This window comes from Eumetopias jubatus, unplaced genomic scaffold, assembly GCF_037043125.1.
Source record: "Eumetopias jubatus isolate StellerSeaLion01/CBP00866 unplaced genomic scaffold, mEumJub1_p1.0 scaffold_11, whole genome shotgun sequence".
In the NCBI taxonomy this organism is placed as follows: domain Eukaryota; kingdom Metazoa; phylum Chordata; class Mammalia; order Carnivora; family Otariidae; genus Eumetopias; species Eumetopias jubatus.
The window spans coordinates 28735856-29020574 of NW_028274817.1; the positions used below are offsets into that span (position 1 = coordinate 28735856).

The window sequence follows — 284719 nt, forward strand, 5'->3', positions numbered from 1 at the left end:
TATCTGCCAACTGGCCTGGGAGCTCCCTCAGGTCGCAGTAGGGGTTCTTGTTGCCCACCTTTTCTCGAGTTCCCCGGCATTTAGCATGGTGGCTGGTGTGAGGTGGGGACTTGGTGCATATTTGTGGAATGAATGAGTACGATTGCAAAGGAAGTGAAGTCTATTTTTAGAATCTTCCAGCTCCCTACAGGGGTGCCATCTGTACCTTTTCTGGCACCCCTTCCCCAACCCCATGCACTCTGTAACCTTATGCTGGCCATGTAGAAATCCACCAGGATCTACCATCCTTGCTGGAGCCCCGGCTTCAAGCTTTTCCCTCGCTATCCTACCGTGCCTTACCCGTCCTGTGTGCCATCCCTCCATGGGCTAGATTTCAGATGAATCGGTGGTTCTCACACTTTAGCATCAAGTTCAAACACCGGTTGCTGGGGCCCAGGCCTCTAGGGTCTGATTCGGTAGGTCTTGGCCGGGGGCTGGGAGCTTGCATTTCTACTAACATCCCTGGTGATGCTGCTAGACAAAGACCACATTTTGAGAACCAGTGGGATAAATTAGTGTAAAACCAGGAGCAGCAGGTAATTGAGGCACAAAGGAACCCTTACTTCATCTTGACTCCGCCCCTTAACTGAGGTTCTGATTCTGGCAGGCACTATCTGGATTTCCTCTATCCCACATCATTTTCCCTCTGCTTTGCTTGGTCTGCCTCCTCCAACTTTCTGATCTTTTCAGATTGTTCTATAGCTTCCTTCACTTTAGCCCAACATTACCATCCCTCCCTTCCTCCTTTCATAAAGCCACCATTTCAGGACAAAGGCTCTCCTGAGCTGTTAGCTCCATTTCATCGCCCTCTTTCCCCTCCCCGCTCCCCCATTCAGTCTTAGCAACCCCCCTACCCCAGGAGTGAGTGACCTTTCTAAAGCTTGGCTCCCATTAGGGTCCACTCCCACCTAGCAGGGGTAGCCATTTCCCCTCCCCGGGAGGCTGGTTCTACAAACAACATTAGCATGCTAATGACAGTCACCTGCTGGCCCTGGGAAATCGCGGCGTGCTCCGGCTTCCTCAAGGACAGTGGAAACACTGAAAACAGCACGTTTAAATGCTTCCGTTCATTCATTCACTCAACAAACATTGATTGAGCACCTGCCAGACACTGCGCTGGGCCCGAAGGATCCCCCCAGGACACATGGAACATGGGTCTGTGTTCGTGGGCAGCGCCTGAGGGTCCACAATGCCTCTTCATGAAGCGGATCTTTTGCTCCACTCGTCAAGGGGGACAGACATTCAAGGAAGAAACTGACCCCTCATGAGTCCTGTTGCCTCAGCCTTCCTGCCCGCCCTGTGCCTGGGCAGGTGATCCGGGACCAAGGATTGGGAAACACCAACCCAGTGAGTTTCCAGATCTCTTTGTTGAAATAAACATTATAGGGGCACCTGGGTGGCTCAGTCGTTAAGGGTCTGCCTTCGGCTCAGGTCATGATCCCAGGGTCCTTGGATCGAGCCCCGCATCAGGCTCCCTGCTCAGCTGGAAGCCTGCTTCTCCCTCTCCCATTCCCTTTCCCACTCCCCCTGCTTGTGTTCCCTCTCCAGCTGTCTCTCTCTGTCAAATACATAAAATCTTAAAAAAAAAATGAAAGAAACATTATAATCCACACCTCTCAGCTATTGGCCCACTGTATTGAGTGAGGCCAAGGTATGTAAAGCCCAGCACACAGTGAGCTAAAACCTCTCTGCACATACACACACCCATGCGGACATACACACACCGACACACACACACACACATAATGACACAAATACCAACACACACACATTTGACACACACACCAACACACAATACTGGCATGCACACCTTTATACACATTCCAACACACACTGAAAATACACTCTGACACACACGCATCAACACAGACACAGACACACACTGAAACAGACACACTGGACAGACACACATCAACAAACACAAACACAGGAGTAAACACATGCCAACACACACACACACACATTGACACATGCTGAAACACACGGACACGTAGCTGACACACCCACTGACACATACAAATGCACACCTATTCACACGTCAGTACCAATCCACAGCCCACGGAAACCGGGATGCCCAGAACCCAGCAAGGGCTTGCAGCAGGCAGCAGGTCTTAGAGGGGCCAAGGGGTTGCAGGAGACTTGAATTACATACTTGGTTCCAGTCTGGAGGTCCAGATTTTTGGAGGAGGGGGCCTCCCAGGTTCTGAGGGTCCCTAGGGACAGGTGGGTGGAGTGGGTCACCTGGGCGGGGCACCAAGGATTTTGAGCTAAGGTACCTCCTGGGGGGGCTGAAATGTACGGAGCTTTGGTCGGCAGGGAGCGCTAAGGTGGGGGGCGGAGGGGCGGTTGGTAGGGGGGTGGGGGCGGGCAGTACGCCAGAGAGCAGGCAGGATTCCCGGGAAGCCCAGCTGCACCAGGCCCTCCTCCAGGCTCCACTCCCCCATGCTCTGGATATCAGCTCTCGCCTCTGGCTTCCAGATGCACCCCTCTCCTCCCGCCACCACCCAAGTCCCATGTCCAGATCATTTAGTAACCTCGGGCCCTTCTCCGTCCACCACACCCCAGCCTTTGCCAGGGAAGACCTGTCTCCCTCCCAGACACCCAGCCGGGAAGCGGCCAGTCACCTCTGACTCCCCGCCCCCATCCGGTCTGGGGCCAGCCTTACAGCGGTTCCTCATATACAGCGCTGGTCCCGCGTGTCGCTGCCACCCAATCCAGGGCCCGGCACCTCCCCCAGGCCCTGCTCCAGCACCCTGGTGGGCCTCGGAGACAACAGCCGCCCCTCTTCCCTGCCGTCACCATCTGCCCCCGAGGGCCCGCGCTGTCTCCTGAACTCCCCTGTACTGGTCCCTGATTGTGCCAGGCTCTTCTCTTTTGGCCTCTCCTGGGTCTCTAGCGCAGCGATGGGCACACGGTCGGCGCCCTCAATACTTGGCTTGTCACGACTGTCCCGACTGCTACCCCCTCCTTGTGTCTCTTTCTTCTGGACCCGCCCCGCCTTCCCCCATCCCAATCCCCTGCCCTCTTGCTCAGGAAACGCTTAATTGGGCGCTTCCTGGACGCCAGACCCCGAACTAAGCACCGGGGATGCATTTTGCGGAGTCCCTGTTCTCAAGGTGCACACCGCACGTAGAGAGCTCCCTGAGACAGTGTGAGAAGCACTGTCCCGGCAGGTAGAACGCAGTGCCAGGAAAGCACGACATGTGGCCACCCTCCTCTGCCTTCCCTCCTCCTCCCCAGGCCTGGGCTTCGGCATCGGGTCCCTTCTGTCTCCCTGGTTCCTGTTTTTCTCCTTTCCTCTCTCCTGCCTCCCCCTCTGCCGCTCCCGCCTTTGGGCCGCTGCGGGGCCACCTCCCCTGCCCTAGCCGGGCCACCACGCTGTCCCGGCTTTTGCCCGTGGACCTGCCTCCCCCCGTGGTCCCGGGTTCCACTCGAGGGTCTGGGCGCCTCTCCGAGACCAGGGCACCAGCCCTCCCGAGGAGTGGAGCGCAGTGTCCGCCCGCTAGGGCCTCGGGCACGCCAAGTCAGCCGGGGTTCGCTAGTCCCAGGGAGCTCGCAAGGGGCCCCTCCCCGGGAGGGGTGGGGGGCGTCAGGGCTGGAGAGGCGGAGACGTGCGGAGGGCGAGGGAGAGGACCCGCGGCGGTGGCTGGCCGGGAGGAAAAGGAAAGCAGGCTGGCACAGCCTCTGCCTTCGGAGGCTCTCACTGCGCACCGCCGGCCGCCTTCTCCCCGGCTGAGCGAAGGTGAAGGGGAAATCCGGGCGGGACGGAGCCACCGGAGACCGCTCCCCGTCACTCCCACATCCCACTCGACAGAGCTGGGGGTCTTCATCCCCAAGCTCCTCCTCTGAGACTCCCCGGCGACCCAGGCACTAGAAGGGGGTCGTGGTCTGAGCCCCCGCTCACACGCTGAGCTTCTAGGGCTCGGTGGGGAGAGGAGGCGTGGGCTCCGTCTGTATTAAGTACCCAGCGGTGGTGAGCTCTGCTCCACGAAATTACAGCCCACAGCATCCGAGGTTTGGAAACCCCAGGGCGGAAGGGGACCTCGAGTCCACGGGCCTCGGACTCCGCACGTCACAGCTCAGTTGCGGGGTCACAGTGCGGCTCCCCCCCAACTGTCCCCTCTCTAAGCTCCCCTGTGGAGCGGCAGGTGCCGCAGCTCCACCCCCCCCACCTCCGGCCCCAGCAGCACTCCCGGGCCATTGGGGGGTGGGAGGAGGTGTAGTGGAGTCTCGAGTCTCCAGCTGCGGGCCCTCCCATCGGAGCACCCTGAGATCTCGGTGGAGAGGAAGAGGGGATTCAGGGGGCTGGGAGGAGGGGGAGGAGGACTGCGGAGCTCAGTCGCCGAGCTGTGCGCGGGAGGGGGAGGGGCAGGGGCTCCCTTCCAGCCTCCGGGGTCTGGGGACTCTGGGATGTAAGGCGAGAGCAGGGGGGTGTGACAATTCAGCAAAGGTCGGGACGTACCACGGAGCCCAGTGGCGGGGGGGGCAGAGGACTTGGTCACCGAGGGGAGCCCCCGCCCCCCTTCGCCAAGGCCTACAGCTGAGGTTGCAGGGCGAACTGGAACTGGGCTCGCCGCAGGGGGAAGCGGCGCGTGAAATCCGCCCCCTCCCCGTACCCCACTTCCGAGGGGGTGGGCGATAGAGGGGAGGTTGGGGTTGGAGCAGCGGCGCGGGGGCCCCTCCCTCGCACCTCCCCCCACCGGACTTGGTCGCGCCCGAAGTGTAACACTTTCTCTTTGTCGGAGGAGCTCCGCTGTTTCTTGTGCTGTAGCTCGGGTTGCGGCGGCACCCGTGGCAGCCCTGGCGGACGCAGGAGCGATGGCAGCGACCGATATAGCTCGCCAGGTGGTGAGTGCGGAGCTGGGGTGCCGGCGCCGGGGGCCTGGGAAGGGCGGAGGAGACCCGGCCACCGCCGCCGCCGCCGCGGCGAGGGCAGCGGGCAGCATCCAGGAGCCAAGGCGCGGCGGGACGACTTCTGCTCCCGGGGTCAGCGGCTCACTCCCCCAGCCTGTCCCCGAGAACGCCGGTGGCGGGCGAGTGGCGGGGGGGGCGGGGGGGCCTGCTGGAGGAGGCTGCGGGCGGGCAGCTGAACTTGCATTGCCCAAGAGCTGCAGTGAAGCGCCGCCGCCTCCCTCGCTGCAGCTGCCGCCGCGCCGCTGGGGCGTTGCCGAATGAATGGCCGAACGAGCCGCCGAGCCCTCGGGGTCCCAGGCCCCCTGGTCTCGCTTCCTCCGGCCGTCGGGCCGCGCCCCTGCGCCCAGCGTCCCTCTTCCCCACCCCCCGCGGGACCCGGGCCTCCTGCGGAAGAGGGGCGCGGGGATGGGGTGAGCCCCGGGCAGGAGGCGGTGAGTGGTGTGGGGGGCGGGGAGGTGACTGGCTGGGGTAGGGTTTCTCCATATGCATTACATATGTGACTGCGTCTGTGTGTGTGTGTGTGTGTGTGTGTGTGTGTGTGTGTATCACCGTGTGCGTCTGAGTGCACGCGCGCGCACTCGTGCCTCCCGGGCGGGCGGCGGCGCCGGGGCTGTGACCCTAGAGGAGTCCGCCTGGTTCTCTGTGGGCGCTCACCTCCGTGGCTTGTGTCCGTGTGTCCGTGTGTCCGTGTGTCCCGGCCCCTCTCTGCTTGTGCTGGGTGTCTCCGGGTCCCGCGTGTGCGTGTGCGTGTGCGCGGCTCGCTGGCCTGTAGGCGGCTGGCATGTTTCTGGGTCTGCGGGCCCCTGGGGGTCTGCCCCGGGTGCGTGTTCGGTGTAACTGGGCTTGTATGCCAAAACCTGTGGAGCTGGCTTCCTTCTACGGGGACTCGGGAAAATCAGTGTGAGGCTTGCAAAAGCCGTGCCGTCTCTCTTTTTGTTGGCAGCTGACTCTGGGGAGGGGTGGGGGGGCGGGGAAGAAAAAAAAAACAAAACACCTTCTTTTAAAGAACTGAAGTTTTCCAGCCTGGGATATTCAGAGAAATCACACCGAAGTGACCTGAGGCTCCATATTTGTTTGGGGTTTTTTTTAGACCAGAAGTTTGGTTGTAAAGGGAGGGGATGATTCCATTTGGGGGTAACAATCTAGCCTTTCTCTTCATCCGTGGGTACCTGGGGTCTTCAGAAGCCCACAATTACCCACACTCTGTGGTGAGGGAGAGTGAGGTAGAGGTAGGTGAACCCCATAACACCGAATAGTACTGGATGAAAACCTCTGAACCACGCGCGGGCGCGCGCGCGCGCGCACACACACACACACACACACACACACGTTTTTAAACCTTGTGGCTTACTAATTTAGGGAAATAGTCCATGCAATTCCGGTGCAAAAAAAAAAAGCCTCTAGGTACTTGGTGTAATTGAAATTGATTTGTTTTTGTTTTCAAAATCTGAATCTAGACTCTGGTAGTATTTTCTCTACAGGATATATATGAATTTATTCCACCCTCTTGTCCCTGTCTAGAAGGGTAGGATGATTGCTTTTGAACCTCCCCAACCCCTGCAGACCCCAGCACCAGCTCTTTAGGCAGTCATGATGTGGAAGGGCTAGGAGTAGATAGACAAAGCTCTGTGATAGTGGAATTTGAGAGAATTCTCTTCTCTCTAAGATTGGCACTGTCATATTTATTGCTGTGGCATTTTGAAGGTTCCCAGAGTGTTTTTCTGCTCCCTGTTACCTGCATTTTAGAAATGGCATGGCTTAAGTAGAGGGATTCGTCTCCTGGATTATACTTTCTCCATCTTTAGTGACCAAAAAGGATGCTAATGATTTTTTCTTGTCAGCTAATTAATTTGCATCGACCTGTCCTTGCTCTGTCACCAGTCCCCCTTGCCTGGATTAGGATTGCTGTTGTAATGGGGAACATTCCAGAAGGTTGTGTTTCACCTCAGGCGGACTGAGGCAACCCAGAGGTCCCCTTTGTTTGGCAGATGAGGGGTGGGGGTGATTTAGGGCCATTTGGTTTGCTTTGCATGGCTCCAGTTTGCTCTGGCTGGCCTTGCCCATACTGTATGATGAAGAACATAATTGTATGCCAGATTCTGAAGCTCAAAGAGCAGCCCAAGCACTTGAGACCTTGTTATCAGGATAAATGGGTTTCTGGGAAAACTGACGTCACTCTCCCTGCCCCCCCTCCCCCAGTCTGTAAAGCTCTTGTTTATGTGTCATTTGTCTCTCTGCTCTCCTTTGTGTCTGCAAGAAGTTGTAATTCACCAGGGGAAGATGGAATTAACTCAGGAGACCTTGGATGTCTGGTTGCTGCTTGTTTCTTCCAAAGAACATGTATCCAGGGTTTGGGAAGAGAAGCCTGGAGAATCAGCCTAAGTGTGCCTAGCGTAGGAGTTCTTTTGGAGGAGCTCTGAGACATGGTGCCATTCAAGCAGTGCTCTGGTGTGTGCGTGGGGTGGGTATTCTTTCCAGAATCAGTTGAAGGTCACCGTGGCTAGTAAGGTAACATCATTAGTGACTTAAAACAGGCCATGGAGTTGTTGTATAGGACCCTTATTTGGACATGCATGTCGCTTAGAAGTTCAGCTCTTGCGTACTCAATACAATCCCATCCCATCTGAATGAACACTGTGAAGATTCTGTATGGCAAAACTATTTCTCCATCGTCCACTCACTGACTTTTGACTGATAAGTATCCAGCAGCATGGCTAAACCTGGTCAACTCGACCAAAAAAAAAAAAAAAAGTTAGTAGACATAGTTCCTGGCTTTTCAGCTTATGGTCTAGTTGGGGAGACAGATTGTGGACACTGTGAAATAATTAGAGAACTATAGAAGATTCTTGGGATGTCCCCACTCCCAGCCCCCGCCTGTGAGTTGTCTTGGGCTGCTATTAATATATACTCTTTGAGGTTACATGACTTGTCCAAGGTCACCTAGCAAGGCACAGCCCAGACCTCAGGGGCTGCTTCTTCTGGCTTTTTCATTGAGCTGTTTCTTTCAGTGTTGCATTTTGGGGTCCAGACTTAAGTGCTGGCCCATAGAAGGAATGGCTCGTTGATTTGGGCTTGAACCAGCACCCCAACGTGGACAGTGATGCTCTCCTCCGGTGGCAGCCAGGTAACGGCCTTTCTCCTTGATGAAAGATTTTGCGGGGGTGGGGGGGCACCTGGGTGGCTCAGTCAGTTAAGCAACTGCTTTCGGCTCAGGTCATGATCCCAGAGTCCCAGAATCGAGTCCCGCATTGGGCTCCCTGCTGAGCAGGGAGTCTGCTTCTCCCTCTGATCCTCCCTGCTCTCATGCTCTCTCACTTTCTCTCTCTCTCTCAAATAAATAAATAAAATCTTACAAAAATTTATATTAAAGAAAAAAAAAAGAAAGATCTTGCGGGGACCAACTCTGTTCTACCTGGGGTTGGTCTGGGGCAGGTATCTCAGGGCAACTGCCTACAGGCTGGGAGAAGCCTGCCTCTGCATTCTGGTCTTGCTACCAAATGGCACCTACCCTCGATTCCCCTGGAAGCTCCCTGCCTCAGCCATCGGTACCACCTCACACTAAAAGTTATATTCTAGCCCAAACAGGGAGAGCACAACCCCAGTGTGTACCCATACCTCCACTGAGGATACAACACAGAAGAAAATTTACATGGCTGGGGCGCCTGGGTGGCTCAGTCTGTTGAGCGGCTGACTCTTGCTTTCAGCTCAGGTCGTGATCTCAGGGTCTCAGGGTCTTGGCATCAAGCCCCGCAATGGGGTGGGCCCCCCCTCCCGTGCTCAGCGGGGCGTCTGCTTGAGATTCTCTCTCTGCCTCTGCCCTTTCCCCACCCCTGCTCGCATGCATGTGCACTCTTTCAAATAAATAAATAAACCTTTAAACATAAAAAGAAAATTCACATGGCCCCAAATATTAAAAAATTATTGAATCTAAACCCGGGGTCCACTGGTGATCATGGTACCATTTTCTAACTTTTCTGTGTGTTTGAGACTTTTCCAAAGAAAAAGTTGGGGGGTGGGGAACGACAATGTCCCCTCACCCCCACCACCAAATGCTTACGGGCCCCTTCCCTCGAGGAGTTTACAATCTAGTAGTGGAGGCAGACTTAAATAACTATATAATTATCATTGTGATCAGTGCTGCGCAGCAGAGCTGCTTCCTGCTGTAAGAATTCATTACAAGCGAACCCAATCCAGCCTCCAGTGGGGGCGGTGGGTGACAGGAAAGACCTCCTGAGGGCTTCTGCTAAGAAAGGGGGTGGGTGTGAAGATGGGGGAGCTCTCACTCTGCCCCTGGGCTGGGAACATTTCATTTGTTAATTCACACACTTCTATTCTCATTCATTCCTTCAACGCGTGTTGTTTGGGCACCAATTCTGCCAGGCCCTGTGCCAGGTGCTGGGGATATGGTGGTGCCAAGGCACACAGGACCGTGCCCTCTGAGAGCTTCCAGATGACAGGCAGGAATCAGCCCCGTTTCCTTTCATTTCCTAAATCCTGGAAATGTTGAGAGTTAGCAGTGTTCTTATTACAAAACTGCATTACAGCTGAGCGATTTGTCTGTATAGGATAATGAGATTTTGATCTGCAGTCATGTGCATAGCATTTACCTTGCGGAGTCTCTGCTGTAAATTTTCTGTTAATTGCTGGCTTTGTTACCGAGCACGGCCCCTCCCTTTGTGTGCTGTAAGGGAACGAACCCGTTGCATGAGTCTGAACAAAACTAATTAGGAAGATAAGCCCCTGGAAAAAGGTATTCCAAAACTAAATAGGACTGATTTCTAGACTTGCCTGGGTTTCTGGATTATCAGAGCCATGGTTTCGTATTAGCCCGAACAATTGAGAAGGGCTTTTAAGTTGCGTGTACTCTTAAGACCACATTCAAGAAAGAGAAAGAGAAAAGAAAGGAAAGAGAATACCATGGATAAATGTAACATGTTTCTTTCAACGGCCTCAAAATGCTTTCATCTATATTTCCTGGACAAGTATTTGTGTCTCCTTCTTTTATGGGTACAGGGAGACCAAGGGACGTAGTCCAAAGTGTTAGTGCTGCTCAGTGGATGAAACAACGAGACACACACCAGATGACACAGATTCGTTCAAAACAACCAAACCTGCCCTTTTCGTGACGTTTCTGAGAAATAAAACTCCTGCCAGACCCTAACTTCCCCCTCTCTTCACTGCATTCCCCCAAACCCAGCGCACCGGTGGGGAGCCAGAGAAGAGTATACTTGGGTGCCTTGAAGACTCCGTGATGGTAAAAAGATTCTCAGCTTCAATCCCAGAGAGCGCCGTCATGGGTTATGTGTGGGTTTTCTTTCTTTTTCTTTCTTCCCATTTTGCTTTAAATAAAAATCTTGGAGCCACCAGCCATGTAATGATGGATTATTTTAAGTAACAACTTGGGGGGGGGGAGCAGAATAAATTAGAAACACAGACCCTTCCTCCTCGGTTTGGCAGGAGGAGGCTTCTGCTGCTGGGATTTGAAACTGTGGGTTTCTCTGCTGCCTGCCAGAGGAAGGAGGCCACATGCTCAGGAGGGTGAGAAATAATGTTACCCTCTTGCTCGGTGCCTCCGCATTAGAGGCAGCCATCTGCTGAATTATGCCGCGTGCTCTCCGTTGGCCCTGGACTTGGGTCATTCGTTCCACTCACTTAAAGGTGACTGGGGAAAAGATTTGCAGGCCTTCTCCGGCAGGGGGAGGGGGGGACGGGACTCAGGGCTCAGGTTTCTCCTGGCAGGGCCCCCCCCCCACCCCGTGACCCCCTCATGAAGGCCCTGGGGTAATGGGAGCAGATCTCTGCTTTCTGACCCTGATGAGGTGTGAGGCTGTGCTGAGTTTCCTTTCCCAGCAGAGGCCTGGGCTCTGAACACCGGCGCGGAGGCAGGAACTGGGTTTTTTCAGATCCACTTTAAATGGGACCAGATGGAGGCAGAGGCAAATTCAGGCTCCCTAGAGGACAGTTGGGCATTCATCCAGAGGCCTGTGAGTAAACCTTTTTTCTTTTCCTTTCTTTTCTTTTCTTTTCCTTCTTTTCTTTTCTTTCTTTCTTTCTTTCTTTTTTTTTTTTAAAGCAGATTGGAGATAACAGTGGCCAGAACACCTCGAAAACTCTGTTTAAAGAGCCTGGCTGGAAGGGAATCTCTCTGGGTTTATGTGGGAAAGGTGACCCACTCCCAGCGGGAGTGGCCCCTGGCCTAAGGTGGAACTGGTTTTCACCTAGAATCTGGCTAGTTGGGTTAGGGTGCCCTGGGGCTCAGGCTTAGTTAGGCCCAAGTCAGAAGAGAGGCAAGTGACAGAGAGTACGCAGGACAAGGGTCCCAGCCCCTCCATGGCATCCGCTGCCTCAGTTGCCTTCCGTGGGCCAGAGCCACCTTGTGAGCACACAGGGGTCCAGGTCGTGATCCACGACCGTTGTCCCTCTTGACTGTCCTTAAGCCACCAGCCCAATGCCCTCAAACTTTAGCAGCTTGAAGGAATATACCTGCCAACGTGGAGTCAAGCTTTTCCATTGGAAAGTGGCAGTCGGCGATGGGGCCCCGGAGCCCCACACCGCTCTTTGCCCCGAAATTCCTCTGTGACTCCGGACAAGGCACTTCCTCTTTCTGAGTCTCTGTTTCCCCTTCTGTAAACCGAGCGGGTTGGAGTAGGTGAGCCTTAAGGGCGTGACCCCTTTAACGCTGTACGGTCCTTCGGTTTCCTTGTTCTCCGGCTTAATTTCTCGTAGGCTCTTGCCGCTTCTGCTTCCAACTGAGGTGGCATACTTGAACTCCACCCCTTCCCTGCTTTGACTCTCCAGCCGGGTGGGGAGAGAGTTGTGGAAAAGGCAAGTCTGTGCTTTGAGCTCAGCGGGGTCTCTGTCAGCGGAACAGAAAGAGCCGTTCAGAGAGTCTGTCCCTGTAGGTCTATATAGCTATTGTCTTCCCGTAAAAGTACATGACAGCGGAATTTCTGTCTGTTTGAATCCCGTTTTAAATGCACTAGGCGAGCTGGCCATTTAATGGAATCCTGCTGCGGATCCTTTTATAGAATGAAAAGCCACTCGGGAATTGATCTGGTGTATTAAAGTCCAGAGTTTCATCTATTGGATTTGCCAAAAATGGACCTTCTCCCTGTATGGTAAGGAAGTTTTCCTTTGTGCTTCTGCAGGGTCGCCGAAGCTGCTCCCCACTGAAAGGTGTCCGCAAGGCTTATTTTCTCCTTGGAAAGGCCCCCAAATGTCTCTCTCCCAATTCAGGGCATTGCTACTCTTGTCAGTTTCCTCTTAGCCTAGGAGGGAAATCCTGACATTTGGTGTGTGAGGCACACAGGAGGGTTTTTTTAAACCTCTGGGAACTTATCAGTGTTTTTGTGGCTCTTAAGGCCGATAATACAGCGGCATCCACTCCCCTAACTGGACGCAGCGGATATAGGGCTCTCATCCACCTGATTACTTCAGCAAGCAGTTTTGCTGCATGTTTCAGGATATGTGATTTGATTCTGGTTCCCACGAATCCTTATAATAATAAGTTATGCTGTATAATAATAAGTTATGTATGTATAATGTTATAATAAGGATAATAATAGGGCTTTGTTGTATTATTGGTAACATAAATGTTTACATACAATAAAACTGCCCCAAAGCAGACTACTTAACCGGATTTTCTGATGATCTGTGTGTAAAGCACCTTTCTGGTAGTTGTGGTTGAAGATTTTGCCAGAATATCTGAGGCTACTTTCCTGCCTGGGAAAATATCATTGTAGAATCTTTTTAAAAAAACAAAACATTTCTATTGTGATTATAAAAGTAAAAGCTGCCCCCCCCAAAAGGTAAAAGATGCCTACTGTTGAAATTTGGAAGACACAGAAAAGCAACAACACCTGCATTCCCTCCACCCAAAAGTAACTCTTGTCACCATTTTGGTGTGACGTTGACCTTTGAACAGCACCGAGGTTGGGGGCGCCGACCCCCGCACAGTGAAGAATCCACATATAACTTTCATCTCCCCCAAAACTTAACTACTAACAGCCTGCTGCTCACTGGATGCCTTACCGATAGCAGAAATAGTAGGACTAACACGTGTTTTGTATGTTATCTGCATGGCATACTGTAGTCCTACTATCAAGTAAGCTAGAGAAAATAAAATGTTATCGAGAAAACCATAAGGGGGACGCCTGGGTGGCTCAGTCAGTTAAGCGTCCAGTTCTTGATTTCGGCTCAGGTCATGATATCAAGTCCCACATCGGCTCCGAGCTCAGTGTGGAGTCCACTTGAGATTCCCTCCCTCTCCCTCTGCCTCCCCTCCCCCCACCCCCGCTCTCTCTTGCTCTAATAAAAGAGGGGGGGAAATAAAGAAAACCATAAGGAAGGGAAAACACATTTACACTCCTGTCTTGTATTTATGGAAAAAAATCCACATATAAGTGGACCCAGGCAGTTCAAATCGTGCTGTTCAAGGGTCAACTGTATATTCTTCCAAGCTTTAAAAAATACATATACACTTCCCCCCATGATTGGAATGATCCTGTATATACAGGGTTTTGTTTTGTTTCATTATTTGCCTATTTGGTGATCATTTTCCCATGTCACTAGATATTCTTAGAAAATATTTTTATCAGCTGCTTAATATTCCATTGTGCATCCTTGAACTATTGATTTTGATCATCCTGAAGGTTTGCAGGGTCTATCAAAGCTCAGTATTTAGGGGCGCCTGGGTGGCTCAGTCGGTTAAGCGTCCAGCTCTTGATTTCAGCTCAGGTCATGATCTCAGGGTGGTGAGATCGAGCCCCACATCAGGTTCTGCACTGGGCGTGGAGCCTGCATAAGATTCTCTCTCTCTCTCTCTCCCTCCCTCTGCCTCTGCCCCCACCCCCCAAAGATCGGCATTCAGGGCTGAGATGGAGATAGAGAAAGGAAAGGTGGGAGAGATCAGGCCCACCAGTAAGTGACATGTGAGGCTGCTGGAGCGAATCCGATTTCAGTGTATCTACAACGTGCAGAGGCCAGAGGAGAAAGTTTAGGGACACGCCAGTCGTCAGCGATGCGTTCCAACCTTTTTGTTTTGGTCTCATACTTCTGTACTTATTTATTTATTTAAGTCATCTCTACCTCCAATGTGGGGCTTGAACCCATGACCCCGAGATCAAGAGTCCCATGCTCTACCCAGCGAGCCAGCCAGGGGCCTTGTTTTGGTTTCCTTCTTTAACATGTCAGCTACTAACTTAGCCACCCCAGCTCGAAACGGAGGCAGGAAACTCCATTGACACAGATGCGCCCTCAGTTCCCCGAGGCCTCGAGTGCTGCTCCCTTCTTCTAGCACTAAGGTTGGAAGAGGGGCCGGGGTCTGGGTAGAGGGGGACAGGGGTTGCCCATTGGGGTGCTTACGGGACTCTTTATTTTCAGAACAACAATGGTGGGAGCAAGATGCACGGCTGGAACCGCCGTAACTCGTTCTTTGTAACATGAACCTTTGAATATTCAATTAAAAAATGAAATTGGTGTGTCCCCAGGGGAGGAGGCGGAAGAGAAAGAGAGCCGTGTTTCTGCCCGTGATGTGAAATGTGGTATAACGTATTTCAAACCGCAGGTGACTGCAGATGGGGAGAAAACAGGAAATGTAATTGGGGAGGGGGGGAGGGGGGCTCTTTCAATTCTCAGGAGCTCTCTTTCGTTTTGCCTTCCTTTTAGCTCTTCTCAGACTCTGCATCCTAATTACCCCTGCTGCAAAGCTGAGTGAGAACTCTTTTTTCTTGTATTAAAAATGTTTTTAAATGACACGGGTAATGTGTGAATACATTCATGCTGTCAAAAGATCACACAATATGGAAGCATACTGACTAACCCCCCTGAGTACGCCCCTATTTCCACTCCGCTCCCCTGAGGTAGCCACCGACGTTCCTGGTTTGGTGGGATTTTTCTGGCTCCTCTCCACGCACTCACATACATTTATGTGAAAACACACATATATATCGGGCTTTTTTGTATACATGGACCCCCCCCCACGTGCTTGTTCTTCTACGACTTCTTTTTTCTACATTATAATATGTCTTGGAGATATTTGCATTGGAACTTACCTGCTGCATTCTTCTTCTTCTTCTTTAAGGATTTATTTATTTAATTTTTTTTTTAAAAGATTTTATTTACTTACTTGACAGAGAGAGAGAGCACAAGTAGGGGGAGCAGCAGAAGGAGAGCAAGAGGGAGAGGGAGAAGCAGGCTCCTCCCTGAGCAGGGAGCCCAAGGTGGGGCTCGATCCCAGGACCTTGGGATCATGACCTGAGCCGAAGGTAGACGCTTAACCGACTGAGCCACCCAGGCACCACTATTTATTTATTTTAGATGGAGAGAGAGAGGGAGAGAGAGAGAGCACATGAGTGGGGGGAGAAGCAGAGGGAGAGGGAGAGAGAGAATTTTAAGCAGGCTCCCCGCTGAGTGTGGAGCCCAACGTGCGGCTTGATCCCACGACCCTGTGATCACAACCTGAGTGGAAACCAAGAGTTGGGTGCTCAACGGACTGAGCCACCCATGTGCCCCAAGACCTACCACATTCTTCTTAATGGCTGCATAATATTCCAGAATGTGCATGTATCATAATTTAGTTCAATATTTTTCTTTATCATTTATGGGTTTTTCCTCTGGTTTTTCAGTATTATCATCAATGCTGTAATGAATTTCCTTGTACGTGGATCGTTGTACAGACATTGAGTTTCTATAGGATAGATTCCTAGGGGAGGTTGCAGGGTGACAGGAGATGGGCCCTTTAAAAAAAAAGATTTTAGGGGCGCCTGGGTGGCTCAGTTGTTTAGGCGACTGCCTTCGGCTCAGGTCATGATCCCGGAGTCCTGGGATCGAGCCCCGCATCAGGCTCCCGGCTCGGCGGGAAGCCTGCTTCTCCCTCTGACCCTCGGCCTCTCATGCTTTTTCTCACCTTCTCTCTCAAATAGCACACAAATGTGGGGGTGGGGGGCGGGGAGCAGAGGCAGAGGGAGACGCAGACTCCCCGCTGAGCAGGGAGCCGGACGTGGGACTCCATCCCAGGATCCTGGGATCCTGACCTGAGCCGAAGGCAGACGCCACCCAGGCGCGCCGGAGATGGGCCCTTTAACATTTTGGTGACCGTGACCTTTCTGGCATCTCAGTTCTAGCCTTAAACATGGCACCCACCACGTGCTACTCAAGATGATAACTTGAGGTATTAGTGTTGGGTCAAGTTGTCAGTTCCATCTTCTCTTGTGCACATTGTAATCCAGGGAACGTTCAAATTAACTGCAATCAGAGTAATTAAGACTTCCATTAATCAGACCACCTTAAGGAGAAAGAGGAAAGAGATAAGATAGCAGAGCTTTAATGAGGGAGGGGGCAGAAACTTCCAGGGGCTGTCCTGGGGTCAGTATACATTCAGTCCAATGTCCTTTTTCCCTCTACATATTTAGCTCTGAACAATGAGGACTAATACTCATAATGATGACCTTGACATCTTATAAGATTTATCAAAACAAGAGTCAATGGTGCTCGCTAGACAGGATTTCCTAAAGCAGGAAATATATATACAAATATATTTTTGAAGCTTTCTCGACTATAAGCACTAAGACAAAAAGTTTGCTTCTTAAATCTGAGCACAAAAAACACAGTAACCAGCTCCCATGTCCCCTTGTCCTCAAACCCTTCCAGTTAATTTCTGTGTATTGGATGGACACTGGGTAAACAGATACAGAAGAAATAAAGATTTTACAGTCATCAGTGACCCTCACCAAATTCCAGATTAATGGTTATTTCTCTGTAATTCTTCCTGACTTCAACCTCGGCCTCTGGTGCTAGAAAAGGATTGGGTCATCTCTTATTTTTCTGATCATTTCCCTTTCGTGGAAGAATCCTTTCCATCTTCCCATTCTTTTTTTTTTTTAAGATTTTATTTTATTTGACAGAGAGATAGAGAGCACAAGTAAGCAGAGAGGCAGGCAGAGAGGGAGAAGCAGGCTCTCTGCTGAGCAGGGAGCCCGATGCGGGATTCGATCCCGGGACTCCAGGATCATGACCTGAGCCGAAGGCAGTCGCTTAACCAACTGAGCCACCCAGGCGCCCCTCCATCTTCCCATTCTTTACTTGTGGGCATGTCCTATATTCAATCTCCAGCTCTTTTCTGTACTATCTCTTGGAGAACACATCCAGTTTCATACCTCCCACTCCTAAATTCATACCCCAGTCCTGAATTCTCCTTGAGCCTACAATCCCATATGGGTAATTGTTGGATTTCTTCTGCATATCCCACCAGAAAATCAAAACTGTCTTATTTTCCTTAACCTACAGAATGCTTTGGGGTGCCTGGGTGGCTCAGTCAGTTAAGTGTCCAACTCTTGATTTCAGCTCAGGCCGTGATCTCAGGGTCCTGGGATAGAGCCCTGCATTGGGCTCTGTGCTCAGCTTGGAATCTACTTGGCTTTCTCCCTCTGCTCCTCCCCCGGCTCATGCTCTCGCTCTTTCGCTCTCTTAAATAAATAAATAAATAAATAAATAAATAAATAAATAAATAAATAAATAAATAAAATCTTTTAAAAACATGCCTTTACAAATCCAGAAGACAGAGACAAACACCAATTTAAAAAAATGGGCAAGGACATGAATAAGCAACTCACATATATGTGTACATATACACAACACAGGTGTAAAGCTGAACTAGAAGAAGAATGTTCACTTTCACTAATATAATGCAAATTAAACGTTGTGATGCCATTTTTCAATGATTCTTTTCACAGTGGTTAAAAAGCTTCAGAAACTTAGTGTTGGTCTAAGTATACGCAAACAGACCCTCTCACATATTTGTGGCGGAAATAGACGTTTGTACTATTCTCTATTGAATGATTTCTCAGTATGTACCAAAGTCTTTCAAATGTGTGTGACCTTGGACCCGGCGGGCTTCAATCCTAGGAATTTAACTTAAGCCAATAATCAAAGATCTATGCAAACCTGTAAGAGCGAGAATTATTGTTTATATTATTTAAAACTTGGAAACATGCTGAATGTCTAGCAGTAGAAGACTGGTTCAGTGGAATGCTATGTGGCCAATACAAATAACGCTTTAGAAGTATGCTTAATTTCTCAAGGAAACATCCACACTCTATTAAGCGTCAGGCTATGAAAGGGAATTTGCAGAATTATCCCTATTTTGTAAGAAACAAAAGGTATGCAGACTGGAGGGAAACACATATAAATGTTATGAATGGTTGTTGTTTTCTCATTTATCATTTTTCCCTGTGTTCTAAAAGTTTTACAGCGAACGTTGCTTCCTTTTTAGAAAATAAAAACCCCGGGGCGCCTGGGTGGCTCAGTTGGTTAAGCGACTGCCTTCGGCTCAGGTCATGATCCTGGGGTCCCGGGATCGAGTCCCAGTCGGGCTCCCCGCTCAGCAGGGAGTCTGCTTCTCCCTCTGACCCTACCCCCTCTTGGGCTCGCTCTCTCTCTCACTCTCTCTCTCTCTCTCTCTCAAATAAGTAAATGAAATCTTTAAAAAAAAAAGAAAATAAAAACCACTATAAATGTAATGTTTTCATAATAGCTTATTTAAAACCAGAATCCTCCCCCACTAAGCGAGCACCCTTTCCTGGCTTCTCTCTTTTCTGGGCATGGGGCCACCAATCCAAGCTCCCAGGCTCAGAACCTTTGCAGCCTTGGAGCCTTGATTGTCCCTTCACTCCCCCTAACCCAATCACCGACTGAGTGATCACCCTTCTTTAGGACATCTCGCAAGGTTGTTCCTCCCTCCTGAGTCCCAAGTCAGAGCAGCTCAGTTCAACCAGCATTTATTGGCACCGTGCCTGGATGTCACTCTGCCTGGATGTCACTCCATGTTAGTGGAGTCATCTGTCCTCTGCCTCTGCTCCCTCTCTCCTCCAATCAGTCAGGCGTCCCGCAGCTGGAATGATCTTTTGAAAAAGCTGCTTGTATTGTGGCTCTCCCCACCCGAAACACTCAAAGGGCCCCCAAACTCCTTTGCCTAGGGAATAAAGCCCATGCTCTTTCTTCAGCTATTTAGGGCTCTATACAGCACTGGGCTAGGTGGGAGGTAACAGTCGGGGCAGGGGGACACAGGAAGTCCTTGGTGAGTTATTGACAATGAAAGAAGTCTTTAAGAATAAGGTGTGGAGGGGCACCTGGGGGGGCTCAGGTCAGTTAAGCATTGACTCTTGATTTCAGCTCAGGTCATGATCTCAGAGGTGTGAGATCAAGCCCTGCAATGAGATCTCTGTAGGGCTCCGCACTGCTTGTGGAGCTTGCTTAAGATTCTCTCTCTCCCGCGGTGCCTGGGTGGCTCAGTTGGTTAAGCGTCTGCCCTCGGCTCAGGTCATGATCCCAGGGTCCCGGGATCGAGCCCCGCATCGGGTTCCCTGCTCGGCGGGAAGCCGGCTTCTCCCTCTCCCGCTCCCCCTGCTTGTGTTCCCTCTCTCGCTGTGTCTCTCTCTGTCAAATAAATAAATAAAATCTTAAAAAAAAAAAGATTCTCTCTCTCCCTCGCCCTCTGCCCCTCTTCCCCACCTTTCCCTCTCCCTAAAAAAAAAAAAAAAAAAGATTCTCTCCCTCTGCCCCTCTCCCTGACCTCTCTCTCTCTCTTTTTCAAAAGATTTATCCTTTCATTTATTTTAGAGAGAGAGAGAGTGCTGGTTGGGAGGGGTGCAGAGGGAGAGGGGGAGAGAAACCCAAGCAGACCCCGCACCTAGAGTGGAGCTTGATGCGGGGCTCGATCCCACAACTCAGAGATCAGACCTGAGCTGAAACCAAGAGTCCAACGTTCAACCCACTGAGCCACTCAGGTGCCCCTCTCTTCCTCTCTTAATTAAAAAAAAAAAAAAGCAGGAGGGGGGGCGCCTGGGTGGCTCAGTCGGTTAAGTGTCTGTCTTTGGCTCAGGTCCCAGGGTGCTGGGATGGAGCCCCGTGCCCCGTGATGGGCTCCCTGCTCGGCAGGGAGTCTGCTTCTCCCTCTCCCTCTGCTGCTCCACCCTGCTTGAGCTCTCTCTCTCTCTCTCTCTTTCTGTCAAATAAATAAATAAAATCTTAAAAAAAAAAAAAGAAAAGAAAAGAAGAAGGAGTGGAGTTCTCCCCATGTCTCCACTGTGTTCAGTTTGAAAATCCCCTTTCCTCGCCTTTTGGCACTTGGACCAGAGGCCAGAGTTTCACAGTGCTGAATTTGGAGACAGGAAGAGGCAGACAGGGGTGATAAAATATGGCTCAGGAAACCTCAACTCTGAGTCTGTCCCAATTTCCGATGCCTGCTACGTAGGAGGATCCATCGAGAAAGCATATTGGCTCTTAAGTCTCTCTCTCCCCTGCAGTGTTGAGGACCAAGAACAACCAGCGGGAAACTTATATCTTCGTTTGTTTGCTTGAAGAAAAAGAGGGAGGAAGGGGTGAGGGGAAGCAGAAAGGGGTGTATGTAGAACCAGCCCCGAGTGCCGTGGGTCACGCATGAACCCCAGCTGTTTTCAGGTGCCCCTCTGGGGCCCGGAAGACGCCAACTCAGACTGAGCGATGGCATATGGTTGTGTGTCAGGAATACTCCGCTGGGAGTACATGGGGTGAGACGTGTGAGGGTAATGAACTTGCCAGATGGCAGTCCCGGCCCTAGCCCTGTCTCTCGCTCTTGGAACACCCCATGGCACCACTGGGTGCAGGGGCTATCTGGACACCCGTTCTGGCAACAGCAGCTGCTGAGGGGCTCAGGGACCTAGCCTGAAAGCAGGTCCAGGCAAGCAGAAAGTGTTCCTGCTAGCACAGCCCAGGATGCTGGGGCGGGCCTCCTGACACTGCCCAAGCCTTTCTTGGATTGCTCTGGGCACCCTTCTGGTTCCAGGAAATCTCGGTGTAGCCCCCGCCCAGCAGAAACTCCCGGCTTCTTACATAGCCCATACCTCCCGTTTAGCTGCGCCCCACCGTCCTCCTCTCTTCCCCTGGGGCCATTGGCGGTTAGCACTTTTCTTGAGTACAGGCAGGCCTCTCCCCCACCCCCCAACCCCGGCTCCTTGGAAGCCTGCCCCAGTTCGAGGCTCTCCCTGTTTTATAAAACCATTAACAGTAAAAAGCGCTGGGACTAGCAGGTGAAGCACGGGCCCTCTGCTTTCCAGGGCTGTGAATGGCCTGGCTGACCCCCGTGGAGAGCAGGGAACCCGGTGCGGGGGGAGTACGGAGGCAGCTCTCGCGAGCCGGGGGGAGCCCCAAGTGTCCCATGGTGTCCCGTGTTATTTGGGGAGTCCGAGGAGAGGGGTAACCTTGCAGAGCGATAGGAGGAGGAGCTTCTGTTGATGGGATGCTCCCCACGTGCCAAGGCACCGTGCTCAGCGCTGTGTGATCCTCACCCCAGTCCTATGAGCTAGTCGCTGCTTGTCCCTGAGTTCACAGATGGGGCGACTCTGAGGACTTAAGTAACTTGTCCGAGGTCAAAAGGGGCAGGGGGTGGGGCTCTCACTGAGACCTGCCTCATTTCAAAGCCTATGCTCTTGACCCCTACACTGTGCCGCCTTTGTAGTTGCCCCAAAATGGCCTGGAGAGAGGAGGAGTTGCTTTTTGATGTCCTTTTGTGATATTTACCGGACGCTTAGACACAGCCCAGGCCTTGTGCTAAGCTCGTTTGAGTCCCCCCCCCCCCCGCCCCAACCACCTGTCAGATAGACACTATTATCTCATCGGACAGACGTGCAAGGAAACAGAATCACGGAGAGGTGACCCGGCTTATAAGCGGTTGCGTGGAGAGCTACCCCAAGTCCGTGAACCTCATCCCCCTGACCCCGCCCTCCCCCACCGGCCCGGAAGCCACCTGGGCACTTGGCTCTGTGTGGACCTAGGGCGACCTTCACCTCGGAGCCTGCAAGAGGCCTGCACCTAAGAACCCATGACTTCCAAGCTGGCGGACCGCTCCGCTTTGGAGCAGGGAGGGAGGAGCTAAGGGAAGACACGACACACTGGGCCTGGGCGGGGGCTACTTCCTCGCTCGCAAGTCATTTGGATGAGAAGTGAGAACCCAGATTGCTTTTAAGCACATTTTCGTTTTCTCCCCTCCCTCCCTTCCCTTCCGCATTAGGGTGAAGGTTGCCGCACCGTCCCCCTGGCTGGACATGTGGGGTTTGACAGCTTGCCCGACCAGCTGGTGAATAAGTCAGTCAGCCAGGGCTTCTGCTTCAACATCCTGTGCGTGGGTGAGTATTTCCATAGCAGGAAATTCTATTACAGAATATGGATCCTTAATGGCTGGATGTGGCTTGGCAGGTAATTAGGTTAAATACTGTGTCATTCTGGTCTATTTGCAAAACTGGCTTCCCCCTCTTCCTCTTTCATCCCTCTGTTTGCCTTTGCGAGCAGCCGGCTGTGATGCTATTTTTCCCTGGTCAGACCAGACAGAATACGGGGCCGGACTTTGGGGAGCCGCGTGACGCCCGGTGGAAACTTTTGTAAGGGAGCCGGCTGGCTCAGCTACCGCGGTCAAGTTCACTTGGACTGCAGAAAACGGGAGCCAGGGCAGAATTGGGAGGGAGGTTGGTGGCTGTGGTAGGATGCCTGCCCACGGGCTGTGGGCAGTGGGCTGGGGCTGTGTCCTCTGCAGCCCTGCGATGCTCGGTACAGTCTGAGCTCAAGGGTATGAATTCTCTTATTGCCTTTAAGCCTATCTCCACCCAGGGACGCCTGGGTGGCTCAGTTGATTTAAGCGTCTGCCTTCGGCTCAGGTCGTGAGCCCGGGGTCCTGGGATCGAGCCCCACATCGGGCTCCTTGCTCAGCGGGAAGGCTGCTTCTCTCTCTGCCTGCCGCTCCCCCCTGCTTCTGCACTCTCTCTCTCTGACAAATAAATAAACAAAATCTTAAAAAAAAAAAAAAAAAGCATATCTCCACCTGGACCTTTAGTCTCGAATGTGGGAACCACGTCTTAGTCACCTCTAGTGTGCTAATCACAGCGCCAAGAGAGTTCAGTGATGCTTGTGAAATGAATGAATGCATTAACCCCACAGGCACCACTTGTTCTATTTCTCAGACACTTTCCCATAGTAGCAATTTGAGTCCTTCCTAGGAGTCCGTGAAATGAGCAGAGTGAGTAGCATTTGTATCTTCACAGAGCAGGTGGAGACCCAGACGTTTCGGGAGGATAAGAGACTTGACCAGGGCGACACAGAGTAAGTGGTGGAGCGGACAAGGCCCCAGGTCTCGCTGACCCCTTGGCCCTCCCACCGCTTCTCCAACTACTGCTACCGACATCTCCTGAGAACACAAAGGCACTTTGGAATTGGTCAGGCACCAGCCAAACAAATGTGAGGAACAACAGTTCCTTGACATTCTTTAAGAATCCCTCCTTAGACCTTCCAAAGTCTCGAATTTGCAAACACGATCATAGCATATGATTTTCACTCTTATTGTGCAGCAAAGTATACTTGCCCATTTTCAGTGCCCTACTTCCAAACCTTAATGATTGTATAAATACTATAATAGAGTCTGTTTTCCCGCTGGTTGGAACGCTCAGACACTTTTGCTGATTGCCCTTTTTTATTTTTCTAGAGAGCGTATGGGGGAACTCATTCATGTTGAGGCTCCGACCCACTGCTGAATTGGATATTTTACTCTTTAATGTCGCCTGAAGCTCTGTTTTCTAACTAGGGTCGTTCATTTTCTTGGACTCTTTCTTTTTCTTTTCCTCCATCCTTAGCGCTCTCTTTTTTTTCTTTTAAAGATTTTATTTATTTATTTGACAGAGAGAGAGAGAGCGAGAGCACACATGAGCAGGGGCAGAGGGAGAGGGAGAAGCAGGCTCCTCGCTGAGCAGGGAGCCCGACGCGGGGCTCGATCCCAGGACCCTGGGATCATGACTTGAGCCGAAGGCAGACGCTTAACCAACTGAGCCACCCAGGCGCCCCCTTAGCGCTCTTTCTCGATCGTTTCCTATAGGAGAATAACTGCGCACTCGGGGACGAGTAGAGAACAAGGAGGCCACCTCTCAATATGGATGACAGTCAGTTAGGCTCACTCACTGGCCGAATGACTCACTCCCACACATCAGCTTGGGAAGCCAGGAGACGACAATATGTGCTTCACAGAATTACATATCATGGGCCTTGGCATCCAGAGCTAGGCCAACAATTCTTCAAATGCCAGAAGTCTACTCGTGGTTATGATGAGATGCTATTAGGAGAAGGATACAAAATAAATAGAAGCCGTGGTGATCAACATTGAGATGCTACCACATCCAATATTAGCACTGCCAAATCGCTCCAATCTTTGGCCATTGGCCAACTTATTTCGCATATTTGATTACTGAAAAATTTCCGCACCAACATATTAGATTCCCTTGGCATTCCTCCCAGAGCTCGGTATGACCTGCACTGAAGTTGAGGGGTTGAGAAGTGACATGAGAGGCCCACCCTCATCAACCTTTCAACTAAGTGCAGTTGGGCGGATGAGTGAGGCTTTAGGAGGGAGGCCGCAGAAATCGGAATGGCTCTCCGAGGGCCGGAAGTGTAGTGCAACTAGACCTGGGGACTCTGGGCTCCCGTAGGGCCCTGAAGAGGAGGCAGCTACACTCAAGGCAAAGTGAGTGGGAGAAATAGTAAACCCCTGTCCTCAAGTTCCTACCCAGGCACGGTGAGGCTAGGGCCGCTCGGAGTGCACCTGCCGGGGTGGGACTGCTCAGCTGCCCCAGACCCTTCAAGAGGGGAGGGGTAGGAAGGAGATCCTCACCCCCAAAGAGTCATCCCCTCTCTTTCTTTCCGCACTTGCCAAGTCCCAGGAAATCACCCCAGTAGCCCCCCTCTTGGCGCTGCGCGTGCGTGCAGTGGATGCCTCCACCTGGACTGGGTTCATTTCATTCCCCATCCCTGATCCAAACAGGCCAGCAGTCCGTGCATCCTGCTCTCTCTCTGTTCGCACAACCCTGTCATTGCTCAGAGAACCCACAATTTGGGCCGAGGTCACGAGCAGTTGAGATGGGCTCTCAGGCTGCAATCTCAGCCCAGCCATGGGGCTGGGTACTGTCACCAGCTTGGCCAAGGGTCCGTAGCTTGCCCGCGGAAGGTGATCTTTTTTCTCGCAGGATTTTCAGTGATCGTTCCTTCATGCTTACGGCCGGTGCATAACTAGCAGGTTTACTCCCTTAATGACTGCTCTCAAACGAGTCTGGTTAGGCATAGACTATGTTCCCCCAAAGGATTTTCTTTTCTTTTCTCATAGGGCATGTTACGTGTAAACTGCTGGTAGTGCTAGCTTCGATTATTAACAGAGACCTAAGACATTTGGATCACAGCATTTTTTATCTGGGTGCTGGGCTGCTGACCGTAGGCCCCCCAGCAGAGTGAGTACCCTTCACCGTGATGTAGGTGTGTGCCCGTGTGCACAGGCGCATGGCTGGATTGAGAGAGAGGAGTTTTATGAATCCAGATCCTAATTCATATGTAAGGGTACCAATAAGTGGCACCCACAGTTATTATTTTGGAGGGCTAAGCACACGGGTGTGGGCATATTATGACTCCTCTCGAACAGATTTTCTATGGTTGACAATAATTACTGAGTGGGGTGAGGTTGCCCTCTCCCTCCCCAGCCCCCCACCCCACCCCAGACAAAAAACATATACTAATTGCTTAGCTCTGGAAATTGCAAAGACCCCACGATCTAGATCTAGTGCAGGAGGCCTCAGCCCCTGGAACCGGCGGGACAAACGTTCTGAGGCCCGTTGCTCTGCACTGCTGGGAAAGAGCCCAGGAGACATGCTGCCCTCCGAATGTGCCAGCAACAGTAATGCCTGTGAGGAGTGCAGAGAGTCATCATGATAATATTTACTTTGAAGCTGCTTAGGATTCCAGGCTCAACTGGGCCGCGTTGAACTTGGAATAAAACACACACGAGAAGCAGATCTGCAAGAGGCTGGGGGAGCCGGCTCCAGGACGCCCCTGTGGGCCAGGCCTTGGCAAGGTCAGGAAGGAGAGGGCAAGGTTACAGAGCCAGCCATGACCTTGTCCCTGTTGGTAGTCTCCCTGGAGTTCCAGGAGAGTTTCCTTTTGAACACCTCCTTGTTGAACCCAGGAGATGTCTCTCTTGGTGGTCACCCCCCCCCCATTTGGAGCCGGCAGAGACCTTCGCTTTGGGGACCACGAGCTCCCTGCGGACAGGGATGGTGGCTGTCCTGTTCACTGTTGTATCTTTCGTCCCTAAAATTGCGCATGGCTCTGGCTAGAGGCCCCGTGAACATTTGTCGAATGACCAAATGGGCCGACGTAGCACACCTGCGCCACCCACTTGGGCGTATTGGTTATACGTCTGGGCTCCAGTGTCGGACTGGATTCGGGGCCCTCCCTGCTACTGAGTCCTTTGTGACCCTAGACCAGCTCCCTCCTCCACATTTTACAGATGAGGAAGGTAAGGTGCAGAGAGACTGGGGAGTGCGGTAAATTGTAAATTCGCATAGCTGGGAAGTGGCTTGGCTGACCCTTCCGCAACTGAAAGACAAGTATCTACCTCCTACGCTTATTGTGGGGAACAAATAAGAAAAGATAGTATCACAGCTGTGCCTGGCACATAGTAACTGCTCCAGAAGCCATCGCTATTATTATTAATCCAACCTGTTCATTTTCTGGGGAAAGAGACTGGGGCCCAGAGAGGGCAACGCCTCTGGCTGGGCATCACGGGGCCAGGCCTCTGCGTTTCCTCTGCGTTTCCCCGCCTGCAAGGACTTAAGGCCACAAGGTGCCAGGGGGTGCGGTATTAGCAGCAGATGAGGAAAAAAGGCTGAGTAGAGAGGTCAACAGTGGATTATCCCAGGGAGTGTAGTTTGAAAAAGCGTGTTTCACATTACATGTTTTAAATGGAAATTCTTTTTAAAGACCCTGGATGTTTCCAGCATCCTATCTCCATTAAGCAAAGCGAGATGGAATCTTCTGGGCCGGGTGGTGGAGACCTTAAAAGGGTTAAGAAATCCTGCTGTCTGTCCGAGGAGGGAGGGAGGAGGAGAAAGAAATTGACCCCTGGGGACTCCCCAGGTTTCCTGCATCTGCCAAGTCCCCACCTTCCTGCAGGGGTGTGGAGTCTGCTGACCTGACCCTCCTCGATGCTGGGCCCCCGGGCAGCGTGGGAGGGGACGGCATGCTAGGCTCAGGCTGGGTCCGTGCCAACCATGGAGAGGGACCCCTGCACCCCGCAGGCTCCACACGGATGGCACAGCGGACCGGGAGCCCTCCCATAGCCATGGGACCGGCTCGCTTGATTCTCTGTCCTCTCCTCAGGTTGCATTTATCACAATTCCCTGGACACCCGCGGGTTCTTTTCTTCCTCTCATCATCGGGCGTCTAATTTCCACAGCCCTTTTGTGTTGGCAGGCTTTCGCGTGGTCATTTGCCCCGCTGCCCTGCCCTGCCCTGCCCTGCCTGGCCGGCCTCCATCCCCCCGGCTGAGCAAACCCTGTAGCCTGCGCCCGAGGCCTCCGTGCCCGCCTGGGCTAGGCCCTCTAGGGAGTACGGGAAGATGCCCCATGCCCTGCTCTCTGATGATACTTAGGCTCAGGGGCCAGGGAGCCAGCTCTGGGTGCTGGGGAGACAGGGCCCAGCCCTCTAGGAGCTGTGGGGCATTCAGCCGAGAGCTCACAGAGCAGAAGGGGGTGGGGGGATGTACGTGGAAAGTTCCTCAGGCACACACAAACATGAGCTCAAATGGAGCTGAAACCTCTGCGCCCAGAGGGAAGGTGAGTTAGGGGTGAAGGAGCCACCCCTGTGTTCCCACCTCAGAGGTGCTGGTCCCCTGCGCAATTGAGCTGCACCCCCACCTTGGGCAGGGAGGGTGGGGTGATACATTCCGTTGCTTGGCCAAGTCTGTGACCTCCCATTGCAAAGACCCCACCTCACCAAATTTTTCTTAAGACCCAAATACTCCCTGTTCCTTTAGGGAGGGGGAACAAAGGGGGCCTCTTCTGGGAGAATCTTTGCTGCTAATAGGTATAGCAGACCTTGGCTGGAAACATGATCTGTGTGAGGGACCATTTCCCTGCACCCTGGCAATCCACCATGTTAGTCAGACCTGGCTACGACGCTGGGCTGGGGGGCTGGGGAGCCAGGCTGAGTTGAATGTTCTTCTTGTTCTCTCTCTCACCAATCTCTACACACACAGACAGCTCTCATCGGAGACAGAGATTTGAAAAAGCACTTCCAGAATTCATCGCTCGTTATTCAGGATAAAAGGCATGCAAGATGCAAAGCTAGACACACCCAGAAGGTGGAAGGGGGAGCGGGGCCATTTGCATTTACACGTTATGTGGCTCTCACCCTAGCCCTGGACAGCAGAATAGCAGGGTGGTCTAGGTATTCAAAAGGCAATCGGGGTGATTAGCTACTGAATCCTTTATTCCTGGCATTCCTGAATTGCTGGGGAGGGGGGGTGGAAGCCCCAATATGGTTTGGATCCCTGGAGATGACAAGCCTCTGTAGTGCCCAGCCCAGCTTGGGGCCTCCTGGCACATTCCTGCCCAACTCCCAGGCCACCAGCTCTCCTCCAATGTCTTTCCCTGAAGACCCCTTGGTTCCTGGCAGTGGCTTGACCTCCCTCGGGTCTCCCAGGAATGACCTCCAAAAAACCTTCACCGCTCTCCACAGGCTTTCCCCCCTCCTCTCCTTGGTGTGAAAGTCAAGACTTGAAATTCCAATGGTTTAATTTATTAGTATCCTGCAGCCTGTTAGTTAAACAAACAAATGACTGGTTTGTTTGAAATTTAAGAAGAAGAATTTGTGGCCTGCTAACTTCCCTCCCCGTTAGCTAAAAATGGCCTTCCCACTGGGATACACATCCGGGCATGTGCAGAGCGCAGTCTGGGCCTGGCAGGGAGGTGAGGTGGGATGAAAAGGGGAAAAAAAAAATTTATTTGACAAGGGACCACTGTCCCTTTCTTTTAAAATCGAAAACAGCCCTTTGATTTTTATTACAAAAGCTATGCGTGGGGCGCCTGGGTGGCTCAGTCGTTAGGCGTCTGCCTGCGGCTCAGGTCCTGATCCCAGGGTCCTGGGATCGAGCCCCGCATCGGGCTCCCTGCTCTCGGCGGGGAGCCTGCTTCTCCCTCCTCCACTCCCCCTGCTTGTGTTCCTGCTCTCGCTGTGTCTCTCTCTGTCAGAAAATAAATAAAATCTTGAAAAAAAAAAAAAAAAAGCTATGCATGTTCCGTATGGAAAACTTGGAAAATACACAGAAGCATGAAGAAAGAAACGAAAACCACACATCACCCCCACCACGTGGTGATAGCTTTCTTGGTGAGAGTATATTGTATGTCCTTCTGGACTTTCTCCAGGCATAACTGCTGTCTCTCCATCACCGCCTGCAACAGTTTCTTTTTCTGACGAAAAAAGCCATGCGTCCTCAACCTTCAAACGACCCAAAAATAGGAAGACTAAAAGGAAAATTACCCCAGTTCCGCTATCCTGAGATGCTGCTGCTGATATGCTGAAGCAGTTCCTGTCAGTCTCTTTCACTTAACTGAGAGCCAACAGTCTATCTAGTTTTATACACTCTTCATTTAGTGTCTTATTGCGTACGTGCTCCCACGTCGATGAATATACGTCCAAAACATGATGTGGGGTCTGCACGGCCGTTGTGTGAACGTTCCGTAATTTGTCCTTTTGCTTTTCAGGAGAGACCGGTTTGGGCAAGTCTACCCTCATGGACACCCTGTTCAACACCAAGTTTGAGGGGGAGCCGGCCACCCACACACAGCCGGGTGTCCAGCTCCGGTCCAATACCTATGACCTCCAAGAGAGCAACGTGGGGCTGAAGCTCACCATTGTTAGCACGGTGGGCTTTGGGGACCAGATCAACAAGGAGGACAGGTAAGGAAGGGGATGGGGCGTGGAGGCTGGTGGGAGGCCACGCGGAGGAGCTCACCACGGGGTCCTGCCTGGACCTCCTCCCAAAATGGCGTGTGCAGGGCACAGACCCCGCACAAGTGGCGCCTCCACCCAGGGTCCCTGTTTCCACCAACCCGTCTGCTCCACGCGCTCTGCCAAAGGAAAGGTGTCTTTCCAATATACATGGGTGAGGTCTCCAGTCCATGTGGCAGGCATGTCTTGAGCTCCTTCCTACCTTGTGCCAGGCGCTGCCGTGCCCTGACAATCTAGAAAGGAATGACTTTGTCTCTGCCCTTGAGGCACTCACAGGGGAGACCGGTTTTGAACAAATAAGTTCCATCGAGTGTGATATGCTTTGGGAAGGACAGGGTACGAAGTGGTAAAGGACAAGTGACAATGAGCACGTGAGAGAGAGAACAGTCCGTTTCATGTGGGGAGATTCGGGAGGCCTTCACAGAGGAAGTGCCTCCTGAGCTGGCCCTTGACGGATGAACTCTTTTGCCAGACAGACAAGGGGAAAGAGGGAAGGGCAGTCCAGGCTGGGGGAACGCTTGTACAACGGCAAAGGAGTGTGGAAGACTATGGCATATTCTAGGGATCTATCGCTGGCTCTGTTTAGCTGGCTTAGAGGCAGATGGACTGTGGAACTAATGAAGCTTAAGCTTCAGGGCCCTCACTTGCACAGGCCCTGCCAAGGTCCTGTAACTAATTTTTAGTCGTAATGTTGTTTTGTCTTTCTGGAGGGCCCTTCTAATTGCATAAGCTTAAGCTCCCACAGTACCTGTGTCTGCCCCTGGGCTGGTGCTTGGCGTGAGCGAGGGGAAAGTAGGGAGAGATGAGCCTGAAGAGGGAAGCAGGAGACAGATCATGGGGGAATTTCTAGAATGTGCAGACATGGAGCCATTGAGAGGTTTTATGAAGTAGGTTTTATGAGATAGTCTCAGGGCGCCTGGGTGGCTCAGTCGGTGAAGCATCTGCCTTCGGCTCAGGTCATGATCTCAGGGTCCTGGGATCGAGCCCCATGTCAGGCTTCCTGCTCAGCCATCTGCCCCTCCCCCTGCTTGTGCTCTCTTTCTCTCAAATAAATAAATAAAATCTTAAAAAAAAAAGGAAGATAGTCTGATTGGCCTTGAAATAGATTGTTTGGAAGGGTAGGGAGAGCAGGAAGACCAATGAGGAGACTCTTGGACCGATTAGATCAAGGCCAGCTGTAACACAGGTGCTGAGATAGGAAAAAAGAGGCAGGTTGGGTAAGTATCGAGTAGGTAGAATCAACAGGACTTGGCAGAGGCTTGGTGTGCGGTTGTGAAGGCAAAAGAAGAATCTAGAATGAGGTCCAGATTTCTGGCTTTGGAGAGTGGACAAATGGTGGCGGCATTCATAATATAAGAGAACCACGTTTTCAAAGAATCAGCTGTGTTTTAGACCTGTTGAGGTTGCGCTGTCCGTGGGCTACTGAGACCCCTGATGACCTTCTGTGGTAGGCAGCTGAATATACAGGGGTTAGAGGTCGGCAGAGGGTCAGCACTGGAAATACCGATTTGGATCATCAAGCTATAGGTGCTATGTTCCGACCGCAGACACACGTAAGGTCACCCAGGGTTCAGAGTGGAGCGTGGTGAACGCTTGGCTACAGACAAAAACCTTAGGATGTTAAGTCAGCAGATGGAGCAAATGACACATTCTGGAAAGAGCTGAGCAGGAACATGCAGAGAGGTAGGAGAGACTGCAGGGTGCCGGGGTGGGGGTGGGGGCAGAGTTGAGAATGGAGTGTGAGTCAGGGGTGGGGCAACTCAGACACGGGGGGGGGGGGATGTGTTGAGGGCTGGGGTCAGGGAGGGGGTCAGGCGCCATCTGCACTTAACTAGACGTCACATGGTTATCACAACGCCCATCTCAGAAAAGGCCGTTCATCACTTTGAGGAGTGTCTGCTCATCCTTTTAGGATTCTCCTGCTTCTTAGCTGAACTGGTTCCCCAATTCTCCTATTTCTCCCTTGATGTTCCAACAGCCACACCCATTTCCTGATAATGAATACATATATTCAGCTTCTTAATAATTGAACCGAATTTTGTTTTTCATTTGACATCCTGGACGGACGCCTCTGCTTTTATGTAGCTTTGCTTATTATGCTAATTTTGTTTGCTAGAGAATAAATTGGACCCTGGGGAAAGGGGATGGATATTTGGGGTCATCTCAGCCACAGACGGCTCAGGATCTTTTCAATTAAATTTCTCACAATTCTCAGCAACATGCATTTAACATATCTGACATTGGAAACTGCTTTGGTAATGCCGGTTTGGGAGGACTGAGCTGATACGGCCCCGTAGAGGCTAATCTACTTCCATTACATTAGTAATATCCGTATTGTTTTTCCTGATTATAAACATGATGCATACTAATGCAAAATCAAATAATACAAACTCAAATAAGTAGAAATGAAAAGCCTCTCAGAAACTGGGCTGGAGAGCAGGGGTGCAGCAAGCTCCAGGGATTCGTAATAAAAAGCAGTGTTTTCTCCATACTGATGGGCTCATTCACGCATGGATATGTCAGGGCAGCCGCATTGGAGCAGAGCACGAGAATGTGATCCTTTACCCACGGTGCGTGGTCTTCCAAGAAGAACAGCGATTAAGGCCATACCCTGGGGAAAGCCACTATTTAAAAGATGCAGGAGCACGGGGCGCCTGGGTGGCTCAGTGGGTTAAACGTCTGCCTTCGGCTCGGGTCGTGATCCCGGGGTCCTGGGATCGAGCCCCGCATCGGGCTCCCTGCTCCGTGGGAAGCCTGCTTCTCCCTCTGCCTCTGCCCCTCCCCCTGCTTGTGACCTCTGTCTGTCAAATACATGGATACAATCTTAAAAAAAAAAAAAAAAGATGCAGGAGCAAAAGGAACTCAGGAGGGAGACTGAGCACAGGCTAGAAAGAGCTGTGCTTAGGAACTCAGGCTTTGGTTTCAGAACGACCTGGGTTCAAATCCCATCTTGTCACTGATTAGCCCGGCGATGTTGGACAAGTGTTTTGTGCCGCTGTCAGCCTATTGGTAACTAATGTTCTGGCTGGTCTGGCCCCTGTGGTTCTTAAGATTGCAAGACAGCAATAACCATCAGGGAACTTGGAGACCAGAAAGGTTTATTATTCACAGGTCCTGGGAAACACATGGCACAGCTGGGACCACACAGTGAGGTCTCGGGCTAGAGAAAGAGAACGCGGGTGTGGGTCTGGCGTTCGGCTTTTATTGAGATGGAGGGTTTAGGTCTAGGATTTGATGGGCTTGCTCTAGATGGGTGAATTTATTGTTTGGATTTTATTTATTCACTTGAGAGAGTGAGAGAGCGAGCGAGCACAAGCCGGGGGAGGGGTGAGGGTAGAGGCAGAGGGAGAAGCAGACTCCCCGCCGAGTAGGGAGCTGGACGTGGGGCTCGATCTCAAGACCCTGGGATCATGATCTGAGCCAAAGGCAGATGCCCAACCTACTGAGCCACCCAGGCGCCCCTAGATGGGTGAATTTAAAACATAAGAGCGAGAATTTAAAGCAGTGGAAGAGAAAAAACAAGTGGCCCAAATGGTCACTTACGGAAATCAAGATTTCTCAAACAAAGGAGCCCCGTGGCGGGGGGGGGGGGGGGGTGGGAGCGGAGGGAGGGCTGACTCTTCACCTTCAGGTGGTTGGCAGTGTGTTTATTCCAGATAGTCAGTTGTCTTTGAAGTGGATGCCCCAGCAATAAAACTTAGATCAGGCACTTGCATGGCAAAAAAGAAAAACCAGCTCTCAGAGCTTACACTATAAGACACTTAAATTCTCTATGGCTCAGTTTTCTCACCTGTAAAGTGGGGATGACGATGATACTAATATCTACTGTAGAGGGTTGTGGTGAGGCATACTTGATGTGCCTGGCATATGAAATGCTTCAACAGTGCCTGGCACAGGGGCGCCTGGGTGGCTCAGTCGGTTAAGCGTCTGCCTTCGGCTCAGGTCATGATCTCAGGGTCCCGGGACCGAGCCTCACCTTGGTCTCCTTGCTCAGCGGGGAGCCTGCTTCTCCCTCTGCCTCTGATCCTCCTCCCACTCATGCCGTCTCGCTCTCTCAAATACATAAATAAATAAATTCTTAAGAAAAAACAGTGCCTGGCACAGAGTAACTAACAAACAGAAGATATTGTTATGATCATGACTTTTATTGGTAGAAGAATCGAGGGAGAGTTGTACCATGTAGCATAATGGGAGGGAATAATAAATGAAACTGAAAAATATCCATTGGGTTTGGCACCATGAAGGTCATTAATACACTAAGGAATAATAATTCCAGGGAAGTTGTGGGTGGAAGCTAAATTGCCATGAGTGAATGGAAGATAAGTAAGTAAAGGCATCCGAATAACAAAAAGAGCGATAGGACAGAAAAGTGAGACCAAGATCAAATTCATGTTTACACAGGAATTTGGCATAATGTAAGTCAGCGGGGAAAGAATGGACTATTCAAGAAAATGGGCTGGGAAAATAGGCCATCCATCAGGAAAAAATAAAATAAGACCGTCCCACACAAACACTAGCCACAAAAATAGATTCCAGATGGATTAAAAACAAATTCTAAAAATATGAGGAGAAAATATAGGAGAATGTCTTTTTTTAAAGATTTTATTTATTTGAGAGAGTGAGAATGAGAGAGAGAGAGAGAGCACATGAGACGGGGGAGGGTCAGAGGGAGAAGCAGACTCCCCGCCGAGCAGGGAGCCCGATGCGGGGCTCGATCCCGGGACCCCAGGATCATGATGTGAGCCGAAGGCAGTCGCTTAACCAACTGAGCCACCCAGGCGCCCTAGGAGAATGTTTTTATAGCTCTAGGAGTAGAGAAGGTTTTTCTAATTGTGATACAAAATCCCAAAGCCATATAAGAAAAGACCAACAGATTTAAACTTATTAAAATTAAAAAAAAAAACCTATGCATACTGAAAGATGCTATAAACAAAAGTAAAGACAAACTACAGATAGGGAGAAGAAATTTGCAACCTATATCACAAAGGCTTTTTCTAAAATATAAAAAGAGCTTCTACAGTTCAGTGAGAAATAAACAGGTGATTGACAGAAAGGGAAATAGAAATTGCCAACTAACATACAAACTGATACTCAACCCATGTCACCAGTGATTAGGGAAGTGCAAAATGAAACAATGAAATATTTTTTATCCATCAGATTTGCAAAAATACAATGGCCTCTAACACCAGCTAATTTCATTCATGTTGCTGGGAATGTAGATGGATACAGATGTTTTAGAGGGTAGATTTGGTGGAACCTATTAAAATCTTAAATGTGAATTCCTTATGATCCAGCAGTTCCACTTTTAGGAATACATACAGAAAAGATGTTCACTGCAGCATTGGATATGGAATAAAAAAAATTTTTAAACAGCTGAAATTTCCACCAATAAAGCAACTAAATGAGCTACGGTACAACTCGACCATGGAATACATTTGGCAGTTTAAAAGAATGCAGTAGATCTGTGTACACTCACGTGGGTGTGTTATTAAGTGAAAAGAGAGGTTGCAGAATGATACATAGATCATGACGCCATTTGTATAAATCCACCCTTCCCAATGAAGCACCAAACACCCCCCGCATATAAATGCATAGAAAAAGATCTGCGAGGTGAACCAACAAACTGAAAATAGTAGTTACCGCTGAGGAGGGGAGCATAAGTATACGTATTGGTCACGCAATTAAGAGTAAGTTTTAAAAAAGAATGGAGTCTTTAAAAAGGAAGCAGATAAAGTGGGTGTAGACCGCTCATTTAAAAAGCTTTCCTGAACTGGGAATGAGAGATAAGGCAGTGTGTAGTGGGAGGCAAAGAGGTCAGGAGCGACTTTTTTTTTTTTTAAGTTTATTTATTTTTTGTAGTAATCTCGGCACCCAATGTGGGGCTTGAACTCACGACCCCGAGATCAAGAGTCGCATGCTCTTCCGACTGTGCCAGCCAGCCCCCCCCCCAGGGGTGATGTTTTTGAGGCTGAGAGAGCGGATGAGGGCTTGAACAGGAACAGAAGCTTCGAGGACAGAGAGGGGGAGGCAGGTGTAAGAGAAAGAATCCACAACACCTAGTAACCAAATTGATATGGGGGATCTAGTTCAGTTGATAACATTATACTAAAAGTCAACTGTGTGCCAGACACAGTGTGAGGTGCCAGGGATACTAAGAAATAAGGAAGTTGTAGTTTCGTGGAAAGGACTAATACGTAGTATACAAATTCTACATAGTGTAGTGAGTACGACAACAAAGGCACATGGAGGGAGCTGTGGGGAAAAGCGTAGCAATCAGCAGAGCCCAGTGGGAGTATAAGGTGGAAAGGAGGTGGTCGGGAATGGCTGAGCTAAGTCTTGGAATCTTGTAGGATGCACACAAGTTAACCAACCGGCATACTGTGGGTATTCAGTACCTATTTGTCAAGTGAATGAAATATGCATTGAAGGGAAAAAGAAAATTAAAAAAAAAAAATACCTCTAGGGGCGCCTGGGTGGCTCAGTTGGTTAAGCGACTGCCTTCGGCTCAGGTCATGATCCTGGAGTCCTGGAATCAAGCCCCACATCGGGCTCCTGGCTCAGTGAGGAGCCTGCTTCTCCCTCTCCCTCTGCCTCTCTCCCTGCTCATGCGCGCTCTCTCTGTATCTCTTTGTCTCAAATGAATAAATAAAATCTTAAAAAAAATACATTTAAAAAAATATCTCTAAGGTTTTATCTTTCAAGACCAAACGTATCCATTGAATGTGTTAACGAGGATGCCGATGAGGGTAGAAAACAGTCTACGATGTGTTGAGGAGTGAATGAGAAGGAATGAATGAATGAGTAGATTATTCTTTCCAAAAAAAAATCTCCATTTACCTATTAAATATTTCTTGAACTTCTATTATATGCCAGGCCCTGTAGTAGGTGCAGAAGACATACTCTATTCCTAAGGGAAGAAAAGACATATAGGGCAGTAGTTGGGGAGAACGTGTGGTTGAGGGGGATTGAGTTGAGGAAAGAGCTTTCTTTTGAGATGAGGGAAGACTTCAGCATATTTATAGTTTGAGGAGGAGTCAGTAGGGGGTGAGGAGCTGATAGATGAAGCAAGATTCTCGAAGAGCCTGAAAGGGATGAGAGCGAGTGCATGGAGGGTGATGGGCCTTGCACACGATGAGACTAGAGGGCAGGGGGGAAGGGCTGATTCAGTTCTAGAGGGCAGGGACTGAGGCAGGAAGTTGAGCTGGTGTGAGGCTGGTGGCCCCAGTTTTTTGATAATGTTGGAGGTAAGACCATCTCTCGAGAGTGAAGTTTTGGAGCTTGAGGAAAGTAGTGCCAGTTTGGAATGGTCCACGAAGGCAATGGGAAGGCAGCCAGTCAAGGTCAAGTAAAGGGATTGTCCTGTTGCTCTATCTGAGGTTAGAGGCCATGGCTTTGAGTGCCAAGACTTTTGTGATGGCCTCTGGCTAACTTCAACAGCAGCGGTGTGGCAGCCGAGGGCAGACCCTGAAATGTATTCTGCGCAGCACTTTGCTGGGCCAGAGGGTGGAAGGCAGGGGTGTAGTGGAGATGAAGGTGTTGATAAAAGAGTGGTTTGGGTAATCAGTTATGGGATTCAGCCGGGGCCGAGAAGGAGATGAGGCCAGGAAGGGGCTGATGGCCTATGAGACAGTAGAGAGGTCAAGGTACCTGAGGATTCCGTGGGGTGAAAGATCAGGTTTGGGAGGATCCGAGGTGTAAGAGGGTTGGAAAGATGAGAGGTTGTGGCCAGAGCACGGGGAGTTAGAGAGAGGATGTCTTGGGGGAAGCTGATCGGGCCAATGGTAAAGTGTGTCGGTGGCTGAAGTAGAGGGAGCCCGAAGGTTGTGGAGTTTAGACAGTCGGGGAATAAAGAGGCTGCAGGTTGATGGGTTGTCTACGAGCACACTGCTGACTGCTGTCACCCAGAACGGGGAGAGAGACTGCATGAGTCAGGCGCCACGAGAAGACGATGTCTAGAAGTGGCACTGGGCGGGGCCTACGCGAATGCCCACCCCGCTGACCCCAAGGCACACAGGTTGTGGGAGAATGAGCAGCCTACTCCAGAGCGGGCTGCCAGGTAATGCGGTCCTCAGGGTTGTGGTATCCTTCGGGGTTGGGGGGGAGCAGGAAGGGATTAGGTTTCCATTAGGGCGAAGAGGTAGGCAAGTTCTGTGGACAGGAAGATGATAGAGGCCAGCCTGCTTAAACTTTCATGTTGCATACAAGCCACTGAGGCTCGTGAGAAGACGCAGACTCCGATCCTGTAGGTCTGGGCTGGGGACTGGGGTTTCTGCATTTCCAACAAGCCCGCATGTTTGGCTTTGTTCCTGTAGACCTGACGTTGTGCCCCCTTGGTTTTGCCGGCCGAGATGGTTGTGCTCAAGCACAGTGTCTGTGACCGGGACTTGTGAGTTTCCAGCGGGGGGTGGGTGGGTGGGGGGCTCTGAAGGCTGTGGCTACACAGAGGCCAGCACGTGGGAGAGGGAGGAGACTGGGATGACCCGCGGGCATCTAGCAGGCGTGATTGGGAGGTGGTGACCACTGCAGCCGTGGGAACGAGCGAGACCACCCAGGGATAATGCATGTGCAATGTTAGTAGAATGACGGCAAAAGATGGTCCGGGATGGGACCTTTGAGACAGGCCAAGATTTAAGGCGATTGAGAAAGAAGAGTTCTCAAGGCAGTGAAGCCAGAGGGCAGTGTTTCAAGAAGGGACTGGTCGTCAGTGTCCAGAGAGATGGCAATTGAAAAGTGCTCGCTGAGAGGTAAAATCATTAGTTTTCTGTAATATGACTGTTTAAGAAACCCAAGGTAATCAGTCATCTGGAAAACACTTCTAATGAATACCAGTTCAGTTAGGTAGCCAGTTTCTTTCTTTTTTTTTTTTAAGATTTATTTATTTATTTGAGAGAGAGAGAGAGAGAGAGAGACCTCGCACAGAGAGAGAGAGAGAGAGAGAGAGAGGGAGAAGCAGACTCCCCGCCGAGCAGGGAGCCCGATGCGGGACTCCATCCCAGGACCCTGGGATCATGACCTGAGCTGAAGGCAGACGCATAACCGACTGAGCCACCCAGGTGTCCCCAGGTAGCCAGTTTCAAGAGAGACATGAAGAAAACCATGGACTTCTCATCAACCGACAATAACTACCTAGAAAACGCTATGGAACAGAAGACCTCAGTCACAGTAAAAACCCCTTACTCTATCCTGCCCACAGACCCGACGTGATCCCCACAGCAGGGACACCCTGCTACCTCGCTTGCTTCATCTCTTACTGTTCTTGGTCCACCCCCTTTTTTAAGCAGACTCCACGCCCAGCATGGAGCCCAATGTGGGGCTTGAACTCACGACCCTGAGATCAAGACCTGAGCTGAGATCAAGAGTCAGATGCTTAACCGACTGAGCCACCCAGGCGCCCCTGTTCTTATTTTTAATAAGGTGAAATTCACACAACATAAAATGAACTATTTTAAAGTGAATAATTCAGTGGCATTTAATACATTCACAATGTGGTGCAACCATCACCTCTGCCTCGTTCCAAACATTCTCATTTCCCCCAAAGGAAACAGTGAACACTAACTCCCCACCCCCTTCTCCCCTCTTTTCCCGGTAACCACTATTCTATTTTCTTTCTCCATGACTCTGACTATTCTAGGCACCTCCTGTAAGTGGAATCATACAGTATTTATCCTTTTGTGCCTGGTTTCTTTCACTTCAACGGTGTTTTCAAGATTCGTCCCCGGGGCAGCATGCACCAGAATTGTCTTCCTTTTAGAGCCTGAGTAATATTCCATTGTCTGGATCACCCACATTTTGTTTGGCCAGTCATCAGTTGATGGCCATTGGGTTGTTTTCACCTTTTGGCAGTTGTGAATAATTCTCCCTTCCTGCACTAACTCCCAGCTCCCTTGCCTTCTTCCTACTGCAAATCTCCTCAAGCTCGCTTCTGCCTCTGGACCATTACCTTTGTTATTCCACTCTGGAATGCTCTTCTCCTAGATTCTCCCATGGCTGTCTTATGCAGCTTAAAGGTCACATTGTCGGGAAGCCTTCACAGTCACTTTTTATTCCCATTATCGAGGGGAGTAAGAAGTAGTGTCCAGACCAGGAATGGTTTTTTAAATAATTTTCTAAAAAAATATTTTTATTTATTTGAGTGAGAGCATGAGCAGGGGGAGGGGCAGAGGGAGAGGGAGAAGCAGGCTTCCCGCGGAGCAGGGAGCCCGATGTGGGGCTCGATCCCAGGACCCTGAGATCATGACCTGAGCCGAAGGCAGATGCTTCACTGACTGAGCCACCCAGGCGCCCCAGACCAGGCACTATTTTGTGCCTTTGGCCTCCTTAGCAATCCAGTGAGGCCTATGGACTCATACTTCAAATAACGGTTTTAAATGCCTAAAATATGCCCATTATACTAAAAATACAGTTCCCAAAATATTTTCAAATTGTGATTTAGTAATCTATGTCCTTCTTTATTAGTTCCTGAAGTAATATCTATATGCAGCTCTATCTAACATAATTTAGGAGGTGTGTAAGGTATGAATGCTATTTTGAGATATTTGCAACAACTGTAATAGGAAGCAAAAATATCAGTGATTTCTACTGACTGTGAAATCACAGGTACTGCTAAAATTACTGTAGATTGTTACCTACATTTGTACCTGAAGAAACCGCTGAGCTTCAGTGAGAGCTCAGTGAAAACGAAGTGGTGTTTTCCAAGTTCGTGGATCCTATGAATCCTTGGAAGTCTGTGGACCCCAGGTTAAGAGCACCTGCCCCAGGGGCGCCTGGGTGGCTCAGTCAGTTAAGCGTCTGCCTTCGGCTCAGGTCATGATCCCAGGAATCGTACGTTTGGCTCCCTGCTCGGCGGGGAGCCTGCTTCTCCCTCTGCCTGCCGCTTCTCCTGCTTGTGCTCTCTCTCTCTCTCTCTCTCTCTGACAAATAAATAAATAAATCTTAAAAAAAAAAGAGCACGTGCCCTAAAATGTGAAAGACAAACAGTAGTGACGAAGAGGGGTGGATTATGTTGGGACTGGGTTTTTTTTTAAAAGACTATTTATTTTAGAGAGAGAGGGGAGGGAAGCTCGCGCGGGGGCGCGCATGCGCATGAACAGGGGGAGCAGAGGGAGAGAATCTCAAGCCGACTGCCTGCTGAGTGCGGAGCCTGTCTCAATCTCACGACCCCGAGGTCACTCACGACCCCGAGGTCACGACCTGAGCCCAAACCAAGGGTCAGACGCTCAACCGACTGAGCCACCCAGGTGCGCCTTAGAGCTGGGTTTTTGTAGCAGATGGAAGAGATTGTAGGAGGCCAGGGAATAATGAGCGAGAAGAAAGCTGCCTTCTCCACCCCTCCGTGGAACTTGGGTGTGAGAGATGTAGAAATTTCCAGCTGAGAAGGTATCTGAGGGAAGCCCCATCTTTGAAGGGGAATCAGGTATGACCTGGGTGAAAGAAACATTTGTGCAGAGACTGCCTGTGTGACTAAGGGATTCGGTTTATCATGGACTGGGGGCCAGAGAGCACAACAGAGCGGGGTGGAATCCTTACTAGATTCCAGATAACCACGCTGGACACTGAGGATACACAGATGAGTAAGACAAAGATGAATCACCCATTATGATTAGTCTAGAACAAATGCTGCCGGTTGATTGGCTGGTTTGGCTGGTCTGATCCAGGGACCCCCCTAAGGGCCTGAGGCAGCTGCAGAAAGATAGGCCCAGGGTATCACCAGAGATGAGGGGGAGGGAGGATGAGAAAAAAACTCAAAAAGCACTCTTTTCTCCTTTGGTTCCTTTTGCAGAACAAAAAAATGAAGTAACAAAAAAAGTTATGTAATGGAGAAAGAAAAAAAAAAAAGAAGCAGTGCCATGATCCGATAATTCAAATGAGCCAATCAATCATCCAAAAATTAATTAGAGGAGTCAAAGGGATGCATCCCCCACCCTTGCTCCTAATTCTTCAGGAACCTTCTAAGGATCTCTGCAACCAAAAAAAAGGATTCTATTTTTAGAATTTTCTCTCGGGCTCCAGAGATAACTTGCACCTGGATCTCTCATCTGTATGTAGCGCTCAGAATCTAGGATTTGTCGATTCTTTTTTTTTTTTTTTTTAAGCTATTTTGCCTTCTCTCCCGGGGGGATCTTTTGGAAAGGCTCAGGTTGGGGGCTGCTGCAGGTGAGAAGCCCTGGCCCTGTCCCCGCCCCCTTCGATCATGTTTCTATCTGGCGGTGCTATAGCTGCAAAGCTCACTGCTTGGGTTACAAACCTCTTCTGGCTTGAAGGGAGGAGGCCTTGCATGGCACACAGATGGGGGTGAGAGCAGAGGCAGAGCTGAAGCCACGCTGACCTAGTTAGAGCAGAAGGAGGCTGCAGGGGTGGCAGGAAAGGCCCAGGAGAGAAGAGAGAAGCTTCCCGGGACAGGGAGGAGCAGAGGGTTTAAGATGCCCTGGCAAGACTTGGGGTCGTGAAGGGGACTTTGTGTGGAGACTCAGTGAGCTGGGTGCGTGTGTGTGCGCGCGTGTGTGTACATGTGTGTGTGGGGGCAGTCTTTACCAAATGTTGTCCACATGCTTAGATTTTAAAGTCACACTCTTGGAGGAAATGAGAACCAGAAAAATATGGACCTTAGGAGAGCCATGTGGGCAGTGCCGTAGACCCAGCAAGACTGAGCAGAACTCAGAGCTTCGTGACGAGATTCCCCCGCAGTGGGTCAAGGACAGGTCCCCGGCCACCACCACCGGGTACCCAGCTCCCACACTAGGCACGGGGGGCCGGGGGTGGAGACGCAGGGAGGACAGACGTGGAGCCCGCCTGGAGCACAATCAGCCCACCCACAGCCACTGCCAGTGGTCTCCACACTGCATCGGGGCCCCATGCGGGAGAGAGAAGCGCCCTTCGTGGCCCCTGCCCCTCAGAGGGACGCAGTCTGTTTGAGGGAACGGTAATCCTTGTGAAGGGAGAGTAAGTGATCCGATAGCATAATTATTTTTGTTTATGCTCCTGGGTCACAGAAGGGATTTCTGGCAGAAGTGGGGAAGGCTGTGTGGAAGACGAGGTGGACAGTCCATGGCCCTGAGGTGTGTGTGGGCGGGGGGCAGGAGTGGGCTGAGAAGAGAGACGGGGGCACTCCCGAGCAAAGGTACGGCCAGAGGCAGAAGTTCGGCTCCTGTGCCGACCGAGTTGGTGGCCGGCCCGTCGAAGGGAGATGGAGGGAATGCAGCTGGACGGGGAGAGTCATCTGACCCAGGGCATTTTAAACTTCGAGAAGGGACTGTACCGAAAGCCCGGGTTTGGAAGCGGTCGGGCCATGTCCCTGCTCCCCGCCCCCCACCCCTCCGCAGCTACAAGCCCATCGTGGAGTTCATTGACGCCCAGTTCGAGGCTTACCTGCAGGAAGAGCTGAAGATCCGCAGGGTACTGCACACCTACCACGACTCCCGAATCCATGCCTGCTTGTACTTCATCGCCCCCACGGGCCATTCCCTGAAGTCTCTGGACCTCGTGACGATGAAGAAGCTGGACAGTAAGGTACAGAGGCAGGGGATGAGGGCGGGCGGGAGGCAGGGCACGCCGGAGTCACCCTTACTGGTCTCTCAGGCCAGGCAGGTGCCAGATTCCAGGAGACGCTCTGTGGCCTTCATTCCCCGTCCCTCCAGAGAGATGGTGTTATTGATCCAGCGCCTGCGTTGTATGCTTTGTGATCTGTTTTCCCAGCGCTGGGCGTGGGTCTACCCTGAGCCGTCTTTCTGCCCTGACCCCTCCGGGGGTTAAGGGCGGCTGTAAGCAAGATGGCCGTCTGGGCCTAGGGGCTCAGCCGTTGGCAACGGAAAGGTGTTTCTTCTTTGCCCCAGGATTAACTGGCCTGTTCGAGAATCGAACATGCAAACCTCACTTGGAAAGTTATTATTTTTATTATCAATAATAATTTTAGTAACAGCAGCTAACATTTGTTAAATCCTCATTATATGCCACTATTATGCAAGCACCCTCTGGAGTACCTCCTTGAATTCTCACAACCCGATAAGGCAAACAGCGTCATTATCCCCCACTTATGGAAGTGGACACTGAGGCTCTAAGAGGGTAAGGGACTCGCCTGTTGTCATGTAGCTAGCTCCTGGCAGAGTCTAGATTCGAACTCAGATCCCTGGCGCCACGTTCTGTGGCCTCCATTCCTGAGAAAGATGGCTGTGGAAATCAGTCGTGTTCTGCTCTAAAAGGAACTGAAAAATGTAAGTCCCACACCAGATAGAAATCAGACAAGGATTCTTCCTGTGAAAGGAGTATTTTCTGTACAAAAAAATTGATGCAGGATTCCTTAAAAAGCCTAACACGTTTTCCCCTAACATTTCCTATGTGCCTAGCACTGGGATGAGTACCTTATAGGCATTATTTCATTTCGTCCTTCCAAGAATCCAGTGTGGTGGATGCTATTATTCCCACTCCCTCATGAGAAAACTGAGGTACAGTCAAATAGCTTCCTCCAGGTCAGACAACTTGTAAGGGGTCTGGGATTTGGACCTGGCTCTCTCCGACTCCAGGGTATTTTGTTTTATGAAATTCTAATTTATATGCATTATTTAGTAGCCTATCTGTGATAAAAAAAAAAACCCGACATTCAGCTCAAATCAAAATAGGAGCAATCTTTTCATTTTTTTGCAGCAATGAGCTCACCACCCGTGAGTACCCGGCTGCTCTGGAAATGTCGCTCTGCCCTGCATGTCCTGTATGGGGCAGCAGAGAGCCATGCGCCGGTGGCCCGCGGGGTGGGTTGGGTTAAGTTAAGCAGCCTTTGGCATATGCTTGTCGTGTGTCCGTGGGAACACAGGGAAAAGTGACAAGGAGAATTGGCTTTGTCTACTCTTCCATCTTGGCAAAGGCTTTGACCCTGCCCCCTCCCGCGAAGACTTCAAGGAAGGTACCTGCAGGGTCCAATGTTTCTTTGACCTGGCGCGTGAAACCGGAGGCCACCTTTACAGGTACTCCTCAGGCAAAGTGTAGAGCAGGCAGACTTCGGCCTCCAAGTGCAGAGCTCCTTCCGGGGCCCAAGCACTATGGATGATGCCCCACAGGAGTCTGCTGGCAGCAACGCCTCTGCCCGCCATGTGAACCTGAGCTTAGGTGTGCTCTGCCTCACGAAGGCACGTGCGTGTCACAATTCTTTACCTGCCCGCCGCAAAAGCCCTGTCTCTCCTTGAAGTCATTTCAAGGAGTAGGGTTCACGGGGATTGAACTTCGGGGTAGCGTTAGGCCTTTGTCCTGCTGTCGGAAATTGGGCATATATACCTGCTTGCTTTGTGCAGAAATTAATCGCGAAACTCAGGTAGTGTAACTCCTTTTTGCATGAAGTCTCGGATCACGCTGGTAACTGCAAGGGTCTTCTTTATCCAGCCGGGTTGGTTCATAAGTGTGCTGCCAGAAAGGGGGCCAGGTGAGCACCTTCACTGAGCTCTGCCCTGCCTCCCTTCCCTGCCATGGCCCATGGGGGTGGGTCCCTAACACACCGGGGCGAGCCTGCACCGGATAGGTTGGGACAATTTACTGTTAACAAGGAGTGGCCGCCTCCCCTCCTTGTCAACCACAGATTCCTAACTGTCCTTTTTCTGCCTGGAATCACCCAAGCAGTGATCTCAATGTTAAGATATCACACAGCTCATCCGTTTGGAGCTGAGCTGGTTAAGACTCTGGATTTAGGAAGAAGGCTAAACTTAGATCTGGATCCCAGTTCTGCTACTTACCTGCTCTGTGGCCCTGGACAAGTTACTTAGCCTCTCTGTGCACTAATTTCTCATTGGTAAACTGAGAGAGGTGTTGTCAGGATTAATTGTGTTAATCCATGTAAAGCACTTAGTCCAGTACCCAGAGCTCAGTAAGCGGCACCCATTGTCATTTATTATATTGTGATTTAGCTACAGAGGTGGCCAGTCCCGGGCCGTCGGGTTGAGCTGGTGGAAGTCCTCTGCCATGCTGCTAGCAGTTGCAGATTACCAACAATGATCCCGCTTTTCTCCTCCCTTCCCCAGGTGAACATCATCCCCATCATTGCCAAATCAGATGCCATTTCGAAGAGTGAACTAACAAAGTTCAAAATCAAAATCACCAGTGAACTTGTCAGCAATGGGGTCCAGATCTACCAATTCCCTACAGATGATGAGTCAGTGGCAGAGATCAATGGAACTATGAACGTGAGTTGGGGCACAGGGTTTCAACTTTCTGACCATTTGCTGTTCCTTTTTATTATTTTTCTTTTTTTTAAGATTTTATTTATTTTTTGCGAGCGAGCGAGAGAGCATGAGCAGGAAGGAACGGCAGGCAGAGGGAGAGGGAGAAGCAGGCTCCCCACTGAGCAGGGAGCCCGATGCGGGGCTCGATCCCAGGACCCTGGGATCATGACCTGAGCTGAAGGCAGACGCTTAACGACTGAGCCGCCCAGACGCCCCTGTTTTTATTATTATTACTTTACAAACTAGTCGTCGAACATCACCATCCGTTTTAGTGCGGTCAACTCTCCATCATCAGGATTTTGGGTGTTTGTGAGAAAGAATCCAGAACCCAAACAGCTCCTTTCCCTTAGTGTTGGCTGCCTCAAAGCCTCAGAGACACAGAGATTAATAGCCAGAGACTGAGGGAGGGGAAGGCCAACCTCAGGAAGAGGCTGGAGCCGGGGATTCAGACCTCTCCTTCCACCCTCCTCTTTGATGCTGCTTCGGTCTAATCCAGTCCCCCTGGGCCTGCCAGAAAGGCAAACAGTCTTCCTCTCTGACCAAAACAATGCCATGACAACCACAGCAGAAAAAGTTGGCTGGCTTCTGAGACTCCAGGATAATATGTGCTCAGATCATTGAGCCCTCTACCCCCAGGGGGACAAATGACATATAGCCTCTGATTTTTCTGGTGACTAGAGAAATGTTATTTTTCAGTTTCAGGGTGATACTTTGCTTTATTCAGTGTGAATAAAAAAAAAAAACCACCCCAACTTGCCATCTCTCCTCTCCTCTCTCACTCCCCGCCGCAACTAGAGGAATGAGTGATGAGCAAGGCGGGGAGTCAAACATCTCATGCTTCTTTACAACATGTTGATGCTGTTGCTGCGAAATCTTCAATGTTGTGATTTCAAGGAGACAGCTAATAGCTTTTGGAAAGCTTCTGCTTTGAGAACAGATTTTTTTCTCTCTCTCTGTTGAGAGGCATCAGTTTTTCCTAATGACATAATGCCCGGGTATAGCCAAACTCAGGAAAGGCTGGTAATGAAAGCCATTTTTAGAAAACTTTCCAGCTGCCGCCGCCCCTGAATTATCATTATGGTATCAGCTCCTACCTCCTAGAATCTGGCCAACAAATTAGCATGGCGGGGCTGCAAGTCATTGTCTCCGTCCGCCTTGCCACCCATCGGTACACCCGAGATGTGTTCGTTATTAGAAGTCCCTCATCATCTTTGACCAGTCTGGCCTAAGAGTAAGGCTACATGGCTTGGGGTGGCTGGCGTCCTAGACTCTCTGACCCATCATGAGTGTGAAAAAAGGGGGAACAGAAAGATGAGCCCTTATCCTCTCAAGCAGTCAGGGCATTTTGATGGAAACCAGACTCTGCCATGATGAGAAAACCTGAAAGGGTGCCTAGCCTGCAGAAAAATGGGAACCTTGGGGCGCCTGGGTGGCTCAGTTGGTTAGGCGTCTGCCTTCAGCTCGGGTCATGATCCCGGAGTCCCGGGATTGAGTCCCACATCGGGGCTCCCCGCTCAGTGGGGAGTCTGCTTCTCCCTCTGACTCTACCCCCTTTCGTGCTTTCTCTCCTGTCTCTCACTCATTCTCTCTCAAATAAATAAAGTCCTTTAAAAAAAGAAAAAAGGGAACCTAGAGAGAAGTGTCATGTGGTGTCCCTGGCACGATGTCTGGAAGCGCTTAGTCACCTCAGAGCACTGGGCCCCATAGATACCTTCAAACTTGGGTTCCCTACATGACCAGGTAGCTTTGGGGCTTGTGGTTTGCTTTGCTAAGAATAAAAAGGAGAAAGAGTTCTCAGCCATCTCGAGGTGTCATCCAAAAACGATAGCTCATTACACTGTGAATCGGGAGTGACAGTCATTTTGGGCTCTGCTCTCAGCTCAGCTGTGCCCTCCTGCTTGAACCTAAGGTACGCTCAGCCTCTGGGCTGGAAACTTCTCGTGCTGTAAAGCAGAGGTTCTCAGTCACGCTGTTTTGGCTGGGAGGAGGTTCTGGGTCATTTCTTCCAACCGTCCAAAGTGTGCTGGCGAGAAGGGAGTGAGCGGTCTTGTCGCATGCTTCTTCAACCCATGCTCTGATGATAACTCTCAAGGTTGTAGACTCTAATTCTAAAGATTGCTATGTTGGGAGGAAGCCACTCCCAATCGGGTTATTATCAGGCAAGGAATAAACGGTGCTGACCGTCTCTATTTCACCAGGCTGAGGAGAACGGTCATCCAGCCTCCCAACTATAATGGATGTTCTGGAACTGGAATAGACTAATTCGTGCCAACTGGATCATCCAACACTTTAAAATATACTGAGGGAGTTTTTAAAAGATTTTATTTATTTAAAAAAAAAGATTTTAGAGCACAAGCGGGCAGAGTAGAAGGGCAGAGGGAGAGAGAGAAGCAGACTCCCTGCTGAGCAAGGAGCCCGACTCGGGGCTCGATCCCAGGACCCTGAGATCATGACCTGAGCCGAAGGCAGTCGCTTAACCAACTGAGCCACCCAGGCGCCCCTATACTGAGGCGAATTTAAGGTAGACACAAGACAGGAAAGGTAGTGAATCTGAGAACAGACTCCCAAAAGGAGGCTTGAGAGTGTCTTTTGGAGTTTTCGGAGACTGGACATCTGACGTCGGGGGGCACATCTGCCCGTGTTTCAGGGACAGCGCTGTCCTGCCGCCATCAGAGTCTCCTCCCTGGGCCCACACCTGCAAAGTGTCACCCCCAGGAGTGTGGTTGCTTGGAGGGTGTACCATCTCCCTGCTCTGCTCGACTCTCTCCTGGTCATCAAAGCCACCCGTCTCTCGAGAGCAGCGGAACGAGGGCTGAAGCCCGGCCCCATGATATCCTGCCCAAAATGACTGTCACTCCCGCTTCACAGTGTAATGAGCTGCCGTTTTTGCATGACACCTCGAGACGGCTTTTTGCCATTTAGCCACGAGGCTGAGCGCCGGTGGCTGCAGGTGGCTGGAAGGGCCCGGCAGCTAAAGCACGGTGGCCTTACTGTTCCCTGGCAAGATTTGGGCCCAGGAGTTAGGGACCTGGGCTAGTCGTTTCCCCCAGATGGTGAATGGGGTGAATGAGAACCGCCCCGTAGGGCTATCGTGAGAAGCCAACCAGAGCTGCTCGGCAGCACCCAGAAAAATTCCGCTCGCCGATGCTTACCTGAACACACTTTGATGCCAGGTGCCAAGCGTGTGCCAGGAGGTCTCGGGAGCCCGGGGTTGGGGGGGGGGCTGTGCCTTACTGCAGGCAGGGACAGAATGACAGCGCGGTGAGGAAGAGGGGAAGCGAGTGACCCTGTCATCCTAACTAGCTTGTGGGGATAAATCTAACAGGCCCAAGGAAAGACAAAACGGTTTTGTTTTGTTTTTTTAATGCCTTTATTCTCTTCTTGGGTTTTTTTCCTCCTTTCCTCTTGAGCCCAGAGAAGTCCCCGGTCACGTCACACACCCTCCTCCATCACTTTCAGCTGAGAGCCGGGGATGCCCCCGAAGGTTCTCTTTCTCACCTCGTCCCTCAGTCTAGCCCTCTGCCATCGCTGCCCTCTGGCTCTTTTGTGTCACGTGGCTGAAGTCTTGGGTCTCGGCAGGAGGGGCAGCATTTTCCCAGAAAGCGCTTGGGGCTGGATTTGAGGTTCCCCACGTGTCTTGGGGTCCTGAGTGGGAATGAACCGTGCCCGAGGGATGTCCCTCCGACAAAGCCGGCTGGCAGGGGTCAGGGAGGCTCTGGCCCTCATGCCCCGTGTGTCGCACGCCCAAAGACCCTCACGTTCAGTCCCCTCCTAGGACCGATGCAACATTTCCGGTGGCCAGCCCGGCCCACCCTCCATATACCCATAACCTCCTCTTTCCTGTGTCCTCGCTTCAGGCACAGTGAGCCGAGTGGGAAGGGGTGGAGGGGGTTGCTGAGGTGATGCTCTGAGAGCGGCTAACAGAGGGTGATGCGAGAGCCACCTCAGGGGGATGACCAAGCGCCTCGGGGGACTTGCGGGTGTCCTGGAGCTGAGCTCCCGATTAAGTCCTGTGGTTTTCCACTCTGAAGAACATTCTGGGGGGGCAGGTGCTAAAGAGAATGGAGAAGAAGGATTGGCTGTGACATCAGCGCGCAGATCAGGCAAACAAAAGACATTCGCTGTAGGTTTGCCAGAATCGAACGGCTTCTTATCATCTGGCCTTGTGCAAGCGGATCACCCCCGGGGTTTAGAGCGCTCACCCCATCGGCTGCTCGGACCCGCTGCGTGGGCGTGGCAGCCCGGTGGCGGGCTTTGAAGCCAGAGAGACCTGGGTTCCATCCCTAGCTCTGGCCCTCACTGCTGTGTGCCCGCTGGCAACTGGACCTCAGTTTCCTTGTCTATAAAATGGGGATAAGAATACCTAACTCACTGTGCTGTTGGAAAGAGTCAGCGAGCCACGTAGGCTGCCGCTGCAGCTCATGTCTGTTCGATAGCTACCCCAACTGTTGGTGCAGTTGCTGCCGCCTCCTCTGTGAAGCCTGCTCTGACTTTGTGGAGTGAGCTGCTCCCTCCTCTGTCCCTCTGGCTCTTGGACCTCTGTTTATAATCGATACTATTATTATTTTTTAAAAAGGTTTTACTTATTTATTTGACAGAGAGACACAGCGAGAGAGGGAACACAAGCAGGGGGAGTGGGAGAGGGAGAAGCAGGCCTCCTGCGGAGCAGGGAGCCCGATGCGGGGCTCGATCCCAGGACCCCGGGATCATGACCCGAGCTGAAGGCCGACGCTTAACAACTGAGCCACCCAGGCGCCCCTATAATCAATATTATTGTCGGCGTGTCTTTCTCTCCTGCTAGACCGTGTGCTCTCTAGGAGCAGGCTCCAAGCCTCTTCGATGTTGTACTGTTAATGCCTAGCACACGGTAGGGGCTCAGTAAATACGTGTAGCACAGATGAGTCAGCAAATGAGTCCAAGTATCTGTGACGGAGGCCTGTTTCTCCTGGCGGGCTAAGAAAGCTTGCTCCAGTGGACTTGCCCTTGTCTGGGGAAAGACCTTTTGGGTAGAGCCCCCCTCCCCCAGGATCCCCTGGTTTGTAAACAGTAGTTATTCACGGGTTCCACTTGGCCAGGGGTCACAGGGTGCTGGAAGCCTTTCCCAAGCTCCCCGCTACCAGCTGCAGGCAGTTGCCTTTTCTCTGATTCCCAAAACCTTCATCAGCCAGGCCTAGCTCCCCATGACCCTGCAAGCACCCATTCCGGGTATGTAATTCTGGTGCTCTTAATAAGACTGTAAGCTCCTAGAGGGTGAGGGAGTGTGTGCCTTCTGCCTCTTTTGTCTCCCTTACGGCACTTAAAACAACCCAGCACAGCTATGGGCATGTGGGAAAATACCTGTGGACTTGACTTCTAGGCTCAAGAGTTGCACGTGGGCTCTTGCTTCAAGGGAAGGATGAAAACAAGGAGCGCAGAGCTCAGTCAGCAGTGTGGTTATAGTACGTACCAGCTCCCGGGGCTCTCGCACTCGGGGGAGGGGGCAGCGATCCTTTAGCCTCTCTGTCCACACGTAGCCCCCCTCATCCCACTCACCCACCTTCCAAAGGCTTCTGCCCTCAGCACCTGTGCATTCTGGGAACAGTGCGCTAATCTGGGTACCTGCTCGTGATTCGGCTTATTTTCCATCTTCGTCTGTTCCCTGTGTGTTCGGCCACATCATTGAGAATTTCTGAACAGCAGAAGCTTGGACTGGGCCTCTTAGCCCCACACAGCTCAGAGCTTCAGAAATGCTTCTTGATGATGGCGACAGGGAGGGCCACTACCGCAGTGTGATGGGCCCGAAGCCCTGGAGCCGGCGCCTTTCTCCCAGAGCTCTGCTCTGAGCCTCGGTTTGCCTTGTTCCAGGCGCACCTGCCGTTCGCTGTCATCGGCAGCACAGAGGAGCTGAAGATAGGCAACAAGATGATGAAGGCGCGGCAGTATCCTTGGGGCACGGTGCAGGGTGAGTGAGTCTCCAGGAGACGGGGGCCCCTTTCCCTGTCTCCAGCCGCTGTGTGACTAGTCCCTAACTTGTCCCCGGTCTGTATTCATTTGCCTTGGGCTTCCAGCAGCTTTGGCCCCACCCCTGGATTCTCTGCTGTGAGCAAGCTCTCTTTGCCTCTAATGGCGAAAGCATTCCTAAAACAAAAACGAATGTTTTTGGAGCCAGGTAAGAAGGAATGCTCAAGAAAGTCTGGGTATTGGCCCCAGGTGCCCCAGGGCACCAGGAGATGTACAAGAATATAGCAGATGAGTAGCAGACAACCCAGATAACCATCAAAAATAGATCGGATGAATTGCAAAATGTTCATCTAATGGGATACTAGACAGTGGCGAAAATGAATGGATTATAGTTACTTGTACAGGAATGAACCTCAGAAACATAACATTGGGCTCAATAAATCAAAGAAAACATGTCGTATGATTCCGTTGATGTGAATTCCCAAAGTAGACAACACTGAACAAGATCTATCTTTTTAGGAATTCATACGTAAGTGGCGAAACCATAAAGTAAAAGGAAGAATGATAAAGCCCAAAGTCAGGATAGTGGTTAAGTCTTGTTTCAAGACCAGGTAGAGACACAAGGTGCTGGTACTATTTCACGGGGTTGTAGATACATTGGTATTCATTTTTTTCTTCTTTATTTCTGTGTATATATATATGTATATATATATATAATTATTACACAATTTCAAAACAGATGTATATACACTCAGGAAACTTCCTTTTGTGGTCTGTCCGACCCGTGGTAAGTTACCCGTGGAACTAGTCAGTTCTGTGGATAAAGCAAGGCCTGGGCAGAAGAGGCGTCTGGTCCTCCAAGTCTTCAGCTCTAAGCTGGGTCTTAGAGGGGCACCGTGTGCGAGAGGGCGGCTGATTCACCGTATGCTCATCCCTGCCACTCAGCAAACAATGGGAAGTGGGTAGGAGGTTGTCCACCTCACATACAAGGCTGGCATGCTTTCGGGCATGCTGGAGCCTCTCCAGTGATCGCTGGATTTTTCCATAGGTAGGACAAGACTGGTTATCGGGGCTGGGCTAGGCTTTGGTCTTCTCTGCCGTCTGGGGCTGAGATGCTCTGCTAGGGACGTTTTGTGAATGGTTCCTGGACCCATAGTCTTAACTGGGAATGAGTTTGTGGTTCCAGTGACTTCCTCCAATTTAGATCGTGCACACCTAACCAACAAAGGGGTTTTTGAAGTTTTTTTTTGTATAAGTTGGAGTTCACTGTTCTGTTCGAGTGACCTTGGAGGCAGTCCTTCTGACCAGCCACCAGGGATCACTGTCTGGACTTGGAGGAAGAGCTGGTCCCGAGAAGTTGCCTGACTGATGTGATTTTTGATATTAGCTTATGTTCTATGGCAGCAAGGGGCTTTATTCCCAAGGCAATGGGTCTTTTTTCTTTTAATTTTTAAAAGTTTCACTTATTTAAGTAATCTCTACACCCACTGTACAGGGACTCAAACTCATGACCCCAAGATCAAGGGTTGCATACTCTTCCAACGAGCCAGCCTGGTGCCCCAAAGCAATGGGTCTTAAGCAGAGGGGTTATGTGAGCCCATCTGAGCTTTGGAAAGGTTACTCTGATGGCCACAAGGCAGTCTGCTGCAACTGTGACCCACCCTGTCATCCCAGACCCCCTCCCTGCCCCCACTCCCCTCTCCCGGGCCCTGGAAGACAGAACCTAGGGTGACTAGGCCAGTTCATCATCTCGGACACCACACCGTCCCCACATGGTCAGGCCAGACACCCTCACCACAACCCAGGGGAGCCATGCCTGGAGGCACACAGCCTTGTATTCCAACCGGAAGTGCACTTTGCTATGATTTGGTCTCTATTTCTGTCCTTCTGGGCTACGGCCCCAAACGCAGACCTTTGCCGTACCCTTTTGACGGGGGGGTGGGGGGGTGGGGGGCCTTGTGCATTCAGGCCAGAAAGTGGGGTCCACTTTGTCCTGGTCATCATTGCTGCTGTCAGGCCGTTATCCACCCTCTAAAAAACACCTCCGTTGAAACTACGACCTACCATCCAGGCGAGCCACACCTTGGTCCGCAGCCCTCTTGGTCCCTGCCGTCTATAGATGTCCTCGTTCTTCCCTTTTATTCTTTGGAGTCTTGGCACCTGCTCAGAGCCTTTGCCTCTTCTTTAACTCGCCTGCATTTCAATCCCAACCGCAACTTGCTAGCCACGTAACCTTGCCTAACCTTATTGAGACCTTGCGTGGGCTCTTCCCTGATCTGCCTGATAAATTCTGATTCTTCCCTCAAGAGTCATCTTAAGGGTTGCCTCTCCGGTGAAGCCTTCACTCTGCTGGGGCACCTTCGGCCCCCCTCTTCTGGGCTTGTACCGCATGGACCTCCATTTTGGTCATTTTTGCATTGTATTATATTTGCCTAGTTGCATCTCTTCTTCCACTCCGCTGTAAGATCCTTAGGGCGAAAGATGTCCATCGACAGATGAGTGGATAAAGAAGAGGTGGTATATATACACAATGGAACTTTATGCAGCCATCAAAAGGAAGGAGATCTTGCCATTTGCAACAACGTGGATGGAACTGGAGGGTGTTATGCTGAGCGAAATAAGTCAATCAGAGAAAGACATGTGTCACGTGACCTCACTGATAGGAGGAATTCTTAATCTCAGGAAACAAACCGAGGGTTGCTGGAGTGGTGGGTGGTGGGAGGGAGGGGGTTGGCTGGGTGATAGACATGGGGGAGGGTATGTGCTATGGTGAGCGCTGTGAATTGTGCAAGACTGTTGAATCACAGATCTGTACCTCTGAAACAAATAATGCAATATATGTTAAGAAAAAAAAAAGAAGATGATAGCGGGAGGGGAAGAATGAAGGGGAGTAAGTCGGAGGGGGAGACGAACCATGAGAGACGATGGACTCTGAGAAGCAAACTGAGGGTTCTAGAGGGGAGGGGGGTGGGGAGATGGGTTAGCCTGGTGATGGGTATTGGGGAGGGCACGTTCTGCGTGGAGCACTGGGTGTTATGCACAAACAATGAATCATGCAACACTACCTCAGAAACTAATGATGTAATGTATGGTGATTAACATAACAATAAAAAATTTAAAAAAAGATCCTTAGGGCAAGAGTCCATGGCTTCGTTTCTGAATTCCCGGTGCCTCATGCCATACTGGGAGCAGAGATACCACAACTGTCTATAGGACAGATGGCTGAATGTGCATTTGCCATGAGCCTAAGTGTCGTGCAGAGCAAATAAACATTCCCGGGGAGGGTCTGACTGGTGCATTTGGGTTGAGGTGCGCCCGAGTGTCTTCTTAGATTTTTTTTATGGTCTTGCAGTTTTCCGTTACTGTCAGCCTTGTAAGTTTCCGCGTGCGTTTTCCATGGAAAAGTGAATCAGGAGGCAAATTCGCAGGCTCCAGATACACAGGTGGAAAGGCCACGTGGCCGTGAGGCATCTGGCCTCTCGATTCGTCCTTTTCCGCCGCTTCTGGCCTTCCTTTCAGTGCGCTTTCAATCCCCCCTCCCCTGCCGTGCAGTCGAGAACGAGGCCCACTGCGACTTCGTGAAGCTGCGGGAGATGCTGATCCGGGTGAACATGGAGGACCTCCGGGAGCAGACCCACAGCCGGCACTACGAGCTCTACCGGCGCTGCAAGCTGGAGGAGATGGGCTTCAAGGACACCGACCCCGACAGCAAACCCTTCAGGTACCCCTCTGGCCAGGCCGGCCCGGCCCATGACTGTGGAAGGCTTGCGTGGGCCAGCTCCCACGGGGAGGCGAGACCCAGGGGCCGGGACCTAGAGCCGCAGAGCTGTCACCTGCCCCTTGCACTTGCCGCCCCCTCCGCGGTGGCAGGGCGGGCTCGGTGAGCGCTGGGCCGGGGAGGACCAGCGAGGGCCCCGGGCTCCCTGCCGCACACCCACAGCCACACACACACCTGCGCGTGCCGGCTGCCGTCCGCTGTGCCGGAGGGGACCCCTGAGCCGAGGCTTCGTCCCACAACCTGGCAGCCGTGCCTGTCCGCTGGCCCGCTTTCTTCTTCAGACCCCGGCTGCCCCTCCTTCCCCTCGTCAAGCCCAGATGACGGGACCGGGTAGCAGTCATTGCGCACGTGCCGGTGACCTTCACGCTCTTCAGGCGCTGCCTTGAGTGTCTGCGTTCAGGGGCAAGTTTTGTTTCGACCGCGGCATGTTAATAATCCTTGACATACTTCCCAAATCAGAATCGGAGATGCTTTCAGACAAGAGGAATGTTGTCGAAAGCAGTTTACTATGCCGACAGGAGCCAGAGGCCAAGTATCGTCGTCGCTCTGTCTGCATGACGCAGGACATAAGCCCCACTCTTGAAATCACCATGTGTGTCCTTTCTTATAGCTCAGTCTCCTCTCAGGAAGTGTTGGGCCTCATTGAGGAAGTGAGGGGGACGCTTGTGGGCCAAGAAGGCTTTCAGAGGGCCCCTGAGATCCCATAGTGTCTGTTCCCAGGACAAAGCTGGCCTCTGCGGGCAGAGTGTGGCCAGTTCTGCAGGGAGGCCTGGTTCCAGAAGGGGGGACTCGCTCCCCTTCAGGGACAGGGGCTGCCAGAGCTCCTGGGGATGGAGGAAGTTGTGCTCACCTCTCTGGTGGGCCCTCCCTCAGTTTTCTCTCTCCTTCCCCTCCCACAGCTTTATTTGTTTTTTTTTTTTTTTAAGACTTATTTATTTATTTGTCAGAGAGAGAGAGGGAGAGAGCCAGCACGAGCAGGGGGAGGGGAAGGGGCAGAGGCAGAGGGAGAAGCAGGCTCCCCACCGGGCAGGGAGTCCGATGCGGGGCTCCATCCCAGGACCCTGGGATCACCACCTGAGCCGAAGGCAGACGCTTAACCGACTGAGCCCGCCGGCGTCCCTCTCCCACAGCTTTAATCTGCATCTGTGGAGGAGGAGGTGTGGGTCTGCCTGCTCCTCTCTAGTCCACTCCCCTCCTCCCACTCCATCCTGAACACCTGTTACCCGAGTCTTCGCCCTCTGCCCGGGCTCCTTTCCACATTGCATGCAGACATGCTCATCCTGAAGAAACACCCCCTTAACTCCTCCCCCTCGCCACCCCCTGCCCTTTCAAGAAGTTTGGCTCTGGTGGGAAAGAGGAAGAGTGGTTTGTATTTACTGGCTTTTGCCCCCACTGCGCCTCCGAAATGCCTCCCTCCGAGGCCAACAATCACATGCTCATGGCCAGTTATGATGGGGCGTCTGGTTCCCATCTTTTCTTATTTCAATGCGTCCTTCGATATTCCTCCCCACTGCCTCTTTCCTGAAATTCTCTCTGCCTTTGGCTTTTCTCGCACTGGCCTGGCTGGGTCGGGTCCTTCTCTCTCTCGCCGCTCCTTCTGGCCCATACGGGCAGGCTCCTTGTCCTCAGCTTACTCCTTTAAATGTTGGTGTGCCCCAGGGGTCCTTCCTAGGGCCTCTGCTTGTGTCGCTCTGTGTTCTCCTGGTGGCAGGTTCTTTCTACGATCAGTCCTACTTACGCCTAGAAAGGGATGAGTCCCCCGCCAAAATCGTACTTCGGAGCTCCAAACCCATTGCTCCAACTGGTGACCAGATATTCTCACTCAGATGTCCGTCCCATGGAGGACGTGCCTCCAAATGCAGCTGTCTAAGCTTCAGTTCATCTTTTTCCCTCATAAACACACCCCTTTCCCAGTGTTCCCTGCTGCACTTCATGGGTCCACCGTCCACCGGGTTGCCCGAGCCCAAGCACCCCAATTACTTTAAGTCTTTCCAAGTCCTAGGCGTTCTGCTTCCCTCACTGTTCCTTAAGTTCCCCCCAAATCCTCCATCCCTACCAGCCCTTAACATTCAGATCCCATCGTTTCTTTTTTATTCTATTTCCTCCATCCCTCAGCCACCCCCGCTCCCAGCAACCACTCGCGGTTTATTCTCTGTATTTAAGAGTCTGGTTTGTTTGTTTGTTTGTCTCTCCTTTCTCTTGCTTCGTTTGTCTTGCTTCTTAAATTGCACATATGAAATCACGTGGCATTTGTCTTTCTCTGGCTGGCTTCTTTCGCTTGGCCTCACACCCGCCCCCAGCTCCACCCATATCGTGGCAAATGGTGAGATCTCTTTCTTTTTTCCGGCTTTCTTGTGGGACTGAGCGATCCCATCATTTCTTACTTGGATTGTTGGGAAGTCTGTCCTTCGCGCAACAGCCTTGGGTGGTCTTTCTCATTTCAAATTGCATGAAGTCAGTCCTCCTGCTTGAAACCCTGCAGTGGATAAATGACCAAGTGGGTAATACGACATCCAGAACCCACTCTCTTTTGCCAGACTCGGGAACCTCGCCTCCCTCTACTCCACAGCTTCCACCGCGTTCTCTGGCCAGGTTGGACTATGCGTAGCTCCCCAAGTACATCATCCTCTCTCCACATGTGCCCTTCCACCTGCCGCCCTCTTCGGAGCAATATTCCTCCTCTTCGTCACTAGGCTGACCCCTGTTGCTTTAAAACTGAGGCTGGGGGTGTGGAGACTTGGCCTGGGCATCTCCCAGTAGACCATGAGTTCCTTGATGGCGGGCCTAGTGGCTGTTGGCTCTAGATGTTGAATGACTAGCAGAGTGTCGCTTAGTCCTGTGTCCAGCACACAATGGAGTCTCACCGGGTGTTTTTTGAAATAATTCACTAATGTGGTCAGTTTCAGAGCCAGGACCTGGGAGCCCGGTGCAGAGGAAGGACCCAGATTAAGAGACAAGAGACCCAGCTTCTGGTCCCTGGCTCGCCTCTATCTAGCCATGTGGTCTTGAGCAAATCACCTCACCTGTCTGGCCCTCTCTCTTCATCTATATAACCAGGGCGGAGAAACAGATGCTCTGAGTCACTTCCAGTTCCAAGTATCTTGTCAGTTCCCCAGGGCTGCCCCAGCCCCCGCAAGCAGCCCGTGACCCTGCTGTCACATGCCAGGCCGGCTGCCTGCAGCTTTGTGGTTCTGTTTTGGCACCTCTCCCAGAATTGGGGAAAGGGGGGATCGGGGGACCCGGGGAGGATCACTGGGGCCAGTTTTCATTGACTAGGAGTCATTCCAAAGGCAAGGGAATTAACCTGACCATATTCGCAGCTTACAGGAGACCTATGAGGCCAAAAGGAATGAGTTCCTGGGGGAGCTCCAGAAAAAAGAAGAGGAGATGAGACAGATGTTTGTCCAGAGAGTCAAAGAGAAAGAAGCTGAACTTAAAGAGGCAGAGAAAGAGGTAAATGTGACCCTGACTGCCCAGCAGGCAGGAAGAGGGGGCTGCACTGGGACACAGCCAGCGGGAGCCTCGAGGCTTCCAGGCAGGAATGGGGCCCGGCATCAGCAGCCCTGCCTTGGCTGGCACCGAGGACGATAGGAGATCTGTGTCTTCTTGATCCCTCATCTCCCAAGGCCAGGATGTGTTCTCATTCCCTGTTACTTAATTCTCTAGAGCCGCGCCCTCCCGTACTGTAGCCACTAGCCACATGTGTCTATTTACACTTAAGCGGATTAAAATTAAATAAAATTTAAAACTCAGTTCCTCGGTCGCATTAGCCAGCCGCATTTCAAATGCTCAGTCCTCCTGCGATTAGTGGCTACCATATTGGACAGCACAGCTATAGAGCATTTCCGTCACCACAGAAAGTTCTATTGGGCGGTGCTGCTCAAGAGTCAAGACCTAAGTCCATGGCATGGACATTGATTTTTTTTTTTCAGTTTCACTTTTCAAAAGAAAGATGTCACCCAGTACTTTTGGAGGAGACGTTGAGGGGATCTCAAAGATAAATGAGTGAAAGGCCAATGAACAAGAGCCGGGTTAGAGCAATGGATGGTCACAGCTTGCTCCACGCTACCCCAGGGGACTAGTAAAAGCTGGGCTACACGGCAAGCCTGTGGTCCACCAGCCCTTATTAAGTGGCAGTCCCAAATACCTGTAAGAGCCGGAGACCTGCCCTCCTCCGTGATACGCTTTGAGTGCTATGGAATCCTCCATTCTGTCCAGAACCCTCAAAAGAAAGAGAGGTTATGCTTGGTCTGCTCTTAGTATTCAGGGTACTTTATCATGTTCTGGTGTGTCAGCACAGTGGCGTGCCAGAACGTTCTTACCATTCTCCTTTGGCTGTCTGGCTCTATTCAGGGCTAGCTGAGTCTCCCCTTGGTCAAAGCTGAGGTCTCTGCACTCAGTCCGTTTTATAAAATCCTTTCATCTCTTTCCATGTCTGAGGACAAGTATTTTCTTTGACCAGCTTTGGCACTGCTGAAGTTTTCTCTGCAACCCATGGTGATCCTCCTTGACCAGAGGGGGTAAGGAAAGATAGGGGCCCCCCTCTCATATTGGGTGATCTCACTGTATAATCCTCCGAAGCATGGATTAACCTTGGGCAAATTCCTTCACTTCTCTGCCCTTCTGTTTCCTCATAAAATACCAACAATAACAGAAATGGTTCTTGATACTAATGATTAATTCACCTTCATTAATAACAGTTCCCTGACCACGTTCAAGAGCAGAAACGTGGAGGTGAAGTGGCAGGAAAGGGCTCCGCTCCGAACATGGTGCCATCCCAGCATTCCTTGGCGGACGTGTCTCCTCAGGTGCCCGGGTCCTGCCGGCCCTCACCTGCCCTGGGCTTGGCTCCTCGGGGAGGAGCTCCCCGGGGGGGCCCCTCCTCAGACCCCCTGTGCTTCCCTGCCAGCTGCACGAGAAGTTTGACCGTCTGAAGAAACTGCACCAGGACGAGAAGAAGAAGCTGGAGGATAAGAAGAAATCCCTGGACGATGAAGTGAATGCTTTCAAACAGAGAAAGACGGCGGCTGAGCTGCTCCAGTCCCAGGGCTCCCAAGCTGGAGGCTCACAGACTCTGAAAAGGGACAAAGAAAAGAAAAAGTAAGTGGTGGGCGGCTCTGGGGTTGTGGCTCTTTTTTCCTCCTGCTCGTCCCCTCAGCACAGGGCCCGGAGACTAGGGGGACTGGGGGCCAGAGGTGAGCTCTGGGGGCCGACAGGTGCGTTTTGTGTTTGGGTCCCTACAACTGGTCTCTGTGTCCCCTGAGTTTGGGGAACTGAGAGTAGGGGGGGGGGTGCTGTTGCGGTCCCGGGAGCCCGGCCCCTCCGCTCGGCTGCTTGGGAAAGCCTTGCAAGCTTCGGGTAGGAGGAGAGGGAGAGACAGAAGAGAGGCGAACGGAATGTGGGAGGGGAGAAAGAAAGGAGGAAACCATGAGATCTGCGGAGGTGTAAGAAAGAGGTGAAGGAGAAGGAAAGGTAGAGGGGAGGGGGGAGAGTGCGCCCTCGCAGAAGCCTCTGGGCACCCTCTTGCTCGCCCAAGAAGTTGGCGCCGATCTGGCTTACGGGCCCGCTTGTTCATCCTTGTGTCTGAGATGTTCACCTCCCCATGCCTGTAGCCCCCCAACCCCATTCTCACTTAGCTGCAGCCAGCAGTTTAACTGCTTTTACTGAAGGCCGCGGCCCAGTCCGGGTCTCCCACTCTGTGCCACCCCTGCCTCTTGGCTGCTTCATTGTTCCTGGCCCGGGATGCCGAGAACTTGGCGGGGAGCCCCCAGATGCTAGTAGACTCCACGCGCCCCGTCCTCAAGCAGAGTCTGTCCATCTGCCCTGGTATTTGGTAAGGCAGGACAGCGCGGGCTTCCTGCTTACGTGCGGACCCATAGCCCTGAGCCGACTCCAGGCTTTGCTGGCCCGAGCTCCCCGTTCCTCATCCCGGAGTCAGAGGAGAGGAGAGGCTGTCCAGTGGGACCTATCCAGGGGTCCCCTGTGCTCCTATTGCTTGTGCAGTGTGACACCGGGAACCCTCACAGGGAATGCTGGGCCATGTCCTTACCAAAGGGGCCCGAGGATCCGAAAGGTGTCCACGGTCTTTGCCTTCTGTTCTTAGCGACTTGCTCCTGACTCAACTATGGGCTGTCTGCCAGAAGGAGGGAGCCTCTTTCTTTCCTCCGTGCCTGGCTGGTCACTTAGGGATAAGACCGTGACTTCGGGGGCACCTGGGTGGCTCGGTCGTTAAGCGTCTGCCTTCGGCTCGGGTCATGATCCCGGGATCCTGGGATCAAGCCCCGCATCGGGCTCCCCGCTCGGCGGGAAGCCTGCTTCTCCCTCTCCCACTCCTCCTGCTTGTGTTCCCTCTCTCTCGCTGTCTCTCTCTGTCAAATAAATAAATAAAATCCTAAAAAAAAAAAAAAAAAAAGGAAGAAGACCGTGACTTCGGTACAACAGTAAAATTAGTTACTATCTGAAAGCACTCGATTTCGCCATCCAATTATTCAGAAGTGTAATTTGAACATTTTCACCCATGAGCCCAGAGATTTTTGTTACTGAGTCACCACACTCTGTGTCAGATTCACTGACTAATGAACTTGTTTTGGTGTTACCTGATGGATAAAGTTTAACCAGCCAGGAAAAAAAGCCTCTTTGGACACACCGTATATTAACTGACCTGGCGTTGTGTGTGAGTCACACCAGCAGGAACGGGTTCTTGTTTTTAAGATCAGAAAGAACTAAATTTGTTTTCTAGCTCTAACCTGCTGCCTTCCTGGCCTGGGGTATTTGTTAACTCAATCCCTGGGGCAGCCTCGCAGCCTGCTTGCAGGAATTAGGAGATTCCTTTGTTGTTGTTTTTTTAACATTATTTTTAAAGATTTTATGTATTTATTTGACAGAGAGAGACACAGCGAGAGAGGGAACACAAGCAGGGGGAGCGGGAGAGGGAGAAGCAGGCTTCCCGCCGAGCAGGGAGCCTGATGCGGGACTCGATCCCAGGACCCCGGGATCATGACCCGAGCCGAAGGCAGATGCTTAACGACTGAGCCACCCAGGCGCCCCAGGAGATTCCTTTGTTTGGACCCCACTGACACTAAACTATAAATACCCCCTGTTCGGATGTTTAGTGGAAGTTCCTCCCAGACCAGGCTCTCTCTCCTAGTGGTCTCACATGGACTGATCCCCCCCCCGCCCCCAGCCCCGCTCCAGGCAGAAGACCCTACGTAGGGAGACATGTCTCTGCAGAGGTTAAGAAAGAGTACCGGTGTTTCAGGGGTCCCTAGCAGCCCGCCCTCCCCCTCCCCCGCCCCCACTCTTCCTCATTTCCTTTGATCGCTTACCCTTCATCGTTTGTGTCAACTCATAATATTGGATTTCTCCTCAAGCTCACTCCATCTTCATCAGCTCTTACTATTTTACAGTTAACTCTGCTGTTTGCTGCATGCTGCATGAGACCCAGGTCCTGGTAAGCTTTATTAACTCGAAATAGAACTGGCGGTGGCTTCTAGAACACATCTCCCCAAATCCTGCTCCCCACCCAACACACATACCTAGTCACGAAAGAAGCTGCTTCACTGTCCTAGCTCTTGCAAATGACAGTGTTAAGAAGCAGTTTGTTGCAGTCTCAAGTGTACATGTGGAATGTTTGCCTGTGTGGTGACAAGTGGAGTGTTTTCAGACTTGCCATTGGAACAGTTGAGTAGCATAGGTGGATCCTGTGATCAGTCGCTGAGGTGTCACTTTGGCCGTTCTTTTTTTCTCAAAAGTGCCCTGATTATTGCTTTCAAAATTAACTAACGGGTAATGATGAGGGAAATCACTGGGCTCGCTAGTGTGTCCTGTAATGTCACAGTTGGCGTTGACCCCCAGGTTCGGGAACGTTCCAAGTCAACGGAAACTTGCTTCTCTGTTTCCCTCTGGTGGCTGTTTTTTATCTGAGGGGTTCAAGTTCTCAAATTTCCTTTGGCTGTGTGCCCCCCCCCCCGAAAAAAAAAACTACAATAAAAGTGGAAGAAAATGAAGAGATTTCAAATATTATAGAGATTTCCTTACATTTCATTCCATAAAGGTCAGCTTCATGAACACCTTTGATAAGAAAGTAAGCAGGTGACCTTTGGTAGCATGGATTCCTGAGGGCTGTTATGTCTATGGAGTGAATAATGCAGTCCTTGGCATCATGTAGTTTATAGGTTGTTTATAGCAATGATTAAGCCCCTTCTACCTATTCTTCTAGACTCAGTGAGTAGGGAGGGGACATAAGTATGTTTCACATAATTAAGCTTATTGCTGTTTTTTAAACTTTACCATAGAAACTTCCAAACAGGAACAAGAGAGAAGAAGAGTATAATGCAGCCCCATGTGCCCAAAACCCAGCCCCCAGACAACTCTCAACATATGGCCAATGCCATCTCATCTGTTATCCCAAACCTGCTGGATTATTGTAAAGCAAAAGCCGTATCATTTCATCTGTAAATACTGTGGCAGGTATCCCTAAGAGATAAATGACTCTTAAAAAACCCGTAACCACAACACCACCATTACCACACCTACAAAATGAACAATTCGTTAACATCACATCTCTCGTCAATGTTCCGAATACCCGGGGTGTCTCATAAATGCCTTTTACATTTGCTTTGTTTGGATCAGGGAATATACAATATAGAGAAGGCTTCTCCCCATTCACCACTGTAGTTTATGATTTAAATGGAGAGCCTGCTGATAGTCGCCAAACTGATTGCTGCAGCTGTTGTTCTGGGGACTTCGGGCAGCCGGCAAAACAGCCTACTTTCCAGCAAATCTCCAAGAGGAAGTCCACAGAGGCTTCTGAAACGTAAGGCCCCTGAAATTGGGCCAAAGGAAACAACCCTAAAAGAACAATGCAACAATTGATTGTTTCACTTAAAGGCAAGTCTTGGAGCCCCTGTTAGTTGACAGGAATTAAACTGCAGATCTCTACTTGGGAAGACCTTGAACTCCTAGAGCGTCTGTCCACCACCATGGCTCTCGTGCCTTTAGCAGAGCGTCCGACGCCTTTAGGGGCTCCGTTCATTTGTTCCCCCGTTTTCAATGAGGACCGCAGGAAAGATGAATCCTGGTGGGTTCGATTTCAGTTGACTCCGGTTAGTGCACACGGCCTGACACAATCTGGTTCAGGTTTCCCTGAGTAAATCATTGTTAGTAGCCATTACGAAAATGATTTCTGGCAAAACTATAATTAAAGCCATGCTGTACAAGTGAGAAGCAATTGGCAACCAGTGGGAACAGCCCACCCCAACCCCGAGTAGATTGGCTTTTCCTGGCAGGCTTCTCCCCAGCAGACCACAAGAGCGGTTCCAAACCAAATAAGGGAGGGAGGCCTTGGCTCCAGGGGATCTGAAAGCCACAAAGGCAGCCTGTCCCCTTCCCAAAGCCCTCATTCCAAGGGCAGATCACAAAGGCCACCCCTCACGAACTGGAGTGCGGGCAGAGGGAGGCTCGCTCTTCCTCACTGGTTTTGAAATTGCTGGAGGCGCTAGGGGCCACTCTCTGCAATTGTTTAAGAGAAATTCCTCTGGGACCCCTAGCAGTTGCCAGTACTGTATCTCAATGGTTACTGGCCCCTTGGCCTGTGGCGGGGGGTGTGTGTGTGTGCACAGTATGCGGACAGGGATACACGTATCAAAATGTGTCCGCCTTCCCACGCAGCCCAGAACATAGGCCGTCGCCATGTTGTTTAGGTCTCTCTTCCCCTGGGAAGTAGACAAAGACTAGAATAAGGGGTGAGCGTTCGTGTGGCATTTTAATACTTTCCAATATTTTTAACGCGTTTCTCCAGACGACATATTATTTTCACCTTACAACAATCCTGTGAGGTAGAGAAGAAAGGAATAATCTTCAGTTTGCCAGATGAGCGGATGGAGGAGTGGGGGATTTCAGAGACTTACCAAGGCTCACACAGTGAGTTAGTGGCAGAGCTGGAAAAGGAATGCAGAACTCCCAATTCCTGACATAAATGGCTATGAGAGAGAGAGAGAGAGTAGAGGTGCGTGTGTGGAGAGCTGTGTGGATGTATTCGCTCTGAGGACGGGACTGTACAAACACACTCCCATATGCATGTGCTTGTAACAGCCCTCCCAGACGTCTAATAACAGCCTTGATTTAGTGAGATAAATGTATACCCATAATAGATAGCCGTAGTTCAGGTTTTCAGGTAACCGTGGTCTGGATCCTACTGCAGACCCCTCAACCATCTCCAGATACTTCTGAAACAATCTTGCCCCAGGGTACCAGTTAGCTGACTGGGGCTGCTCAAGTCGACCTGAGGAGAAACCTCCACCTCCTCTGCTTTCCCTATGGGACAAGGCAGTCCATGGCGGAGAGCCTGGCGCTCTACCCAGCGGCCTGAGGCCCCCTGGAGATTTGCTGACCGGACTCCCGTACGGTGTCTGGGTGGCAGGGGGGCGTTAGGGCCTAGTCATTAGAAAGAGAGAAAGTATTCTTGTGGCTGTTGATAATTATTTTGCTTAGCTAATGCCACGCTCCTGCCACTCAGAGGGGTGTGGGGGTGCGTGAGAGAGAAAGCATGTTCCCAGGAGCCAATGCAGTAAGACCTTATTCTAACATAGCTATATTCTAATTTATCCACGAGTCATCATGACAATTTTCTTCTAACCTTTTTGTCGTTGTTGTTGTTATACATTAATCCATCCATTCATTAACCCAACTTCTCTTTTCATTTTCAGTTTGGGCTTCCTGTAGACACCCTTTTCCTGCGCAACAGAGCTGGGCCTCCCCTTCTCTAATTCCCCCTTAACACGCCTGAGGGGACACACAACCCATGCCCTCCCCTCTCTTCCTGCCAAAGTTTATAGAAGCCTGGGAGTCTGAGGATGGTGTCTGGCCTCTGGTCAAGAAGCCAGCAGTCACGTGGCTCGGAAATGGCGATGCCTCCTGCATCCCAGTCATTCCCCCGACCCACCCCCGCCCGCCACTCTCGTCTGCTATTCTCCACCACCAGCTTCCCTGTCCAATTCTGACTGCTGCTTGTTTCCCTGAAGTATTCGCCTCCACCATGCCTGGGTAAATGCCAGTTAGTCCCGGTTAGTCCCCATGCACTGGGCTTCCCTGGCCCCCCCCCAACCCCCAACAGCAGCCATGGCCCCTTCTGGGAGGGCTCCAAAAGGAGATCCTCTGGTGCCTTTTTCTTCTGGCCTCTCAGCCCAGCCCTTTCCTGTTTTGAGTGGCTCCAAGTAAGTGCACTCAGGTTGTGTTAAAAATCCAGAACGAGTTTATTGACATCAAGCCCTTTCCAGAAAACATGACTGCTGAAGAAAATAGCATAAATTTCTGCTCTCTATAATTCTGGGTACCCCACAAATGCAGAAGGGAGAATAAACCTGAATGTTATTACCAGCCTAGTGTCTTCAATGATAGACTTCTGGAATTCTTCTGAGGTGTCTCAGTATCTCTGTAATCTCCCTTAGGGCTCCACACCATCCCACTCAGGCAGGCTCAGTCGCAGGTTCATGCTGGAAACTGCCAAACTGCGTGGCCAAAGAAGCAATGTTTTCAGCTTTGCTCTGATGAGTCTTCCAGTCCGTTTATTTGGTGCAGGGCATGAGTTTTAATCTGTACTTTGCATGTGTCCCCCCATAAGAAGAGGTGAGACCATCAGCTGGGGAGGAGAGAAGAGGTGTTGTGTCTCGGAAGGCCCCTGACTTTATCTCCAGTCTAACAGTGTGATATTTAAAACATATTCCAGCCCCAGTTTTTATAACGGGCCCATCTGATACTGGCTTTGGGAACCCCTTTGAAGTACAGAGCCCTCCACTGTCAGGGTCACCAGGTACAGCGGCCTTTGGTGTTCGGCCAGGGAGAGAGAGAGAGAGAGAGAGAGAGAGAGAGAGAGAGAGCTGAAGGTCACGTGGCAATGATCTGTGGCTAACGCGCCGTTTCTCTGCCCTTCCTTTGCAGTAATCCATGGCTGTGTACTGAATAGTATTCCCCGCTACAGCTGGACTGGACTCCATTTAGCCTTTTAAGCCAAGGTTCCTATTTTAACTGACAGCTTTCCTTTGTTGGGGGGGCACCAGGCAGCAGCCCCCACCCCCGCCCCTGCCATGTACTTCCACTTTGAGTCCCACCTCTTCTTCTGAGTTCTGCCTCCAGAGTCCCCTGGCACTGATCATGAGATTCTTCTTCTTTACTTTTTTTTTTTTTGAGGTTTTTTTTTTTTTGATCAGTTATATTTTTCCCCCAAACACACAGTTAAACCAGGCTATGCCAAATTTTCAGGGCTTTTTGAGGTGTTGAGAATGGGGAGGAGCTTTCCTCTCTTCCCTACAAGATCATAAATAATAGGAAGCGAAAAGTAGAAGAAACAAGAAGCGAACCTACACACACACTTTCTATGTTCTTGTCGGCAGAGCAAGAGCACAGTTTTGATGTGTGCTGTTGGCTGAGTCACTGGTTATTGACCAGAGGCAAGTATGAAGTATACACTAGTTTCTTGAGAAAAATCCAAGTCTCATAGGGCAGCGTTTTAGGAGACCCCATGCTTGGAGGTTCAAAGCAAAACAAACAAAAACTGGATACTCCGCCAGGAGCTCAGAGAGATCCTAAATTAGGGCTGTCGAGTCTCCTTGGGAAAGGCATCTCATTTGCAGCTTTGATGTCTCGGTGTCCAGTTTTACGACTCTTTCCCAAGAATCTCAGACTGAAACAACCAGCTGGTCACCATTTCCCCCGGGGTTATCATTTGCCTCACAAATGGGGGGGGCTCTCATTTGCATTTGTTTATACATTAACTACTTGAGGCCTGAGGAGCTCTGAAAACTTCAAAAAGTAGTAGACCGCCAGCCAGCCCTGGGGAGAACTTCCAGGACTAGGCGGGAATGTCGGGGCCAGGGAGGAATTTTGGTCCGTCTACCAGATACGACCCAAAGGAAGTGGAGACCCGGAGAAGTCGAGGGACTGGCACTGCTGTCCCAGGGCTGTTTTGCAGCAGAAGCCAGGCGAAATTCAATGTCTCCTGACCCCGGCTCCCTGTCACAAATGGATTCAACCTGCTCCTCTATGTTGCTGGAGACCAAGGTCTTTTGATGTCCAGAGAAAACGAACAGTTAGCATTATTACAGGGCCTTTGAGGGTTCCCCCTGCCCCCACAGAAAACTACCTGAGGGTGGAGTGGGTAGGGGCAGGCAAAGCAGAGGACTCCAGGCCAGCTCCCGAGCTGAGTGTTTCTGCTGACAGTGCCTGTTGGCCGGTCAGCTTTCCTGGAAGTCTGGACTGGGGCCCAGGCACACGAGTGTTGAACAGGTGCCTTACAAGATCCTTGTCATCAAGGAAGTTTGGTAAACAAACAAAAAAAAAATCTAACCTGCGAGGGAACAGAAGGCCTTTGGAAAGTTAGCAAAAAGGATTAAAATAGTTATTTTACTGGATAGCTTTTCTCACTGCAGACAGATTTTTTTTCCCTTCAGTGAAGAGGCTTTGTAATTAATACAATTGTTACTATTGTTTTTTTTAAATAACCCTAAGTACTCTGTTACCTTCTGGTGAAACAAATCCAGTCATTAGAAATGGTCTGCGCTTTTATTTTCCCAGACTGGGATGGAATGGCTTTCTTGAAAAATCCCCACATGTGATCACACACACACACACACACACACACACACACACACACACACCCCATTTCTTTTAAGCCAAGAAGTTTGCTTTTCCTCGCTGCGGTGCAGATCACTTTTGGTTTGGGTTTGGGTTTTGATCATTTGGCATTCACATGTGGCTGGTTTTTTCTGTTTTTGTTTTTGTTTTTTTATTAAAACAAGAAGCTTCAAACCGGTGTGTGGTGTTCTTAAAATCTTCTCAGCAGATTTCCCGGTGGTTGCGGTCTATCGGTGACCCCTTCCTAACCTGTCTTCTCCAAGTGTAATTTGTGCTGCCTCCCGCTGCCCACTCCCCTTGCCTTGTCTTACTTTGAATGTCCTTTTTCTTTGGCTAATTCCATGTTTTCTTTCTCTTTCTCTCTCCCTCTCCAGCTTTTTTTAATCTTGTCTTCAGCAGCTGCACTAAGTCTAAAGGAGAAGACTGCCATTATATTGTCTCAAACCAGAAACCAACCAATCCCCTTCTCCCCTCAAACTGTGCACATAACACACACCACACGCTCCACACGTGTTCACATGTCCCTTTGTCCAGGCAAGAAGCTCTCTCCTGGCTTACATGGTATTTTAAATGGAAATGTCTTGTCCTAATCTAACCAAGGCAGGAAAAGAACCTGGAGAATGGACCAAATGTAACCTCAGAGAGACAACTGCAGGACGACTCACCCAAGTGTAAGTGGGGCAGGAGACCTCAGCTGTGGGTGTGGAAGTGCTGTTTGCAAGTTTCCCGGCTTTCCTTTTTAAACACCAATTCTCCGGTCCATTGGGTTGACTGTCGACGGCCACTATTAAACATTTCTGAATATGGAAGAGTAAGTCAAGGGACAGTCCTCTCTGCAGCATTCACAGGCCTTCTGCAGAACCCTCCTCCCCGCCCCACCCCCAGCAAGGGGGGAAAATGGATCCACTCACACTCAGGTGGAGAAATGAGAGACAGGAGGGGGTTTAAGCTTAGGAAGAGCAAAATTACTCCATTCAACCCTCCAGGGCCAGTTGGGGTTTTGAGAGAGGTTTCTGCTCAACCTGGGATCTGCAAGGAGAGCTTTCATGTTGATAAATCTGCCTTGAATTCATTGGCTTAACTCGCATCAAAATACCATGTGAGCGTGCTCATTCCTGTATATCCCTACAATTGCCATTCCGCTGTCTGGCGTCTCCAGAGAGAGCCTCTTTGCATGTTTTCCAGAATCTCTGTGTGTTTGTCCTTTCTTCTCCTTTGTTCTTTCTGCTCAAAAGTGTGACCAGTCACCACCCCTCTGGGGCTTTCATTCGCCAGGAGAAACATCCCAAAACCAGCACTGTTTAGCTCGATACCTTTCTAATGTCCATGTCAATTTTCAATAAAATTCAAAGAAATGCTCAATGGCTGTGTGATCTGATCTTAAATCGTTAGGTGATGCGTTCCACCATGGTTTGCCCTAGGAGGGGGGTAGCTGCCTTCCAAGTGGGTGACTGCTAGCAGCTCGGGGGAGGCAAGCCCATATACAATCTTCATAGGTGGGCTGCTGTGCCCCCTTCTCCCCATTTGGGCCTCCAATTCCTAAGGGTCGGGGTGGGGGTGGGCAGGAAGTCCTCTACTTTTCCTTCATTAGCATGGATTTAACTGATGCATCGAGCTGATTACCATCTAGGATAAAAGGTGGAGGAAGCGGAGTGCCAGATTCTCCAGAACAAGATTCTGGTGAGTTTTAATTCCTGAAGGAAGAGAACTCTGCACTGCAAGCCTTCTGGAAATTCATGAATATGACCATGCTTTATGACTCCAAAAGCATTCTATAGATAGCAAGTAGGACTTTATGTCCTGGGTCTACCGGGGAGGGAAGCCTCCTCCTGTTGCCCCCAGCATTAAAGTGGGCAAGAGGGGAGAGGGTCACCTTTCTACAATTCCGGTTGCGGTCGAGGTAGGGTTTTCTTTCCCCGGTTTCATTTCCCGGTGGGCCAGAGGCTGGAGACCCGGAGACCGGAGAAGCGAACCTATCCTCTCCGTACCGGAGGAAACGACACCGTCCTGCGTTTGTGCAGCTCACACACTAGAGGGCAGCAGAGAGAGAGAGAAAAACTCTCGCTTGTGACGTCACTGAGCAGCGGCGGTGGAAAAATACAGGCGCTGGAACCCGACGCACTTGCTATCCGTGTGTGCTCTGGGGCAAGTTGGGTTAAAAACGTGTCTGTAGGGACGCCTGGGTGGCTCAGTCGGTTAAGCCTCTGCCTTCGGCTTAGGTCATGATCCCAGCGTCCTGGGATCGAGTCCCGCATCGGGCTCCCTGCTCCGCGGGAAGCCTGCTTCTCCCTCTGCCTCTGCCTCTCTCTCTCTCTGTGTCTCTCATGAATAAATAAATAAAATCTTAAAAAAAAAAAAAAAACTTGTCTGTAAAAGGAGAATAGAAGTAATTGCCTTGCAGGGTTATTGTGAAAGCTACGTGAGCTAATGTAAATTAACCACCTGGTTGTTCAATAAACCACATCCCTTATTAAGGATGGAGTTTTCCCTTTACTCGAAGTAAAGGGCTTCTTAGGCTTCTCTAATCCAGGGTTTCTTAACCTCAGCACTCCTGGCATTTGAGGCCAGAGAATTCTTTGTCGTAGGGGCTGTCCTAGGGGCTGTCCTAGCCTACAAAAAGGCTTTGTAGTGTGTTTAGCACCCTCCCTTCCCCCAAGTTGTGCTAACCAAAAACGTCTCCAGACATTGCCAAATGCCTCCTGGAGGGCAAAATCGTCCCATACTGACAACCATTGTTGTAGGCCAGGGGTCAGCAAACGTTTTCTCCAAAGGACCAGATGGTAAGTTATTTTAGGCTTCGCAGGCAATGGGGCCTCTGCAACTGTTCACTCTAGCACAGAAGCAGCCATAGATCCTATATGAAAGGATGAGCATGGCTGTGTGCCAATAAAACTTTATTTATAGATACTGAAATTTGAAATTCACACGTGAATTTCATTTTCCGATGTCCTAAATTATTATTCTTTTGAATTTTTTTCAACCATCAGGAAATGTAAAAAAAAAAGTGTTCTTAGCATGAGGGCCTTACAAATGCAGGTGGGGGGGTGGTGCCTGGGTGGCTCAGTTGTTAAGCGTCTGCCTTCAGCTCAGGTCATGATCTCTGTTTCTCTCTGTCAAATAAATAAATAAAATCTTAATCTCAGGAAACAAACTGAGGGTTGCTGGAGTGGTGGGGGGATGGGAGGGATAGGGTGGCTGGGTGATGGACACTGGGGAGGGTATGTGCTATGGTGAGCGCTGTGAATTGTGTAAGACTGATGAATCACAGACCTGTACCTCTGAAACAAATAATACGTTATATGTTAAAAAAAAAAAAAAAGAGAGTAGGAAGGGAAAAATGAAGGGGTGAAACCAGAGGGGGAGACAAACCATGAGAGACTATGGACTCTGAGAAACAAACTGAGGGTTCTAGAGGGGAGGGGGGTGGGGGGATGGGTTAGCCTGGTGATGGGTATTAAAGAGGGCACGTACTGCATGGAGCACTAGGTGTTATACGCAAACAATGAATCATGGAACACTACATCAAAAAATTAATTAATTAATTAAAAAAAAGAAAAATAAATAAATAAAATCTTAAAAAAAAAACAAATGCAGACAGGGAGAGCAGATTTGGCCTGTGAGCCATAGTTTGCTGACCCCACTTCTAACGCATTTTAGTGCTGGTTGGTGTATCACTGAACCTAAAGGTGTTAGAAGAAACTGTCCAGTTAAAAGAAATTAGAAATAGGGGCGCCTGAGTGGCTCAGTCGGTTAAGCGTCTGCCTTCGGCTCAGGTCATGATCCCAGGGCCCTGGGATGGAGTCCCTGCATCGGGCTCCCTGCTCAATGGGGAGCCTGCTTCTCCCTCTCCTACTCTCCCTGCTTGTGTTCTCTCTCTCTCTCAAATAAATAAAATCTTTAAAAAAAAGAAATCAGAAATGAAGACAAATGGCTGAAGACTTCATGCAAGTTAGTGGGGGGAAATTTGCATACAGTTCTGCTAGAGCATGGGCGCGGGGGCAGGGGCCTGTTGCGGCAATGAGGGCCTGCTCCTGGGGCATTGTTGAGCAGGTGACAATGCCAACTGCTTCTAGGGAGAGAACCAGGCCTCTAAAACCCTCAAAAGAGCCTAGCAGCCAGGACCCCAGCTGGAAGCACTGAGGTTAAGCAGTATCCTCTCCTATCTGAAATGCCCCGACTTGGGGAGATTCATCCCTTTGCTAAAAGCACAGCTTTCTTGCAAAGCCCTTCTTTTAAAATGCGGGTCCCCCTGGAAAGAGTTGTGCATCAGACAGTAGTACCTCACAGTGGTTTTGCCACCAGGTGCTACCTTAACCTGGGTGTCTATCCAGACCCTGCACTACCTCTTAGCTCGTTTGGCTTGGGCTTTAGAAGGTACCTGCCCTTGGCTCAATACCTATAAAAAAATTATACATCTATCTGTTATGTATAGACTTGGGGCCAAACTCCTTATCTTGGTTTGGGGCTTAAATTACTTGTCCTCAATCCAATAATAAGGTTATATTGAACTCCTCCCGTGGGTTTGGCCCTGTGCCTTATGCTATGGGGGATATTGTTGCACGAGATCTAGGTAGACACTGCTCTTGAGGAACTTATAGACTGGCTGCATCTTATCTACTCAACCCAATGTTCCAATCCTTCCTACTACCCAGTCTTCATCCCAGCTCACCCAGTCTGCACAAGCCTCTCCTGGAGTTACACAAACTATTTGTTGACTTTGTCTGAAATATCCTCTACTGACTTAAATCCTGCTATTGAGGCTCAGCCCCCACCTTCTCCTTGAAGTCTTGCTTGATCCCATCCACGTATCCTGATCTCTTCTCCATTTTCAAACTTCTTAGCTGAACTTTTGTAATCTTTTCTGCCTCTTATTTGAGAGACTTCCCTCCTCAAGAGATGTCAAGCTTCCAAAGGGTAAGAACATCATTTATAGCCCTTCAGAGAGCCCTGTAAAGAGCTGGCCACACAACAAAAAGTAATTAAGAGGTATCGAGATTGAGATTCTTCCTCAATGTAGGGAGCTATTGCGCTTTTCAAAACATTTAATTTTGGAATTAATTTACGAGAATACTATAAAGTATATCCACATACTCTTGACTCAGATTCACCAGTTGAAAACATTTTGCCCCACTTACTTTATCATTGTGTGCTCTCTCTATACATATATAGAGCTATAGATAAACTATACATATTTTTTTCTGAACCATTTGAAGGTAATTTACATGTATCATGGCTCTTTACCCCTAAATAGTCCAGTGGGCATTTCCTAATAATAAGGGTATTCTCTTAGATAACCACAGTTATCAACTTCAGTAAATTTAACATTTTTACAACACCTTTATTGAAAAACATGCTTTATGACATTTTTTTTCTTGCCATATAGGATTTGGTCTAGAATCACCCATTGTGTCGTCTTTATTCTCCTTTTATATAGAATCTTTCTTTGTCTTTTTTGACATATATATTTTTCAGGGGGGGGGAAGGGCAGGTGGAGAGAGAGAGAGAGAATCTTAAGCAGGCTCCCCGCCCAACGTGGAGCCCAACATGGGGCTTGATCTTACAACCCTGAGATCATGACCTGAGGGGAAATCCAGAGTTGGACGCTTAAGCGACTGAGCCACCCAGGCACCCCATGACATTGATAATTTTTAAAATCCTATTTAAAAAATAGATTGTTCTCGGGGCGCCTGGGTGGCTCAGTCGTTAAGTGTCTGCCTTCGGCTCAGGTCCTGGTCCCGGGGTCCTGGGATCGAGCCCCGCATCGGGCTCCCTGCTCGGCGGGAAGCCTGCTTCTCCCTCTGCCACTCCCCCTGCTTGTGTTCCCTCTCTCGCTGTGTCTCTCTCTGTCAAATAAAGAAATAAAAATAAAAATCTTTTAAAAAACTAGATTGTTCTCATTTGGGGTCAAGGTGTCGCCCAATTTCTCAACTATATAATTACTGCGTTTTTTTCCTTCTTTGCTACTAATAATCTGGGGAGGGGGAGAAACTAGAAATCCATGCAGATATCCCACTCCTCATAAAAAGTTTTCCCCTAGATTTAGCATCTATTGATAATTCTTGCCTGAGCCAATCTATAAAATGATGAATTCCCAACTCCAGCACTCCCTTCACGTTTACCAGTCAGCACACAGTATCCTATTGTAAGCCAAGGCCCTCCCTCCTCCCACACTACTTCTTTAGCTACTTAGTAGCACTGTGGACTTAGGGCTTATGTCATTGCTGTCCTTTTTTTTTTTTTTTAAGATTTTCTTATGTGTTTATTTGACAGAGACAGACACAGCGAGAGAGGGAACACAAGCAGGGGGAGTGGGAGAGGGAGAAGCAGGCTTCCCGCCGAGCGGGGAGCCAGATGCGGGTTTCCATCCCAGGACCCTGGGATCATGACCTGAGCCGAAGGCAGACGCTTAATGACTGAGCCACCCAGGCGCCCCTGTCATTGCTGTCCTTAATGATTTTGATGCTCAAATTACCAAGATTTGGCCAGTGGGAGCTCCTACCTATTGCTTCTAATCCACTAGGAAACATTCCTCAAGAGGATATTGTAAGCAGACTACTCTGGTCAAGAACTTTCAGTGAGGGCGCCTGGGTGGCTCAGTTGGTTGGGCAACTGCCTTCGGCTCAGGTCATGATCCTGGAGTCCCGGGATCGAGTCCCGCATCGGGCTCCCTGCTCAGCAGGGAGTCTGCTTCTCCCTCTGACCGTCTTCCCTCTCGTGCTCTCTATCTCTCATTCTCTCTCTCTCAAATAAATAAATAAAATCTTAAAAAAAAAAAAGAACTTTCAGTGAGCTAATTTTGGGGGTAGCTTATGGGGGTTGGGGCCAGGCTTTGGGTCTCCCTCCCTTAAACACTCACTGACTCCTCCATAGGAAAGGACAGGGAGGGAAGCTCAGAGCTGTCCCTGTGTGCAGTGTAAAGATGGTGGTAAGAGCCTGTGTGAGAGCAGAGGAAGATGATGGAGGAGAGGAGGATGGATGATGACAGGAAGGTTCTGGATCATTTTAGGATTGTGATGGCTGCCTGTATCATCACTCCTTCCTACACTTCTCTTCAACCATTACGCAGACAATTTATTTCTGCTTAGAGGTCTCAGCTCCTGCTCACTGAGAAAATAGCTGTGGCTTGTGAGAAGGGGATGGGCTGCAGATAGGTTGGCTGAAGGATTTTTTGATCAGAAGGATTACCAGGGAAAGAAGATCATGGAGAACCATGCAAATTTTGTTGTTTTCTAGAGGATGGAGCTGGGTTTTTTTCCACAGTGGGAATTACAAATGGAATCCACTTATGGCTGTCCCAGGGCAAATGGCCTCTAATTTCAGGGTTTTTTTTTTTAAGATTTTATTTTATTTATTTGACACACAGAGGGAATACAAGAGAGGGAACACAAGCAGGGGCAGTGGGAGAGGGAGAAGCAGGCTTCCCGCGGAGCAGGGAGCCCGATGCAGGGGGGCCCGATCCCAGGACCCTGGGATCATGACCTGAGCCAAAGGCAGATGCCCAATGACTGAGCCACCCAGGTGCCCCCTAATATCAGTTTCACTGCCTTTCATTTTGTAGTCCAAGTTCAAAACTCAGATTGCAATTATTTGTTGCTATATGATGGAGAAGTTTTAATCCACGCCGAGAGGAAGTAGTTTTTGTTTTTTCAAATCTTTTTCTAGGCATGATGTGTATTGAATACAATGCTGATTTTGATCAAAGTTGGCAGTTTAGGCTGAAATTAATCCAGCTGTGAAATAACAAATCAGCTGAAAATGTAGACTCCATGAAAATGAATTTCACAAGGTTGGGACATTGGGAAGAGCCTTCATTCATTCATTCATTCATTCATTCATTCATTCATTCAATGATTCATTTAATTCAACAAATATCTCTGGAGTGTCTACCGGAGCCAGGTCTAGGTGCTAAAAGCAAGATGAATGAGAGTTCCTTATTCTCATGGAACTGACATTCTTGGGGCAGTGGGAATAAACTTTAAAAAATAAATTTCAGAAGTTGGTACAGAAGTTGGCTGTGAAGAACAAGGAAAAAACAAAACAAAACAAAACCCAGGGCAATGCAATGGCAAATGACTGGGGGAACACTGGATAAGGAGTCAGGTGACAGAGATTCTGATCTCAGCTTTGCCAGAACAGTCTCTACAGCCTTCAGCAAGTCAATTCACCTCTCTGGCCTTATTTTTCTCACTCATACAAGGATGACTTGAATGTATGATCTCTAAGCTTCCTTCCTAGTATCGAGTTCTCTGATTTGATAGTTTGAAGACCATTACTTCAATAAACATGAATGCTTACCCTTGAGTCAAAGACAAAGCACACTCCATGTAATGGGACAGACATGGAAATAAATCATTATGCAACAGTGTGAAAACCACTGTTATCTTCTGCTCTTCTTAGTCCAATATACCCCTATACAGAAGATGTGTCATATAATGAGAAACATGTCATTTAAAAAACATGTCATTTAGGGGCACCTGGGTGGCTCAGTCGTTAAGCGGCTGCCTTCGGCTCAGGTCATGATCCCAGGGTCGGGCTCGGCAGGTTGCCTGCTCAGCTGCGGGAAGCCTCCTTGGCAGCGGGAAGCCTGCTTCTCCCTCTCTCACTCGCCCTGCTTGTGATCCCTCTCTCGCTGTCTTTCTGTCAAATAAATAAATAAAATCTTTAAAAAAATAAATTAAAAAATATGTCATTTAAAGAGGTAAAGAGGGCAATGGGTCAAAGTCTCCTCATCCAAAGGTCCCGCTGCCAGCGGGGCGCTGAGTTTTATGGAGGACTGTTTTCCCCCACCAAGATCGTAATCAGTTCTAGGACAACAGAGAAAACCCTGTTTCTTTTTCCTTTGTATTTCTACTATATTGAGCTTACAGTAGGTGCTGTGTAAATTCCCGCTGAGAGACATTTGTTGATTACTTGAACATCGCACGTTGTTGCCGGCAGACCGGTACCGAGGAAACTGCCTGGAGCAGATCCGCAGGTGGAGTGATAACGTTTGACGACGGAGTGATTAACCACTTGCTGCTGTGCAGCTTTTAACCCTCTTCTTTGAGCTCTTTTTGTATTTTGTAATATTTTGCACGTTTTAAATTCATACATGACATACAGAATTATTTGCAATTGCGATCAGAACTGTGTAAACATGGTGTCTGTATCTGTCAGCAATTGGAATGGCATATGGATGATACAAGTGGCTGAGCTGAGAAGTGGCGCTGTGGATGATTTTCTTTGCAAAGTATTACATTTTTCCTATGTTTTCACAATAAAATACAAGGCTAATGACGCACGATGTAGAGGTTTTCAAGCTAGCCTCTGAAGAAAAGGCGCCTCGGAGAGCTGACATTTTTTAAAAAAAAGTGTAAAATCCAAACCGAAGTCCCCCGCCCCGCCCCCCCCAAAGGGCACGGTCCCAGTGTCGCACCGCTCAAAAACCCAGGCAAAAGCGTCAGGCAAGCCGTTGTGCCAACAATCATCTGAGGGCGCCTTCCAGGGATTTCAGGGAATCATGTTCCCGAACCTCAGAGAATCTTCCAAAATTCCCTTCCGAAAGTCCCCGCCCTCCGCTTGTCACCGTAGTGCGTCAAAGGCCCGTAGTCGTCACAGGAGGGAAAAATGTACCTCGCGCGAGATTCGGCGACGGGATTTCGAAGTTAGGGAACAGCCGCGGCGCACGCGCACTGGCCTCACAACCTCGGGGCGGCACGCGGGTAGGTAGGCTAGAGCCCAGAGGAGGGGGAACAGAGCGTGCTGGTGTCTCCCCCCCGTCACCGCGCAGTGCGTGGATCTGCGGGTCGCTGGAGGTGCGGAGCACCGGGCCGGACCCGGCCTCCCCGGCGCGCGTGTGACTGCGGCGGGCGCCCTCCTGCGCCTCCACGAGTTGGAGGAGTGCCGCCGGCGTGCGCCCCGGCGTCGGGACGTGAGCTCGTGCTCGCCTTTTCCTTTTTAACGGTCGCCCCCCACGCACACACTCCAGTCCCCTGAGAGTTGGTCTTCGCGCCTCGGCGCGCCCCTCCTCACCCGGCCCCTCCCACCGACCCCCGTTCCCGCTCGCTCCTGCTGGGTAGCCGCCTTCATCCCTGGGGTCCCTGCTTGGGGGCGGAGAAGATGGCTGGCGGACGTCTGCTGCTGGGGGGCGACTTCCTGTCGCCGCCGCCGCTGCCCCCCCTCCCGCCGCCGCCGCTGCCGCCCCTCCCGCCGCCCCCGCCCGAGCCAGTGCTGGAGCAGTGGCGCTATAGCCACGAAAGTGACTGGCAGTGGGCTCTGCGGCGCAGCTTCATCTGTCGGCACCTGCACAGCTATCCCGGGGCTGCTCTGGACCAGCTCCTCGCGCTCTCCGCCGCCTGGACCAACCACGTTTTCCTGGGCTGCAGGTGAGGAAGGTGTGAGGGTCGGGTTAGGGACCCGGTAGGGGGCTCGGGGATGGGGGTCGGGATAGAGACGGGGGCAGGATACGGACGAGGGCGTAGAGGCTGGAGATTTGGAGGTGCTGGAGGACACCAGGGGGTTCAGTATTGGTCTGGGGGGATCGGCCGAGCGAGGTGGTAGAGGATGACATAACAGCCAGAAGAAGGGTGTGGGGATCACGGGAGCGGCTCCTCCAGGACCAGGGATGGAGATTAAGCAGCACCTGGAAGGGGATTGTTGAGGGGTGGTCATCGTGGCGGTGGTTTTGGAGGGCGTGGGAAATGACGAATAGCAGAATCTCGGACCTGCGTAGGACCTTGCAAGGATGCGGTATCCGCAGAGATGCTTGACAGTCGGGGCATCGAGGGTCTGCGGGCGGAGGGTGGAGGGGGGGGAGCAAGGGAACTCTCCTAGTCTCCTCCTGACCACTCCCTCTTTCCATCCCCGTTAAATAAAACAGCACCAACCCCCCGACGGGGTTTTACTGTCTTCTCCTGGGGAGGCGGTTTGTATGAGGTCTCTCAGCTGCAGGGTCCGCCTTGCTTGTAGATTTGCGCATAATATGTCTGGACGCAAACAAAGAGATGGATATATGTTACTCTAAAAATGGATTGCTCTCCTTTCACCTTAAATGTGATCAGGAGGATTAATATTTGGCCTCTGGGTGAGGTTTTAGGGGTGTGTGTGTGTACCCCCCCTTTCCTAGAACCTGGTGCGCGTTCTCAGCAGGCCTCTTTGAGAGCTCTTTGCATTCAATGGAGACTGCAGTATGGTTCCAACGCATTTTTTTTTTTAAACAGACTACTTGGACCTCTGTCCTTCTGCACCCCAAATCGGTCCTAGACTAATCATTCCTTTGATAGACTGAGAAGCTTCTTTTTTTGGACACTCCTGCCTCACGGTGAATTTTTTACTAGGAAGGATGAGAAGTTCTGGAAAATGATCAGATCAAATTCAGCCAGTTCAGTTTTAGGAATGACCATAACAGATACAGAAAAATAGGATTATCCACTTCTACCTTTAATTGTTGAACATAGCATCTAGTGTATACTTTGTTTTGCTCTGATCACCAAAATTTATTTTTTCCTATTTTCTCTAGGTTAGTATAATTTCTGCCTCCAGAGACAATGATTATTTCACTGGAGGAACTGGTTACAACTGGGGAAGCCTCAGTTATTAATTCAGTTAAATCTAATTGACCTTCACTTAACAATATTGTTTTTGCAGTTGAAAAAGTACCTTTATCCCATAATCATACATCTCCTTGATATCACAGAAGGCCATGGGAAATCTGAATCCTGAAAAAAATTTTTTTTTACATGGGGGAGAGTAGCTATCCTTTGTGTTAATAATACATCTTACCTTCCCACAAGAATGTAAGCTCCTTTGGGAAAGAGGTTTTTGCTTTCTTATTCACACTTTTATCCTCAGTGCCTAGAAGAGTGTCTTCTGCATGATCGCCATTCAATAAATATGTGTGGGGTAAACAGATGAATATAGCTTTATAATGTACAACATATTTTAATTATTTATGTATCTCTCTTAATACAACAACCTTGGGAATTAGGTGGTATCTCATTTTTACAGCTAAGTCAATGGAGACCAAGAAGTTAAGTGACTTTGCCAAGGTTCCACAGTCGGGACTACGACTCAGGTCTTCTAATGCTCTTTCCACTGAGACACAGCTGCTATATTTGGGAAGGATGGCCCAGGAGTGAAAGCAAGTAACTGACACAAGCCACATCATTTTTATATCTCAGGATTTCATTCCAAGAACAAGAGCCCTTTATATAACTAGGGCATTAACCAACACAGAGTAGGCCAGTGGTAGTTGGTGTTAAAAGCTAAAGCATCCAGGACATTTGTGTGTGTGTGCACTCACCCAAGCACATCTGTGTGTAGAGTGTGTGTGTGTGTGTAACAAGATGAATGAATATATATACACACACACACACACACACACACACATTTCATATCATATTTTAGGTAAGTCAGTTCCGTCACTACAAGAAGTGCCATAACATTATCAAATAGCTTAACTGAAGAATAATGTTTACATTATATCTGATAACATAGATACGAGAGAAAGGGAAGGGGTAACAAAGAATCTTGGAAGCTAGGGACCAAGTGCAGTGTTCCACGTTAGTCAGGCTTTATGTTAGCTGTCAGCTTCAGAGGGGTAAAATCTACATTCCAGTACTACTTTTTTTTTTTTAAGATTTTATTTATTTGACAGAGAGAGACACAGTGAGAGAGGGAACCCAAGCAGGGGGAGTGGGAGACGGAGAAGCAGGCTTCCTGAAGAGCAGGGAGCCTGATGCGGGGCTCGATCCCAGGACCCTGGGATCATGACCCGAGCCGAAGGCAGACGCTTAACGACTGAGCCACGCAGGCGCCCCTACATTCCAGTACTTCTTAAGGTTGATGTTGGCAGAGCTCATTTTCTGGTCTGTTCTGTGACAGAAGATTGTTCTCTCAAGGGAACTGCAGAATACATGGTGTAACAGCCTCTTCTGAATTTAAATTGTTAATTTGTTGTTCATCCCTTGACTTTGGGAACAGGTTGTAAATAGTAGCACTTTTTTTTACCCCCCCCCCCAATGAAGGGCTTTCTGTGTTCTCTTTTAGTTAGGGCTGAAATAACTCCTAGGTCAAGGGTATCTTTGAAAACTCCTTGATCATAAGACCAAGCCAGGAGGAGCTCACATGTTCAGGGAGGCAAACCATGTTTCATTCCTTTTGGTGATAGTGGCGATTTTCATGGAACAAGCTTGACTATCTTGATTCTGCAACAGTGGGTCTCAAGCTTAAGCAAGCATCACAACCAACTGTCAGGCTTGTTAAAAAATAGATTGCTGGGCTCCACCCCAGGCTTTCTGATTCAGTAGGTCTGCGGCAGGACCCCTGAATTTGCATTTCTAACAAGTTCCCGGGTGGTACTGATGATCAGGTGATGCTGGTCCAGTGATTACACCATGAGAACCACTGCTTTATAGGATAAAATAAAACTGTTTTTCCAATATGCTTTTTGATCATTTTTCCCTCATAGTCCAGGTAACCAGGAATCTCAAATAGCTGAACTTATTTCTCTTCACTGTTTTGTCTGTTTCATAAAAGTAAACAACCTGTCAAAGAATTTTTTTCTGCGAGCAATTTCTAAGATACGTCTTGTGGCTAATGGAAAGTTAGTGCAGGTGGGTGGGGAGATGGGGTAACTAGGTGATGGGCATTAAGGAGGGCACTTGATGGAATGAGCACTGGGTGTGATAGGCAACTGATGAATCACTGAACTCAGCTTCTGAAACAACAAAAAAAGAAAAGTTAGTGAAGTCTTCTAATCAACTGAATCTATAGCACTCACATAATTGTTCATATGAATGCCTGGGGAACTGTAAAATTTTTACTTAAAAACTGTAGATAATGTATCTGTATTTAATAAAGCAGAATGGTTAACTAGAGCATTCAGGTTTTCAATTATTCTTCATCAATAGGATTAGAACCAGAATCCTGGCCTATTGATTTTTGATGAGATATTTGTAGGAAAAATATATCTTAAAATGAAACCAGGCTTGCTGCCTTGATATTGTCTCTTCCTTGTTGCTATGAGACTGATTTTTGGAAGGTAGATGCCAGTTGAGCTCATGTTGTGAAACTAACTTTGCACATAGGTAGCCTGCATCAGTCACCAGCTAAAGAAATGGGAGTGGGAACTTTCCAAAGATTTATCAATCTGGTTGTGGGTTATTCACTTATGATGTTAAGAGTCTTATTAATAGTTTTGAATAAATAATTTTATACTTGGAAATCCTGATCTTTGTTTAGTTTTCAAACCTCAGCTGTTTTTGGACCTAGTAGAGCAGTTTAATAAATCTTTTAAAAATTTGGAAGCATTACTAAATATTTGTTAAATTTCAGGTGCGTTGTAGATCATAAGTATGCGCTTATCTTTTTTCAAGAATGTAAGATTCATGAAATCACATGTCTTTGTCCATTATAAATCATCTTTATGTATGCCAGGCATGGTGGGACAGTTGAATAGCATCCTGATTTCCAAAAGCTTGGTACATAGTAAGCTATCTTTGAAAACTCTGAAGACCTCCTGAGGTTTTTTGCTTTTGTTTTTTTAAGCATTTATGATCAAATGGGTAAATTAACAGACTTAAATATATAATATGTGTGCATCTTATAATTACTGTATAAGATTTGCCGTAATGATACTTTGCATCATGGTCTCTCCATAAGGTAAAATACTGTATAGCCATTAAAACTCATGTGGTAATGACATAGGAAAAAACTTAGGATCTCATAAATTAAGAACAACCCCCCACCCTACTAGAGTGCAAATCAACATAGATGATCTATAGGAGATTTGGGGGGAGGGCGGCGCCAGTGGTATGGAAAGCACAGAGAAAGGAATAAAAAGTAAACTTCAAATGTTAATGAAGTTATCAGTGGTTGGGTTTGTAGGTGCTTTCTTGGTGGGTTCTCTAAAATTTCTGGAGTGAAGGTGATACTTTATTTTTTTAAAGATTTATTTGTTTATTTGAGGGGGGGAAGAGGGAGAGAGAGAGAATCTCAAGCAGACTCAGTGCTGAGCACAAGAGCCTGAGGCAGGGCTCAATCTCACAACCCTAAGATTGGGACCTGAGCTGAAATCAAGAGTCAGATGCTTTTTTTTTTTTTTTTATTTGACAGAGAGAGACACAGCGAGAGAGGGAACACAAGCAGGGGGAGTGGGAGAGGGAGAAGCAGGCTCCCCGCAGAGCGGGGAGCCTGATGCAGGGCTCGATCCCAGGACCCTGGGATCATGACCTGAGCCGAAGGTAGACGCTTAACGACTGAGCCACCCAGGCGCCCCAAGAGTCAGATGCTTAGCTGCTTAACTGACTGCACCACCCAAGTGCCCTTCATAGTAGATTTTTTAAAGTAACACCTTTAGGGGCACCTGGGTGGCACAGTTGGTTAAGCGAACGACTCTTGATTTTGGTCTGGTCCTCATCTCAGGTCCTAATCCTAGGGTCGTGAGATTGAGCCCCACCTCAACCTCTGTGCTTAGAATGGAGTCAACCTGGGATTTTCTCTCCCTCTCCCCCTGCCCCTCCCGCTGGTGCGCTCTCTCTCTCTAAAATAAATGAACAAATCTTTTAAAAATAAATAAATCTACTATGAAAAAATACATAATGGAAACCAGTAATGAAAGTTTTACTGGCTTGGCTTATTTAAAATTTGTGGAACCACTTCTTTGCTCTTGGATAGCTACTCTCTCAACAATTTTAGAAATGAGAATGAAATCCTAGTGGTCTTATTAAAGACTCTAGATTAATATTTGCATTGTTCTCTGAATAGTCAAGAGTCAGGTACTATACAGTCTTTTCCATTATTGTTTGAGCTGGTTGGGTTTCCTCAATATTATGACTTCCTGATAAAGGACTGAGAAGCTGACTGTGTTCACAACCTACGCAAAGGTTTATTTTTATAGCCCATGGGTGATGTTGAATTTTGTGGCAGATGTAATGAATAGGGAACAGTGGGTATAATCATTACTAATGCTGGAAGAAACCTGAGAGAAAAGTGAATGGAATGAGCCCCAAATGCGTCGCTTCTGCATGCTGTATGTATGGCCTACATGCCATTTACAGTTGTATGCCATATGTGGAATCAGGCTGGAATCGAAGCCTGGAGACGTTTGACTGGAACTCAAGGTGAGTGGCTTGAGTGTAGTGCCAATTCAGGTAGCAAAAGTGGCAGTTCAAGATTATTTATAGACTTTCACTTTCATGATCTTTTGTTTCCATCCTGTACCTTGGAAATTGGACTCCCAACTCTGAATAGAAGTGATGTATAGAAAGTACAGTGTTTTAGGCTGTACTTTTTTTTTTTTTCAGGCTATACTTTCTGATGTTTAGATAAGAATAAATGAAAATGAAGTTACTCTTGGCATTTAAATACTGATGTTAGCAGCAGCAGTCAGAGCTGTTATCAGTGGGAAGTGCAGGTTGCAACTGAGCTGGCTTGTGCTCATCTGTCCGTGAAGGCCACCAAGTCCCGACTTCCTGGCTTTGCAAGGAAAGACATCTGATGGGTGTGGAACCAGTTGTGCCCAAAATGGAAAACGTTACCCTCCTTCAGGTTCAGAACCTATTCACGTCAAGGTGTGATAGTTACTCATATTCAGAACTTTCTTCCCAAAGGCCACCAGGAGTCTCTTTTTTTGGTCATAGGCCAGGAAAGGCTCTCAAGGTAGGAAGGGTGAGTAGGTCCCCGTGATAACGAAAACTTCACTTGAGCCTGTCTATTTGTTTCTCTGCAGTTATATGATATTCAGTCAAGCAGCCAACCTACTTTATGAGGAACCCCTTTAAAAATTGTATGCTTCGAAGCTTTTTATTATGGAAAAAACCGAACACACAAAAGTAAAAGAGTTTAATGGACTTCCATGTACCCATTACTCGACTTCAGCAATATCAACAGTTTCTCATGCTGCCCTTCTCATTTCTTCTGTTGTGCCCCCAGTTTTTTTGTGGGAGATAGTCTGGAGTATATTAAAGAAAATCTTGACGTCATTTCACCTGCGAATACTTCAGTATGTATCTATACCAGACAAGAATTTTTATTTTTATTTTTTTTAGTGGGGAGAGGGGCAGAGGGAGAGAAAGAGAATATTAAGCAGACTCCACTGAGCGTTGAGCCCATCACGGGGCTCTATCTCACAACCCTGAGACCATGACCTGAGCCAGAATCAGGAGTCAGATGCTTAACTGACTGAGCCACCCAGGTGCCCCACAGATAAGAATTTTTACAAAGAGAGTCATAATAGGGGTGCCTGGGTGGCTCAGTCAGTTAAGCATCTGACTCTTGATCTCAGCTCAAAGCTCAGGTCTTGATCTCAGGGTTGTGGGTTCAAGCCCCATGTTGGGCTCCATGCTGGGTGTGGAGCCTACTTAAAAAATAGAGTCAATACCATTATCCACACTCAACAAAATTAACAGTAATTTCTTAAAATCCATGTTCAGTTCTCTCTACTTGTTTCAAAGTGTATTTTTTTAATGTTATTTTTAAGTAATCTCTTACACCCAACATGTGGCTCAAACAACCCCGAGATCAAGAGTCGTATGCTCTACGGACTGAACCAGCCAGGCGCCCCTCATTTGTATTTTGGTTTGTTTGATTCATGATCCAAACCAGGTCCATGCACTGTATTTGGTTGATCTGTCTCCTTTAATCTATAACCCCATTCCCCTATCCTTTTATTTTCATGCTGTTTATTTGATGAAGAAATTGGATTGTCACATAGTGTTTCCTTCATTCTGGATTTGGCTGGCTATGTTCTTATGGTGATGTTTAACATATTTCTGGGAGTGAGGGGCTTGCTTAGGTTCAGGTTCAATTATTTGAAGGACAATACTTTATAGATAGTGCTTTGTATTTCCTCTCATATAAGGGGACACATGTCTGCTTGTCTCATTTTTTAGTGATAGTAAGATTATAAAGTTCCCATAAACTTTTTTAATCAAATTTTTTATTGAGATAGAGATTCACATGCAGTTGTAGGAAGTAATACAAAGAGATGCCCTGCATTCTTTACCCAGTTCCTCCAGTGATAACATTTTGCAAAATTATTGTGTAATATCAAAACTAGGACAGTGACATTGTTAACAATCCACTGATTTTATTTAGTCTCCCAGTTTTACTAGTACTCGTGTGTGTGTGTGTGTGTGTGTATTTTTAGTTGAATACAGTTTATTACATGTGTAGGTTTGTGTATCCACTACCACAGTCAAGATATTGAACAGTTCCAATACTATAAGGATCCCTCATATCACCCTTTTATAACCACATCCAGGGACGCCTGGGTAGCTCAGTCGGTTAAGCGTCTGCCTTTGGCTCAGGTCATGATCCCAGGGTCCTGGGATCCAGCCCCACATCGGGCTCCCTGCTCCTCGGGAAGCCTGCTTCTCCCTCTGCCTGCTGCTCCCCCTGCTTTGTGCACTCTCTCTCTCTCTGACAAACAAATAAATAAAATCTTAAAAAAAAAAAAAAAACATCCGTTTCCTTTCCACTCATACACGATACTGGGTGTATCAATAGTTATTTCCTTTGTATTGCTGAGTAGTGTTCTGAGGTGTGTACATACCACAGTTTAACCATCCACCTGTTGAAGGCCTTCTGAGCTGATTGCAGTTTTTGGCTGTTACAAATAAAACTGCTGTGAACATTCATGTACAGGTTTTTGTGTGAATGTAAGTTTTGATTTCTTTGAGATAAATGGCCAAAAAAAAAAAGGGCCATTGCTAGGTCGAGTGGTAATTGCATGTTTAATTTTTAAGACACTTCCAAGTTGTTTTCCAGAGTGGCCATACCATTTTACATTCCCTCCAGCAGTCTATGAATGATCTAGTTTCTCTGTGTCCTTGCCAGCATTTGATGTTGTCATTCTTTTTTACTTTAGCCATTCTGAGGGTGCAGAGTGATACCTTGTTGTGGTTTTAAAGTACCTTTCTCTGGTAGTTAATGATGTTGACCATCTTTTCATGTGCTTATTTGCAGTATGTCTATCCTGTTTGGTTAAATGTTCTGTTCATGTCTTTTTGTTCACTTTTTAATATATATATTTTTTTACTGTTGCATTTTGAGAGATGTTTATACTGAATACTATGTTTTGTTTTGTTTTGTTGTCAGGTGTTTGGTTTGTAAATCTCTCTCCCAGTCTGTAGCTTGTCTTTTTGTCCTCTTCATAGGGGCTTTTGAGAGCAAAAGTTTTTAATTTTGATGAAGTCCCTTTTATCAGTTTTTCCTTTTATGGATCTTGCTTTTGGTATCAAGTATGAGAACTGTTGGCCTAGCCCTAGATCTGAAGATTTTCTCCTGTGTTTCTAAAGAAATTTATAGTTTTACATTTTGGTCCATGATACATTTTGAATAAATTTTTGGATGAGAAGTGAGGTTGAGGTTTTGTTTGTTGCTGATGGATGCCCACTTACTCCAGCACCATTTGTTGAAAAGGGTGTCCTTCTCTATTGAGTTGCTTTTGCAGCTTGAACATGTTTGTGGAGGTCTCTTTCTGGGTTCTTCCTCATCAACTTTTCACCTCATAGGCCTAGCAGTCATCGATGATAATTTATTATTTTATGATGGGTGGCAAAATGGCAGTAGTCTATCATTCCTTCATTTATTAGCTGGAATGCTTCTGTAAAAGAGATTTTTCTCATCAACTCTTAGTTACTCTGATGTACAATTTGTACAGGAAAATGCCAGATAAATGCTTGCTTTCTTTAATATTACCTGTTTTCGGAATAATGACTTGTTTCCTCACCATCTTCCAAAGGTGACCAATAATGAGTTTGTAAGTATCATTACAGACTAATGGATCGTTGGCATATTTGTTATGTCTGAATCCACTGCAGGTTATTATTCTTATTGATAATCCAGTTGACTCACTTTGCCAGTAGGAGTGTGGTCAGATTGGCTTCTGAGTCCATTTGACACAACCCCTGAGGCCTTTTACAGCTTCCTTGTTTCCAGGCACAGGAATATCTCCCAGGTTCATCTTGTACATTTCTTCCCCCAGACTTGTAATCAGCCATTTCTCTAAGGACCCTGATTCCTTTTTGTGGGAGATGGTAAAGACCATAGTCTGGATGTTAACAACCCAGACACTCTTAACACTCTTAGGACTTCTGTAAATATACAAATGTAATTATTTACATATAATACACATATATGACAGAGAAAGATCATGAGTTTATATGGATGCTTTTAATTCATATTAAAAGATCTTCACTTAAATGATTTTATGTTCATATGTCTTCTAATGACAGTAACATAATTACTCATTTGATAGGTAAGTATTATAGGGCACATTGTTCAGTTTTATAGCCAGGATACTCTGCTGATGAAGTCCTGTGGGGACAATTACAAGATTAGCTCATTTAGAAACTTTTTAAAAAACTGCATTCTTATCTGTTTTAACTGTAGATTATATTAATTTAAATAGGTACAGCCCACGCCTGATGGAAAAAATTCTCCAAATGGCTGAAGGTATTGATATTGGGGAGATGCCTTCATATGATCTGATGCTGTCCAAACCTTCCAAGGGTCAAAAACGTCACCTCTCAACATGTGATGGTGAGTATACTTGTTTTTGGAAGGTGGGATTTGAAGAAACAACATGGCTTTTTTAAAAATGGTATGAGTGTGGTATATGGTCTTAAATAACATTGGTTAACATTGGACCTTACACAAATGTAAAAGAGTTTTAACTTTTAGTTATGTACAGTTTTGTGGTTTTTTTTTTTTGAGGATGGTAAATGGAACTGAAAAATAAGAATACTGATGTCACACGATAATGCTGTCCTTGAAGTCCATGCCATGGAACCTCCCTCTAAATAGAACAACCTTATACTCTGATCATTTGAACATCTAAGTAACTAAATCCTCTTGGATGGGTCCAAGATGGACCAGCTTTCTCTGAACAGTGCTACAGGGAGGAGGCTCTAGCGTCTGGCCTAGCCTCAACAGAGAGTTCTTCTAGAGCTTTCAATTCGCTATCCCCCATAAATCATTAGTTTCCAGCTGCTATTTGTTCTAGAAATAAAATATAGCAAACCACCCTTTTGTGCGGGATAGGTCGGAACTAAGATTTTGAAGTTGAAAACCTTTGGGGTCTTTTGATAATTATTTTTATTTGATTTTTAGTCACAACCACATAAAGAACTATGACAGCGTTACCTCTGCTGCCAAAGCAAGAGGCTGTGTAAACGCCCCTGGCCGTCACCTCTTTTGCGTTAGAACCATCTATTCCATTTGCGGTGTTTTAAGAAGGGCGCTCTCCAGCACAGGTGGCATGAGATTATACTGGAACAACCTATTCCTCAGCAGACTTCACCTGTGCTTTGCCTCATTAGATACAGAAGCACCTACCAGTCACGTGTGGTGGTGACCTGCATACCTGATTCAGGGCATATTTTCCGTCAAGTTTCTTCCCTTACCCATGGGACAGGGACCATCCCTTGTTATATCGGAATCCTACGTTGATAGTCCCTTCACCTAAATGACCTGAAGTTCTTGTGATGGGAAGTAGTATCTTGTACCAACAGTGCAACTTGCAAATAAAATGGTTGGTACTATTTTCCTGTTTGCTTCTTTTGAAATATTCCCTTTTTAATGAATTGTAAATTTCACTCATTCTGTAGGTCAAAATCCTCCTAAAAAGCAAGCCGGTTCCAAATTCCATGCGAGACCTCGTTTTGAGCCTGTACATTTTGTAGCTAGTAGTTCAAAAGATGAAAGACAGGAAGATCCTTATGGCCCTCAAACAAAAGAGGTAAACGAACAAACACATTTTGCCGGCATGCCAAGAGACATCTACCAAGATTATACTCAAGACTCTTTCAGTGTGCAAGACGGGAATTCTCAGTATTGTGATTCATCAGGATTTATTTTCACAAAAGACCAGCCTGTAACAGCCAATATGTATTTCGACAGTGGGAACCCCGCTCCAAGCAGCACATCACAGCAGGCAAACTCTCAGTCAGCTCCTGAGCCTTCACCATCACAGACATTTCCTGAGTCTGTGGTAGCTGAGAAGCAGTATTTTATTGAAAAATTAACAGCGACTATCTGGAAGAACCTTTCTAATCCAGAGATGACTTCTGGCTCTGATAAAATTAATTATACATACATGTTAACTCGGTGTATTCAGGCATGTAAGACAAATCCTGAGTACATCTATGCTCCTTTAAAAGAGATCCCTCCTGCCGACATCCCCAAAAATAAAAAACTTCTAACAGACGGTTATGCGTGTGAAGTTAGATGCCAGAATATCTACTTAACCACTGGTTATGCTGGCAGCAAGAATGGGTCCAGGGATCGAGCTACTGAGCTAGCTGTAAAACTCTTGCAGAAACGTATCGAAGTTAGAGTTGTCCGGCGGAAATTCAAGCACACGATCGGAGAGGACCTTGTGGTGTGTCAGATCGGCATGCCCGCGTACGAGTTTCCTCCGGCTCTGAAGCCGCCGGAAGAGCTGGTGGTGCTGGCTAAAGATGCTTCTGGGCAGCCGATTTTTAATGCTTCCGCCAAACACTGGACCAATTTTGTCCTTACAGAAAATGCAAACGATGCGATTGGCATCCTCAACAATTCTGCCTCATACAACAAAATGTCAGTTGAATACAAATACGAGATGATGCCGAATCGCACGTGGCGTTGCCGCGTGTTTCTGCAAGATCACTGCTTGGCTGAAGGTTATGGAACCAAAAAAACAAGCAAACACGCAGCTGCCGATGAGGCTTTGAAAATCCTTCAAAAAACACAGCCCACTTACCCCTCGGTCAAAAGTTCACAGTGCCAGACAGGCTCTTCACCCAGGGGATCTGGAAAGAAGAAAGATATAAAGGATCTCGTAGTTTATGAGAATTCTTCAAATCCGGTGTGCACCCTGAACGACACAGCTCAGTTCAACCGCATGACTGTCGAATACGTCTACGAAAGAATGACAGGCCTCCGATGGAAATGCAAGGTGATCCTAGAGAGCGAAGTGATCGCGGAAGCAGTTGGGGTGAAGAAAACGGTCAAATACGAAGCTGCTGGGGAAGCTGTGAAAACCCTCAAAAAGACCCAGCCGACCGTCATTAACAATTTGAAGAAAGGAGCTGTCGAAGATGTGATTTCCAGAAATGAAATTCAGGGCCGCTCGGCAGAGGAGGCTTATAAACAACAAATCAAAGAAGATAACATAGGAAACCAGCTGCTGAGAAAGATGGGCTGGACGGGTGGCGGTTTAGGTAAATCCGGCGAGGGCATCCGGGAGCCGATCTCTGTCAAAGAGCAGCATAAGCGAGAGGGGCTTGGCCTTGATGTGGAGAGGGTGAACAAAATCGCCAAGAGAGACATCGAACAGATCATCAGAAACTACGCCCGCTCGGAGAGCCACACGGATTTGACTTTCTCCACGGAGCTGACTAATGACGAGCGGAAGCAAATACACCAGATCGCCCAGAAGTACGGTCTTAAGAGTAAGTCGCACGGGGTAGGCCACGACAGGTACCTGGTGGTAGGCAGGAAGCGGCGGAAGGAAGACCTCCTGGACCAGCTCAAACAGGAAGGCCAAGTGGGGCATTACGAGCTCGTGATGCCGCAAGCAAATTGAGCTCGTAACTAATTTACTTTGTAAATGCCCCATGAGGCAGATTCACGAATGAAAGAAATGCCACATGTCCTGGCTGCAGAGTATATCCATTCTTAAGATGTCTCACCTTGTTCATTTCATATAGTGCTTTATTAGATAGTGGAACCTGAAGAATTGTGTCCACTCGTATTAGCTTAAATCCAGCAGGTGATATTGTGCAGTTACTGTTTGTGTCTTTGGTATTGCTGTGTCCCTCCGATTTTAGTAGTTTGTACAAAGCAAGAACACGTATCCAAATGGAATTTCACCCCGAGAAAGAAATTCCCATTTTAAAGGGCATAGCACAGCAATCTGCAACAATATGTAAAGTTGATATTGATTACGATAAAACTACAGTCTTAATTTCAGACTTCCTGAAAATGTCAGATCATTTTGTATTACTATTTTCATCTCTGTGTGAAGCCAGTTAAAGAATGTTTAACAGTAAATTGTGCCGTACGTGTAAATGTCCCTACCGACTAAATGATGTAAAACTTTCTTAAAGTAATTTTAGTGTTCGTTTATTTATAACTTCTACCATGTGGTTTCCAGAATATTGGAAGTGAATTACTGTTATCTTGTGATATGAGTTTTAATAAATTCTAGTCTTCATGCTGAGAGAGCACTATTTGAGAGAGCAGTTGAAAAGTTTCAAAAACTTTGCTTCAATCTGAAGAAAGGAAGCTGGAGCTGTCTGTTCTTGGTGCCTTGCAGAGAGCCTCACAGCAACTCTCCGTTACAGCTTTTCCCGTGGTTTGGGCGCACAGCACATCCAAGGCGGCCACAGCGGGGGCAGAGCTGGGTAAGAGACCGGAGACACCTTGGTGCTTTGATGAAAAGGTCAGTTGGCTGGTCCCTCTCTCAAAAAGCTTATTAAGCCCCAAAAGCCAACTTTGTAACATATTTAAAACTGCTATTTTCGCTTATTTCTGGAATGTAAAAAAAAAAATGTATAAAAAAGAATTAGTGTATGCTTCCTGAATAAAAAGGAGCTGATGTTGATCAGAATGGCAGTGTGCTTATTTCTGGGCAGCAGCCTAGTAGCGACACTCTGGGTCTTTGGAGAGGGGAAGTGGTGTTTGCACAAAATATTTCAACACCAGAGCACATGTGGATGAATGTAATGACTTAGCAGATGCGAACGGCTAATCGGTCACCCATCACGTTTTTGCTGTGGGCCAACATGCTGGCTGCGACCAAATCTCCGGCTGTGTACTTCTACATGATTTTGGTTTTGTATCTCCGATAAATCAAGTATCGATATTTAGAGATGAATGTTAATATCAATAGTTAAACATGCCAATGAAATGATAGAACAATTAGGGTGTTTACAGTGTCTGAAGGCATTTAGCCCCATACTTGACGTGTAATTGGCCCACAATAAACAGTAATTGCCTTTCCCCTCTCTTTTCTATTTTGCGTCAAGAAGCTGCCCATTGTAGTTAAACCAGTAGTTTAAAAACATAAAGGGATTGGCTTTTGTACCTGGATCTCTAAGTTTTAGTCACCCACAGTGATTAACTGTGATATTTGCTTTTCACTAACTCTCTTTCTTACAGTGCGTGGCCTTTCCTAATGTTGGTAGGAAAAGAAATGAGGTGTGCATTTTATTTTGGCACTTAATGTTTTAACAGTGGCAAAGGGAACATAAGCTGGGATGTTTATAGATTTTATAGGATTTTTTTTTTTTAAAACCTACAGGGTTCATGCCAACCTTGAGAAGCTGTGGTTCAATTAGCAAGTTAGAAAAGCCAGCCTTCAGTTCTCTTGAGTAAGAGTGGCTTTGCGGATCAAGGGGGAGGGGGTGAAAACTCATTTCTCTCTTCACATTTCTTTTCTTTTCCCAAAATGATTGGGCGGGAGGAGGGAGGTGGGGAGTAGGGACATGTTACACATAAATCTGGTTTTCTTAGATAAGTTTAACAGAATATTAACGTCACAGTTAAGGCTCCCAAATAATTGGGCCAGCTATATATTTGGTTCTGGATTTGAGGGTCCAGATTTCCTAACTTCTTAGATCGGCTTTGGTATTGATGCAGAATTAGGGTGAAGTCACTTAGCTCTGCTTGACGATAAAATATGTTGAGAATGAGCTGCTGACAACCTTGCTGTTCTATTTTGTCCCCATTCTGTTGGCTCCTGTGTGTTTTCCTTTTCTTCTAAAGAGCAGCCATTTGTAACTCAGTAACTTTGCTATAAAACCTGCACAGATAAATGAGCTGCTTCAAGTCTTATTTGAATTACTTAAATAAGTTATACTGAGTAACTTTCAGTTACATATATAGCCTCAAGTCTCACAGATCTACTTTTTAGATTTTTTTCCCTCTCCTCTGATTGCAAAATGAATGGGAGTTTCATGCATTCTGTTGGGATACTTTTTTTTTAGTAGGATGCAGTGCATTCACTTTACTGTCAGTAACCCCTGAAGCTGGAGATGGGTCCTATAGAAAGGACTCTTGATTATAACCTGGTTATAATCCTCATGGTTCCCTCATGCCCCTTTCCCCATATCAGCAGGTGCAGAGTTGAAGACTCAAGTTCAAATCAGACTGCCGTTTGTAAGGGGACCTCACAAATCTGTTTTAGCCTTATTCTATTTACATGCAGGCAGCCTGTGGCATTTGTAAAAAACATTGTAAAGAAAAAAAGGCAAATTAGCATTAAAGGTTTGAATGGTTTTTGTAGTGCCTTTGACCGTGGATATGATGCTTTTAGAGATCAGCTTGTTGACTCTGTTGTACCGTTTTAAAAGGATTATCCCATGAAAAAGATGGAATGATGTTTCTCAGGAGGTGTATAAAAAGGAAAAAATCTGCATGTTACCGATCTCACCTTTTTAAAGTGTGACTAAGAGTGTCACTATTTAAGGTACCCAGCCACAGGAGGATGAAAAAGTTAACGTAAAACTAATCAACCAAATGAAGACCAATTTAATGTGGTTCTACTCTGAAGCAGAAATGGACTTGAGGGAAAATGTTAAGCACATTTAAGGATGATGCTCCTAGGTGGAACCAACCAATGAATGCATTGAATGAACTCTGCCACACTGACATTCCTTTAAGTGCCATGTCTTAAAGATGAGTGTAGCACATACACCATAAAGACTTAACTTTTAAAGATTTATATGAGAGAGAGCACGCACAGAGGGAGAGGGAGAAGCAGACACCCCGCTGAGCAGAGAGCCCGATGTGGGGCTTGATCCCAGGACCCCGAGATCATGACCTGAGCTCCCCCAGGCACCCCATATAAAGACTTAGCTTAATTTCATTTAGCCCCTACCCCAGACGAGAGGCGAGCGTTTCTACAAAGTCACTGTTCTTGGCTCTTTAAAATGAGACCGGTTGCTCCCCAAAAGAAAGCAGTTTTCAAGATTGAGGCTACCTGGACTCCCAAACTTCACTTGGGAATTAAAGTACCATTTAATAATGGTTTGGTACTATTTGTTTTGAAGCTAGAGCTTCTTGGTCTCTGGAGGCACTGGTAAATACCCAGCTTTGTTTATCACCCCCCTCCCCAACACAATTTCATTCGCTTGATTGACCATACTGTGTGCTGAAGGAACTTTGTTTTATTTAACAGTTTTACATTCTTGTTAAAACGTTAAAAAAAGAACAAAGCATTAACACTTGTGACAAGAAAGAAGGTCCTCTCCAACAGTATCTACTCCTCTTTTTCCTCTCCCAGTGTGTGTATTTTTCTTTTACCATGTTTATTTCAAGGGGGAAAGTGAGTAGATATGAGATTCCAATAAGTTAATACTAAAAGTTCATAGTGAGCTAAAATATAATTATACCTTGACTACAAAATTTTAAGGTTATTTTTATTTACAAGTTTTGAAAAATGTACATTTTTTACATGGGTTACTTGTGCAAAGTTAGATTTAGAAGAGTGACAAATACACAAAAGGTGACGATGGAACATTAGACAAAACATGTACAAGCCTTGTCCCACACTGCTACTTAAAGGTACTATCTAAAGTATAAATAGCCAACGAAAGATCACAAATGTGACTTCGAAGTTCTTATAATACTGAAAGGGAAGACGAAACTAAAGCATGCAGCATTAACTCAGGATTTGAGTGGAAAATAGTTTGCCACAGATATGCTCCCTTCCTTGGGTTAACTAAAACTCTAACAAAATGATGGGGGATTATAAATTTGTCTAGGGTGGCACTGCTCCCTTAAAAAGATTAAAGGATCTCCCACCTTCCCTAGCTTAAAAACGAATGATTGTTTCCATTCCTCTGCTCCCACACCTCTTTAAAAAGCAAAAACCCAGAAGACTTCAGTATTCCGAAACTTAGCATGGGTGAGCCCAGTGAATATCTTGCAAGGAGAGGATGTGTCAGTTACAGTTATTGCTGCGTTCCTTTGGCCGAGTCCTTTAACTTTTTCCTTCGTACCAGTAAAAGCCATCTTGTAATTAATTTTGGTTGGATCTTAGTATAATAGCATTTTTAGCCTCCACTGCTCTTTCAGAATGGATGCTTATGTGGATTTGTTCCCCTGTTTTCCATAGGCCATATTCCAGACATTCACTTCTAAATCCAACACAAGTGAAGGACCAGGCAGGATGAAACACTTCAGCAATCCTTTTGTTAAAAATCACATCCTGGTCATCAAGCTATGCATAAGCACCACTTGTGTAACAATTCACTTTAAAAGCTTAGTGTAAAGTACGGTAACACAATACTGCCCTACAACCGGAGCTGAGACACAACAGAGAGGGGGTGAAGCGTTAGTAATGTTCGCACGTAACCCAGGTACAGTACATTTGATCTCAGAGAGGGTGTTTGCTGAGGTTCAAGGAGAGGGTAGAAGGGCTAGGGAAAGCTCGGCAAGGGAAGATGGAAACAGCACGACAGCTATTTTGCTTTTAATAAAGTAATGTAATGACATTGAGGAACAGGAAGGTGACAAACACATCAATATATATTTTCCTTATGACCAGCCTCTTCTTCTGCTGCACCCGGGTCAACAGTCACGCCAGCTCTGTTCTACTATCGCAGAAACACGTTTTTCATACTCCCGCTTGTTCTCCTGGTACAGCTGAGCAGCCTGGCTGTTTGCTGGACTATTGGGATTGGGTTCATCCAATAGGGACTACAGAGACAATTTGTAAAAGGTCAGTTCCTCAATGCAAAAAAAAAAAAAAAAAAAGCATCTATCTATCTATCTATATATGTATTTATTTATTTATTTATTTATTTTTATTCCAAACACTCAACTGAATTGCCCTCAGTAACAGCTGAAGTTGATCTCTTAGCATACTAACCTAGAGTAATATTAATCTGCTAGCAGCTAGGCAAATACATGTTTTCTGGGGGCTTGGGTCTTAATGACCTGCCCTTTACCTTAAGTTAGGACTTCCAGAAACAATCCAAATGCTAACAGAAACATATCAAAGGCCATAGTTGGTCACATTAAGGAAAATTCACCTGTATGGATGTTAAAATGGAAGACACATCATAGGTTGGACTCCAGCGGTTCTGAAGTATGTCCAGACATATACTACCATCTGCATAGACTAAGCACAGAAGTAGGTATGTTAAACGTAATAAAACTATTAGGATTTTTAACATCACAGTCAAGACAAACATAGTCAAGAATACTTTGCTTGTGAGGTTTAAAAAGATTCCTAAACTGCTTCTCAGTTACCTTCCTAAAAAGAAGAGTTCTAATCATTGCTAGTGAAACAGTCAAAGAATGTCAAATATAATTGATATAAAACTAGAAGATACTTAGTGTACTTCTGAAAAGACTGCCCTATTAACCAGGAAATCATATGCATTTTCCAACTGGGTCCCTAGTTATCCAGACATGTGGGAAGTTTATTCCACTAAATTTGCAAACTCTATCTCCTATCCAAAATAACAAAAGATAGCTTGGAGTTCACAAGGTCTCATTTCAGCATGAGGATAAAAATATCTGATATCCCGGAAAATACTTTATTAACCTAAATAAAAAAGCAAGCTGTTCTAGGCTTACTACTAGCCAAAAAAGCAGAATGTAAGTTAGAATCACTGTGCTGCTTTTCCAATACACCGTAGCCCTCAGCCACAGAATCTCATATTCGGCAGGTCTGGAGTGGTGCCAAGGCATCTCTATTTTTAAAGTGTTCCATGGTAATTCTGCATCTAAAGTTGAAAACTATTGTTCTAAGTAAATAGTTCTAAGTGTTGTGAAAATAGTCACAAGACTACCCCAATCCGACATTAAAAGGAAACGTCAAGAGCGTCCTTATTTTTGTATAGTAAGTAAACGATAAAGATCATCCAAACCAGGAGGCTTGCAGACTCTAAGCCAAAGCAGAGTACCTTCACTGCTTCAGTTCTAGGACTAGAGATCAAGACAGCAACAGACCATCATGAACAAGTTGTTTTCGGTATTACGGACAAATACATAGGAAACGTGGAACACCTCCCATTATTAACATGTAGTTTAAAATATTGCATTAAAGTGATACTTGCCATTTGGATGAAACATCTTAGAGACAAATCTAACCGTAGGTGGTTTATTTGGATATTCTTCAGTGAATTCTATTGTAAGCTTAAATGTTCCTGTAGTTAGAAAAGAAAGGTTTAAGAAACAGATTTATCACTTTGTTCAGTAGTACTTTCTTTTTAATGCTACATGACACTTTTTCTAGTACCAAATGAAATAATGCAAAGATAGAGGGTAGAGAGGAAAGAAAGGCCGGCTAAGAGACAAGATAAGCCATGATCTCTAGGAACTGCTCTAAAAATAGATATTGTAAGAACCACCACCCGACGCGGATTTTTTTGTTTTGCCATCATTCTCCCCCAAACTTAAATACAGTCGTCTTAAACTCAAAAGTACTGCCTGCAGGATAACTTTAGCCACTGTCCATTTTGAAGATATCCTTAAAATGACAAGAAACTAGAGCCAAAGTTTGGCGCTCTTGCCTCAGAAGACCGAGAGACCTCAAAGGCCTATTTTAACCAGCCGCCATCTTATAAACTCTCCAGTGATTTTGACATGGGCTAAAGAGAACGAGAGTACAAAGGCTCCAAAATCAGTGCTAGAAATACAAATCTGTAACCAAACTGTCTCTAAAAATGGAAGGGAATAAGTATAAAAGTGTTCACCAGCTCCTTTTCATGTAGTAGCGACTCTATAATGAAAACATAATTGAATGTAAGCCAGAAAAAACTTTCATAGTCTCTCTCAAAAATCCTTAAGTACGACTCACAAGGTACTACACTATAAAATCAACTCAATTATTCACACTAATGGAGGGAATTAATGGCAGAAATAATTTAAAAATCACATTAGATTGCATTCATGTCTCCAGCAAATTTCTTTCTAATGATGTTTGTTTCAATTCTAATGAAATGAATTTATTTTCCTTGAATATGTGTCAACTCAGGTAGCAGGAGGCCCTGACATATACTAGGTTATAGACTTATTTATAAGGAATGAACACACTGGATCTCATTCAAGAATTGTAGGATGTTCTGATTTGGGGAGATTGTTTCCTTCAAAATATTTTTAAAATTACGTTTAATAAATCCAAGAAAACAATTAGGCAACTGTTTATTCCTGACTGAAATCTCTTCAAGTAAGCTTAAGCAATCACTGTCTGGCATAAGGTGGTGGATGTTCCACTATTACTCTGGCCCATTTAAAAAATTTATTCTAATACTATAGACCACACTTCAGGTCGAGTATAACTTGTTACTGGTTTCTTCAGAGTTGGCAATTTCCTCCATCAATAGGTTTATCACCACCTAAGAAAAAAAAGACTACATTCTACTGCTAGATCCATTACATAACAATACCAAAGTCTGTTTCCTACCAGCAAACTCACAGGGAACAATTTGCTAACAGTTGCCCTTAGTATGATGAAGTATGTTCCAAAGTTTTGGAATAATTTAAAGTGCAACACAGACAGACATATTCCCCAAACTACTGTACTCCCTAAACTGTGTGAAAGCCAGATCTGAAGATACTGTATATTATAACTAAGGGCGAAAAGTGAAATATTTTGGAATGGACAAACACGCTATAGTCTATCAGAACATACTTCACCTTATTACCACCTTGTCATGAATCTTCCTATTTTTGAGGAAGAAATATTGGTTCTTCCTTTTCAGTGCCATTGATATTGTAATACACAGGAAAAAGTGGGAATGAGTGTTAGAGAGCTCAAAACTTTGAGCTTCCTTATGCATCTCAAGTATAAAGACATTTGGCTCAATGTTGAAATCTGATTAAATTATAGGTAAGAGATTTGTCATCACGGAGTTGCTCTAAAAGTGGGCAGATTTAATAGCACACAGGTACTAGGGCCCAGGTACTTTAAATTAAGACCATCATTAAATATGATATCCAAAAGTGGTAAAGCAACACATAAGACAGGCGTTAAGTGGAAACAGAGCCCAGTAGGGAAGGGCACGGCCTTGCAGTCAGACCTGGGCTCAGTTCCTTGCTTTGCTACTTACTAGGAGCCACTCGACTTGCCTAAACCTCAAGTCCCTCATCTGTAAAATGGGGTTAGTAATAGTACCCACCACATTACATTGTTGTGAGGTTTAAATGAGGGAAATGTGCACAGTGACACAAAGTAAGTGCTCCATAAATATGGTAGCTATAATTTTAAAGTTTCACACTCCTAGACCCAGATGAAGGAGGCAAAAACCAAATCTCCCAACTTGACTATCAGTAAGAAATACACAATGAATGAATTTTAATATTAACTACGACTTTCTTTCTGACCGACACCAAACGCTCACAGCTGAATTCAAGTTGAGTATGTAGGTTGGTGGCTCTCGAAACCCTTCACTTGAACTTTCTGCCTAATACTTGCCCAGAAGTTCAACACTAGATACCAAATAAGTTAATCAAGTCTTTTTAAACAGCTCATTTACTATCTTGGGAAGTGAAACAACCTGCTTATGTCTACTTGAATATAAATTAGGACTTACCCCAAATCTTATTTCAAATACGTTTTTAAAAGGGGATAGAGTTCATACTTTTAGCCACATTATACTACTGGAACCTTTTTAATACAACCCTCAATGCAATTTCTGAGATCCAAAACAAACGTTAAGGAAATTTAAAATCCTAGAATATTATGCAATTGAGACTAGAGCTTATCCTCTGGATATTCAGAAGGTTAGGCTTTAAAATAATGGAAGACTTAAGCCTCACTATTGTACACAATCTGTACTGCTTTTGTTCATCTTCCTGAGGAGGCCAAAACATTGTAAGGAAAGTATCAATCCATCTATACAGGGGACTAGGAAAACTTTGTGTTCGATGGCAGGGGCATGGCAATAAGGAGTGATATGGTTAGACTAGAGAGTGTATGTTCTGCTAAAGACATTCACAAAAAACACCTCCGTGTTTTCTGCCATTTGGCCACCAGCTTGTGACCCCGGAGGAGAACACAAAGTACATGCGCCTAAAAAAATTTTTTTTGATGACCGGAGATTCTGATTTTTAAGATAATACCCAAATACTCCTCATCATAGGATGTATTTACCTTAAGAACACCCTCAGTGGATTCTGAGTGATTAATTTTTAAAAGACTCACAACCAAATTCTTACAAAAAGCAAATACTAGTATCTTACTGTGTGTATTAACAATTTTTAGATGATGTGATGGAGAATATTTTATTCCATAGTCTTTGTATTCAGCATCCATGCCAAGATATTTTGATGAGGAAGCATTGCCCCCCAGTGTTTTATTTGGTAGTGTAAGTTCTTGAGAACATTTTCCTCTTACTTTAAGTGTGTGAAGTTAAGTCAAAATACCTTCAAGAGCTCCTTTTCTTAAGTCTTCATTTAACTGGGGTCTGGCTGTTCCAGAAATGTCCACCACAAATGATTTACAAGGAAACAGCAGAAGTAGTTTTGGGGTTGTTGATTTATATAATACATTGGAAACAGCAAAATCAATTGTGCCACTTGTCCCTAATGAGGCTTTTCTAGTAAATTCCCTAATTGTAAATAAAGGGTATTAAAAAATGGTCAAAATAATTTTTGTAGCCACAGCTCACGTTCTAGACACCTGAGGAAGCAACCGTGGATAGCAGACTGCTCAAGAGAATGGATCAGAAAAGGGTATTGTTATTTAGCTGGAGTAGTTCCTTTCAGTAATGCCAGTATGGAGATATACATCATCAAAAATAGAACCGGTGATGTCAACGGGGAAGATCCAGGTAGATAATGGATTCCTTAAGTACCTTCTCAATTCATACCACTTAAAACGAGTGAAGCACCCTTGAAATATTTAAGTAGCCAATCCTCCAGCAAAGTGATGTACTATTAATAAAGCTGTGCCCAGCATAAAGCCGTCTGAGTAGTCAGGAGGAAAAAAAGAAGCCAATGAAAATAAAGCCTGCCAGAGCTAAAGCAAACACAGTTAATCTGCACACAATGCTTAGGTATAAAGAACTAGCACCAATCTAGCAGAGGAAAATTAAGTCAAGCTAGCTCTTGCTATGGATCAGTTTAAATGATTTACTGCACCAAAGTAGTATGCCTTTAGAATCACTCTCTTGCTGTCATTTCTTTTTATTGCAGCACTGAAGAGCAGTGACATTTACCCAGGGGGTGGAGGCAGGGAGGAAGCTAAAAGTATTCAGGTGACTGTCCAGTCTCCTAGGGAAATCTGAGTATTTGAGACAAATCAGAGAGTTGGTTGATACTGCCCTTCCTCATCACATCTTGCAGACTGGTAGAATCAGAGAGCAATCGGACTCGGCAATATAAGTATATACTTAGTAGTTTGCAGAAATGTTTTTGTTCCCACCTTCAAACTGAGCTCTGCGTATGAGTGTGTGCATGTGTGTGTGTATCAAACGCTAAATGAGTAAAGGAAGATGGTCACTGAAAAAAGTAACAAAGATCCTTTGCTTTTTTAAATACCTCAAATATTAAAGATGTCGATCAGTAGTTCAAATACTTTTAATTGTGTTTTAAATGTATTAAGCTTTCCAAAAACGACTACACACACGTGCACACAATTGAATGTACATAAAACTATATCGATGTCAATTTCCTGGTTGTGATATTGTAGTAGTCATTCAAGATGTTACCAAAGGGGTGGGGGAATGGGTGAGAGGTATACAAGGTCTCTCTATATTATTATTATTAATTACAACCGCACATGAATCTGTAATTATCTCAAAATAGAAAGTTTAAAGAAAAACTTAAAAAGCAAGTAAAGTGTTTTTAAAAGTCAAGCCTAAATCCATTAAAAATCCTGTACCTATAGATACATATAGTACCTTCAAGTAGGCTGGACACTTCTCAAGAGAGTACATGAAGGCTCCCCTCAATTCTGAAGCTGCTTGGAGAATACTGACCATAAAGTCTTGATAAAAGCCCACTGAAAACTCATTTAAAAATAAGAAACAATATTATATAAAAACTGGCCATTAAAGGTGCCATTAAAGACCATCTCAGAGCCGTGAGGCTGACAGGTATTCAACGCCAGATTGTAGAAACCAAATAGTTCTGTGCAAGGAACTCTCACACCCATCCAACACCCAACAAACACATATTAAGCACCTGCTGAACACAGTTCCTGCCCTTGTGGTAGAATTCTGAACTAGGTGGTCTCTGGGGTCTCTGAGTCTATCAGCAAGTGGTTGGGTTGATACTAAGTCATTATCTTTGACAGGGTGCTCAACTGAGCAGGATCACAGCCCAGACCTCAAAAATCTTTCACATCAGTGCTATGAGGCTCCTTCTAAAAAGTGACTACCTTACCCAGACTTTTTTTTTTTTCTTAAAGAAGCAAGCAAGAAAAAAGGTGCAGTTCTAGTCAAGCGGACAATGGCCAGAACAACCTGCCACGTATGGGAGTTCACTCAAGCCTTTAGCAGGCAGGGGCTAGGGAGAAGCGGGTTCTTAAGTAGGAGGCACTTCCAGGAGGACTGGGAACCCTTTCCCCCAGATGATCAGGCTCCTGAAAGGTGGGTAAAGAAACTCTCTTACCATCCTCAAACGGGGTCCCTTCAGGCCTGCAACGCAAGAGAAAAACAGTCAGTTCCCGCTTCAGGGGCCCCCTTCTCCCTTAAGAGGTTCACCTTAAGACACTGCTATTCCCAGCTCTGCCAACCCTACGGCCGGGAAACCACCGCTTCCCGGGTCAGCAAGCCACTACAAATAGACGTTTGGGGCTCCGAAACCCGGCGGCCTGCGCCGCGCCTAACCGCCACCACTCCCCGCTCCGCCCCCCTCAGAACCCCAAACGGTTCCCCGGGCAGCGGGAACTGAGCTAATCGAGGCACAGGCTCCGGGGAGGCGCCTAGGCCCAGCCGGACCCAAACATTCCCCCTCTCCCTCTCCCTCTCCGTCCTCGCCGGGGGCCGGTCCCCGACGGCAGGCTCGGCCGGCCCGAGTCCCCCACCTCTCGCCACCTCCCGGAACGCACACTCACCCGAAAATGACCGCGTTCCAAACCATTATGTTGTTCTCGGACGGAGCCCCGCTGACTCCAGCTGGAGGATCCTCCTGCAACCTTCAGGGAAACAGGGGCTCCGCAATCCGGCACTCGCGTCCGCTCCGGGCCGGCCAGCGCCCCCCCCCCCGCGCCCCGCGCCCCGCACCGCACCCGGCCCGCCTCGGGACCCGCCCTGTGCCCCGCCTGGCAGCCCCCCGGCCTCGGCGGTCCCCCGTCGCCTTACCTCTTGAAGTCCCTCATGAGGCGCCGCCGAGCCGGGGTGGACATATCTCTAGCGGGGTCAGGGGTGGGGCATACACCGAGGTCTCGGGTCCCGGCGGAGGCTGAGGAGGCCGAGGAGGCCGAGGAGGCTGAAGGAGCCGAAGCGGCCGCCGAGGAAGCGCCCAGAGGAACGGCACTGCCCCTCCGAAGTCGAGGGTCGGTCTGGCGCCGGCTAAGCACCACCCCGGAGTAGACGGGGGCTGAACCAACCTGGAAGGAGAGGGGGGGGTGGAACGCCGAACGCCGGACAGGCCGTACCAAGACAGGGCGGGGGGGGTGGCCGGGAAAGTTGCTTAGGTCATTAAACCCCAGCGGGAGGCGGGGAGCGCCCGGCTGGTGCGGGAGTGAGAGGCATGCTGCCTGCCGAGCGGAAGCCTGTAATTCACTAGGAATTAGTGGTGGAATGGGGTCCGTCTCCACCTGCCCAGGCTCGGACGAACCCTGGGAAGCTTTTTTCTGTTTTCTGTTTTCTTTTTCTTTTCTTTTTCTTTTTCTTTTTTTTTTTTTTTTTGAGATCAGATCACTTATAACTGTGCGCACTGTGGTCGGGGGCGGCGGGGGGCCGGGGGAGGGGGAGAGGAGAAGGATGGAAGTCCCTAAGTAGAAGGGAGGAGACAGTGGGGGGAGGGAAATCTGGTTCTCGGAAAGCGGGAACTCTAGGGACCCGGGAGGCTGGGGAGGAGGGTGTGTGACTGGTTCAAATCACTGAAAATCGAAAGAATAAATCGGCTTCGGCTATGACAGGGAGCTGTGGGTCCCTCGTCTATGAGATGAACGTGCGGGATTCCGGTCCCAATGTTTAGGCCAATGATCACCCCCAAGCAGGATAAAATGGTGGTGTGTGTCCTGGGGGAGGGAATGAGAGCTTAAGGCAGGCACAATAAGGTTTTAGCTCTGGGCACTCACAATTTGGCTCTGGAACCACATTTCCCCTTGGCAGTTCAACAAGCCAAGCGGCTACTATATATTCGGAAGAGTCCAAGGTATGAGAATATCCGACTGCGGAGAACTGCAAGGGCAGAGAGTCTGAAGTGAAAGTAACGGGAAGACGCACGTGAAAAAGCTGCAGGTTGCAGAGAAGAGTCACAGTTAGTATGTGGACCTGCAAAAGCAATAACAGTTTTAAAGAATAATTTGTAAAGGTCAACCCCAAATAACTTAGAAGGTAGGCAAAACACTCATTTCAAGAATTTTTGGAAAATATGAGAAAGGTAAGTTTGGGTTAAGTCATGGAGAGTTTTGAACGTCAAGTTAACGGGTTCCTTGGAAGGTGGCTGTGCATAATTAGAGTCGGGCTAGTCAGAGATGCGGGTCCCAGGAGAGCAGCTAGGAGACACTTGAAGTAGTCTAGGTGAGAAATACTGAACCAGGCAGTGACAACAAAATCGGAGGGGACGGGATGAATGGAGAGGACTCAGCAACACATTGAACTTGGAGGCAAGAGAGAGGAAGGAGTCAACAATGGCTGGAGTTCTAAGCCCCAAGATAACTGGGGCTTTGAAGGTGCCACGGACAGAACTCAGGAACAGAGTGGGGAGGGGGGCAGTTTGGGGACTTACTGAGTGCAGTGACTTACTGAGTGCATGGGACTGGTGAGAAATCCGAGCAAAGATGTCCGTAAGATATCAGATGTGCAGAAATTTGTTTCTAAGGTGGGAGGCGGGAGACACTTGACGATGGTTGTGATTCCAGCTGCTGCTTAAATACAGGTACTTTCATGGGAAAGGATTTTTATTTCCCATTGACACCAACATATCAGGAGCTAAGGCAAGTCTCCCTAATAGCATCACACTGTGACTGTGGTGGGCAGGGGGTACAAAAATAAGTTTAAAAATCTCCTTTTCCTCTCATCTGGTAACTGGCAGTCTTCTAATATACACATGTAAGCTACAAAAGCAAGTGCATTTGTTTTCAACTGCTACCTAACAGATCACCACAAGCTGTTGGCCAAGTTCAATGCCTTGCAATTATAAGGACTGAGGCCCCCATTTGCTCACTGGCTGCCAGCCAGGGGCCATTCGCAGCTCTTAGAGATCACCCACATTCCTTGCCATGTGGCCTGCTCCATTTTCAAGCCAGCACCTGAGAACTTCTCTCCCATGAAATCCCCCTCACACTTGGAATCTTTCTTCAGGAAGAGCCCAGTTCACTTTAAGGGCTTATCTAATAAGCTCCCCCCCCCAAGTATCATCTGATCTGGGACCTTAACACATCTGCAAAATTCCCTCACAGCAGAACCTAGATTAGCGTTTGAATAACTGGGAGAAGGTGTGTGTACATCCATGGCCAGGGATCTTTGAACTCTGCCTGCCAGAGCAGCACCAAGAAACATAGCAGAAGCGTGTGAATCTACAAATGCGGAGGGACCGCACAGCAGGGGAAACCCTCAGTCTGGTGGGGGTTAGAACGAGCTTCCTGGAATGGGTCTGTTTCAGTTTTGTTTCAACAGAAGCGACAGCAGGGAGAGACTTCCCCGGGAGAGAAGTCAAGCAGTTTCTATGAGCGCAACAGCATGAAGGAGCACGTGGAGCTCAAGAATGTTCTGGGGATACTGGACAGACTAGCGGGGCTAATGGGGGATGATGAGACCCCTGCTTGGAAAAGTGAGCGGGTCAGAAGTTGGTTAGATGCCCTCAGACGCAAGGATGAGGGCTTTAGGCTTGATAGGCGGCTTTTAGAGGTTTTCCAGGTCTAGCTTGCATAGGGGCTGAGAAGCTGCCTATACTGTACTGGAGAGCAGGGAAGGGGCTGGGAGGGGAGGCTCCCGCCGCTGGATAGAAAAGTCTGAAACTCACTGAAAGCCAGAGATGTAGCTGGGTTTGTTGTGGGCTTGTTTATTTTCTGAAATTCCTTTGCCCTAGCTCATGAGTAGCTCTCTGACTGTCTAATCAAGAAACCTCGGGGACACGAACCACAGCAGTTTGGGAAGCCCCGTGGCATCAGGGGATGGGGGAGGGCAGGCCCTGACTGCACGGTGGAATCCCACTGCAGAAATACTGTGCCCCCACATTCCTCACCAGAAACAGCGTTGTCATAGCAAAGCAGCAACACGGAAGATCGTTCTCTAGCACAGATGATTATCAGGCTAGAACATGCTAACTATAGCATAGTTTGCCAAGCATTCCTTCCATCCCCTTTTCACCTTGACATCTTTTTTTTTTTTTTAGATTTTATTTATTTATTTATTTGACAGAGAGAGAGAGAGAGAGAGAGAGAGAGAGCACAAGTAGGCAGAGCAGGCAGGCAGAGGGAGAGGGAGAAGCAGACTTCCCGCTAAGCAGAGAGCCCGATGGGGGGGGGCTCGATCCTAGGACCCCGGGATCATGACCTGAGCCGAAGGCAGACGCTTAACCGCCTGAGCCACCCAGGCACCCCTCACCCTGACATCTTGAAGAAATACCCTCTTCACAGCCAGGCACCACTCCCCTCCCCAAAAGCAGGGGTCCAGAATAGAAGTCCTTTTCATTGGAAAGAAAAGTGTGTTAGCGATGCAGCTGCCGGGAAGATAAAAAGTTCCAAACCATCCCCAGGCAAGGACTTGAGAATTTTCCTAAAAGGGACGACTGTGAGGTATGGGAATATATAACTAGGGAAATTGTGGGATTTTGTTCATGAGGCTTTCAAAATGCAGACTGGATTGTGATTCTCCTGAACTATTTTGGGTCGGGGAGAGAGAGACTGAATAAACTGTCATTTCCTGCCTTATGAGGCTGTGAGTTTGTATTTCTGTTAGCCAGAGAAGGTAAGGAATTTTATTTTCCTATGGTTCCCACTTCTATCACTAACATTTAGTACAAATGGCAACCAGGAAACAACAGAATATAAAACCACAGGGTCTTTCTTGACTCCAATAGCCTCAGAAGACAAGTCAAGAAAATTGCTTATAGGAAACAACAGTTGTCACAATGTGTATTCTTGGCAGTGACAGTAGTAGTATGCTGTCCATCTCTAGACCCTAAGGACATAAGGAGAGGGAGAGAGCGGAGAGAGAAATAGTGAAGTGTAGAGAAACGGGAACATTAGGGCCATGAACATAGACTTTCACTACCTGCTAAGTTGCAGAGTCAAAAACAAAGGCGTGGCGTAGTAGGCTGAATCATGCACCTCTACCCCAGGACCTTCTCATCCTCATCTCTGGAATTTGTGGATACGTTACCTTATATGGCAAAAGGGACTTTGCAGATGTAGTTAAATTAAGAATCTTGAGATCGGGAGATTATCCAGGATAAACCAGTGGGCCTGATGTAATCACATGAGTCCTTATAAGAGGGAAGAAAGTCTGAATTCAGAGAGAAGGTCATGTGACCATGGAATTGGAGCAATACAGCCGCCAGCCAAGGAGCCAAGGGATGCCGGTAGCTTCTAGACGCTGCATGAGGCAAAAATGGGTTTTCCCCTGGAGCTTCTAGGAGCAACCAGCCCTGCTGACATCTTGACTTTCAGCTAGTGAGATTGATTTTGGACTTCGGATCTCCAGAACCATAAGATAATACGTTTTCGTTTTCTTAAGCCGCTAAGTCTGTGGTCGTGCGTTACAGCTGCAACAGAAAACGAATACATATGGTTTCAACGTGGGGTGTAGGAATTCAATCAAACTGGCCACATCCACCAGCAAGCTACAACCAAATCCAGCCCACCATCTTTTCCCCTTAGGGCCTGTAAACCCAGAGTAATTTTCTGTATTTTTAAATGGTTGCAGAAATCAAAAGAATATTTAATATTTCAGGACCCGTGAGGATAATACGAAATTCAGATTTTCCACGTCCATAAATAAAGTTTCATTGGGATACAGCCATGCTATTTCTTTTCTTTTTTTTTTTAAGATTTTATTTATTTATTTGACAGAGAGAGACACAGCGAGAGAGGGACCACAAGCAGGGGGAGTGGGAGAGGGAGAAGCTGGCTCCCCGCCGAGCAGGGAGCCCAATGCAGGGCTCGATCCCAGGACCCCGGGATCATGACCTGAGCCGAAGGCAGACGCTTCACCAACTGAGCCACCCAGGTGCCCCCAGCCATGCTATTTCGATCATGTATTGTCCGTGGCCGTTTTTGTGCTCCAGGAGCAGAGTTGAGGAGCTGTGACAGAGACTGTATGTGGTGCGGTCATCACTACACGCTGTTGGTGGGTGTACCATACAGCGCAGTGACGCGGTTATAACTCGACCGCATTTTGAATGCCACGTGTATCCCCAGATTATGGCATTTCGTTTTTTTTTTTAATTACATGTGCATACCTATCATGTAAAAAAAAAAAGAAAACAAAGGGAGTTTCGAATGTCATGCTTTTAAGGCACAGTGAACGTAGATTACTTGGTTATCACATTAGATGTCAAAGCACTGTGTTTATTACACAATGACCCTGTAGTGTTGCTAAAAGAAATACAGTATGCAACAACATCACCGAAATAATCACTCATTGCAATGTTCCTGACTCCCAGGAAAGCAGTGATTAGGAAAACTAGAAAGTTTAAAATGGAATATCTTATCATAGCAAAATTCGTCACAAAAATAAAAAAAAAATGAAAATGAGGCTGCAGCCACAGTAATTTTCTGAGTGGCTCATTTGTTAGCCAAGCAAGGAAAGCCATTTACTGATGATGAGTTAATTAAATCGTGTTTGATTGCTGAAGCCAAAGAAATGTGTCCAGGGAAAATAAACTTTTCAAAGACTATTAGCCTTTCAGGGAGAATAGTGGCTCAAAGAGTTGAGGATGTTGGAAGTGACACCAACAGTCATTAAAAAAACAGGGCAGGGGCACCTGGGTGGCGCAGTTGGTTGAGCTGACTGACTCTCGGTTTCAGCTCAGGCCCTGATCTCAGGATGGTGAGATCGAGGCCCGCGTCTGGCTCTGTGCTCAGCGCAGAGTCTGCTTAAGTTTCTCTCTGCCCCTCCCGCCTTTCTCAAATAAATAAATAAATCTTTTAAAAAAAACAGGGAAAATGACTTCAAGTGATTTTCCTCGGCTCTCAGTGAGGTGACAGATGTTACCAATACTGCTCAGTTGTTGTACTTTACTCAAAGAGCCAATGCTGAGTTGGCCTATGTGGCATAACTCAGATGAGAATATTTTCTTTCTTTTTTTTTTTTTAAGATTTTATTTATTTTGGGGCGTCTGGGTGGCTCAGTCTGTTAAGCGTCTGTCTTCGGCTCAGGTCACGATCTCAGGGTCCTGGGATCGAGTTCCACGTCTGGCTCCCTGCTCAGCAGGAAGTCTGCTTCTTCCTCTCCCTCTGCACCTCCTCCTGCTCATGCTCTCTCTCTCTCTCTTTCTCTCCCCCTCTCAAATACATAAATAAAATCTTCTAACCCTAACCCTTATTTATTCATTTGAGAGGGGAGAGAGAGAGAGAGAGAGATTGAGAGAGAGCACACGAGTAGGGGGAGAAGCTGACTCCCCACTGACCAGGGAGCCTGAGGTAGGACTTGATCCTAGGATTCTGGGATCATGACCTGAGCTGAAGGCAGATGCTCAATGGACCGAGCCACCCAGGTGCCCCAGATGAGAATATTTTCAAAGAAGTCAAGAAAATACTAATTCAGTACAACCTGAAGTAGACTCTGCTAAGATGTGTTACAAATATGTATGGAGCAGACCAAAGCTTAGTTGGACAATTGTACAAAGCTTGTGAGAATGTGAATTGTTTAAATCCTCTGGTTATTCATTGTGTTATTAAACTGCAGGTATTTTGCAGGAACATATTTGAGTCTATCTTGTGTATTTCAACTATTAGTGTCAACACTTCATTTACTCATGGACTAAACCACTGTCAGTTACATAAATTTTAGTCAGAAATAGAAGCTGAAGATTTTGACTTGCCTAACCAACAGCAGTTCAATAGCTTAGCAGTGGCGAAGGTTTTCTGAGTTAAAAAAAATTTTTTTTGAGCTTAGGGCTGAGATTGAAAGTTTTCTGAATGAGAAGAACCACCTGCAACCACTATTATTGAATGCTGGATGGTTTTTTATTTTTATTTTTTTTAGGTTTTAATCTTTATTATTTAACATTATTGCTTTAGGGAATTTTTTCCCCCTCAACCAGGAACTGAATGCTAATTACATAAAAATATACACATATAAAAAGTAGTTCTCCATTTTCCCAGGAAAAACAAACAATAACTTCCAGAATATTCAAGTGTTTTGTTTTAATTATAATTAAAGTATTGATCATCTCATTTATTAGCTCTGTAACATACATATTTAAATTAAATGTTATTAGACAACCATTACAATTTATAAATGTAAGGTGCCACTACTGAGTAAATTGATTCTTCCATGAGTGGATGTGTCTCTTCTCCCACCCACTAACAAAGAAGCATTATAGTTAGTTTAATTTTATGAGTAGATGATCCATTGCTGCAAATGCTAATTATCTTCTCCACCGTGTTTTGTTTCAGTGAATGTGTGTAAGTTGGTTAGATCGCACAGGCAACCTCTCTGACGATCAACAGCAAGATGAGCTAGGCTTGGGCTTTCGGTGCAGACTGACTGTGTCTGTCTGAATCAGGTGATCTGACCTATCCTCAGTAGCAAGCACTCTTCGAACTGCTTCCTCAAAGGCTGCTGCGACATTTGTGGCATCTTTTGCATTTGTTTCAAAGTAAGGATAGTCGCCATTGTCCCTGCACCAGGCTTGGGCTTCTTCTGTAGACACTTGACGTTCACTTATGTCAATCTTGTTGCCCAAAATCACGAAAGGAAAATTTTTGGGCTCTTTCACATCTGCGTAATATATGAATTCTTTCTTCCAGTTACTCAAGTTCTGGAAGCTCTGAGAATCATCGACACTAAAAGTGAGCAGGCAACAGTCAGAACCTCTGTAAAATGGCGTCCTCAGGCTTCTGAATCGCTCTCGACCGGCCGTGTCCTAAATCTGCATGGTAACAAAATGTCCATCCACCTCCAAATCTTTATTTAAAAATTCCACACCTATTGTATGGAAGAGCTGGGTATCAAACTTAATTGGTCACATATCTGTTCATTAGAGAGCTCTTCCCAACTCCACCATCTCCAAGGAGAATTACTTTAAAAAGCGGAGATTTTCCTGCCATTATTAATCTCACGATTTTGACTTTAGAACACTTAATTGTTCAGCTCAAGCAGCATCATTATCTCGTGGCCACACAGAGGACGCCCGGGGAGCTCCCGGCTGGCCGGTCCAGGTACACAACGAGGAGAGTAGGTCGGGGACCCACGGGCAGGAAAGCGTAGCGCTGCTGGTGTCCAACTCCAGCTCGAACGCTGGATGGTTTTTTAAATTAACTTTTGCTGTAGACTTAATGTTACTTAATGCATTTAAACTAAAATTACAAGGCAAAACACTGCTTATGTGTGAAACTTACATTTCAGTGAAGTCAATGACAACTAACATTGTTTGAATTGCAAGTAATGTCATTACTTTAATCTCTTCCTGTGCTGTCAAAAATGAAAACAAAAATCAAGATTTGCATTCCCACACCAATTTGCAACGAATATCTTTTCTGGGCTCAAATTACAATTCCAGTGGTGTTTTTTGGAAATTAATGCAAAATGCAAAAGAAATTTCTATATTTAAAAATCAATTTCACTGGGGGCGCCTGGGTGGTTCAGTCAGTTAAGCATCTGCCTTGGCTCAGGTCATGATCCCAGGGTCCCGGCATCAAGCCCCGGAATCAGGCTCCCTGCTAGACGGGGAGCCTGCTTCTCTCTCTCTTCCACTCCCACTCCCCCTGCTTGTGCTCCCCCCACTCTCCCTCTCTGTCAAATAAATGAATAAAATCTTTTAGACAAATCAGTTTCACTGTGCATTTCAGGAGCTTCCACCTAAATTTTAATTGGAAGTGATTATTCTGTATGCAATGACATGCTAAAAGGCAAATACCAAGAGAAGAATCTAATTGAGTTTCAAAAATGCCTTCTAAAAGATAAATATGCTCAATTAAAATCAGGTATTTGGTATCAGTATTTGGCAGTACTTAGCTGTGTTACAATTTTTTTTTCAAAGATGAAATATGTAAAATCTCATTACAGATAAGTATTAACAGATGAATATTTGCAACTGATTTATTTCATTAAGACCTTTATTAACAGGTGCTGGCGGCACAACCGGTTAAGCATCTGACTCTTAGTTTCGGTTCAGGTCATGATCTCAGTGTCATGACATCAAGCCCTGTGTTGGGTTCCACGCTCAGCACAGAGCCTGCTTAAGACTCTCTCTCCCTCTCCCTCTGCCTCTCCCACCTCTCTAAAAATAAATGAATAAATCTTTTAAAAGAGACCTTTATTAACAGGTGCTTTCATTTTGTTGACTCTTGAAAAAAGTTGTAAACTTTTATTACAAATGAAAAATGAGGTTCTTAAAAATCTCAGTTTGACCAGATATGAAGCAATTTAAAAACCTGTAAGGGTGTATTGAGATTGCAAATGATTCTGATGGTAGAGAACACTCACTTTGAACCCTAATTAAGTGAAATATTGTCCCCCTCCATAAAAGAATGCTATTCTTCTCATTAGCAGACCTATATTACAAAGATATAATTACTATTATATTTTGAATTTCATCAATAAAACACTTGTGGAAATTTGTTTTCTCTCTTGTTACATAGGTCTACATAATTTTCTTGATTTTGCTTCTTGGCCCTGAAAGCCTAAAATATTTACTCTTGAGCCCTTTACGGAAAAAGTTTACTCACCCCTGCACCAGACTAAGGCACATGAGGGGGTGAGATTATTTATAGTTGATCATTACACAACTAGTACATAGTGCAGTGCCTAACACACAGAAGATCAATAAATACTGAATAACATGAAATCATAGAGATGACATTTAAGTAAGACCTAAGGAACAAACACTGTGATTCCTTAAGATTTGAATTGATTTTTAAAAATTTGATTATATTTGACACGCGATATTACATTAGTTTCAAGTGTACAACATAGTGATTCAACTGCTGTATACATTATGCTATGCTCACCACAAGTGTAGCTCCCATCCTTTATCATGAAATACTAACACAATGCCATTGACTATATTCCTTATGCTCTACCTTTTATTTCCATGACTTCTTCATTCCGTAACTGGAAGTCTGTATCTCCTACTCCCCTTCGCCCATTTTGCCCATTCTTCCACCCCCTTCCATCTGGCAACTGTTTGTTCTCTGTATTTATAAGTCTGATTCTGCTTTTTCTTTGTTTTGTATTTTCAATTCCACATATAAGTCAAATCATGTGGTATTTGTCTTTCTTTGACTTATTTCACTTAGCATCATACCCTCCAGGTCCATGCATGCTGTTGCAAATGACAAGATCTCCTTTTTTATGCTTGAGTAATATTCCATTGTATATATATATATATATATCTACACCACATTTCTTGTATATTTTATTTAATTCATGTTCATTTGAAGTCTAGCAGATGGCTTTAAATTCCCCTTGGTTTACATCCTGTGTGTCTTGAACACTACACTTCCTCCAGCCAAACTGTCAATTTCTAGACACAAGCTCCTGCAGCCTTCACTAAGTTCTCTGTTAAAAATCCACTATTTTGGCGTCTTCATTTGGATTTTTGAAGTTAGCCAATGTAAACTGTTTCAATGTCCTTATTCTGGATTGTTCCAGGCTCTTGTCTTCCACAAAGAGGGTCCTGGGAGAGTTTCAGTACGTTCAGTTTCTTCCAAAGAAGATACATAAATAACCAATCAGCAGGTGAAAAAGTGCTCAACATTAGCCTCCAGGGAGAGGAAAATCAAAACCACTCCTCCCACTCCGCCTCTAGAAACTTTGTAACCTTTTTGCTGCGTACTAGGATGCTGTCATAGCTCTCAAATGAGATATCACTTCACACCCACCAGGATGGTTATGATCAAAAAGACAGACAAAAATAATTATTGGTGAGGTTTTGAAGAAATCAGACCCCCTCCTCCATATATAGTCTGATGGGGATGTAAAATGGTAAAATTGCTTTGGAAAATACTCTTGGCAGTTCCTCAAAAGGTGAAACATAAAGTCACTATATAGCCCAACAGTTCCACTCCTAAGTATACAACGAAGAGAACTAAAAACATACGTTCTAACAAAAACTTGTACACAGACGTTCACAGTAGCATTAATCATTATATCCAAAAAGTGGGAAAAACCCAAATGTCCATTAACTCATGAATAAACAGAATGTGGGATAGCCATAGACAGGATATTCAGCCATGAAAAAGAATGAAGTTCCTTTTTACGGATTCATTACTAATTTTTACCCGTTCACGCTAAAACATGGATGAACCTTGAAAACATTACGCTAAGAAGCCAGACACCAACAGCCACATGCTGTTTAATTCCTTTCATATGAAATGTCCAGAAGAGGCAAATCCCTAGGGACAGAAAGTAGCTTCGTGGTTGCCAGGTGCTGGGAAGAAGTGGGGAGTGACTGCTAATTATATGGGACGATGAAAATGTTCTGGAATTAGATAGTGGTGATGGTTGCCCAACTTTGTGAATATACTAAAAACCACCGCATAATACACTTTTTAAGGGTGAATTTTATGTCATATAAATTATATCTCAATTAAAAAAGATACCTCTACTTCATTAGGTACTCATCCTGAATACAGCCATTAAAATCAAAATCATAATTTAGAGGCACACCTAAAACCTGTATTATGCCCTTAATGTGTAAATATAATTCTTCGTTATAACTGGTTTTATGTCTCTGCATGTACCTACGTGTACAGAAATATACATGAATAATTTAAATAGTATCAAGAGTGTCCCAAGTAAAGCAGTTCCAGCTAACTCAGTCCAAAGCAAAGGAGGTTCTGAAGGCTCAGGATGCCCCCGCGCATTCGGGCCTAATGGACCGGCCCGGAAGTCCACAGGAACGCTACTGACACGTGACCAGCGTTGCGGCTGGGAAAAGGCTCAACGCCCGTCTGTGACGTCATTTCTGCGCGACCCTTAGTTTTGGCGGAGCGTTTTCGGGTTGCTCCTGCGAACGATGCCTAAAGTAGTGTCTCGGTCGGTAGTCTGCTCCGACACCCGGGATCGGGAGGAGTATGACGACGGCGAGAAGCCCCTCCACGTCTACTACTGTTTGTGTGGCCAGATGGTCCTGGTGCTGGGTGAGTAGTCGGGAACCGGAGGGCATCTGCAAGAGGCGAAACTTCGGGTTCTCGAGGGCGGATTTTCTCTGGCTGTGATCTGGGAGGCGCGTCTCTTCGAAGATTGGTGGGCTTTCCTGCTCCACGCTGATGCCTCCCTGCCCCACTCCAGGGCAGCTTTTCTGTTTAACCTTGAGTGTATCCAGGCTTCGCTCAAAACTAAATTCCTCCTTCAGAAAAAATAAACTGTTTATCTCCCTTTCCTCCCACTCCGCCTCTAGAAACTTTGTAAGCTTTTTGCTGCATACTAGGATGCTGTCATAGCTCTCAAACGAGAATAAAACGTTCCTTTGATCCTACGTTCTCTTCCAGCTGTAACCCCATTTCTTTGCTTCCTTTATAGCAGAACTTCTAAAAAGAATTGCTTATATTGCCTGTCGCTGCATCCTTACGTCACATTGCCTGTTGACCTCACTTCGGGCAGACTTCTTTTCCCACCTCACCATCTCATGTCAAGGTCAATAACTGAACCTGTTAGTAGTCCCAGTGGTCAATTATCAATGCTCATTTTAGTCCTCATCGGTGTCATTTGACAGAGATGATGATTCCATCCTTCTTAAAACACTTTTTTTTTCATTTGCTTCCAAGACTCCACAATGTCCCGATTTTCCTCCACCCTTGATTTTGCCCCTCCTCAGTGTCTAGCTCCTTCTCTGACTCCGATTTTTAGGCACTGCAAGCCCCTAGGGCTCAGTTCTCTCACCTGTTCTCAATTTGTACTCACTCGCTCAGTGACCACAGCCATTCCCAAGCTTTATATACATTTGCATGCTGATGCCTCCCAAATGTTCATCTTTAACCTACACTTCCCTTCAAACTCCAGCTGCTTATTCCCTGTCTCCACTTGGATGTCTGATGGGTCTCTCAAAACAATCCTGTTCAAATCAACTTCATGATCCCCTACTTCCTGCTCTCCACTGTTCCACCCTTGTGCAGTCAGTGGTAGCACTCTTCACCCAGAATCTCAGAATCAATCTTGACTTTTCTTTCCCTTACCTTACACCCATCCAGTCCATCAACACATTCTGCCAGTACTTTAAAATCTTTCCAGAATCTGACTACTTCTTAGCACTTCCATTTCTGCCACTCTAGTCCAAGCCACCATCATCCCTCATCTGGAATTGCCACAGCCTCTTACTCTCCACTCCTTGTCTCCAGTGGTCTGTTTTCTGCACAGCAACCAGAGTCCTGTTCCAAACTGGTGTTTTCATGTAAAACCAAGAGTAAAACCAAAGTCTGTACCTAGACCCTGCATGTTCAGATCCTCAGCTACCTCTTGGACTTCATCTCCTAACACTCTTCCCCTGGCTCACTGCACTCCTTCTACAGAAGCCTTCTTGATTTTTCTTTATCATGTCAAAATGTTTTGCTCCCAGGGCCTTTGGGGTTGCTGTTTTTTCCTGCCTCGAACCCTCTTCCCTTGGTGCTTTCTTATTTCATCCAGGTCTCTGCTGAAATATCCCTTCCTTAGAAAACTCTTCCCTGACTATCTAAAATGGCACCCTTGTTACACTTTGTCCCCTTACCCTGCCTGATTTTTCTTGGTAGCACTTGCCACTATCTGAGATCACTGTCCATCCTCTTAATATCCTGCTAATTTTTTTTAGTAGCACTTATCATTATCCAAGGTCATGTTATATGATTCTTATTTTTAAATTTTCTGCCTCTTCTACTAGAATGTAAACTTCATCAGGGCAGGCAGGGACTCTGCTTTGTCCTTTGCTGAATCCCCAGCACCGTGTTTGAACTGCGCCTGGTGCATAGAGAGCCCTCGAATCTTTGTTGTATAAATGAGTTCTCTTTTAATCACCTAGAGTTGAGTCTGAATTCTTGTTCTCCCTCTTAGTAAATGTGTGGCAAGTCTCTTGCCTTTTGTAAGCCTCAATTCCCTCATTTCTAAACTAGGAATACAAAATGTCTACTCCAGCAGGTCATTGTGAAGATTAATGAACATGCAGACTGCCTGGTACTCTCTAATTCCCCCGCCCCTTCCTCCATTAATCTCAACTCACTGTGATCACTTGACTTCTCTGTGACCCTTTAGGTACTTCATTTGCATTATATCAGTTTCCGTCTGCTTTTTAACTACACCTCGTTTATTTCCTGTATGTTTTCATTGTTTTCAGATTGACACTCCTCGCCACATGTAGCACAGCACTGACCCTCTTTCTCTCGTTTTCTAAGCACTTAACCACTCTTCCCAATGCCCTCCTCATAGGCGTTTCAGGACCCTTGATTGTCTCGTCTGATTCTCATGCATTAGAACACAAACCAAGTGTACTATGATCACAGAAACACTCACAGCAAACTTGCCATGCTGGGAAGGACTTTTGAGATATTGTCATCTACTTATCCTTCAAATAAGGAAAGAAAAAAACAAAAGGAAGTAATTTGCCAAAGATCGCCAAGATGGTAACAGAGCTCCAGATCTTCTGACACCACGTCATTTTCAGTTGGGAAATTCAATAATAGGCTTCCATAAGCCTTGGTAATTATAGTAAAACATTGTAGTGCTAAGGGCCCCACTGAACACTTGTGATTGCCCCGGGGTGTTTTTCAGTGGCGCTAGTGACCGAATCTTACTCCGTTTCTTCAGACTGTCAGTTAGAGAAATTGCCCATGAGGCCCCGGGATCGGTCCCGTGTGATTGATGCTGCCAAACACGCCCACAAGTTTTGTAACACGGAAGACGAGGAGACCATGTATCTTCGGAGGTAAGAGGTGGATGCTAGGATTTATTTCCTTCTTGTGTTTCAGTCTGGTTCTGAGGAATATGAGTACCCCATCTAGTGCTAAACACGTTGTTCTTAATGGGCCCAACACTTTGACATTTGTGTTAGCTGTCTAACTTCTGTTAATGCAGCAATACCTTTGCTGTGCTTTGTTGAAATGCTGCTGAGATGTGATAAGGTGCCATTTGATAGCTGTAATTTGGGTTTTTGGCAAGTAGAATGAGTTCATTCAACCTGTGATGTCTTGGAGTGTGCCACGTGCCTGGCACCAAGCTGGGGACTGGCTCTGTGGAGATGAATAAAGTACTGCCCTTACCATTGCAGAGCCCACAGCTCAGTGGGGGAACGGGCCACCTGTTGTGATAGGATAAAATGCCTAAAGCTGTGAGCCAAAAGCTATGGGAAAACGGATGGGAGCGGGTCATTCTCCTGAAAGGTGGTCAGGAAAGGCACCAAAAGATGATGGCATTTGTGTTTGGCCTCGAACTAGGATTTCACCAAGGAGATGAGGGGGCTGAGGAGCATCCCGGTGGAGGGAATATGGAAGCATTGAAAGGAGCACTTAATGGTGTGCTTGGGAACTTCGAATGGTCCTTGGTGACTGTAGCCCAGGTGACTTTACAGGAAGGGGTTCGTGCATCCTGAGGTGGGGACAGAGTAAAATGCTGAAGTAGGCAAGTTTGGACCTTACCTGCCGGCAAGTGCCATCTCTCTCTTTTAAGCAGGGGAGTGACATGGTTGGATCTGTTTGAGATTTGGGAGTCCTTGGTTGAGATAAGGAATTGAAACCTGGGAAGGGCTAACATTACATGGAATGTGGAGCAAGAAGAGAGAGGACTGAAGATATAATCCTGGGGAACATTGACATTTAAAAAGCAGACAAAATAATTGGAACCTGGCCATGTGGAAAACGGGAAGAGAGAGTATCAGGAAGTGCGTATGTCTGGGGAGGGTGGTTATCAACAGGTGCCTGAGGCCACAGAGAGGTCAGTTGTAGGGAATTAAAAAGTCCAGACGTTCCTTCACATACATTTCATTTCCTGAGCTCCCGCTCTGTGCCAGGTCCTGTGCAGAAGCCTGTGATATGCCAGTGTATTTATTTGCTAGGGCTGCTCTAACAAAGTACCGCTAACTAGGTGGCTCAAAGCAACAGAAATTGTCTCACATTTCTGGAGGCTAGAAGTCTGAAATGAAGCTGTTGGCAGAGCCATGGTCTCTCTGAAAGTTTTAGAGGAGGATCCTTCCTCAGCCCTTCCTAGCTTCTGGTGGTTGCCAGCAATCCTTGGCATTTTTTATTTTATTTTATTTTTAAAGATTTTATTTATTTATTTGACAGAGACACAGCGAGAGAGGGAACACAAGCAAGGGGAGTGGGAGAGGAAGAAGCAGGCTTCCCGTGGAGCAGGGAGCCCGATGCGGGGCTCGATCCCAGGATCCTGGGATCATGACCTGAGCTGAAGGCAGACGCTTAACCAACTGAGCCACCCAGGCGTGTAATCCTTGGCATTTCTTGGCTTGTAGATGCAACACTTCAGTCTTTGTATCAACACATGGCCTTCTCCCTGTGTCTCGGTCTCTGTTTTTCTTCCCTTCTTTTTATAGGGACACCAGTCACATTGGATTAAGGGCACATTCTACTCATCTACATGACCTCATTGTAACTAATTATATCTGCAAGGACCCTCTTTCCAAATAAGGTCACATTCTGAGGTTCCTGGAAGGACATGACTTTTTAAGGGATACCATCCAACCCCGTACAACCAGTCAACAAGCAAAGAACCCTGCCTGTATGGAGCTTGTATTCTAGTGTTGAGCTGGAAAAAGCGACAGGCTGACATCTTGCTATGTTAATTTAAGAAACCAAACTGTTGTCAGCCCACAGTCATGAAAAGAAGTACCGCTAGGTGACATTCAATAGCATATCAGGCCTCGAGCACCATTGTGACAGCTGGGCTTCTAGAACTGTGCAGCTGAAGAGGAAATTGGTTATATATAAGATACAACTCGAGGCCAATAATAGAACCAGATTATAAAATTGTTGAAATCTACAAAGGAATGCCCTTTGGGAAACATGGGGAAAATACTCCATTATGGTAAATAGGAAGGTTGTCAAGTATGATGCCCCATCTAAAGCTAACCCATTGTCTTATGCTTTTTCTCCCTCCATTAACCCTTATTTAGTTTTCTGATTTTGAAAGTGGCCAACTGCCTGGGTGGCTCAGTCTGTTAAGCGTCTGCCTTCAGCTCAGGTCATGATCCTGGGGTCCTGGGATTGAGTCCCAGATCAGGATCCCTGCTCAGCGGGGGAGTCTGCTTCTCCCTTTCCCTCTGCCGCTCCCCCTGCTTGAGCTCACTTGCTCTCTCTCAAATAAATAAATAAAATCTTTAAAAAAAAGAAAATTGCCAACTGAGTGTCTTTAAGATCACTAAGATATTTATGATATGTTTATTATATATGTACATATATCATAGTTGCATATAGTAATTATAATAGTATTACTGTATATTAAAGGGATGTGTATTATTCAGTTAATACAAAAACCGATCTAAGAACACAGCAGGCTGCAGGCCCCATGGCACTAAAAGGCAGACGCCCTCACCTAGAGGCCAGAAAACGGAGTGGCTTTAGTCTGAAGTACAAACCCTGGCATCGAACCAGCCTGTTCCTGGAAGTGAGCCAGCTTTGGGACCTAGCCTTAGGGCCAGGTATTGCCCAGGTTCGTGGCCTCTGGCCAAGTGACTCTGTTGGGCCAGAGAGTTCACAGAGTTTACCCTGCCTTCTCTCAACAAGGCAGGGTAAACTTCCCTCCCCACCCCTCCCCCCAGTTGACGTCGTTCCTGCTCTAATCATGAGCAGTCTGTCCAGTGGCCCACTCTAGCGTGCTCCCCTGGGGGCATTCCGGCCCACTCTCCCTCCTTAGCCAGCTGTGTGTGAGAGCACCAGTTGGGGAACACGTGCAGTCTGCCCACCATATGCCCAGGATCCCAGGGGCGTGTGGGGGGTTCTGTCGGTTGAGTGTCTGGCTCTTGATCTCAGCTCAGGTCTTGGTCTCAGGGCCTTGAGTTTGAGCCCCGTGTTGGGCTCCATGCATGGAGCCTACTTAAAAAAAAAAAAAGAGGGGCGCCTGGGTGGCTCAGTCGTTAAGCGTCTGCCTTCCGCTCAGGTCATGATCCCAGGGTCCTGGGATCGAGCCCCGCATCAGACGCTCTGCTCCGCGGGAAGCCTGCTTCTCCCTCTCCCGCTCCCCCTGCTTGTGTTCCCTCTCTCTCTGCCAAATAAGTAAATAAAATCTTAAAAAAAAAAAAAAGTACATATGCCCTGGAGCCCATCACGGTCCACCCCCAAGCCTTCCGTTCTAAAGTGCCTCTCTTTTGACACTATTGTCCCCCAGGCCCCCTTTCCCATCCAGCAGTCCCACTGTTGCAAATCCAGTGCTTTTCTGTCTCTCTGTTGACCCTGCCTCCCTTGATGCTCTCCTTCCTTGAGTTCTGTGAAGCTGCTCTGGAGATTCTCCTACTTCTTTGGCTTTCTCAGTCTTCTGGACTGCCTGTTAAATGTTGGTATTCCCCTGGGCTCTGACCTGGATCTTACCCCCTCTCTCTTTATACTGTCCTAGGACGTTCTCACAACTTTTCATGGCGTCAGTTACACTTACGTGCTGGTGACTCACAAAATCTAGATCTGCCTACATTTCTCTCCTGTACCCAGAACTGTATATCTAACTGCCTACTCTACCTCTTCACCTGATGTTCTGTCTCAGATCCAACATGACCGAGGCCAAACTCATCATTTCTCTAACAAGGAAATACTGCAGATGGGCTGACCCAGCACCACCAGAACACTCCTTTTTTATATCTGCCTGTATACTGGCATCTGCAAAGTTAGGGTATATAGTCCAGTGCCCCCCCCTCCAAAACCTGTAAGATTCTGAATGTGACTTCACTTTTGCCAAGTAAAAGGGATAAAAGTTTTTGGATGAGGCTTCCAGGGGAAGGCCTTTTTACTCTTCTAGTCTTATTCCTTCCTGCTTTTTGGGAAAACGGACGTGATAATTGGAGCACCGGCAGCCATCCTGGGACCGGGAAGGAAAGGCCACAAGAATTACAGAGCTTTCGCCATCACTGTCCTTGGGTCCTGGTCACTGCCATGAACCACCTTTTTTTTTTTTTTTTTTTTTTTTTTAAGAGGGGGAGAGACAGTGGGGGGCAGGGGTAGAGGGAGAGAGAGAGAGAGTCCCAAGCAGGCTCCATGATGGAGCCTGATGTGGGGCTTGATCTCACGACCCTGAGGTCATGACCTGAGCCAAAATCAAGAGTCAGATGCTTAACCGACTGAGCCGCCCAGGCGCCCCTCTTCTGGATGTCTTTTACAGGAGAACAAACCACTGTGTTGAAGCCACTGCAGACAGGTCTCTAACTATCAGCCAAATACAATTCCTTCCTTCTCCTCCTCCTCCTACAGTGACACCCCCATTCGTGCAGTGGCCCAAGCCGGAATCTGCAAGCCAGTCCTCCCTTTGTCTCATCCATCCCCAACCCCACCATCCCCTGCACACACCAGTCGAGTCATTCACCATGTCCCGTTGACTCCACCTTCCAATCTCTCTTGTGGTTGCCTCCTGTTTAGCCCTGCTGCAATGCCATCTTTCCAGTACCTACCATCGCTTGGGCTGTTGAAGTAGCCTCTTATCTGGTCTTTTTGCCTTTCATTTTGTTTTCCTCCAGTCTGTTGTCTACTGTCTGAGTGATCTCAAATGCACATTACATAAGTCTCCTGCTTCAAATCTTTCAGGGACTCTTTGTCACCTACAGCAGTGCTTTTCAAACATTTCTAGACAATGAATCCTTTTTCAAATGAAGTGCTTGTCCAGGAGTATAAATAAGCAGGAAGCCACTGTGACTGGGGAGAGTCGAGCCCAACCCATTAAGGACCCCCCTCCCCCCATCTAGTTTCATGTAGGGGTCATGGTTGAGTACAATTTTAGAAATCATGGTTAGCAGGGTAAAATCGAAGCCTGAAGGCTCTCTATGATCCTTGTCTCCTGGTACTCCTTGATTTTTTTTTTCTTTTTTTAAGTAAGCTCTGTGCCCATTGTGGGGCTTGAACTTATGACCCTGAGATCAAGAGTTGCATGCTCTACCGACCGAGCCAGCCAGGTGCCCCTTGATTTTTTTTTTTAAATAACATTTATCAGGGTACCTGGGTGTCTAAGTCGTTAAGCGTCTGCCTTCGGCTCAGGTCATGATCCTGGTCGAGCCCCGCATCGGGCTCCCTGCTCCGCGGGAAGCCTGCTTCTCCCTCTCCCACTCCCCCTGCTTGTGTTCCTGCTCTCGCTGTGTCTCTCTTTGTCAAATAAATAAAATCTTAAAAAAAATAACATTTATCATATATAGTTTCTGTGGGTCAGGAATTCACCAGCAGTTTAGCTGGGTGGTTCCTATCTCTTCATGAGGCTTGGTTAAGAGGTCGATAATGGGTATGGTCATTTGAAGTCTTAATTAGGGCCGGGGGTTCCACTTCCCAGGTGGCTCACTCACGTGGTTGGCAGCTGAGTGCTAACCTCAGCTCCTCACCACAAGGATCTTCCATAGGGCTGCTTGAATATCCCTGTGTTGTGGCAGCTGGCCTCCCACAGCATGACTAATCCCAGAGGGAGCAAGGTTTATGACTGAGACTCAGTAGTCACGCACCATCATTTCTGCAGTGTCCTCTTGGTATTACAGGTCAGCCCTTTTCATTTTGGGAGGGTACTATACAGGGTGTCAATACCAGGGTGCAAGGATTATTGGGGGCCATCTTAGAGACTGCCACAACCAGGAAGAATGTTTTGTTTTCGGCCTTCCCTCCCTCACATAATCCTAGAGATTTAGGGTAGGATAGAAAACGAAGGTCAGGGCGCCTGGGTGGCTCAGTTGGTTAATTGACTGCCTTCGGCTCAGGTCATGATCCTGGAGTCCCAGGATCGAGTCCCGCATCAGGCTCCCTGCTCAGCAGGGAGTCTGCTTCTCCCTCTGACCCTCCCCCCTCTCATGTGCTCGCTCTCTCTCTCTCACTGTCTCTCAAATAAATAAATAAAATCTTAAAAAAAAAAAAAGAAAACGAAGGTCAGTTATTGCAGTTATCTAGCTCATATTAATCACTTTCTTATACCAGTTAAGTATCTTGTCTCACTTACATGAACTTTTTGAGAGCAAGAATCCTGCCTTATACTTCCAAAACCCTTAGTACGTCTTGCCTGATTCTTGGCACATAGTTAGAATAGATAAATTGTTGTAAACTTGACAGAATCCCCCTTGACATTGATATTTGAAAATTAACTCATTGAGAAATAATACAGTCCTCTTTACTTGAAATCCTGTGTTTTCAAATCTCAGGCTTATGAGATGGGCTGACTCCAGGATTCTAGAAGTCAGTTGTTTGGTGGATCTCTCCCTTCAGGCTGAGGTTGAATTTAGAGTCCTGGTAGGAACCAGAAGTTACACGGAACCAGAACTATTGCTAGGGCCCTAGTCGCATGATGGTAGTGAATCATTGCACATTTGATGTAAGTGGAGAGGCGGGGTGTTAAAGATGGTGGAGCAACACCACTTTGTGACTTTGAGCAACTCACTTAACCTTTTTGGGCCCCAGTTTCCTTATCCCTCAACTGGGAAAATAATACCTGTGTGTTGTCAAGGAGCAGCTAGGAGTCTCTGCAGTACCAGAAGGACCATAACGAGTTATAATGACTTTGGAAAGCACTTTGGCATTATCGAGTGTAGCTAAAGATGCTCATAATTTATTCCTCTGCAATTTTACTCTTCTTCATATGCACCTTTGTGAAGTGACTCTCAACCCTGGCTGTGTTAGGACCATCTGGGGGAGTTTTTGAAGAGTCCTAATGCCTCAGCTCCACCATCAGAGATTTAGTATTTTGAATTGAGGGGTAAGTCATATATCATAAATCTCACCATTTTACAGTGTACAGTTCAGTGGTTTTAGTATATTCACAAGGTTGTGCAACTGTCATCACCAATTCCAGAGCATTTTCATCACCCCCCTAAAACTAACCTTGTACCTAATAATAGTCACTCCCCATTTCCTTCTCCCCCAGCCCCTGGCAACCATTAATCTACTTTCTATCCCTATGGATTTGCCTATTCTAGATACCTCATTAAAAAGGAACCATAAATACTGTAGCTTTTTGTGTCTACTGTCTTTCATTTAGCATGTTTTCAAGGTTCATCCTTGATGTAGAATGACTCAGTACTTTATTCTTTTTTGTGGCTGAATGACATTCCATTGTATGGACATACCACAGGTTCTTTATCTGTTCATCAGTTGATGGGCATTTGGGCTGTTTCCTTTTTTTTTTTTTCTTTACTATTACGGGTAATGTTGTAAATGTGTGAACGTGTGTACAAGATTTTGTGTGAACGTGTTTTTGGTTCTCATGGGTGTATACTGATGAATTGCTGGGTCATATGGTAATTCTATGTTTAACCTTTTGAAGAACTGTTACAGTATTTTCAAAAGCAGTTGCATTCTCATCAGTAATGTATGAGAGTTCCAGTATCTCACCAATATTTGTTATTGTCTATCTCTTTGATTATAGCCATCCTAGTATGCATGAAATAGTATCTCATTGTGGTTTTGATTTGCATTTCCCTGCTGGCTAATGATGTTGAGCATCTTCTCATGTACCTTTTGGCTATTTGCATATCTTCTTTGGAGAAATGTCTGTTCAAATTCTTTGCCTATTGGTGTATTTGTCTTTTAATTGCTGAGTCATAGGAATTCGTATATTATGGATACTAAGCCCCTAACCAGATATATGATTTGCAAATGTTTTCTCCCATTCTGTGGATTGCCTTTTCGCTCTCTTGATGATATTCTTAGAAGCATAAAAGTTTCAGTTTAATCAAGTCCAGTTTATTTTTTTCTTTGCTTGTGCTGTAGGAGTCTTCTCTAAGAAACCATTGCCTAATTCAAGGTCTTGAAGGTTTATGTCTACATTTTCTTCTAAGAGTTTTATAGTTTTAGTTCTTAGGTTTAAGCCTTTCAACCATTTTGAATTAAATTTTTTTTGAGTTAATTTTTTTAGATGGTGTGAGGTAAGGAGCTAATAAATTCATCCTTGTACATGTGGATATCGAGTTGTCCCAGTACCATTTATTGAAAGTCTGTTCTTTCTCCTTTGAATGGTCTGGTACCCTTGTCAAAAATCAATTAACCATGTATGTATGGGTTTATTGGGACTCTCAGTTTCATTCCACTGATCTATCTGTCTATCTTTATGCCAGTACCACCCTGTCTTGATTATTGTAGCTTTTGTGGTTTTTGAAATCAGCAAATGTTGAGTCCTCCAACTTTGTTCTTTTTCAAGATTGTTTTGGCTTTTCTAGATTCCTTGCAATTCCATGTGAATTTTAGGATCAACTTGTCAATTTCTGCAAAAAGCCAGCTCGGATTTTGATAGGGATTGTGTTGAAGCTGTAGATTCATTTAGGGAGTATTACCATCTTAATAATGTTAAGTCTTCAGTCCACGAACATGGGATGTCATTCCATTTACTTAGGTGTTCTTTAATTTCTTTCAGTAATGTTTTATAGTTTTCATTGCACAAGTCTTGCACTTATCTTGTTATATTTTTCCTAAGTATTTTATTCTTTTCGATGCTATTGTAACTGGAATTGTTTTCTTAACTATTTTTTATTTTTTTAAAGATTTTATTTATTTATTTGACAGACAGAGACAGCAAGAGAGGGAACACAAGCAGGGGGAGTGGGAGAGGGGGAAGCAGGCTTCCTGCGGAGTAGGGAGCCCGATGTGGGGCTCGATCCCAGGACCCTGGGATCATGACCTGAGCCGAAGGCAAACGCTTAATGACTGAGCCACCCAGGTGCCCCTTTATTGTTCATTTTTAGTATATAGGACTACCGTTAATTTTTATATATGGATCATGTAACCTGCAACCTTGCCAAATTTATTAGTTCTAATTGTGTGTATGTTTGTGTGTTCTTTAGGGTTTCTATATGTAAGATCATGTCATCTACAAATAGAGATGGTTTTACTTTTTCCCTTCCAATCTGGATGCCTTTTATTTCTTTTTCTTGCCTACTTGCCCTTCCTAGAACTCCTCATACAATGTTGAATAGAAGTGTTGAGGGTGAGTATCCTTGTCTTGTTCCTGATCCTAGGAAAAAAGCTTTCAGTCTTTCACCATTAAGTATGATATTAGTTTATGTAACTGTTAGGTAACTGTTAGTAACTGTGGGTTTTTCATAGATGCCCTTTATCAGGTGGAGAAAGTTCCCTTCTATTCCTAGAATATTAAAAGGGTTTTGAATTTTGTCAAATGCTTTTCTTTTGTGTCTATTGAGATGTTAAGATGATCATGTGTTTTTTTTCTCTTTTGTTCTATTACTGTGGTGTCTTGCTTTGATTAATTTTTTATATGTTGCATCAATCTTGCATTCCTGGGATAAATTCCACTTGGTCATGTATAATCTTTTTTAAATGCCACTGGATTCAGATTGTTAGTATTTTTTGTTTTTTTGAGGAGTTTTGCCTGTGTATTCTTAAGCAATATTGATCTTTAGTTTGTTGTTGTTGTGCTTTTGTCTGGTTTTGGTATCAGGGTAATACTGGCTTCATACAGTGAGCTGGGAAGTGTTTCCTCCTCTTTTGAAAAGTTTGTGAAGCGTTGGTATTAATTCTTCTTTGAACTTTTAGTATAATTCACCAGTGAAGCCACTCGTCCTGGGCTTTTCTTTGTGCAAAGTTTTTTGATTACTAATTAAATCTCTTTACGTGGAATAGTCTATTCAGATTTTCTGTTTCTTTTCCAGTGAGTTTTGGTAGTTTCTGTTCTATTCTAGGAGTTTGCCCATTTCATCTCGATTATCTAATTTGTTGCCATATGGTCATTCATAGTATAATCTTACAAATCTTTTTCTGTCTGTCAGACCAGTAGTACTCTTGATTTTTAAAGTCCTACTAACATTAGACTATGTAATTCCCTGAATATGCTGTGCTGTTTTGGCTTTGCACATAGTATTCCCACTGCTTGAAATACCACTTTCTATCAGGACTGTTGGCTTTCAATCACCTCCTCATGAAGCCTTCCATGACTGCCTCAGACAGACTTGGTGCTCCCACCTCTGCGTTCCCAGTACACATTTCTCCCATTTAAGAACTTACCTCCATGATTGTAATTTTCCTCACTAAACCGAATTCTTAAAAGAATTCTTTCAACCAATGTTTATTGCATGTCTGTTTTGTTTCCAGTACTTTGCTCGGCTCTGGGGATAGAGTGGTCAGACAGGCATGGTCTCCGTTAATCTCTGATCTCATGGACCTTACAGTCTAGTGGGATGACAGAAAAATAAAGTCATTATGGTTAGGGGAAGTCCTGTGAATGAAACAAAGGGCTCATACAGAGAATCTCAGGAAAACCTCTTTGAAAAGGTGGCTGAAACCCTGAAAATGAGAAGGGGAAAGGCAGTGAGAAGAGCATTCCAGGGAGAGAGAAGCGTGTGTGTGAAAGGTCTGAGGTGGGAAAGCACTTGTTTGTTCAAAGAACAGAAGCCTGGTGTGGCTAGTTCATAGGGAGGGCATCTATGAGAGAGACGGGGGCCCAATTTTGTGCTCAGCTGGTGCCTGGGAGGCCATGGTAAGGAGGCTGGATTTTATTCTAGGTGTCTTAGGAAGCCACTCTTGCCTCTGTTTAAAGAATGATTTGGAGTGAAACAGTAGTGGAAGCAGATTCTAGAATAGCAGTTAAAGTTTGTATGTTAGGTATGAATTTAGAATGGAGAAGGCCTAACTGAATACCACACGCGTGCACGCATGCACACATGCTGTTGATTTGACTGCACAAAAATCTAAAATATCCACATTCCGGGGTCGGGGGCAGTCAAAGACAGATGTCAAACTGGGGAAGAAATATTTGCGAGGCCCGTCAACATTTGCAAGTCTTAATAGACAATAAAAAGACAACTCAATAGGCAAAAGATACGAACTGACAGTTCACCCAAAAAGAGAAAACACAAATGCCTATAAAATATGGGAAAGATACCTGACTTCACTCTTTTTTTAAAGATTTATTTATTTATTTGAGAGCGAGAATGAGAGAGAGAGAGAGAGTACATGAGAGGGGGGAGGGTTAGAGGGAGAAGCAGGCTCCTCACTGAGCAGGGAGCCCGATGCGGGACTCGATCCCGGGACTCCAGGATCATGACCTGAGCCGAAGGCAGTCAGTTAACCAACTGAGCCACCCAGGCACCCCCTGACTTCACTCTTTAAAAAAGGAAATGCAAATTATGAGAGCACAGTTTTCACGTGCTAGATTGGCAGTCGTGCAATTTAATAACGTTCGGTGTTGGTGAGACTGGAGAGAAACAGGAACTCTCACTTTGGTGGTGGGAACGTAAATTGGTTCAACTTCCCTAGAGAGTAATTTGGCAGTATTTATCAGAATTTAAAGTGGATACACGGGGCTCCTAGGTGGCTCAGTCGGTTGAGCCTCTGCCTTTGGCTCAGGTCATGATCCCAGGGTCCTGGGATCGAGCCCCGCATCGGGCTCCCTGCTCGGCGGGAGGCCTGCTTCTCCCTCTTCCGCTCCCCCTGCTTGTGTTCCCTCTCTCACTGTCTCTCTATATCAAATAAATACATAAAATCTTAAAAAAAAAAAAAGTGGATACGCTTCTAGGAATTTATCCAACAGGTAAAAGACATTTTGGTTCATCCACACAAAGGAATACAGTGCAGCCCTTATGTAGAATGGGACACCTCTTTGTGATTTGGTAAGGAAGGGTCATGTATATATTTTCTAACGAGGACACATTTTTAAGCAAACAAAGAGGGGCGCCTGGGTGGCTCAGTCATTAAGCGTCTGCCTTCAGCTCAGGTTATGGTCCCAGGGTCCTGGGATTCTGCTTCTGGACTCTGACCTGGGGCAAATCATGTGGTTGGTTTGTGCTTGGGAGCCTTCATCTGTAAAATGGGAATGGTAATAGGAGCTGCCTCCTCACAGCGTTGCTCTAAGGCACAAATGACTTACTCCGTGTGATCTTGAGCACAGTGTAGACGTGGTTGCTAGTGCTACTATTGTTGTTGTTATTGTTACCCCCTTGACCCTGGCCGCTGCTATGACTGTAGCTTCTGCTCCTCCCCTCCTGTGTCAGGGGGATGCCTGACCCATCCTAGGGGCTCAGGAAATGTGTGTGGGAGGCCAGAATGGTTTAAAATTAATACAGGTTTAACTAGCCGGTTCATCTAGGAAGTGAAAACTTTCGAAAGGCCCTTTTTTAGCATTTGAAGAAACGAGGTAGTGAGGTGGGTAGCTTATGAGATTTGTTCATCTCTTTTTTTTTTTTAATTCCATTTTCTGCACAGGCCTGAAGGCATTGAACGACAGTACAGGAAGAAGTGTGCCAAGTAAGTATTTAACCGCGTGGGTTTCTCCAAGCATAAGAAAGTAGAGGCAATAATGTGTTCGGGAAAGAATTATGCGGATACAATTCTGTTGTATATTTATCCTTATAATCCCAACTGCCTTCGAACTTCAACTACACAAATACCAATATGCTCCTCGGACAGACTAGTCGAAGTCACATCTCTGACCAGTTGGTCACAGAAATGTTTTTTTTTTTTTTTTTTAACATAGTATCATTTTTGAATAGAGATGTAATTTATATATGACAAAATGTGCCCTTTTTTTAAAAGGCACATTTTTTTTAATCCTTGTGCCCACTGTCGGGCTTGAACTCACAACCCCAAGACTGTCACACACTCTGCTGACGGAGCCATCCAAGCGCCCCCCATATTTGCCTGTGTTAAGCATACAATTTGAGAAATCCCGACAGAAGCATGCAGTCCTATAACATCACCACTGCCACGATGCAGGCCATTTCCCGGCCCCCATGTGCCCTTTGCAGTCGGTCCCCTTCTTTACCCCCCCGCCCCCCCCGCACCGGAGCCGCTGATCTGCCTTCTGTAGCTACGGTTTTGCCTTTTCTAGAAATGTTACTGCTTTTTCTAAAAGTGTTATCTAAATTCTACAGCATGTGTTCTGCTACATACAGTATGTATCTTTTATGTTTGCTTTCTTTCACTCAGCACAGTGCTTCTGGGTTTCAGCCAAGGTGTTAGATTTATCACTGGTTTGTTCCTCTTTGTGGCTGAGTAGTATCCATGGCACCAGTTTTGCTCCTCACCCGCAGAAGGGCATTTGAGTTGCTAAGGGTTTTGACTATCCTGAATAAAGCTGTTATGAACGTTCTAGTATAAATCTTGGTGGGGACGTGCGTTTTCTCTTGGAGTGGAATTGCTGGGTCATACGGTAAATGGAACATAGCATAATGTAATCCGGACTTATTTATAAAGCCTATTGTGGGCTCACAGACCCAAGAACTTTATAGAGACTGTTCTTTAAAGCTATGTATACATGTCCAGCTTTAGGCCGTTAATAGTGAGAATACTAAACTACAGTAAGGTTCATCTTGTTGATGGCACGGGGGTTACATCTCGGGTCTCAGAAGGCTCATGCTGGAAGAATCAAGGCACGGAAACGGCTAAGAAGGCATTTTAGTTCCCAGGCACATTAGAATTGTTAACTTCATTTCATGTCTTTTTTTTTAAGATTTGGTTTTTAAGTAATGTCTGCACCCAGCGTGGGGCTCAAAGTCACAACCCCAAGATCAAGAGTCACACACTCCACCAACTGAGCCAGCCAGGCGCCCCCCATTTTATCATGTGTTATGAGTCTACTTCATGTAGCTGAAAAAGTAGAATAAAACTGACCGACCAAAGAAAGTAGGACGATTACTCCACAGAGTAGTTTGCTAACCACTGCAGTGGAGTCTTTATACTTCTCTCAACACTACAAAAACCCAAATAAAACCAGACAAAACCCCCACGCTAGGTACCCAGACTTCTTGGAAGAATGGCAGCAGTTTTTTTTCCCCCTAAAGATGTATCTATTTATGTGTGAGAGAGGGGGGGAACCCAAGCAGACTCCATGCTGAGTGCAGAGCCTGACGCGGGGCCCAGTCCCACAACCCTGAGATCGTGACCTGAGCTAAAACCAAGAGTTGGATGCACCACCCAGGCACCCCAGCAGTTTTCTTAAAAATACATATTTTTAGGAAACTTTTATTATTTTAAAATTCTTATTTATTAAGTAATCTTTCCACCCAACGTAGGGCTTGAACTCACAACCCCGTGACCCGGAGTCGCATGCTCTCCCAACTGAGCCAGCCAGGTGCCCCAGAATGGCAGCAGCTTTAACTGGAAAGCAAACAGCGGCAGGGGCCAGCCTTTCCCAAATTTGTCCAACAATAAGAACCACTTGGGATGCTGAGGAAAGTGACAGGTTCCCAGGCCTCAGCTCCCCAATTTGCTGAATCAGGATCTTTGGAAGGAGGGACCTGGGAATCCAAGCAGCAGTTGTAACAAATTCTTACTTGTTAAAGTGATTCCTCAGTGATTCTTACGAAGTAGTTTTGGGAAACACTGGAAGGAGTGAATCCTTAGTTTATGCCACAAACAAAACTGTTCCCCAGCGTCTGAGCGCGCTTTGGGAGTCAGTGTTTCGGGGATTTGGCTTGTGAGCTTCCCAGAGATTGGCTCTGCTCTTTGCAGGTGTGGCCTGCCACTCTTCTATCAGTCCCAGCCCAAGAATGCCCCCGTGACCTTCATTGTGGACGGAGCAGTGGTCAAGTTCGGCCAGGGCTTTGGCAAAACGAACATCTATACTCAGAAACAAGAGCCTCCTAAGAAGGTAATTATTGAAGGAGACTGACTGGTTTACAGAGCTACGAATCTATGTATCGCCCTCCATCTTTAAATAAGATTATAATGAGAAAGTGTCCTTTATGGATGCATTCTTTATTAAGAGGATGCCATCTTTATGGGTAAGCTGATGTTACATGTAACATCCAGCATGCATTCTTTTTTCTTTCCTACGGCTGTCCCAGGAGTAAAGCTAGAAATTGTATGGTTTTGATTCACATTGATTTCCTTTGAAATGTCTTCTTTTTTCAGTGTGGACAGTTAAAATGAAAGGAAGGAGGCTCATTTTTAAATATACTTTTAAAAGCCTTGACGGCAAATGTTAGAAAAATAGAATCCGAATAGAAAGAAAAAAAAAAACCCACCCCATTGGCACTTTTAGATAGGCCAGCCTGTCCCAAAGAGGTGTGCCCTCCCCCCCCAACCGCCTCCCCCTGCAACGAGTCATGTGCGCGCGCCCACGGGTGGACACACACAGGAGCATGCGCGCAGCTCACAGAGCCTCTTGCGGTGAACGAGACTGATTGCTTCTCCTGTGACTCTAGGTCATGATGACCAAACGGACAAAAGACATGGGCAAGTTCAGCTCCGTCACGGTGTCGACCATTGATGAGGAGGAAGAGGAGATCGAGGCTGTGAGTGTTTCTGCTCTCAAGGGAACTGGATTGGGGGGTGGGCCCGGAAGGAACAGGGATTCTAAAACCAGCCCATTCGAGTAGCGGAATAATTAGAAATGTTGCTCCCAGGGGTACCTGGGTGGCTCAGTCGTTGAGCGTCTGCCTTCGGCTCAGGTCATGATCCCGGGGTCCTGGGATCGAGCCCCGCTTTGGGCTCCCTGCTCAGCGGGAAGCCTGCTTCTCCCTCTCCCACTCCCCCTGCTTGTGTTCCCTCTCTCGCTGTCTCTCTCTCTCTGTCAAATAACTAAATAAAATCTTTAAGAAAAAAAAGAAAGAAAGAAAGAAAGAAAGAAACGTTGCTCTCGGGCTTTAGTCTGCTAGTAAGAAACTACAGGAGCCCGGGCTGGTTCCTGTCTCCCTGGATCCCGAGGACATCCATAAAATGAGAACCGGGGAGTTGGACTAGATCAGTGGTGTTTTCCTACTGTGTTTTGAGATGCTTTCATGGGGCAAATCCCTCATCCCTCTTGAGTGTAAAGCCTATTGGACTCCACAGTTTCGGGTCCCCTCCAGTCCGGCTCGAGTGGTTTATGAGGCTCTCCTCAGCAGTAGGAGCAATTAACCTTTATGGTCCTTCAGTATAATGAGGTTTACAGGGAGATGCTATTGGTTATTTTTCAAATGGTTTCGGCAGAAACCTGAGCTCTCCTGGATTATTGAACAGCTGATGAGTTTAAAGGGAACAGAGTCCATTTCAGGAATAATTGTGAGATCTGAGTAGCATGAATTGCTACCTACGGTCTCTGACTCGTTGGTACTGCCGGGTTACGGGTGCTGCTTTTCTTCCCCCAGAGAGAAGTCGCCGACTCCTATGCACAGAATGCCAAAGTGATTGAAAAGCAGCTGGAGCGCAAAGGCATGAGCAAAAGGCGGCTGCAGGAGCTGGTGAGTGGCCCAGGGCGGCAGGGATTTCTCGATCTGAGAGACCCTCCAACGCTCAGGGAACTCCTGCAGGAAGTCCGGGGGGGGCGGGCACCAGTGTAGTTGGCGGCCAGCTGTCTAACCCTGGCCTGTAACGGTCGGTATACCCTGTCTAGTGACCACGGGCTCCAGGCCCGAAGTTAGAGTACTTGTCAGCTCGCTCTGACCAGAATGGTACTTGAACCTGCTACCTGGGGTCCGAGGTCAGGAGGTGAAGGTCGGGGTTTGTGGATGTGCTCCCAGGATACGAGGGTGTGCAGCAGTGCTACATTGGCAGCATCAGGATGCGGGCCTCGTTGCTTCCTAAAGCCCCGGGGCCACCCCCACTTGCTGTGTCAGTCACGGGCTCCTCGTAGCGCATGCACACTTCATGTTTGATGGCGGCTGCAAGCTGGGTCTTCTTGGTCATAATGCACTTACGCTAGCTCTTTAAAATCGGACATCAGTGCATTGGTGCCTCATCAGAGGCTGTGCCGGTCCCTTCTAATGACCAGAGAGGATTCTTCGATGACAGAGGTGGTGGGTCTTGGGAGCGCCATTGCCTTGCCTTTGTGGTTGAGAGCCGTGCCTATCACATTTGCCGAGGGGAAGGACCAGGGCTTGCTGCTTTTTTTAAGTCTCCTATTTGTCAAGAACAGATTTGTAATTTATAAAATGCCACAGAAATGCATTTGCCTCGAGTGCGCTTATTAAATTATTTTATTTTGTTATTACTCTGGCAAATGACTGTGTGAGTGTCTGAATGCTAACTCTCGATTTTTATGTGTATCTTGCACAACCCAGCAACCAACAGTTCGTGGACTGCACAACCTGAAGTAACACCGTTCTAGAACGGTGTTTCTCTTCCTGTTCCGCCAGACATAGGATAGTGGCATAATACCACAGTATTCATTCCCTCGGCCCTTGGGGGGCCTGGGGCTGGAGGAGCCCTGCGCTCATCACCTTCGACGGTGGCCTTTTACCGTGCAGACACCATCGTTCTCTGTACCATAATATCAGAAAGGGTGGAAGGCGGTTGCCAGAGATTCATAATGACCTGCCAACCACTGTTCTAGTTTCTGTACTAACTGAACACCAAAGGAGAGTGTTTGGGCAGTTAGAAGAAGGAAGGAAAGTCAGAATTTCATGGCAATACTTTCCTTCCTTTCCAGGCGGAACTGGAAGCCAAGAAAGCAAAGATGAAGGGGACCTTGATTGACAACCAGTTCAAGTGATCAGGACCCTTCTCTCAACCCAGACCGGAGGCAGGCGTTTAGAGGAGGAGGAAAAAGAACCATTTCTTGACTCCATGGGCCACGTTTTTGCCCCAGCAGAAGGCTTGCCATTGCTTCCCATCGATTCCTCCTACTTTGGGTGAGGTCTTTGAGTCCATCTGACCTGCTTTCTAGAGATGGGCTTTCTAAATCTTTCTGTATATAGGTCTTCTGTACTATTTTTTGTCCATTTGATGTAAACTTCTTCAGCTGTGTGGAAACTCTATGAACACATCAGTGCTCGAGTGTCTCTCGTTTCTAAAGTAGCTATTCTTATTCCCTCTTCAAAGTTAATAAAATGTTTATAGATTTTTGAAAAAAGTAGTATGATGTGTCATAGAAAAAGTGGCATGGATTATATTTAAAGTTACAGCAACTCTGGTTCTTTTAAGTGACTCTATTCTTAGATGGGCAGGAATTGGCTAGGGTTTGAATCTCTCTACTGTCAGAAAAGAATCCATAAAAAGCCAGAATCTACATAAAGCTTCCTTTAACTTCACGTTCAGAGAAACTTCCCTGGTAACAAACTACAGAAATGATCCCTGAAAGTATAGTCTTGCTTCCTTTACTTCAAATGGTAAAGTTATAGGTGAGTTATTCCTTATCGGATTTTGTACTTAAAGAAGGAACAGCCAGATTAGAGTAAGGGAGGTGGGTAGGGTAGCCCAGATCTAAATGAAAATGGGGTCTCATTAAGCAACCCAAGGTAACTACCATCCTGTTAGGCGGCTACAAAGAGTATGGCTTCCATATGTGGGTATGGGGAGAGACCTGGAGTAAGAGATGATACTGAGACAAAACAAACGTATCTGTTGGCTAGCTTGTATTCCACATTTGCTATTTGTAGAGGAGTGTTGTCTGTTTAAATATTTAGGGGTCCCGGGGTGGCTCAGTCAGTTAAGCATCTGCCTTCGGCTCAGTCATGATCCTGAGGATCAAGCCCCGCGTCGGGCTCCCTGATCAGCGGGGAGTCTGCCTCTCCCTCTCCATCTGCCCCTCCCCAACTCATGCTCTCTCTCATTTTCTCTCATGCTCTCTCTCTCTCTCTCTCTCACTCAGATGAATAAATAAATAAATAAAATCTTTAAAAATAAAAAAAATAAATATTTAACGTCACGCTGTTTCAGTGATAGCAATATGGAGTGTTACATACCTGTTTTTATCTCTTCACCCGTATTACAAGCTGTTGGGGCCAGAAGAGGCTTTTAACCTCCGTGTACTCTCTACAGTGGGTTGCACTTAGCAGTTGCCCAAGACATGTATGTAAGGCGCTGTTGGGAAATAATAGGGCATTTTTCTTTGCTTTTTTCCTGCCTTCCTTATTTGGAAGGCAAAGTAGCTTGGAGTAGGGGGGTAGATGTGAGCTAGCAAGAACTGGGAGAAAGGGGCATGGCCGGGGTCCTGGGAAAGCTCGGGTGGGGCTGTGTTACCATCTTCCCAAGTTACTCTCCTGCATCCAGTGAGGTCTTTGCGACGGAGTCTTCCTCTCCCCACCTCATTTCCTGTCCTCGTTCTGAAAGGTACTTCAGCAGCATGTGGATAGCCAACCATAATCTCCTCACAATTCCCTGACCTCCCCTCCAAACAGTGACCTTTACCTTCATGCCACTTTAGCCACAAACTCCCATGACCACAGCCTGGCTGCCATGTCCACAACCTCTGAGATCCAAGATTCTAGAGCGATCCAAACTTCTGTGATCACAGCCTCCTAACGTTGCTGCTCTCATGCTCTTACTTCCACTAAACCCGTTCTGTTTGTTTTTAGATGCGAAGGGTGGTTATTTTATCAGTACTCATCATCAAAAATAGCAGTAGTTTACCGATGAGGATAATACTCTTTAATGGGTACTTACTCTGTGTCACGTGCCATGGAAAGCACTTTATGGGTATTATCCAAATCTAACCAAGACGACAGTCCTGTGAGATAGGTCTAACTTCTCATTCTCATTTCACAAACGAGTATCTGAGGCTCCGAGAGCGTAAGTTTCCCAAGATCCCATAGCGAGGAAGTGCTAAAGCCAAAAACCTGACTATAGAACTAGGCTGAATTGCTTCTCCTGTGGGATTTTTTTTTTTAATCTATTATTGAGAACAGATAGCAATTGCATTTTGAGAAACCAAGTAAAATGCGATGTAGAGACACTTACATAAAGGACTCCCTGTAGCAGATGTGTCGTCACCTTTCCACATATTTTCTGAAATACGTGTCCTTAGATACTAACCCTAAACCATTTTAACATCTGGTTCAAATCACGCATTTTGCTTCGTCTTTAAGACTGCAACTCATGATGTCATTAGCCCCAAATAAACGTGCTCTTTAATGTTTGCTTCTTTCATATGCCATGGTTTCTCTATTCTCTTTATTTTCTTGTAGGATTTTAGCAGCAAATAGTGTTTTAATGTTAGTACTAAGAGGGGCGCCTGGGTGGCTCAGTCATTAAGTGTCTGCCTTCGGCTCAGGTCATGATCCCACGGTCCTGGGATCGAGCCCCACATCGGGCTCCTTGCTCTGCGGGGAGTCTGCTTCTCCCTCTCCCTCTGCCTCTGTCCCTGCTCATGCTCTCTCTCTCTCTGTCTCTGTGTCTCAAATGAATAAAATCTTTTAAAAAAATATGTTAGTACTAAGAGTCATATTGAAATTTTGGAGACTCTTACTCTATTTTCTTTTGTGTTTGTGCAGATTGTCAACTGTTATAAAATAGTAGAATGTTAAAAAATGTTTCCACTAATAATTAGTGACATTTGGAAGTGTAATTCTACCGCATAAGAGAAATTGAAAAGCTTTTTAAAAACTAGCTTGTCTCTACCATTTTGCGATCCTTATCACTGTGGACCACCTCCTTTTCTTAAGGAAAAAGCTTCCCTTTTTAATTTTCTTGATGTTTTATTCTGCTGCTGCTTTACCTCTCTGACTCCTCTGTTTTTTGTAAGATTTTTAAAAAGATTTTATTTATTTATTTGTCAGAGAGCACAAGCAGGGGGTGGCAGGCAGAGGGAGAAGCAGGCTTCCCGCTGAGCAAGGAGCCCAATGTGGGACTCAATCCCAGGACCCTGGGATCATGACCTAAGCCGAAGGCAGATGCCCAACCCACTGAGCCACCCAGGTGTCCCCAACTACTCCATTTTTTTACTCAGTTATAACAAAGCACAGTCCATTACACTTGAGCTTTTAGTATCTGAATACTCCTCCAGGAAAACAAAAACCATCACTTATGGTGAACTAAACCTGCTTCTATACTTCATAGAACCTCGATCCTCCTGTTTTCTCCCAGTATTGCCATTCTGTCACTACCCATCATCTTTCTGACCTAGCCTGATCCTGTGGTTGGGGATCTGAAGTCCTCTCACCTTCAACCCTTCTGAACTTGAGTTTGTTTGTTCTTTTTTAAGATTTTATTTGTTTATTTGACAGAGCGAGAGAGGGAACACAAGCAGGGGGAGTGGGAGAGGGAGAAGCAGGCTTCCCACGGAGCAGGGAGCCCGATGCGGGGCTCAATCCCAGGACCCTGGGATCATGACCTGAGCCGAAGGCAGATGGTTAATGACTGAGCCACCCAGGCGCCCCGTTTGTTCTTTTTTTTTAAGTAGGCTCTATATGCCCAACGTGGGGCTTGAACTCACGACCCTGAGATCAAGGGTCATATGCTCTACCGACTGAGCCAGCCAGGTGCCTCTGACCTTGGGTTTTTTTTACCTTAAAGTCTTTGAATCCTTTTAGACGTACAGAAAGGTTCCAGAGATAGTCCAGAGAGTTCCTGTATACTCTCCACTCAGGTTCCCTAATATTAACATCTTATATAATGCTTTGGGCTGAACGTGTCCTCTCCAAAATTCCTATGTTGAAGCCCTAACCCCCAGTGCGATGGGATTTGGAGATGGGCCTTTGGGAAGTAATTAGGTTTAGATGAGGTCAGGAGATGGGACCCTCATGATGGGATTAGTACCCTTAGAAGAAAAGACCAGAGAGCTCTCTCTCTTTCTACCTGCCTCTCTCTCTACCACACGAAGACATGGCAAGAAGGTGGCCATCTGCAAGCCAGGAAAAGAGCTCTCACTAGGAACTGAATCAGCTGGCACCTGGACCCTGGACTTCCCAGTCTCCAGAACTGTGAGAAATAAATGTCTGTTGTTTACGCCACTTGGTCTATGGTATTTGGTTATAGCAGCCCAAGCAGACTAATATATGTAAAACCACAGTACAGTGCCCAAACTAAGAAGTCAACATTGGTACAGTAATCTTAAGCCACACACTTTATTTGGATTTCACCAGCTGTTCCACTATGTCCTCTTTCTGTTCGAGGACCCCATTCACGATCACGCACTGCATTTAGCTGCCATGTCTCTTTAGTCTCCTCTGATCCATGGCAGTTTCTCAGTGGTATCTTGTGCTTTTGAATTTGCATCTCCCTAATGACAGCTGATGTCTTTGCAACCCTGCTTTCAAATCTTTGGGTAAATACCCAGAAGTGGGATTTCTGGATCATATGGTAATTCTATGTTTAATTTTTTTAAAAAGATTTTATTATTTACTTATTTGAGAAAGAGAACAAGTGGGAGGGAAGGGCAGAGGCAGAGGGAGAAGCAGGCTCCCCGCGGAGCAGGGGCCCGATGCGGGGCTCGATCCCGGGACCCCGGGATCATGACCTGAGCCGAAGGCGGACGCTTAACTGACTGAGCCACCCAGGTGCCCCACAATTATTGATGTTGAGTAACTTTTCATATGATTCTTGGCCATTTGTATAATATCTTTGGAGAAAGGTCTAGTCATTTTAATTGGATTATTTGATTTGTTGTCTTAAACATATTTTTATTAGCTAATTTTCCATCCGTACGTCTTTTTTTTTTTTTAAGATTTTATTTATTAGAGAGAGTGAGAGAGAGAGAGAGAGAGCACAAGAGGGGGTAGGGTCAGAGGGAGAAGCAGACTCCCTGTCAAGCAGGGAGCCGATGCGGGGCTTGATCCCAGGACTCTGGGATCATGACCTGAGCCGAAGGCAGACGCTTAACCAACTGAGCCACCCAGGTGCCCCGTATGTCTTCTTTGAAGAAACATCTGTTCAGATCTTTTGCCCATTTTTAAATCGGGTTTGTTTTTTTACTGTTGGGTTTTAAGAGCTCTTTGTATAGTCTGGATATAAATCTTTTATCAGACATGTGATTTGCAATATCTCTCAGGGTGGTGGTTGTCTTTTTCTTTTTTTTTTAAAGATTTTATTTACTTATTTGACAGAGAAAGAGAGATAGCAAGAGCGGGAACACAAGCAGGGAGGAGTGGGAGAGGGAGAAGCAGGCTCCCCGCTGAGCAGGGAACCCGATGCGGGGCTCCATCCCAGGACCCTGGGATCATGACCTGAGCCGAAGGCAGACGCTTAATGACTGAGCCACCCAAGGCACCCGTCTCTTTTTTTTCTTAGTAGTATAGTAGCTTTCATGACCCAGGATCATGCAGATTTCCTTCTGTAAGTTTTATATTTTACATTTAGGTCTGTGATCCATTTTGAACTAAATTTTTTAAAATATATTTTTAGGGAAAGCGAGAGCAAGCCAGGAGAGGGAGAGAATCTCAAGCAGACTTCCCCCTGAGCTCGGAGCCTGATGCGGGGCTTGATCTCATGACCCTGAGATCATGACCTGAGCTGAAATAAAAAATTAGATGCTCAACCAACTGAGCCACCCAGGCACTCCCATTTTGAATTAATTTTTGTATAAGGTGTGATGCATGTGTAGAGGTTCTTTTTTTTTTTTAAGATTATATTTATTTATTTGACAGAGACACAAGTGAGAGAGGGAACACAGCAGGGGGAGTGGGAGAGGGAGAAGCAGGCTTCCCGCCGAGCAGGGAGCCCGACGCGGGCTCGATCCCAGGACCCCGTGATCATGCCCCGAGCTGAAGGCAGATGCTTAACGACTGAGCCACCCAGGTGCCCCAATTTTTTTTTTTTTTTTTTTTTTGCATATAGACGTCTAGTTGTTGCAGCACCATCTGCTGAAAAGACTTTCCTTTTTCCATTCAGTTGCCTTTGTACCTTTGTCAAAAGCCAATTAACTATATTTTTGGACTTTCTCTTTTGTCTGTTGTCTATGCTTTGCACTAATTCCACACTGTCTTGACTTGATTCTTATAGCTTTATAGTGAGTCTTGAAATTGGGTAGGATGACTTGTCCAGCTTTGCTCTTTTTAAAAGTTGCTTTGGTTATTCTAGTTCCTTTGCCTTTCCATATACATCTTAGAATCAGCTTGTTGGTATCTCTGAAATTCTTCCTGGAATTTTGATTGAAATTGTGTAAAAACTAAAGATCAAGTTGGGGAGAATGGACATCTTAATAATAGTGCATTTTCTAACCCGTGAATACAGTTATCTCTCCATTTATTTAGATCTTTGATTTCCGTCATCAGTGTTTTATAGTTTTTCTTGTACAGGTCGGGCAAATATTTTGTTTAAATTTATATCTAAGTACTTGGGTTTTTTTCTGGTGCTATTGTAAACCTTACCTCTTTTTTTATTGTTTCAATTTTCATTTATTTTTTAAGTAATCTCTACACCCAACGTGGGGCTCAGACTCAAAACCCCGAGACCCAGAGTCACGTGCTCTATCAACTGAGCCAGCCAGGTGCCCCAAGCCTTACTTCCTTTTAAACAAGGAAAATAATCTCCGAGTGGATCTGCAAACTCCCTGAGACCGATTCCGATACGAACTCTGGCTGAAATTCCATTTATCTCCTGACCCCCTGGTCTGAGCCCCCAGTCTGACTTGTCGTGTGGTGGTGTTCTGGCTCTCCTTCTCTAGCTGACAGGAGCTGTGGTCAGTAGCTGCCGGACCTTTTGGGGAAGGCCGTAAGGAAAATTCATAATATGTATCTGTGGCAGTGTCCAGGGGACACATTATTGTCTCTTGGCTCAGAGGTCTCGAGGTAAGCCGGTATGGAATTACAGCAGGTCTGGGAAGTGGGTGAGAGGCAATGACGGTGATTAGAGTCCGGCGTGCAGAGGCCAGGCCTACAGTTGTTTAAAAAAAATGTACACCAATTTATACAGTAGCGCTCTTCTGCCCAAATATTCTAAGCCACTGCCAACGATTCCTAATTATCAAGCATTCTGATCAGTACTCTGGACTTGCTTTCTGTTACAGCAGCCGTGCTTCCTTGGAAACATAAATAGATAAATCTTACCTCCTTTTTTTTTTTTTTTTAAAGATTTTTTTTATTCACTTGACAGAGAGAGACACAGCGAGAGAGGGAACACAAGCAGGGGGAGTGGCAGAGGGAGAAGCAGGCTTCCCGCCGAGCAGGGAGCCCGATGCGGGGCTCGATCCCAGGACCCTGGGATCATGACCTGAGCTGCAGGCAGACGCTTAACGACTGAGCCACCCAGGCGCCCCTTACCTCCTTTTGATATTATACCATCTGCCCTGCAAACTCCCAGTTTAGCAGCAGCCCCACAATCTGCTTTCTCTGACCTCTTGCCCAAATAGATGAGTGTCCAGATCTTTTAAGTGGGTGGAGTCTGACATCATGAATATCTGGTTGCAGTATCAGATGGGGTCCCGCCACAGCTAGCTGATCCTCCCGTGTGTTTGCATCAGCAGCCCTCCCGTTTTCCCCTGGAACAATTTAGAGCCTTCAGCGCTTTCCCCCAACCTCTCTGCCTGCAAGCCCCCCCCCCGCCTCGCAGCAGACATTTTTCTTCCCAAAGCATCGAGGATATAGGGGCATCCTTAGTTGCATCCATTCCTGACCTTCTCTCCTTCCAGTCCCGGAGGAAGAGGTAGCCTGCTACCTGCTCAAGGCTACTCTGGTACCTTCTTCAGTCAACTACTTTATATATATATTTTTAAGATTTTATTTATTTATTTGACAGAGAGAGAGACACAGCGAGAGAGGGAACACAAGCAGGGGGAGTGGGAGAGGGAGAAGCAGGCTTCCCACGGAGCAGGGAGCCCGATGCGGGGCTCGATCCCAGGACCCTGGGATCATGACCTGAGCCGAAGGCAGACGCTTAACCGACTGAGCCACCCAGGCGCCCCAATCGACTGCTTTACATTGGGTAGCTATTATGGTGCTAGATTTCGCATGAGGAGCTGGGGACAGAGTGGAGAACAAAGGAGCTCACGTTCTGAGGGCAGGGGTGCCAGACAAGTAAACACGAGATGGATCAGTTAAAATAGTGTGATATGACAGAGAATGACGGGTGACCAGGGATGGACTCTGAGGAGGGGCCGTTGATCCTCTCAGACCTGAAGGATGAGAAAGATTTCAGCCAGCTAAGGATGGGAGGGGACAGCAACCCAGATGAGGGCAATAGGAAATACGAGGGCCCTGCGGAGTGGTGAGCTGAGCATGTTGGAGGAACAGAAAGAAGGCCAGTGGGACTAGATTGTACTGAGCGAGAGAACGAGCAAGCAGCAAGAGGTGAGGTCACAGGCGTGAGCAGGAGCCTGGCCATATACAGCCTTGCAGGCCCCAAACAAGGAGTTTGGACCGTAAAGGCACAGTGGGGAAATTATTGGAGACTTTTAGGCAGGAGAGTAACATGATTTATGCTTTAAAATGAATCTAGCTGCCACACAGAAAATAGCTTGTCATTGGGAGGCCGGAATGGAAGCAGGGAGACCAATCAGACGACAGTCAGAGTCCAGACGAGCGATGACAGAGGTTGGGCCAGGGTAGGAAAGGAAGTTGGAGAAAGTGCCTGGAGATGTGTTGGGGGGTTTGTTACCAGGATGAGCTGATGGATTGGACATGGAGAGTGAGGGGAAGAGGGAAATCAAGGACAACTTCTTGATTTGTGGCGAGAATAACTGGGTGAATCGAAGTGCCATTTACTGAGATGGAGAGGGATAGCTTTTGCGGGGGAAAGCCAAACGCTGTTTGGACGGATGTGTTATGTTTGAAATGCCTACTGGCTATCAAAGTGGAGACATCAAGTAGGCAGTTGGCTATGTAGTCTGGAGCTCAACTGGGGAGGTCTAGCTAGAGATAGAAATTTGGGAGGTTTTGGTAGATAGATGTTATTCAAAGCCACGATCCAGGATGAGAGTCCCAAAGACGTAAGTGTAAATGGCAAAGAGCATGGGTGCAAGGACTGAATCCTGGGGCACTCCCAACATTTAATGGAATCTTGATGAGGAGATAAGGAGAAATCAGCAAAGAACACTGAACAGAAATAGTAAGTTTAGGCTTACTATTACTTACGCTAGTAAGGTTGGAGGGAAGCAGAGGGAACCATCCTGAAAGCTAAGAGAAGTGGATCTTTTTTTTTTTTTAATATTGTATTTATTTATTTGACAGAGACACAGCGAGAGAGGGAACACAAGCAGGGGGAGTGGGAGAGGGGAGAAGCAGGCTTCCCGCGGAGCAAGAAGCCCAATGCGGGGCTCCATCCCAGGACCCTGGGATCATGACCTGAGCTGAAGGCAGCCGCTTAACAACTGAGCCACCGGGACGCTCCTGAGTAGTGGATGTTTTCTTTCAGCCAGGGGCCAGTTAGAAAACAGAAACCACACAGAATTTTAAACAGAAAGGACTTAACATGAGGAATTGGTTACTCAGGTGAGAGCTGTTCTTCTCAGGAAGTGCTGAGAAGCGAAGGTGGAGATTGTGAATTAACCCAGAAATTAAGCAACGGCAGGAAACTGCTTCACCTCTAGAGGTTCCAGCTGCTTCACCTCCACAGGAGGTAAAAGTAGAAGGTGGTGGTACTCAAGTCCGGGATCGGGGACCACCCAGCAGAAGCAGAAAGGCTGGCCCAGCAGGACCTTGGTCTGTGGAGGGAGGGCCTATCCCGGGGGAGCCATGGAAGAGATGCAGTCACTGTTACAGATGACCCTCCCCACAGAGGGAAGGAAGGGGCTGGCTTCTCCCCTCCTCCTGCTCTCCAGTCTTCAGCCAGGAATTCCCATTGGCCAAGCCCGACCGGAAGTCAGAGGGGAAGGGCACCTGGGAAATGTAGTTGTCTGTTCTACACAACAGAGCAGAAGAGGGGGTGGCTCTGAGAGCAAATAGACAAATGGCCAGCACATGTAAATAAGATGAGGACTTGGAAATGAGTACTGCATTTAGTGGAGGTCATTGGTGACCTTGGCAAGAGCAATTCAATAGAGTGGTGTGAGCAAAAAAGCCTGACGGGAGTGAGTTCAAGAGAGAACGGGAGGAGAGGAATTGGAGGCAGTGACTACAGATGACTTTTTTTTTTTTTGGAGTTTTGCTATAAAAGGAAAGGAGAAATGTGGTGGGTGGAGTGGGTAGTAAGATTGACAGTAGGTATTTTCAAGATGGAAGAAATAACAGCATACTTGAATGCTGGTGAGGAAAAAGCCAAGAGAGAAGTAGCAATCGATCATGCGGGAGAGAGAATTACTGGAGTAATCTACCTGAGTAGACAGGAAGGGATAGGAGCCAGGGCAAAAGGGATACAATCATACGATTTGTAGAAAATCAGTCCTAATATCTTCATCACTCAACTTTGGAAAACCACCTTAAAAATCCTGTGCTCTAACCTCCCATGTGCCGGAATTCTCCAGGCAGCCCCCCCGGACACATTGGTCCATGTCTCAATGCTTGAGAGTCTCCAGTCTTACCATTTCCCAAAGCAGCCATTTCCATTTTAAGGCAGATAGATATAATTCTTAGAAAAACTTTCCTTTTCAAAACAACCAGATGCAGGGCACGTGGGGGGCTCAGTCGGTGAAGCATCTGCCTTCGGGCTCAGGTCATGATCCAGAGTCCCTGGATCAAGCCCCGCCTCGGGCTCCATGCTCGGGCTCCATGCTCGGCGGGAAGCCTGCTTCTCCGCCTGCCTGCCACTCCCCCTGCTTGTGCTCTCTTTCTGTCTCTGACAAATAAATATTTTTAAAAAACCAATCAGATGCAATTAATGCCTTGCTGTGGATTGGGTTATGCCTTGGATAGTCATTTCAGGGTCAATTGGAAAAATATAAATATATGGGATTAGATGAGATGAAAATTTATTAAAATTGTGAAGATTATTGGCTGAAAAAAACAGTTTGCAGAACAGTATATGGAGTGATCTTACTTGGTTTATTATATAATCTGTTCATGTGTATATACACATACACGGGCAGGGGGAAGATCTGGAAGGGTATGCATTGAGATACTAACAGCGGTGATCTCTGGGTAATGAGAATGTGTCATTGAGTTCTAGCAGAACTTCAATGAACAGACAGTTCTTAAACTGTTTTAGAGACTAGAAAAAGGTCATTTCCCCCAGTTCTTTATATGAAAATAGGATAACTGATACCAAACCTGACAATGATAGCAGGAAAAAGAAATGTGTGGACCAATCTCACCTAAAAATATACATATAAAAAATCCTGAATACGGATGTTTTAAAGTTCTAAATAAGATACTAACAAGTAAAATTTAGATGATATTCTAGAGGCATTTTCATTTATGTTAGGAATGAGACCAGGATGCCTGCCATCATTGCTATTACTATTATTCTGGAAGTTCTACCTTACTGAATAAAATAAGAAAATTGAGAGGAATAACTATTTTAAAGGAAGTGACAAAATGATCATCGTTTTAATTAGGTTTTTTTTAGATATTAGGAACAGATACTCAAGTTAACTGGGATTTACTGTAAGGATACACATGGGAGTAAGGGACTAGGAATAGAAGAAAAATTCTTAATTATGATCAAAGGTATCTACAAAAAATTATACAGGAAGTATCGTACTTAAAAGCTTCCTCCTGAAATTGGAAATGAGACAAGGATTTCCTCTATTACTATTGTATTGGAAAGCCTAGCCAGTGCAATAAAAGAAGAAAAAGAAACAAAAAGATTAAAGATCTAGAAAGGAAGAAATAATGCTGTCATCATTTATAGAAGACACAACTGTGTACAAAGAATATCCAAAAAAATTGAAGGATAAACATTTGAATTGATCAATGAATTTAGATAGGTTGCTGAACATGTGGTCAATATGGAAAACTAATTGTATTTGTCTATATAAGCAACAAGCATTTGGAAACTTAATAAATACTAAGTCATTATAATAACATAAAAATATCTAGGGATAAATCTAGGAAAACATGGGTAAGGCCTTTAAATAGAAAAATATGGAAGAGTATCGAGAAAAATTAAAACCCAAATGAATGGAGTGATATATTCATGGGTTGGAAGACTTGATGGCTTTAAGGTGTCAGTTCTCAGCAGAGTGATTTATAGATTCAATGAGACCCCATTCAAATATCCCAACATTTAAATTCTTGGGACGTCTGGGTGGCTCAGTCGGTTGAGCATCTGCCTTGGGCTCGGGTCATGATCCCAGGGTCCTGGGATTGAGCCCCGCATTGGCTCTCTGCTCAGCGGGGAGCCTGCCTCTCCCTCTGCCTGCTGCTCCCCCTGCTTGTGCACTCTCTCTCTCTGACAAGTAAATAAAATCTTTAAAAAAATAAATTCTATGTTAAAGGTCCAAGAATAGCCAAGGCACTCTTGAAGAACTAGGTGGGAAGATAGTTCTACTAGATATTATTATATAGCGAAAGTAATTAAAGCAATGTGATGTTAGCCCAGTGATAGGCAAATAGACCAATAGAACAGAATAGGGAATCCAGAAACAGACCCACACGATATAACAGCTATATAACAAAGGTGCCATTGCTCTTCGGTGGGAAAAGGATTTTTTTTTTTCAATAAACTTTGCTTGGACAATTATCTAGCCATATGGCAAAAAGAAAACTTGACCACTACCTCATATTATCCATAAATATCAATTTCAGATAAATCATAGATCTAAATGAGCAATTTTGAGCAAGGTTAAATAAAAAAGCTTCTGGAAAATGGGGTGCCTGGCTGGCTTGGTTGGTAGAGAATGCAACTCTTGATGTCAGGGTCATGTGTTCAAGCCCCACATTGGGTGTAGAATTTACTTAAAAAAAAAAACCAAAAACCTTCTAGGGGCGCCTGGGTGGCTCAGTCGTTAAGCGTCTGCCTTCCACTCGGGTCATGATCTTGGGGTCCTGGGATGGAGCCCCGCATTGGGCTCCCTGCTCCGTGGGAAGCCTGCTTCTCCCTCTCCCTCTGCTTGCCACTCCCCTGCTTGTGCGCCTGCGCTCTCTCTGTCAAAATCTTTAAACAAAACAAACAAACAAAACTTCTAAAAAAAAGTCTAGGAAATAATATAGCAAAATATTTTCATTATTTTTGGGAAATGAAAGACCTTTCATTCAAAACACAAAGAGCACTAACCATAAAAGATGTATGCATTTGGCTACATTAAAATTAAGAGCTTCCGTTCATAAAAAACAAAAACAAAAAAACCACCATTAAGAGAGTGTAATAGCAAACCACAGAGCGGGCGAAGATATTTCTAATACAGGAAAGTATAAAGCTCATGTCCAAAATCTCTAGAGAACTACAAATCATCTTCTAGACAACAGAGGGTTTGACTTTGGGACTCGGACACAGACATCCCACAAGGAGGGCAAGGCCACTTACTCTTTTTGCCTCTGAAGGTAGAGCCAGAGAGGGAGGAAAGTGGGAAGAGAATTTGCTGTCTAAAGACCCTCACTGAAAGGGTTTTTTTTCTCTCAGAAGGACCAGAGGGAACAGGTGGGTCCAGCCCATCATGGCCTCCATCGCAGTCTCAAAGAGGACGAGTCAGCAGAGTACTCGCTGGAGGTAGAAGGATAGACTGTGTAAACTCTAAAGGTCAAGTCTTTTTTTTTTTTTTTTTTTTGGTAAAGAGTCTCATGGTCTACCGACTGAGCCAGCCAGGCGCCCCGAAAGGTCAGTTCTTAATCTCAGCTTGCTCCTGCCGGCTCAGCCCCAGTCTCAGACCGAGAGGGAGGATGAGCTTCCAGGAAGCCCCTGCCTGTCCTCCCGGGTGGCTGGGGGTTGGGGGTGGAGGAGGGAATCCAGTCATGCCTTTGGAATGGAGCTCTGGAGAGAGCGTTATTAATAGGTTTCCTGTGGGGCCTCCCACCCTCCCCCAGTGAGTCCCAGCACGATTTGGAGGGCTTCCAAGCTGGGGAACCACTTTGGTTCCCCTGCTCATAGGCACCACGCACAATCTCCAGTACTTGTTCATTCATTCTGACCCCCAGCTCCTACTACGACATCCCCCTGCACTCACTCCCCTCCAGCCACTGCGGTCTCGTCCGGGGTTCTCATACACGCCTGGCACATTCCCCGCCTGAGGCCTTCGCGTTTGCCCTTCCCCCGCCTGGAACGCTCTTCCCTCAGGTATCTGCTTCCGACCGGGGCCTGAGAAGGGAGCCCCTGCAAGAGCTGCAGGCTGCCGCTCTGGAGCCTGGGCCAACCCCCCCGCCCCGGGTCACCGCCCCCCCCCACCCCCCCGCGGCCGCTCTGGAGCACGGCCTCAGCCTCCCCGCCCTGGTAGGGGCATGCATCCCATCGGGCCGGGGTCACCTGTGGCCCGCTAGCCCTGCGCCCCCTCCGGGGCAGAGACCGCGTCTGTGTCTGCGCCGCTCCCGGCTCCCTGGCCCGTCGCTGGCGCGGCCCCTGGTCCCGCTCTCCGCAGAGCACCGTGGTGCCCAGCGGGGACTGCCGGAGTTTGAAGCCCGCTCTGCGTCTCGCTCGCTGTGTAAGTTCAGGCACGTCGCCTGACCCCCCGCCCCCGCCCCCTTGGGCTTCAGGGCTCCCCATCTGTCGAGCGGAGGCGACGGTAGTACCCATCTCACCTGGCGCTGCAAGCACTGAGCGGGTTCGCATTTGTCAAGTGCGTAGCACGGGTGCTGGGCTACCTGTTGCTTCAGTGCATGAGCCGCAGATGGGGTCGCCCCGACCTGTCCTGAGCTCAAAGGGGAATCTGGCCCGGCTCTGCCACAGAGCCAGCTCTTCGAGCTCTGGAACGGCTCAAATCTACTGCCCTTCTGGGAGGGGAAGCCACACCGCAGCACCCACCCTACAGGCCCTCAAGCGAGTTTCCCTCTGCGGGTCCCCTTGTATCCTTTCTCGACTTCATTTCCAGTTCTGACCTGTGGCAGGGCCTGGGGCGCCCTTGGCCTCACCTGTTTTCACGGGCTCTGCCCGGGAGCTCGATTTCCCTCCCTCTCGGCTTCCGCAGTCGGAGCCCAGTGCCCCGGTCTCTCTGTGGAACAGCTGAGAGCTTTCTTCTCTTCTCTGGCCCCGGGCTGGGCCAGCCCCCCAGAAACCTCACGGGGGCGGGGGGAGAAGAGGAGGTCGTGAGTGCAGGGTTACAAAGCCCGAGCATTCTGAACCTCACCTGTGAGGGTAGCCCCCAAGCCGGGGACCTCAGCTCTCCCAGAGGAAGCCAGGGGCACGAGGAGCCAAGCTGGGTCTGGGCCAAGCTGCTTCCTGGGAGTGGACCAGCCTACAACAGAGGTCCTTAAGCGGGGTTCCACAGGGTTCGGGTTGAGCTTCAGAGAGTCCCTGCACTCCTTGAAATTAAATATGTTTTGTGTGCATGCGAGAGATGGGCATTTTTCTGTGAAGGGGAGTCACTGATTTCACCAGAGGGGCCCATGAAGAGAGAATGGTTAGGGGCGCCTGGGTGGCTGTCGGTTAAGCGTCTGCCTTCAGCTCAGCTCATGATCCCAGGGTCCTGAGATCGAGTCCCGAGTCGGGCTCCCTGCTCTTCAGGGAGTCTGCTTCTCCCTCTCCCCGCTGCTCATGCTCTCTCTCTCTCTCTCTCAAATAAATAAATAAAATCTTAAAAAAAAAAGAAGGACACCTGGGTAGCTCAGTTGGTTAAGCATCTGCCTTTGGCTCAGATCATGATCCTGGAGTCCTGGGATCGAGTCCCGCATCGGGCTCCTTGCTCAGCAGGGAGCCTGTTTCTTCCTCTCCGTCTGCCTCTCTCCCCTGCTCGTTCTCTCTCTCAAATAAAAAAATAAAATCTTAAAAAGAAAGAAAGAATGGCTAGGAATCACCGGTCTGTGGGAGGAATCTACTCAAACTGTGGGAGGCATAATAGTCTATGGGAAACGCACAACCTTACCTTCAGCTTGCCTGTGACCTTGGGCAAATCACTTTACGTCTTTGCATCCATGTCTTCATCTATAAAGTGGGGAACACAGCAGTGCCTACTTTATAGGGTTCTCGAGGGAAAAAGACAAGGTAAAACCCCTAGTAGATGGTCTGGAACATGGTAAAGTAGGTACTATCATTAGAGATTCAGAAGATCACCTCTGGGATGTGTGTGTGCATGTGTGTGTGAGTGTGTGTGCACGCGCGCGCGTCTGTTTCCAGGGTTAGGAGGTATGGGATGGGGAACAAGAGTTGGCACTCCCAGAACTCACACCTAGTGGTCTGGCGGGCTGGCAGTGAGAGCTAAAAGATGGTATCTACTAGGAGGGATCTGCCCCTAGAAGCTGTAGGTAGCCCCATCTCTCCCCTAAGGCCAGGCTTGGTAGCAGGACTGACTCCCCTTCTATCTAGAATGATTTTAGGGCACACCAAGATGATCCCTCCTAAATAGCTCCCCTCCCCGTCTGCCACTCTCTCTGTCCTAATGTTCCTGCAATCAGTCACCCATTGCCCTATGGACAAAGCCTTTGTTAAAATGCATGCTCAGCGGCAAACCTGTGTGGAGGCCCCGTCACCAAGGCTGACTTTGTTCTTGAATTGGATATTTCATTTCGTCCTAGGAACCTTATTGCTACGGCCGGTTAGAAAAGTCGTTGCTACTCGCTCAGAGTTGCTCAGGGGTGGCAAGCTGTCCTGAGTGAGGCCCAGTTGGTGGCCTGGCCTGCGCTGTAAGCCGAGGGGGGCTCTCATTCTGCAACTCCCCCCCCATGCGGGGACCCTTTCTTCTCAGAACAGACCGCACTGTTTCTGAACGGTCATCTATGTCATTCCTGTATGGATTCAGAAAGCCCGTGTAATTAGGCAGCATACTTCTCTTTTGTCACTCTAGTACCTGATGAGCCTCCGGTTCTATGTCGGGTCGCCACCGTCGTGGGTTTTCCTTTGTAGCTTTATAATTAGTTTTCCTTTGTCATTTTCTACATATTGTATTTGCCTACTAATTAGATTTAGTCCTGACGCCTGTAATTTTCATTCATCTGCTCAGAGACAAGTGTTTATTCATTGTCCGCTCAGAAATAGTTTTCTGAGTGGTTTTTATAACATGCAATATCCACATAATTTTATTTGCCTGTTAGCTAGATTGTTGGCATTAACATAAGTAACAACTGTCATAACAAAAATAATGGTTATCTACCCAAATCCTGGGATCTGAGTCCCGTTTAGGAAGTAGTGTAGGTAGGCTGGCTCGGCCACAAGAGCATGTGACTCTTGATCTCGGGGGCTGTCCGTTGGAGCCCCATGTTGGGTGTAGATTACAACAAAAAAAAATAAACCTTTTTTAAAAAAGGAAGTAGCTGAGGTAAAAAGTTGGGGAATTTAGGAACACAGTTCTCTAAATAACATACACGTTTCCTGGTACAAACTAATCCAAGGGAGAGAGGACGGATCCATGTGGCCAAAGATGAGGGACCTTGAAATCTGAACACTATTTGCCTAAATGATTCATCCTCAAGTTTTCCCTAAGATCCCAACACCACTTGGCAATCCTGTCGTTTGTCCCTGAGCAGCTCCTCTTCATTGTCACTGGCTGGCCCACAGATTCAACTCAAATGCAACAGCACCCCCTTCCTCTCTGTCGTGGGCACTGGGTGTGCTCCTGGGACCCCCTTGAGGATTGGACTCAGTGGTGCTTGTGGCACGTGGCCGTCAGCCCTCAGACCCCTTTGGGGATTGCCTCAGCTGAAGAAAGCTGCTCTGCCCGAGGGCAGGCCCCCTTCCCGGGGCAGCCTGCACCCCATGAATGACTGAGTATAAAGGGCCAATCCCCTGGTCCCCACTCCTAGCTTCAGAGCTTCCCATAGGGCTGCCTGAGGTTTTGGGGAACCGACGTTGCAGCTCAACATCTCCTTCCTCCCACCCTGCTCCCATCCCTTCTCTTCCATGGCTGGTGGAAGTGCTCCCAAGAGCACTCCCTAATAAACCTGCTGATCTTGATCTCAGAATTAGCTTCTTGGGGCGCCTGGCTGGCTCAGTCATGAAGCATCTGCCTTCGGCTCGGGTCATGATCCCAGGGTCCTGGGATCGAGCCCCGCATCGGGCTCCCTGCTCCGAGAGGGGCCTGCTTCTCCCTCTCCCTCTGCCCCCCCCCTTGTGATCTCTCTCTCTCTCAAGTAAATCAATAAAATCTTAAAATAGAAAGAATTGGCTTTTCAGCAAACCCGACCTGCCACACTCTCTTCTCCTACCCCCACCCCCTCCTCCTGCTCAAGGCTGAGACCCACCTCCCCAGTGTGCTGGGGTCCAGTCCCCCTCACCTCCCCTTGGGCCCTGCTCCATCTCTCACTCATTTCCTTTCTCTTTCCCGAAGCTTCAACCTCCCCACCCCCTCCATCTCCTCCCCTCAGCATGGAAACCTGAACAACTATCTTCAACAAAAACCTCCTTTGACACAGAGCCCCCTTCAAGCTTCTGTTCTTTCTTCCCCTTTGCAGTCTAAGCTTCTGGAACTGGCGCGCTGCCGTCTGGCTTCGGCCCTGTCTCATGTGACTTCTCTGGGGCATCTGGCTCTGATGGCCACTCTCTCCTCTCTTCATTTCCAGGACGCGTGGCTCTCTCCCATTTTCTTTACATTCCTTGAATGGTGTGATGCCCTGAGCTCCACCCTTAGTCCTGTTTTCTCTTTATTCTGGAAGTCATTCATGACCACGGCTTCAACCACCCCCATAGGTCGAAGGTGTCCAAATTCCTATTTCCAGCCCAAGCTATGAGACATTCCCCCCTTGACGGCCCACAAGTACCTCAACACCATGGCGCTCATCTCCACCCCTGCCCCAGCCTGCATCCTCCCTGTGTTCCAATCTTAGTGAATGGGACCACCGCGTACCTGGTGACTCGAGCTGGAAAACTGCCACTGTTCTCAGCATGACCCCTCTCCCCTGTCACCTCCTTCTCCAGAACAATCGTGGTCTATTGATTCTGCTCATTCGAAGGTTCTCGAATCCCTCTTTCCCGCCCTCACTGACTGTCCTAGTTCAAGCTTTGGATCCGTATAACTCAAATGAATGACTGCAACAAGCCTCCTCAGCAGCCTCTCTGCCTTCACCCCCGCCCTTGCCTCTGCCGCCAGAGCAGTGTTCCTTCGACGGCATTGGGATCATGGGGCTCCCCTGTACAGGATGCCTCAGCGGCCCCTTGTGGCCTTTAGAATGAAGTAAAAACTCCTGTAATTGGCACCTCTCTCATCTGGCTACCGCCTGCCTGGCTTCCTCACCCCCCTACCCCCACCCCATCTAGTGCTTTATGTTCTCGCACAACTGGACTACTTGAAGTGCTTCGAACATGCTTCATTCTCCCATGTCTCAATGCCTCCTTTGTGCACGTCCTTCCCTCTGGAAAGCTGCCTCATTACTCCCCGGGCTCCTCTTCCCTCCCCCAGGCCCCATCTATGCTGCAAGCGTCCTTGCAAACTTCCCAGGCTCTCCGAGGCTGTCTCTGGCCCCCGGGTTTTCCCTCCTCTTTGCAGACATCCATTAGACCTAGGGCACCTTCTTCACCGCCTCTCCTTCCAGGTCTTCCTTTCCACCGGACTGAGTTCCTTGAAGCCAACAGTTCCATCCTGCAGTCCCAGGACCGGGCACGGGGTTTGGCCATTGGTCGCCACTTATTAAGGGCTTGGGGGGTGGATGAGTCAATGAGGCGCGAAGGGGTAGCAGGAGGGGGAAAGAGAACGCGAAGCTTGGGAGGAGACCGAAGGCAGGTGCCCCCCTCTCAGGATTTTGCTAGCCCCGAGGTCTGCGGCTGGCTGTGATGGCCTCACCTTTCTGCATTAGGAAGGGAGCGCAAGCGAGCCGGCCACACTGTGGCCACAGCCTGGCAGAGAAGAGCCTTGCCCGTTGCTCAGCGACTACTCCCACCCGAGTCTGGGTGAGCAGGGCCTCCCACCCCAGCCCTGTGCCGGCTCACTGCCAGGAAAGAGGGGAAAGAGAATGTCAGCAAGGCTCACCGCCGCTTCGGCCACCGCTTTTGTCTCTGGCGCAGACAGCTCAGGATTGCAGCGTTGTCCGCGCCCTTGGCCTTGGGGGCTAGCTGGGCCGCGAGCCTGGGGCAGCTCTGGTCCACAGAAGCCTCTTCCTTTCTCTCCCAGTGTGCTAGCCAAATATTTTCTGGGTATGCTGTGACATGAAAAGGGTTGATTCATATCGTCGAATGATCTCTGATCATTCTGGCCAGGCACCGAGAATTTCTCGAGTATCCACTGGGAGCCTTTGGCGTCTTGAATTTACCCATACATTTCCCCCCAGTTGAAGCTTTTCCTCGTGTCTTAAAATATGGTGGGGGTCTTTTTTTTTTTTAATCCCCATTTTACAGGGAAAGAAACCAAGGTCCAGAGACCTACCTGCTACAGCACTGTCAGAGACAAGTCAAACCTGGTAAGCCTGGTAAACCGGCTGCCGAAGGACAGGAAGATGAGGGAGCCCAGCTTCCGAGAGGCAAGTGGCTGCGGGGCTGGGCGCTGGAAGGCTGTTTGGCCACAGCTCATTTACACTCTGCCCACAAGAGGTCAGTAGGTTCCGTGGCTGCGGAGTGCTGTATCCCGAGGCGTCCCTCCTGTGGGAAGGTGGCGCCCCCGTCCCCAGTCGCTGACCCCGGTTCCTGGCTGCACGGTAGGAGCCTGGATGGAAATCCCTCCACCACCAGAGCTTCTAGGAGGTGCCTCCTCCCCTGCTGTACCAGGGGTTGGGACTGGCCAAGTCCCAACTGGGAAGCTCCCAGGCTGCGGAAGCTCCCAGGGGCAGCGCCTTATTACCCGTCCAGTCCTCTGGCTGCGACCAGCCACTTGTGGAGGGCAGTGCCTGTAGACAGCATGGCCGGCATAGGCGCTGCCCCCCTCCAAGGGCTGTAGCCGTCTCCACAGGAAAAACTGGAACCCAAAATATCACAGGGCTGTGTCTGCTAGGCCAGAACTGCCTCCTGGGAGGGAGGGGGAGACTTGAAGAGCCATAGATACAAAGCATCTCCAGGATTCGGAGTCAGACAGACCTGGGTTTGAATCCCGACTCTTCCTCTTATTAACCATGACCTTGGGCAAGTTATTTAACTTCCCTGTGCCTCAGTCTCCTAGTTGGTAGAACAGGGAATAAAAGCACCTGCCCTTCCAGGGCTGTTCTGAGGACTTCTTCACTCATTCATTGGACAAATAGCAGAGAGCCTAACCTAGACTAGCTACTGGGTTCAGGAGGGATGACCAGGCTTGGATTCATGCCTGGCACAGAGCAAGTGTCGACTCATGGTAACTTCTCTTTGAAGGTCGGGCCATGAATTTGGGTTCAAAACAGCAAGCAGGTGGAGGCATTCTGAGCAGAAGAGAAGCAGGAGGAAAACACCATTGGGGAAGGCTCCACTCCTACCTGCAGTGTGGTGGCAGGATTGAAAAATGCCGGCCTTACGCTTTCCACAGCATCAGGACATAGGGGCAGAGCGAGGGGCCTAGGACTTACACTCCCCGGGGAGCTGAGCCCATACTGCAGTTGGGGACAGGAAGTGGCGAGAGCGGGGGCGGAGCCGAGAAGAAGCTTCCGGTCTGCTCTCCGGAAGCCCGAAGCCCGGAAGGCGCTGGGCTTCATCTGGCAGGTCACCTTGCCCGCCTTTGGGCGGTGGCTTCAGGATATGGGGAGAAGGTGTGGGCATGCCTCTGTGGCTGCAGGGACTTGAGCCAGAGCATTTGAAGGACATGAGAACACAAGAGTATGAATATGCCATGCTGTGGGTGAGGCCCGATTCTTCGGACTTGGACAAGGACATCATGGGACGCAAAGACCCAAATGCCCTTGAGTCCTTTAGTAAACAGTCAGCCGTGAATTTATCCAAGCCTTTCGGATGTTGCAGTACTATTTTTTCCAGTAGAAAAAGGGGTACTCTTTCTCTAGAAGGAGCCCGGGGACTACCTTCTCACCAACTGGAACGTTTTCCGCACACTTTTGCTTCCTCCTCCAGAGAAATTCTTTTCTGAAAAACACACCTCTCCCCAGCGTCAAGCGATGCGGTCTTCTGGTACATCGGAATCGCCCCCTAGATGGCAGGCGTATGTACCAGCCGCAGCCCCCAGTGCCAGCAAAGCTGCTGAAGGAGATCTAGAGTAGCCCCTTGAGATCGTTCTCTACATTAGCCAACTGAGGATCAGAGAGGTAAAGTGACTTGTCAAAGGTCTCACAGCCACTGAGTGGTAGGTAGAACTAGAAATTTCCATAGGTTTCTAGTCGGAAGACTGGTCTTATGTTTGTTTTTTCCCCAGGCCAAATGGCTTCCCATCTGGGACATACTTTTCTGGACTTCCCTCATTTTTTTCTACTCTCCCTCCCCGCCCTAATTTCCTTTCATTCTGTCCTTACTGGCACAGTTCGCAGCTAGACCAAAGTGGTTTGTCCGCTGGTGGAGGCCCCAAGCTAGCTTGTGCTAACTTCTGCAGAGCCAGGGGCCAGGAAGCAAAGCAGTGGACCTTCCTGTCAGGCGCCAGCGTGACATGCGAGAGCCGGAGTCCTTTCAGGGCCCGATTGAGGGTGAAGCAAGGAACCTGTGGAGAGGGGAATTTCTAGGCTAAGGGCTACAGGCCTAGGTTTCCAGTCAAGGCCATCTCTGGGTAATACTGTGAGGAAATTAGATCTAAGTGAGTTGGTATAGAAGAACCATTCATTTTTTTTAAAGTAATCTCCACCCAACATGCCAACATGGGGCTTGAACTTACAACCCTGAGATCAAGAGTCACATGCTCTACCGACTGAGCCGGCCAGGCATTCATTTTTTTTTTCAGGAAGGCGTGACCGAGCACCTTCTCCAAGCCAGACGCTGAGCGGGTGCCCCGGATATCACTATGAATGAGCAGGGCAAAGTCCTTCCCTACCTTTGTAGACTTGATAGCCTCGTGAGATCCCAAAAAGGTTTTTATTTGTTGCCTTTAAAAACACACACACACATGATTTTTAGTCATGTGTCCATCCTCTGCCAAGTTTTGGTTAGGGTTGGAGTACCTCTCAGACCTTTGAAACTTGTGTTTCTGGTGCCAAAGTAGTTCTGAACCTTGGGCTTAACCAGTGGAGTGTTGGTAAATGTTTAACAATTAGCTGTCTGGGGGGAAGTGTATGCATGTATATATGCACATAAGTTAATTCTAAATTTTACCGATATAGAGTATGTGTGCCACACAAATTACATATAATAAAATGCACAAAATATCATTAATAAGGTAATTAATTTTGTAAATATATTCAACTAGTTTATTATCAGCACTTTATTAGTATTAATAACATTGTTGGTATTAATTAATAATTTTAATATTAATTGTTAATCAGTAGCTAACTGATTCTCACAGAAGGCTTTTGTGGATTTTTGCCAGACTCTCGTATCTGTAACCAACTTGTGGTTGCCATTGCTAAACAAATGTAGTTCTGACATGAATGTGAGTTGATCGTTTCATTTATGTGTGAAACAACAAAGACATATGTCGGAACTTCATTCATTCCTCAGTGATGTGAGTGACTTCTTTCTTGAATAGGATAATGGTTTTCAGACACTGGAAGATTATTTCTTCATTATCTGGTATTATTTCACAATGTGACAGCTACCTACATGGCTCACAGTTGAGTTTAATCTGCATTATTAACATTTTCCCCCTCATTTTCTTAGGTCTAGAAAATCAACAACAGAAAAAACAAAGCAAAGCCTGATTAAGAGTGGTTACTGATCTCTGAGTCGCAAGCACCCAGCCCGTGGCCCATGGCAAGTCACCAACTTCGCTGTGATGCTGTTGCCCTAGATTATCTGCCACAGACGTGGCAGATAATCACCTAACTGCACAGATCACTGTGAAATAGAGTAAAATGATGAAGTGATGAGTTCGGGGGTATTTCTTACCTAATTTTTAAAAAAGATTTTTAAAAGATTTTATTTATTTGACAGAGAGACAGCAAGAGAAGGAACACAAGCAGGGGGAGTGGGAGAGGGAGAAGCAGGCCTCCCGCTGAGCAGGGAGCCCGTTGCTGGGCTCGATCCCAGGCCCTGGGATCACGACCTGAGCCGAAGGCAGACGCTAAACGACTGAGCCACCCAGGCGCCCCTCTTACCTAATTTTTAATAGAATTTATTTCAGTATAACTTTCACAGCCAGCTCACATTTGTGACAACATAGCATTAGAAGGAGTCCGCTCCAGCACACCCCTGGGCCTGACTATATTTCCAGGACCTGAATGACCTTCATCTCCACTCCCACGCCCCTTTGTCATTGATTCTGGACCTCCCAGCCCACCACCGTGGAATGGGGAGCTCCTAGATTCCAGAGCTAACCCTAGTGGCCACCTTGAATGAGGGCCCTGGGGACAGGGTGACACCAGTGGCTTCTCCATGGCTGGGTGGCCTCTTTCTGCCTGAGGAGCAAAAGCAGAGGTGGAAGAGAGCCAGGGACACTCGCAGTGACTCTGGAAGGCAGGCACATCTGGCAAGCACTCAAGGCTAAGAGGGAAGGAAGGATGAAGGGGTGAGGGCAGGAGAGAGCTCGGGCTCAGCCCTCTGTCCACTTGGCTCTGCTCCTGGGCTATAATTTCTTGTTGAAGGCTTTCCAGAAAGGCTGGTGACTTTGGAGACTGTAGGTTAGTGGAGGGGGGAGGCCAGGGCAAACCCTTCCCTCCTGCCTCTGGGATGTTAGCCAGAGCCCTGGAAGCTACTCACGAGGGCCGTCCGATGTTTGCTCTTGGAGTCTACCTTTGGGGCCCGTTTCCTTTTCAGCAGGAGAGGGGTGGCAGTGACTTTGGGTCTTCGGTTGGGCCTCTTGGTGACTGGCTGAGTCTGTTTTGGAATCTGACTCTGTCTGGTGGGAAGTCTGCCCAGCATTCTGGGCCATCCTCTGCGTGCAGGCCACAGACGAACCCTGTTTCCTTTCAGGACACATGCCCTGGTCTCTGCTCTCCAGGTCACCCCCAGGCAACTTAGCAGGTCCAACTGCTTGGATACGGTTGGGCCATGCTGCGCTCTGGATGCCACCGCATGAATGAGCGTTCTGTGTTTGCACCTAGGCTGGCAGCTCTCCGAGGGCCCTGTCCCCAGCACCACCCCAGCCCGCACTCAGTACAAAGAGCAGTCCTCAGTGACTGAATGCAGCAATGAGAAAGCCTGGCGGACAGTCAAGGTTTCTTCCTGGTGAAACCGAATCACAGTGTGGAGCCCCGTGTGGAAGCGCTCATTTTGGAACCTTGTCTGAGGAGTGTCCGCTATTATTGCTAACACTTGGCGGGGGGGGGGGGGGGGGGGCGCGGGCAGGGCAAACTCCCCACTCCCCACCCCCACGCAGACACGGGTTTTTACCAGTTAGCTGTTCGGTAACCAGGAAGTCCGGATGCCAGTGGTTTTCCTTCCACTCTAAGAGAACAGTCACCTTTACCTCTCAGCCCTCCGTCCGCGCCGCCCACCGCGCGCCTCCCCTCCCGGGGCTGCTGGCCCAAGTGCTGACTGGGAGCGATTGCTCTTGGCATCAAGCCTGAGAACAGGCTGTGCGGCCAAGAGGCCGGGGCAGCCCTCCCTCTACGACACGGGTTGGGAAGTGACCAGGGTGAGGACGCAGACAATAAGGGCTCAGTACCCTCTGAAGCGGGAGGGATCCCTGGGGACAGATGTACCAGCGGTCCGCTCCCTGCCAAGCCCCCCGCGCCCCACCCAACCCACACCCCAGCATCTACATGCATCCTCTGGCAACCGGCTTCAGACAACACCATTCACGGGTTTGAGCGAGAGGGCAGGCCTTGCGAGGAAGTCCACAGAGAGGCCACAGAGTGAGAAGTCTCTGAGTCCACTGTCAATGGCGTCCTTCTAATAAGGCCGGGTGCCTGTCTCCGGGGAGCACAGCGCCCCTTCTCCCAACACGTCCTGGGCTGAATGACCCTTGGAGTGTACCAGGTTGAAGTTCTGGTGTCTGTGTCCGTGTGTGTGTGTTAAAATATTAAAACTGTGTTTCCAGACCAGACTTTGCTCCCGTGTTCAAGAGCCCCAATCCAAGTGTCACTTGGGTGTCCCACGGGCAAGGGCAATTTCACATACCCTGTGCTTCTCATCCTCTCCTTCCCCCTCAAACCCACAGTTGGTGCTGCCCCACAGTCCCTTTCTCAAGAAATCGCGCGGCCACTCACCTACGTGGCCAACCGGGAAACCTGGGCCCTCCCTCACCCCACATCCCCCCATTTCCCTCGGCCACCAAGTCGAGCCTGTTCGCTCCTGCACACTTGTACCTCATTCAGCTGGCCCTGCACACCCTGCCAAGACTTTAGGTCAGGTCACCAACTTCTCGAAGCGCGGTGACAGCCTCTTGATGTGTTTTCTTGCCTCCAGTCCTCCTGTCATCCCTGCTCCAGCCCCCACACCATCCCCAGCCCTGTCCCTAAACCAGCCCCGAATGATGTGCCCAAGGCAGCGGGGAGAAGGCCCACTGGCCCAAACGCATCTTTCTCTCCAACTTGTAGGTGCCCAAAGTGCCCCTTATTTTGGTAAGTTCTGGGGACACATACGGACATATTAGTAGCTCACCCTGGAGCAGAACCCAGCCTCTCTGACTTTTCCTACCGGCATCGAATTTTCCTGGGCAGAAAGGAAGGAATGTGAGATGAAAGGTAAGTTTTGACATCAATGAGGAAGGCAGGGGAAGGCCCAGAGTAGGGTAATGTGCAGGTCCGTGGGGCTAGAGGGAATTCCCAGGTTTCGAGAAAAGTGGCTTCCTGGAAAGGGCTGGGCTGGGTCCCTAAGAGACCATCTAGCAGATGTGCCAGTGTGCCAGGAGGAAGGCATTGCCCTGGGGAAGGAACCGGCCAGCTCCCCAGCTCTGGCAATGACTGGGTGGAAACCTCCCTCCCCGGGTCTCTCAGGGGTGGAGCCATCTAAGACTTCCCAGAGGGAGAGGGCTCTGATCTCCCAGGAGGTGGGCTGGGCTTCCTTCCAGAAGGGAGGCCGAAACCCGGGGGCGGGGCTGTAGAAGCAGCCCCCACTCTCCCCTCTGAGACCTCTAACTCGAAGAGGTGACGGAGCCCCACCTTTCCCCCCTCCCCAAACAGAACACGGGCTCAGATTACCCGATGCCTCTCTCTGCTCAGCCTGCAATGGGCCCGTCTTTCCTCTGCAGTGGTTCTTCCTCTGAGACCAACCCCTTTCCCTGAACTTTTACCTGTCTGGGCCCCGCAGCTCTGTAACACACGGGAGGGGGTGACGAGGCTCCCAAATCTGTAATCTACGCAAAGCTACAAATTACAAAACAAAACATGAGTCAACATTGTGGTGCAAGGTCTTTTTTTTTTTTTCCTTTCCTACAGATACGGGTTGTATAGACCTCATTGTCCTCAGGATTAGAGTCCAGATTCCAATCATAATTTGCAAGTCTCTTCAAGACCCGGCCCTGCTAAATGAGACGTCGGTCAGAGGGTACAAACTTGCATTTATGAGTAAGTTCTAGAGATCTAAGGTACAGCATGGTGATTATAGTTAATCAGACTGTATTATATACTTGAAAGTTGCTAGGAAGTTAGATCTTAAATGTGCTCAGCACAAAAAAGAAATGGTTTGTGACGTGATGGAAGTGTTAGCTAACACTCCGATGGTCATTATTTTGCACTATGTAAATGCAGCGAGCCATCATGTTGTACACCTTAAACTCACGCAGTGTTATCTGTGAAATATAGCTCAGTGAAGCCGCGAAAACAAAGATCTGGCTTCAGTTTTTACCTCTCAGCCCTCTCCCCAACCCCCATTCCTTTGTACCTGACACGTGGTCATCATTTTTTAACTTGTTATTTGGAAAGAATTTCTAATTTAGAAAAAAAAAGAATTTCTAATTTAGAAAGCACTGGAAAAATAAAAATAGCAGAAGGATCACTTGTATAGCCTTTACCCAGATAAGCCTATAGTTAACATTTTATCCCATTGCCTTTATCGTTTGGGTTCTCTCTCCACACTCAGGCGCGCACATGTTATGTATATACATTGTATATACCCACATTATGTGTATACATCCTGTGTGCCATTTGATACACGCACCTGCACACTTTTTTTCTGAGCCGTGGGAGGGTATGTTGTATATATCATGATCCTTTACTCTTACACTCCGGTGAATTTCCTAAACAGAGAGACATTCTCTTCTGCTTCTCCCTCTCCCTCCCCCTCTGCCCCTCCCCTCCGAGCACTCTCTCTCCTTCTCTCTCTCTCTCTCTTTTTAAATTTTATTTATTTTATTTGAGAGAGAGGGAGAGGGGCAGAGGGAGAAAGACAAGCACTCGATCTCATGACCCTACGATCATGACCTGAGCCGAAACCAAGAGTCAGACGCTCAACCGGCTGAGCCAGCCCGGCGCCCCTGGTGTCACAATACTTTAATCTACAGTCCATATCGCAGTTTTGTCAGGTGACACACGGATGCCCTTTAGAACATTTCTTCCCTTCCAGTACAGGAGCTGATCTAGCAGCAGGTGTTGCATGGAGTTGTTCTTTCTATTGAGCCTGTGTTAATCTGGAACACCCCACAGCATCTTTGGGTCTCTTACGACCTTGCTGTTTTTGGACAGATCACTTCCCCCTCCTGCCAATATAAATATTCGCGTTTTTCTTTCCTGCCAACATTTCTCAGCAGGATGCTCCTCATGCTGTGCTTGCCTGGTGTTTCCTCATGCTTAGATTGGGGATCTGCCTCTCTGCTGTGTAGGTACTATGGTGTCCGATTTGGGGGCGCTCATCCTATATCTGTCTCTCGTTGGTGATGCTAATTTTGATCACCAGTTCAAGGTGGCGCCCGAGGTCTCTACCCTATAGCTACTTTTTTTTCTCCCTTGCATATAATAAACAGTCTGTGGGGAGACACTTTAAAACCATCAAATATCCTGCTTTTCATTAAAATCTCCACTGGGGGGCGCCTGGGGGGCTCAGTCGGTTAAGTGTGGGACTCGTGATTTCGGCCCAGGTTCTGATCTCAGGGTCCTGAGATGGAGCCCGTCTGGGGCTCTGTGCTGGGCATAGAACCTGCTTAAGGTTCTCTCTCTCCCTCTCTCTCTGCCCTTCCCCCCCCCAAATAAATGAATAAATAAATAAAAATAAAATCTCCACCGGGTTTAGCATCCACTGATAATTTTTGTCCGATCCAGTCCTTACAATGATTGCTGCAAAATGACAAGTTTCCAGGGCACTTGGGTGGCTCAGTTAGTTGAATGTCCGACTCTTGGTTTTGGCTCAGACCGTGATCTCAGTGTCCTGGGATTGAGTCCCGCGTCGGGCTCTGCGCTCAGCGTTGAGTCCGCTTGAGATTCTCTCTCGCCCTCTGCCCCTGCCCCTCCCCCTGCTCTCGTGTGCACGCACGCGCACTCTCTCAAAATAAATAAAATCTTTTTAAAAAAATGACAAGTCTCCGACTCCCACACTCCCTCCATCCACAGTCATCGATTGGCCCTTGCGTTCTAGCCATTGTGAGCCACTGTCCGTTTGCCACACCTGCCAAGAACTCTTGGCTAACTCTTATTCGTCCCCCAGCCTGGGCTGCCACAAATGGTGCACAACTCCAGGGGACGCCATTCGCATTGTGGCCATGCCAGGTGGCAGCTGCGGGGGGGGGTCCTTGGTTTAGATGAAACTTCCTCCTGGAAGCTTTCCCAGATTCCCCAAGCTCTGTCTGCAGACCCCTATCAACACCCTCGCCACACTATATTGTAATTGTCTTCTTACTTCTTTGCCTCCCTCATTGGGCTATAAGCTCCTTAGGTAGGACTTTTTCTCTCTTGTTCTCTGCTGTGCCCCACCCAGAATATGTATTCAGCAAATGTCAGACCAGTGAATGAGTTTGGTCTCATGTTACAGTTAGTTATATACGTATATATGATATACATGTGTATAGCTGGCTTCTCCGGTAGAGGACAAAGTCCTTAAGGTCAAAAACCACACTTGATTCATCTCTGCACCCTCTTTCCGCCCCCTCCGCACTTGGCACGGGGCCTGGTTCATAGCAGGCACTCAACAAAGGTTTGCTGAAAAAGTCCACATGTGTACCGGTTGATCAGGGTACACTCCCCACCCCACCTTTCTGCAGAACTGCGCTAAACTCTGTTTGGGTGACACCTGGGAACCAGGTGGTGTGCCCTTCAAACGCCTGCTCTTCTGGCACAGTTGGGCCAAGCCCTGCCTGAGCACAGGAAATGTAAGTGTATGTGGTCAGGGTCATTAGGGCTCCCATTACCGAAGGAGGCCAAAACCTGAGTGAGTCTCCGAAGGTGACTGAGGGCTGTCTGGGACCCATCCTTGGGGTTCTGAAGTCTTCTTAGATGACAGTCCCTGGCTTCCCCCATGGAACTTTCCAGGAGCCGCTGGCCCAGCGGACTCGGGAAGTCTTTCTGGGGCTAGGTCACTTGGAAGGCACACTGCTTGGGTCAGGATAAAACAGAAACAGGAGAGGCTTGGAGAGAAGGCCTAGGAGGAGCCGGGCTAATAACCCAGCCCTTTGAAGAGCACAGGGCACCTCCGCTGTCTGGAGCCCAGCCGGCCAATCTGGCAGAATGAACTCCGATGCCCACCAAGACCTGGACCTGGATTCCGGCTGGTGTCTCGCTCTGCAGCCCCGCAGGGCAGAGGCTCGTTGCCATGACAGCACAACCCCCTTGGCGGAGGCTGAGCTGAGTCCAGCTCAGCAGCCAGGGCAACTCCTCCCAGAAGGCACTGGCTCGGGAAGCTCCCGGGAGGGCTCTTCTCAGCCCCCTAGAGATGGAGTGGAGCCCCAGGGGCAGCCTCAGGCCAAAGGTCAGTGTCATCGGACTTTAGCTAGGACAGTCCTGATTTGTACAGAGTTTTTGTCTAGATGGAGGCTATGCTCCAGCCTTCCCGCTGTGTCAGAGATGCGCCATACACCCCACAGCATTCAGCTTTTTCCCAAGAGGAAAAATACTCACCAACGGGCCCCAGATCCATCAGTGGCAGCCTTGAAACTTATAGCCAGGGACTAAGGGTTACGGATCTAACACAGGAACCACTAACATGAACATTTTCATTTTTATTTCTAAAGCACTTACATAGCATTGACCATGTGCCAGGCATTGTTTTAAATGCTTTGCAATCTGTTAACTCATTAATTCTCATAACAACCCTTTAAAGTAGGTCCAGTCATCATCCCCAGTTGATCGTTGAAGAAACAGAGGCACAGAGAGGTTAAATAACTTGCTTGAGGTCACACAGCTGATAAATGGCAGAGTGACTCTGGCCCAGGTAGTGTGACTCCAGGCCCCGTTCTCTTTACTCCTCTGTCCTGCTGCCTCCCTGGGCTTATCATCCTTGTGAGAACAGAGCAGGACACGGAGAAACCTTCCCACTTCCCCTTTTCCTTTTCTCCGTAGGTCCTTTTCTATGGCTCAAGTTCAGGAGTCCAGCCTGTCCCCCTAGTCACATCAGAGACAAAGAGAGGGAGAAAGAGAATGAAGACATTGGATGCTCGGATACTTCTGGAAAAGTCAGCTCTGGCACGGGCTGAGGCGTAACTCCAGGGTTCAGAAAGCCCTGCGGTTAATTTAGCCCAAATTCTGAGCTGAGTGTGCCTAGCGACTCCCCAAAGATGACCATGGCATCAGAATCTTTCTAACCCTAGCCTTGGGCAAACACCACCACCAAAGAGTGGCCAGAGCCGAGCTTTGGCTGGACATGGAACAGAACTGGGAAGAAAACAAGTACATCGGGGTAGATAACAAGTTGTTCACAGTGAGCAAGGCCCCAGTGGCCTCCTTATAAATCTCAGTCCTGAGAAAGTGTGGTTAGAGCTGAAAGCCCCGACATGTCACGCGCTGCTATTCCCGTGGAAATACCAACCAGACAGCGCATGCACCCGGAGACGGGACGAGGGCAACACACTCTGGATACAAAACCTTCAACCAACCACCAAACTTTCTTTAAAGGGAGACGTGTTTGGCACTCTGCTGGGCACAGGGACTACAAATAGGAGTAAAAATGCTACCATCTGTGCTGATATCATCCACGCTCGCACATGCATCGATCGTCTGGGGAGGGCAACAGCAGTGGGAGAGAGTCTAAGGGGTCACCGCAAACCCCTCCTGCCTTGTGAATTCACTCTCAGAAGCACACGTTACCTATGCAGACAATAAATGAGGGGCACCCGGCCGGCTCAGTTGGAAGAGCGTGTGACTCTTGACCTCGGGGTTGCGGGTTCAAGCCCCATGTTGGGTGTAGAGATTACTTAAATAAATAAAACTTAAAAAAAATTTAGGGGCGCCTGGGTGGCTCAGTCGTTAAGCGTCTCCCTTCGGCTCAGGTCATGATCCCGGGGTCCTGGGATCGAGCCCCGCATCGGGCTCCCTGCTCAGCGCGAAGCCTGCTTCTCCCTCTCCCTCTCCCCCTGCTTGTGTTCCCTCTCTAGCTGTCTCTCTCTCTGTCAAATAAAGAAATAAAATCTTAAAAAAAAAAAAAGATTTAAAGTGACAGGGTTGTTGACAACAACGAAGGATCCAGGATATACCGACGGAATTGACCAATCGGTCTTCCTGGCTTGGGACACACTTCGGGCTCTCACCGTGGCGGTTATATCCAAGAAGTCTTCTTACCACGTCCTGGCTACAGAAAGGCGGGTGTTTTCTAGTCATTTTTCCAAGCACATCACATGAGGAGACTGATAACCCGGCAAGAATGCGGAGGCAGGTGAGCCGTGCCCAAGGCAGAAGGGAGTTTGTCCTTCCACGGGCTTTGACCACGTCATCCACCCTTCATGGACAAAGGTGACTCCATGGGTGACAGCCCGTCACCTTGCAGACACGCCCCTGTCCCCAGGCTGGCCCTGGCCCCGGCCCAGAGAAGTGTTTCCCAATCAGCTCTGGTCTGCTGGGCAGGGGCCAGTCCCTCCGGCTGGATCCAGCCAAAACCTGCTAAGGAGCTAGCCCCAGCCTGAGAATGAGGGTCGGCAAAGTAGGTTCTGGTGGTTTGGGCGAGGGCAAATGGACAAGTCAGTTTTCCGGTGTGGCGTGGTTTTTCAGGATGGTGGGCTCTGACTTTGCCCTCTGCGCCCTCCGCCCCCAGACTACCTTCAGGCTTCCTCTCTGCGAAGCGCATCCCATCTGCTGGGAAATAGTAGCCATGTGACAATAAGCATGATCATGACCCTCTCGGGAATGCTCCGGTGGGTCAGGCACGGAGCTCAGCACTATACGTGCATTCTCTCCCAAGCAGTCCTCATGGACGTGCCACGAGGAAGGGCTTCTGGCTGTCTTCATTTTACAGCTGAAGAAACTCAGCCTCGCAGAAAGAGCTAGTAAGTGGTGGGGACCCATTGGAAATCGGTCCATGTGGTTACGAGCCCAAAACTGCTGCACTTAGCTAGGCTTTTAACCACTCTGCTCGACTGCCTCTCATAAAGTTAATTTTAATCTTTGCCTAATCCGACCTTATTTAGGGAAGGAAATGTGCTGCCAAAAAATCACTTATGATATCCTAAAGCTAAATATAAAAGGCTCTTCTATTATCTCTTGTTTGGGGCTCTTCGGGCTGAGGCCTCGCCCCAAGGGCCTGTGGGACCAAGGGTTCTCTGGGTGCATACCATTTGGGCAGACAGGAAATAAGCCTAGCTCTGCTGGCCCTGAGTCAAGGCCCTAAAAAGATCTGCTAACAAGGAAAGTTAAACTTATAAAAATCAGTATGGAAATGAAAGACCAGGCCCTGGGATTCAAAATGTCAAGAACCTCCTTCCAACTTACTTCCCTGGGGTGGGGGTTGGGGAGGGCACTGCCTGGGGACGAGCGTTTTGCAGCTGCTAGCTGAGGGGTTTGTGGGTAGAAGCTGACTTCTAGGTCCCATTGGGTCACCACGGTGGAATTCTAGATATGTGTCTGACTGCTTTATTCTGTATTCTCAGTTTATTCCCCCTGGGTCTGCACCTGCAGAGAAAACACTGGGACTCTTCTCTTCCTCGGCTTGCTGTACTGGTTAGTTCTACGTGTCAGCTAGGTTAAGGGAGGCGCCACTAGCTGGTAAAAGATGATTTTTGGGTGTGTCTGTGAAGGTGTCTCTGGAAGAGATTAGCGATTGAATTGGGAGACTGAGCAAAGATTGCCCTCACCAATGCAGGTGGGCATTAGCCAATCTGTTGAGGGCCCAAATAGAACAAAAAGATGGAGGAAAGGCAAATTTGCTCTTTTTTTATTTTTTATTTTTTATTTATTTTTTTTGCTTGAGCAGGGACATCCATCTTCTACTACCCTCAGACATTGATGCTTCTGGTTCTTGGGCTTTTGAACTTGGACCAGGACTCATGCCATCGGCAACATGGTTCTCAGGCCTTTGAACTGGGTTGGGGTTACACCAATAGCTTTCCTGAGTCTCCAGCTTGCAGATGGCAGTTCTTGGGACTTCTTGGCCTTCATAATCACCTGAGCCAATTCCTATAATAAATATCTCTCTGGGCGGCTCAGTCGGTGAAGTGTCTGCCTTCGGCTCAGGTCATGATCTTGGGGTCCTGGGATCGAGCCCCGCATCGGGCTCCCTGCTCAGCAGGGAGCCTGCTTCTCCTTCTCCCTCTGCCCCTTCCCCTGCTCTCTCTCTCTCTCTCGTGCACACACATACACACACGTACTTTCTCTCTCTAATAAATAAAAATCTTTAAAAAAAATCTATCTGTCTATCTACCTTTCTATCATTGATCTACATCTACCTCCTATTGATTCTGTTTCTCTAGAGAACTCTAATGCACTTGCTCTCTTGGATTTGCCTTCCTCTTCTAAAATGCTGAGGCTGGAAACCAAGACACTTCTCTGCCAATCACCTGAGACACTCTTTTCTTCACATCACTTCCCCAGCTTCTTAATGCTGAGATGGGGAGCCAAGCAGCCTCCGTCGCCTGCAGCCACTCAGCCCCAGTGAGGCAGCCTCACCCTGGCCAATGCAGACCAAGCAGCCAGCCACGCGAAGCTCCCTGCCAACCTTGAAGGCACCCCCCCTTTCCCTCTACCCAGACGCCCTCCCCATTCTGTGCTCACAACTCCTGCCTCTTCACCTTCAACAACTCAGGATAAAACCCACCTCCTACTACCTTGCCACCGTGTCTTCCAGGTTTTTTCTGTATTCAATATGTACCAGATTGCTTTATTGGTACTATAAACAGTAACAAGGATGCCAGCCACCATTTATTGAGTATTGTTTGCCCAGGCACTATCTCATTGACACATTGTCTCATTGAAACCCCACAACCACCCTATGATGTGGGTGCTGTTATTACTCTCCCCATTTTCCAGACGAGAAAACTGAGGTTAAGTAGCATGTCCTAGGACATACAGCTAAGAAGTGGTAGAGCTGGGATCTGACTCCAGGTCTCTCTGATCCCAGAGCCACTCTCTGAATCAGTGTGGGTTTGCCTCCTTGCTTCCATTAGAATCTTCGGCTTTCTTCTGGATTTCCAGCTCCCGACACCCAATCCGGGGCTCTGTGTGGAGTGGGCACGAGCCAGATTGATCTGTTTGCAGGGGTTCTGTTCACCCCATCAGGCCCTTCGCTCCTCCCTGGCCCTGCAAGGGAGACGCAAACAGCAGGGCGGCCAAGAGCTAGATCAGAAGCAGGGAGCCGTGCCAAGTCTGAGCAAGACCCGATGTCCCCTGGCGTCAGTCAGGGCCCTGCGGCTTCCTAGCACGCTCACCTCGTGGCCCCACCATGACTCGCACACCTCTGCTAATGAGGCCGGGGAGGGGACTGCCACCAAGGATCCTGGAGCATCTACGAGGGAAGCCAGCCTTTTAATATCCCCGCGTTTCTACGGTGATTGGACTCCGCCAGATAGCATCTGCCCCCTTGTGGACTGTGCTTTTTTGACATTTTGGGAGAAGAGAAGAAAATACACCTTGAGTCTCTAAAAGTCCTGCGAAAATACCATTGCCCGCAAACCTGGCAGGGTCTGGGAATCGGCCACGGTGGCTTTCCTTGACCAGGCACGGCAGGACCCCTTGTGAGTCTTCTGGGTTCTTCTGCTTGGCGCCTGGGGGCTCCAGCCAGCCCTGGCTCCATGCTCTTGGGCCTCTTTCTGAGCTCATCCCTATCTCTGCTTTTAGTTTGCATGCACGCATGCACCCTGTGGTCTCCTTTCGGAAATAACAAGGCCCCTTGATTGTCCTTTCGCCCTCACCCCTTGCTCTCCGCCTGCCCCGCTGCCGGCGACCGGACACCTGCATCTGCTCCAGCTCAGCGGGTGTGATCCTGAGGGCTCCCAAAAGTCCCTGCAGGTGGCAGCAGGCGCTATGTCACTGAATCTTCAGGACAACCCTGTGAAGGGGGAATTGTGATCAGAAGAGAAAATGAACCTCCGAGGTGCTAGGCAACTTGTTGGAGGTCACCCACGCAATCACCAGCAGAGCCAGCCCCCGAACTGAGGACTCTCTGACTCCACAGTCTATGCCTTCCCGCGAACTGCCACATCCATCCGCTCACTTCAGCGGATATTTACAGAGCTCTTTCCGTGTGCTGGTTCCTGTTCTCGGTGCTGAGGATACAGGGAGGAACAGGCCAGGCATGGCTCTGTCCCCACTTCTTGGAGCTTCCAATCTGGCCGGGGAGAAAATATTCTTGAAAGCCACTGTGTCCTTCTGGTTTCTGTCTGCTTGTCCCGACTCTCTCAACATATGGGAGATTTTGGTTTCAACTCGGCCAAATTCATTCACTCGTTTATTGGTTCCCTCCACAAACACTTTCTGAGGGCGTACTATGTGCCAAGGACCGTGCTAGTCACTGGAACATGACAGTGAGCCCAAGCAGAGGTCCCCGGCCTCTGGCACTTGCTGTGCCCAACCTTTCATACCTTCCTCCCTCTGCACCTTTACGCATGCCATTCCCTCTGTCTAGATGCCCTTCCTTATGCCTCTTTACTGAAATCCACTCCAATCCTCAAGGCCCGTCTTGAGCCTGGCCTCCACCCACTCACAGTGACGGGTGATTACTCCCGGCTCTGAGGTCACTCAGCATTTGCCATCTGGACAACTCGGGTGTCCACACAAGTCACTTGACACATGCCAGTCTCGCATCCTTAACTTTCACATTGGTATATGGATTCTGTCACTTAACTTGCCCACTATTCACATCATCACCCAGAACACACTTTCTTTCTCATCAAGAAGCAGTTAGCAAGTGGCTACTGTGTATTTTAGTGATGGAAAAACTGAAGAACCTTTGTGGAGCCTCTCTGAAAGAACAAAGAGCTTTCATAAATATTTGATCATTTAATTGTTACAAAATGCTACCACTGCCATTTTACTTTTCAACTATTAAATGTCATTTAGGGGTGCCTGGCTGGCTCAGTCCGTAGAGCGTGTGACTCTTGATCTTGGGGTTGTGAGCTGGAGCCCCACGTTGGGTGTAGAGATTACTTAAAAAAAATAAAATCTTAATAAATTAAAAACTAATAGTAAAATGTAATTTGAATTACTTAGTAGCTAAATATATTCTCCTCGTGAAAAGCAAACATTATATACCTGGCTCCAGTATTCTTTGAGCACCCCACCCCACCCCACCCTAGACCCCCTCAGAGATGCGGGCGAGGAAACATGTGCTCAACGTCACACAGCTAGTGTGTGTGTGTGTGTGTGGGGGGGGGGAATTTCCAACTCTAAATCTCTCATTTCAGTTTTTCCACGCTGCCTCCCACGAGGGCCAGCGGCTTGTTTATACCTGTACCCTGGGTGCCCAGCACAAGGCTCTGTATTGAAATGTCCACGTTAGCGCCCTCCCCTGCAGATGGGTACCCTCCGCACCAAGGCCTTGCCTCCTCCCAGTCCCACCCAGTTAGTGAAGGCTCAAGGTGACAATTGAGGCCATGCAGGCATCCTGCCAGGCGCCTCTTCTGCCACCCCCCCCCCCCCGGGCTCTCCTTCGGGAGCCACTACAGCGAGACTTCATAAAGGCAAGCCAAGTGTTTGCTGGGCACTCGCTCCCAGGGTGCCAGGGGCTGCGTCTGATGTGGGGGAGAAACACCTGCTATGCTATCCTTGTGCCGCCTCTTAGGAAACTAACCAGCACACGTCCAAGTTCCAAATTACGCAAGTGCGGACGACAGGTTGGGGGGTTCTCGGTCGGAAGTGCTCTGCCGCAGCGGACAGAGGGGGCTTCTTGGGACAGGTGGGCTAGCACAATATGGGCGGGGAGCAGCCTGTGCGGAGGGCACCGCACCCGGAGCCGGCCGTCGGCAGCGCTTGGCAGCGCGGGGCGCAGGGCCGCAGGGGAGCAGGGCTGCAGGGGTGCAGGGGCGCAGAAGAGCAGGGGCACAGAGGAGCAGGGTCGCAGGGTCGTAGGGCCGCAGGGCGCAGGGGCACAGGGGCGCCGGGGCGCAGAGGAGCAGGGGCGCAGGGCCGCAGGGCGCTGGGGCACAGGGGCGCCGGGGCGCAGAGGAGCAGGGGCGCAGGGCCGCAGGGCGCAGGGGCACAGGCGCGCAGAGGAGCAGGGGTGCAGAGGAGCAGGGGCGCAGGGCCGCAGGGCCGCAGGGCTGCAGGGCCGCAGGAGCTCAGGGCCGCAGGGCGCAGGGGCACAGGGCCGCAGGGGCTCAGGGCCGCAGGGCGCAGGGGCACAGGGCCGCAGGGGCTCAGGGCCGCAGGGCGCAGGGGCACAGGGGAGCCGGGGCGCAGAGGAGCAGGGGCGCAGAGGAGCAGGGGCGCAGGGTCGCAGGGCCGCAGGGGCACAGGGGCTCCGGGGCGCCGGAGCGCGCCCTCTGCAGGCAGCCGCGAGGAGGCGCCCGGGGCGCGGCGGCGGTGAACTGGCCGTTGGCGGCGGCGGCGGCTGCGCGGGGACGTTCTCAGCGCGCGTCTGTCGTCCAGCCTGGCACAGCCAGCGGCTTTCAGTCGCCACGAGGCCCTCGGCAGCTGTGTTGTGCACCCCTACCCCCCGGGCGTGCCCAGCCCTCCTCTCGGCCAGGGACTCGCCCTCAGTTCCGCCCGTGGCCGGCGGGGACCTTTCCCTGTGCCACTGCCCCGCTGACAGCGAAGACGGCCGCACAGCCACCGCGCCGGGAGTGCCCCCGACAAAGATTCCCTGGAAAAAGCCGGCCTCCCAACGGAGGAGGAGGCTGGCCTGTCGCTGCGAGAGCCGGCGGCCTTCTGCGCTAAGCACACATTCTGTGCCAAGCTGTCGCCCATGCCCCTCGCAGATCCTGACTCACTTCTTCCGTCCGCACTGCGGTGCTGTTCTTGACCCCATTTCACAGCCGAGCAAGCTGAGGACCGAGAGCTTAGTTCCTTGCCCACGGTCTCACAGCTGGAAAGAGGCCGAGTCATGCTCTTAATAAAGCACTCTATCAAGTGCCTCTCCTCACGGCTGGCGTTGGGTCAGTCCCCAAACAGGCCGATGGTTCCCAGACTGAAGCAGTCCCCTTCCCCAGCTCTCCACGGTCATTTTCCAGGCACCGCACTATCCTGTGCTGCTCCCTGGCCCTCTCTGAGCGGCGGGGCCTCTGCTTTCAGCGGCAGGGGCTTTATGTGGCTTGTCAGCTGCCTCAGTTTTCTCATCTGAGAAATGGTCATCATAGCATTCGCACCATAAAGCTGCTGAAAGCACTGAATGAGAGAATCCATACACAATTAGAAGAGTGCTGGCCCCACAGTAAAACGCTCAAGAAATGAGGGTGGGTGAGCAGCAATAGACCAAGACCCTGGTACCCCTAAGGGCTTCCCATCCGCCTGAGGGAGGAAGGGAGGGAGGGAGAAGGAGACAGAGATGGAGGGAGAGAGGGACGGAAAGAAAAGACTCACTTGCTTTCAGAGCAGGTCAAAGAGGGTCACGTTCACTCTAGGGCTCTGGCCGCTTTCAGTGACCACGCTGTCGTGGTAGCTGGGAACATCAGGCCCAGACGCAGAAGTATGTCCGGTCTAATCAGCCCCTAATAGGTCACGTGGCTGTGCCGCTGGTACGGCTCTGATGGCAGTGTCCTCAGGTGCCCCAGTAACATGCCTGTTCCTCTCCCCTGGAGCGACCTGAGTCATCTGGTGTGACAATCGGTGTTCAACACTGTCACCATCACCAACAGATACCCATCTTGTATTTACCATACGGAGGGCTCTGTGTCAGGGGCTTATGATCAAACGGCCACCGTGTGCTCCCGGGATGGTAGGGGCACCTCCTGTGGACCCAGACCCGTTTTGACACAGATTTGGGGAGGGAGGTGTCCCCGGCCCCTGGCTCTCCAGTTCTCTAGCATGGACAGCATAACAGTAGTACGGGATTTCCAAACCCCTGCTGTACCCAGGGGCAGGGCAAACAACAGATCCAAGTCAGGGAAGGCCCCGTGCAATTTAGTCCTGCCGAGTTGTCGCCAGGTAGTGAGAGGCTGGATCCAGCCCGAATTCATTCATGCCGATGGATAACCAAAGGAACAAATTCCACATGTCCTTCCTTCCTTTTTTTTTTTTTAAGATTTTATTTCATTTATTCATGAGAGACAGAGAGAGAGAGAGAGAGAGAGAGGCAGAGGGAGAAGCAGACTCCCAAGGAGCAGGGAGCCCGATGCAGGGCTCGATCCCAGGACCCCGGGATCATGACCTGAGCCGAAGGCAGACACTCAACCATCTGAGCCACCCAGGAGCCCCTCATTCCTTCCTTCTTTCCTTCGTTGACTCATTTCTCTCTCCAGTGGACATTCACTATGCGTTAGGGTCTGTGCTCGGTGTTAGGAACGTAAAGAGGAGCAAGACAGAGCCCCTAATGGAACAGACAAGGAAGCACGTGGCTACCATACCATGAAATAAACATTATAATCCAATCACTTGACGATTATTTCTTGAACACCTACTATGTGCCAGGCACTGCTCTAGGCACAGGGGCTACAACCATGAATAAAACAGACGAAATCGCTGTGCTCCTGGAGCTGATATAAATAGACTACTTGAGCAGTTCAAAGAAGACAAGGGCAGAGAACCTGGGCGGGGAGTCTGGGGAAGGCTCGAGGAGGACTTGTGATCTCAGCTGGGTCTTGAAGGACTGTGTCCTGGCCAAGGGCGGGGGTGGGGGGAGTAATAATACAACAAAGTCTGGAAACCTGAAAGTGGATGGGCGGTGTGACTAGGGAACTGCAAGTGGCTTGGTTTGGGACTGCAGAGCATGCCCTGAAATGAGTGGTAGGAATGTCTCTCCAGGTAAGGCACAATCGGGTAAAATAGACCAAGGCCCAGCCGGTCTCCACGTTTTTCTGAGACCCAACCCTGGTGAGAGGCAAAGGGGTGTCAAACACCATCTAGCCATGTGCTTGTGGTATTCGGTTTGGGCTAAGCCAAGCCCCAGGGCCCCATATTCCCAGCCTCCAGGCATGCAGCCTTACAGGGGGCTCAGTGTTCTTTGCTAAGAGCCTTCATTTAGAAGGAAGGTTAACGAAACTTGAATAAAATAAAATTTAACTCAAGAACTTTAGGTTCCAGTGATTTTTTACAACAATAATTCTTAAATTGGCTAAAAAGAGAGAATAGAGGTGCCTGGGTGGCTCAGTCGGTTAAGCGTCTGCCTTCGGCTCAGGTCATGATCTCGGGGGTCCTGGGATCGAGCCCCGCAACAGGCTCCCTGATCGGCGGGGAGTCTGCTTCTCCCTCTCCCTCTGCCCCTCCCCCCGCTTGTGCGCTCTCTCTCTCTCTCTCAAATAAATAAATAAAATCTTTAAAAAACAAAAAAAATAATAAAAATAATAAAAAGAGAAAATAACTTATCCTCTAAAAATGGATTCTGTAAACCGTGCTTTGGTTATTACAATTTCTCTTCACTATTTGTCAAGTGGATTCTGTCTTTTGTTATTGAAACTAGCCGGCTTTCATATTTTAATATGTTTCATGACCCGCAATAAAAAGTTGGACAGGTTCACCTTGCCGTGCTCATTGGAAACTCCCGTCAAGTTGGACAGCTCAGAGTGCATGCATTATCTTGCCTCGGCAAGCCTCAGTTTTGTCAGCTGTGCAATGGAATTAATTAGAATTCCTATCTCTCAGGCCTGTTGAGAGGATCAGGAGAGTTAATCTGCGCCCTGTGAAGCGCTTAGCACGACATCGGGCACAGAAGAGGTCAAAATAGCCATGATCCTACCCTGATTCTGTAGTTTTTGAGAAGCCCCCGGTACTTGGTTGTATCAATGGTTTTATCACAAGAAACAGGCTTCACCTCATCCAATCAGTCTGGCTCTAGAGATTCTGAAAAGGGCCACAGTCCCTAGTAGGAGAACTAAGAAACGGTATTGTAAACTCCAGCAAGAAAAGCTGATTTCCAGGGCGCCTGGGTGGCTCAGTCGTTAAGCGGCTGCCTTCGGCTCAGGTCATGATCCCAGGGTCCTGGGATCGAGCCCCGCATCGGGCTCCCTGCTCCGCGGGAAGCCTGCTTCTCCCTCTCCCACTCCCCCCGCTTGTGCGCACTCTCTTGCCGTCTCTCTCTCTCTGTCAAATAAATAAATAAAATCTTTAAAAAAAAAAAAAAAGAAAAGCTGATTTCCAGTCTTCCTGGTGGACAGACCAAGGCACTAACCCATGATGACCCAAGACACACAGAGAAGCATGGGGCTGAAGTGGAATGACCATGCCGGTTGGCCAAGCTTTCAGCTTTCTATCCTAATTGGCAAACGGCATGCTTTTGCCTAGCAGCCCATGCACCTGCCTTTACCCCCTGACCTTCCCTTCTAAGATAAATCCACCTCAAGGCTCAATTTTTATAATAAATGCACTCCTGAGCTGTGAGCTTCATTGCAAAAGCGAAAAGAGATCTCTTGCTTTCAAAGGTCTTAGTATGTTGCCTCTTTCCAGCAGCTTCTTTCCCTGGGGCGTGAAGGCCTAGGGCTGGGGAATCAGGCTGGGACCCCGTGGATTCCCTCAGAGGCAGCTCTGGTGATCACACTGTACCCAATGGGCCGGCAGTGAGTGCGGTCTGGGTGTGAGGCAGGAGGGATGGTTTTTTGTTTTGTTTTGTTTTGACCTTTGCTCTGTTTCATAATCATTGTTGTAAAACGAGTGCTCTGAGTGAGAGCCCAGAATTATCACTATAAGCATTGTCCCTATTCAGTCCAGTTCAAAAGTGTCCTTTCCTTTCTTTCTTTCGTTCTTTTTAAAGATTTTATTTATTTGACAGAGAGAGCGAGAGAGCCCAAGGGGGGAACAGCAGAGGCAGAGGGAGAAGCAGACTCCCCGCTGAGCAGGGAGCCCGATGCGGGGCTCGATCCCAGGACCCTGGGATCATGACCTGAGCCGAAGGCAGACGTGCAACCATCTGAGCCACCCAGGCGCCCCGTCCTTTTCTCTTTATAATTTTCTCTGCGTGTGTGCGTGTGCATACGTGTGCGTGTGCATGCGTGTGCATGCGTGTGCGTGTGCATGCGTGTGCACGCGCGTGTGTGTGTGAGATTCACTTTCTATAGTACCTGTGGCATTTTCTTCAGACTATTTCAGAAAATCTGGAGGGCAGGGATAGAGCCCATGAATAAAATGAAAATAATGTAAAGCATTGTTCTGAGCGCTTTACACATATTAACCCTTTCAATCTATTCCTGCGAGGTAGGTACCAGTGGTATCCACATATCCTAGATGGGGAAACTGAGGTGCAAAGCAGTTGGGTTGGATAGTTGTCCCATGAGAAAGTTTGGTGTCTGAAAATGAGACCTCTAGCTCAAGAGTCCCACGAGTGAGTCCCGAGTGGGAAAATGGGGAACACGTGGGAGATCGGGTGATAAGGAAGGCCCAGACTTGGGTGAGGCCTCTGCCCCGATGTACAGGGCTGGCCCCCAATTCCTTCCTCCAGCGGGAGTCAGTACAGGTTTTGTGGAGGACATCAGCTTATATAATTTTGGAACCCTCTTTTAAAAAAACACAAGCATATCTTACTTTTGAACATTTTACAAGACCACATGACCAAATGGATACGTTGCTATGGTGCCTTCCAGGGCTAGGAAGGGGCCCGGGCAAGGGGTGGCTCTGAAACCCAAGCGTCATTAGCTGCGCCGTGCACCTGCCTCTGGCCCGGAGACGTCTCTGCTCCTGGCTGAGCAGGGCACTGGAATCTCCTTTTGACGGAAGACTTTTCCTTTTCACTCCCCAACACGAGGCCCTGGGGAATCCATCTGTCAACAGCGAAGTACAGACTTTGCTCTCTGGTTATGCCTTTCCAGCCACAACCATCTCCAATCGGGGAGTGAAAACGTTAGAGTCGGTGAAATGGGTCATGTGATCACATTTGGCACGTTCTCTTAAATCTCAAGAGTGCTACATTTCCTTCCTGCCTTGCAAAAGTTGCCCAAGGAAATGAAAACCCGGGATGAATGTTCACCATCAAAAGCAGACCTCTCTTCCTGTGTCCCCTTCATTGACAGTCATGGAAAAGGCATGGATTCATAGACTCTTTTAATTTAACTCAGTTTTGTCTCTGAAGAGGGTCCAGTAAAAACAACCATTCAATCTGTCACTTGAACATTGTTTATATTTGTTGCCAGGATACCAAAGGCTCTGTTAAGCCTTTGGCTAAGAAGAGCACCATGCATCTGAACTTGTTCACCTGCACATAAAGCAAATAATGGCTGAAATGATGGGAAAGCTCCTCCAAACATTTTAAGTGGAACACAAGGCATTTTTTGTGTCCAGAAATTGCTGCATCCGGTATTTGTTGTTCAAATAAATCTCCACCCGCATACCGAAGTGCACATTATACATAATAAGATCGGGCTTTGAAAAGACAGATGTTAATTATTTGGAGGTAAATCAGGTCACCTTTGACCCAAACTCCGAGCTGTAATTTTGTTGCTCAGCTTCTTGGTCCCGAAATTAATGTAAATCTTTACATTTGTAATTTCACTTGCCAACGCCAACCCACCCACACAGTCTGCAAATGACTGCTCTGAGTCAGAGACTATTCACTTACAACTGTGTTCGATATTTAAAAAATGTTCTCTGGAAGGATTAAATCACCTAATCCTAGTCTTTTCACCGATTCGGCTTTATGTAAAAACGATGGAGCCCTAGGACATCTAAAACTGGAGGGGACTTTACAGGAGAAACCAAAGCTCTGATGTGAGATGTGGCTTGCCCCCCAGGTCGCTCAGCAACCAAAGCTAAAACCCGAAAGGAAAGTACTGGTTTGGGCTTTTAATAAAGGGTCGCATTTAGAAACAAATCCTTGCTCCGAGTCCAGAAGCTACCCCTTCCACCACGCTCCTGTCTCCGACAGCATCTGTGAGTCCTGGTAGACCCCACAGTCTGACACCGGTCTGAAAGAATCATGCCATTTTGAAGCCAAGCAGTCAGAATATGATTCCGATAAAAACAAATCAGCTGCTATTACCATATGCGTCAATTTTGGAGGGGAGAGATTTACCAGAAACTGTTCATAATGGTTACTTTTGAGGAGGGGCGCAGGGGATGGGAGAGGGAGGACAGAGATTTGCTTTTCGTCTTGTGTCTCTCCTTTACTATTTCATTTTGATTACCATGTATAGATATTAATGGTGTTAAAAATCTAAAACAACAACAACAACAACAACAACCCCAACAAATTAGAGATACTAATCTAGGGCAACAGCATCACAGCGAAGTTGGTGTACATGGTAGTACAGATATTAGTGGTGTTAAAAATCTAAAACAACAACAACAACAACAACAACCCCAACAAATTAGAGATACTATACTCGCAAACTTCACAGGAGAAATGAAATTCATCCCAGTAACACTGACACTTGAAAATCTGTTACCCGGTACCGCAGTACTTTTAAAACATTTCTACCAAAGTATCCATAATGGCAGAGGAGGCTGAATAGGTTTCCCCCAGGGGTCTGGGGACAGTGCCAGCAATCAATGGTCCTCGGTACGCAAGAACTCTCTTCGTTCGCAGCTTATGTTTTTAAAATGCATTCAAATTGTGCAAGAGACTCTCTAACGTATCTGCATCTCTTTTACTACAAAAATAATGGCTTAAATGACTTACCATCCACGAAAACTGCCCCTGTGGGGAGACACCCCTGGTTTCTTTCTCCAGCGGTCCGGAGCACCCGCCGCACGCTGCCTCCAGTGACCGAGTGAAGAGGTCCCTGGAATGAGAAGCGCGGCTGTGCGCGAGCTGACCTGTATTCTGGCTCTCTCACCTGGAATCAGGCTTCACGGATTCTGTTATGCATTGAATAGTAACAAAACAACGGCATAAATTAGGGTGTTGCTAAGATTGTGTACCATCAATGTTCGCATGAACATAATGGACATAATGAATTCTATAGCACTATCCGGCACAGCTTGGAGAGATTAAAACCACTTTGTCTTTAAATTAAATTTCAAAAATCACTGAACAACAAGAATAGAAAGAACAACAACAAAAACCCCTCATCCATGTCAGCCACCCAGTTGTAGGATACACCATTTCTTGCTTTCTGATCACTAATGCCTGGTCCCAGGTTTATTTTAATAGCTACCGGATCAGTGAGTCCACATCTATCGTAATAACCATAAAGAGGGTGGGGGTTCCCTTGTATTGCGGTTTGCGGCCCTAAGCGGAGAGTCCCTTACCCTCTTCCAGGATCAAATCTATAGCTGAAAAAGACCTAAGCTGAAGTTTATTTCATATAAATTCTACACAATATAATGTGTCTAGTCTGTTGCAGAAAAAGAAAAGTAGGCTTGCATTCATTCTTTTTTTTTTTTTTAATTGAAGTGTAGTCGGCATACAATGTTATATTCGTTTCAGGGGAACAACAGAGTGATTCGACAACGCTGTACATTACACGATGCTCACCACGGTAAGTGTAGTCTCCGTCTGCATCCATACAATGTTATTACGATCTTATTGGTGGTATTCCCTGTGGATTTCATCACTGTGACTTATTTCAAAACTGGAAGTCAGTATCTCTTAATTCTTTTCGCCTATTTTGCCCATCCCCCCGACCCTACTCCCCTCTGGCGACCACCTGTTCTCTGTATTTGAGACTGTGTGTGTGTGTGTGTGTGTGTGTGTTCGTTGGCCTGTTTTGTTTTTTACATTCTACATGTAAATGAAATCGTATGGTGTTTGGCTTTCTCTGACTTCTCTCATTTAGCATAGTACCCTCCGGGTCCACCCATGTTGTCGCAAATAGCGAGATCTCATTCTTTTTATGACTGAGTAATATTCCATTATAGGTATATACTACATCTTTATCCATTCATCTAGGCACTTAGGTTACTTCCATATCTTGACCATTGTAAATAATGCTGCAATGAACAGGAGTGCATATATGTTTTTGAATCGGTGTTTTCATGTTCTTTGGGTAAACAGCCAGCAGCGGAATTACTGGATCACATAGTATTTCTATTTTTAAGTTTTTGAGAAACTTCCACAGTGGCTGCACCGATTTACGTTCCCACCAACCTACACGAGGCTTCTCTTTTCTCCACATCTTCGCCAACACTTGTTTTCTCGTCTTTTTGATAATAGCCATTCTAACAGGTGTGAGGCGATATCTCATTGTGGTTTTAATTTGCATTTCCCTGATGATGAGTGATGTTGAGTATCTTTGCATGTATCCGACGGCTGAATTCATTCTTAAGTAGTGCTCTGCTCAGGCAAATCTTCGTTGAACAAAATGGAGCCTAATTATGAAAAATTCACATTGGAGTGCTTACTTACTAGATGCCAGATGCCACACTTGTTCTAATGCTTTATGTTACTTAATTCTCACTCACAACACCCCTAGGAAATATGGTTAGCTCTACTATAACCCCATTTTATGAATGAGGAAACTGAGACTCGGGAGACGAAGAGACTTGCCCAAGGTCATACAGCTAAGTACACAAGAGCCAGGATCCAAATTGAAGTACTTCTCTTTTTTAAATTTAATTTAATGTATGTATGTATGTATGTATGCGTGTGTGTATGTATGTGTGTATGTATGTATATGTATGTATGTGTGTATGTGTGTATGTGTGTATGTGTGTATGTATGTGTGTATGTAAGCTCTGCACCCAAGGTGAGGCTTGAACTCACAGCTCTGAGGTCAAGAGTCCCATGTTCTATCAACTGAGCCAGGCTGGTGCCCCCCAAATCCAAGTACTTGATTCTGGAGCCCCGAAAACCTCACTGCCTCCTAACAATGATCATAGATAGCACTTACAAAGTGGTTATTATGTATGTTCTATGGTAGATGCTTTGCATAAATTACTTAATCCCTCCAACAAAATTCTGAGGCATTATTATCCTCATTTTATAGATGAAGAAAACCAAGGCTTAGAGAAATCAAGTAACTTGCCTAACAGCACAACTGAACAGCACAATCCAGGCTTCTCTGGTACCACGAGTTTTCAGTTTTCTAAAAACTTTGAGATATTGGGGCACCTGGGTGGCTCAGTTGGTTGGGCATCCGCTTTCGGCTCAGGTCATGATCTCGGTCCTGGGATCGAGTCCCACATTGGGCTCCCTGCTCAGCGGGGAGTCTGCTTCTCCGTCTCCCTCTGCCTCTCTCCCTGCTCATGTGCTCTAATAAACTCTTAAAAAAACAAAACAAAAAACCCAAAAGAACTTTGAGATATCTTTAACGTATAAAAGTGGTATATATTTCAGGTGTACGACTTGAGGTTTCGATATATGTATACATTGTGAAGTGTTCTGAACTAAGCCATACTTTGATCTTGATGCTTGGCCAGGGGGCATGCACCAAGCACCTCCCCCGGGCATTACTCCCCAACACACAGACCCCGGCCGTGAGCTGCACTTCACTGTGCCGGGGTGTGCACTGTTGCTCAGGAATGGGTTTCGCCTGTGCGCGTGGCTCACCCAACACTTTCTACTTTCAATGTTGCCGTCTGACAGCCGTGGGGCTTTATTCCTCATGGAAATCTTGGGTTACAGGCAAAATCCCCTGATTTCTGAGGTCTAGCCAGGAGCTACAGAAACTAAACCTTTTTTTAAAAAAAAAAATTTTATTTATTTGAGAGAGAGAGCGTGTGAGAGAGCATGAGCACGGGTGCAGGGGGAGGGGCAGAGGGAGAAGCAGACCTCCCCTTGAGCAGGGAGCCCAATGCAGGGCTCGATCCCCAGACTGCAGGATCATGACCCGAGCCGAAGGCAGACGCTTAACGACTAAGCCACCTGGGTGCCCCTAAACCATTTCTCATGTGGATCCCAAGTAAGGGCTTATCCAAAAGAAACATAAATGTCCTCCACTGACCGGGCTTATTATTAGAATGTCTGACAGAATGCGGCAGATGCCACATTTACCTCTCTTTTGTGAAAGGAGTTTTGAGGTGGGGGCAGTTGTCTCGTTCTGTAATCTTGACGGGCGCTGCGACCTCAGCCCTGTGTTAACTGAGCCAGCTTTAATCCTCTGCTTTGAATGGGATTAAAATAAAATGGCTTGGGCCAGGTCAAGGTGGATGAGGGAAGGCAACTGGATGAAAATTTGCCATTACCTTATATTTTTAGGTTTTTCCTGTTTATTTTTTTTTTAAAGATTTTATTTATTCCACAGATAGAGAGCACAAGTAGGCAGAGTGGCAGGCAGAGGCAGAGGGAGAAGCAGGCTCTCCGCTGAGCAGGGAGCCAGACGTGGGACTCGATCCCAGGACCCCCAGATCATGACCTGAGCTGAAGGCAGCCGCTTAACCGACTGAGCCACCCAGGCGCCCCAAGGTTTTTCCTGTTTAGATGAAATTCACACAACGGCCATTTTAAAGTGGACAATTCAGTTTCTATTTCTTGATTAATAACCACAGGACTAGGAAAGGTGGGTATGTGGTCCTTTTCTTCAGAGAAAGCTCATTCAGTTATGACCATCCACAGGCAATGGACCTGTAGTTTTGGATACACTGGGCCTGAATTTTGCTACTGTATTGGGAATATGGATGGGTCACACAACCAAGGTATTCTTTGAGAAGTGAAGGGCTGGAGACTGGTTTGAAAAGAAAGCTTTCCATCTCAGGAAATACTGTAGCATTTACTCAACATGGAGCATCTACTCAAATGTAGCACTCACTAAAGCATGCAAATTAAGTCACAGACAAAAATATATTTCAGGTATTTTTTTTATTTCTTCAAATTTATCAGGAGTGACTGAAATAAAAAATATAATTGAGTCCCGTCATCATGGAAATGGCTTTAAGAGAAAACTGGTCAGATGAGTATTATTGCTTCCCGTTTTCAACCAGTGGAATAGTTGCCCTTGATAAATAGACAGCCAACAGTCTGTCAAGAATGCTCAAGATATGTTATATAATACAACATGCCTGTTCACAGTGGGGGAAAGACTAGGAAGTAACTCATGTGAACTTCTTGATTTCATCGTACAAGACCAGCACAAAAGCACCACCCATGCCTCTGAGAACATTGGACCACGCCCCCTTGAAAAACGCTTTGGCTCCTTCATCACGAGCGATCTTCCTCCAGCAGTCTACTGTACCTGTGTACATGATGTCAGCTGCAAAGAATAAAGACACGGAGTTGGGGACCAAAGGCTGATGAAAGCCCTCCCCAGACTTACTAGACAAAACCGGAGCCTCGCCTCTAAGAGCGGATGGCAGTTCCGGGAAACCCGACATTTACACATTCGCGTGGGTGACACTGAAATATTAATGCCTCGAGTAGAGAACAGGGCTATGGAGGCTACTCATTGGTCTTAACCTCTAATACCGTTTAAGCACCCTCATTCATAGGCATCCAGAGGGCCCGCTCAAAGGCAGGCACCATCAACCCCATCCTGCCATCAGAACAGACTGCAGTTTTAAAGCCAGGCACTGCTAGCCTGTGGCCCCAGCTCGTCCCGGGCCCGACAGTCTTTTTATCTTTAGCTCAAGGGGAAACTTACTTCCTTTGCGCCCTGACTGCATCATCATTCGGCGGCGAACAGTGTCAAATGGGTAGGAAGTCAACCCGGCAACCGCTGTGACGGATTGTGCGATCATCCAGCTGATGAAGATGTGAGTATTCTTGGGATCTGGAAGCATTCCTGAGAACGGCAAAGAGACGCTTTTACTAGAAAGCAGAGTTTTAGCAGCCTTTGGTTCCTACGCCCCCGCCCCCCCCACCCCCGAAACATCTCATCCGCACATGAAGTTTGCACTGGATGACCGTCAGCTTCCTATAGCAATTACGGAAAATCTCTGGCTCTGGAAAATTCGGACGGCATTAACGATCTTTCAGGTGAAAGGTACACAGCTTCAAGGCACAGAGCAAACTTACCCTTTGCGGTGTCATAGATACCGAAGTAGGCAGCTCGGTAGATGATGATGCCCTGCACAGACACATTAAAGCCTTGGTATAGGCCCTTCATGCCATCAGATTTGTAGATCTTCACCAGGCAGTCACCGAGGCCTCGGAATTCCCTTTCAGCTCCAGCTTTGCCCACATCGGCTGCGAGCCGGGTACGGGCAAAATCAAGAGGGTACACAAAACACAAGGATGTGGCCCCAGCGGCACCACCTGACGCCAGATTCCCGGCAAAGTAGCGCCAAAACTGGGTTCTCTTGTCCACACCACCCAGGAAGATCTGCTTGTATTTATCTTTGAAGGCGAAGTTGAGAGCCTGGGTGGGGAAGTATCTGATGACATTGGCCAGGTTACCACGCCAGAAGGACAGGACTCCCTGCTCCTTGGGGATGCGAACCACACAGTCCATAATGCCCTTGTATTGCTTATCTGCTGTGATTTGCTTGCTGGCATGCTGCACCTGACAGACAAGGAGGAGGCCAAGAGGGAGAGAGTTACAACCACGGAGAAGGGAGGAAGGGAGAGAGTATTATCCTCTGAATCTCTGGCGGGGCTTTAAGGTTAGCTACTCCCCACCTCTAGTCTTCTAGTTCATACAGGATGGACCCTCCCCGCCCTCTGAAGCCGTCACCGTGGGAGAAGTGCTCTGCACCCTCAGAAGGCATTAAGCCTCCACCCCTTTGGGTGGGGAGGGGGCACCCTCGGTTGGACGCGTGACCTTTAGACCTGGGAGAAAGGTCATTACCTCAGACCCAGGTTCAGAGGCATCTGGGCCTGTCCCACGCAGGGCGCGGTCACCTTGGTGACCGCGGCCTACGCCTCGGGTCTCCGGAGCTGCTTCCCTCCCGCTCCGCCCCTGCTCGTCTCCTAGCGGTGACCCGCGGGGCCAGCAGCCCTCCGCCCGTCCGGGCGCGCCCCCTAGAGCCGGAGCGGGGGAGCGAGCGCGGCGGGGACGCGGCGGCGGCTGCGCGGGGGCGGACGCAGCAGGCACAGGCGCTTCCCGGCGCCGGCTTCCGGCCCGGCGAGGTGAGGGAGCGTCCGCCCGCTGCGCGGCCCCTCGACCCGCCGCATGGCCTCCGCAAGGCTGTGAGATTATCTCCTTGCCGCGACCTTGAGGCCTTCGGCACGGCCAGGTGTCCCTCCCCCCCCCCTCCAGCGCCGGCTTCCAGGCTTCGCCCTTGACCTCCAGGCCCCGGGGAGACGGCCGCCGCCGGGCTGCCCCTCCGAGCTCGCTGCCCACCCCCCTCCCCGGGGATGCCAAGGCCCTGGCCCGCCTCGCTTCCCTCCGCCCCGACCCCTTCCTAGCTCTAGAACTTCAGGTCACCAAAGCACCTCCCTCGAGCTGGCCTTTTGGTCCGCCTCCGCGGCCACCCCTGCCCGCACGGGGGCCGCTTCCCCCGACAGGGCTGGGGAGTGGTACCCCCTCCAGCCCCCCGGGGCCAGGCTTCCTGCGCGCCCCGTCCCCCACTTCCTGGTCCCGACTCCCCAATCCCCGGGGGTACCTGCAGCAGCAGCTTGACTCGCTCGATGGGCGCTACCGCCGTCTTGGAGATGGCCGCGGCCACTCCACCCGCCAGGAAGTCCTTGGCGAAGGACACAGCGGCATCTGTCATGTTGAAAGGAATGAGACGGGCGACCGCGGGACTACGAGAGGAACCGGCCGGGACTCCGGGACTCTGGGGCGGAGCGAAACAAATGGCCGGTTTATATAGGGCGAGCCGGCGCCTGGGCGGCCGGCGTCGGGGGCGGGCCTGGGCGGGCCTGGGCGGGCACCGAGCCCCCGCGCGCGGGCCCGCGCGGCGGCTGAGTGGCTCGGCGCGCGGGGGGCGGAGCCGCGGAGTCGGGCCCGGGGCCGCCCTCCGCTCCGCGCCGCTGGCGCGCGGCACCTGACCCGGCACCGAGGACCCGGCGGCCCCAGGGAATACCCAGGGCCCCGGCCGCTGGACCCTGGGGGAGGCCTGCGGGTGGGGAGGGCGGCTGAGGTCACGGTGTGCCTGGATAGAAACCTCAGCAGTATTTAAGGGGACGCCCCCCCCCAAATCTCGGAAGCTAGGATAAATAATATTTGAAAAAAAAAATAATGTGGGCAAACGACGGCTGGTCGCCCGTTTCCGTAAATAAAGTTGAATTGGAGCGCCACGGTTGGGATTAGGGTGAGGCAGATAAGGCAGGGTCCTGCGAGTGCGGGGTGCGATCTTGTCTTTATTTTAAAATGTTGACAAGGTGTTCATCATGGACTTTGGCCTTACTCTTGACTTATTTTAAAATGGTGCACTAAAAATCATTTGATTTGGTATTGCTGAGTTGTTTGGTGCCCCTAAAATTTTGTGCTAGGGCAGGAGCCTCATTCTTTTCACCCTAGACCTGGCACTGCTCTGGAGCTTCCCCGGTGAAGCCAGAGGAAATTGGGGGAACAGCAGAGTTGGGACACTGTCAGCGTGCCCCAGGCTCTGGTTTGCAAAAACGATTTAACAAAGATCTTGCCGGGAATTGGCAGAGGAGAGGCCAAAGGACTCGGCTGGGGGTGGGGGCATTATTTTAGCCAGAAGCCAAATAAAGAGGTCGTACCAGGAAGGTTAAGAGGCTGTGTGAACTAGGTTGGCATTTAGCTCCTTGGACGCCAAGTAAAGTGCTCTTGGATTGAGTAGATTCCTGAACTCCAGAAGCTTTTAGAGGAATCAACAGAATTTGATTGACAGCCATTGTGTCAATGGACAAGTGCTTACTGAGCCCCTTAATCCCTGCAGTGGGTAAGCATTTGCCAGACAAGTCCTTAAAAACCTACTTGCTAGCTTGAGTGCACTCGCTTCGGTTCGGAACAGTAGCGGAGAGTGTAATCACATATCATATGTCTAAGTAATCACAACAATGTTTATAAAAATGATCCTGTTGCAAACTGCAACTGCTGCCGATCCGGAGGTTGCCCAGCACACTGAAGACACACGGTGCGTATCCCTCACTTTCCTTTCCTGCCCTCTCCCACCTTCTCCAGATCTGCCCATTGAAGGGCCCAATTCTAGGGTTCCTCCAGGGTCGTGAGGTCCTTCATTTAATTACGCTTTGCAATTTGTAAGTCTTCCCGGGAACCCCGGCAATCTGAAGTGATGAGCACACACGGAGAGTGTTCAAAGAAGAGCAGTCTGGAACCCAGCTTCGTTGATCCTGGCTGAGACCCTTGACTTAGGTTCATGAGAAGCCGCTCCCTTTCTCATGAGTCGATTATAACGGTGATGCCGCCGGATACAGAAATGACCTTGCTGTAGAGTTTCAGTGATGAAGTATGTTCTCTGGAAGTGATAGTCCCTCCTCGTACCTTTACTGGTGAGAGAATTAACAGCGAAACCAAAAATCTGTGGAGCGTTTTATTGAGACGGAGGTGGTTTTTAGAATGCGTTTCGAAGTAGAATTCAAAACCTTTCCAGTTTGAACTCTTGACGTTCTGGTTAATGCATTTTTATTGAAACGTTAATTACTCTATGATACCCCTTGCCTTCACTTAGGTACCCTCTTTCTGTCTTTCACTGGCCACCTCTGCTACTCCGTTTGAGCATGATGTCCCTACGGCTTTCTATTCCAAAACTCTTTTGCTGTTTCAAGCACTTTCACATGTACTGTTCTGTCAGATTTCTATCTCACCGCAAAAAGATGATCAAATAATGACATAGAATTTGTCCCTTCTCAGTCTTTGGGTGCCTAAGTGTAGTTTTATTGAAGATGAAGTACAAAATGGGTCATTTAAAGCAACTCCATGCCATGATTTGGTATTTTGCTAAATCCACTGTGGGCGGAAGCTTTCTTAGTTGCTTATGACCAGGTATGCTTCAAGGAGTCAGATAGATGTAAAGTGTCAAGGTCATAAAAGACAAGGAAAGACTGAGGAACTGTCACAAATTAAAGGAGACTAAGGAGAATGACAGCTTAATGTAACGTGTGATCCTGGACTGGACCCTGGACCAGAAAAAGGACATTGATGGTACTATTGGTGAAATTTGAGTATCTGTAGATTCATTACTAGTAGTCCACCAATACTGGTCTTAGTTACAATGGTTATGTAAGATGGTAACATTTGGAGAAGTTGAGTGAAGAAAATATAGAAATTCTTTTTTAAAAAAGATTTTATTTATTTGACAGAGAGCGAGCAGCAGAGGCAGAGGCAGAGGGCGAAGCAGACTCCCCGCCGAGCAGGGAGCCCGATGTGGGGCTTGATCCCCAGGACCCTGGGATCATGACCTGAGCCAAAGGTAGACGCTTAACTGACTGAGCCCCCCAGGTGCCCCTAGGAATTCTTTATACTTTGTGTGTGTGTGCGCAAAAGTTTTGTGTCTCAGAGTTAAAAAAATTAAAAAGAAAAAAAAAAAAGAAGAAACCAGGGACAAGAGCCCAGGAAAAATAGAGACTAATATTAATGATGATAATGATGATGTTGGTGGTGATATATGGCTGGTCAATTCATTAAAAACAAATTCCTTCAGTGAAGCATTAGTGGGGGCTCTGTGTTAGTAACTACTGTGTTTCTGGAAGCTTTTTAGAATACATGTATAATTAAGAAAGAGGAACTCAAGCTAAAGTAGTGCCTAGTAATTCTCAAGAAAAAACTAGGAAGGAGGTCAGAAATGATACTTGGGCCTCAGTTATCTATGTACCAACACACCCAGAATATAGGTAATAAAGTGAATGTAAAATGTTAATATAAGCAAGAAAATGCAATTTTATAGGTATGGTGCAAACTTGGTAGAGTAGGACTTCTGTCTGGAAAAGGAAGGGGAAACTTGGTTCAGAGAGATACCATGTAGAAGGACAGCAGGGTAGTTACAATATATCAAGAAGGTATAACCAGTAATTCATTGGCTGGAGGGGGGAAAGCATCCAGTGAAAATGAAAGGGAGAAATGTAAGTGACTGTGGTCGTGGAAGTATACAAGGAACTGCCTGGTTAGGTAACAGCTGTGAATAATACTTCATAAAACCATCACATAGGCCAGAGATGGGGATCAGAGGCATAAACCGTCCGAATAACTGCTGTAAGTCTCATTATTCTGATAGCAACACATTGGATACATTCTTAACTCTCTTGTTGATAATTACAGTTCTCAGAAGACTAAAGAATCAGTGAGGTAAATTGCTAAACTGGGCTTAATCCTGACAATAAATAAGAAAGATCTGGTTAGCAAAGTGAAAGTGACAAGAATCTTGGGGACACCGACCATGCCATCTGGATCTGTTAAGCAGAAGAATTCTGGGCATGGTCAGAGAGGTTAACAAACGTGTGTGTGTGTGGGGGGGGGTAGACTTCAAAAAGATCGGAGAAAAGATAAATAGATGCCCTGGCCAAATACCAAAAGAGAAAATAGCTCAAGGGGGCAACAAGTTCCAAAGATAAAATTCAAACCTGTACAATTTAGAAAACTTCCAATGAGAAATTACAAAGGGAAAGATAAATGTAAGTGTCCTTACAGATTATCCTCTGAAGAGCTCAGATTTTAAAAGTACATATATAGATGGACAGGAGGGCTGGACTTCCAAGGACAAAGACCAAAGAGTATCACAAACCTCTAGGAACTGAGTCAGAAGGGTTAAAGTCCAGAATATACCCAGGCTTATAAAATGGGATGGACCCCAATAAAGGGTTCTAATGTTATATTTATTGCAGGACAATTAAGGATGAGGTATTAGAGCTTAACGGCGCTGTGTATGATAAAGAACTGGGGGTCTTCGTTGCCTGGGAGTTGGCAATGCCAAAAACTGCTGATGAGTATTGAATTGGGCCAAGAGGCTGGTGGTGAACAGAGGAGGGCCTCTGCTGGCCGGCCCAGAGAGATTCATGCTCACTTCTGGATGCCATGTTCTAGAGGACATCAACAAACTATAACATATTCAAAGAAGGCATTAGGAAAGTGAAGTGCCTGTAAATTGTGTCGTATGAGAAATGGCTGAATATTCGAACGAGAGATACTGGGAAAGAGCTTTGGGTCAAGGAGGGACATCATAACTGTTTGTGGGGCGCCTGGCTGGCTCAGTGGGAGGAGCATAAAACTCTTGATCTCGGGGTCATGAGTTTGAGGCCCATGACTTAAATAAATAAATAAACTTAAAAAAATAACTGTGTTCATAATTGAAGGACCGTCAGGGAGAAGACGATTAGACATTCTGTATGGACAGTCAACACCAGCGAGTATCATGCAGGTAGACTTCAGCTGAACAAGAAATGACTTTCTAAACCATGAGCTACTTAAAGGTGGAATGGGTTGCTTTATGATGTGGGGAACTTCTCACCGCTGGAGATGTTAAGAGTTGAGGTAGAATGACCCCTTGTTAGGGGCACTGTAGAGGAGATTGTTGTGTCCCTTGGGAAGAGTTCTGCACCCTCTGATTCTAAGATTCTTTGTATCTTGCTCTTATTCATGTACCTATCTATGTATGTTATGTATCTTTTGTCTCTCTATAAGTTTGAATGGCTTTGAGCATCTGAGTTTGGGAATCTGGGACAAAATAGGAAGAGAGAGGTAATTTAGCCCAGTGGTCAAGAGGGTGGGCTCTGGAGACACACTGCTAGAGTTCCGATACTGGTTCTACCACTTGCTGTCAGGCCTTGGGTAAGTTGTTTAAACCCTCCAAACTTATAATTTCTTCTGGTGTAAAATAGTAATGATAATAGTACCTATATCTCGAAGTGTTACAGGATTTCTTTTCCTTCGGTGCCCACAGTTCCTGGTCACGTCCCTTCGAAGAATGAAGAGGTAGACCAGATGAAGAGCGGTGGGCAGCAAAGCAATGTTTATTGAGCGATGGTACAAAGCTCCCAAAGAGGGAGGGCACCCGCGAGGGTTACCACGGGAGTTTCTAAGTCTAGGTTTTTTTATGGCTTGCTGGCGGGTTGTTTTAATCTGATTCACCCTCATGCGCCTGTCACCCAATCAGGTTTTTGTCATCTTTATAGGGCTGGGCCCTTTGTCCCTGCCTGCCTTTCTTCCAACTCTCCTTCATTGGAAGGAAGTAGGGACAATTAAATGAGATAATGTATGCATAAACAGTCTGGTACATGGTGAGCATTTAGTACACGTTAGATTTTATTAAAACACTGGGGCGCCTGGCTGGCTTAGTCGGTAGAGCATGTGATTCTTGATGTCTGGTTTGGGAGTTCAAGCCCCACAATGGGCATAGAGCTCACATTAAAAAAAATAATAATAATAAAAGGTTAAAAAAATACTAAGAAAAATACTAACTTAGGTTGACCAACTCTGAGTTTTAATGGACAAATCACTCCAACTTTGCTTAAGTAGGGCGGTAAGCCAGTTCTCAGTCCCAGGCAAGGACCCTACCAATAATCTGGTAACCATATCAGAGACAATTTAAGCAGGATTTGAGTGTCTGAGAGGTACCCAGAAAAAGCACTCTCGGTATTGTGACCCGGCTGTGATGAGACCCTGGTGTTTGCTGTGCAGTTACTGAGGAGAAAACAATGCTCATGGTTTGTCAATCTTCCTGTCTCTAGCCTCTCATTACTACTTCAGCTTCTGGAACAGTCTTGCTCACAACCAGTTTTCTTTCTTTCTTTCTTTCTTTCTTTCTTTCTTTCTTTCTTTCTTTCTTTTCTTTTCTTTTCTTTTCTTTTCTTTTCTTTCTTTCTTTCTTTCTTTCTTTCTTTCTTTCTTTCTTTCTTTCTTTCTTTTCTTTCTTCTCTTTCTTTCTTTTTTTTCTTTCTTCCTTCCTTCCTTCCTTCTTTCTTTTTCTGACTTTCTTTCTTTCTTTGTTTCTTTCTTTCTTTTTTCTTTCTTTCTTACTTTCTTTCTTTCTTCTTTCTTTCTTTCTTTCTTTCTTTCTTTCTTTCTTTCTTTCTTTCTTTCTTTTTTTTTGTTTAAGATTATTTGAGAGAGAGAGCAGAGCAAGTGAGAATACAAGTTGGGGGGAGGGGGAGAGGGAGAAGCAGGCTCCCCGCTGAGCAGGGAGCCTGAGGCCGATGTGGGGTTTGCTTCCAGGACCCTGGGATCATGACCTGAGCCGAAGGCAGACACTTAACCAACTGAGCCACCCAGGCGCCCCCATATCCAGTTTTCATCACATCCCTTGTGTTGCTCAAGAAACAAGTGATTCTTCCCTCTTTGCTTGGTGGGTCAAACCTAAACTCCTCAGCTTAGCATTTGAAGTCTTTTTCCCTCCCATCCCCACCAAGGATTTCATTTCTAGCCACTCTGGGCAGGCTTAGAAAGCATTTGATGGATTCTAGCCCTGGGGCAGCTGCTTAAGACAAAAAAGCAAAACAATCTTATTGAGGTCTAATTGTCATACAATAAATCTGTACTTATTTAGAGTATACAATTTGATCAGTTTTTTTACATACATGTACATCTATGAAACCATCACAGTTAAGATAGTGAATGTTTCCATAACCACACTAAAAATCCTCCTCTTTCCCCAAACAACCACTGATCTGCTTTCTGTCACTGTAGTTTCCATTTTCCTAGAATTGCATGTAAAACGGAATCATACAGGGGCAGCCTGGCTGGTTCAGTTGGAAGAGCGCGTGACTCTTGATCTCAGGATTGTGGGTTCGAGCCGCACATTGGGTGTAGAGATTACTAAGCAAAATAAACTTTAAAAAAATAATGGTTGGGGCGCCTGGGTGGCTCAGTCGGTTAAGTGTCCGACTCTTGATTTCGGCTCAGGTCGTGATCTCAGGGTTGTGAGATCAAGCCTGAGCCCCGTGTCAGGCTCTGAACTGGGCGTGGAGCCTGCATGATTCTCCCTCTCTCCCCCTCTCCCTCTATGCACCCCCTACCCTGCTCGTGCACACACTCTCTCTTAAAAAATGAAGAAATGGAATCATACAGTCTGTACCCTTTTCTGGGGGGTTCTGCCTTCTCTCACTTGATGTATGTATATAAATCAATATATCAATATCTATGTGTATATATATATATACTTTTGATATTCATCTGTGCTTTTTTGTGATTTAGTAGCCAGTGCCTTTCTATTGCGAAGTAGTATTTGACTGCACGGATACGCCACATTTTGTTTATCCATTCATCAGTGGATAGACATTTGGGTCACTTCTACCTTTTGCCTATCAGGAATGATGCTGCTATAAACATTCCTGTACAAGTTTTTGTGTGGACCCGTTTTCATTTCTCTTGAGGTATATACCTAGAAGTGGAATTGTCAGACTGTTTCCCAAATGACTGTAGCATTTCACATCCCCAACAGCAGAGTACAAGAGTTCTAGTTCCTGGGGCGCCTGGGTGGCTCAGTCGTTAAGCATCTGCCTTCGGCTCAGGTCATGATCCCGGGATCCCGGGATCCCGGGATCCCAGGATCGAGCCCTGCATCGGGCTCCCTGCTCGGCGGGAAGCCTGCTTCTCCCTCCCCTACTCCCCCTGCTTGTGTTCCCTCTCTCGCTGTGTCTCTCTGTCAAATAAATAAATAAAATCTTAAAAAAAAAAAAGAGTTCTAGTTCCTTCACATCGTGAGGTCTTAGCCACCAGCTCTTCCTTGTCATTTCATGTTGCATCCCCTCCCCCAGGAGTTTCTTCCCATCAACTCCTTTGGTGGTGTCTTTCAGTCTATTGTAGCTGTAACAAATCACCACAAACTCAGTGGCTTAAGCAACACAAATTTATTATCTTACAGTTCTGTAGGTCAGAAGTCTGACATGGTACTGACTGGGCTAAAATCAAGGGCTCTAGCCGGCCTGTGGCCCTTTCTGGAGGCCCTGGGGGAAGGCCCGTTTCCTGGCTCATTCAGGTGGCTGGCTGAATTCAACTCCTTGTGCTTGTAAGGCTGGCATCCTCTTTCCTTGCTGGCAGTCAGCTGAGGGTTATTCTCAGCTTCTCGAGGCCACCCTACACCTTGGCTCATGGGCACCTTTGTCTTCCAAGTTAGCAGCAATGAGTCAAGTCCTTCTCATGCACCATTTCTTCTGCCTCTTGGTTCCATCCTTGAGTCTCTCCGACCGGCTCTTCACCACCTCCCTCTTCCACGGTTAAGGGCGCATGTAATTAGATTGGGCACACCTAGATAAACCATGATCATCTCTCCATCTCAGTGTCCTTAAACCTTAATCACATCTGCAAAGTCCCTTTTGCCATGTGAGGTAAATAGTCACAGGCTCCAGGGATAAGAATGTGGGTACCCTTGAGGCAGGGATCATTAGTCTATCACCCCAGGTTTGGACAACTGTCTGCTTGACTTCTCTACTTGGATGTTTCATGGGCATTTCAAATCTAACATGTCCGAAAGAGAACTTTTAATTCCCTCCCCACCAAAAATCTACCCTACATTGTCACCTGGCAACATTATCTACCTTGTCAATCAAATCAAAAGCCAAAAACCTAGGGGCCATCTTTAATTGCTTCCTTTTATTCGCTACATTCAATTGCTCCTTAAATCCTGCTGAGTTCAACTCCAAAATACGTCTGAACCTGCTCTCTCCTCTCCAGCTTTAGTGCTGCCATTCGAATCTAAGGCATCATTTCATTTTTTAAAATATTTTTTTTTTTATCTATTTGAGAGAGAGAACAAGTGGGGTGGGGAGGGGCAGAAAGAGAGGGAGAAACAGACTCCCGGCTGAGCAGGGAGCCCGACGCGGGACTCGATCCCAAGACCCGGAGTTCGTGTCCATCTGCTGAAGGCAGATGCTTAACTACCTGAGCCCCCCAGGCGCCCCTAAGGAATCATTTCTTACTTGGACTTTGTAAGTCTCTTTTTTTTTTTTTTAAAGATTTTTATTTATTTATTGGACAGAGAGAGACAGCGAGAGCAGGAACACAAGCAGGGGGAGTGGGAGAGGGAGAAGCAGGCTTCCTGCTGAGCAGGGAGCCTGATGTGGGACTCGATCCCAGGACCCTGGGATCATGACCTGAGCCGAAGGCAGACGCTTAACGACTGAGCCACCCAGGCGCCCTGTAAGTCTCTTCTTACCTCGTTTTCCCACTCAGTTTTTCTTCCCTCTAATCTATTATCCACACAGCAACCAGAGGGATATTTTTTAAAATGAAAATCAGATTATATTGCTTCTGTACATAAAAACCTTCAATGACTCCTGACTGCATTTAGAATAAAATCTAACTTTTTATTTTTTTAAAGATTTTATTTATTTGAGAGACAGAGTGCGAGAGAGCGTGAGCGGTGGGGAGAGGGGCAGAGGGAGAGGGAGAAGCAGGCTTCCCCCCGAGCAGGGAGCCCCATGTGGGGCTCGATCCCAGGACCCTGGGATCATGACCTGAGCAGAAGGCAGCCGCTTAACCCACTGAGTCACCCAGGCGCCCCAAAATCTAACTTCTTATTATGGCGCAAACAGTGACATATGATCTGGCCCTCTGTCCAGCCTCATCTCTCACACACTCTCACTTGAGCACCACTCTACCAGTCTTTTCCCACTACCAGTAGCACTTTTGCACCTCTGTGCCCTCTGCCAGAATGCTCTTCTCCCTAGCTCTTTGCACGGTTGCCTCATTGTCATCTTTCAGGTCTCATCTCAAATATCACCTCTCAGAGCACTTAAAATATTTCCCTAAGGGGCGCCTGGGTGGCTCAGTCGTTAAGCGTCTGCCTTCGGCTCGGGTCATGATCCCAGGGATCCTGGGATCGAGCCCTGCATCGGGCTCCCTACTCGGCGGGAAGCCTGCTTCTCCCTCTCCCACTCCCCCTGCTTGTGTTCCCTCTCTCGCTGTGTCTCTCTCTGCCAAATAAATAAAATCTTTAAAAAAATATTTCCCTCACTCCCACCTAATTCTCTGGTAAAGCACCCTGTTTGTTCCCCTCATACCATTACAATTTATAATTACCTGACTTGCAGATTACTTTTTTATTGACTCTCAGCCTTCTAGAACGTAAGCTCCATGAGGGCAAGGAACTTATCTGCTTTACTTTCCACCGTGTCCAGAGGTCCCAATAGTTGTCAAATTGATGTGTGAAAGCCAGTCTTCGTACTCTATCCCACTTTCTGCTTGCTTCCATCTTTGCGACGCTGCATATGCCCCACCTTCAACCTGCAACCTATCCTTAGACCTATTCGATCTCCAAACTATTCTTGACCAACTAATATCCTCTCCTTTCCTTCAAAACTTAGCTCAAGACTCGTTACTAGCTCCTCTCACCTGTGATGATCCCTTTCTTTTTTCTTTCTTTTTAAGTAGGCTCCACACCCATTGTGGAGCCCAATGTGGGGTTTGAACTCACGACCCTGAGATCAAGACCTGAGCTGAGCTCAAGAGCTGGACACTCAACTGACTGAGCCACCTAGGCGCCCCTATGATGATCCCTTTAATCATTGATTCAGTAGGTATACAGGGAGCCCCTTGGTAGTCTTATAGACAGTTGCTACCACATTATCATGTCTTTGCTTATATTTGCTTTGTAATCAGGGCCATTTCTTGTATGTAGGGATGTTTTGTCTTTAAGACTGTGCTTCTGGGTTAATAATATTGTATCACATTTCTTTATAATCCTCCTAAAGTACTTAGTCCAGTTTGATGCACACTGCCAGCCGTAAAGCAGGAAAGCAGAACACTCCCTGAGAAAATGAAAATAAGCTGGAAGTTTATTTTAGGAACAAAGCTAGAGGTTTTTTAAAGTTAATTTTATTTATTTATTTATTTATTTATTTTAGTAATCTCTACACCCAACGTGGAGCTCAAACTCATGACCCCAAGATCAAGAGTCACACACTCTTCCGACTGAGCCAGCCAGGAGCCCCCCCAAAACTAGAGTTTTAAGAGCTGTCCTGAAATTAGAAAAATGAGGCATTCCTTTTCCCCACTTAACTTTATTGAAAAAGCCAAAACTACGGCTCAGAGGACATTCCTGTGTGTGACAGTAGCAAGAGTGTGGCTATCCGTCTGATAATATGGGTGGAAGAATACAAAGAAGATATTAACACGATGTAAGTAACTTGAGGCTAGGATTTTAGAGCTAGTAAAAAAAATAATTTTTTTTGCAGATTTTAGAACTTTAAAAAAATTCGTCGCCTCAAGGAATGTGAAGAGTTAATAAATAGGGACTATTCACTATGGGTAAAGAAGTTGCCACCCTCCAAACTGTAACAGATTGGGCTACAGATGAGATCTTCCTGTATTAATTGCTATTCCTCTGCTATAACTCACCTTAGGAAGGAATGACCAAGCAACATTTTTCTTTGGAAAATACATTTAACAGGGAAAAATACTTGCAACATACTGAAAGCCTGTGTGTGTGTGTGTGTGTGTGTGTGTGTGTGTGTGTGTGTGTAAATTAACAATTTACTATTATTGTCTTTTAATGCATAGATAGGCACTATTTGAAAGTAAGGTTATATAAACTTGACATGGAGTTCCCGAGGTGGAATAACCCAAAATTTGATTTTTAAAAAATCGAGTAGAGATGATTAGCCTGAAGTGTTTTTGTTCAGTTCTATTTTTTTGATGTGTGTCAAATGTTCTATTTGGTCCTTTTCTAGACAACTGGGACATCTTGTGAGAATAACTTAAGTTGACTAAATAATTTATTTTCAGGGTAGGCTTGCAAAGCAAGTGAAAAAGGCAGAGAATTCAGGCCACTTCAACTGTACATGATTTCAATTGGAAGAAGGTCTTCTGGGGCATTGAGCGGTCACAGTAAAAACTGCCTTCCTGAAAAAAGATTCCTGAAATTCTTAAGCTTGAGATGCTAGATGCTTCAAATTTAAATAAAAAAGGATGGTTCTACTATGAGAGAGTGATGACTTCTAAATGTTAAAGGTTTTAATTTAGTTTCTTTTTTAAAAAGATTTATTTATTTATTTGAGAGAGAGAGACAGCACCCACAGAGGGACAGGGAGAAGCAGACTCCCCACGGAGCAGGGAGCCTGATGTGGGACTCGATCCCAGGACCCTGGGATCCTGACCTGAGCCGGAGGCAGACGCTTCACCGACGGAGCCACCCAGGCGCCCCTTTTAGTTTCTGGTAAGGTATAATTTATGCTATAGCGTGCACACGCAGAAGTCAGCAAACATTAGGAGTTTCAGAAACAAGCCTGTTGGGAAGACTCGGGTCGAATGGAGCAACGCGAGGCCAGTGTGGGTTTAGCGCAAGCTGCAACCCTGTGGCTGAGCTCCTGATGTGCTATTTGCTCAGCCGCTTCGAGGACATGAGACTCTGAGGTCATGGTGATGCCCTTTCTTTGGTGTCGTGTAAGTTGCACATTTACGGAGTATACTCGCACGTTTCGTTAATGCTAGGTTTTGTTATAAAATCTGGTGAAGGCCACCATGCAGCAGTCATGTTGGGAAGCTTTTCCATGGCACAGGCGTTCACCAGGACATCAGTTTGGAGCTTGGAGCTGGTTCTGTGGCTAAATCTTCTCACTTCCAAGAGCAGCAGATGGGAGTATCCTCTCGCCACTCTGCGCACACACAGTTATGAGGCGACATTTTTTTTAATGATTATAACACGCCTTCGGTCAGTGCACTTCTTGTTTCAGTTTCACAGAGTTGGTTTTTTAGACTTCAGTTGTCCAGTTTTGAAGAACTTTTTAAGTTCCCGCAATTCCTGGGGCTTCAAACTCTGATCCACCCCTGGGGTCAATTTACAGCTCAGAGGAGACACAATGTAACCATTTTGGTAAAGACAGATTCTCTTGCAGAACTCAAAGGTGCCAAACATAACTCCAAAATATGGAACTATCTGTTTAAAAAGAAATGAAGATCATGTTAAAATCTTAAAAAGAAAATGTCAGTGCATCCGCAGTCAACCTGGACCAGGGTAAACTGAGGTAAAGGCAGTGGACAATACAACATCATTCTTTTTGGAGTCAGGGAAGATGGCAGAATGAAAGCTGACACAGTGTGGGGTGGGGGAGCATGGCCTGGATTAATATGCCTGTGGACAACCTGACACTTGTTCAAGGTTAGTCCAGAGTTCTTAACCTTTCTTTTGTGTGTATGTGTGTGTGGGGGGGGGGAGCGTCATGAAATTCTTCGGGAATATGATGGAAGCTAGGGATCCTCTCCCCAGAGAGATGCACATACCTACACATTTTTGCATATGATGTTAGGCTGGGGCATTAGGTTCCCCTTAGGAGTCCATGAACCCCCATGTCAGGAGCCTCTATGCTGAATGCTCAGCTCCTCCAGGATGGGGTGTCAGATGCCCTGCCACTGCACAGGGTCCCCCTGTCTCCAGGCTGACTGCCAGCCTGCACTCATGGGTCAGTGCTAGACGGGGGGTGTCCCCAGGCAACCTGTAGGGGAGCGGCAAGGGAAAGGGCTAGAATCCGAAGAGGCGGGGAAGCAAGGGATGGACCGCCCTTCTCACCTTCAGCAAGTTGGCTGTCAGTCCATTCCAGAGCGCCAGGACCCCTTGGGCTTTGACTATCTGCCGGAAGCAGTCCGCTGCTCCTGAGAAATGGACATCCACTCCTCCATGGTGGGGAAGGTGCGGGCTCTGAGCCTGGCAGGAAATACAGAAGATGGGACGCGGTGATTTGGTCACCAGGAAAGAAATGTTCTAGTCAGGGAAGCCAGGGTCTCAAGTCTGGGCTCTGGTTGCTATGCTCTTGGCCAAGATGCCTGCCAAGAATGGGTGCCACAGGGCGCTTGTTCGACGGGCTCAGAATGAATATTAACGCGCAGTGAAGTCAGGACACCCCGTTCACCTATTTGTGGCTTATTTTGCTCGGAAGGAAGCAACCATTCAGGACAGGCTAAACTTCATACTTAACGACGCTTCCCAACCTATGCCCCCTGGACATGATAAACGCTCTCCCGTGCCCTTAACCTTTTCTAAATACCCCTCCTCCCCTGGTCTCCTTGTCTTAACTGATGTCTCCTCTGTGAAGCTCTCAAGCGTGGGCTGCTCATTTCCCCACATCCCAGATGTCCCAGGGTGAAAAGCAGAGGGATAGCGGCATTCTTCTAGTTCCCTCTTACTGTCCCCAGACCCCGAGTCCTTCCCTCTTGTGCCAGAAGTTCTCGCCTGGGGCTCATTGTCCCTCAGCCACACTCCTTGTCGCTGCTCGCATCTCCTGACCTCCTGAAGGTCTTCTCCATTCACTGGAGACCGTGCCACCTGGAGGCTTCCCCTCTTCCAGATTCACCATCATCTTAGGGAACTTCAGCATCTATAAGACAACCAACCCATCCCACACCCAGTTTCTGGACCTCGACTTCAGTGATCCTTACTTTTATGCCTCTTTGGCCACCCACAACTTTGGCCACTTCATGGACTTCATCACGACTCGCAGAACTATCCTGACTGATCACCAACATGCTCCATCTCTGAAAGTAACATTTTTGTCCTTCAGTAGAAGACAGTTTTGGGATCAGGTGAAAGGACTTTTTTTTAAGATCTTATTTATTTAGTTGACAGCGAGAGAGGGAACACAAGCAGTGGGAGAGGGAGAGGGAGAAGCAGGCTTCCCGCCGAGCAGGGAGCCCGATGCGGGGCTCGATCCCCGGACCCTGGGACCATGACCCGAGCCGAAGGCAGACGCTTAACGACTGAGCCACCCGGGCGCCCCAAAAGGACTTTTCAGTGGACCATCTCTATACAAAACTGACACCTCTTGCCCAGTGGGAGGGGGACAGCCTCTCAGAGCTGGCTTTCAGTAACGGTGTCAAGTTCACAAGAAGCTTCGCACATACTTTGGTTTGTTTCTGAAACGTCCAGTTGAGACTAGCACAGCATTCTAGTGAAGTGGAATCAAGATTTTCCACTTAGGAGGGGCGCATGCCTGGCTCAGTCAGAAGAGCACACGACTCTTGATCTTGGGGTCCTGAGTTCCGAGCCCCAGGTTGGCTGTAGCGATTACTTAAAAATAAATAAAGCAACAGCAACCAAAGAAGATTTTCCATGTGGGAGAGGCAGTATAGTCTAACAGTCCGAAAAGCAGAACCTCTGGAGTCGGACAAGTCAGAGCCTAGGTCTGGCCGCTTCACGTACGGGCCACGTGACCCTGGGCACTTACCGAACCCTCCTGAGCCTTAGTTTCCGTATTCACAGTACCCACTTCATGCGGCTGCTGTGAGAACTAAATGAGATACGCATGTAAAGCGATCAGCCGTGTCAGGCACATGGTAAGGATCAGTAGGTATGAGCTGGCCCTGCTATTGCTATTACACAGAAAGTATGCTAATCACGGGCGCCTGGGGGGCTCAGTCGGTTAAGCGTCTGCCTTCGGCTCGGGTCACGATCTCGGGGTCCTGGGATCGAGCCCCGCCTCGGGCTCCCTGCTCAGCGGGGAGTCTGCTTCTCCCTTCGCCCCTGCCCCTCCCCCTGCTTGTGCACTCTCTCTCTCTCAAATAAATAAAATCAAATCTTAGAAAAAATGAAGTATGCTAAACAGCAATACAATCCCTTACCTAAAGCTACCAGTCCTCCCCACCCACCTCTCAAATCTTAGACTTCAGAAGCCCCGGGACCATGGTGTACTCATCCACCGGCCCCCTCCCTCGCTGGTTCCTATTATTCATCACAAGCCCCCAGGCACTTGCCCCCTCCCGTCTTCCGCAGGCCACCAGTTCCCTGCTGGCTTCAGTGGCTTCCCTTTCCAAACCTCGCCCAGCTTTTTCTGCTCCTACTCTCAAAATCCTTGCCCCTCACCCTTCAGCCGCTCTCACCCACACACCCCTGCTCTGCCCCAAGCCACTGAAGACGAATCCACAAAGGCGCAGATCGGTACCACTAAAGCTTCGAGGTTGCCAACCTCTGCTGGGCTTTCGTACGGTGAACCAAGCCTTCAGAGCATCCTTGCCTGTTCCTCAAGGCGGCTCTGCCAAACCTTCCCACAGCCCTTGACGCCCGGCACCCCGCACCCGTTCCTCTACTCTAGGTAGGTGACCTGGTCTCCTGGTTCACAGAGAAAACAGATTGTACAGGTCCTCACCTTTTGCTTCTTCGCATAAACATCTTTTCTTCCCACCGGTGCCCTGGATCTCACACCTTTGAACTCCTCTTGGGCACCCTTCCCAAGAGACCTGACTTTCCTCCTTAGCAAATGAATAAACTCAAGTCCCTCTCATCTTCAAAAATTTCCTTCTGCCGATCTTGACTTTGCCCTTCAGATACAGTCCAACCTCTCATTCCCACATTAATATACAGTAAAATTACCTGGTTTCAGGGTAGAGGGCTAGCAGTTTTAACATACGTATCCATTTGTGTGACCACCATTACAATCAGGACACAGAACTGCTCCTTCTGCCCCCACCATTCTCATGCGCTGCCCCTTTGCAGTCAAGGCCTCCCCCATTCCCAGCCCTGGGCAGCCACTGGTCTGCTCTCTGTCCCTACAGTTTTGCCTTTTGAGAATGTCAGACCCATGGAAGCAAACAGCATGTAACCTTTTGAGACTGGCTTCTGAAAGTATTTTTTAAAAGTTTTACTTATTTAAGTAATCTCTACACCCCATGGGGGGCTCGAACTCACAACCCTGAGATGAAGAGTTGCACGCTCTTCTGACTGAGCCAGCCGGGCGCCCCTTGAGACTGACTTCTTTCACTCGGCACGATGCTTCTGAGATTCATCCACGTTGTTGTGTTCATCAATAGTTTCTTCCCGTTTATTGCTGAGTAGTATTCCATCGTGAGGCCGTACCATTGTGAGGCCGTACCACCGTGTGTTTATCCACTCGTCTGTCAATGGGGCAGACCCTTCTCCCTTCTCGTCCGCACTTACTGAAACAGCGGTAGACTCTGGCGGACTCCACTTCCTCCCTCCCCACTCGCTGCTCTACTCACTGCAGTCTGGATCCGTGTCCGTGACTCTGCTTGTTGATTCTGGCCAGGCCTACCTTGGTTCGTTGCCTTTCTTTTTTTTTAATTTTTAAATTTTCTTTTTATTTTCAGAGCACTCATGGCCTTTTATGATTTGGTATAATTTACTTATTTCTTATTTGTCCACTCCTCCCAACCAGAGTTTTAGCTCCGTGGAAGGGGGGATTTTTGCCTGTTTGGTTCACTACTGTATCTTCAGGATCCTCAACACGTAGCAAATGTTCAAGAAATATTTAAATAGATGAAATATATTCACTCAGGGCCTCCTACCTGCCAAATTTAGTAGATTTTTTTTTTTTTGATATTTTCTTACTGGATTTTTGGGGCAGTGTTTGGCACTAATAACCAGCACCTTTTTGTCCTCCTCAATTTATACAACTTCTCTAGGGAATTCTACTGTAGCCAAGGCTTTAAACACCATCTGCAGGTAGACGACTTCCACATCTTTCTCTTTGGCCCTGACCTCCCCACGCTGAGCTCCAAAATCAAGCATCCAGCTGCCTACCGGACATCTCCACCCGGATGGCACACAGGTTCTCAAACCTGAAGCCCGACGTCAGATACTTAACCGACAGAGCCACCCAGGTGCCCCTCTTCTGTATTTATTTCACTAAATGGCACCACCGTTCAGCCGGCTGCCCCAAGCCAGGAACCTGGGATTCCTTATCTGCTCACTCTTACTGCCCTAGCCCATCAGTCATCAAGTACAATCAGTTTTATCTTCTGAGTACAGTACTTCTCAGATCCATCTCCTTTTCTACATTCTCAACTGCCACTCTCTTAGTTCAGGCTACCACCATCTCATGCGTGAATCCTGACATTTCAGTGCAGACCACTGACTCCTTCACCGATTTTCTACCACCTAGAGGATGAAATCCAAGCTCCTTAGAATGATATACAAGGCCCTAAAATGAAAATTTTCCTAGCTTTAAGAGCACCGTTCACCCCCTGCACTCCTTAGCAATATTTCTGTACTTCTATTAGCTCCCCTTATCCCCTCTGAAGACTTTTCATTTATTCAGATGTTTATTGAGTACCTACTATGTGCCAGCCACTGAGGTTACAGCAGTGAACCAAACAGACAAAGAGTCCCTGTTCCCACAGAGCTGAAATTCTAGTTGTGGGGAAGGAACAGGCAAAAAAATAAAAATAAAAAAAATAAATAAATGATTATATCAAATACTAAAAGGCAGCGAAGGCTCTGAAGAAAATAAAGGCAGGGAAAAGATACAGGGAGTGCCTGGAGGGTGCTGAAGTTTTTATTAGGGTGGTCCCCGAAGACTCACCAAGAAGATGATGACCTTTGAGTGAAGATCTGAAGGAAGTGAATTGTATAGTTATCTGCAAGGGCCCTGGGGCAGGAGCATGCCTGGGTTGTTAGAGAGACAACAAGGAGGCCAATGTGGTGGGAACAGAATGAACGAGAGAGAGCAACAGGACAAGGCATCAGAAAAGTAACTGGCGACTAGACCACGACTGGACCCCGTAAGGCTGGTAGGCCATAGTAAGTAAGTATTTTGACTCGAATTACCGAGTGAGAATGGGAGATGCTGCTGGGTTCTCAACAGAAGAGTGACAGAGCCTTGGGATGCCTGGGTGGCTCAGTCCGTCAAGCCTCTGCCTTCGGCTCAGGTCACGATCTCAGGGTCCTGGGATGGAGCCCCATGTCAGGCTCCCTCTCCCTCTGCCCCTCCCTCCGCCCACTCGTGTTCTCACTCTCTCTCTCTCAAATAAATAAATTAAAAAAAAAAAAAGAAAAAAGAAAAAGAAATTCCCATCCAGGGGCGCCTGGGTGGTTGTGTCTGCCTTCGGCTCAGGTCATGATCCCAGGGTCCTGGGATCAAGTCCCGCATCGGGCTCCCTGCTCAGCAGGGAGCCTGCTTCTCCCTCTCCCTCTGCTGCTCCCCCTGGCTCGTGCTCTCTCTCTCTCTCCCTGGCAAGTAAATAAATAAAATCTTTAAAAAAATAAAAATAAATTAAAAAAAGGAAGAGTGACGGAGCCTCGTTTATATTTTAATAGGATCACTTCGGCTGCTGTGTTGAGAATGTTCAGTACAGGAGTGGTTGAGCCCCGCATCGGGCTCCCTGCTCCGCGGGAAGCCTGCTTCTCCCTCTCCCACTCCCCCTGCTTGTGGTCCCTCTCTCGCTGTGTCTCTCTCTGTCAAATAAATAAAAATAAAATCTTAAAAAAAAAAAAGGTTCTAAAAAGATATTCCAGTCCAATGGGGACACCTGGCTGGCTCAGTAGGAGCATGTGATGCTTGATCTCTCGGTCGTGAGTTCGAGTCCCACATTGGGAGTAGAGATTACTTAAAGATAAGATCCTTAAAAAAAGATATTCTGATCCAATGACTTCATTTACAGATGGAAACCCAAGGTCTTGAGAGGAAGAGTGACCAAGAGTGACAAGAGCCAGGTGCTCCGCCTCCTGGGCTGCTGCAGTCTGCCTTCCGGGACCCTGCTTCCCAGTGACTCCCTGACCTTGGTCTCTAGGTTCCAAGACGTAAAATGACATGTGCTGCACCTGACACCTACCTAGCTTGTGCCCCCGCAGGACACCCCACCCTGCCACCTGTTGCTCCTCTTTCTCGTCAGACTCTAGCCTCTCTCATGAACCCCCACCATAAGGGCATTCGATAAACAATACAGAAAAATGTCAGTAATTCCAATGTGTATGTGTGTATGTGTGTGGGGGGGTAGTTTAAATTAGCGAAGCCTAAATTATGAAATTCTGGGAGGATGTTCCATTTTATTATATATGACTGAAACCGGATTAGTGAAGGGCAGCGAAGTAGAGAGACTTTCTGGGCCTATGTGGACCACAAGGTCACGTGCATGGATTTTCCCATCACACAGACTTGGATTTGAACCCTTGTCTCTTCCACTCATTAGCTCTGTGATCGTAGTAAGCAAGTTCCTTAACTTCTCTGAACTTCGACTTCCTCATTGCAAAAATGGGGAGAATAATACCTCATATGCTGTTTATATTATTCATTTCCTTACTGAACCCTGGGTTGCTATTATAATTTTAGTGCCGTGCAAATTAATAAGGTTCCACAGTTCTTCATTTTATATGAAAGACTGTTGTATCTTTCCTCGTTAATCCAGCTCGAAGGGTCAACATTCTTTTTTTTGAAAGATTTTATTTGGGGCGCCTGGGTGGCTCAGTCGTTGGGCGTCTGCCTTCGGCTCAGGTCATGGTCCCGGGGTCCTGGGATGGAGCCCCGCAAGGGTCTTCCTGCTCATCAGGGAGCCTGCTTCGCCCTTTCCCTCTCCCCCTGTTTGTGTTCCTTCTCTTGCTGTGTCTCTCTGTCAAATAAATAAAATCTTTAAGGGATTTTATTTATTTTTGTTTAAAGATTTTATTTATTTGAGAGAGAGAGAGAGAGAGAGAGCACACAAGCCCAAGGGGGGAGGGGCATACCATGTGGGGCTTGAACTCACAACCCCGAGATCAAGTTTGCACGCTCTACTGACTGAGCCAGCCAGTGACCCACGGGAGGATCAATGTTGTATGCCTTAACCATATAGAGTCCTATATCAAGGTGAAGGTTGAACCTCTGGGTTAGCCCTTCCCTTTGGGGTACAGAAACAGTCAAGTGCAGGCCAGAGTATGAGAAATAAAACATGAAATGGACAAGCTGAGTCTCCCAGCCTGGAGTTTCAGGAGCCAAAATGGTCAGGGGTCTCTGGTGAATGTCTTACTTTAAAATGTTTACCCAGACACTGGTGCGACCTGACCTGTCCTCACCCTCCCGATAAAGCACCATTGCCAAACAGGTAGTAAAAGCTTCCTTTCCCCTTAGAAAGAAGCTGCCTAGTCATAAGACTTGAAGTTCCTCCTGCTACTGTAAGACTGACATAATGAAAAGAGGTTATGTTCATGCCGGAAATTAGCCTTCTTATTCTGTTATGAAATCATATGATTGATTTATCTTCTGCTGGTTTCCAGTAAAACTACAAAAAAGCCCTGAGTCATGAGTCAAGGTCATCATTTTGTAACCTGGTGCCCCCCACCACAACTAAAACAAAAAAACACTAAGCAAGTTCCATGAGTTACAGAACAGGGCAATTATAATCAACTTGTGATGAATCAAGGGCCACCTATATTCAATCTTAGGACCTTAACCATCTTCCGAATATCTACTTCACTCTACCTTCACTGCCAAGCCACCATCACTGCTGACCATTATGGACCATTATGCAGCTCCCTTTTGGTCTCCTTGGGACAGAGTTTGAGATGCCTCGCCTGGCCCCCTTATAGTCCATTCTCTAAAAAGTTGCCAGAGAGATTTTTTAAAAAATCAGATCTTTTTACTCATCTGCTTAAAATATTTTAATGGCTTTATAGAACACTTAGAATAAAATCTACATTTCTTAGTGTTACCTGTAAGCTGTGGTGGTAAATATTTAACAACTGATTCTCTGGGGAGAAAAAAAGCCTTGAGTTGTAGCATTTGCCAATTTCAATGGTGTCAATACTCCCACATGGCCGATTGCAAGCTACCAACTGTGAGGTCCACCAGCTCCTGGATTTCCTGCCATTTAACAATCAGCTTTCCCAGGGCAGCTGGGTGACTCAGTCGGTTACGCGACCCACTCTTGATTTAGGCTCAGGTCGTGATCTCGGGTCGTGAGATCGAGCCCCGCATTGAGATTCTCTCTCCCTCTCCTTCTGCCCCTCCCCCCGTTCATGCTCATGCTCTGTCTCTCTCTCAAGTAAGTAAGTAAATAAACTCTTAAAAAAAATCAGCTCTCCTGAGCCAATAGGAGCTGGCTCTAGCCACACTACTGGAAGGTTATAAGCCCTCCACGATCTGCCCCTGCTCACCTTTTCAACGTGAGCAAGAGATTGACACAGTTTCGTAACCCATCCGCACACCTTCAGTCTCTGCCCTCTCCAGCCCATGCTCCACACTGCAGCCAGCTGCGATTCCAAACTCACCAGATGCTGTCACTGCTTTGCTGAGAAACCTTTACCAACTCCCAGTTTTCTAAGAAAAGTTTTCCAAAGAGAAATGTAACAGAATTCAAAACCCTCTATAGTTTGGCGCCCACCTGTCTTCCCGGTATTATTTTCCATTACCAGCCTGTGATGGTTCATTTCATGTGTCAACTTGGCTAGGCCATGGTACCCAGATGTTTGGTCAAGCACCAGTCTTGATGTTGTTGTAAAAGTATTTTTTTTTTAATTTTATTTATTTGACAGACAGAAAGAGAGACAGCGAGAGAGGGAACACAAGCAGGGGGAGTGGGAGAGGGAGAAGCAGGCTTCCCGCTGAGCAGGGAGCCTGATGCGGGGCTGGATCCCGGGACCCTGGGACCATGACCTGAGCCGAAGGCAGACGCCCAACCGACTGAGCCACCCAGGTGTCCCCAGGAAGAGGGTTCTCACCAGACACCCAGTCTGCCGGCACCTTGATCTCGGACTTCCCCAGCTTCCAGAACCGTGAGAAGTGTCTGTTGTTCAAGCCACCCGGTCTATGGTATTCTGTGATTGCAGCCCAGACAAAGATACCCCCAAAGGAAGAAGGAATGCGAATGACACATACCAGTGTTTCTCAACCCTCAGCTGCATATGAGACAACCTGGGGAAGTTTTTCAAAACCATCCGGGATTGGGATCCACCCCCAGAGACTGTGATTTAACTGACCCAGGGTGAGGGCTGGACATGAACAGTTTCGGGGCAAGCTCCCCAGATGATTCTGGTGTGTAGATAGGGTTGAGGGTCGCTGCTGCAGGCATGCCACAGCACGAGGCAGCTCAGGGTGCTGACACTGACAGCACATGGGTCACTCACTAGCCTCAGTTTCCTCATCTGTAAAATGGGGTAATCAGAATATCCACCTTATAGGATTGCTATCAAGATTAAATGAAATCCGGGCGCCTGGGTGGCTCAGTCGTTAGGCATCTGCCTTTGGCTCGGGTCATGATCTCAGGGTCCTGGGATCGAGCCCCATATCGGCAGGCCCCCTGCTCAGCGAGCAGTCTGCTTCTCCCTCTCCCTCTGCCCCTCCCTGCCCCTGCTCGTGCTCGCTCTCTCTCAAATAAATAAATATTAAAAAAAAAAAAAAGAATACATACCGCTTCCTCAGGGACATCTTCTCAGACCCCACAGACTAAGTCAGGAGCCTAGTAAACACTTTTGGTCCCTCTGTATGTCCCCTTCAGGGTATGTGACAAAGTTCGTAATGATTTAGTGTATAAGTATTTCTGCCACGTGTATTCTCCCCACCCCGCCTCCAGGACCAGAAATCCCACGAGGGCAAGTGACCGTGTCTGTCGTGTTTGCGGTTTTATCCCTGAAGCCTGCCAACATGACTGGCACACAGTATGTGCTTAAGACATATTGCAGGAAAGAAGGAACAGACCTGCAGTACATGAAAATGAAAGATACATATTTCAAAGCAAAGCACTTGATTATTTCTCTGAAAAAGTCCAGAGGCCTACCAAAAGAGGTAACATTTTAGGCTGTTCATTCTTTCCACGAGCACTGAAGTAAGTCAATGGTATTTCTGAAGATGTAAAACTCACACACCCTTTGACCAAAGCGATCCCATTTCTAGGAATTTATTCTACAGATATATTTGTCCACGTGGGAAACGATGTGCGTCTTACAAGGATTTTTGTTGCGGCACTGTTAGTAACAGCAGAAAATTGGAAATAATCTAAATTCCACCAATAGGGGGCTAGTTAAAGAAAGAGTTCATCGTACCATGGAATACTATGTCACCATTTAAAAAATATGTGGTGGCTCCATCTAACTGATATGGTGCCATCTCCAAGATACATTTTGAGGTGGAAAAAAAATGGTGAAGAGTCTATATAGCTGATGATCTAAAAACGGAAAGAACATGAATGTGCACGTTTATGTGTATCTTTGCATAGGCCATCTTTGGAAAGTTTCAGACGAGATACTGGGAAGTGTTGTCTGCAGAGAACTGAGAGGCCAGGGGACAAAGGTCGGGGAAGACTTACTTTTCAACGTATACTCTTTGCACCTTATGGATTTTCCACCATATGCCTATGTTTCCTATGCAGAAGGTAGAATAATTTAATTTTAAAAGAAAATGAGAAGACAAGCCACAGACTGGGAGAAAATATCTGCAAAAGACACATCTGATAAAGGGCCATTATCCAAAATATACAAAGAACTCTTAAAACTCAACAATAAGAAAACCCAATTAAAAAAATGGGCCAAAGGCCTTAACAGCTCACCAGAGAAGATATACGGGTGGCAAATAAGCATAGGAAAAGATGCTCCTTATCCCATGTCATCAGGGAGATGCAAATTAAAACAACAACGAGATACTGCTACACGTGTATTAGAATGGCCGAAATCCAGAACGGTGACACCACCAAATGATGCTGAGGCTATGGAGTGATCTGAGGATGTGGAATGGATAGGAACTTTCATTCACTGCTGGTGGGAATGCAAAATGGTATGGCCACTTTGGAAGACAGTTTGGGGGTCTCTTACAAAACTAAACATACTCTTACCACAGGGTCTAGCGATTGCACTGATCAGATCAGACCCTGGGATTTACCTAAAGGAGCTGAAAACTTATGTCCACACAAAAGCCTGCACATGGATGTTTAAAGCAGCTTTGTTTACAGCTGCCAGTGCCTGGAAGCGACAAGATGGCCTCTTTCAGTATGGTAATGGAGAACTAAAGTAGATCCAGACAATGAAATATTATTTAGCATGAAAAAGAAATAAGGCATCGAGCCATGAAAAGACATGGAGAAACCTTAAATGTATCTTCCTACGTGAAAGAAGCATGTCTGAAAAGTCTATATAATGAGGGGCGCCTGGCTGGCTCAGTCGGTAACGCATGTGACTCTTGATCTCAGGATCGTGAGTTCGAGCCCCACATTGGGGGTAGAGTTTACTCCAAAAACGAAAAAAAAAATGTATATACTGTGTGACTGGACACTCTGGAAAGGCAAAACTATGGAGACAGTAAAAAGATCAGTGTTTGCAGGGGTTTGGGGGACGATAAGTAGGCAGAGCACAGAGAAAAATCCTCTGTACGCTAGAATGATGGATATACATCATTATACATAGAATGTCCCAAACCGCGAGTGAACCCTCAGGTAAACTATGGACTTTGGGTGACAATGATGTGTCAGTGTAGACTCTGTCAGTTGTGATAAACGTAGCCCTCTGGTGGAGGAGACTGTGCGTGGGGGCGGGGCTGGGGATGCATGGGAAATCTCTGTACCTTTCTCTCAATTTTGCACTGAACCTAAAACTGCTCGAAAAAATCAAGTCTTAATTTAAAAAAGAGTATTTAAGAGGAGAGACAAAAAAAAAAAAAACGGAAACAGGAGTCTTCTAGCTGGAGCAAACAGGAGCTCAGAACCTCTCGCTTGTTATCAGAAACAACTTTTATCTTCCTTAGATGCATAAGACACAACCTGAAGACCAAGCTGCCCACTTCCCAAACCATCTGAGGCAGTTGTGGTAGGAAGCTTCTGTCTTTTGGCCCATCCCCAATAGTCAAACAACAGGCCAATCGTGTTGGAGTAAAAGGACTTTTTTAAAAAAAGATTTTGTTTATTTATTTGAGAGAGAGCAGGAGCAGGGGGCGTGGGAGAGGGAGAAGCAGGCTTCCAGCAGAGCAGGGAGCCCGATGCGGGGCTCGATCCCAGGACCCCGGGATCATGACCTGAGCCGAAGGCAGACGCTTAATGACTGCGCCACCCAGGCGTCCGGTAAAAGGACCTTTCTGTCCTGGGAACCACATGGCCCAAGTTTCTCTTGGCAGAGCCAGACCCCCAGGAGCTGTCCTCGCATAGCTGGGAAGCGCCCCGGCTCCGAGGTGGGGGTGTCTGCACACGTGGGTGTGGGCGACTGTCCCCAGCATGGGCCGCCTGCCAGCCACCCTCCACCCCTGCGGCTGCACACGCCTCACCTCTCAGCAGACCAGGGGACCAACTCGCGGCCCAGGAGGCCCGCGGCAGTGGTAACGGTGGGGAAGCGAGCGAAGGGCCAGCAGGTTAGCGTTGTGCTTGGGGCGAGAGGAGACACAGCTGGCTGGTGTGGGCGCACCGGCTGAGGAAATCAGACCGGAGGAAGCCGTTGAGAGGCGAGTGGAGCCGCCCAGGCCGAGGCCAGGGGAGCCGCATACAGAGCAGCAGTAACCCTGAAGCGCCCACTGCTAGTGTCCCCCCGAGGGGGGCTCAGGGAAGAGACCGTAGGGGCCCTTTCAGGTGGCTGGCAAGATACAGACGTGGGCGGTGCTTGCACGGGGTGGCCTCTAGCTAAATGCCTGTTCGGCTCACCTAACAGCTGAATAATGAGCTCCCCTCCCTTCCCGGCTCAGCATTATGTACAGAGATCGAGGGTCCTTTGAGGTTTTTGTGAGGCTAGCTAGAGTTCCTTTGTTTCCAGCAATCATGGAAAACACAAACACACCTGGGCTGGCTTTTGTGGTTCTAATCAGGCCTCCGGTGCCATGCATAGATTCTGAAGAGATGCTTCAGGAACAAGAGAACAAGCACCTCGGCCCGCACCGAGTGTCGGTCACGTGCCCAGCTCTGTATCTGCGTGAAGCCGCTTCGGGGCTCTGTCCCGTGTGCCAGTCAGGCACGGCGCTCATGCCCCTGGTTTTCAGATGAGGAGGATGAGGCTCAGGGAGGCCGCGCAGCTCACCCGGGTTCACGCGGGCGGGAGGGGCAGGGCCGGCATGCGAAGCCCGAGCCCTTGACCACGCCGCCCTTGACCGCTGAGCACGTGTGCCCGCTGGAGCTTTCTGATGAGCCCAGCTGTCAAAACCAAACAAGCACGGGGAAAGGAGGGGACAACCGGGGCTGCGTGTGTTTCCGAGCTGGCTTGAGGCCAGCCGGGGGGAGGTGGGGGGCGGTCCCTCAGCAGGACCTGCCGTCTCTCCTGGCTGACAGCAGGCCTCTTCTGGGACCTTCCGTTCCCTTTCCCCTACCCCCTTCTTCACCCCCATTGCGGGGGTGGGGGGGGGCGGTCAGCTCCCATCCCAGCTGCTATTGCTGTTGGGCTGCAGCCCAGAGAAGCCTGCTTAGCACGGGGGGCCATTTGGCTTCCCAGCCTTGATCGCTTGGAAGGAGTAAGCCAGCTCAGGTCAGGAGAAAAGGACGGAATGATTTTACAAGAGTGGAATTAGGCAGGCTCCTCCCTCCTCCCTCCTCGCCTGCCCTCTAGGGACAGTCTTGTTTCCATGATCAACAACTGCCATCCCTCAAGTATTTAGGGCACTCTACCTTTTGGGAACACAAGGGGGAGAGTTCTCCTTTCCCTACACCCAAACAAGGAAGCTCCGACAGAGCCACCTGGCCTAAGGGAAGTCCAGACATCTACTTCCCAGTGCCTCGCAACAACCATGGTCAGTTTGTGGCCAGCCAGAGGGCCGTGGCTGCCGAATGATCTATGCTCCTCATTCCGATCTGCTGGCTTCCAGCCTTCCATTGTCAGGCAGCCAGGGACTAAAAGTGAGCCCTGGTTTTCTGAAGACTGCCCCCCTCTTTTAATTTGAGTTAACCATTTCCTGACCAAAGCCAGGCTCTTGCCTGTCCATTTCTGAGCTTGCCCATTATTGTTGTTGTTTTCCCAACCCCTCTTGCACTGAGCCTGAGAGCTCCCAGTTGCCAAGGTCAGGTCTCCTTCTTTCTCGTCCTCTACTCCTGTACCCAGGGCAAGGGAATGGAAAGAAACGAACCGATTACCTAGCATCTAGGAGCAAAGCACTGTACTTCCTTCCAGGGACCGGAGGAGGGAGGGACGGGTGTTCAATCCCAGCTCCACCACTTGCTGGCTGTGTGGCTGTTGGGCAAGTAACTGACCCTCTCTGTGCCTCATTTCCTCATCTAGAAGATAGGAATAATACCGGCACTTATTCCATAGGGTCGATAAAGAGGATGAAATGGGATAATAAACTGCCTTGCCCATATTAAATGACCAATAAATGGTAGTTACTATCAGGTTCTTGTAATTTCTCAATCCCAGGGAAGGCTTTCCTTTCATTCCCTCCTCCTGACATATTTTGACGAAAGCCTCCCCATCACAAGAGAGCACAGATTTAGACCCTATTCATTTACCTTGCGTCACCTTTGCTGAAATCAACAAACAAACAAATAGAAATTCTATGACGCTGTGATGTGTCGAGCACTTGCAGGCACCATACAAAGCAGTGGGAGGTTGCTGTGAAGCGGGGCTGTACATCAAAACGGTGTCAAAATGGTTTTCCTTTGTCCTTTGCGCCTATTTGCCTATGTTGAAATGTGCACAGCTGTTTGGGCTGCAGGACGCAGAACCTGACCGCTAAGGTAGGCGAAGGAAGATAGTGCGGAATCAGAGCGAGGATGAGAGGCACTTTGAGAGAGGGGGCTAGCACAGGTTTACCTAGGGCAGCAGGCTGGGGAAGGGGAAGGCTGTTCTTACTTTCAGCATGGCTAGGGATAAGCACAGGACTTGGAGCTCGCCCCACAGCAGCTAAGGTCCAATTCTGTGCTCACAGACAGTGAGATCTCCTAAGCCGGCCCTGAACCTCATTCATTTTTTAACAAGTATCAACTGCCTGGTACATGAGGCTACGTGCTGTAGGGGTATACAAGTGGGTAAGCCATGCTTCCCAAAGGCAAAGAGCTTGCAGAGTCAAGGGAATCATGGCACTGAAGATTGTAACACCAGGAAGCACGTGGCGTGAGCCAGAAGAGAGCCGTAGTGCGCGAGTGAGCTATGGGCATTCACAAGGGGGTGGTGCTGAGACAGGGTGGAGACAATGGTGTGGACACTGGAGAAGGTGGGGCACATAGAGAAAGGCTAAGGAAATTAAACTGGCTGGCTCAGAGGGCACTTCTAGACTAATGGCATCATTTAAAAGGGATTACTCATGGGCGCCTGGGTGGCTCAGTTGGTTGAGCGACTGCCTTCGGCTCAGGTCATGATCCTGGAGTCCCGGGATCGAGTCCCGCATCGGGCTCCCCGCTCGGCGGGGAGTCTGCTTCTCCCTCTGACCCTCTTCCCTCTCGTGCTCTCTCTCTCTCATTCTCTCTCTCTTAAATAAATAAAATCTTTAAAAAAATAAAAAATAAAAGGGATTACTCACCCACAAAGCTCTTGCAACAAAATAACTGTACCGGGGGGGGGGGGTGAAAGTGAAAACAGAGCATCTGCAATTATTGAGAGGACATTGTGATAACTTTCTCTTGCCCCACAACGCCCTCCTCCTTTGTGGTCTGGAATGGCCCCATTGTGGTTCTGCAAGGGCGAAACACCTGCCTTTATTCATCAGGATAGGATAGTTGTTTTGGGGGTGGGGAAAAAGCCAACTCATTTATCAGACAAAACCAACAGATAGATGCTACCTTCAGTCAGAAGAGCCAGCCACCACTGAGGCAAATCTCAGTGGAGCCTTTAAGATGAAGACAAATACTCCAGGTGGAGGTGACAGGAATGTGAAATGCACTCATTTATTCTTTAGGGAGCTAGGGGGAGGGGATGAAGATCGTTTTGGCAGAATTGGAGGCTTGAATAGAGCAGAGTTTATAAAAAGGCGTCTTTTAGCCCACCCAAGATTCGACAATTTGTATTTGCCAACATTGAAAAATTGGGAGATATTACATAAAAATCGGGATTTTCGTCTCCCTTGAAAAACTGGGCCCACATTTCAAAATGGCATCCAGCCCTTGGAGAAGAGGAGCTGGTCTTGCTTTGCCTCCACTGGCCTGCTTTATTCCTCCCTGCTATCGGTATTTAGATGCTAATCACATTTTGCGAGCACAGAGCAAGTTAGCTCTCCAGAATGCTTTGCAAAGCCAAAAGCCTGTGATGGCTCAGAAACGCCGGGTTTCCCGGGGTCTTTTTTTCTTCCTGTTACTGCCAAGTTCTTGTTGGCATTTGATTTTGCAACAACTAATATATTTGATTTTGCAACAACTAATATAAGACCTCTGTGCAACGAGGGTGGCAAAGTGGGTAAGGGCCACATGCCAGGCCAAGGGGCTGGGCCTCAGCCTTTACTCTCTTGGGGCAATACAGAAGGACAGAACACAGGTCGATCTTAAGAGAATTGGTCTGGCAGGAGCCACGGGCCGGGGCTGGAGGGACTGAAGTGAGTACTGACCTTGGAGACAAGCTACCCGGTCTTAAATCTCAGCTCAGTTACTGGGCGGGTGGACTTGGGCAGGCTACAGACCCTTTCAGTGCCTCTGTTTTCTCATCTGTAAACTGGGCTTGATATGAACGGTACCCACCTCGTGGGGTTGTTTTAAGGATTCAATGAGATAATGAGCATAAAGCACTTAGCATAGTGCCTGGTACATTAGTGCTCCATGCTTATGGTCATTTTTATTTATTTTTATTTTATCTTTATTTTATTTGTCAGAGAGAGAGCACGCACAAGTAGGGGAATCGGCAGGCAGAGGAAGAAGCAGGCTCCCCGCTGAGCAGGGAGCCTGATGCGGGACTCGATCCCAGGACCCTGGGATCATGACCTGAGCCGAAGGCAGACACTCAACCGACTAAGCCACCCAGGCGTCCCTTATGTTCATTTTTAGAATTAATCCTGGAGACCAATGAGAGGACTGCTGCCATGGCCTGGTTAGGAGGTAACAGGTCCTAGATTAGGGCGGGGACAGCGACTCAAAGAAAGACCAGTGTGGGAGGAGTAGGCACCAAGAACCAACTGGGCTCAAGGTTGCCTGGGGGAGGGGCAAGAGGAAGAGTCAAAGACAAATTCTGGACTTCCAGCCTGGGTGACTGGGTGGTGGGGGCGATGGTACTGAAACGAAAAGTCTGGGCAGCAAATTTCAGGGGAAGGAGAGGTCAGTTTGATACACATTAAGTCAGAGGTGACAGTGTAGAGGTGCTAGCCAAGATGGCGCCACGCAGCAGGCGGTGAGAAGTGTTGGGTCAGGGCTGAGGATGTGGAGCTGAGCATGAGAAACCAGGAGGATGCCCAGTCTGGCGAGGGCAGCCTGAGGCGTTAAGCACCTCTGTTTGAACAGGGCTGGGGCCTCTCTTCGCTCAGGGACTGTGTGTATTCTGCTTGGTCAGCTGTGCTCCTTGGATACTACCTTTGTCCTTCCGTTTATGTACTTTCAGTTCAAATGCTGACCTGGCCCAATCCTGCTTGCCTTGTGAGTCTTGATGGGGTCAGAGTCCCCTGGGGTAGCGAGCAACAGGCGGACACCTGGTTTTATATTTGATGAAATGGAGACACCTAACATGGGCCACAGGGGAGGGTGCCAGAGTGGCGGGGTGTGGGTGGGGGCAGGGACACCAAGCTTCTGCCCACCGGGGGCTCCAAGGCTCCCACATTCTCAGCTGCTCCCTGGAGTTTCAAAGCCGCTTTTCTCCCTCTCCCACATGCACCTGTCCAGAGAACCCTTTGCTCAGGACTCCCTGGTCCTTAGTTGGGGCCCGCAGATTAATCAGACAAATTAACCTCCATCAATATTTTACCCTTCCCGCTGGTTCTCTCAATACACTAAGTGCTGCCGCCATTTCAGGCCCATGCCCTGGGCCAGGCGTGGGAGATAATGAAGATGAACAGGCCAGGCCATACCTGAAAGAGCTTGAGCCACGAGGCACTGAAGCGCGGTGAAGGCGATTTCAGGCAGGGCTGTCTCGGGGTCCGAGAAAGCACACCAGGTGTGTGTGGGGGGCACCTCATTCCATTTGTGCACAGGCTGACCCACCCCCACCCCTTTCCCACCAGAAACCGTTGCATCAAAACACGCACATACATAATTTATTTCCCTCTCCATTCTCTAACATGCCAGCCAGGAACCAGGGCAAGAAAAAGAGAAAGGAATATAATGAGTGGAAGCATGGTGAAGGAAGGGCTCAGCTGGTTAAACAAGACTTCTGATTATTGTCATTAGAGTTCCAACCTGATGTGGCATTAAATGGGCAGACTGTGTGTGTCTGGACAAAAGTGTATTAGGAGAATGAGACATTCAGACAAAGTGGCCAGTCGGTGCGAGAGCTGGGAAAATTCCCCGTCCGGCTGGTTATCTGACACCTGACATTGATTTGCTTCCTGACGGGCAGCGCAAGGAGGAAAGCCAGGGGAATGCAAATATTACCATTAAGTGTGCTCAGTTCTGAGCAGCCTGGCTGCCCTGCAAAGTTCCCTCGTTATAAATTCTGCTGGCAAACCTTGCCGGCTTCCGTTGGGGGGAGACTGCTACTAAAGCTCTCTCAGAGAAGCTGGATTGTGTGCTTTGCAGGAAAAAAACCCCACAGCAGAATTTAGGGTTAGCCTGTTGTTTCCGGGCTCCTTGTCCTCTAAACTGAAGGTGTATTTCAAGCAGGGATTAAGGAGGTTGTTGACTGGACAGAGATCACTGGCCGCAAGGCTAAGCCCCTCAAGAGGGCTCAGAAACGCTCCATTTACTGCAGCGACATCTAATGGCCAGAGGAAGTACTGCACGTTCTCATTGAAAAGCAGCCTGTGGTTCTGTCTAGCGAGTTACTTTTTTTTTTTAAAAAGTAGGGTGGACGAGGTATTATTATGTTTATTAACGCCTGTAAAATAACACTTTGGCCACAACCCTAAGAATTCACTTCCTACATCTTTGGATGATATTTGTGATGTTATTCATAATTGGATGCTGATCATATTTTATGAAAACCATGCAATTACTTCTTTGGGATTTTTTTTTTTTATAACCACCATGACTTTGCATTTATTTTAAAGCATCTTGTTGAAGCTCTGTGTATCTATTACAAGAATGTTTCCATACCAGGGAAAAGATGATCAAGTTTACTTCCAAATACCCACTTCTAGTGTATCTTACCCCGGTTTATAGTAGAGCGTTGTAGTTAAAAGAAAAAAAATTGAAAAGTGATAGTAATCACTGCTGATGATTGTTGAGGAGATGAACCACTCACTCACAGCTGGTGCAAGTGTAAACTTACAACCTTTCTGGAGTGCAAAGTTTATTAAGAGCCTCAGAATTATTTTTATTTTTTTTTAAATTTTATTTTAAAATGTATTTTAAGTAGGTTCGAACTCATGACCCTGAGGTCAGGGCCTGAGCTGAGATCAAGAGTCAGATGCTTGGGGCGCCTGGGTGGCTCAGTCGATTAACCGTCTGCCTTCGGCTCAGGTCATGATCCTGGAGTCCCAGGATCAAGCCCCACATCAGGCTCCCTGCTCAGCAGAGAGTCGGCTTCTCCCTCTGACCCTCCCCCACTCTTGTGCTCTCTCTCTCTCTCTCTCTCTCTCTCTCGCAAATAAATAAATAAATAAATAAATAAAATCTTAAAAAGAAAAAGTCAGATGCTTAACTGACTGAGTCACCCAGGTGTCCCAGAATTATTTTTATCTTGTGACCTGTAAGTCGATTTGTAGGAATATAGCTGAAGGGTGCCATCACAGATGTGAAAAAAATACAAGGGTTTTCACTGCAATATTATCATACTGAAGAATTAGAAAGAGCCAAAACATTTAAAAACTGAGAAATTGTTAGTGACGGCACAGTGGAGGCAGAGATTGAAGTTATGCAGCCACAAACCAAGGGATGCTTAGGGCAACTAGAAGCTAGAAGAGACAAGGAAGGATCCTCCCCTACAGACGTCAGATGGGTCCCGGCCCTGCCAACACTTGATATTAAAATTCAAGCCAGCAGAACTTTGCGAGAATAAATCTTTGTTTTAAAAAAATAGCTATGGGACATCCAATATGGTGGAATAGTTTTTTAAAGATTTTATTTATTTGTCAGAGAGAGAGAGAAAGAGAGAGGGAGAGAGCACAAGCAGGGAGAGCGGCAGGCAGAGGGAGAAGCAGGCTCCCCTGCTGAGCAGGGAGCCCGACGTGGGGCTTGATCCCAGGACCCTGGGTGTCCCTGTATGGTGGAATATTACGTGAAAATTTAAAGAGGTATTCTCGGGGTGCCTGGGTGGCTCAGTCATTAGTCGTCTGCCTTCAGCTCAGGTCATGATCCCGAGGTCCTGGGATGGAGCCCCGCATCGGGCTCTCTGCTCAGCGGGGAGCCTGCTTCTCCCTCTCCCACACCCCCTGCTTGCGTTCCCTCTCTCGCTGTCTCTCTCTGTCAAATAAATTAAAATCTTTAAAAAAAATTAGGAATAGTTTTTGTGAATAGACATGCACTAAGCAGGTGCTAAACTTACACCTACGTTATAATTACAATAATGTGACCATTATTTATTTGTTTGGACAAAAGACAGGAAACGAATACAACCTGGACAGATGAAGTCTGATGGATGGGGGCAGCAGACTTGGGGGGTCATTGTGATGTGTATTATTCTGAAGGCAGTTTTTCTTTATAGGTTGAGATGGGTCCTTTCAGACTTTTTAGTGCTGAGGAAGGTGAGGCCCAAGCCTAGCCAAGAAAACCGCAAGAAGCCAGGGGTAACCGAGGCAGCAGAGGGACGAGTTAAGACAGCAGACAAACAGACTCAGCTGGGACTGATCATTTAAAATGGGATTCAGCTGAATTATGATCGGTAGTTCCTGGCCGACTTTGGTTCTTTCTAGTCTCTCTGACTGAGACAGCTTTAAGGAAGAGAGGAAAGAAAAGTGGGCTTCATCTGGAGACTTCATCAAAGACCTAAAAGAGCGGAGTATGGGAACAGGGAGGCCGCTTGGGCTCGAGCCAGCAGCCCCGAGGTTAGCAGCAAAAATGCCAATGAAGTGTGTGTCCATGTGTCTGTGTGTCCGTGTGTGTGGGGGGGTGGCATCGTTTTTGCGTGAGCCTTCGTGAGCTCCCTGGAAACCTGGCATCACTCAGAGTCACTGTTCTTTGCAGTTGCTACTGCCCGCAAGCACAGCAAGGCACCCCTCCTACCTGATGCCCCCCTGCTCCCCCATAGAGCTCCTCACCTGCATCTTTCTCTTCACCGTGTCGAAAGGAAAGGAGAGCGTCTGGGTTACGGCAGCGGCCAAGCAGACATTGGCGAAGTTCTGGAGGGGAGAGAACCGATCTCGGCGTCCATTCCAGAGTTTCTCCAGGTTCATGTAAACTAGAAGGGAGCCAGCGGAGAAGGGGAGAGCACCTGCAAAAGGAAGGCCAGACAGAGGCTGCTGATGTCTCGGGCGCTACTGGCTCGAGAAGGTAAATGCCTGTGGGGAATCCGGGCGAGGTAAACAGGACTGGCTCCGAGCTCCTGACAGGCACACCAGCCAGAGCCGCCCGAAGCAACTTTTCTTCGGTGAGATAATGTGCTCCATTTTGATAGGGGGTGTGTTACTTGTCAAAATGCATCAAAGGTTTCACTCAAGGTTGGTGCACTTTGCTATATGCAGATTTTACTTTACAAAGAACTGCAAACAAATATTGAACTCTAGTTCATGAGACCCATGTTGAACGGCCGAGGGGTGAAGAGCATTGATGTTTGCAAATTACATGAAAGTCATCCAGAAATGTGTAAGATGGACTGATGAATGGCCGGAGGGATGGACACATACATGATAAAGCCACGTGTTAATTGGAGCATCTGGATGGTGTGCATATGGGTGTTTCTGATTCTTGTAACTTTTCTGGGTGTTAGAAATTTTAAAAAAATAAAATCTCGGGGGGGCGCCTGGGTGGCTCAGTCATTAAGCATCTGCCTTCGGCTCAGGTCATGATCCCAGGGTCCTGGGATCGAGCCCCGCATCGGGCTCCCTGCTCAGCGGGAAGCCTGCTTCTCCCTCTCCCCCTGCTGTGTTCCCTCTCTAACTTGTGTGTGTCTCTCTCTCTGTCAAATAAATAAAATCTTAAAAAAAAAAAGGAGGGGCGCCTGGCTGGCTCAGTCGTTAAGCGTCTGCCTTCAGCTCAGGTCATGATCCCAGGGTCCTGGGATCGAGCCCCTCATCGGGCTCCCTGCTCGGCGGGAAGCCTGCTTCTCCCTCTCCCACTCCCCCTGCTTGTGTTCCCTCTCTCGCCGTGTCTCTCTCTGTCAAATTTAAAAAAGAAAAAAAAAAAAAAAATCTTGGGGGGGGGAAAAATCACTCCCACAGAGGAAAAAGTCAGTGAGTGGCACTTTGTCAGGTTTCAGAGGCTGGGAGGGACTGGTCTCTGGCTGAGAATGAGACATTCCGTGGGAACTAGAAAGTGAGACTGTACTGGTGAGGGAGGGCACTGGACCTTGCTTTGGGGAATGATGTGGCAGTATCAGGGCCCAGGAAAAGATGGCAAGCAGGTAGTGTGGTAGGTGGCCCTTTCAAGAAACTTCCAGAAACTTTGGGAGCTATCTTCAGTTTACAGAGGGGCTAAATTTCTCCCTCAAAATAAGATTTAAAAGAGGGGCTAGCATCCGTGGGGTTGCTTGTCTTAAGCAAAATGTAATATCTATTTAATAAACACATTACAGGGCGCCTGGGTGGCTCCGTCGGATAAGCGTCTGCCCTCAGCTCAGGTCATGACCCCAGGGTGCTGGGATGGAGCCCCATGTTGGGCTCTCTGCTCGGTGGAGAGTCTGCTTCTCCCTCTGCCTCTCCCCCTCCCCCTTTGCATGTGCTGTCTCTCCCTTTCTCTCTCAAATAAAGAAATAAAATCTTTAAAAAAAAAAATAAACACATTACAAATGAAGTACCAGGCCCCACCATTTACCTTCATTCGGAAAATATTTGTGGAGTTTATGTGATGTGCTGGGCCCTATGCTGGGTGCTGGGAATACAAAGAGGTGTAGGCTAATTCCTGGAGGAGACAGACAGCTGCTATGTGCTGGAACTGGGCAGGGTGGGGTGGCAATACAAAGTGCTTTAAGCACACGAAGACCAGAGGGATTAATTTTGCCTAGGGGAATCAAGAAGGACTTCACAGAAGAGAGAATGTTCCCACTGGGCCTTGAGGATAGAGCAGGAGTTCATCAGACATCGGGAGAGCGGACAGGCAGTCCAGGCAGAGGGAACAGCAGGTACAAAGGGACTGGGGTTTCCAGGAAATTGCAAGTGTTTCTGGATGGCTGGAGCATGAGTGCTGGCAGAGGGATGGCAGGAGGTGAGGTGGGACGGGCTGGCCGGGGCCAGGTCTGAAGGATCTGATGGCGTGCCATAAAGAATCTGGGCCCTTCCCTGTAGCTCAGGAGTCAGGGAGGGCTGGAATGGAGGACAGCAGAATGAGGGTGGTGAAATGACCGATTTCAGTTTCGCAGGGTCCCCAGGCCCTGGCAGCAGTGCCTGGGACTGGGACCCGGTAGGAACCTCTTGTAAGTGTCTGCGGGAAGGATGAGAATGAGGGCAGAGGAGGCGGAGATGGAGGGCGACAGACTAACAGTGGAGAGGTCAAACTGACAGTACTTGGTGACGGAAGCCACAGCGGAGAGAGGAGAGGAGCTGAAGCGGTTCTAGGTTTCTTCCGGCTTGGGCCACTGGGTGAAAGGCAGGCGGTCTCGTCCTTTAGGGAACCCAGGAGGAGCAGGTGTGAGCCTAACGAGGACGTCAGGTTTAGTCTCGAGCTGGATGCGCCCAGGGAGCAGCAGGTGAAGGTGTCCAATAGCAGGTATTCATCCTGCCATTGGGAATTGGTAGCAGTCAGTGGTTAAGACAGGGGGCTCTGGGGTCACATCGCTAGGTTCTTCCACTTTCTCCCTATGTGATCTCGGGCAAGCCTCTCCGTTTCCCTAAGCATCTATTTCCTTGTCTGTAAGCTGAGGCTTAAGTGAGAAACTGTATGCGAGGCGTTCAGCCCAGTGCTGGGCACAAAGCGAGCCACCAATAAATGTTAGTCACTGTTGTTACAGAGTTGAGGTCGGGAGTCCTTAGAGTATCATGATGCTTGGTTAAGCCATGAGCTTAGCTAAGGCCACCCGGGGAGGGGAGAGAGGTGAAAAGAAAGCCAAGGAAGGAGCCCCGGGGGAACTGTGACACATGGGGGGGGGGGCTAGCAGCATCAGATGAGCAAGACAGAGCTGCCAGAGAGCTGGGAAAGACATCCAGGAGTTGGTGGGGTCCTAGAAGCCAGGTTTCCAGAAGAAGGGGTGGTCGGTTTTAGTAAATGCTGCAACAGAGGTCCAATATTGGGTGAGAGTCTGCCGGGGTTTGGCAGCTGGGGGGACTCTGGTGACTCGTGCACGTGCAGCCCTGGCCAAGGTTCCAGAGACCACGGAGGCTACAGTTTGCGACCCTGGTTATGCTCACACGTGTGTGTATGCGTGCTGAGTCTCCTTCCCACAGTCAGATGGGGTGTGTGGGATTATCTTCCTATCAGTTTCCGCTGAGCCACCTCCCCTCCCTCTTCCTCCCCTCCCTGGGATGTGACGGGCCAAAGTTAGGAGTGGGGTATATGGCAGTGGAATAGAATGAAGCTAAGTGGCTCTACATGGATTGAATCCATAGGACCTGGACCTCGAAAAAACCTCATTTAACTGGTTACAAAGGTATACAATCTTCATCCATATCAAAGAACACAACCTTTCCTTGGACAAGGTGGAAAGTTCCATCTTACCTAGAACAGTAAGGGAAACCCCTCGATACAGGGCTAAGAACCCTTCCTGTTGATAAATGGTAGAAAAAGCATGGAGGATCCCTCTGTAAGATGGTTCCAGCAGGTTCTGCACAATCAACCGGGTTTTGATGAGGTCTGTAGGGTATGTCACAATGGTGGAAACCATGCCTGCAAGACTCCCAGCCATGATGGAGCTCCACTGGGAAATATGGCCCAGGTCATCCGTGAATAGTATGACAAACCTAGGAGAAAAAAAAGGAGGAAAAACCCAAGAGAATCAGCTATGGATTGTGCTAGAGTGTTCTATACTACTTCTTGCAATATCTCCCAGCATTTGGAAATGTTTTACAAGGTAAAAATTACTATACTAATGTATTAGGATTCATGAATAGCACATTCAATTCTACTATATTTATAGGATTTTGTTCGCTATAAGGAGATGACCGACCCTCTTCTTTATGTCTACCCTAAGTTCTTCCCACTTCATTTTAAGCATTTTCCCCTTTATCTGTATAACTGTCAATCCTGGCTTGCCAGTGGGGTATAAATTAATGGGAGTACTTAGTAAATACTGAACTGGAATGTGCTCCTTTGGTTCTGTTGAAACTTAAATGAAATCGCTTGAAATGACGACTTTGATCATCCTCAGTGATTTTTTTTTTTTTCTTAAATAAGCTCTATGTCCAACGTGGGGCTTGAACAACTCAGGATCCCGAGATCAAGAGTCTCATGCTCTACTGACTGAGCCAGCCAGGCACCACACCCGCCTCTGCCCCCAGTAACTGAGTTTAAAAAATGTATTGGTTTGGGCGCCTGAGTGGCTCAGTTAAGCATCTGATTTCCATTCAAGTCATGATGCCAGGGTCCCATTGAGCCTGCGCAGGACTCCCTCTCCCTCTTGCTCTGCCCTTCCCCCCTGCTTGTGCTCTGTCTCTCTCTCAATACATTAAATCTTAAAAAAAAAGTATTGGTTTAACAGTTATAAGGGAAGATGTGCCACCCTACTAGTTGTCTGGGAAATGACGGATAAAAACAAGATACCATTTCTCACCCAGCAGACAGGCAAAGATGAAAAAGTCTGATAATATCAAGTGATGGGGAGGACACATGGAGACAGGAATGCCCCCCCACTGCTGGGAGAAATGTAATTGGTCCAGCCCCTTTGTAGTATCTAGCACAACTGAAGGAATGCCTCCTTTCACCCCAGCGATTCCATTTCTAGTTGCATATCCTAGAGAAGCTCTTGCACACGTACATGTGAAGACACAACATTGCGTGTTAGTGTGAAAAGTCGGACAACCTAAAAGTCCATTTGCAGGGGGATGGATAAATTGTAGTAGTCGTACAATGGATACTCTGTTACAATGAGCTTGCGACTATGTATTCATAGGGATAATCATAAAAGCATAAAGTTGAGTGAAAAAAGCAAGTTGCAGGGTGACCCACAGTGTATGACAACCATCTGTTTAAGAAACACACTCATAAAAGCCTACCTCATATTATTCATGGATAGATATAGCTACGTATTGAAAAAAGTGTAAAATAGGGGGCGCCTGGGTGGCTCAGTTGGTTAAGCATCTACCTTCGGCTCACGTCACGATCTCAGGGTCCTGGGATCGAGTCCCGCGTCAGGCTCCCTGCTCAGTGGGGAGTCTGTTTCTCCCTCTGCCTCTCACCCCACTTTTGTGCTCTCTCCCTCAAATAAATAAATAAAATCTTTAGAAAAAAAACCTTAGAAAAATAAAAAAGTGTAATACAGCCCTCCAGGAAGGTGGCAGGGGGGCGGTAAGGGGCTGGGAATGAGAAAGAACAGGACTTCAGCTTTCTCTGGAATCTTTTATTTCTTGTATTAAAAAAAGATACTTGAAGTATCTCTTATGCCATCTTTCATGCTGTTACTTCTGGATGGTGGGTACATGGGCACTCTTCTTTGTGTTTCTCTACAGTTTTATAATGTGGTCAAAAATGGCTTTGGGTGGACTTTTCCAAATGCAAGCCAGAAAGCCACTGTTACAGTCCCTCTTTTTGGAAGCAGCGCATCCCCAGTCATGAGGACCTACCTTGGCAGAAATTGTTCTAAGGGCACTTTTCCACAGTACACATTCCCTGCCCAGGAAGCAAAGGAATTTTACTCCTTGCTGATGCAGACAAAATCAAGAAGGGCTTAGAAACCAGGAAAAATAGTATTTTCTACCAGAGAGTAAGGTAGGGGAGAGGGAAAGGAATAGCAGGGGTTTGAATAAAAGGAACGTGAATGGGGCTAGGCTAAAAAAAAAGTATTGTATCTTTTTTATATATTTATTTATTTGAGAGAGAGAGACCGCATGCACGCACAAGTAGAGGGAAAGGCAGAGGGCGAAGCAGACTCCCCGCGGAGCAGGGAGCCTGACACGGGGCTCGATCCCAGGACCCTGGGATCATGACCCGAGCCGAAGGCAGACGATTAACTGACTGAGCCACCCAGGCGCCCTATATCTTTTTAAAAATGAGACCATCCCCAGTTCTTTGGCTTTCAAATCTCCCATAAAGAGGTGTGTGTCCTGTTCCTTCGTCCTGGCAGCAAGCCAGGGCTCTCTGCGCGATAAATAAGGCAAGTGGGTATTCAGGTGAAATCATTTAAGGAGTCCGAGGACGGTTTCTTTGCTCCCAAGTAAACACTCATTGATTAAAAGCATCTCTCTCAAGGGGCGCCTGGGTGGCTCAGTCGGTGAAGCGTCTGCCTTCGGCTCAGGTCATGATCCCGGGGTCCCGGGATCGAGCCCCACATCGGGCTCCCTGCTCCGCGGGGAGTCTGCTTCTCCCTCTCCCTCTGCGTCTGTCCTCACTCGTGCTCTCTCTCAAATAAATAAATAAATAAAATCTTAAAAAAATAAAAGCATCTCTTTCAAGCTGTAGGAAAGTCTTAACGTCGTTTTGTCAACCTACTGTTGGCTACTGTTAACTGCACTAATTGGAACAGTCATAAAAAAAACCCAGCCATGATTTAACCAGCTACTTTTGAAAGATGCAAGTCACTAAAGCTGGCATTCGCCAATGGGCCATCGGCCTGTCTCACTGCCTGCACACTTCCTTGTTCCTCCCTTTTCTCTCTGCTGGCCCGTCGAGTTGGAGGGGGAACCGGAGGAGGGGCAGGGGAGACAGAGGAAATGGGACATGCTTGACTGGAGGGGTGGCCTGCCACCAGCTGGAACAATCTAGACGACGGTGGGAGTTTGAAATGCCAGAAGAAACCCCATTCTTTCTCATGGCTGTGCCCTAGTCCCTAATCCCACTTGGCCACTTCCTGGGCATGCAGTAATTCATGACCCATTTATCGAACATCTACGATGTGCCCCTGTGCGAGTGCTCAGCAGAGGTCCTAACAGAGCTCAATAGTCCTGCCAAAGCTGTGGCGGAGAAGGGCAACGGGGGAGGAAATGGGCCTAGTTTGCTGAACGACTTGATGAACTAGAAGACTAGGAATAGGAACTCTGTCTCACGTCAGGTTGGTTTATAAAGTAGGGTCTTACTATCAAATAGACAAAATTCAAAAGAACCAAAGCAAGTCCTTTCTTCTTAGACTCTTACCATCCGATAGAGACAAGGACCACCAACCCTTCCTCTGGGAATTGCAGTCAAGGCAGGCAGCCCTGATAGGCCATCAATGACATCATCCGGCCCTCGGCCCCCCCGCCATGGCTTCAGGTCTTGTCTGATTGGCTGGGGCAACAGCGTCCCCCTTTCTGCTCTTCTCCCCGCCCCACCCCCCACACGCACAGAAGCTTTCCCCAGAAAGACTGGCTAAGCTGGTGAATAGCAGTAACCCCTTCCTTTCAGCCATGGGCTATCACACACACCCCCTGGGTATATGTAGTTAGAACTGCCAATGCAGCCAAAACGAGCTCACGAAGTGGTTATACAGTAAGAAAGTGGTGCTGGTCATGAACTATTCCAGAGCGGCAGGGACCCAAACCAATGTTTATACAGCTCCACAAGCAGTTGTAAAGTTGGAGGAGGTTCTACCGGTTGATGTGACAGCCAGCTACTGTGTTACGTGCTATTTATTGCCAGGGCCTAGCTCCTAATAGACTCTACTGAGTGGACTTTTGATCATAAATCCAAGGGAGCAGATATATCAGCAGCACAATGCTGGGCAGAGCTGTGGACTAAGGAGCCAGAAGACCCGGTTTCAAGCTCCAGCTCGCCATTAATTCTCTTTGGGGACAAGTCAATTAATCACTCCATTTCCTGAACGTTCTAGATGTTTACGCTTTGTTCAATCCCTTGCTCCTAGGCTATATACCATTACCCTCAGCCGACTGTCTTTGCAAACTCACGGCCAGGAAAGAGTGGAGATGAGTCAGCATAACAATGGACCAAAGGTACCATCTCTATGTAGGAAGGATGGCACCATGATTAATCAACCACTTTGCTTTTTATGTTTAGCCCTTCACTGAAATACTCCCTTTTAGTTTCCAGAAGGAAAACAATCTCCCAGGAAACATTAGCAAACTTGGGCCGGGGAACGCTCTTTCTTCCTCTCGTGGTCACCAGCCACCAGCCTATGTCAGGTGCCCTCAGCTGCCACATGGATGAGTGCAACAGGTTCCTAACTGGCCCAGCCACCCCCCCGTCTCCCTCCTCTCTAGTGATCGTACCCTGCCACCAGGTGATCACCACGCCCCCCATCACCTCCTCAAAAATCTCCCACAGCTAACCTTGGCCATACTGAACAAAGTCCAAAGTCCTTAACCCGGCCCTTTGAGATGGAATTTCAACCTGCTTTTCGGGCTCTACTTCCCCTTACTGCTGTAGACACACCCCGTGTTCCAGTCCTGCTGCATGCCTGCCCACCTCTGTGCCTTGGCTCATGACGTCACTTGCAAATCTTTCTTTCTCTCCATCTGTGCCCAGCAAACTCCTACTCATTCTCCCCAGACCAAACTCAGGTGGTTTTTCTCCTCTGTGAGGTCCTCACACTTCTTCCTCCTCATCAGAATTGTGAATTTCTGTTTTCTTTTAAAGATTTCATTTTTAAGTCATCTCTACACCCAACGTGGGGCTCAAACTCACAACCCCGAGATCAAGAGTTGCATGTTCTACCGACTGAGGCAGCCAGGTGCCCCAGAAGTGTGAGTTTCCGTAGCACTCAGCCACAGGCTACAGACACAATAATCTTCTTCTGTTCTTCTATTCCTCTGTAAGCCCTGGGGCACTGGGACCACGCCCTTTTCATCCCTGCATTGTCCCCAGCATCATGCACACAGTGGGTACTTAAAGAGGCTTGGCTATATTAATGTCAAATGAATGCAGAGAGAAAGGCAGCATGATGTAGTAAAATAATGGATTTGGAGGCAGAAGGTCAGGTGATGGGGCTCTCTATCACTGAGGAGTGGTGCGGCCAGTCCGAGCCCAATTCTGTATCTGTAAAATGGGCATGATACTTCCCACCCGATGGACCTTACAGGGCAGGAGGCAGGAGTTGTAGAAATCCAATGATGTACACATGTACACACGTACACACACACACACACACACACACACACACACACTCAAAGGTAACTAGGTGGTGATGGCTATATTGATTAGCTTGATTGTGGTGATCATTTCATCATGTATATGCACATCCTCAAAACATCAAGTTGTATACCTTAAATATATATTTTTTATATGTTGAGGATATCTCCACAGGGCTATTAACAAAATGCAATGATGTACATATACTGGGGGCTGTCGGGGCCAAGGGCAGGCCTCCCCATGATGGGCAACAATAACATGGAGATTATCTTGAGCCGAAAACTATCAAGGCCCAAGACTCAGGCAGAAACTTTGACCTCCCTCCTCAACTGCCTGAAAAGCATTTAGAGGACCTGCTCCAGGAAGAAAGCGATCACCCTAAATAACACAAGAACTAGGAGTGATAGGGAGGAAGTTAGCAAAGTCGGTTAAAATTCCTCTCTATGTCCCCTAGTTTCTGAGTGGCCCAGCAAACACTTGTTTACCAAACATCGCTCTCTTTCATTCTGCTGTGACTTGCATTCCTTCCCTTTGAAGTCTCAGACCCCTATCTCCTCCTCCTTAGTTCAGAAGGACATCTATATCTCATTTTGCCTGTCTCAGGAACCTCACGTGTGTGTGTGTGTGTGTGTGTGCGTGTGTGGATTCCCCGCAAGGAGGAAATTAAGTTTGATTTTCTCCTGTGAATCTGTCTCACGTCCATTTAATTCTTAGTCCAGCTGGAAGAACCTTGGACAGCGGAAAAGGTCTTCCACTCAGACGGTGATGACCAGGACAGCCACAATATTTAAACCCGCTCGTAAAGGTCTGCCTCCTAATCCTTAGCATACATTCCAAAGGAAGATTTCCATACCACTTTGGGGAGAAGGGAGGAACGTGGGGAGAACTGTTTACAGACATCAGGCCAGGTGTTGTTGAGGGGGAAAGAGAGCCTTGAGACAAATGCCCCAGGATCTCAGAACCTTTCCTCCCCAAACCTAGGTGAAATGCGCACTGGCCCAGAGGGCTCAGCGAGAAGGATGATTCCATCTGGCTTGCCAGCAGCAAAGCTGAGAATCCTGCCTCTTAGGCTCCAAGGCCTCAACTGGGTGGTGAAGACTCTGAGTGGTCTAATTCAGAGCCAAGGCCAGTCCTCGGAGGTGGCACTGTGCCCATAGAACGAGGCACACAGGGACCCTCCCCCCAAGTCCAGAAACATCCCCTCTCCCCGAAGCTCCACCAGTACCATTTCATTCTTCTCGGCTTGTTTCCAATTAAAATGCAAAGATCTCTGAGCTCTGAGGAACCTTTGAAGACTCATCTCGCATTTGCATGTTTAGGTAGTTTCCCAAGAGGCAGCAGTTGTTGGGAGAAGGTGAAAAAAGCGCAAAGAATGAGGCCAGTGCGCAGAGGGTGGGCTGAGGCAGTAAGCTGAGGGACCTGTTGGCAGCTTCTGTTGGGCCCTAAAGGCAAAGCTCCATTGGTTGGGGGGTGGGCAGAAATCTGTGGCCTTTTGTGGCCTTGGGTCGGGCCCTCTCCCCCTACCAAGCACTTTCTTCTGGGGGCTTCGCTCACAAAGGCACAACTGCACACACACACATCTTCAGAAGGGTCTCTCTCTCCCCTAAGCCAGCCGAGGCAAAACATTTCCAAGTTAGTGGACGGTGGGAATGGTCAGGGAGCCATCTCTCCGGAGAGGTCGTGACTCCTTCCCGCCCCCCCTCCCCCGAATCTCCTTTTGCCCCATTCCACCTCCTCACCCGTCCAATTCTGGGGAGCCTCTCGGAGCCGCGGGGCTGCGCCCCACAAAACGGCACCTGGCGGGGCGGGAAGCCCCAAAGTGCACCCCGGGACCTGCGCAGGTGCCGCCTCCCGGCCAGACCGCCCCCCCCAGGGGCTCGCGCGCGCGATCCGGAAGTAGGCCGCGGCCCACCGCCGGGGTTACCCCCCCTCCCCGAGGCCGAGCCCGGGAAGCAGGGCGGAGTCGGGCTCCCTTCCCCCCGCCTCCCCGCCCCGGCGGCGGCACCCCGCGGCGGCCTCCCGGCTCCGGGCTCCCGGGCCCGCCGCGCCGCGCCCGGCTCTTACTTGCGGTAGGCGGCGAGCTGCACGGCGCTGCAGGGGAAGAGGCGCAGGCACGCCACCGCATTCCCCTTCCACAGGGCCCGCGGGCCCTCGGCGCGCCACACCCGGAGCCCCGCGGCCCACGGCCCCCGGGCCCCGCCCCGCGCGGCGCCGACCTGGGCCAGCACGGTGGCGAGCTCGAGCGGCGCGGTGAGGCAGAGGCTGAGCGCCCCCGCCGCGCCCGCGCACAGCAGCCGCTGGCCGCCCGTCAGCCGGCCGTCCCGCCGCCACGTCGCCATCGCGCCCCGGCCGCCCGGCCCGGCGTCGGGGAGGGACGGCGGGGCTCGGGGCTGCGGCTCCCGGCGGGCTCCCGGCCGACTCCCCGGCGCGGCGCGCGGCTCGGGGGCCCCGCCCGGCGTGGGGGCGGGCCGCGGCGGGCCCGGGAAGCCGGGTGCTGGCGGGCGCGCGCAGGGGCCGGGGCCGGGGCGGTCGGCTCGGCCACCGGCTGTTGCTCTTCAGCCGGCCGGGTTCGCTTTGCCCTGGAGGGTCGCCTCTTCTGGCTTCCCAAGTCTTCCGCGCTCCGCCCCCCCTTCTCCTTTTCCACCTTCCACCCCTGCCCCGGGCTCTCCTCCCTCCGACCTCTTTTTTTTTTTTTTTTAAGATTTTTATTTATTTGAGAGAGAGAATGAGAGAGGAGCACGAGAGGGAAGAGGGTCAGAGGGAGAAGCAGACTCCCTGCTGAGCAGGGAACCCGATGTGGGACTCGATCCCGGGACTCCAGGATCATGACCTGAGCCCAAGGCAGTCGCTTAACCAACTGAGCCGCCCAGGCGCCCCTCCCTCCGAGCTCTTATTTTCTGCCCCAAGAAGCAGCCGCGCGCCCACTGCGCCCTGCAGAAGGGGAAAAGAACCGTCTCGTACACAGCGGCTCCCTATCACACTTGTCAAGCCTTGGGCTTCCCGTGCACGATCTCATTTAAACCTCAAGAGCGCCCTTAATGGGCACGTCCGCATTTACTGCCCTCATTTGGAGAGGCTGTAGCCGTGGTCTGGACTCTGGAACGTGCCTTGGCATCTTGGCTCGGCAGCTTACCAGCTGTGTGACCTCGTGTCGGGGGGGGGGGAGTCACTCCAAACTCTCTGTGCCTCAGTTGCTTCATCTCCAGTTTCTTCCTCTAGGGGTTGTTGTGAGGATTAAAGGAACAATGACGCAGGTCAGCCCCAGCAAGAATTTCCGGTCCCCTTCCAGGGCCTTCTACATTGATTCAGAATCAAATTGACAGCAGACAGATTAACAGGGGAAAATCAAATTTAATTGTATACACACGGGGAATCCACACAGACGCGGACATTCCAAAGACAGGCAAAACAAGGTGTCATCCCGAACTAAGGAGAGGTGGGTCCGGGTCTGGGACTTCACAGAGGAAAGCACTTCATGGGACAATAAAAAGAAGAGATGTCTGGCAGTGAGATGTTTGCCCTGCCAGACAGATGTGTCACTCAGATAAAATTTATCTCTGGTAATAACCCTTATTCTGGACAAGACCCCCCCAATTTAGATTCTTTTGTGTAGTTAAGGGAGGGGCAAAAGTTTCTCTTGAGCTCATGTGGTCTGGATTGCCTCAGCTCAAAATGGTCCACATGCCGTGCTGGCCCATCTTGGGGCAGCCGGCCCTTGGTCCCTCCAGCACTATGTGTATGTTAGCTGTGATTAGATATTATTTGGCAGAAAAGGAAACCAAGACAGAGAGCTTGACTTACCCTAGGTCACAGCTGCAAGAGGCAGTCAGGATTCAAATCTAGGTCGATTTTATGCCAACCAAGGGCTCCATGACGCGTCCCCTGTGACTGCAGAGTGTAACTCAAGCAGGGACATTTTCAGTGGCTCTGTTGGCTAAAGAGGACAATGGAGGCAAAGAAGGGCTAAGAGCGATTTGGCCAGAATCCAAGAAGAATTTTGTTAAGTTAAAAAGAATTCCAAGTTCCTCCCTGTCTCTCTTTTTGAAAAGCCACATTGATAATAACAGTGCAGAGGAAAGGGGCAGTCAGCAGTCTGTGAGGGTAAGAAACCCCAGGCGCGCAGCTGCTTTGAGGCTTATCTCGTTATTTCCTACAATTTACTAACACAGGACGATAAAGGAACCTTCTCTAAAAGGCATCACAGGGCTTAGATTCAGAGGACTCGTTCTGATTGCGGAAAACTTGCTCTGCTCTCAGATTGGAGACTGCTTACTTTTCATACTTTGTGACTTCACAGCTGAGGGAGGTTGGAGAAAGGAGGCTTATGACTGTGGACTTGAAGAGGCTGTGGACTTGAACTGGAACTTGGGGGCAACAGTAAGGAGACCTTCAGGTAGCACTTTGTCCTAAAGCTCCTTCCGCCCTGAGAATGGAACAGTTGATGCAGTAACCCCATTGTATGGAGACTGGCTCAAGACAGTTGTTTTCATTTTGTTGGGAGGCAAGTTGTGTGAGGGGGTCAACTGCACCTATCCTGGGGACGGGGTATGGACACGCTTTTCCTTAGCGCTGCCATTCTTTTTGTCCTGCACGAATAAGATTGCTCGGGTGAGCCGGAGGCAAGAAGAACCGTTTTTACTTTTCATAGCTGTGGGCCAGGAGAAATCAGGAGCCGATGGTTTATTTTAACCTCGAAAGTAAAAATGTATATATTTGTTTCACTACAGGTTCAACAGTAAAATGAGTAACAGCAAAGTGTATGTTTGTTGCCTCCTGTCTTTTCATGACAGGGTGCTAACAGAATGAAGTGTGTTCCTATTCTCAGCCAGAGCTTCATTCATTTGCTAACCATGAGGAACATTATGTATATTGATCTTAAACCCTGAGTATGTCCTGTATTTGGATGGTGCCTTGGAGACTCAGGCTAACCTTACTGCTTCTTTTGCACACCTGGTGAAAAGTCGGTGAAGAAGTACAGCCGGTTAAGGACCCACAACTTTGGAAAAGGCACATGATGTGAAACTGGGGTACTCTGTTAAAAATAAATGTATGAGGGTTGCCTGGGTGGCTCAGTCAGTTAAGCATCTGACTTCGGCTCAGGTCATGATCCCAGGGTAATGGGGTGGAGCCCTGCATCAGGTTCCCTGCTCAGCGGGGAGCCTGTTTCCTCCCTCTCCCTCCGCCTGCCACTCGTGCTCTCTCTCTCTCAAATAAATAAATACAATCTTGAAAAAAATAAATGTATGACTACTTTAAAAAAAGGATGCAGAGGGCACCTGCTTACTCGGTATAACATGCAACTCCTGATCTCGGGGGTTGTAAGTTTGAGCCCCATGTTGGGTGTAGAGATTACTTTAAAATAAAAATTTTTAAAGGAGGCAGTTAGTAAAACAAACAAACAAACAAACAAACAAGCAAACTGAGAAGTAGTAACTTAGCAGAACGAGAAAGATCGAAGGCAGTAGGCAGTCTCCTGTCACCCTGGTCAGGCCTTGGGAGATGCTAACAGTTTTAAATTCAACAACTGTCATTTTCACTTTCTCTTCTAAGTGATATCCTTTCTCCACTGTAGTGTTAAAAAAATTTCAACCAAATAATCTTGAAAATCGAATTGGCTTTCTTTCTTTACTTTTTTTTTTTTTTTCTTTTTAGAGAGAGAGAGAACGTGCACGAGGGCATGAGCAGCAGGGGGAGAGAATCTTAAGCAGGCTCCACGATTCTGAGACCCTGAGATCATGACCTGAGCTGAAATCAAGAGTCGGACACTTAACCCACTGAGCCACCCAGGTGCCCCTGAAGTGATTCTTCTTTCTTAAGTGATTTAAAAAATTTATTTATTTATTTATTTGAGAGAGAGAGAGAGAGAGAGAGAGAGAGAGAGAGAGCATGCACCAGCAGGGGGAGGGGCAGAGGAAGAAGGAGACTCCCTGCTGAGCAGGGAGCCCAATTGGGGGTTCGATCCCAGGACCCCGGGATCATGACCTGAACTGACTGAGCCACCCAGGCGCCTCTCTTAAGTGATTCTGGAGTAGATTCCCTGTGGCAAGTACAGATGCTCAGAGGAACTGTAGGAAGGTTCCATTCTGGGCAGGATGGTGGTGGGGCAAGAAGTCATTAGCAAAAGAAAAGAAAGGATCAGTTTAGGCTAGGTCATCTTCTTGTGGGGGGGAAGGGAATGGTAGGTTGTTTATCACACAGATTATCACGCAGATTAAGTACTAGTGCTGATCAGGACGTTTCAGATTGTTAAAAAAGTCACATTCCTGGGAGAAATGGAAACTAAATTTTGGCTTGCTGTCATGGGGGGGGGTGACTCCAATTTGCACTTGTCTTTCTTCTTTTTATAACAATCTATTAGCTTAGTTCGACTTGCTGATGTTCCTCAGATTATAGTTTATCTTGTTATAATTATATACCAACGTTGGTTGATTCCTGCTTTCTTAATTTGTCTTTTATTCTTTAGCCTTATGGAATTTTGCAAATTACAAAAGTAGTAAATACCTGCCATACACCAACACAAATGGTACAGAAGTGTATTGAAGAGAGTTAAGTCCCCCTGCATGTGCTATAGGGTAATCGGGTAAGAGCTTGGTGTGCATGTGTGCATCCTTCCTTACATTTTCTTCCTGCTCAAATATTTGTTTATATGGGGTTTTCCCCTCCCTCTCTCCCTTCGTTCCTTCTTTCTCTTAAAAATGGAGTCACTTATGCTAAACCCCACCAGAACTTGGTACCTAATCTAACTGCAGCTCCCCAGCTTCTCCCAGAAATGTGATCTTTAACCAGACAGCCTGGAATTTTTCTGGTCAGCATTAGGAGCTGATGGACCCTTCCATTCCCCTTAGGAGGGCTGCCTTGCCTAAGACAGAGCATTCTTTGCCAATAATACTACCCTACCCACCCCCATCTTGAAAAACCTTTTCTTTTTGGCAGCTCAGTGGAGCTCCCTACCATTTGCTAGACGGGATGCTGCCCAATTTGTGAATCGCTAGATAAAGCCAATTTGATCTTTAAATTTACTCTGCTGAATTTTTATTATTGAATCTTCCCTCCTTTTATTATTGAAGCTTCCCTCCTTCCCTCCCTCCTTCCTTCTTTTCTTCCTTCCTGCCTTTCTTTTAAACAAAAATGAGATAATTCCTTGGGAGAGCTATCTGAAAAGCTGTTAATTAGGTTATCTCTAGGAAAGGAAACTGGGAGACTTGGGAACAGAAGTCCAAGGAAGATTGACTTTTGACACTGCCCTTTTGTGTTATATAGGGGCCAAGGCCGACTAGCTGAGCTAAAAACAATCAAGGCCCAGAGGATTCTGGAAGAAACTTTGACCTTCCCGCCTAAAAGAATTTAGATTAGGGGCCTGTTCCTGGACGGGAGCTATTATACATTATAATATGAACTTGGTGTGGTAGACAGGGAGGAATTTAGCAAGGCCTGTTTGATCAAAATCCTCTCTATGTCCCATTGTTTCTAGATGGTAAACATTTGTTTACGGAACTTTTGCTCTTTTTCATTCTTCCTGAGTTGCATCCCTCCCCTTTGAAGTCTCAGGCCCCTTCCCCCTTCTTAGTTCAGGATGATTTCATGTTGCCTGACTGTCTTTGGAATCTCATGCATGTGTGGATTCCCTATGCGTACGAAATTTGATTTTCTCCTGTCAGTCTGATTCTTAGTACAGCTAGAAGAATCCTGGAGGGAAGAGGTAATTTTTCCTTCCCCACAGTACTCTTGGCTTCCCCACTCTTTTCTTTCTTCCAATTAAAAACATTTCTTTATCAATTAAAAAAACCCCTCTCATCCATCATCAGTTTCCTCTGAAGCATTCCCATTAGGTACAGTGTTTTCTGTGACATTTGCTTTGTCATCGGGGAGGGGTTGGTTTTGAAATGTTGAACAGCTCTTGGTGAAGTTGGGAATGAAACAAAATCGGACCTACCTTCTCTTTACATGGTACTTGCATTCCTTGGAAAATTCCGTGGACAGAAACACTGTGCAAAAAGTGTTTTCTCTCTCTCTCTCTCTCTTTTTAAAGATTTTATTTATATTTTGACAGAGAGAGAGAGCGAGAGAGGGAACGCAAGCAGGGGGAGTGGGAGAGGGAGAAGCAGGTTTCCCGCTGAGCAGGGAGCCCAATGCAGGGCTAGGTCCCAGGACCCTGGGATCATGACCTGAGCCAAAGGCAGACGCTTAATGACTGAGCCACCCAGGCGCCCCTGTTTTTTCTCTCTCTCTCTCTTTTTTTTTTAAAGATTTTATTTATTTATTTGAGAGAGAGAGAATGAGAGATAGAGAGCACGAGAAGGAAGAGGGTCAGAGGGAGAAGCAGACTCCCCGCTGAGCAGGGATCCCGATGCGGGACTCGATCCCGGGACTCCAGGATCATGACCTGAGCCGAAGGCAGTCGCTTAACCAACTGAGCCACCCAGGCGCCCCCCCTGTTTTTTCTCTTTAAGAGTTAAGCAGAGTTAAGTTCTCAGCTCCGATAATTATTAACAGCTTTCCACCTACACGGGTGTCTGGTAGGATCTATGGAAGTCATGAAGGATGCAGGACATTCTTGAGCATTGCAGATGTGCCACATCCCTGGCCTTTGCCCATTAAATGCCAGCAGAGTATCACGGCGGCATCCCCTTACCCGATTTTCAAAATGCCCCCTGGAAGGCAGGGGCATTCCTTTTGAGAACCATGGCCCTAGCTGCTGCTCCCTCCGCTTGGAAAGTTCTTTCCCCAGATGTTTGCAGAGCCAATTCCTTCTTGTCATTTAGGGCTCAGCTGAAATGTTACCACTCTCAGGGGGCTGGCGTTTTCACCCGATCTCCAGAGGCCCTGTTCACTCTGCCACGTTGCCCTATTTCAATTCTCTGTATAGCCTTTACCCCTATCTACTGCTTTTCTGTTCTCCCCCATGCCTGGAATGCTGGTTGACACATGGTGCTCTGCCATCATTAGTCACAGGAAGGGGAAAAGGAAGGGAGGGACAGGGTCTCTTTTTCAGTGGTACAATTTGGCACAGACTAGCAAAACACAAAGTCTTCATGAGATATTTCAGATCAGGTAGGATAAATAGCAAAAGATTAGCTCAATTCACAAGATCAGTGGATTCCTCAATTTGCAGTGAGTAATATTCAGAATAGCCTGGTTAGAATCGACGATTTACCATTTTACGTGTAGAGCCGCATCCGTAATTGTCAAGTGAACTGGTATCTGACAGGGCTGCTTGCTTTCTCCCCAGTCATCATTTCCACCATGTCTTCAGCAGCATTTTGGGCAAAGGTCTCAACAATGAATGACTTCAGCATCTCTAACCTTTGCAATGAAATATAAACACCATCGGGGCGCCGGGCTGGCTCAGTTGGTGGAGCATGTGACTCTTGATCTTGGGGTTGTGGGTTCAAGCCCCCCGTTGGGTATAGAGATTACTTAGATACATAAACTTAAAACAAATAAATATAGGGGCACCTGGGTGGCGCAGTTAGTTGGGCGTCTGACCCTTGGTTTTGGCTCAGGTCGTGATCTCTGGGTCGTGGGATCGAGCTCCATGTCAGGCTCTGTGCTCAGCATGGAGTTGGCTTGGGATTCTCTCTCCCTCTCTCTCTGCCCCTCCTGCTCGTGCTCTCTCTCAAATAAATAAATAAATAAATAAATACACCATGATATGTGGCTTCCATGGCTTTTGCATTTTTATCCCTTGGCACATGGCATTTAACTTTAGGTGATGCTCGAATATCCTTCCATTCTGCTTCAAAAGTCTTGATGATGTTTGAAGAGGGAAGGTTTCATATAAAAATACGTGAGCCTTTTTCGGGGTGCCTGGGTGGCTCAGTTCGGGGCGCCTGAGGCTCAGACCTCAGCCTTCGGCTCAGGTCACGAGCCCAGGGATCCCATGATCCCATGATTCCCTGCTCCGCGGGGAGCCCGCTTCTCCCTCTCCCACTCCCCCTGCTTGTGTTCCCTCTCTCGCTGTGTCTCTATCAAATAAATAAATAAAATCTTAAAAAAAAAATGTGAGCCTTTGTATTCATTCCATCAATCACTCATTTATTTCTTCCACAAATATTTATCCAATACTTACTCTATATCAGGAACTATGCTGTCACATAATGGAATTTAATTAGCTCCCATTACTAGGCCATAGTAATCCAAATTTCAATGGCTTTTTTAATGGTAGTCCCATGATACTTTTAGTTTCCTGACTGCTGGTATTTTTACAACTCTAAGAGATGGTCCAGGTGATAGAGTGATACATCTCTAGTGCCTCTCTGAAGATCTAGTGTCAGCGCAAAAAGCCTGTGTCTCGGCTCTTAGCACAAGACGTAATAAAGGATTAGAGATCAGTGCCCAAAGTGAAAGCCGAAAGCAGCTTTATTAAGGACAGTACGCTCTTAAGGTGGGAGAGCAAGAGCGCCACGCTCAGAGATGGTAACTTCCCTGAGGCTATAGGCTCCTTTCCTTTCCTGTGAGTGGGGTCTTGCGTCACAGACATGGTGGTCTCTAATGGAGGCTGCTTCCAATCATTTGGGGGACTCCTCCCACAGGTTGGGAGGGGGAGTTTTTGACCCTACAAGGTTTGTATGGAACTGTCATGGCAGCCTTTCCCCAGGAGGGGGCTATAACCACAGTGCAAATGCATTATAATGAGTCTAGAGGTTACCCTGGGGCAGAAGTGGAAGAGGAGAGTGCATGCTCTGCGTCTGTGGCTCTTGGTCTGTTAGCCTCGAGACTTGGAAGTCACAAGGTCAGGACGTGGTGCCCCTGGGCTTCTAAGTAACTTATTGATCACTGTCCTTGCCTCTAGCTCATGTCTAACTAACTGCCTACTCTAAAGTCATCACGTTATAAAAAACGTTTTATTTATTTATTTGAGAGAGAGACAGAGAGAGCACAAGCAGGGGGAGGGGCAGAGGGAGAGGGACAAGCAGACTGACCACTGAACAGGGAGCCCCATGCGATACGGGGCTCAATCCCAGGACCCCAAGATCATGACCTGAACTGAAGTTAGACAACCGACTGAGTCACCTGGGTACCCCTAAAAGCATCACATTTTAATCATAAACTCCAGCTCCACACTTTTGACAATTCATGTATAGTAAAATTACTTTGTTTGGGGGTAGAGTTCTAACAGTTTTAATATACGTATCCATTTGTGTGACCACCATTACAATCAGGACACAGAACTGCTCCTTCTGCCCCCACCATTCTCATGTGCTGCCCCTTTGCAGTCAAGGCCTCCCCTGTTCCCAACCCTGGGCAGCTACTGGTCTTCTGTCTGTCCCTACAGTTTTGCTTTTTCAGAATGTCGTATAAATGGAAGCATACAGCACGTAACCTTTTGGGACTGGCTTCTTTCACTCAGCACGAAGCTTCTGTGATTCATCCATGTTGTTGTGTTCATCAATAGTTTCTTCCTGTTTATTGCTTCTGTGTGTGGACATACCACAATGTGTTTATTCGTTTGTCCACTGGTGGACATTTGGGCTGATTCCAGTTTGGGGCTATTATGAATAAAGTTTCCAGGAATATTTGCGTGTAGGTATTTGCATGAAAATATCTCCTTTTATTCATAAAAGGTAACATTCTATAGATATAATCTTTGGCACTTGGCTTTTTACACTGGATACCATATCCAAGGAGTCACTCCAACTCAGTTCACAGAGATTTTTCTCACTCTTTTATACAGCCACATAGTATTCTATTGTATAGATGTATCATAGTTTTTATTTAACCACACTCCTAAATTACATTTAGGACATTAGGACAAAAAAATGGACATTTCAGTTGTTTCCAATATTTTGCAATTATAAGCAAAGGTATAATGAATAACTTGGTGCGTATGTATTTTGGTATTGTTGGATCTTCATCCACTGCTAAACTTTATTTTATTTTTTTAAAGATTTTATTTATTTATTTGAGAGAGAGAATGAGAGAGAGAGAGAGAGCACATGAGAAGGGGGAGAGTCAGAGGGAGAAGCAGACTCCCCGCTGAGCAGGGAGCCCGATGTGGGACTCGACCCTTGGGACTCCAGGATCATGACCTGAGCCGAAGGCAGTCGCTTAACCAACTGAGCCACCCAGGCGCCCCCACTGCTAAACTTTAAAATCCCGTTTGTAATCAATGACCCACGTTGAGTTCAACAGAAAACAAGACAGAGAAGAAGGAAGCACAAGTCTAATTCCTAATAAAAATGATACATGCCTTTACATTCTTCCTGTACTAAAGGTTTACCAGCTTCTGGAAATCATGTGATGATGTACCAATGAAATGAATGCATTGAGGGATATGGACCTTCAAGATACAAGGCCCCATACTAGTGCTCTATACTGCGGTTACGAAGTGCTTCCCAGAATGGTAGTGGTCATTGGCAATGAGCAGATTTAGGAAACAAGAAGCCAGGGTGCTGGGTGGTTGACCAGATGAATGTTGAAATCACTGAAAAGACGGGAGAAGTTGAGTCAAAGAGGACAGACAGGGAGCCAAGAGCTAAAGCCTTCAGGAATGAAGGCAGTGACCAGGACGGTAACAAGACTACCCCCAGGATGGGGAAAAGGTGAAAGCATGGGATGGTGTGAGTCAAGGAGGAGCCAGAGGTTTCTCAAGAGTGGGGAGGAGCAAAGACCTAAGGTGGCCTTGGGGAGCAAGGAGAGCCCCAACTCCACGTCTTGCACTCTCTAAGGCATTGAGCTGTGGGGAGATGAGAGAATAGAGAGCCTGCACTTTAGAGGCCAAGGTTTTAGTTATAGCAGGATGTGGAGGGAACACCCTGAGGAGAGGTTCAAGGCTCTAGGGACTTAACCCATCACAGACGGGGAGTTCTAACCTTAACCTAGCCCTAACCCTAACTTAACCCTCATCCTCACCCTCACCTTCTGGTAATGTCCAGCTGTAGTAGTATAAAATGTCCCTTCACTTCTAGCCAGCTGGTGTTGGCAGTACCAGTGAAAGTAGCAGCTAGCTACCATGAGCCATGTGGCTCTTTGCTGTTGGGGCACTGGGAATGGCTTTCAGTGTCTCTTCTGGGTGTTCTCCAAGATTAGGCTCACGGGCCTAGTTGGGGGTCACAGGGCTGAGCTCCTCCTGCAAGTGTGACATGCATGGTTCTGGGGTTTAATGTCCCAACTAGAGACTAGCCCGATCTACCATAGTATTGCCAGGCTACTGCTATTTTGCATATAGTTTGCATGAGGTGTGTTGCACTTACAAGATGTCAAAGAGAAAGACTGACCGATAGGCTGAAAGTTGATGTATCAAGATAAAGTATGAAGCATGTTGAAGCTCTGGTACATCCAACTGGAGGGCTCGTTTCATATATTCAAGCTGCTACACCAAAAGTATAGTCTGTTATGGCAGAGACTAAACACCAACACCTGTGTGCTCCTGTGTATTTCCCAGCTTTCCTTTTAGCCAAGTGGGGCCACGTGGTTTCGTTTTGGCCAATGGAATGTGGGGCGGGATTGAAAACAGCCACTTTCAGGCTGCACCCTCATAATTTTTCATGCTGAGACCCTATTGGTACAGCTGGAAGCAAAAGACTCTAAAATGGCCGAGTGAAATGCAAGGAACCTGGATCCTCGAGCTTGCCACTTTGAGGAAGCCTGCCTGGGAGAGTTATTCAGACCGGAACCATCTCCTTTGTGAGAATGAGAAATCAACCTTTGTGTTATGCCAATGACGTTTCAGGGTTTATTTGTTTTTTGTTTTTTTAAGATACTTTATTTATTGAGAGAGAGGGAGCATGAGTGGGGGGGAAGGAGCAGAAGCAGAGGGAGTCGATCTCAGGACCCCGGGATCATGACCTGAGCCAAAGGCAGAAGCTTAACCGACTGAGCCACCCAGGCGCCCCTCAGGGTGTATTTGTTACCACGGCAGAGTCTAATCTACCCTGACTAACGTATCGACACACGGTTGTCCCCAGAGAAGCCCTCTCCACCTGAGCTACCCATGAAGATATACAGGAAGCACTTAATGCTTGTCAGTCACGTTAAGAATTTTTTTCCCCTCAGCTTTATGAAGAGACGGGCAATGACTCTAAATAACTGCTTTTGCACTGATTTTCGTAAGGAAAATTGTCACTTGACTATTTGAGCTTTAAGAAAAATCTATGATTCTGGGGGGGGGAAAAACCAACTTCTTCAATCTGAATGATCATAAGCATGACGAGGACTGACTTTCAACAACCCCAATTTATGACAAGCTTCATCGGTGTTGTGCCATGCAAGAGAAACTGAATGCCAGGATGGCAAAAGCTGTAGCCTTAACCCATATGCTTTGATGGAGATGAGGAGTTTGGGGGGTGTGAAATGCTTTTCATGGTCTGAATTACCTAGTTTTGAATTCAACTGAGGAACTTGCGGCAAATATTTTGATCTTAATGAAGAGACTCTTGAAATGCTTGATTAAGTGTCTTCTGCAGAATTTCTCCAAAGTGGATGGCAGTGGTGAGTGGCTAATTGTGCCAATTTGGGTCCTCCAGGAAGCAGATGCTAATATGGAGTTAGGAATGCAAGATGTTGATTGGGGACCATGCTTGTGAAAGATACAAGGGAGCAAGAATGGGCAGGGAAAGCCCTTAGACCATAATGCAGATCTGCCCCACCTGCAAGGGACTGGGGAGGAAGAGAAATGGGCAGAACTACCTCAGACTGTAAGGCAGATGTGACAAAGCCTTGGTCAACCCAATGGGGAGTTCTGGAAGAAAGACCGCCTGCTAGAAGAGTCCCATGTTGGGCAGAGGCGGCTCAGGCCTGGTACTGCCACTGTGCTGGGTCATTGGCTAGAATCTTCCAAAGGTCTTGTCAGGAATGCTGCAGCTGATCTTGCCAGGTGCTGCAGTTGGAGGCTGTCAGCTAACGGCGCCCCTCAGAGATACATGGCAAACTCTTTCCTGAAGGGAGATCCAGTGTGCCGCTCCGTTCCCGCCACTGTCCACCCTTAGTGCTGCACCGATGAACTTCTCCGCACCAGCTCAGTGTTCCTCTGGACTTCTCTCGCTGAGGAGAAACCTAGAAGAGGTGAGTGCGAAGGGCTACACCTTGCTGTAGTTGCCCTCACCGCAGCTACTGGTTCTCATCTTCTCCTTTCTCCAAGATGCCGTCCGATACCCGCACTGATTTTCTGTCTACTTGACCTATAATTCCTGACAAAAGGGTGTTGAGGTCTCCAGTTATAATGGTCGGTGTATTTATTTTTCCTTGTAGTTCTGTCAGTGTTTGGCCTCATTTATTTTGATGCACTGTGGTTAGGTATAGATATATTCAGGATTGTTCTGTTAAGAATTCTCAATTGTTGGGGCGCCTGGGTGGCTCAGTTGGTTGGGTGTCTGACCTTGATTTTGGCTCAGGTCATGATCTTGGGGTCCTGGGATCGAGCCCCGTGACGGCGCTCAGCAGGGAGTCTGCTTGAGTTTCTCCCGTTCCCTCTGCCCTTCCCCCCTGCTTGCTTGCTGCTCTCTCTCTAAAATAAATAAATAAATCTTTAAAAAAGAGAATTCTCAATTGTTGAGAATTGACCCTTTATCGTTAGGTAATGCTCCTCCTCTTCCTCCCTTTTTTTTGTTTAAAGAAGGCATTCTTCCTTTTTTTTTTTTTTTAAGATCTTATTTTTGAGTAATCTCCACACCCAACATGGGGCTTGAACCTACAACCCCGAGATCAAGAGTCACGTGCTCCACCAGCTGAGCCAGCCAGGCGCCCCTCTTTTTTTTTCTAGGTGTGTTTGTAAGGGTGTTTCTGCATGAAGTTAACATTTTTTTTTTTGGTTTTTTAAAAAGTTTTTCTCTTAATTCCAGTATAGTTAACATACGGTGTTATATTAGTTTCCGGTGTACAGTCTAGTGATTCAATAATTCCGTACAACACCTGATGCTCATCACGACAAGTGCGTTCCTTAATCCGCATCCCCTATTTCCCCCATCCCCTGACCCTCCTCCCCTCTGGTAACCATCAGTGTGTTCTCTAGAGTTAAGAGTCTGTTTTTTGGTTTGTCTCTTTTTCTCTTTGTTTGTTTTGATTCTTAAATTCCACATACGAGTGAAATCATATGGTATTTGTCTTTTTCTGACTTATTTCAGTTATCATTACACTCTCTAGATCCATCCATGTTGTTGCCCCTGTTGTTTCCTGTGTTTTTGGCTTTAGCCGTTCTGACAGGTATGAAGTGATACTTCATTGTGGTTTTGATTTCCATTGTTCTGATGATGAGTGATATTGAGCATCTTTTCATGTGTCTGTTGGCCATCTGTATGTCTTCTTTGGAGAAATGTCTGTCCATGTCTTTGGTCCATTTTTTAAAAAAGACTTATTTATATAAGAGAAAGCAAGTGGGGAGAGGGAGAGGGAGAGGGAGAGAATCTCAAGCAGACTCCCCACTGAGCACAGAGCTTGATGCGGGGCTCGATCTGACTACCCTGAGATCATGACCTGAGCCAACATCAAGAGTTGGATGCCCCAAAAATTGAGCCACCTGGGTGCCCCTTTGGTGCATTTCTTAATTGGATTATTAGTTTTTTTAGTGTTGAGTTGTATAAGTTCTTTATATAGTTTGGATTCTAACCCTTTATCAGATATGTCATTTGCAAATATCTTCTCCTATTCTGTAGGTTGTCTTTTAGTTTTGTTGATTGTTTCCTTTGCCATGTAGAAGCTTTTTATTTTGATGTAGTCCCAATAGTTTATTTTTGCTTTTGTTTGCCTTACCTCAGGAGACCTATCTAGAAAGATGATGTTATGGCTACTGTCAGAGAAATTACTGCCTGTGCTTTCTTCTAGGATTTTTATAATTTCAGGTCTCACATTTGGGTCCTTAACCCATTTCAAGTTTATTTTTGTGTGTGGTGTAAGAAAGTGGTCTAGTTTCATTCTTTTGCATGTAGCTGTCCAAGACTGGCACTATTATTTTTTTTAATATTTTATTTATTTATTTGACAGAGAGAGACACATCGAGAGAGGGAACACAAGCCGGGGGAGTGGGAGAGGGAGAAGCAGGCTTCCTGCTGAGCAGGGAGCCCGATGTGGGGCTCGATCCCAGGACCCCGAGATCATGACCTGAGCCATCCAGGCGCCCTAAGACTGGTACTATTATTATGGTATGTAATTGCCATGGCGATGCAGTGTTCTTCCTCCTGGGGACCCAGCCACCTCTTTAGTCAATGGGTTTTGGGTCTGAAAACTGACTCAGGTCAGGAACTGGACAGGGGATCATGGCTTTTAATTGGGGTGTTGCCCTCAGCCTCTTTCTATTGCTGCTTTTTAAAAATTATGTAAGTTGGGGCGCCTGGGTGGCTCAGTTGGTTAAGCGACTGCCTTCGGCTCAGGTCATGATCCTGGAGTCCCAGGATCGAGTCCCGCGTCGGGCTCCCTGCTGTCAGTGGTGAGTCTGCTTCTCCCTCTGACCCTCCCCCCCTCATGCTCTCTCTCTCCATCTCATTCTCTCTCTCAAATAAATAAATAAAATCTTAAAAAAAATAAAAATAAAAATTATGTAATTAGGGACGGCTGGGTGGCTCAGTTGGTTAAGCATCTGCCTTTGGCTCAGTTCATGATCCAAGGGTCCTGGGATCGAGCCCTGAATCGGGGCTCCCTGCTCAGTAGGGAGCCTGCTTCTCCCTCCCCCTCTACTCCTGCATGTGCTCTCTCTTCTCTCTGTCTCTCAAATAAATAAAAAATCTTTAAAAAATAAAAAATTATGTAATTAAATAATATTCTTATTGGCTGTCCATCTATTTGCCCCTGGGACACCATACTCTATTAATCCTCTTATTGTCTTCTGTCATTGAATAAAAGCATTTTAAAAGTTGTGTATTAGAGGGGTGCCTGGCTGGCTCAGTTGGTAAGTTGTAATTCTTGATGTCGGGTTGTCAGTCTGAGCCCTATGTTAGGCATAGAGGTTACTTAAAATAAAATCCTAAAAAAAAAAAAATTGTGCATCTGAGAAGTAAAAAATTGCCCTTATGGACATCTAGTTCCAGTAATGTGGTAGACAAGGTGAATGCTTCATAACTGCATCAGTAACACTAATATTAATTTATATCACTAACACAGCAGCAGTAACAAAATACCACAGACTGGGTACAGATATTTATTGTCTCACAGTCCTGGGGACAAGGAGTCTGAGATCAAGGTGTTAGCAGGGTTTCTTTTCTTTTCTAAGTTTTTATTTATTTATTTAAGTAATCTCTACACCCAATGTGGCACTCCAACTCAGGACTCCCAGATCAAGAGTCGCATGCTGTTCTGACTGAGCCAGCCAGGCGCTCCAAGGTTTTGTTTCTTTTATTTATTTATTTATTTATTTATTTATTTATTTATTTATTTATTTGACAGAGAGAGACACAGCGAGAGAGGGAACACACGCAGGGGGAGTGGGAGAGGGAGAAGCAGGCTTCCCGCCGAGCAGGGAGCCCGATGCGGGGCTCGATCCCAGGACCCTGGGATCATGACCTGAGCCGAAGGCAGTCGCTTAACGACTGAGCCACCCAGGTGCCCCACCCTTTTTTTTTTTTTTAAGATTGATTTATTTATTTTAGAGAGGAGGGGAGGGGCAGAGGGAGAAGAGAATCCCAGGCAGACTCCACGCTGAGCATGGAGCCCGATGCGGGACTCGATCCCACGACCCTGAGATCACGACCTGAGCCAAAACCAAGAGTCGGATGCTCAACCGACTATGCCACCCAGGTGCCCCAGGTTTTTTTCTTTTGAGGGTTGGGAGAGAGAATCTTTTCCATGCTTCTCTCCTAGCTTCTGGTGCCTTGCTGGCAATCTTCAGTGTTCCTTGGCTCGTAGACACATCTTTGCCTTCATCCTCTCACCTGGAGTTCTCCCTAGGTCTCTCTCTGTGTGTCCAAATTTCTCCTCTTTAAAGGATGCCAGTTATGTTGGACTGGGGCCCACCCTAATGACCTCATTTTATCCTGATTACCTCTGTAAAGACCCTGTCTCCAAATAAGGTCCTATTTTGAGCTATGGGGGGCTAGGACTTCAACATCTCTTTTTTGGGGGGGATATCGCTCAGCCCATTACACTAACCCTTTTGAGGAAGGAGATAAAAGTATTAGAATATATATTCATTTTTTAAACCACCAAGGAAGGTATTAGTATTATATGTATGTATATATATATATATATATATATATATATATATATATATATACGGACATCATGGGCACGCTCGCTTGGTCTTATGTGTGACAGTTGGCAGAAGCAGGATGCAGGGTCTCCTGAGGGAAACGCAGGGGTCCCCACACAGCAGGGTTGGTTGTGCTGCTGCACTAATTCTTCAATTTCCAGTGTATTACAAGGTTTTGCCACTGACTATGCCAAGTTAAGTGAATTCATGGACAATACGATCTTGTTTCAATTAAACGAACCCTTATAAAAGGTACGTATGGATTAAAAAGTTTCCTGCAAAAACAAATACCCCTCTGCTCAATGCCCCCCCAAACCGAGCCATAGAGTGAAAATAACACTAATCCTGCAAGCACAAATAAATAGCGAACAAAGGAAAAAAAAGAAAAAAGAAGGGGGCGCCTGGGTGGCTCAGTTGGTTAAGCGACTGCCTTCAGCTCAGGTCATGATCCTGGAGTCCCGGGATCGAGTCCCGCATCGGGCTCCCTGCTCAGCGGGGAGTCTGCTTCTCCCTCTGACCCTCTTCCCTCTCGTGCTTTCTATCTCTCATTCTCTCTCTCAAATAAATAAATAAAATCTTTAAAAAAAAAAAAAAAAAGAAAATAGAAGGGCAAATAGAAAGCACAAATTAAGGTGGTAGGAAGAAATCCCATAAACTAGCAATGAGAGTGTAAACAGATGAAACTTACAAGTTCAACAACATATATTGACAAATTGTGTTTTTAAAAAATCCAGGTATACACTGTTCATAAGAGAGACACCTGAACTATAAGGACACAGAAAGTTTGAAAGTAAAAAGACAGAAAAAAATATGACCAGGAAATATAACCAAAAGAAAACTGGTGCCACAGTATTAATATCAGACAAACTAGACATTCAGGTAGAAAACATGATTAGGCCTAATGTGGGCACTACATCACGATGAAAAGAACAATGCATCAAGAAGGTATAGAAATTATGGGGCACCTGGGTGGCTCAGTCGTTTAAGTGTCTGACTCTTGATCTCCGCTCTGGTCTTGATCTCAGGGTCAAGGCGCTCAAGCCTCACATCGGGATCCACACTGGGTGCGGAGCCTACTTAAATAAATTTTTAAAAAATTAAAAAAAGAAGGTATAGAAATTCTAAACCTGTATATATCTAATGATAGTATCATAAAAAAGGCAAAATTACAAGGAGAAAAGGGAAAATATACACAAATAGGACAGACCTTAACATATTTTCTTCGTATTTGAGTAGTTATACAGACAAGAAATTAGTGAAGTATAAAAGATTTGAAAGCACAATTAATAGGCTTTCTCTACTGGACACATATAGAACTTTACATCCATCAATTAGATGATACATATTTTTTTTCGAGCACATATATAACAGTTTAAAAAATGGATCATTAATTTGCCAAGTACATAACAAATATCAGAGAATATTTGCCACAGAGATCATATCATGGAGATCTCTGGCCATCATGAAATTAAGTTAGAAATGATAAATAAGAGGGAGAGGGTGCCTGGGTGGCTCAGTCGGTTGAGCATCTGCCTTTGGCTCAGGTCATGATCCCAGGGTCCTGGGATAGAGTCCCGCATTGGTCTCCCTGCTCTGCGGGAAATCTGCTTCTGCCTCTGCCACTCCCCCTGCTTGTGCTCTTTCTCTCTCTCTGTCAAATAGATAAATAAAAATCTTAAAAAAAAAGAAATGATAAATAAGAGGATAATTTTAAAGCCACAAATGGGGCACCTGGCTGGCTTAGTCAGTAGAGCATGGGACTCTTGTTCTTGGGACCGCGAGTTCGAGCTGCATGTTGGGTGTAGAGATTCTTAGGTAAATAAAAAAATTAAAAAAAATAAGGCCACATATACTTGGATATTTATAATCACAAAGCATATGGGTCAAAGAAGAAATTGCACTGGAAACTAGAAAATATTTAGAACTAAATGACAGTGCTTGTGATGATACAGCTAAGGCGCTACTTAGGGAGAAATATATAGCTTTAAATTCTTCTATTAGAAAAGGCGAAATGCTAAAAAGTAACTAAAGAAATTAGAAATAAAATGACATAAAAGCAGAAGGAAAGAAATTAATGAAATAGAACACCAAGCCAAATCAAGAAGAACAACAAAATAAAGCACTAGTTTTTCTATATGAATATAAAGATGACATATATACATGCTAGATATGCCGGGATAGGCTTGATCTCACAGATAATTGTTGTTGTTAATGTTTGTGCTTCTTCTCATGTAATTTTATTCTTTCTGATAAATGTTGATTTAATAGAGAATAAAATGTGGCTTCGCCTTTTTAGGTCACAAATGCATTCACAAATCAGACCCAAAAAAAAATACAAGAAAACCTGGTTGTTTGAAAAAGATGAATAAAGCAGACAACTCTCTGGCCAGATGAATAATGGGGACAACTCTCTGACAGAAAAGGAGAGAAGGCACAAATAAACAGGAAGAATGAGAATAGGTGTAAAGTAACTGATACAGTAAATAGGATATTGAAACAATAATAAGAGAACTTTATGAACATCTTTATGCCAAAAATGTGAAAGCTTAAATGAAATGGTCAATTTCATATGAAACTACAATTTACCAAAACTGACTCAAGAAATGGGGAAACTGAGCAGACTTATGATTATTCGTGAAATTGAAGCAGTAGTTAAAATCTACCAACCAACCAACCAACAAGCAGATATGCAACTCACCATGCACCCCCTAGAGAGCTGGTTGTACAGATGAGTCTATCAAACATTCAAGGAACAGATAATACTACATAAACTGTCACAGTAAATCCCTTTCAACTCATTTTTTTAAGATTTTATTTTTTAGGTAATCTCTACACCCAACATGGGGCTTGAACTCACGACTCGGAGATCAAGAGTCACTCGCTCTATCAACTGAGCCAGCCAGGTGCGCCCCCCGCCCCAACTCATTTTATAAGGCTAATATAACCTTGATGCCAAATGAAGCAAAGCTAGTTTGAGAAATGACAATTACAGGCTAACTTCACTTACGAACATACATGCTAAAATGCAAAACTAAATACAAGCAATCAGAAACAATAATGTATAAAAATACATCATGGCCAAGTTGTATTTATCTCTGTGATATGAATGTTTTCTTTAAAGATTTATTTATTTATTAGAGAGAAGGCACAAGCAGGAGGGGTAGAGGGAGAGGGAATCTGAAGCAGACTCCGTGCTGAGAGCAGAGCCCTATGTGGGGCTTGACCTCACAAGCCCGAGATCACGACCTGAGCTGAAACCAAGAGTCAGACACCTAACCAACTGTGCCACCCAGGTTCCCCCGTAATATGAATGTTTTAACATTAGAAAAATCTATTTAGGGGCGCCTGGGTGGCACAGTCGGTGAAGCGTCTACCTTCGGCTCAGGTCATGATCCCAGGGTCCTGGGATCAAGTCCCACATCGGGCCCCCTGCTCAGCAGGGAGCCTGCTTCTCCCTCTGCCTCTGCGTGCACTCTCTCTCTCTCTCCAATAAATAAATAAAATCTTTAAAAAGAAAAAAGAAAAAGAAAAACCTATTGAATCACCGCAATAATAAAGGAGCAAAACTCTCAGTTCTATTCAATGTTGCACTGTAGGTCCCAATCACTATAGTAAGAAAAGGAAAGTAAATAAAAAATGAGGATTGAAAAAGGAGAAACAAAGGTTATTATTAGCAGATGGCATGCTTGTCTACATAAAAATACAAGAGAATATACAAATTATTGAAAAATTGGGAACAGTTAGCAAGGTTTGAGGATATAAGAGCAATATGAAAAAGTAAGTAGGGCAAAAATTAGAGCTTAGAGTAGCAGCAAACACGGCAATCACCCCAGAATAAATCTAACAAAAGATGTGTAAGACCTGTATGCAGAAAAGCATAAATATTTATTGAACGACATTAAAGAAAACCTAAGTTAATGGAGGGATAAAATATGTTTATGTATCGGAAAACAATGAGTAATCCTATCAAGTCTCTCTGAATTCACTTAGAGATTTCATGCAATTCCAATTAAAATTCTAAATAGGACCGCGAATAGCCAAGACAATATCAAAGCAACACAATATACCCTAGCAGATGTCAACACTTTTTATAAGTGGTAGTAATTAAGACAGTGCAGAGAAAAATAAATAGACCAGTGGAACAACCTAACCCAGAAACAGACACACACATCAATGGAAACTTGATACATGAGAGGAGGAATTATTTATTTTTTTGAATTTATATTTTTCTTTTTAAAATTTAAATTCAATTAATTAACATATAGTATATTACTAGTTGCAGAGGTAGAGGTCAGTGATTGATCAGTTGCATATCACACCCAGTGCTCATTACATCATGTGCCCTCCTTCATGCCCAACACCCAGTTACCCCATCCCCCCACACCTCCCCTCCCGCAACTCTCAGGGTGTTTCCTAGAGTTAAGAGTCTCTCATGGTTTGTCTCCCTCTCTGATTTCCTCTTGTTTTATTTTTCCCTCCCTTCCCCTGTGATCAGGAGGAATTATTTAATAAATGTGGCTGGAACCATTGGTTATCCATACGGAAAAAAGAAATTATATCCTGACTGCACACCATATACAAAAACAAATTCAAAGTGGCTTTATGACCTAAATGTAACAAGTACTTGAGAACTTTTGGAAGATCATATAAGCAAATGCCTTTATGTTCTTGTGATAGGGAAGGATTTCTTAAAATGTAAATAGATAAACCGTGAGGGAAAGCTTGATAAATTTTACTACATTGAAAATTTAAACTTTATGTACAAGCAAATAAATCATGAACACAATGAAAAAATAAGCCATGGACAAGGAAAATGTATTTGTGACATCCTTGCTCCTACCTCAGACCCTTGGCACCTGGTCTTCCTCTGCGTGGAACAGTCTTCCTCCAAATATACATTTGGTTCTCCCCTTCAAGTCAGTAATGTCTCTGTCAAAATGTCACCTCTTCAGAGAGGCCTTCCTGACCCCTTATTGAAAGGAACACCCATTTGCAACGACGTGGATGGAACTGGAGGCTGTTATGCTGAGTGAAATGATTCAGTCAGAGAAAGACACGTATCATATGACCTCACTGATATGAAGAATTCTTAATCTCAGGAAACAAACTGAGGGTTACTGGAGTGGTGGGGGGTGGGAGGGAGGGGGTGGCTGGGTGATAGACATTGGGGAGGGTATGTGCTATGGTGAGCGCTGTGAAGTGTGCAAGACTGTTGAATCACAGATCTGTACTTCTGAAACAAATAATGCAACATATGTTAAGAAAAAAAAAAGAAGAAGATAGCAGGAGGGGAAGAATGAAGGGGGGGAAATCGGAGGGGGAGACGAACCACGAGAGACGTGGACTCTGAAAAACCAACTGAGGGTTCTAGAGGGGAGGGGGGTGGGAGGATGGGTTAGCCTGGTGATGGGTATTAAAGAGGGCACGTTCTGTATGGAGCACTGGGTGTTATGCACAAACAATGAATCATGGAACACTACATCAAAAACTAATGGTGTAATGTATGGTGATTAACATAACAATAAAAAATTAAAAAAAAAAGAAAGGAACACCTCCGTCACTTCCTCTTCTGTTTTCCCTTCATACCACTTACCACTACCTGACATTCTATATCTATTTGCTCATTTATTTATTGCCCACTTCTCCACTAGAATTCAAGCTCCTTGAGGACAGGGACTTTGTTTTGATTGCTGCCATATTTCTTGGCCCTCAACCCATGTCTAGCACATGGTATGTACTAATAAATACTTAATGAATGAATAAATGAATATAAATGATAAAGGATTGGTATTCAGAATATGTAAAGAACTACAGAACAATTAGAAGCCTTTGGAAAAATGGCTCAAGAGGAAAATTGTTAAGTACAGTTCACAAAAGAGGGAACCCGAAGGGACAATAAAAATATGGAAAGATAGGGGCGCCTGGGTGGCTCAGTCGGTTAAGCATCTGCCTTCGGCTCAGGTCATGATCCCGGGGTCCTGGGATCCGGTCTCGCATTGGGCTCCCTGCTCGGTGGGGAGCCTGCTTCTCCCTCTCCCTCTGTCTCTGCCTCTCCCCCTGCTTGTGCTCTCTCTGTCTGACAAATAAATAAAATCTTTTAAAAAATATGGAAAGATATTTACTATCATTTCCGATCAAGAAATTGCAAAATTAAACAATAATGAAGCACAATGTCATACTGCAGAGACTGGCAAAATGCCTGATAATGCCAATCGTTGGGAAGGATTGAGGAAAAGGGAACTATGTTCACTGTTGGTTGGAGTATAAATTGGCACAACCATTTTGGAGAAGAGTTTGGTAATATCTAATAAAGATAAACATGCACATACCCTAAGACCCAGAAATTCTACTCCCGGGTAAATACACTAGAGGTAATTTTCATATCTGAGTCAAGAGACTACACAAGAATATTCATAGCAGCATTGTTTTATTTTTTATTTTTAGAATTCTTTTTTTTTTTTTAAAGATCCTATTTATTTATTTGACAGAGAGAGAGAGAGAAAGAGAGAGGGAGAGAGCAAGCAGGGGGAGTGGCAGAGGGAGAGGGAGAAGCAGGCTTCCCACTGAGCAGGGAGCCCGATGCTGGGCTCGATCCCAGGACCCTGGGATCATGACCCGAGCCAAAGGCAGACACTAAACTGAGCCACCCAGGCGCCCCTATTTTTTTTTTAATTTTTAAAAAGACTTTATTTTTAAGTAATTTTTATGCCCAACGTGGGGCTTGAACTTACAACTCTGAGATCAAGGGTCGCATGCTCTACCGACTGAGCCAGCCAGAAGCCCAGCAGCATTATTTGAATAGGAACCAGTTGGGTATAACCCAAATGTATATCACAGGTAGAATAGATGAGCAGTGGTATATTCATACAACAGAATACTATACAGCAGTAAAAATGAACAAACTGTAACAACACACAACAGTGTGGATGAATCTCATAAATACACAGAACAAAAGAGGCAAATTGCAGAATACATGCTGTATAATTCCATTTATGTAAAGTTGAAGACATGATAGACTGGGCCATGTGTTGTCTATGGAACGTGTGGTCACAGGGTAGTGGTTAACCTCTGGAGTGGGAGGGAGTGGTGTGGGATTTAGAGAAATGTTCAACGGGGGGCTTCAACTGTATCTGTTTTGCTACTTTAAATTTTTTATCTTATTTTATTTTAATTTAATTTTTAAGTAAACTCTATGTCCAACATGGGGCCTGAACTCACGACCCGGAAATCAGGAGTCCCACGCTCCACCAACTGAGCCAGCCAGGCACCCCTGTTTTGCTCCTTAGAAAGAAGACAAATATATGAAGATTTGACAAAGTTGGGTGGTGATGATGTCATGACATGATGTAATTATTTTATTATTCTCCGAGTGTGTGTTTGAAATGATTTCTTTGAAGTGCTGTTAGTTCAGGATCATCTATTTCGGTGTATGCTTGAGTTAAGAGCTTAAACAGTTTGGTAATGCTACCATTTTCCCACCCTTGTGGCCTCTTCTTGCTGTTAGACTGCCCCAGCTTTAGAGTTATTTGCTGAACAGGGATCACACAGTTCTTGAACTTGAAACTCAGCTTCATCTGGAGCAGGAATCAGCCAACTTTTTCTGTCAAGGGCCAGATAGTAAATATTTTCAGCTTTGTGGGCCGCCTGAGCTCTCCGGCAACTACTCACCTCTGCCATGGTAGCTCGGAAGCAATGTGGCAGGCAGAATTCTAGGGTGGTCTTCAACATTCCTGGCCCCTGATGGACACACACTTTATTCCAGTTGTTCAATTAGACACCAATCGAGGTGCTGCTGTGACTAGCCTTGGTAGACTTAACCTAATGAGGCAAACCTGTATTTTTTTTTTAAGATTTTTTATTTATTCATTTGAGAGAGAGACAGAGACAGAGAGAGCACAAGCAGGGGGAGAGGCAGAGGCAGAGGGAGGAGCAGGCTTCCCGCTGAGCTGGGAGCCTGACATGGGGCTTGATCGCAGGACCCCGGGATCATGACCTGAGCCAAAGACAGATGCTTAACCAACTGAGCCACCCAGGCGAAATTTTAAAAGGAATGGGACTCTTCCCAGTAAGAGAGATTCAAAGTGCTGGGGCACCTGGGTGGCTCAGTCCGTTAAGCGTCTATCTTCAGCTCAGGTCATGATCTCGGGGTCCTGGGATGGAGGCCTGCCTCGGGCTCTCTGCTCAGCGGGGAGTCTGCTCGCCCTCTCCCTCTGTGCTCCCTCTCCCTCTGTTCTCTCATGCTCTCTCTCTCTCTCAAGTAAATAAAATCTTTAAAGAAAAAAACCCAAAGTATTAAAGAAGTTCAACGTGAGAGAAATTCTCTGTAGCTGGCTTTGAAGATGGAGGGGCCTTGTGGCAAGGAATGGGGGTGGGGCAGGCTTTAGTTGCTGAAAGCAGCCCGGAGCCGATGGCCAAGTAGGAGACAGGAGGCCTCAGTCTTATAACTAAGGAACCGAATACTGCCAACACCAATGTGAGCTTGATAAAAGACTCTGAGCCTCAAATCAAAGTGCTGCCCCAGCTGACACCTTCCTTTCAGCCTGGTGAGATCCTGAACAGAGAACCAGCTAAGTCCTGCCCAGACTTCTGACCTACAGAAACTGTGAGGTTATGAATTTGTGTTGTTTTAAGCCACTAAGTCTGTGGTAATTTGTTATACAACAGTAGGACACTAATAGAAGTAGCCATTGACAATATGTAAATGAATGAACAAGGGAGGCTATGTTCCAATAAAACTTTATTTATGCACACTGAAATTTGACTTTTTTTTTTTAAAGATTTTTTAATTTATTTTTTAAGAGAGAGAGACACGGCGAGAGAGGGAACACAAGCAGGGGGAGTGGGAGAGGGAGAAGCAGGGCGAGCGGGAGAGGGAGGAGCAGGCTTCCCGTGGAGCAGGGAGCCCGATGTGGGGCTCGATCTCAGGAGCTGGGACCATGACCTGAGCTGAAGGCAGACGCTTAACGACTGAGCCACCCAGGTGCCCGAAATTTGACTTTTATATAATTTTTGTATGTCACAAAATATTATGCTTTTTTTGTTTTTTCCCCCAGTCATTCAAATATATAAATACTATTCTAAGGGATAAAAGGCACAAGTGGGGTACCTGTTTCGCTTAATTAGTAGACCTGTGACTCTTGATCTCGGGGTTGTGAGTTCAAGCCCCACATTGGGCATAGAGTTTACTTAATAAAAAAAAATATATATATATTTAAAACAAATTAGAGTATTGAAAAAAACCCATTCTTAACTCATGGGCTGAAACCAGTGGTGACATGAATTTGGCCTGTGGGTTATAGTTGGCAACCCCTGATCTAGGAATTGGTGCATTTTTTAATCTCACCCTCTGAAATTTTAAGAATTTTTCAGGTCTTATAAGAATATGGAAATGGGTCTCTAAAACATTCTTCAAGATTCGAAATGAGTTACAGTTCATTTTCTTCACATAGCATCAATAAGCATCACAGCATTTTTCAAACATTTGGTATGTTTTAAAACAATTTTCTCTAATGGCCTAAGTCTTCTAAATATCAAATCTAAACTATAAAAACATTTAATTTATACATCAATCTCTAACACTCAAATAGGTTTAAAGGAACATTGCCAACTATCTAATGAAAATATTGTAGTTATTTATTTATTTTATGTCCCCAAGGAAGTACTCTTTATTCTTTTGATTGTATGATTCTAATTAGTTGCTAAACATGCATGGCCTTTCTTAAGACATGATAATTCGTATGGATGTTGCTATAACAATCTTCCAGCAATTTACATTTTCTGAGTGTCTGGTATATCATGCATTAATTTTTATCATTTAATGAAATTACTAAATCAGGAACTTAGAATGCTGTGCTTAAGCTGCCTTTAATTAGAAATGGAGATATGGAAGCAATCAGGACCCTGGAAAATCACAGTTTGATAGCAGAAGCTAGACATGATTTGGGGGAAACTTTCTGAATTAGTTTCATAGGGCTGCTACAAAGTACCACAAACTGGGAAGCTTAAAGCAACAGAAATTTATTCTCTTACAGTTTCGGAGGCTAGAAGTCTGAAATTAAGGTGTCAGCAGGGCCTTGCTCCTTCAGAAACCTTTCGGGAAGAAAGCTTCCTTCTCTCTCTCTCAAAGCTTCTGTTGTTTGCTGATAGTGGCTGATGTTCCTTGGCTTGTAGATGCATTGCTCCAGTCTCTGCTTCTTCTTTTTTTTTTTTTTTAGATTTATTTATATATTTGAGAGAGAGAGAATGCACTAGCGAGCGTGGGGGGAGGGGCCAAGTGAGGGGGAGAGAGAGTCTCAAGCGGGCTTCATGCTGAGTGTGGAGCCTGACGTGGGGCTCTATCTCATGACCCTGAAATCATGACCTGAACCAAAACCAAGAGTTGGTCACTTAACCGACCGAGCCACCCAGACACCCCACCAGTCTCTGCTTCTATCATCACATGGCTGTCTTCTCCCTGTTTGTTTTTCTTTTCTTTTCCTTTCCTCTTTCTTTCTTTCCTTTTTTATTAAACAAAAGCATATATGTATATTTTTAAAGGTTTTATTTATTTATTATTATTATTTTTTAAAGATTTTATTTACTTATTTGACAGAGAGAGACACAGCGAGAGAGGGAACACCGCAGGGGGAGTGGGAGAGGGAGAAGCAGGCTTCCCGCTGAGCAGGGAGCCTGATGCGGGGCTCGATCCCAGGACCCTGGGATCATGACCTGAGCTGAAGGCAGACACTCAATGACTGAGCCACCCAGGCACCCCTAAAGATTTTATTTTTAAGTAAACTCTACACCCAAGGTGGGACTTGAACTCACAACCCAGAGATCAAGAGTTGTATGCTCTACTGACCGAGCCAGCCAGGCGCCCCAACAAAAGCATGTATTAAACCATTTTATTGGAAACACTGAAAGTTAAGGCACTCTAAACTTTATGGTTTCCTTGAGGTTACAATTTTTAGCTGCTATTAATACTATTTCGGAAAAAAAGCATATGGACTAAGCCTGCCTACCAGATGCCCTGGTGTAGGTTCTATATATTTAAAAATATATAGAATATATCCTCACGAAAGGATTAAGGACACTTAATTAAGTACACTTAGCTTTCCTTTCAGCTCATTAATCGAAATTCAAGAAACAGCGTGGTTTTATATACATACTACTGTATTAATACAAAATTCATTAATGTCTTTTAGAAAATTTCTTTTGTGAGTAAAGAGTAGAAGGTAAATTTTGCAGGCTGCTGTAAAGTACTTAGGAATGTCTCATAATGCTTTAAATTCCTATCAAATGCCCCAGAAATCAGAAAAATAAGACCACAGAATTTGTTAAAGGCTATTTTCTTAGTTTGGGAACATTTCAGGGTAGAAATGCTACTTCATAGTACAGACATCCATAGTCTGAAAGGTATATTAAGTTCTTTGATGATTTTTAAAAGTATTTTGGGTCACGTTATCTGCACGTGAACATTATTTGATGCTCAAGACAGTTGTTTCTAAAAGCATGATTCTGAGTGTAAAAATGGAATACACTTATTTTATGTGCCTGTTGACCTATTTTTCACAGCTGAATGTTTCCCTGTGTGTTTCCAAATGTTTGCTATTGTTCTTATAAAGACACCACTCATATTGGAGTAGGGCCGACCCTAATGACCTTCTCTTAATGAGGTTACATGTGTAATTATTTCCTTTTTTAATTTTTAAAAAAGATTTTATTTGTCAGAGAGAAAGTGAGCGAGCACAAGCAGGGGGAGCGGCAGGCAGAGGGAGAGGCAGACTCCCTGTTGAGCAAGGAGCCCGATGCGGGGCTCGATCCCAGGACCCTGAGATCATGACCTGAGCCGAAGGCAGACGCTTAGCCGACTGAGCCACCCAGGTGCCCCTGTAATTAGGGCCCAAATAAGGTCACGTTCACAGGTGCCAGGGACTAGGACTCCAACATATCTTTTGGGGGGCACAATTCAACCCATAACACTTTCCTAGAGAAAAAGACAAGAATATAAGATAGAATTGGAATGTTCGAATAGGAGTGACCTTAACATTTTTCTACGATAGCCATTTGGTTTTACACTTGGAGAAACTGAGGCATAGAACAATCAGGAGACTGGCCCAAGGTCATGTAACTAGACAAGGACAGAGTTGGGACTAGAAATCAGTAATGATGGGGAAATGTACAAAGCATGCAAATGCATTCTGGGTAAATGCCTGAAATACTCAAGGTCAGCCCTAGGGAAAAAGTGAGAGTCAGGCAAAGTTTATGTGAGCCCTTGTCACCTCTCTCTTTCATTTCTCTTTTCCTCCCTGTTGGAACCTCCTGAGCTGTACTCTCCCCTCTAGAAACGGGTGATATTCCTGAGTGCTTCCTCTGGGCTAGACATTGTGCTAAGTCTTCTGTGATACTATCTCGTTCATTTCTTATAATGTAGCCGTTGAGTGCTAATATGATCCCATTTTACGAATGAGGAAACTGAGTCTCAGAGGCATTTAATTGACTTGCTCAGAGTCTCGCAATTTCAAAGTGGCCGGGCTGCGAGGCAAACACAAGCACAACTCACATTCTTTTTTTTTTTTATTAAAGATTTTTATTTATTCATTTATTTGAGAGAGAGAGAGAGAGAATGGGAGTTAGAATCTGAAGCAGACTCCATACTGAGCACAGAGCCTGATGTGGGGTTCGATCCCGCAATTGTGAGATCATGACCGGAGCCGAAACCAAGAATCAGATGCTCAACCAACTGAGCCAACCAGGTGCCCCAGAACCCACATTCTTAACCACTTTGCCACTCTGCATCTTCGCTCTTGCCATTGGCCCCTCCTTGCCACCATATGCTTGTGCACCCTTTACGCTTTGCTCAGGGACCCTCCTTAAGCCTGCCTTCCCAGAGAGGGTCCTACATTTCAGGATCATTCCTTGGACTCTGCCTGTTGCCATGATGAGGTGGTAAAGAAAGAGACCAGCTGGCTGTATGAGCAGGGCCTCCCAGGGGCCTAGGGTTTGTTTCTGAAAGGGTCTAGTGTCTGTTCCTCAAATCTGAAGATTCAGAAACTTTGTTTTGTTGGCTTCCCCAGGAGCGTTCCGGTCTAGGGTCAGAATTGCCCTATCTAAATTTATGAGTGATTGATTGCTAATCCAGAACAGCAGTTTGAGAATTTACACTGAAAAATCTGCCTGCCAAGTGTTGCAAGTATTGCCAAGAGAGCAATATTGGGAAGGGAAAGCCACTCAGACAGGGCCTTGCCAGGGGTCCCTTAGTAAGATCCTCATGCCCGTATGCTGGGTCCTGGTCTCCCCCCAGCAAAAGGACTAGGGCAAATGGGTGTGTGTGGGGGGTGGGTAGTGCTGGGCACAGGCTTGACTTCTGCGTAGCAGGGTCCCAGGGGCTGGCTTGTCTCAGGCCTTTCCAGCAGCCTGGGGCAGACAGCACTACATGGAGAAGAGCCAAGGTTTTAACAGGAAAGAACATCATGCATTGAGTCCAAAGGATGTGGGAGGACAGAAAGGGGAATGTGAGGAGGGAATTCAGTAGCTCAGAGAGATGGGGACAGGCAAGTTGAGAGGAGACACAGCGCCAGATTCTTGGCTCCATCTGGATCTTGCCTCTGGCTCTTTGGATTTGGTCCTGCACCCGGTCCTCCTGGTGATCAGAACCATGCTTTTTCCTAAGGGCTTTGACTTGACCTGCTACTTGGGTTCATGGTAGCTTATGCTGCTTCTGGTAGAAGCCTCACCCTCTGGCTCTGGCCCCATAAAACCCATCTTCCCCGAGATGGGAAGATTCAGATAGTGAGCCACAGTTCTGTGGTTCCTGAGGTCCCCACTGCTGCCCTGGCAATACCCGGCCACTCTCTACCCCCTGAATCCTTGATGGTACAGAAGGAAAATGCAGAGCTCCATGGGTGGGTTTCCACTCTGGCAGCCTGGAAAGTACAAGTGAGGGCAGAATCTAGTCCATTGTCACTTCCAAGAGCTAGAAAGGCTTGAGGCAGAAGTTTTACAAGAGACATGTTGGATTTTCCAATGTTGCTTGCTTTTCTCTTTTTATATCATTAGATTCAAAATTTCTATTTCTGGGGGGCACCTGGCTGGCTGAGTCCGAGGAGCAGGTCACTCTTGATCTCAGGGTCGTGAGTTTGAGCCCCACATTGGGTGTAGAGATGACTTAAATAAAAAAAAAAAACTTAAAAAAATATTTCAACTTCTGTCCTGTTCTCTTCCACTTTTGGACATTCTTGAGATAGGCCTTCACTTCTTATTTTATTAGTAGCTGTTAATCATGCACAATTGATTAAGGCCCTAGCAACTGCTCCGGCAGTTCAGTCCCTTCAGGCTGACTGCGGGCTTTAGCAACCACCCCCGGAGTGAGCTGCCTCAGGGCCGTGTCTGTAATCACCAAGGGCACCAAGTGTCTGGCACCTAGCAGGAACTTCAGACATATTTGTTGAATGAATGAAGAAATGAGCATGTGACTGAATGAATCACCGTCAACTCATTAGTAAACTGCTTGTGGTCTAGTTTGTCCAAACATTTACAAGAAAGCAGGTTGTAACTGCTCTTGCAGTAAAGTGATGAGCTACTTTTTAAAATGGTTACACAGGTAGGGAGCACCTGGCTGGCTCAGTTGGTAGAGTGTGCGACTCTTAATCTCAGGGTCTGAGTTCAAGCCACATGCTGGGCATGGAGCCTTCTTGAAACAAAAAAAAAAAAAAAAAAAAATTTTTTTTTTTTTTTTTTTTTTTAAATTTACACACGTAACACCAATACGTCTCATCCTAAAAGATTCAAACCTTCAGGGCACCTGGGTGGCTCGGTCGGTTAGATGTCGGCCTTCGGCTCAGGTCATGATCCCGGAGTCCCAGGATCGAGCCCTGAGTCGGGCTCCCTGCTCGACGGGGAGTCTGCTTCTCCCTCTCCCTCTGCCAGTCGCCCTGCTTGAGCTCTCTTACTCTCTCTCTCTCTGTCAAATAAATAAATGAAATCTTTTAAAAAATAAAAAAAAAAAGATTCAAACTTTCTAGAAGTATATAGAACAAAAGTCCTTATCATCCTTCCTCCCACCACTTGAATCTCAGTGCCCTCCTTGGAGGTAACCACTGTGATCAGTTCAATGGGCACAATTCCCATCTAATCCCCATGCATTACAGGCATGTAATATATGTGTGTTCATATGTACATGTGTGTTTGCTTCATAAATGGGATTACATTATGTTCATTGTTTTGCAGCTTGTTTTCTTTGGATTTAGCGATACATCATGGATGCCTTTCCATGTCAGCACCTCTACTTCATTATTTTTTTAAAGTTTTTTATATATTTACATAACCTCTACACCCAGTGCGGGGCTCGAACTCATGACCCTGAGACTGAGAGCCGCACGCTCCACCTGACTGAGCCAGCCAGGCACCCGTCTACTTCATTATTTTTAATGACTGCTTAGTATACTCCGTAACATAGATGAAGCATATTACATTTAACTAGTCTTCTATTGGTAGGTATTTCAGTGGTCTACAGTTTGTCTCTAATACAAATATTGAGGCAATAAACACCCTTGCTATTTATATATTTTGTATATGCTGTAGTATTATTTAGTAAGACTAGTCCCTCCTGCCCCATTATTCTCCCTTTTCAGCAGTTTTCTGATTATTCTTCCTTGCTTATTTTTCCATATGATCATTAGATAAGCTTCTCTAAGCCCCCAAAGTGGAAAGTTTTACTGAGATCATATTAAATCAAAAAATAACTTAGAAAGAATTGATATATTTTATTTTAAAAAAATTTTTAAAGATTTTATTTATTTGAGGGGGGGATAGTACAGAGGAGAGTGGGAGGGAGGAGCAGACTCCCCGCTGAGCGGAGAGCCCGATGTGGGACTCGATCCCAGGACCCTGAGATCATGACCTGAGTCGAAGGCAGACTGAGCCACCCATGTACCCGAATTGATAGATTTTAATGTGTTTTCCTATCCCAAAATATGGTATGTCTTTCTGTTTTTGTCTGATGTTTCTAAAAATATTTTATTTAAAAATTATTACAAAATTAAGAAATGTCTTGGGCGCCTGGGTGGCTCAGTTGTTAAGCAACTGCCTTCGGCTCAGGTCATGGTCCCAGGGTCCTGGGATCAAGCCCCGCATCGGGCTCCCTGCTCAGCGGGGAGTCTGCTTCTCCCTCTGCCTCTCCCCCTGGCTTATGCTCTCTCTCTTGCTCACTCTCTCTCTCTTAAATAAATAAATAAAATTTAAAAAAAAAAGAACCTGTCTTACAGTAAACATCCTTATTCAGGTTTCCCCCACTATCCGAAAGCAGAGTGTCCGCTTGAAACCTTTCTTAAACCGAAATGGCATAAAGTGAAGAGTATCCCGCCCCCCACCCCCACCGAACGTTTGCATTACACCACTTCAATTTTTTTAAAAAAAAGATTTATTTATTTTGAGAGAGAGAGAGAATGGGGGGAGGGTGAGAGGGAGAGAGAGAATCATCTGCTCTCAAGGCTTTAAATACCATCCATATGCTAATAACCTCAAATTTATATTTCCAGCCCTACCTCTCATGAAATTCAGAGCCACACAACCACTGACCACATCCCCTCCACTCTGATGTACAAAAGGTCACTCAAGTTCAACAGGTCCAAAACCCAGCTCCCAATCTTCTCTCAAAATTTGCAAGCCCTGAAGTTTTCCCCATAACAGTAAATGTCAACTCTACCTCTCAGTTGCTTAAGCTAACATCTTAGGGCTCATTCTTGATGGCCCTCTTTTATTCGCATCTGTTGGCAAATCCTGTTGACTCTACCATCAAAATAGATCTAGAATCTACCACTTCTCCCCTTGTCCACTACGATGACCCTAGTCTAAGCTTTTTGGAAGTCACCATCACCTCTTCTCTGGCTTATCACGATAATTGGTATTCCTGCATCGCCCCTTGCTCCCTGTAATATACTCTCAACACAGCACACAGAGTCAGTGGTTCTTTGCAAATATAAAATATCAAATCATTTCTCTGCATGAAATCCTCCCATGGTTTTTTCATCTCTCCTGCATAAAAGATCAAGTCATCACAGTGTCTTACAAGGCCCCGTGGGATCTGCCACAGACTGCTACCCTGGAAATACAGTACCTCATATTCTTCTGGTTCTCCTCCCAGCATCCTTCCCTACCTGGACCCCTGACCCACGCTCACTCCACTCCAGTCACAATAGCTCCCTTGCTGTTCCTTTAACAGGCCAGCCACCCTCCTCAGCCACTCGGAACCTTTGCCCTCACTGTTCTCTCCAATTCAGAGGTTCTCATTTGGGGGCCATTTTGCTCCCCACGTGACATTTGGCGAATGTTTGGAGACCTTTTTTTTAAAAGTAGGCTCTACACCCAATGTGGGGCTCAAACTCATGACCCTGAGATCAAGAGTCACACGCTCCTCCGACTGAGCCAGCCAGGTGCCCCTGGAGACATTTTTGATGGTCACAACCTGGGGGAGGATGCACCTGGCATCCAGTGGGTAGAGGCTAGGGGATGCTGCTAAACGTGCTACAATGCACAGGACAGCCTTCCCTACAGCCGAGAATTATCTCGCCCAGACTGTCAATATTGCCCAGGTGGAGAAACCCTGGTCTACTCTTTCTCCAGATACGTACATGGTCCCTGACGTCACCTCTTGGTCTTTGCTGAAATGTCACCCTCTCAGAGATGACCACTCTGTTTAAAATCACAATCCCTCCAACTCCCATCTCTCTTTCCTGCCTGGCTTTGCTCTATAGCACTGATGCGTGTCTGCTGTCCTACATATTTTATTTATTGCGGTTTTTTTTTCTCCATGAGAATTTAAATCCACTTAAGACAGAAATTTTGAATGCTGCATGTCTACATCACATATGGCTCAATAAATATTTGTTGAATGAATGGATGAATGTCAACTTTATCATGTAGTACTATGTTCTCCCATATATTTGAGTCTGTTTCTCTACTCCATTCCAATCCTATAAACTGCCAATTCCTGTCAGTTTCTGCATCACACTTTTAATTAGTGTGGCTTTATAATATCCTTTACTGTCTGGTAGGATTGAGCCCTACTTATTACCCTCCTTTTCCAGATTTTAACGTATTTTATGGATAATTTTGTCAAGTTCCCCATCTTTCCCTCGAGTGAATTTCTTTCTAGAATTTTCATTATATGAGTGTTAGATTTCTAGATTAATTTATGGAGACCTGACATTGTTATAATGTTGAGTCTTTCTATTTAAGGGTAAAATGTGTCTCCGTTTATCGAAGTCTTATTTTACGTCCTACAAGAGTTTTATAGTTTTCTTTCTAGGGGTCCTCCTGCTCATTTTTTATTTAGTCCTAGATATTGTATGGGTTTTATTACTATTGTGGGATAATTTCTTCTATGATAAAGTCTAACTGATTATTGATTTTACATGAGAATCTCATAAGCAACCATCTTGGATAAGTCTGAGGAAAACATTTAAAATAGAGAATGTTCTTTTTCCTGCTTTTGTTCCTCTGACAGGAGTGTTTGAAGTGCCTGATATTTTAATAGCTTCACAGTTTCTGGTGATCTTAAAGATTCTGTAAGCTTTTTTTTTTTTTTTTTTTGGTAGTAATTGAAGTCCAGGTGCTCTATTTAGTTTTTCTTACTCTGGACACTTACTGAATTCAAAATTTACCTCTAAAACACTTGGGATACCTTGGGAAAGAAACAAGATTGAGAGATCTTTATTCTGTGTGTAGCTGATGGCATTTTTGGGGGATTGATCTGTTAATCATTAAGAAAATTGCTGTAACAACTTAGTTCATACTGAAACTTTTTGTCAGCTTTCAGGTTTAAAGAAAGTTCAACTTGCTAAAGATAGGATTACACTAGGACCCGGCAACTGCACTACTAGGTATTTACCCAAAGGATACAAAAGTAGAGACTCGAAGGGGCACATGCACCCCGATGTTTACAGCAGCATTATCAACAATAGCCAAAGTATGGAAAGAGCCCAAATGTCCATTGACCGATGAATGGATAATGAAGAGGTGGTGTAGATATATACAATGGAATATTCCTCAGCCATCAAAAGGAATGAAATCTTGGCGTTTGCAGCGATGTGGATGGAGCTAGAGTGTATTATGCTAAGCAAAATAAGTCAGTCAGAGAAAGACGAATACCATATGGTTTCACTCTTATGTGGAATTTAAGAAATAAAACAGGGGCGTCTGGGTGGCTCAGTCGGTTAAGCATCTGCCTTCAGCTCAGGACATGATCCTGGGGTCCTGGGATCGAGTCCTGCATCGGGCCAGGTGAGGGTTGATGGAGGGGTGGTGGGCTGGGGGATGGGGTAAATGGATCATGAATATTAAGGAGGGCACTTGTGATGAGCACTGGGCATTATATGTAAGTGATGAATCACTAAATTCTACACTGAAACCAATGTTATACTATATGTTAACTAACTAGAATTTAAATAGAAACTTGAAATTTAAAAAATAAATTAAAAAATAAAGTTCAACTTGCAATATTCACATATGTGGAAACCACTTCATTTAATGGACCAGTGGTGGTTTCCAACTTACGTAAGGCAAAAACATCTTCCCTAAAGAAACTCATGCTTAAAAAGTATTTGGGGGGCGCCTGGGTGGCTCAGTCAGTTAAGGATTCAACTCTTGGTTTTGGCTCAGGTCATATTCTCAGGGTTGTGAGATAGAACCCCATGTCCTGCTTGAGAGTCTTTCCCTCTGCCCCCTCCCCCGCTTGTACACTCTTTCTCTGTAAAATAAATAAAATAAAATCTTTAAAAAATATTTTGGAATGGAATTATTTTATTTCAAGTCTGCTTTATAAATGGAATGAACTGAAATGCATTCAAACCTAGAAAACTGCATTATTGCCATTTTATGCAATTTGCATGCTGCAAATGTTATATTTTACAAAAGGGCTGAAAAAGCCCATAATAGGCTGTCTTACTCATGTCTGTTCTCATGTTTGTTAGAGAAAGCACATGGTCCTATTAGCCCCTGGGCATTGTGAGGCCAAATACACAGACGCATTCATCCAGTATGCAGAAGTCTCAATTAGGTGGTAGTTTTTGCCAATAATATAAAGAGAAACATCTTGATTAAAGTTGGGGGTGGGGAGGGGCAATTTTGTTCCCATTGCAGATGTCTGATTAGCTATGAAAAGAGAACGTGTTCTCTCTAAGCTTTGGGTTAATAATCTTAAAATCTATTTCCGTGGCTCTTGTTAAAAAACGATCAGCTGTGATATGGAAAGCAGAAACCATTAAAAGAAAACAATGAAAGATTAGACCATGTAGAAAAAACCCAAACACTATAAAAACCCCATAAATAACATCGCAAGTCAAACAACATTTTGGGGAAAATATTTGCAACATATATGACATGTTTCTAACAAATGATTAGAATAAAAAGAGGACACATGCTCAAATAGAAAAATGGACAAAGGTCCCCGCTGTGACACAAAAGAAGAAATACAAATGGAAATACACACAAAAAGCTGTTCTACTTTACTGGTGATTAAAGACATGCAAAATAAAATAACATTGCTATTTTAAAAACCTATCAGAGTGGCAAGTTGGAAAGGTTATTAGTATCCAGTGCTTTAGAAGGTGTGGGGAAAGGGCAGTTCTCATATATTACTGATGAGAAGGTCAATTGAGGGCAATTTGACAGCATGCATCAAAACTGGAAATGTGCACACTATTTAGTGATTTCAGAATTCAGAAATCTATTTTAGAGGCATATTTTGCACGTGCAGAAAAATGTTCAAAGAGATTCACTGCAGCTTTATTTATAATCACCAAGATGAACAGTCTAAATGTCCACCAAAGGGAAACCGGACAAGTATAGTAATCCTTACACTAAACAACATTTTTTAAGATTAAAAAAAAAATTTTTTTTAAGTAATCTCTATACCCAGCATGAGATTCGAACTCACAACCCCGAGATCCAAGAGTCTCTTGCTCCACGGACTGAGCCGTCTAGGCACCCCTGCACTAAACAACTTTTAAAATTCTGTTCTTACCATTTTAAAAATAATCAAGGAGATCTGTATCTGCTGATAGGGAACAATCGCGAGAGCAGGTCTTCGAACACCAAGTATGACTGATGTCTGTAATTCTGCTCCTTCCATTTTCTTGACTCATTCAGGGCAACTCTTGGTAAATGCTCTATCATCTTTGACCTCATTGATGCGAACATTCAATCTCCAGTCTAATGTTCCACTGTCAGTCCTCCCATGACTTGAAAGATCTGAACACTCCCTCTACTTTGAAACACTGTTTTCACTTGGCTTCTAGGACCCCACAGTCTCCTGGTTTCTCTCTGCCTCACTGGCTTCTTTCTCAGTCTCCTTATTCATCAATGTCCCCAACGCTGGAGTTGCCCAGGGCTCTGTCCTGGTCCACCTCCGCTCTCTCTCTCTCTCTCTCTCTTTTCCCACTCCATATGCCATCTCACAGCTTCAAATACAGTCCTTGTGCTGTCGTCTCCCTAATCTACCTCTCCCACGAACTCCAGACTCCCATCTCTGCCTGTGTGCTGGCTCTTCTTTGCTGGCTAATGGACACCTTCAACTTCTCCTGTCCCAAACCAAACTTCTGATTTTCACCCCGAGAACTTCTCTTCATCTTCTGTATCTCAGTAACCAGCAACTCCACTCCCCCAGTTGGCTGAGGCCCCAAACCCAGGCATCATCCCCGACTCCTCTCTTTCTCTCAAGCTCCCCATCTAGTCCCACATTCACCACAAAGTTAATGAAGCTTAAGCATCAGAGCGCTTCATTTGTGGCAGCTTTGCACAAGGCCCTGACAGTGGGGTAACATGACTACGTGCTTTTGTAAAACTGGCCAGAGTGAAATATTTTTAAATTTAATGATAATTAATTGCAGTCAGTTCAGACAGCTGTCTCTTTCCACTCCTCCTTAGCCTCTGTCATTCTTGCCCCCGTGGCCAGGTTGGCGTTGGGGGGCTGTGGATATTTTGAGGTCATACAAAGGGGAAGTTGAACGAGGTTTACATATATTTTGGGTTTGATCAGATGCATTTACGTGGCTTGCAGTCACTTCTAGGTCATCCCAGCATAGGAATGGTTTCTAGGAATACTCTTATCTCACATGATACTGACTAATGGTGTAGGGCCACAGGTCTTATCTTGGGACTAATGTATCCCTACAGCACCTGGTATTGAAAATATGGATGCTTGAGGAGGAATGAGGTTTGGAATGTACAGAGCCAGAACCTAGCTTGTGAAAAATTCTGCCATTCACCAGAAATGTAAAACTACATACAGAGGATTCAGCACTGCCTCATCAAAATGGGAATTCTCATCTGTCACTAACATACTCAGTAACAACTTTCGCAACTATAAACGTACCATCCAGTTTCTACATTGTGGTAAAGAACACTTACCATGAGGCTCTACCCTCTTCATAGAATTTTAAGTGTACAACGCATTTTTGTTGACCACGGGCACTATGTCCTATGGAAGGTCTCTAGAATTGAGCTGTCCTGTATAACTGAAACTTTATACCCTTCGAAGAGTAACACCCCATGACCCCCTCTCCCAGCCCCTGGCAACCACCATTTGACTCTCTGCTTCTAAGTTTGACTATTTTAGATGCCTCATATACGTTGAAACATGCTGTATTTGTCTTTTTGTGATAGATTTATTTCACTTGGCCCAAGGTCCTCAAGGTTCTTGCCTGTTGTAGCCCATGAAGGCATTCCTTCTTCAAGGCTGAATAATATTCCATTGTGTGTCTATATCACATTTTGTTTATCCACCCATCTGTGGACATTTAGGTTGTTTCCATATCTTGGCTATTGTGAATAAAGCAGCGATGAACATGAGAGGACAGGGATTTCTTGGAGCTCCTGATTTCAATACTTTTGGATGTACTCCTAGAAGTGGGATTGCTAGATCCTGTGGTAGTTCCATTTTTAAGGTTTTGAGGAAATGCCATACTGTTTTCCATAGTGGCTATAGCACATGTCTATGGGAATCTTATGAACTAGAATTTATCAAAAATCCCATGTCTGCAGAACACAGATTGTGATTTTTCTCCATGTATGAATTTGCATGTCTTATGCCTCAATGTATTGGATCATGTTTTGGTGAATCTGACTAACCTGTTCTGATGAAGCCTTGTAGTTTCAGATGAAATGGCACGCTCAAGTGTCATGGACACAGCGAACTAGCCGAAACAAGTGTTCTAGTGACAGAAAGCCTAAACACATATATATATTTAAAGATTTTATTTATTCATTTGCGAGAGAAAGAGATAGAGAGCGCACAAACAGGGGGAGGGTTGGAGGGAGAGGGAGAAGCAGGCTCTCCCCTGAGCAGGAAGCCCGACGTGGGACTCTATCCCCGGACCCTGGGATCATGACCTAAGCTAAAGGCAGATGCTTAACCCACTGAGCCACCCAGGTGCCCCAAAGCCTAAACATATTAATCAATAAATCAATGTATGTAATATTAAGAGTATTTATACAATTACATAACTCAATACAATGCAGCGCCAATTTTTTTAAAGCTTTCATTTTTTTTTAAAGATTTTATTTATTTATTTATTGGAGGGAGCAAGAATGAGAGAGAGAGAGAGAGAGAGAGAGAGCACATGAGAGGGGGGAGGGTCAGAGGGAGAAGCAGACTCCCTGCTGAGCAGCAGGGAGCCCGATGTGGGACTCGATCCCAGGACTCCAGGATCATGACCTGAGCCGAAGGCAGTCGCTTAACCAACTGAGTCACCCAGGCGCCCTTAAAGCTTTTATGTTTAATTAATCTCCACACTCGGCATGGGGCTCAAACCCTCCAACCCCAAGGTTGAGTCACACACTTCACTGACTGAGCCAGCCAGGCACCCCAAATTTTTAAACACATTCTAATTGCCTGTATAAATGCCTTATTTTCAGATCAGTTTTGTATGTTTTTGGCAGTTTTTAACGCACAAGAATTTAAATATGTTGGGAAGGAAGCAAAGTCTGTAAACTGAGAGGAAGACTGGCCTATCACAGTGACAATTAGGTACTCTGTCAGTAATAAAAATGAAATTGAAGTATCAGTAATAAAATACAAATTTTGATCAACTATGCTAGAGGAGAGAATTATCCTGTTCTTTTATAGACAAGATTGTAAAATCACCATATGGACAGGCGAATAAATGGCACGCAACTGGCAATATAGGAAAAAGACCTCCTAGGGGTGTGGCAGGAAGTTAATATTATTTTCCACGTTTTCTGATGTTTGTCATATTTGTCAGCTTTTTTTTTAAAAAAAGATTTATTTATTTATTTTAGAGAGAGGGAGAGAGAGAGAGAGAGAGCGCAGTGGGGAAGAGCAGAGGGAGAGGGAGACAGAGTACCAAGCAGACTCTGTACTAAGCGCAGAGCCCTTTGAGGGGCTCGATCTCATGACCCTGAGATCACAACCTGAGCTGAAACCAAGAGTCCGTCGCTTAACCGACTGCATCACCCAGGCCCCCTTGTCAGCTTTTAAAAATCTGTAATATGACTCATGGGACACTACATCAAAAACTAATGATGTAATGTATGGTGATTAACATAACAATAACAAAATTTAAAGAAAAAATCTGTAATATATTGGGATGTCTTTTCTCATTTGAAATAGTCACCTTTGTACCTACGTTTGTACCTTCTTGTTAACAGAGCACGCCCCACCAAGTTGTATAAGCTTTAGGCCACACAAAGCCTACATCTCCCCCTGCCTGTATCTAGTCCGGCAGATGCTGTTGGCTCTGCCTTCCAGGTATGTCCAGAGTCTGAGCACTTCTCACCGTCTTCACGGCCACCATCCTTGTCTCTGCCACCGTCTCTTCCACCTGGATTATTACAATAGCCTAATTTTTCTCCTCACTTCTTGCCTTGCCCTCCTTCAGTCCGATCTCAACACAGCAGCCAGAGTGATTTTTTTTTTCTTAAACCGAATTAATATCAGGTCCCTCCTCTGCTCAAACTCTCGCGTGATTTCCATCCTCCCTCCAAGTAAAGTCCAGAGTCCTTTAGTGGCCTTCGGAGAGCCACAGGACCGGTGCCTCTCCAAGCCTCTTTGACTTCCTTTCCTACTTCTCTCCCCTCACCGATTCTACTCCAGCCACGCTGGCTTTTTCGTTGTTCCTTGAACACGCCAAACCTGCTTCTGCCTTGGGACCTTGGCCTTGGTTCTTCCTGCTGCCTGGAATGCTCTTCTTTCAGATCCTTGCTCAGATGTCACTTAATCAATGAGGCCTGCCTTGTATAAAATTACAACCTCTTCATCACTCAGTTTCTCCCTTCTCTGCCTTATTTTTCTTTATACCCTTTATCACCTTCCGACATAATACACACTCGCCTGTTTGTTTGATTTTTCCCCCATTGGAAGTAAGCGCCGCGCGAGGGAAAGGACACTGTTTTGTTCACTAATGTATTCTCAGCACCTAGACATGTGCTTGGCATATAGCAGGCGTTCAGTAAATATCCGCTGAATGACTGACTGGCTGAATGAATAATGAATGAATCCTCTATGATAACTTACACAGTGGGAGTAGGGGGTGATCTTCCCTTTCTTCTTTTTTTTTAAGTTTATTTTCATTCCAGTGGGTTAACATAGAGTGTTATGTTAGTTTCAGGTTTACAATAGGCTGATTCAGTGCTTCCATACATCACCCAGTGCTCATCACAAACGCCCTCCTGAATCCCCATCCCCTATTTCACCCATCCCTCCCCCCACCTCCCCCCTGGTAACCATCCCCTTTCTTCTTCTCCTTCTTCTTCTTTTAATGGTTTATTTTTTAAATTGTAAAATATACATAACATACAATTTGCCATTTTTACTATTTTTACGTGCACCATTGATTGGCGTTAAGTGCATTCATATTTCTATACGACTATCACCACCGTCCACCCACAGAACGTTTTCATCTTGCAAAACTGAAACTCTGTATCCCCTTTCTTCTTCATGCACTAGGTTAATGCCTGAATTTCCTATAATAAACATTTATTATTATAATGCTAAAAGGCTGTTTCCATTTCAGGAACAGACTAATCGGAAATTTATATTCATTTTATAAAACAATAATTGAGAAATGACTGTGTTCCTATTCCTTGAACGGATTAAGTGTGAAGCTGTCCAGCTTTAAAAATGATTCATTAATGTGGTCCTCTGGGAGCTTGAATATTCAGTACCAGCTGTTTTTCTCATTAATATTTGAATTTAATATTTTACCTTAGGAAACCTGATACCAAAGGAATAGTAAATATTTGACTACCTATGGTATTATTTTAATTTGATATTTTTTCTTTACCTAGAGTTTAATCAGCAAAACTGTTGCAGATGTGCAACACCATTAATACAGGGAAAGGAGGGGGCGCCTGGCCGGCTCCGTCGGGAGAGCGTGTGACTCTCGATCTCGGGTTTATGAGTTCGAGCCCCACATTGGGTGTAGAGATTACTCAAATAAAAAAAGAATACAGGGAAAGGAGGGAGGAAAGCACTGAGAGCTTACTAGGTGTCACATGCTTTGTGGACATGTAAAGAGCCTCCGCTTCCTCAGACCCCGTTCACTTGTCACTTGCGTGGACTGGCGGATTTGCACCATTTCCATTTCGTGGAAATGCTCCTGACAAGATTGCCAACTCCTGCCCTGTCACTAATTCCAACAGACACTTTTCAGTCCTCGGTAGCTTGACCTCCTAGCAACAGTCAGGACAGATGACCACATTCTTCCCATCAAAACCCCTCCTACCGTTGGTTCATCATCAGAGCTTCCCGAGTCTGCTTCCTGAACAAAAGATCTTTCCACTTCACACTCTCTCTCTCTCTCTCTCTCTCTCTCTCTCTCCATATCCACGGTCACTGCCCAAATTAGTCTGAGATCATGACCTCTTACCTGGACTGCTCCCAAAGCCTCTTAACTGGTGACTCTGCCTCTGGTCCTCAACCCTCACCCCCGCTCCCACCCCACTGCCACAGCGACCCATTTCCTATACGATCACCAACGATGGTGCCAAACTATGATCACACCACTCCCTTGGTTAATAACTCCTCAATGGATTTTCCTTGCTCTGAAGTTCAATATCCTTATTCTGGTCTACGGAGTCCTTCACCCTCTGGTTCCTGTCTGCCTTGCCTGGCTCAGCTGGAGCCACTCTCCTTTTTTGATCTTTCTCCTTAAGACTTCTTTGAGTTCCTTGAATAAGCCACACCCGTTTTCATCTCTGGATCTTTGCACACACTCTTCCTCTGCCCCGACCACTCCTGATTCATTGATTCATTCTTTCAACAAATATTTATTGATTGCCTACTAGGTGCCAGGCACTATTCTAAGTATTGAAGATACAACAGTGAGTAAAATAAAGACTCCTGTGCCTGTGAGCTCGCATTCTAGAAGGAGGAGAGAGGAACATGATAAATATCATAAAGTCAACTGTCCAGTGTTTTAGAAAGCGATAAGCACTATGGAAAAAAAGAAAAAGTAGAGAGCAAGGTAAGTGGGAGGTGAGCGGGTGAAATTTTTAATGGGGACGTCAAGGTAAGCCTCATTGAGAGGGTGGTGCTTAAGCAAAGACTTGAGGGAGGTAAGAGAAAAGGCATGGGGGATGTCCGAAGGAAGAACTTTCTAGGGGGGAGGAAGAAGCCAGTGCAAACCTATGAGGGGAAATTTTGTGGGGTGTGTTTGAGGAACAGCAAGGAGGACGGTGTGGCTGGAGGCCAGATCATGAAGTGGGGTGTAGGCTGCTTTTCAGAGTTTGTGGTTTTCTCTGAGTGGGATGTGAAGCTATTGGGGGGTTTGGAGCAGAATACTTACATAATCTAAATAATTGTGTTAGAAGATCTCTCGGCTTTGTTGGGACTAGACTGTCGGGAGGGGAAATGATGGGGAGGAAGTAGGGGGGCCAGTCAGGGGGCTATTGCAGTGACCCAAGTGAGAGGTGGCAGCTGTTTGAGCTGGAGTTGTAGTCGTTCAGGTGACGAAAAGGGGCTGGATTATGAATATATTTTGACAGCACAGCTGTCTGGACTTGCTGGTTGGATATAGAGTGTGAGCAGGGCCACATCTCCATGTAGGGTCTGAAGCTTGTGGGGCCTTGTTTTTAACAAAAAATACAAAATTACAGCAGCCCCCCCCCCCCCCGCTTTTCCATGGTTTCAGTTACCCGCGGTCAACCGAGGTCCAGAAGCAGATGCTCCTCTATCTGACACGTTGTCAGAGGTCACTAGTAGCCTAACCCTACGTCACCACGCTGACGTCCTTCCCCGCACTGCATCTCATCCCGTAGGCATTTTATCATCTCCCATCCTCACAAGAAGGGTGAGTACAATACAGTAAGATATTTTGAGAGCGGCCGCATTCACATAACTTTTATGACGGTACATTGTTATAATTGTTCTACTTTAGTATTAGCTATGTTGTTAACTTCTTACTGTGCCTACTTTCTAAATTAAACTTTACCATAGGCATGTACGTCTGGGAAAAACATAGTAAAAATAGGGTTCAGTACTATCCACGATTTCAGGCATCCACTGGGGCTCTTGGAAAGTGTCCCAAGGAAAAAGGGGGCGCTATTTTAAGTACAAAAGTGAATATGCATTTAAAGGGAGAGAAAAAATTGTCACAATGATCAGGCAGACGTTGCGAGGACAAGATGGGTCGGCTATTCGACGATATGATTTGGTATGCTGGGATACGTCAAACAAACATGGGACGTCACACACGTACTCAGTGCTTGTCCTACGGCAACAGGGCTGTGCCCTATAAACATAGGGATTCTGGTCAATTCTACTTAATGGGATTTCCATCAAAAAAAGAGAAAAAAAGGGTAGGCTGCACTTATCATTGTGTATGCTGCATTACCCAGTATATTTTTAACAAGTGAGAAAGTCCTTTTTTATTCAGGCATCCATAAGAACCAAATCTTCTGCGTGCAATTCTATACTTTGGAAGAATTTTCCACAGAGTGGCTTCTGACCACGGACATTTCAAACCTTGCGTCACCTTAGCTACCCTCTATGCTTCCGGGGCCAAGTACCATGGGACAGATTCCTATCATGATATGACTTCTGGTCCTCCACTGGTCTGTCCCAACACCAGGAAGTGTATCTCTTCAAAGCTCAGCTAAACGGATCCCCAACTCAACTTTTCCCGAGCAGGATTCCCCCAAAGCCCAGGGTCACTCCAACACCACTCAACACGAGGTCAGATGCAGTGGAAGGCAAGCTGGAGTGAACATATTCCTGATGATTTTTCCAGGGCCTCGGAATATGAGGGGCCCCGAAGCTAAAACCGCATGAGTTTCAAGTAGAGCCGACAGCGGAAATGCGCTGTGACAGGAAGAGAGGCCTGCGGGAGGATTCCGGAAGTTTGGGGCCTGAGGAAGCAGAAGGAGGGCGTCACCGTCTCCGACACGGTGAAGACTGCAGGGGGAGCAGGTGGGCCGGCTGGCAGTGAGGTGGGGAAGGGGGGAGATTGGAGGTGGGCTAGCCCGTGTTACGTGGAAGATGCCTATTAGCCCAGCAGGGCTGTCACATGGCAGTCCTCCCCCTTCCTTTCTCTGCCTGCTCCTGCTCATCGGTCACAGCTCTGCTCAGTGTCTCCTCCTTGTTCCCGTCGTCGTGATCTTGGGGTCGTGGGATCGAGCCCCGCCTTGGGCTCCGTGCTCAGCGGGAGTCTGCTTCAGGATTTCTCTCCCTCTCCCTGTGCCCCTCCCCACCTCTCAAATAAGTAAGCAAACCTTAAAAAACAACAACACACATACAGCGAGGTGTGTAAAACACCGGTGAATTATCACCAGTTGAACACACACATGTTGCACTCAGGCCAAGGGTACAGCCTCCTACTATTCCTCATGATTCTCGCTAAACCACTACCCTCCTTCCCCCAGAGTAGCCGCCATCCCGATTTCTTTATTTTTTTTTTAAGATTTATTTATTTATTTTAGAGAGAGAGAACGCGCATGCAGGGGGGAAGGGCAAGAGGGAGAAGGGGAGAGAGAAAATCCCAAGCCGACTCTGCGCTGAGAGCCCGACGCAGGGCTCGATCCCACGACCCCAAGGTCACCACCCCAGCCGAAACTAAGAGTCAGATGCTTCACTGACTGAGCCACCCAGGCTTCCCCCCGCCCCCCCCCCCCCCCCGCCCCCAAGCCCTGCCATTCCTGATTTCTAACATCATGAGCTAGCTTTTCCTGTTCTGGGACTTTATATAAACAGAATAGACGGTATATATGCTTTTGTGTCTGGCTTCTTTTGCTCTGAGTTTGTGAAATTTCTAAATGTTGTGTGTAGCAATGTTTGCTCATTTCCATTGCTCTACAGCAGTTCTCAAAATTTCTTGGTCTTGGGACTTCTTCACATGTATAAAAATTATTGAGGAACCTAAAGAACTTTTGTTTATGTGAGTTATACCTATTGATATTTACTGTATTAGAAATTTAAATGGTGAAATTAGAAAATAACAAATTTATTGCATGTTAATATGAATAACATATCTTAATGAAAATAACTGTATTTTCCAAAACAAAAAAGAATGCGTGAGAAACATGGTATTGAGTATGAACTAAAGTCTTGGCAAATACGTCAGAACACCAGCACTTGCCCACAGTGACACACAGTGCTGGTGTTCTGACGTATTTGCCAAGACTTTAGGGTGGTGACCACGCACGGTTTCACCATCTTTGGGTTTCATGCATCAACAAGCAACAGGGACAAATGACCGATCTAAGGAGCTGCGGTGCTGGTACATTGGAAGGCTCCCTAGGAATTTGGCAGGTGTGTAAATGCGTGATTTCATGAAGTACA

At 47.3% G+C, this 284719-nt stretch overlaps 6 protein-coding genes, 1 long non-coding RNA gene and 2 pseudogenes across 10 annotated transcripts; 4 read left to right on the forward strand and 5 right to left on the reverse strand.

The window, feature by feature from the left end:
* The first annotated feature begins 4761 nt into the window (after window positions 1-4761).
* On the forward strand, window positions 4762-70707 carry SEPTIN6 (septin 6). Of its 4 annotated transcripts, XM_028087774.2 has the most exons (11): window positions 4762-4887; window positions 21998-22112; window positions 29553-29748; window positions 43119-43305; window positions 45798-45959; window positions 51843-51939; window positions 55491-55659; window positions 59037-59169; window positions 60626-60816; window positions 63123-63166; window positions 66423-67092. In XM_028087774.2, exons 1-10 carry the CDS (start codon window positions 4858-4860, stop codon window positions 63124-63126), a joined length of 1284 nt encoding a protein of 427 aa, XP_027943575.1. In that variant the 5' UTR covers window positions 4762-4857; the 3' UTR covers window positions 63127-63166; window positions 66423-67092. The 4 variants fall into 4 exon arrangements, with proteins under 4 accessions (XP_027943575.1, XP_027943574.1, XP_027943576.1 ...); XM_028087773.2 differs by lacking the exons at window positions 63123-63166; window positions 66423-67092 and adding an exon at window positions 67654-70707; XM_028087775.2 differs by lacking the exons at window positions 4762-4887; window positions 63123-63166; window positions 66423-67092 and adding exons at window positions 10789-10937; window positions 67654-70707.
* An 8334-nt stretch (window positions 70708-79041) lies between these two features.
* NKRF (NFKB repressing factor) lies at window positions 79042-93879 on the forward strand. The gene is made up of 3 exons (XM_028087818.2): window positions 79042-79709; window positions 89738-89868; window positions 90936-93879. The coding sequence occupies exons 1-3, from the start codon at window positions 79444-79446 to the stop codon at window positions 92891-92893; spliced, it is 2355 nt and encodes a 784-aa protein (XP_027943619.2). The 5' UTR covers window positions 79042-79443; the 3' UTR covers window positions 92894-93879.
* A 2585-nt stretch (window positions 93880-96464) lies between these two features.
* Window positions 96465-105816, reverse strand: UBE2A (ubiquitin conjugating enzyme E2 A). The gene is made up of 6 exons (XM_028087786.2): window positions 105573-105816; window positions 105326-105406; window positions 104881-104906; window positions 99381-99470; window positions 98349-98437; window positions 96465-98013 (listed from the first exon to the last, which is right to left on the reverse strand). The coding sequence occupies exons 1-6, from the start codon at window positions 105614-105616 to the stop codon at window positions 97885-97887; spliced, it is 459 nt and encodes a 152-aa protein (XP_027943587.1). The 5' UTR covers window positions 105617-105816; the 3' UTR covers window positions 96465-97884.
* Window positions 105817-112970: 7154 nt separating this feature from the next.
* Window positions 112971-113749, reverse strand: LOC114197005 (ras-related protein Rab-9A-like; annotated as a pseudogene).
* Window positions 113750-117528: 3779 nt separating this feature from the next.
* STEEP1 (STING1 ER exit protein 1) lies at window positions 117529-138413 on the forward strand. Its single transcript, XM_028087814.2, has 7 exons — window positions 117529-117694; window positions 120330-120447; window positions 132845-132886; window positions 135092-135230; window positions 135787-135876; window positions 136711-136803; window positions 137991-138413. Exons 1-7 carry the CDS (start codon window positions 117571-117573, stop codon window positions 138051-138053), a joined length of 669 nt encoding a protein of 222 aa, XP_027943615.1. The 5' UTR covers window positions 117529-117570; the 3' UTR covers window positions 138054-138413.
* Window positions 138414-138537: 124 nt separating this feature from the next.
* Window positions 138538-138650, reverse strand: LOC114197012 (small nucleolar RNA U3; annotated as a pseudogene).
* Window positions 138651-163727: 25077 nt separating this feature from the next.
* On the forward strand, window positions 163728-170278 carry LOC114196971 (uncharacterized). Its single transcript, XR_003606837.2, has 3 exons — window positions 163728-164712; window positions 165406-165534; window positions 169453-170278. It is a non-coding gene; the product is annotated as an uncharacterized LOC114196971 (long non-coding RNA).
* A 17768-nt stretch (window positions 170279-188046) lies between these two features.
* SLC25A5 (solute carrier family 25 member 5) lies at window positions 188047-190942 on the reverse strand. Its single transcript, XM_028087807.2, has 4 exons — window positions 190747-190942; window positions 189218-189704; window positions 188844-188984; window positions 188047-188456 (listed from the first exon to the last, which is right to left on the reverse strand). Exons 1-4 carry the CDS (start codon window positions 190855-190857, stop codon window positions 188299-188301), a joined length of 897 nt encoding a protein of 298 aa, XP_027943608.1. The 5' UTR covers window positions 190858-190942; the 3' UTR covers window positions 188047-188298.
* A 12004-nt stretch (window positions 190943-202946) lies between these two features.
* On the reverse strand, window positions 202947-237249 carry SLC25A43 (solute carrier family 25 member 43). Its single transcript, XM_028087789.2, has 5 exons — window positions 236898-237249; window positions 229338-229579; window positions 225791-225963; window positions 204508-204642; window positions 202947-203877 (listed from the first exon to the last, which is right to left on the reverse strand). The coding sequence occupies exons 1-5, from the start codon at window positions 237170-237172 to the stop codon at window positions 203677-203679; spliced, it is 1026 nt and encodes a 341-aa protein (XP_027943590.2). The 5' UTR covers window positions 237173-237249; the 3' UTR covers window positions 202947-203676.
* Window positions 237250-284719: the final 47470 nt, after the last annotated feature.

What these genes read in the sequence shown, in the direction of transcription:
- SEPTIN6 (XM_028087775.2), top strand. Translation starts at nt 10,878, where the DNA reads ATGGAGGCAGAGGCAAATTCAGGCTCCCTAGAGGACAGTTGGGCATTC. An exon ending in CAGATCAACAAGGAGGACAG is followed by an intron (nt 29,749 to 43,118) that starts GTAAGGAAGGGG and finishes ACCCCTCCGCAG; the next exon opens with CTACAAGCCCATCGTGGAGT. An exon ending in TCCTTGGGGCACGGTGCAGG is followed by an intron (nt 51,940 to 55,490) that starts GTGAGTGAGTCT and finishes CCTGCCGTGCAG; the next exon opens with TCGAGAACGAGGCCCACTGC.
- NKRF (XM_028087818.2), top strand. Translation starts at nt 79,444, where the DNA reads ATGGCTGGCGGACGTCTGCTGCTGGGGGGCGACTTCCTGTCGCCGCCG. An exon ending in CACGTTTTCCTGGGCTGCAG is followed by an intron (nt 79,710 to 89,737) that starts GTGAGGAAGGTG and finishes TAATTTAAATAG; the next exon opens with GTACAGCCCACGCCTGATGG. An exon ending in TCACCTCTCAACATGTGATG is followed by an intron (nt 89,869 to 90,935) that starts GTGAGTATACTT and finishes CTCATTCTGTAG; the next exon opens with GTCAAAATCCTCCTAAAAAG.
- UBE2A (XM_028087786.2), bottom strand. Translation starts at nt 105,616, where the DNA reads ATGTCCACCCCGGCTCGGCGGCGCCTCATGAGGGACTTCAAGAG. An exon ending in TAAGATGTTTCATCCAAATG is followed by an intron (nt 98,438 to 99,380) that starts GCAAGTATCACT and finishes TTCTGTGCTTAG; the next exon opens with TCTATGCAGATGGTAGTATA. An exon ending in CCATTTTAACATCCATACAG is followed by an intron (nt 98,014 to 98,348) that starts GTGAATTTTCCT and finishes TTGTCTCTGTAG; the next exon opens with TCCCTATTGGATGAACCCAA.
- STEEP1 (XM_028087814.2), top strand. Translation starts at nt 117,571, where the DNA reads ATGCCTAAAGTAGTGTCTCGGTCGGTAGTCTGCTCCGACACCCGGGAT. An exon ending in AACAAGAGCCTCCTAAGAAG is followed by an intron (nt 135,231 to 135,786) that starts GTAATTATTGAA and finishes CTGTGACTCTAG; the next exon opens with GTCATGATGACCAAACGGAC. An exon ending in AGGAAGAGGAGATCGAGGCT is followed by an intron (nt 135,877 to 136,710) that starts GTGAGTGTTTCT and finishes TTCTTCCCCCAG; the next exon opens with AGAGAAGTCGCCGACTCCTA.
- SLC25A5 (XM_028087807.2), bottom strand. Translation starts at nt 190,857, where the DNA reads ATGACAGATGCCGCTGTGTCCTTCGCCAAGGACTTCCTGGCGGGTGGA. An exon ending in TATCTATGACACCGCAAAGG is followed by an intron (nt 188,985 to 189,217) that starts GTAAGTTTGCTC and finishes TGCCGTTCTCAG; the next exon opens with GAATGCTTCCAGATCCCAAG. An exon ending in GCAGTCAGGGCGCAAAGGAA is followed by an intron (nt 188,457 to 188,843) that starts GTAAGTTTCCCC and finishes TATTCTTTGCAG; the next exon opens with CTGACATCATGTACACAGGT.
- SLC25A43 (XM_028087789.2), bottom strand. Translation starts at nt 237,172, where the DNA reads ATGGCGACGTGGCGGCGGGACGGCCGGCTGACGGGCGGCCAGCGGCTG. An exon ending in CAGCTCGCCGCCTACCGCAA is followed by an intron (nt 229,580 to 236,897) that starts GTAAGAGCCGGG and finishes TTTTTCTCCTAG; the next exon opens with GTTTGTCATACTATTCACGG. An exon ending in TGACAGCCAACTTGCTGAAG is followed by an intron (nt 203,878 to 204,507) that starts GTGAGAAGGGCG and finishes CTTTTTAAACAG; the next exon opens with ATAGTTCCATATTTTGGAGT.